We start from the raw sequence: 249603 nt of genomic DNA, 5'->3' as shown, positions 1-249603 counted from the left end.
GGTTCCCAAACCCTTTCGCAGGGTAGTGCTAGACCTGGCTCATAGTCATGTAATGGGGGACATCTTGGGGTCGAAAAAAACAGGGAGAGAATCGCTCAAAGATTTTTCTGGCCCGGTTTGCATGCAGAGGTCAAGGAGTACTGCGAATCGTGCCCCGAGTGCCAACTGTCAGCACCGTCATCCCATTTTCGCAGCCCCCTTGTTCCTCTACCAATAATCGAGGTCCCCTTTGAGAGGATTGGCATCGACCTGGTGGGGCCGGTCGTGAAATCGGCCTGAGGTCACCAGCATATTCTGGTGATCCTGGACTATGCGACTCGCTATCCTGAGTCCATACCCTTGCGTAACACCTCCGCTAAGGCTATTGCCAAGGAATTGGTCCAGGTATTTAGTCGAGTGGGGATCCCAAAGGAGATCTTGACCGATCAGGGCACACCTTTTATGTCGAGTGTTACCAAGGAGTTGTGTAGATTGTACAAAATCTCCCATCTCCGCACTTCTGTCTACCACCCCAAAACAGATGGTCTGGTCGAAAGATTTAATAAAACATTGAGGAGTATGCTGAAAAAGATGGGAGAAACTTAGATTTTTTGCTACCATATCTCATGTTTGCCATACGAGAGGTCCCGCAGGCATCCACAGGCTATTCCCCCTTTGAGCTCTTGTATGGTAGGCATCCCAGGGGCCTGCTAGATGTGGCCAAAGAAACATGGGAAGGGGAGGTCAGCCCATATAGGAGCGTCATAGAGCACGTCTCTTTGATGCAGGATCGAATCACAGCTGTCCTGCCCCTGGTACGGGAACATATGGAGCGAGCCCAGGAGGCCCAGAGGAGGGTCTATAACCGGGGTGCCAAGGTCCGTTCTTTCAGCCCGGGGGACAGAGTGTTGCTACTGGTTCCCACGGTAGAAAGTAAGTTTCTAGCAAAGTGGCAGGGTCCCTTCGAGGTTGTCGAAAGGGTGGGGGAGGTAAACTACAAAGTCTACCATCCAGGGAAAAGGAAACCACACCAAACTTACCATGTGAATCTCTTAAAGCCCTGGAAGGACCGAGAGACTTTGCTGGCCATGTCCCTGCCTCCAACAGACCGGATACCCGTGACACCTGACATCCCCCTCACGGATTCCCTGTCCGTAGCACAACAAACTGACGTTAGGGCATTCCTGCAGAAAAATAGAGACTTTTTCTCCCCCTTTCCCAGACTGACCAACACGTTCCAACATGACATAGTGACGGAACCAGGGGTTTGGGTAAATGTAAAACCGTATAGAATTCCAGAGGCCCGGCGAGAGGCGGTTGCGGAGGAAATAAAAAATATGTTGGAGTTGGATGTAATCGAGGAGCCCCACAGTGAGTGGTCAAGTCCCATAGTGCTGGTCCCAAAACCTGATGGCAGTATCAGGTTTTGTAATGACTTTAGAAAACGTAACTGTGTGTCCAAGTTTGACGCCTACCCGATGCCCCGGGTCGACGAACTTGTGGACAGGTTGGGACAGGCTCGCTACATAACGACCCTAGACCTAACGAAAGGTTATTGTTGGATACCGCTTACTGAAATGGCCAAGGAGAAGACTGCCTTTTCCACCCCTGAGGGTTTGTTTCAGTATAAGCGGATGCCGTTTGGTCTGCACGGAGCCCCTGCATCATTCCACCCATCAGCAGCCAGTCCCCAGCACATATGTAAAAGTCCTCTGAGCCCAGTGCATATGTAGTAGTCTCTCAGCACCCATTCTTCAGCATATGTGGGATAATCCTTCACATTTATTAACGGCACCACGTTAAATATCAGTCTCATCTTCACTGACTCTGCTCCAGTGGAATCTCAGCTCCATCGTTCCATTTCTTGTTGTTGAAACAATCCCAGGCAAGAACGCCCTGCCCCATCACCCATGTCCCCAGCACTACCTTCACTGTTCCTGGGCTCCATGAAACAGTCCTTACTAATAACCTAATTACATTTTGGTGTCTCTTTTTCAGCCCCCATTGTCCCCAGTTTCACTTGAACATTCCTCCTTTTTCAGTACACTCCTCACCACCTTCACAGTCCGCGGTGCTGCTGACACAATCTCCATCACCTCCACTGTCCCAGAAAAACCTTCTGCAATTTTAGCAGATTGATTTCTGGATATTGATTCTCACCTTTACTCCCCATCTTGGCTCCTATGCTGCTGCTCGTTACTCGATTTTGTAAATGGGTGGAAAACACATATGGGGAGCATTTCTTTACGCCTGGTATTTACCTGTATGGTTATGACCATATTTAAAAAACAATTGTTGATAATAATTAAAGGATCAGTAACCACCATTTGTGGGTCAAAAGATGAACTGTTCTTCCTGCTGTCATGCCCTCTTCTTCTGCACATAATGCCTGCTACATTATAGTTACATAGTAGGTGAGGTTAAAAAAAGACACAAGTTAATCACAAAGACACAAAGTCCAACCTGTATGTTATTATACCTTCCACAATTCTCCCATGCACATAGAGTATTGCCTCCTGCCATACCCTGTGCACTCCTCTACTGCACATGCTGCCCACCATCATACCCTTCATACTTGTCTTCTGCACATGCTGACAACTTTCATACTCTCTGTACTCATCTTCGGTACCTACTGTATTTCCCCCTGCAATACCCCCCCACACTTTTATCTTTTACATTCTGCAATTCCCTCTGTACTCCTCTCCTGAAAGGTCCCAGCAATATGCGGGACCAACATGGGATAGACCAAAGGAGAAAAGCACGCTGTGCAGTTCTCCTGCTGTGCCTTCTCTCGTTCCAGGTACCATGCGATGCTGGGCAGCGGTGGCCGTGATTGGTGGACCAGGCGGAGCAGCTGATTGGCCGGTTCGAGCGGGAGGAAGCCCGCGCTGTAGGAGGCTATAAAGAGTCTCCAGCGCGGTGGTCTCCTCAGCAGCCCTGTCAGCCAGCGTCGCAGCAGGTCAGTGCGGGCTCGTCTCCTCTGCCTCTCAAAAAAAAAAAAAATTAAGCGCCGCGCTACTAATAGCAAGGAGGCCCTCCTGTGCCAGCTGCTGGAGAGGGCTGAAAGCAAGGGGGGTGAGGAGTGGCTGCGCCGCTGTCTTGGGGAGGATAGTGCTGCGGTACAGGCTACCCCCCCTCCCCCTGTGCAGAAAAAGAAAGGCTCAGGTGCGGGGGGAAGCGCGGTAAAGCAGCAGCCTGGTAAGAAAAAGAAGGGGGGTCAGTGTGCAGCTCCTTCTCCACAAGTAACAGACCTGAAGGAAGAAGTTGGAGCTGTGACAAGAAGAGCATCACGTCAGCAGGAGTGCAGCGCTACTCACCTTACAGCTGTGGAGGAGAGCGAGCAGCCAGTGTCCCATGTTGGTGAGAATTCTTTATCTGAGTTGTCTCAATTATCAGTACTGGTTAATTCTTTGTCTAATGTGTTACAGCAGTTCCAAGGGGCACATGTTAGTGGTGCTGATAGAGTTCAAGGGGCACAGGGGTCTGGTGCATATGCTGAAAGGAATGTACATGTTAGTACAGGTGCACAAGCTATTGGTGCAGAGCAGAGTTTTCATGAGGCAGAATGCCAGAGAGCACAGGCGTCTGGTGCCAATTATGTTCAGGATGTCAGCAATGATTTTGTGACATATGACATGACATTTATGGATGATGTGAATTCTGTTTGGCAGGAAGCAAGTGCTCCTGCTTTACAAGATAGCAGGAAGCCGGTTCCTGTCAGGAGTTCGGTTAACATTATTAACCCTGCGTTGCCTATCAGGCCGTCTGCTGTGACAGTAGGGGAGTTTTCTTTTAAAGAGCCCCTCCCATGTGTGCTGTCCCCACTGGGCTTTCATTTGCCTAGGACAGTAAAAGAGAAGATTTGGAGAGGGGAATTCGTTGACCTATTGTCATTATTGCCCTCCTCCAAGGAATTTTGAGTGAAATCTGACAAGCAGGCCGGCGATAGGTCCGAGGAGGACAGGAGGCGGGCCGTGCCTAAAACATTTCAGAATTGGCTGCAGGCTTTCTGCATTTATGCTGCAGTGATGGGGGAACGTTTCCCCGGCAAGTGCTCCGGGCTATTCCAGCACTTGGACATTATAGCCGAAGCGTTCCATCATTTCGGAGGCTCGGCTTGGTTCTCATACGATGAGAATTTTAGGCAGAAATTAGCAGTCCACCGTTCGCTACACTGGGGGACAAAGGATGTAGGTTTGTGGTTAAACCTAATGTTGCCACCTAAACCTCAGTTTACTCCTAAGCCCCCGGCAAGTAGTCAGGGTAGTTTTCGCAAGGGTTTTTGCTTTGCCTTCAATGAGGGCCAGTGCAAGTTCCTTGCAAACTGCCGTTATAGGCATGACTGTTCCTACTGCAGCGGGTCTCATCCAGCTAACAGATGTTTCCGCAAATCCGCCGCATCCTCTTTTCAGCCAGTCTCCAAAGATAATCATGGGAAAAGTGCCGACGCCGGTGAGGCTAGTCGTAATGCGACCATGGTTAGAGCGCTACCCAGATCGCAGGATGACGGCTCTGCTAATTGAAGGATTCGAAGAAGGTTTTTTAGTCCCGACCTTTAAAGGTCCGGGTTGTACGATGGTAAGAAATTTACAATCTGTTCATTGTCACTTGGATGTAGTTCATGAGAAAATATTTAAGGAACTGGCTGAGGGTAGGATCGCGGGCCCTTTTCAGGCCCCCCCTTTCGAGAATTTTCGTTTATCTCCCCTGGGTATAGTCCCAAAGAAAGAGGCGGGAGCATATAGACTGATACATCATCTCTCCTACCCTCCTAAATTCTCCCTGAATGATGAAGTTTCCAACATTTTAGCTCCAGTTTGTTACTCCTCATTCGATGAAGCTTTGGTCATCTTGAGGCGGATGGGTAGAGGTTCGCTGCTGGCGAAAGCCGACATCAAGGCAGCTTTTCGGTTATTACCGGTCCACCCACAAGGTTTCAATTCCTTGGGTTTCCAATTCTCGGGTCAATTTTTCTTTGATAAGGCTATGCCCATGGGGTTTTCGTTATCATGCTTTTACTTTGAAGCCTTTTCCACTGGGTTCTAACACAGAAGTTTCCCCATGGGGACGCCCTTCACTATCTAGACGATTTTTTAATTTTTGGAAGAGAAGGATCCTTGGAATGTTCCGAGACATTGCAAGTTTTCTTCGGTATTTGTGAGGAATTTGGAGTGCCCCTGGCACACGAAAAGACCTATTTTCCCTCCACGACTATCGAATTCCTCGGTATTACCATCGATTCGATACGAATGGAGTTCAGATTACCCGAACAAAAAGTACAGAAGCTCAAATCTCTGATCTCTTCATTTTTGTCTAGGAGGAAAGTGCTATTGAAGGAAGCCCAGTCACTACTGGGGCTGTTTGCCTTTGCCGCCATGGTCATCCCTATGGCCAGGGTTTTCTCTAGAGGTTTTTCCTTGGCCATTAACCTCTTGACCACTGGGCACTTAAACCCCCTTCCTGACCAGACCAATTTTCAGCTTTCGGTGCTCTCACAATTTGAATGACAATTACTCCGTCATACAACATTGTACCCATTTGAAATTTTTGTCCTTTTTTTCACACAAATAGAGCTTTCTTTTGGTGGTATTAGATCACCTCTGGGTTTTTTATTTTTTGCGCTATAAAAGAAAAACGACCGAAAATTCTGTAAAAAAAAAAACAAACAAACTTGTTTCTGTCATATTCGCAGGTTATTTCTCACACACAGCATATGCATACCACGAATGACACCCCAAAACACATTCTGCTATTCCTCCCGAGTATGGCGATACCCCATGTGTGCAACTTTTACACGGCGTGGCCACATAGAGAGGCCCAACATGCAGGGAGCGCCATCAGGCGTTCTGGAGCACCCAGGCCAATTCTGACATTTCTCTCCTACATGGAAAAATCACAATTTATTTGCTAGAAAACTACATAGAACCCCAAAACATTATATATGCGGAGTATTGGGGTATTGCGGAGTATTTGGGTATTGCAGAGTATTGGGGTATTGCAGAGTATTGGGGTATTGGGGGTATTGCAGAGTATTGGGGTATTGCGGAGTATTGCAGAGTATTTGGGTATTGCAGAGTATCGCGCAGGGTATTGCAGAGTATGGGGGTTTTGCAGAGTATGGGGGTATGGCGGAGTATGGGGGTATGGCGGAGTATGGGGGTATGGCGGGGTATGGCGGGGTATGGGGGTATGGCGGGGTATGGGGGGGGGTATGCAGAGTATGGGGGGGTATGCAGAGTATGGGGGGGTATGCAGAGTATGGGGGGGTATGGCGGGGGTATGCAGAGTATGGGGGGGTATGGCGGGGTATGGCGGGGGTATGCAGAGTATGGGGGGGTATGGCGGGGTATGGCGGGGGTATGCAGAGTATGGGGGGGTATGGCGGGGTATGGCGGGGGTATGCAGAGTATGGGGGGGTATGGCGGGGTATGGCGGGGGTATGGCAGAGTATGGGGGGGTATGGCGGGGTATGGCGGGGGTATGGCAGAGTATGGGGGGGTATGGCAGAGTATGGGGGGGTATGGCAGAGTATGGGGGGGTATGGCAGAGTATGGGGGGGTATGGCAGAGTATGGGGGGGTATGGCAGAGTATTGCTGAGCTGGGAGGGATGGCTGGATCTGTGACTGCAGTTGTCACAGATCCAGCCACAGCACTGCTGACACCCCGCGCTCCCCCCCCTCCTCCTCTCGCACTGTACCGAACGGTACAGAGAGGAGAGGGAGGAACCGGCGTCATCAAATGACGCCGGTTTGTTTACAAGTGATCGCTCCGTCATTTGACGGAGCGATCACGTGGTAAACAGCCGCGATTCGCGGCAATTTACTGTGATCCGTGATGCGCCGGGTCTTCTAGACCCGGCGAGCACGGACACTTCCGCGAGCGCGCCCCAGGGGACGCGCAAACGCGGAAGTGCACGAGGACGTCCCAGGGACGTCCTGTCACAATAACTCGACCGCGCTGTAGCAGTATTTCTGCTATGGCGCGGTCGGCAAAAGGTTAAAGGCCTTACCAATCCGCGGGCTCATGTCCGTTTGTCAAAAGGGGTCAGAGAAGATCTTAAGGTCTGGGATGCCTTTTTAGCAAACTAACGGTTCCACAGTATGGCAACAAGAGTTTATAGTAAGTAGTCAGATGAATTTCTTTACGGATGCGGCCGGATCGGTGGGCTTTGGTGCCTTCCTTAACGGGCACTGGTCCGCAGGCATTTGGCACAGGGAATGGTTGCAGGAGGACATTTTGCAAAACCTGGTCCTCCTGGAATTATTTCCAGTAATAGTCTCAGTGGTAATATGGAAGGAGTTCTTTGAAAACAGGAGAATTCTTGTCCATACGGACAATAAAGGGGTCCTGTTTGCTATTAATGCCTTGTCCTCCAGATCTCAGCTAGTTGTTAAACTTTAGCGTTTTTTGGTTCTGCACTGCATGCGCTATAATATTTGGCTTAAAGCTGAGCATATAGCGGGTATTCATAACAATATTGCCGATGCTTTGTCTCGCCAACAGTTCACAAAGTTCCGGGACCTGGCTCCGTCGGCGGATCGACAGGGAACCCCTTGCCCGGAATTCCTCTGGGGCTTGATATGGAGCTGATTTTCAGTAACCTGCGCAACTCCGTTTCAAGTAAGACATGGTCGGACTATAAGTTATCTTGGTCCAGATGGTGTTCTTTTTGCCAGGAAAGGGGTTCTGACCCCTTTAGTGTCACCCCGTTATTAGCTTTGACTTTTTTGTCTAATCTGATTCAGGCACAGCTGTCCCCGGCGTCAGTGAGTAAGATCCTTGCGGGGGTTTCATTCTTTTTGAAGTTTTCAGGTGTACCAGCACTAACCTCTTTCTTTCAAGTAACTCAGGTACTGAAGGGTTTTAAGAGATCCAGGCCTTCCAGTGACGGCAGGCGTCCCATTTCGGTCGAACTGTTAATCGACCTCCTTGGATCGCTTCGAGAGGTATGCTCATCTGAGTTTGAGGCTCTGCTGTTTCGAGCCGCCTTTTCAGTTGCATTCTTTGGGGCCCTCAGGGTTGGCGAATTTACGGCGCCTAACAAGTCCTCTTCATCTTTTCTCAGGTTCGATCATGTTTGTGTGCAAGACGGTTGTCTTTCCATTTTCCTTTGCAGGTCTAAAACGTTGCCTGTTGGTAAAGGCTGTTGGTTCTCCCTTGCTAGCTCTCCTAACAAGGTTTTATGCCCGGTCACTCAGGTCGAAAAATATCTGGTGGTACGTCCTATGTCCCGTGATTCATTTTTTGTGCATATTGATTCGTCCCCTCTTACCAGGTATCAGTTTTCTTCCGTTTTTAAGGCTTGTCTGAGTTTCCTGAACCTTTCAGGATTGTGTTTTTCTTCACATTCCTTTAGAATCGGGGCGGCCACCGCAGCAAATTCGCTAGGTTTTTCGGAAAGCAGGTTAAAGTATGTAGGGCGTTGGAATAGTTCTAGGTACAAGTTATATGTTCGTCCCGAACTATTAATTTTATAATTTTCTTTTTCAGATCAAGTCAAGAAGGTGGTGTGGATAGTTGGCCATTCTTATGTTTTTTGGGCCGCCAAGCATGCTGAATCAAGGCCCTACTCCACAAACCTAGGTCTAGACTCCTCATTTTCTTTGTTATGGTCGGGTGTTAGGGGTTTGAGATGGCGTAATGTGAAGGAACATCTAGTGTATTTGTCGGCCATGTGGCCATCACCTCAGATTTTAGTGCTTCATGCAGGTGCCAATGATCTAGGTAAATTGGGTACTTGGGAACTGATATGTGAAATAAAGAGGGATTTACACACTATAAGCCTCATGTTTCCAGGTTCTGTTTTGGCCTTTTCCGAAATGGTCCCAAGAATGCTATGGTCTCCACAGAGCGGTCTGTTCTACCTGGACAGAATTCGCAGAAGGCTTAACAGAACCATTCATAGTTTTCTGGTTTCCTCTGGCGGAGTGTCGTTCCGCCATTCGGAATTAGAAGGATTTATCCCTGGCCTTTTCCGGAAGGATAATGTTCACTTGTCACCCATTGGCATCGACATTTTCAACATGGGTTTATAAAACCTGATCGAAGCAGCCACGGTGGTGGGGGGGCCTCAGCCGGCAGTTGCTCTGCCGGCATCGGCCGGTGGGGATTAGTCGTCCAGCTTTTGCTGGATGGACAACAGGTTATTCCCTTTGAAAGATATATGACTATTTATTTATTTAATTAAATTAATTTAATCCTTCCCCTATGGGTAACACCGTGGCCTTATAATTTCCATTAATAAATATGTTGGACTATAATTGAGTGTGGAGTTTTTATTTGTAAATACCTTTGTGCTAGCCCATGAAAGGTCCCAGCAATATGCGGGACCAACATGGGATAGACCAAAGGAGAAAAGCACGCTGTGCAGTTCTCCTGCTGTGCCTTCTCTCGTTCCAGGTACCATGCAATGCTGGGCAGCGGTGGCCGTGATTGGTGGACCAGGTGGAGCAGCTGATTGGCCGGTTCGAGCGGGAGGAAGCCCGCGCTGTAGGAGGCTATAAAGAGTCTCCAGCGCGGCGGTCTCCTCAGCAGCCCTGTCAGCCAGCGTCGCCCACCCTACCTCCCTATTCCCTGTCACAATGTTGTCCGAAAAGGGGGATTAGTCGTCCAGCTTTTGCTGGATGGACAACAGGTTATTCCCTTTGAAAGATATATGACTATTTATTTATTTAAATTAATTTAATCCTTCCCCTATGGGTAACACCGTGGCCTTATAATTTCCATTAATAAATATGTTGGACTATAATTGAGTGTGGAGTTTTTATTTGTAAATACCTTTGTGCTAGCCCATGCACATACTGCTAGCTGGCATACACTGCGCATTCTCCTGCATATATTGCCACCTGTCACAACCTCAGCACCCCTGTCCTGCATATTATTGCCTTCTGTCATACAATGCACAATCATTTTCTTTACTGTACATGCTGCCCTCTGTCATAAACTCCTTATTACTCTCCTGCACACATTGTCTGCTGTCACACCCTCTGTACTCCTCCTACACATACTACCCCTTGTCATACGCTTCACTCTCACACCCACTCCCCCCCATTATACCCCCTGAACCTCTCTCCTGCACATTCTGCCCACTGTCCCACCCTCCACACTCCTCTCCTGCACATACTGCCTCCTGGTCCACATCATACCCTCCACACTTCTCTCCTGAACATACTACATCCTGTCATACCCTCCACACTCCTCTCCTGAACATACTACCTGTCAAACCCTCCACACTCCTCTACTGAAGATACTACCCCGTCATACCCTCCACACTCCTCTCCTGAACATAATACCCCATCATACCCTCCACACTCCTCTCCTGAACATACCACATCCTGTCATACCCTCCTCACTCCTCCCCTGCACATACTACCCGTCATACCCTCCACACTCCTCTCCTGAACATACTACCCCGTCATACCCTCCACACTCCTCTCCTGAACATACTACCCCGTCATACCCTCCACACTCCTCTCCTGAACATACTACCCCGTCATACCCTCCACACTCCTCTTCTGAACATACTACATCCTGTCATACCCTCCACACTCCTCTCCTGCACATACTACCCGTCATACCCTCCACAATCCTCTCCTGAACATACTACATCCTGTCATACCCTCCACACTCCTCTCCTGCACATACTACCCGTCATACCCTCCACACTCCTCTCCTGAACATACTACATCCTGTCATACCCTCCACACTCCTCTCCTGCACATACTACCCGTCATACCCTCCACACTCCTCTCCTGAACATACTACCCCGTCATACCCTCCACACTCCTCTCCTGAACATACTACATCCTGTCATACCCTCCACACTCCTCTCCTGCACATACTACCCGTCATACCCTCCACACTCCTCTCCTGAACATACTACATCCTGTCATACCCTCCACACTCCTCTCCTGCACATACTACCTGTCATACCCTCCACACTCCTCTCCTGCACATACTACCCGTCATACCCTCCACACTCTTCTCCTGAACATACTACCCGTCATACCCTCCACACTCCTCTCCTGCACATACAGGTCCACGTCATACCCTCCACACTCCTCTCCTGCATCCTGTCATACCCTCCATACTCCCTCCTCTCCTGCACATATTGCCCCTAGTCATACCCTTCACATTCCTCTACTTTACATATTGCCACCTTCTGCACCCCTCCTAAACATACTACCCCTGTCATACTCTCCTAACCCCTCCCTCCTTTTATACCCCTTGAACCTCTGTGCTGACCATATTGCCCACTGTCATACCCTCCACACTTCTCTTCCATATACTGGTACTTGCAATACCCTCCACACTTTTCTCCTGCACATATTGCCTCTTGTCATACCATCCATACTCCTCTCCTGCACATACTGCCCCCCACCATACCCTCCACACTCCTCTCCTGCACATACTGCCTCCTGTCATAAAAAAAAATGGCATTTACTAAAGTTTTGATGTGAAACTTGCAGAGCATTGCAGCCATGATCAGTGGACCTCAGTTTCAATGCACAGGCTGCTGCATTGTTTACATCCCAGCCCCAGGTCCATACAGAGAAATGGACCTTCTGTTAAGGGGCTGTAGAAAGCAATCAATGGACTAGTGTATCAATCGCAGGCAGGTGACAGGTAGATCACATCCCTTCCTTGTTGATCACTGGAACCTGGACAGGAGGGGTGGAATTTACTGGATCTGATCCCCTGTATTTTCCTCCTGTGGTAGCTGAAGACTGGCTTCTCCTCCTCTTCCTCCTGCTAGCATTCCAGCTGCCACAAGAGTGGAAAAATAGAGGGGAATGGATCCAGTAAACGCTGTCCCCACCGCCCTTCCTGTGCAGGTTCCCCTTCCTTCTGCTGCCAGGGAACCCCCCCTCGCAGTGCTCCTGGTTCACCCCTCCAACCAGCTGCTCTGGAGGATCTTGAGGAGAGTGGAGGAAGGGGCTAGTAAGTATGTCAAATTTACCAGCGCCTTCCTTTTCTGAATAAACAGTGAGTGATCGGTACCGGTGCTCATTCATGATGGAAGCATAATAAACCGTGTTTACTATGCTTCATTTTGTGAATGAACAGGAAGCCGCTTTGCACAAATATGGAGATCGAGTACTGTTGTGCACCCTGATTGGGCTAAGCTTTGCCCAATCAGAAGGGACTCACCTCCTTAACACAGCACACAGGAACAGAGCTGAGGCTGTCAATTAGCTGGAGGTCGCTCCCCTGTCATCATTTTTCTCATGGTGTCAGGAAAACTTGTCAGAAGTGAATTATGCTGATAGTGGAGTAATGAGGCAGCAGACAGAAATGACACTCAGTGCTCTTAATTGAGACAAGTACACACTATAGCAGGATATGCTCTGTTCTTATTTCATGTTTGAGGTTTACAATCTCTTAAGGCTGGGTTCACACTATTGTGAATTGGATTCCCTACATCCAATTTACAATAGCAGGAGATTTTGACTGGCTCTCTATGGAGCCGGTTCACATATCTCCGCTGCTCATGATTGGTTGACTGGCTCTCTATGGAGCCGGTTCACATATCTCCGCTGCTCATGATTGGTTGACTGGCTCTCTATGGAGCCGGTTCACATATCTCCGCTGCTCATGATTGGTGGACTGGCTCTCTATGGAGCCGGTTCACATATCTCCGCTGCTCATGATTGGTGGACTGGCTCTCTATGGAGCCGGTTCACATATCTCCGCTGCGGCTCCGGTGCAAATTTGCACATGAGCCCTGTGCGTCTTTTGGTCCATTTCAAGTCTAAATTCAGCCAAATATTAAGGCTGAAATCGGACCTGAAACTGTAAACAGGGACGCAATGGACCCCTGCCGTGAGTCGCATTCGAAGACAGTGTGAACCCAGCCTTAAGGCTTGTTCACACCAGGTGTGGTTTGGAAACACATGTAAAATTGTGCGCTTTGTGCCACACCAGAACGCACATCCTTCTGCAGACAAGCATTAAAACGTTTGTTACCCCAACACTTCATATTCCTGATATGCGCCTGCTGTACCACGTACTTGCATGAGAAAGTATCCGGAGGGGGTTCACTATTTATGTGGACCTCCGCTTTAAACGAAATGGGTGATTGTTTACAATCACTAAGACACGCCCACATAACTCCAAAATGCATACTAACGCAGTACCGGTGCAGCACAGTTTTAAAAATTGTGCCAGAAATGTGTTTTTTTGCACGTTTCCCACACATTGAAATTGCCAGGATGGCCTTAACCACGACGCGTGTAAACACACAAAAAACGCAGACACGCACCTCCTGGCGTGAAATTCATCCATTTGGGGTGAAGTGAGCCCAGCCAGCCCTGTAACCTCTGAGAGGTGAGAGTCTGCCCCTATGTGTGCCTGACTGGTGATGTGAAGTGAGCCCAGCCAGCACTGTAACCTCTGAGAGGGGAGAGTCTGCCCCTATGTGTGCCTGACTGGTGATGTGAAGTGAGCCCAGCCAGCCCTGTAACCTCTGAGAGGTGAGAGTCTGCCCCTCTGTGTGCCTGACTGGTGATGTGAAGTGAGCCCAGCCAGCCCTGTACCCTCTGAGAGGTGAGAGTGTGCCCCTATGTGTGCCTGACTGGTGATGTGAAGTTGGAGGTCATTCCTCCAGCACCCCTCCACCAGCCCATGCTGGGGCTACATCTGCAAGGCTGGGATGAATGGTCCGGGCACAGGGAGGAGGCGGAGGAGGAGGGCTGCGCATGCGCGTTGCCAGGCGGGGTTGCATGGGCAGTCTCCGGCGTTAGAGCGGAGCGGGGATCAGATCGATGTGTTACCTGTCCGTCTCCGGAGAATAGAGCCAACCCGGAGGGTGGACCGAGCGGAAATCACCGGGGAGGAGAAGAGGAGGAGGATGGGGGGCACACGGCACCACTGACACCCATGGCACACAGACTGCTCTGCCTGGTAAGGATCCTCATGCTGCCTTCTCTACTATTGTTTGTTTTCACTGCATTGCCAATGACAGGTCCAGGAGGAGAGCAAGGTGTACCCGCTACCCGTTGTACAGGGCAGCCCAGACAGCCAATCACATGTCAGCTACCTTCCAGTTACAGCTGACAGAACAACGATAGAAGATCGCAGATTGGTTGGTTGCTATTTGTCATATTTTACAGATCACCATACATACCGATTACATTCTGACAACGGTGACCATGCACTATACAATCTGATTGTACAATCTCTAGGGATTGCCTGATTGGTTGCAATATGTGGGCTCTCCTATTACATTTTTGGGAAATCTTAAGAAGATTGTAAAGTGTATAGTCCATTTTAGATTTACCAAAATGATGTGATACAGGGACCTAATCTATCCAATCAGGCTGGCCCTTGCACTTCAGGGTTTCCTGTGCAATCTCCTTTTAGATCTGTCGTCAGATTGCATCAGGTATAACTGGCTTCAGATTTACCAAAACTTAAAGTGGAGCTCCAGGCCAATGAAAAGTCAGCAGCCGCAAATACTGTAGCTGCTGACTTTTATTATAAGGACACTTACCTGTCTAGGGATCCAGCGATGTCCTCACCCGAGCCAATTCTTCGATTGACTTTGGGTGCAAGTGACAGCATCTCAAAGTGGAGTTCCACCCAAAAATAGAACTTCCGCTGCCCAGGTTCCTCCCCCGCTCCGATAGATCGCCGCAGAATCTGTGGTGATCTATGCCATGTCTGGCCCCTCCTCCGCCCCCCCCGCTGTCTTCTGGGAGACACACAGGTCCCAGAAGTCAGCAGAAGGAGCGGGGTGTTTACCGCTCCTATACCGCGCCTTCCCATTGAAATCAATGGGAAACTGCGGTAATACCGCCCGCAATGCGCCTCTACAGAGGCGCATTGCGGGCGGTATTAACCCTTTTTCGGCCGCTAGCGGGGGTTAAAACCTCACCGCTTGCGCCCGAATATCGCGGTAAATACGACGGTATAGCGGCGCTAAAAATAACGTGGCTATACCGTCACCGCACCTCCGCTGCCCAATGTGAAAGCAGCCTTACTGAAAATGCCGACGCCTTACACCAGGGAGCCAAGGGACAGACCGGCTTCGGGTGAGGACATCACGGGCGCCCCTGGACAGGTAAGTGTCCTATTATTAAAAGTCAGCAGCTACAGTATTTGTAGCTGCTGACTTTAAAAAAAAAAAAAATTGCCGAAGCTCCAGGCGCCCCCCAAAAAATGAAAAGTCAGCAGCTGCAAATACTGTAGCTGCTGACTTTTATTATAAAGACACTTACCTGTCCAGGGATCCAGCGATCTCCTCCCCCGAGCCAATTCTTCCTTCAGCTTCGGGTGCAAGTGCCGGTGTCTTGTCGCATTCGGGTCCCCATCACAGATTGCTCCGGAAGTGACGTTTCGTCGCCGCCATCTTGCTACACCCCACACCATTGCACAGTAATGATAGCGTGTGAAGGGGCCAAGCGGACATCTTGTTACACCCATCGGAGTATTAGATTTCACAGTTATTTTCAACACAAAACGGAGCTTATATGCTTAAATACAGTATTTGGAAATCCGATGCACTGTTTCGATGTTAAAGCGGGGGTTCACCCTAAAATATCGATATACTGTTATATCCAGCATACTGCTGACATCAACATCAAAAAAATTTTTTGTTCGGGCTGTACTTACGTTTTTTCGTTGTTTTCACCCGGCTTCCGGGTTCTCGTAGGCATTCCTAAGATGACGCATAGATGATTGACGTGCGGGTAAAGCGCGTCATCGCCTTCCGAAAATATCCGAGGGGGAGTCGGCACTTTACGGCGCCTGCGCCGTCAGCTGTACATGGCAGGCGCCGTATAGCGCCGAGTCCCCGTCGGATATTTTCGGAAAGGCGATGACGCGCTTTACCTGCACGTCAATCGTCTCCTGGGAGGAACAACACTCACTCCCAGGAGACATTGCGCACAGCTCCCCGTCGGGGAAAAGGAGCGACACGCCCTCTCCCCGCAAGGAAGAAGACCCGGAAGTGCGGCTGAAGACAGGTAAGTGTACACATTGAAAAAAAAATGACAACGCTACAAGCCTTTATTAAGGCTGCAGATAGGTTAGCGAAAAAGTTAATTTTGAGGGTGAACCTCCGCTTTAAATTTAAAAAGCAGCAGCAAACCTGCTGAGCTTACATGGTGACTAATGTGACAGAACACCTCTGATTTTCACATTTACATTGTAAACAGTCCGTTGCATTTCCAAACACTGTATTTAAGTATATAAGCTCCGTTTTGTGAAATCTAAAACTCCAATGGGTGTAACAAGATGTCTGCTTGCCCCTTCACACGTTATCATTACTGTGCAGAAGTGTGGGGTGTAGCAAGATGGCGGCGGCGGCGGAACGTCACTTCCGGAGGAATCTGTGATAGGGAAGCCAAATATGACAAGACACCGGCATCTTAAGGGAAACAGGAAGTGAAGCCTTGCGGCCTCACAGCTGGTTTCCTGCTGCGCATTGTGAATAGTCTCGCAGTCTTCGGATCAGTCTTGTGTCTGGGACCGGCCCGCAGTCTTTTGTCTGGGACCGGCCCGCAGTCTTGTGTCTGGGACCGGCCCGCAGTCTTTTGTCTGGGACCGGCCCGCAGTCTTGTGTCTGGGACCGGCCCGCAGTCTTGTGTCTGGGACCGGCCCGCAGTCTTGTGTCTGGGACCGGCCCGCAGTCTTGTGTCTGGGACCGGCCCGCAGTCTTGTGTCTGGGACCGGCCCGCAGTCTTGTGTCTGAGACCGGCCCGCAGTCTTGTGTCTGAGACCGGCCCGCAGTCTTGTGTCTGAGACCGGCCCGCAGTCTTGTGCCTGAGACCGGCCCGCAGTCTTGTGCCTGAGACCGGCCCGCAGTCTTGTGCCTGAGACCGGCCCGCAGTCTTGTGCCTGAGACCGGCCCGCAGTCTTGTGTCTGGGACCGGCCCGCAGTCTTGTGTCTGGGACCGGCCCGCAGTCTTGTGTCTGGGACCGGCCCGCAGTCTTGTGTCTGGGACCGGCCCGCAGTCTTGTGTCTGGGACCGGCCCGCAGTCTTGTGTCTGGGACCGGCCCGCAGTCTTGTGTCTGGGACCGGCCCGCAGTCTTGTGTCTGGGACCGGCCCGCAGTCTTGTGCCTGAGACCGGCCCGCAGTCTTGTGTCTCAGAAGGCTGCAGAGGAAGGGGGTGCAAGTACCTGTCAAAACCAGCTGCTCCCCCCAAAAAACTGGAGAGAGGCATGGCATGGAGAGAGGGATGGCATGGAGAGAGGGATGGCGTGTCTCCGCCGAGGAAAATTAGGGGCTCAGGTTACTAAAACAGCCAGGGATGGGGGGCCAGTAACTGCAAGGTGTTTTTAGAATGCATTAAGGTGAAAAAACACGAGAGTTTACAACCCCTTTAAAGAGTCGTTGAGAGTGCCGACCTTCCTTGATGTGTATGGGTTTGTTACCAAACACTTGGATGATCTAAGCCAAAGTGCACGAAATACTGATCTACTTATATACAGTCTATATAGAACAATTTGCATTCCACAATGTATTCAATGTAAAGAATGTTGTAGAGTGTGATGGATCTGGAAAAACTTGTCTTAGTTGTATGTCCTTCTAGATCTACTTGTTTTCCTATTGGTCACCTCATATTCATGAATCTTTCTCTACAACAGCCTTTCTCCACCTTTTTACCACGGGCTTCCTGGTCTCCGAGAACCCCAGCCAATATATATATATAGCTTTGTAGTACATTGATGTGTGATAATCCGGGTGTACGCTGTGCGAAGTTCAACCAAGTCCTGAGGAGCCAGACCAAAATTCACTAATATTTGTCAAAGTAGCTGGCTGGAAATTTTTCATCAGAACAGTGTTTGCATCCAATCGGATGAAGGCGCCGGTTGGGCATTTTGACATTTGGTGGGGCCAGCTGTCATTATACAGTGACCTCAGTTGGCGATTTGTCCTTCTGCTCTGTGTGGCTGGAGGAATCTGTTGGCCTGGAGTTGAGCTTTTAGGGCTAGGTTCACACATGTCTGGTGCGGTTTTGTTCTCCGGTTCAGGTGCAAATTTTTATTCGCACCTAAACTGGACCCAAAATCGCACAGCACCCTTTTCAAAAATGGGCCGTGGTCGCCACAGACGCGTGTGAACCCGGCTCCATAGAAAGGTGGTCAGGTTCATGTATTATGCAAATCGGATGCAGTTAAAAATGCATCTGATCAAAAAAAAAAAAATGCATCTGATTCGCATATATGGGAACCGAGCCTTAAAGGGTTTGTAAAGGAATTTTTTTTTTTATCTTAATAGCTTCCAATGCATGGCACCTCTACGAATGTAAAAATGTAATGCATTTGCAGGTGAAGGAACCACAGGTTAAAATTTCCATGTGATTTCCCTGTGGGCCGCATTTTGAAAAAGGTGCATGCACCTTTTTCCTGCGAGAAACGCCGACATGGAAGTGAATGGGCTGTAGTGCCTGAGCAAACAGGACTGGCACACATGCATAGGTGTAAACCAAGTCTAATGCCGCATACACACGATCGGATTTTTAGTCGGAAAAACCTTGGATGTTTTTTTTTCGACGGAATTCCGCTCAAGCTTGGCTTGCATACACACGGTCACACAAAATCTAACAACCCAATAAATATTTTACAAAAAAAAGACTGGGGTTATAATGTAATCATCCAATAAATATTTTGCAAAAAAAGACAGGGGTTGTAACCCTCCCCCAAAATGGGGAAAACACAGTGTGTTCTATAAATTGCCCCTAATTCTTCTTGCTGGAGGCTGCTATTTTGCTAAAGCCCCTGAACAGCAGTAAATCATAATGGATAGATGAGCACACTGTCAGTTGTAAGTAGTGTTAGTGGTGATACCTACCCTTCCTGAGGTAGGTATGCTTATTTCATTGCCAGGGTGTCGAGCCCATGGTGCATTTCAACTCATACGCAAGCATTGAGAACATGCAAACTCCATGCAGACAGTATAGTGAATGACTTAAGGCCGAGGTCATTCTGCACCACCAGTGCTGCCAAGTGAATGACTCATTCAGAGGAGAGATGTAAACATAAGCAATGTGTAGGCAGTGACCTCGGCCTTTAGTCCTATTCAGAGAGAATGAAACCGGATTTACACTGCCCGCGACTTTGAAGTCGTACCCAAGCGTGACTTTGGCATGACTTGCACATACCTCCCAACTTTTAAACTTTAGAATGAGCAACACTTAATTGTGGCGTTAACCTGCGGCGAGCTCGGCGCACGGTGCCAACAAGTGGGTGTGTCCAGTGGGAGGGGCTTAATGGGCATGGCTAAACAAAACCTGACCTTCCTTGTACCTACAAAATATACTTTAGTTTCTGTGCCACAAGCAAGAATCTCACAGATAATATTCCCCATCTCAAATTCTCCCTCCCAAATCCTCTTCCATCCCTCCAAATTTAAAAATCCCCTTCCTCTCCAAATCCCCCCAACACAATTTCCCCCCTCCAATTTTCTCTCCTAGCCCAACCCCCCCTCTAAGTTCCCCCTCCCAGATCAAATCCTCTCCCCCTTTCAGTGCAAATACCCCTCCTCACTACCCCCCCCCCCCACAAATTTCCAATTTTTAGTACAAATCTGCATCTCCCCCAAAATCATCCCCACAGCTCAAATACCCCCCCCCCCCCCCAATCCCTCCTAGCACATAGTCTCTTATCCCCCCACCTAAATGCCACCTCCTGACACAAATACCCCCCCAAATCCCTCCTTCTAGCATAAATCCTCTTGCTTTACCCCCCCCTTACAAATATAAATGATCTTGCCTGCAAAGCACACCTGGAGTGAGGGAAGTTGCTTGTGTTGCCATACTGGATGTGGAAACTGGCAGACTAGGAGATGACGTTGCAGAGAACTGTTGTGCCTAGTGGTTGAGGCATATGTGTGGTGCATTTGCTTGCATGTATGTTTGGACAGCAGGGCTGGCAGAAGCAGTGGCAGACTGTAGAGGACAGGGAGCAATTGTGAGCTGCCTTCCACTGCAGCTCAGGAGAGAGGATGGGAGTGCAGCAGGGAGACGATGTCGGGTCTCCTGTAGAGGAGCAGGGAGACGATGTCGGGTCTCCTGCAGAGGAGCAGGAGACGATGTCGGGTCTCCTGCAGAGGAGCAGGGAGACGATGTCGGGTCTCCTGCAGAGGAGCAGGGAGACGATGTCGGGTCTCCTGCAGAGGAGCAGGGAGACGATGTCGGGTCTCCTGCAGAGGAGCAGGGAGACGATGTCGGGTCTCCTGCAGAGGAGCAGGGAGACGATGTCGGATCTCCTGCAGAGGAGCAGGGAGACGATGTCGGATCTCCTGCAGAGGAGCAGGGAGACGATGTCGGATCTCCTGCAGAGGAGCAGGGAGACGATGTCGGATCTCCTGCAGAGGAGCCCAGGAGAGCGAGCAGGAGAGGGACGGGGAGGGGCAGTGGAGAGGCTGACAGAATCAAGGAAAGTGACCACTGTCTGAGTGGATAAGCAGGGGTTACTCACAGCTGCTGGGTGCCCTCTATTACACTGGTTCAGAAAGCAGAACACAACTTTGCACATGGAATCCAGAGTCCCCTTACCAGGCGGAAGACTGTTGAAGGCAGGAAGCCGGAGTCAGGGGGCGGAGCTGGGAGGTCCTTGCATGTTCTTCCTTCTGTCGGTGCTTGCAATGCGCGTCATCGGTTGTTCATGTTCTGGGGGTCCTAACAACCAATGACAGGAAGGAAGATTGAAAGGGCTGGGGGAAGAGGCGGAGAGCACAGTGAGAGCATATTGCATCTCATTAGAAAACCCCCCACTGAGTGGACCCAGCTGCCTGAACCTGTTTTCCGGGACTCTAGCCCAGATCTGCGGGACAGCCTTGTAATCTCGGGACAGTCCCGCGGAATCCGGGACTGTTGGGAGGTATGCTTGCATGCCACTTCTTTAACACAAGTCGATGCAAGTTGTACCAAAGTCTGTCCAAAAGTAGTTCAGGAACCTTTTTCTCTCAAGTCGCACCGATTATAACGGTTCCATTGCACTGAATGGGGTCCGACTTCTGATTCGTCAAATGCTCAAAAGTCAGAGTGATTGTTGCATCAGTGTGAACCGAGGTCACTATGCCCTGCATTGCCACCTTAGCCTACATATTGTTTCTGTTTACAGCTTCCCCCTGAGTTTACTATTCAATGGTGGCGGTGCATAGTGCCATGCCCATTTACACTTTGTGCATGCATACTGTGTAAAATGCAATGAAAATCAGATTGCAGAGATTTTCTTTTGTTTTTAGTTTATGCAAACTTTTTGGTTTAGCCCTACTGGATTGTAAGCTCTAATGAGCAGGGAGGGCCCTCTGATTCCTCCTGTATTGAATTTATTTGTAACTGTACTGTCTACCCTCATGTTGTAAAACACTTCACAAACTGTTGGTGCTATATAAATCCTGTATTATAATAATAATAATAATAATAATAATCATAATAATAATAATATGCAGCTAAACACTAAGGGCCGGATTCTCAGAGGACTTACGACGGCGTAGCGCCATGTACTCCGTCGTAAGTCCGAATCCGAGCGGTCGTATCTATGCGCCCGATTCTTAGAATCGGTTACGCATAGATTTCTATTACATCCTACTGGCGTAAGTCTCTTACGCCGTCGGAGCCTAACTGCATTTTTACGCTGGCCGCTAGGGGCGTGTAAGCTGATTTACGCGTCGAAATATGTAAATTAGCTAGATACGCGAATTCCCGAACGTACGCGCGGCCGACGCAGTAAAGATACGCCGTTTACGTTAGGCTTTTCCCGGCGTAATGTTGCCCCTGCTATATGAGGCATAACTGCGGCGTACCAATGTTAAGTATGGCCGTCGTTCCCGTGTCGAAATTTGAAAATTTTACGTCGTTTGTGCAAGTCGTCCGTGAATGGGGCTGGACGTCATTTACGTACACGTCGAAACCAATACGTCCTTGCGGCGTACTTTGACGCAAAGCACACTGGGATATTCCACGGACGGCGCATGCGCCGTAAGTGCAAAACGTCGATCACGTCGGGTCACAGCACATTAACATAAAACACGCCCCCCTGTTCAACATTTTAATTAGGCCTCCTTACGCCGGCCGAATTACGCTACGCCGCCGCAACTTACGGAGCAAGTGCTTTGAGAATACAGCACCTGCCCGTCTAAGTTGCGGAGGCGTAACGTAAATCGGATACGTTATGCCGCCGCAAGGATGCGCCGTTCTACGAGAATCTGGCCCTAAGAGCCAAAACTCAGCCGTATGAATGGGCCCGTAGCATACAATACTGCTGCACGCAGATCCATACAAAACTGTACACAGTAGAGATCTGAACGCAGAGTATTCTATGCCCATAAGTCCACACATGCTATGGTTACTGACGAGTGATCTGTGATTGGAGTGCTCTTCAGAGAGCACTTGCCAGGCAGCGAGAAGGCATTGTATCGCCTGCTTTAACCCCTTGATTGCAGCACTAACACGCCACAACCGCGTCCATCGTTTGAATGGGTTGTGTCCCCCCGTATGCGTCGGAGCGTATAATTCTTGTCACGGCATGTGTACCGGTGAGGAGCTAAAAATACGGCTCGGCTGCAGTGTTTAACCGCCCCTCAACCGCTATTGTGAACAACCCTAATTCTCCAGCATCGATCATAAACTGAAATGTCAATTTCAAGTGCTCCATCCCTTTAAATAATGAGGTTAGTACGTGGAAAGATTACAATGATTCTTCCGGTAGTCACTCACCAGAAACACAAAATCTGTTCTCTTTCTGGAACACCTGTTCTGCAGGCTGACAAGACTGCGAGGATAAAAACCAGTTCACAAGGAAGCACTGACAGCACCGAGGCACGAGGCACAAAGTGTTTCCCTGATATTGACAGGCCGAGTATTGATCAGGCCCACCAGTATATTGCTTACTCCACAGACAGGCACCAGATACACTGGGAAAGTGATTGCAGCTAATACCACTTGTATAGTTGGGGCCGTGATTTCTGGCACAGCCCTCCATCCAAAAGGACTATGTTTTCTTTGCACAGGGCTTACCGTGTTTAGTATAGATTTGTATAGCAACCAAATGATTTAACTCCCTCGCTCTCACTGCCAACTTGCTGACAGAGAGGAACTCTCCTTTAGGACCAGAATACTGTATGTTTGTATGTCAGGGCAGTACGATGTTGCGTTTACGTTTTTTCAATTAACGCCCCAGACATTACTGTTCACTGTACTCTCTCCCGCTGCACAATCAAAAAGGATGGTTTTCTTTTTTCACTCTGGCCCAACGCCATTCTTGCCTAGGTGAGAAGGACTTCTCTCTTCTCCCCCTGCCTCCTGGAATATGCATATGACATATCTCAGGAGGTTGCAGGAGCCGGGACTCGCAGTGGGTGGAGATGGCAGGCGTCATCAGGGGCTGGCTGCCTATAAGAGGGAATCGGGCTCTCCATGATGTCTTAGAAGAAGATGGCAGCTCAGAACCCAGGCTGTATACTTGAGTAGTGGCTTAAAGTGGCTGCAAAGCCTTAAGGCAGGGGTGGCAAACTCAAATTCACTGGGGGCCGCATCAGCAGTATGGTTACCCTCAAAGGGCCGGTTGTATAGGATTATGCATCTACTCTTTATTATCATAATTGCGCTAAGTACACAGTGCATGGGTCAGGACTGCGCTAAGTACACAGTGCATGGGTCAGGACTGCGCTAAGTACACAGTGCATGGGTCAGGACTGCGCTAAGTACACAGTGCATGGGTCGGGACTGCCTAAATCCAGCTTTCTGTCACTTTTTAAAATCGTTAATTTGGTCCAAACTAGAAGCACCCCCTGTGAGAGCTGTATGGATGTAGGTAGCATCAGCTGCATACAGTATAGAAGGCTATGTTTCAGCAGTGGCACAGAGACTCCCCATCTGCTGCTGGAACAAAATTGAGTCGGGCAAAGCATCTCTCATAGGAAGCCTTGTATTTTTATTAATGAATGCAAAGCTTCCTCTGATCAGCTAAGGTGGGGAGGCAGGTGGATGGCATCACAATCTCCACCTCAGCCAATCAGAAGAAGCCATGTATTCATAGATAAAAATACAAAGCCTCCTGTGAATGACTGGGAAGCATTTTGTTTTGGCAGTAGACAGGAAGTCCCTTTTCCCACTACCAGAACATAACACTGCATACTAGGGTTGTCCAGATACCGATACCAGTATCGGTATCGGGACCGATACCGAGTATTTGCGGGAGTACTCGTACTCGCGCAAATACCCCCGATACCTAAATAGAATACTTCCCCCCCTTTCCCCCCCGCCGCTGCCGCCGCATCGCGCCGCCGCATCGAGGGACATGGCTAGAGGGACATTGCTGCATATGTGAGGGACATGGCTAGAGGGACATTGCTGCATATGTGAGGGACATGGCTGCATATGTGAGGGACATGGCTAGAGGGACATGGCTGCATATGTGAGGGACATGGCTAGAGGGACATTGCTGCATATGTGAGGGACATGGCTAGAGGGACATTGCTGCATATGTGAGGGACATGGCTGCATATGTGAGGGACATGGCTGCATATGTGAGGGACATGGCTAGAGGGACATGGCTGCATATGTGAGGGACATGGCTAGAGGGACATGGCTGCATATGTGAGGGACATGGCTAGAGGGACATGGCTGCATATGTGGGGGACATGGCTGCATATGGGGGGGACATGGCTGCATTTGGGGACACATTTAAAAAAAGTATCGGTATTCGGTATCGGCGACTACTTGAAAAAAAGTATCGGTACTTGTACTCGGTCCTAAAAAAGTGGTATCGGGACAACCCTACTGCATACTGTAGGTAGCCAAGGCTGTCATCACCCTAAGCCCTGGTTTACACTGTTGCGGTGCGGAACATTGCATGTCATTCGCACAGGAATCGCAGCGCATTCCGGTGCAAATTACATGGGGTGTCTGGGGCGTAATTTTTTTTTTTTTTTTTTTTTTAAAGTGTATTTTGTGCGTGTACTCGAGAGAGGAGCCGGACTGCAGGAGTTGGGAGTAGGCAGGCCTCCCCCAGAGGCAATCTGCCACCTTTCTCCATGCCCCGGGTGGCAATGGCGGGTGTGTGAGGGGGTCCTCCCACACAGCCCGCCCTACCTGCTCCGCTTTGAAGCCCAACGGGGCAGAGGGACTCCCTATAAGGGAGTGAGAGGATTTGCCCGCTCAACCAGCCCCGTTAGTCCTTTGCCTCTCTTTTTAGAGACCGCGTGGTCAAAGTGCGTGCATGTTAACCCAATTTCGAGTGCGTGTAAGTGTGGTGGTTTTTGTGGGAGGGGGGTGGGCGTACTAAGCGCAGGCTTACCTCGCATAGCACCCCCACCGGGAGCCGGGCTGAGACCACCAAACTCAATTCACATGTAGCCGAGACCGGGATCCAAACCCATAGCTGCAGAGGTGAATGGCTTGTCAGCGCAGTGCCAATCGCGTTGAGCCACCGCACTCCTGGGGCGTAATTTTAGCCATGGATTCGTATAGCTCAAATCGCATTTGCACCAAACTGGTACAGGACCCTTTTTTTGTCAGCACCAGAATCAGATCCCATGGGTGTGAACACCCATGAGATCCGATTCTTCAAATTGCAATGAGCTTTACAAAACTATTGCGATTTAGATGCAGTGCCAAATCCGCTGTGAATTTGCACTGCATCTAATGTGAACCCAGGCTAAGGACTGACAGGTAAAAAAACTATTGGGCACTCTCTAAGTTGGCACGCATGTATTTTTAGGTTCTATTTACTGCCAAGTAGTGCTTGAAAATGTATTAAATCCAGGTATGCCCTGGCAACAATGCATTTGTTGAATTTTCCATAGTAAAAAATGTAATTAGATAGGATGGTATATCCCCGGGCACAGGATTTTTCTCCATTCTCCAGGCCCCGTTCACACCTGGGGGTTTTGGGATTGTGTCAGAATCTCTGCGATTCTGTCTGCAATTTAAAAATGCACTACAATCACAAAATGAAGGTTCAAGTGCCATTATTTTTAATTGCACCTGAAACACGTGCGGTTTTGCCGCTATTGCGGTGCATTGTATTGCGCAGCAGTCGTGGCAAATGATCCCAAAATGCCCAGGTATGAACGGGGCCTTAGAGCAGATCTGGAGTCTGGACAAAGCTCAGGAACAAGGTAGTCGGTGTGCCTAAATGTAAAACCTTTGTCTAATTTTGTTTTTTTTCCCATCGTCATTTGAGACTTGTGCTCTGTCTCAGTGCCCTCAGGCTTCCAGAATAGAGTTTGAGGCTCCATGCACACCTGAGCGACAAAACGCCTGAAGCGCGACGCTCGGATACGCTGGAGGGGAAAAATAACATTGTTGTCTATGGAGATGGTTCACATCTCCACGCCGAACGCCGATCGCGTGAAGCTCAAACAAGTCCCGGACCCTTTTTTGGCGCGCGTAATCAGTCGGCTTTGGCGTTCGGCATAGCCAACAATGACATGTAAAAAACCGTGGTACAAAAGGCGCAATTTGTCGCGGCAAATCGCGGTACAAAACGCCGCGCTTAGGTGTGAATGCAGCCTTAAAGAGGAACCTCACCCTGGTTGTAAAAGAAAAAAAGGAAACTCGGCAGCTACAGATATTGTAACTCGATTTTTTAGAAACAGATACTTGCCAGTCCATGGAGTGCAGTGCCATCTTCCACACGGCACATTTTCTGCCAGGCTTTGGCTCTCCAACATTAATATTATTATACAGGATTTATATAGTGCTTTACAACGTTGGGGCAAACAGTGCAGTTTCAATACAGGAGGAATCGAAGGGCCCTGCTTGTTAGGGCTTACAATCTAAAAGGGGGGGGGGGATACAAAAGGTAATAACCAGAGTCTTGCATGTGTGTGCCAGCTGTAGCTTCAGCTCTGGCATGCAAGGCATGGCAGTGCAGTGAGACTGGCCCTGGAGCCTCCTGGAACATGTGTAGTGGTGGTTAGGAGGCTGCAGACAAATGGGCCAAGCACATGCCATTTTCACCTAGTCGAGGATTGAAAAAGTGGGGGTAGTAAATTTAACAGCACGGGGGGTGTCCTTGAAAATTTGAGGCCTGTGGCTGGATACTTTGAGGCAGATCCAAAAAGATCTGCCCCGGCGCAGCGTATCTGAGATGCGCTACGCCGCCGTAACTTACTTTTTTTGGTTTGAATCCTGAAAGAATTTGCGCCGTAAGCTACGGCGGCGTAGTGTATCTCTCGCGGCGTAACGGCGCCTAATTCAAATCGGCGAGTAGGGGGGCGTGTTTCATTTAAATGAAGCGCATCTCCGCGCCGAACGAACTGCGCATGCGCCGTCCCTAAATTTCCCGCCGTGCATTGCGCTAAATGACGTCGCATGAAGTCATTGTTTTGACGTGGACGTAAATTACGTCCAGCCCGATTCACGGACGACTTACGCAAACAAATTTTTTTTTTTTAATTATACGCGGGAACGACGGCCATACTTAACATTGCGTACGCCACCAAATAGCTGGTTTAACTATACACCGGAAAAAGCCGACTAGAGACGACGTAAAAGAATGCGACAGCCGCTCGTACGTTCGTGGATCGTCGGAAATAGCTAATTTGCATACTCGACGCGGATTACGCCGGGAACGCCACCCAGTGGACGCCGAAGAATTGCATCTTAGATCCGAAGGCGTACGAAGACGGATCTAACCCAGATGCCGTCGTATCTTGTTTTGAGGATTCTAAACAAGATACGACGCGGGAAATTTGAAAGTACGCCGGCGTATCAGTATATACGCCGGCGTACTCTCTTTGTGGATCTGCCCCTTTTGGGTATAAGCCCACTTGATCTGGCGATGGGAAGAATTCCTATTGGCTTATTGTACTCCCCAAAGATTTTCTTATTTTGTTGTATTTGTGCTTTTGCACCGTACCGAGATTTCTGGTGAGCAAATTTTCTCCCCTTCACTGGGTAGATCTCTACTTCTTCTTTTAATTTTTTTTATATTCCTTTTAGGCTGCCCACACGCTGACCACATTTCTGCTGATTCCAGATGTACCGACCAAATTTCTCTTTGTGGGTGGCCCTGTTGGCATACATTGATCTGACATAAGCTTAAAGTGAAGGAGCAAGATGGGAAAACTTTTGGCCAGCGCCAGTTGTTTAAGTACAATGGCCGCCACTGCAAATTCATCCATTCATACTGTCTATGTATAGCATGTGAATGGAGGATCCCGTTAGAATATTTTTTTTTGTTTGGTGGGATGCACGTATGTCTTAGTATGGCCGACTTAAGAGCTCTGGAATTTTACAATAGTTTGTCTAGACCTTTTTTTTATTTTTTTGTCTCATGACATTCTATGCCGTTTGGATACATGGCGACTGAGCAATTTCTCAGCATTGTTATCACAGGGTGACATCATCAAGAGTAGTGTTACAGCCCTCACTTATAATATCATAAAGATGTCACTTTATAATTGACGGACCTGCTTTGAGAGTCAGGAGGTATAATGAATGCCATCCTGAAATTAATGTCCTTGTCCTTGTGGGTAATGTTTTACAAAGTGACACGTTATCTGCACCAGCTGGGAAATAGCAAAATGTAGTGCCACTTGACTTGGCGATACAATTCAAAGTCTTTGGCAGATCTAATCAAGGAAATGTGATTTGCCTCTTTTGGATTAACCTTTGAAGTTCTGGATACTCCATCTGCATACTAAATACCAAGTTAATGAATTAAAATGTACAGTGCGGTAACAAAGGCATGGACATATTAAGCTCGGCAAGCTTTGGTTGTGCAGCCAATCAAAATTCCTTTTTCATGGGATTTTCCGCTCTGAACTGCGAAAGGTCATTTCTGATTGGCCATCAATAATTTTAAATATTTATTTTTTCAGAATTGTATTATTTTGTGATAACTCATTATCAGTTTTCCTAGCCTGATGCTTTTTGCCTCTGTGGGATACCTGTCATTTTTACACCTTGGCTGTAATTAGTGCCATCTTTATTATTGATTGGATCCTAGGCAAACATTTTCTTGGGGACCCAATTTTGCACTCCATTCCAACATCCCAAAAAACAGACACACACATAGACTTGGCTAAAAGACACCCCATCATCACACAGGGCTCCCCTCCCCAAAACTGCCCCCATCATTATACATGACCTCTCACCCATACTTCCCCCATCATTACACAGGGCCCCCCTCCTACATACTTACACAGGACACCTCCCTAATACTACCCCCATCATTACACAGGACCCTTGCCCGATACTACCCCCATCATTAAACATAACCCCCTCTTCCATACTATCCCCATCATTACACAGGACCCCTCCCCGATACTACCCCCATCATTAAACATAACCCCCTCTCCCATACTATCCCCATTATTACACAGGACCCCTCCCCGATACTACCCCCATCATTAAACATAACCCCGTCTCCCATACTATCGCCATCATTACACAGGGCCCCCCTCCTCCATCATTACACAGGACCCCTTCCCGATACTACCCCTATCATTAAACGTAACCCCCTTCCCCATACTATCCCCTTCATTACACAGGGCCCCCCTCCTCCATCATTACACAGGACCCCTCCCCGATACTACCCCCCCATCATTAAACATAACCCCCTCTCCCATACTATCCCCATCATTACACAGGGCCCCCCTCCTCCATTATTACACAGGACCCATCCCCGATACTACCCCCATCATTAAACATGACCCCTCACCCATACTATCCCCATCATTAAACATAACTCCCTTTTCCATACTATCCCCATCATTACACAGGACTCCTCCCCGATACTACCCCCATCATTACACAGGGCCCCCCTCCTACATCATTACACAGGACCCCTCCCTAATACTACCCCCATCATTAAACATGACCCCTCATCCATACTATCCCCATCATTAAACATAACCCCCTCTCCCATACTATCCCCATCATTACACAGGGCCCCCCTCCTCCATTATTACACAGGACCCCTTCCCGATACTACCCCTATCATTAAACATAACCCCCTCTCCCATACTATCCCCATCATTACACAGGGCCCCCCTCCTCCATTATTACACAGGACCCCTTCCCGATACTACCCCTATCATTAAACATAACCCCCTCTCCCATACTATCCCCATCATTACACAGGGCCCCCCTCCTCCATCATTACACAGGACCCCTCCCCGATACTACCCCCATCATTAAACATGACCCCTCCACCATACTACCCCCATCATTACACAGGGCCCCCCTCCTCCATTATTACACAGGACCCCTTCCCGATACTACCCCCATCATTAAACATAACCCCCTCTTCCATATTATCCCCATCATTACACAGGACCCCTCCCCGATACTACCCCCATCATTAAACATAACCCCCTCTCCCATACTATCCCCATCATTACACAGGACCCCTCCCCGATACTACCCCCATCATTAAACATAACCCCCTCTCCCATACTATCCCCATCATTACACAGGGCCCCCCTCCTCCATTATTACACAGGACCCCTTCCCGATACTACCCCTATCATTAAACATAACCCCCTCTCCCAAACTATCCCCATCATTACACAGGGCCCCCCTCCTCCATCATTACACAGGACCCCTCCCCGATACTACCCCCATCATTAAACATGACCCCTCAACCATACTATCCCCATCATTACACAGGAACCCTCCCCGATACTACCGCCATCATTAAACATGACCCCTCTCCCATACTATCCCCATCATTACACAGGGACCCCCTCCTACATCCATTACACTGAACCCTTCCTCCATACTACCCCATAATTACACAGGACCCCCTCCACCATACTGACTGACAGGTGCTCTCCCCGGTTTACCTTACCAAGCTGACTAATCAACGCACAGGCTGCGCACATAACACTTAACCACCGCCATGTCCCCTTTCAGCTTCTTTCTGGTATCGCTGCTCCGGCGCTGTGATGACGTCAATCCCGGCATTATCCCATTGAGAATGCTGGGACACCCAGTGCACCTGTGCCGAAATCGGTGCAGTGTTTTCTGCATATATCTCCTTAACTGTGTAGGTTAAGGAGATATTTCTTGCACCTACAGGTAAGCCTTAATCTAGGCTTATCTGTAGGTGCAAGTTGTTAAAGTGGGTTTACAACCAATTGAAATTCCCAGCTCCGTCAGCATCTCTGACTGAGCCTAGCCCGCTTGGCCTTTTATTCGTAAATGCCAAAAGAAATTACCAACAGGAAGTGATGTCACAGGAAGTGACCTCCCACACAGGAAATGACCATACAAGTGTAGCGCCTGTGTACTTTATAGTACCGGTGCTAGTTACATTTAAGGGTAGATCAGAGTGTAGTTAGACTCTGATCCAGATTGTTAAGTGCAAAACAGTGGTCTCTGTCTCAGCTTGGCTGTGCTGTGGGCTTATTCTGCTGCACTGGGGTGTTCTTCCAGCCTCCGTGCTGCAGGTGGCAGCAGTGGAGTCAAGGTTTGGGTGCTCTTTCCCAGCAACCAATCAGGAGGGTTTGACCTCGCTGTGTATGCTGGGGAGGGGTATTTGAGACAGACACCATTAGTTCTGTGTCTTCTTCGTCCAGTGTGGCACCCACCTTTTAAACATGTGAGAAGGAGCCTAGAACACCACATTAAATATGAAATAATGAAATGCATTTTCTAAAGATTTACCTAACACATACGGTAATTAAAACAAATTAAAAAATACTTTACTTAAACATATACAGATAACTTCATTATACAGTTACTTTAAGCATGACCTAGTTACAGGAATAAGTCTATACGAGTGCAGTAACTCATAGCAATCAATCAGAATTCATTTTTATTGAAGCCTGGCCAGTACAAGATGGATTCTGATAGGGCAGTAACTCAAAGCAATCAATCAGAATTAATTTTATTGAATCCAGGCCAGTACAATGTGATTTCTGATTGGTTGCCATGAGTACTGCACCTTCCTTTTTCTCTTTTGGACTGTTTTATTAGATAAGCTGTGGCACCCAGATATACCGGCATGTAAGTCCCAAGCCTTGCAAACAATTGACTTTCCAGTTCGAATTTAGCAGTCATTCCAGATGAAGTAATGAATTCTATCTCAGCATTTATGTATTCATTGATATAGCTATTTATACCTTTTGGCTGTACGCCTACAAGAATGTGCAGACGGTCCTCCCACACGGCCATTCCGACTCAGCTGCTATCTATTCACATTGCCAGCAGAATGGATATAGATGTAATCAAAGGAACATATATAGCCGCCATCATCGGATTCTTCTCAGCTGCAATCGGAATAATCTGCTGAAGTTGGTAGAAAATGGATTCTGGCTGTTGCAGAGGGTTAGGGCCCTTTCACACGTGCGGACGAATGGACCGTTTATTACAAGTCCGTTTACGGACTTGTAATGTATCCCTATGGGATTGCAGACGTTAGCGGATGATGCATCCGCTAACGTCCGTAACGATCCGCGTCCGCAAAGTTTCACTTTTTCAGACGGAAGAAAACCCTATTTTTCTTCCGTCTGGTGGAACGGATCGGATGAATAGGGACACACGGTCTGTATTCATCTGATTCCCCAATAGGGGAGAGCGGAGGAGAGACAGGGCGGTCTCTGCACAGTGTGCGGGGACCGCCCTGTCCACCGACAGCTCAGTGGGGATTTACGGAGGATCCCCGCTGAGCCGACGGACACACACGGAGCGGATCAATACGGATCCGCTCCGTGTGAAAGGGCCCTTATTTGGTCCGCCCCGTGTGTGTCCGTCGGCTCAGCAGGGATCCTCCGTAAATCCCCGCTGAGCGGTCGGCAGACAGGGCGGTCCCGCACACTGTGCAGAGACAGCCCTGTCTTTGCTTTGCACTCCCCTATGGGGAATCGGATGAATACGGACCGTGTGTCCGTATTCATCCGATCCGTTCCGCCAGACGGAAGAAAAATAGGGTTTTCTTCCGTCTGAAAAAGCGGAACTTTGCAGACGCGGATCGTTGCGGACGTTAGCGGATGCATCATCTGCTAACGTCTGCAATCCCATAGGGATACATTACAAGTCTGTAAACGGTCCGTACGTCCGCACGTGTGAAAGGACCCTTAGTGCTCTTTTACACTGAGGCGCTTTTTAAATGTTTTGGCGCTACAAAAAGTGCCTGAAAAGCTCACAAAATACTTTTTTTTTTTTTTTGCCCTTTTTTTTGTCTATAGCGCAAAAGATAAAAAACACAGGCCCAGATTCAGAGAGCAATTGCGCCTGCGTAACCATAGTTACACAGCGCAATTGCTGACTTGCTCCGGCGTTACGAATGCTCCTGATTCAGGAACATCGTAACGCCGACTGCAGCCTAAAATCTGCGTGGCATAAGGCTCTTATGCCACGCAGATTTTAGGCTGCATTCTTGCGATGACCGCTAGGGGGCGCTCCCATTGTGCTCAGTGTATAGTATGCAAATTGCATACTAACACCGATTCACAATGTTGCGCGGGCCCTGCGTACGCAAGTTACGGAGTTTCCGTACGGCGTCTTTAGCGTAAGGCTGCCCCTTCTAATAGTAGGGGCAGCCAATGCTAAAGTATACCCGCCGTTCCCGCGTCGTGAAATTTGAATTTCACGTCGTTTGCGTAAGTGATTCGTGAATGACGCTGGACGCCATTCACGTTCACTTGGAAGCAAATGACGTCCTTGCGACGTCATTTGCCGCAATGCACGTCGGGAAAGTTTCCCGACGGAGCATGCGCTCGGCGCGGGAGCGCGCCTAATTTAAATGATTCCCGCCCCCTACGGGATCATTTACATTAGGCGCCCTTACGCAGGGCAATTTTAAAGAGCGCACACGCAATTTACGGAGCTCCTGCTCCGTGAATCGCGCACAGTAAATGTGCGGGGGCGCAGGGCAAAAACGCTGCCCTGTGCCTCCGTAAAAAAGGGGCAAATTCGACCTGAATCTGGGCCACAGTGGTGATCAAATACCACCAAAAGAAAGCCCTATTTGTGGGGGGAAAAAGTCCGCTAATTTTATTTGGGTACAGCGTTGCATGACCATGCAATTCCCAGTTAAATGAACACAGTGCCGTATCGCAAAAAGTGGCCCGGTCATGAAGGGGGGCAAATCTTTCAGAGGCCAAGTGGTTAACTTTTGGATAGACTATGTAGGTTTGGAATGTTTGTCAGGTTTTTATTTGCTGGAAAGACTTGCCCTCTCAGTTTCTCCTGATAATCATTGTCACAGGAACAGAAAGTGCTGGAAAAGCTGAAATGTTGTTGTCACAGGAACAGGAGATGAGGAAATGTCTTCCAGCGGGGGAACCTGTGGTGGTGATGACTATGTAATAGGGATTCCCTCTCACTTGGAAGACATTTACTTTTACTTCCTGCTATGTCTGAAGTCAAAGGAATTTTATGCAATGCGAGAAATACAGACAGTGAAAGAAAAATATATCAGGTTTTTAAAGCTGAGCTCTGGGAATTATTTGTATTGCGTACTTAAATTGGTCCAGTTTATCACAGCCAACCTGAGGGACCCCTGGGGAAGCTGACCATCACTTTAGTAGTCAGCGCTACTACAGTGATGGCCCCGATTTCCCAATTCTAGTGCAAATGTCTTCCCATCAGCACAGTCACACACTCGGCACTGCCACCATTCATATAACGCCTTGTTGTTGTTTTTTTTTTTTTTTTCATTCAATAAATACAAGACCTTCTGTGATTGGAAAAGGGTAGATTGTGATGTCGCTGCCCTTCTTCTCCACCTTGTTCAATTGGAGAATGCCTTGTAATTCTCAAACAATACAAGTTTTTCCGTGATTGGTGGGCCATTCTGAGCGAGGGACCCCCTGTGTGCACAGAGTGTAAGCCACATGCATAGAACCCAAGCAGGACACAGAAGATCTGTCACTGTAGTAGCACCAGCTACTACAGTGATTGTGAGCGTCCCCTGTGGCCCAGCTGGTTTGACACATTCATATTTACAAGCTAAACAATTGTAAGGCCTTAATGCACACAGGGTGTTTTTGAGGCCACTTTTTTTTCTACTGTCTGTCAACTTCACTGCATGTTATTCTATGTACTCATGCACATTTAGGCTTTTAGCAGCATTTTGTGGCAAATAAAAAAAAAAACGCCAGGGCGTTCTGCATCAGCGGCATTTTGGCAGAAAAAACGCAGACGACTCCTAAACTCGTAAAGGAGTTGTAAAGGAAATTTTTTATTTTTTTTGCCTAAAATTAATGTCTGCAAGGTAGACAGACAGAATAGTGTAATGATTCTGTTAAAAAACTAGTAAATACTGTCATGGACCTTGGAATGCTGAAGGGTATCTCTTTGAAATCTGTTACACAGTGGGGGGTCTTCTGCTCTGTCTTAAGGCCAGACGGCTCCATTGTTCTGTGTCTGGCTATTGTGTACATTGATTGCCCCCTGGGGCTTCCGTCTCATTACACATAACAGTCCCTCCATTCAAGCTATCGGACCAATCCCTGCTGACTCATGTTCAAGTCCTCATTTGCATGCCTAAGAGGACCTAAAGGAGAACTCAATGTACTTTACAATTGACCAATAGGAAAGCGATTGTTGGGGGCGGGATGTTCCAAATTCTGTTTAAAAAGAGTGTTGTGTACTTCCAATAAAGGTCTTCCTGTTTGAACTTGCATACAGCCTGCCTGGTGTTTTGTTCTTATGGATCCCGAACGGCACATAGCTGTAGTTCGGATCCCGGAGCCTTGGATGACCGAACCAGCAGACGTTGCGATCTGCAAGCTGACTCAATAGTAGCAGAGGAGTGTCGGGGGAGCGGAAGCGAGCAAGGGTCTCGTTACAAATACCTATTAAATTCCTTCATCTATATCACCTCCGGCGTTCTAGTTTCTGTTCTCTCATTCACTTCCTGGTTTGCGGCGCTCGTTCATGTAAGAACTACATTTCCCAGTATGAATTGCGGCACGCCCAGTAATTCACACCTCCTTGAAGTCTCTAACACGTAGAGAGCGTCCTGCCGCACAGATGTAGTTCCCAGGAGGGGGTGAGCACGTCACTGACCACCGCAGTAAACCCTCCCATCACGGTGGTCAGTAAAATCAGACAAGCAGGAAGTGAACAGAACAGAGAAGAAATAGAGCAACTTCTGAGCAAAAACGAACAATGAGGAAGTTAAAAGAGGAATGTCTGCAGGTAAAGGATGCTTATGATAACAATTTTTTTCCTTGACAACCCCTTTAAACTTTCCTAAATGCCGATGCCCAGTTTTTTTTTCTAAGTGGGTCGGCGGATGCCATTTATTGTGATTGATGTTGGATCTACACCATAGGACTTATTTTTTATTTGTTTTTATAATAAAGAAGCTGTCAGAACTCCCGGGGGCCTGGGATCTTGTTAAAGAAGGCTTCCAGATTCCAATAAGGCACCCCCATAACCACAGGGCCAGGGTTGTGGGAAAGAGGCCTTTGTCCTAATCAACATGGGGACAAGATGCTTTGGGGGAAAGCCCATGCTGCATGCTGAAGGGCCTGGGATTGTTCCTAATGTTTTATTCATTTTTTTATTGCCGGTGGTTCTTTTATTTGCATCTATCTGCCAGTGTCATCTATTGTTAAGGATGCTGCGGTCAGCTTCACTAATTGTCAATCACTTCCCTACCAGTCTATAGCACATTGATGTCCAAAAGGTGGCTCCGTTAGGGCCCTTTCACACGTACGGACCGTATGTCCGCATTTTCATCCATCCGTTTGCGGATGAAAACGGGAAATACATGAGTCCCTATGTGATTACGGGTGTCAGCGGATAACCACCCGCTGACACCCGTAATTGTCCGCCTCCGCAAAGATCCGCAGTTGCGGACGGAAGAAAATCCTATTTTTCTTCCGTCTGCTGGATCGGATCGGATGAACACGAACATACGGTCCGTGTTCGTCCGATCCCCCATAGGGGAGAGCGGAGGAAACACAGGGCGGTCCCTGCACAGTGTACGGGGACTGCCCTGTCAGCTGCCAGCTCAGCGGGGAATTTACGGAGGATCCCCGCTGAGCTTTGCGGCCACACGGAGCGGATCATTACTGATCCGCTCCGTGTGAAAGGGGGCCCTTATTCTGACTGGCATCACCTGATGTCCAGCAGAGTAAGCCGCTTGTGCGTCCCCCCGGGGGCGAGCAGCACGGCGATTGGTGGTGTGGTGTGTCACTCAGATCTTGGTAAAGAGCCTATGACGTAGGCTCTTTACCATGTGATCAGCTTTGACAAATCACAGCAGTAACCAGGAAGTGCCGGTAATCAGCTTTTCTCAGTTCACGCTGACAAGGCGTAGGTATTGGAGAGCTGATCGGCGGCTCTCCTGAGCCGGGGTCTGTGGTGATAATCGGTGCATTGATTATCAGCGCAGCCCCCATTCGAGGTGCCCATCACAGATAGAAATAAGTGCCCATAAAAAATGCTAATCGGTGCCCGTCAGTAATGCTTATCAGTGCTGCATATTGGTGCCTCCTTATCAGTGCCCGTCGGTGAAGGAGAAAACAACATTTTATAACCGACATTGTTGGAAAAAATAATTTTTATTATTTGTTTAGCAAAAAATAAAAAAACAGTGGTGATTAAATACCACCAAAAGAATGCTCTAATTGTGGAAAAGAATGAAAGAAATGTAATTTGGATACAGCGTTGCATGACTGCGCAAATGTCATTCAAAGCGTGACAGTGCTGAAAGTTGAGAAGTAAAATGAGCCATACATTTTGTGTACATTCTTTTTAATTCACATTATTTTTTTTATTTTTTTATTTTTTTTTTATCCCGGTATTGTCAGTCTAGAAGATATTGTCATTGCATGCAACAGCCCCTCAAATTTCGATCTTCATTTCTTAGCTGTGATTTTTAATATAAAGAAAAGTAACCAGCAGTTTTAACTTGCAATGCAGATAGTTATCTTTCCTCAAGTTTTTAATAGTCAGTCCATGTTGTATTCCTTTACACAGTTACCTCTGAATGATATAGACTAGAATTCTATTCTGCTCCCTGTCCTGCTGCCAAGTAAATTCAATATAGATCTCAAAGCTTCTTTCCAAAGCCCCGGAATAATAAGAAAAAGTGTGTGAAGTCATTGCTGTGTGTAAAGCAGAAAAAGTCCACTTACAGTAACTAAAGAAGTGTCAGCAAGATTACTGGTGTTCGCTGCGTCTCCACATCTGGAAGGTCACAGGCTCCATAAATCTTTGTGATTTTGTGCTGCTTTAATGACTTCTAAGGAATATTTAAAAAAAATAAATGAGGTCAGTTTTATGTTAGGTGATTTTTATTTTAAGTTGTAAATTTTAACCACTTCATTACTGGGCACTTAAACCCCCTTCGTGTCCAGACCAATTTTCAGCTTTCAGCGCTGACGCATTTTGAATGACAATTGCGCGGTCATACAACACTGTACCCAAATTATATTTTTATCATTTTTTTCCCACAAATAGAGATTTCTTTTGGTGGTATTTGATCATCTCTGCAATTTTTTCATTTTTTGCGCTATAAACAAAAAAAGACAGAACATTTTGAAAAAAAAAACACTTTTTTACTTTTTGTTATAATAATATCCAATTTTTTTTTTTAATATTTTTTTCCTCGGTTTAGGCCGATACGTATTCTTCTACATATTTTTGTTAAAAAAATTCGCAATAAGCGTTTATTGATTGGTTTGCGCAAAAGTTATAGCGCCTACAAAATAGGGGATAGATTTATGATTTATTTTTTACTAGTAATGGCGGCGATCTGAGATTTTTTTGTCAGGCCTGCGATATTGCAGCGGACATATCGGACACTTTTGACACAATTTTGGGACCATTCACATTTATACAGCGATCAGTGGTATAAAAATGCACTAATTACTATATAAATGTGACTGGTAGGGAAGGGGTTAACACTAGGGGGTGAGGAAGGGGTTAAATGTATTCCCTGGGTGTGTTCTAACTGTGGGGGGGGGAGGGGGTGACTGGGGGAGGTGACCGATGCTGTGTCCCTATGTACAAGGGACACAGATCGGTCTCCTCTCCTCTGACAGCACGTGGAGCTCTGTGTTTACACACAGAGCTCCACGTCCCTGCTGTGTTCCCGCCAATCGCATGTACCCGGCGGACATAGCGGCCGCCAGGTACACGCAACGGCTTCCCAGCGATGCACCGGGACAGTGTTTACCCGCTGCGCGCCCCCCAGCGGCACGCGCGGGTAATGTAAACAATAGGACGTCTAAAGACGTCCACTCGGCACTTCAGGTCCGCACTGCAGACGTCTTTTGTCTATAGCGCGGATCTGTAGTGGTTAAACGTTTTTTTTTTTTTTGCTGCCTTTTTAAAAATGTTAATTATTCTCTTTGTAAATTTCCCCCACCTCCCCCTGCAATCCACCAATGCCTGAGGCTCCAACCACACAAGTTCTCCAGGCAAATTCTGCAAATACTGTATATGCATAGTTTTTTTTTTCCCCAAAGGTCGTCTTGCTGGTTCAGTAACTGGTCCTTAATCTTTTCCTGCAGTGTTGGTCTTTAAAGTGGAGGTCCACCCTAAAAAAAAAAAAAGAAAATAGCTAAAAAGGCAAAAAAAAAAGATACTTACCGGAAATTGCTGTTACTAGGCAGATCGTCCTAATCTGCCTCTTCCACGGAGAGGTTCTGTGTTCTCACCATTGCCTCCTGGGAAATGGAGGCGCGTTGCCTTCTGGGACACACAGGACGGTGTTCCCATTCACAAATAGCCACGTGACTCGCTCATGCGCAGTAGGAAATGGACATTGAAGCCGTAAGGCTTCACTGCCTGTTTCCCTTAGTGAGGATGGCGGCGCCAGGACACAAGGGATAGATCTGCCTTTTTTTTTTGTACCACCGGACCTCCGCTTTAAGCTGGCCATTAGAGCTGCATGATTTTGGCTAAAATGAGAATTGCGATTTATTTATTTTTTGCTCCGAATAAAGATCACGATTCTTGCGGCATAACATCATCTTTCACATTATACAAAAAAATTGGGCTAACTTTACTGTTTTTTTATTTTATTTATTAGTGTATTTTTTTTATTTTTTATAAATTACGTTTGAAAGACTGCTGCGCAAATACAGTGTGACATAAAATATTGCAACAACCACCATTTTATTCTCCAGGGTCTCTGATAAAAAATATATATATAACTTGGGAGTAATTTTCTAGCAATATTTATTGTAACTTGTAAGAAGCAAGTGCCAAAAAAAGGTTTAGTCTTTAAGTGGTTGAACTTCCCTCATCTACAGGCAGAAGTTCATTCCTTTGATCTAAGGCTTCTTTCACACTATGGATTGTATGTCCGTTTTATAATATCCGTATTACACCTATTAACGGACGTTTATTAACGGATTTAATAACGGATACATACGGATAAATATTTTACCATTCTTCCTTTATTGAAAACGGATAATGTTTATCCGTATACATCCGTTATATCATTCCTTTCTAACGTCCGTTAATAAAAAACATTTCACCCTTTCTTGAAGTCCAGCTCCAGAAGTCGTATGGATATTCAGGGGAACCCCGCCGTCAATTTAAAACAAAAATGACGTGCGGTTCCCGGTAAATATCCATAACCAGACCCTTCAGGTCTGGTATGGATATTCAGGGGAACCCCGCCGTCAATTTAAAACAAAAATGACGTGCGGTTCCCCCTAAATATCCATAACCAGACCCATTATCCGAGCACGTTGACCTGGCCGGCCGGAGAAAAGAGGGGGGGACAGAGTGCGGCCCCCCCTCTCTCCTGAACCGCACCAGGCCACATGCCCTCAACATGGGGAGGATGTCCCCATGTTGATGGGGACAAGGGTCTCATCCCCACAACCCTTGCCCGGTGGTTGTGGGGGTATGCGGGCGGGAGGTTTATCAGAATCTGGAAGACCCCTTTAACAAAGGGGACCCCCAGATCCTGACCCCCCCCTGTGTGAAATGGTAATGGGGTACACTGTACCTCTACCATTTCACGAAGGAAGTAAAAAGTATTGTAAAAAAAAACACACTGACACAAAAGAATAAAGTCCTTTATTAAAAAAAAAAAAAAAAACTCCAGCGCTGAAAAATCCACTCGTTCCCGGCTTCCTGCGTTGTCCTGATCCAGCGACGGGTGCGGGTGATCTCCCGCGATGAGAAGATCCAGCGTCGGGTGATCTCCGCTCCGGCGATGTGAAGATCCATCCATCCGGCGCAGCAGCATCCCGGACCTCCTCTCACCGCTGGGCACAGCCCAGCGAATGAGCGGCTGAAGCTGTGACATTTCTTATATAGAGGAGGCAGAGCCACCCGTCACGTGACCCTGCCCCCTCTGACGTACCCTCTGCTACGTCACTGGGGAAGACCAAGAAGAGGAAAGGTCTTCCGTCGCTGGATCAGGACAACGCAGGCAGCCGGGAACGAGTGGATTTTTCAGCGCTGGAGTTTTTTTTTTTTTTTTTTTTTTTAATAAAGGACTTTATTCTTTTGTGTCAGTGTGTTTTTTTTTTACAATACTTTTTGCTTCCTTCGTGAAATGGTAGAGGTACAGTGTACCCCATTACCATTTCACACAGGGGGGGGGGTCAGGATCTGGGGGTCCCCTTTGTTAAAGGGGTCTTCCAGATTCTGATAAACCTCCCGCCCGCATACCCCCACAACCACCGGGCAAGGGTTGTGGGGATGAGACCCTTGTCCCCATCAACATGGGGACATCCTCCCCATGTTGAGGGCATGTGGCCTGGTGCGGTTCAGGAGAGAGGGGGGGCCGCACTCTGTCCCCCCCTCTTTTCTGCGGCCGGCCAGGTCAACGTGCTCGGATAATGGGTCTGGTTATGGATATTTAGGGGGAACCGCACGTCATTTTTGTTTTAAATTGACGGCGGGGTTCCCCTGAATATCCATACCAGACCTGAAGGGTCTGGTTATGGATATTTACCGGGAACCGCACGTCACTTTTGTTTTAAATTGACGGCGGGGTTCCCCTGAATATCCATACCAGACCTGAAGGGTCTGGTTATGGATATTTACCGGGAACCGCACGTCATTTTTGTTTTAAATTGACGGCGGGGTTCCCCTGAATATCCATACCAGACCTGAAGGGTCTGGTTATGGATATTTACCGGGAACCGCACGTCACTTTTGTTTTAAATTGACGGCGGGGTTCCCCTGAATATCCATACCAGACCTGAAGGGTCTGGTTATGGATATTTTACCGGGAACCGCACGTCATTTTTGTTTTAAATTGACGGCGGGGTTCCCCTGAATATCCATACCAGACCTGAAGGGTCTGGTTATGGATATTTACCGGGAACCGCACGTCACTTTTGTTTTAAATTGACGGCGGGGTTCCCCTGAATATCCATACCAGACCTGAAGGGTCTGGTTATGGATATTTTACCGGGAACCGCACGTCATTTTTGTTTTAAATTGACGGCGGGGTTCCCCTGAATATCCATACCAGACCTGAAGGGTCTGGTTATGGATATTTACCGGGAACCGCACGTCACTTTTGTTTTAAATTGACGGCGGGGTTCCCCTGAATATCCATACCAGACCTGAAGGGTCTGGTTATGGATATTTTACCGGGAACCGCACGTCATTTTTGTTTTAAATTGACAGCGGGGTTCCCCTGAATATCCATGCTCAGTAAAATTAACGTCCGTTAACATAACGGACATTTACGGAGACATTTACTAACGTCCATGTGCCATAGACTTCAATGTTAAAATATAACGGACGTTAATATATCCGTTACTTGCAACGGACAAAAAATTGACAAAAAATAGTGCAAGACCCGTCACATATTCCGTTATAACTAACGTCCGTATGTTATAACGGACTATTACGGATCTTTACGGAACATAAAAAAATCCCATAGACTTTAATGATATTTTATAAAGGACGTATAACTTCCGTTTTTTAACATTATCTGACGGATTTTAAAAACGGATTATTAAAACGGATTTATTTTGTAGTGTGAAAAGGGCCTAAGAAGAATTATTACTTTGTTTGTTTATACTTATTGAGATGTTGTGATAAAACTTGGCAGGCTGCCTGTATTTTTTATTTTTTTTTCAGCTGTGAGAAAACTCTGCACTTAGAATCGTGAAATGCTGTTTTGAGGATCGGGAAGGGAAAAGAATATCGATTTTGATTCTTAACGATTAATCGTGCAGCTCTACCGGCCATACATGGATAGAAATTTGGCCAGTTCAGCAGGGACCAGCTCAATTTCAATTAATTTATGAGCAGGCTGGTTGTACAGAAGTCGGTCTACCAATCGCCTTCTTTACAACCAGCATGTCAGATTTTCTCGGCTTGATCCGTGTGTGTGTGTGTGTATATGTGTGTGTGTGTGTATATATATATATATATATATATATATATATATATATATATAATTTTTTTTTTTTTTTTTCATATTTCTTTATTATATTAAAGTGCCACTATAGTTTGATAGTACTTTTATTTAATTTTTTTCAGCTCACCTGGAGTTACTCTTTAAGTTTGAACTCTGGCATTGTAGAAAAAACTACTCTTGCAGTAGGGCCTCTACCTGTTCACTGTAAGAGTCAAATTCTTGCTGAGCCTCTGTTCACACCTAGGCGTTTTTTGGGCATATTTCTGCTGTAAGCCTCAGCTCCAAAAAATTGTGTAATTGTTAACTTACCTTACACCTCCTTCCTCTGCAAACTCTGGTGTTCTTCTCCTCCCTGCAAAGGTTCAGGCTCTTTCCACTCTCGCATACAATGAAGGACATTGCCCTGCATTGTACTTGATGACGTCAATGTGTGACATCCAGAGAAGAGGCTTGGGAGAGCCAGTGGCACAGCATGGAGGAAGCCTGCTGGAGCAAGGAATAATGTAAGTATACTGCGCCGACATATACCGAGCTCGGTACACTCGGGTATAGTCGGGCAGTCTCGGCTCCTTCCGCGCTCACGTCCTGGACGTACAGGACGTCAGCGCGGGTAGCCGAGCATTGCCGACAATACACGAGTGTACTGCGCTCTGTATATGTCGGCGCAGTATTCAAACTCGGTGCGGGAAACAAGCGGGGAGGACGCCGGACCCGCCGAAGAGGACACCGGACCCGCCGCAGAAGGACACCCGAAGCCGCAGAAGGATGCCGGACCCGCCGAAGAGGACACCGGACCAGCCGCAGAAGGACACCCGAAGCCGCAGAAGGACGCCGGACCCGCCGAAGAGGACACCCGAAGCCGCAGACGAACGCCGGACCCGACGAGGCCGCCGATGGACGCCGCGCAAGACACCAAAACTGTAAGTACAAAAAAAAATTTTTTCCACAGGATTCGGGTCAACTTTAGGGGTGCGCGGTATACGCGGGAGCGCGTTATACCGCGGTAAATACGGTACATCTTTTTTTCCTGAGCCCCTAGACTTAATGAGCATTCACCATTTGCAGTGTGGGGGGGAGTTTTGCCTTCTTTTTTATTCCCAGAGTGCAGCTTTAACATGAACAGTATTTTTCTTTGGAAAGTAAAATAAAGTGAATGATTGTCTGATCGGTTTGACTGTTGTGCTTTTCAGCCATGCCTGATGTAATACTTTTCTATTTATGGAGCACTCTAACATTTAATTTTAGTCTCTGTGACTAATGTGATTAGTTTTTTTTCTTTTTTGTTAATTTGTATATTTAGTCCATGCTAATAAGGAAAAAGAATCCAGAGCACGGCACTCTCCTTTTGGAACACCATCATCTTTGGCAGTACATTTCCAGTGGTGTCTGGCATTACAAGGGTTAACATGCTCCATTGTCTGCATCTGCTGCATTGCAGTCCTCTTTGCAAGACCAGCCATAATATTATGTGACTGCAGTGCCACTCTATGCCAGTCACTGGGGGGTGGTATGAAGCAGAGCATGGTGGGTCACCACTCATCAGCTGGATGATATTATCACCATGGCAACCCTCAGACAGTAGCCTGCGTGATGTATTAGGCCTCCATGCTTGATGTGTTGCCTCATTCAGGAAACTTTCCTATTCTTACTTTTGATTAAAGTGAACATCTAATAGTGTAAACTCTCTCTAAGTGCTGCAAGTTGCCATTGCACGTTTCTTGCAGGGCAAACACAACGGCAGGCAGGATGCTGTGCAAATCTGAGATGACCCGGAACTAGAATCGCATCCAGGAGTCAGCCATTGGTTCCTCCCCTTACTCATCCGCTATTGTATAATCTTTGCTTAGGTTAATAGCCTTTTCAGTGCTCACCTAGTCAACAATGAGGTAGGGTCCCCCCCCCCCCCCCCCCCGGGACATGACACATCCCAGGAGGCAGTTTTAGTGATGTGCACCAAGAATTCCCTGTGTGCGCAGTTGTGCTGTGTCTTTTTTTGGAACTGCAGCACTTCTGCACACACACAGGGGGGGGGCGGGGGGGATACTGCATGTAGCGCCCCTTCTGCATGGGTAATGGAGTAGACTCACCTCTAGCAGGTAGGGTTGCCAGTGGAACTAATAAAATGTCTATATTGTGTCTCCCTCTCACCTCATATTATTTGTTTTCTTTCATATCTTTATTATTCTTATTTTTCCCTCTTATTGTTATATTTAATGTGTGTGTATGTATGTATGTATGTATGTATGTATGTAGCGCCTATGTGCTTTTCAGTACAGGTGCTATGTAAAATTTAGTGGGATGAGAGAGTTATTTGCTCTCATCCATGTTGATTTGTCTAAATTTGGCTGTTGCCAGCTCTGAACTGTCCTGTGGGTCAATCTGTGCTCCAGAGATGCAGTTTCATCTCTGGGTGGCAGGTGGCGCCAGAGGGGTCCAGGCGGAGGCGCCCGTTTTCTCCAGCAGCCAATCAGAGGAGTGTTTCCCTCGCGAGGCATGCTGGGGGAGAGTATTTCTGTGGCAGACGCCATTTTATGGGGTTCTTCGCAGGTTTCTGGTTCCAGGTGCGGCACCCACCTTTAGGGTGTGCGCACATCACGGGCCCCGGCGATATGGCCTACCGGGGCGCACGTGCTACGCGGAGTTCCTGGCTCTGGGTCCTCATGGCCTGGATGAACTGGTGCTGCAAAGGGGCCCCAGTGACTTACTGGGTCCCCCACCTCTACTAAGAAGATCCCAAGCGAGTCATGCTGTTTGGTGGGGAGTCGGTCTGAGGTGAACCCGGAGGCAGGTGAACAAATGGGGCTCAGACGAACCATCGGGCATCTGGGTGACCGGACACTGACAGGTTGTATGCTGCAAACTGTCAGTCAGTGGCCCCAACTATAGGATATCTACCTGAGGGAGATTCAGGCAAATTATTGACTGGGAGGATTCTCTCTACTATCTATGTTCCTTAGTATTGGGCCGGTGGCAGAGGCACTTTACTAGTCTCAAATTCTACTAGAGCCAAGTCGGTGGCAGAGACTTGTTCCTTCCCAGCGGTTCCGAGTGACACCCTGGCTGCCAGGCCTGTAAAAGAGACATGTCCAGGGGCACTATACCCACTCCGGCTGGAGTGGCGACGAAGTAAACTAATCATTGGAGGCAGGACTGCTTCACTTATCCACAGCCTGAATCTGCAAAGTTCTCTTCTTTTCACCAACCTATCCTATCTACCTTAAGGCCTCTTTCACATTGAGGCATGCAGCCGCGGTGACGGTATAGCCGCGCTATTTGTAGCGCGGCTATACCGTCGATATTCGGGCGCTAGCGGTGAGGTTTTACCGCGGTATTACCGCGCTTTCCCATTGATTTCAATGGGAAGGCGCAGTATAGGAGCGGTGAACACACCGCTCCTATACCGCGGTAAAGATGCGTCTAGCAGGACTTTTAGAGCGCTCCTGCTCGCGCATCGCTTCAGTGTGAAAGCCTTCGGGCTTTCACATTGAACACTACGGGGCATGATTTTTCATGCGGTATAGCAGCGCTATTTTTAGCGCTGTACCGCATGAAAAACGCCCCAATGTGAAAGGGGCCTAAGTTGACTGTTGGTCATGTTTTGACCCAGAATAAAAGCACAGAAAACGTCAACTAATTGTTTGGACATTCCATCATTGCTCATCACCGCCATCACAGAGGTAACATAATTATGCCGATCCCAAATCTAACCAGCGGCTCCCGAGGGGGTAGCGCTGCATACTGTATATGTGTGTGTGTGTGTGTGTGTGTGTGTGTATGTATGTATGTATATATATATATATATATATATATATAAGTTATGGCTGATCGGTGTATATCAACACTAGAGGATGCATGAAATATTATTTCATGGCCTTCCTATGAATATATGGCTGGTGACAATAATAGCTTAGAAGAAAAGATGAGCCTAGATTGTTACAGCCATGCAACGACTGTGTAGAAATCTCCATTTAAGATGACAAACAAAATGTTATTTGGGATGGAACCCTGCCTGACTCCAATCAATACAGAGAAATCGGTTTGGATCGAATTGCATTTTAAAATCTCATTGTCCTTTTGTACACTAGCTAAGATTTTAAACGAGGCTGACAGTGGGTGTGTCTGGAATGGCGGCTGAAATGGAAAAAATAGAGATATGGTTCGATGTTGGATGGCGTGCAGAATAGAAGGCAGGGATTAGATGAGCTGAGACTCCCCGGAGAAGTAATTGTAGTCTCTGACAAAGAGCGAAAATCTTCAGGGTATAGAAATTGTATTACATCGCAAAAACACCGACTGACTGTACATGAAAAATACAAAAAAATTCTGATTGCTGTGTCCGAAGAGCTTTTATCACATAAAGGTTGCTGGAGTCGGTAGTATAAAGTAAAATTATGGCCTCCAAATCAAATGTACTGTGACACCTAATTGAACTCATATCCACACTTTAGTTTTTCCCTATGGTGGACTGGCCATACACACTTTTAATAAATTATTTATTTGATTTAATTTACCAACTGATCTCTCCTAATAGGAACAATCGTGGGGATGTGGATTTTAAATGATTGATTAATTGAAATATATGATCCTAGGTTATCAATTGCATCTCTGTTTTTACTTTTCAATTTCATGATCTGAACGATCGAACTATGATTACATTTTTAAGCATCTCAGATGCAACATGATTGATAATTTTCTACTCAGTTTGAATTGATCTAAATCAATCGGAAGGTGAGTTATGCTTTTTCAAGTGCTTGCTGATTTGATCCTTTTTATGGAATCAAACATCAATCATATAACAACATTGAAGCATTTACAGTGCCTTGAAAAAGTAACTTTTCCACATTTTGTCATGTTACAACCAAAAACATAAATGTATTTTATTGGGATTTTATGTGATAGACCAACACAAAGTGGCACATAATTGTGAAGTGGAAGGAAAATGATAAATGGCTTACAATTGGAGATTTTCCTACCCTCGGGGACGGAAAATATAGATTTTATTAAAAACAGGAGGCGAGTATTCTGCTATAATCTTTCTTTACTGTCATCCAGCAGCAAGAGAGTTAATGAAAAGAAAAAACGTTACACAGATAGGTATGCAAATGAACATAGGTAGACTGTCCAATCAGGTAACAGGAGTATGTTATAAAGGTGAGGTACAGGTGATATTCTTCCTCTTTCTTGATGATAAAACTAGACTGGAAATAACTTGAACTGGAAACTAATTGGAACAACTTGAACTGGAACTCATTCTTCAATATGTCATGAAGTCCACAGTAGAATAGGCGCATTAAGCTGAAAAAGAATGCATTATGTAAGAGCAAAATAAATCTTGAAGGGTAGGGTATTAGGGTGGGATAATACTCGCCTCCTGTTTTTAATAAAATCTATATTTTCCGTCCCCGAGGGTAGGAAAATCTCCAATTTTATGGCAAACAGGAGGCTCATATTATGCTTGTTCAAAGCTGTATACTCTAGAGCATTAAATAAACGTACAACCTATAGTTATAATACATTCATAGACACATGAGATTCAGGTCTAAAGTAGAAATTCTTAAAAGTGGATTCTGAAGACCAGTTTGCATTAAATCTGATAGAGAACCACCTGATTGAAATACCTTAGTGGCCATTGCACCTCTGGTGGAGTGGGCGCCAAATATGGAAATGTCAATGCCTGCCAAATCCATGGTTTGTCTCACCCATCTAGCCAAGGTGGGTGAGGAAACTGGATGGAAGGGGTTGCAGTAGGAAATTAGTAATTGAGATGAGTCAGGGTCTCTAAAAGGTTGAGATTTGGTTTCATAGGTTTTTAGACATTGGACTACACAAAGGTTTGGATTGAAGGGAAAGGCCAGATAGAAGACCGAATGTAAGTTGGTCTATGTGCGTCTGAAAATGGAAAATTGAACACCCTGGGGAGAGAATTGTCTATGGGATATATCTAGGGCTTTTACATCCGTTACTCTTTTAAGGGAGATGAGACAAAGTAGTACTGTTAGTTTGAAAGATAGAAGTTTTAAAGACAGATTCTCATTATCACCCCAGGAGTTAAGAAAATTTAAGAGGATGAGGATTCTGAAATAGGTCTAGTAGAATAGAAGGGAATACTGGGAGTAATCGTGGGTAGTCTATGCTCATCTCCAGAGCCTGAGGGAACCATGTTTGGGATGGCCAGTAAGGGGTTATCAGAACTATGTTCGATTCTAGGTAACGTGTCAGAAGGAGAGCCCTTGATATTAGAGCAAAGGGGGGGAAAGCGTAAGATGTTCCTTTCGGTCAAATTTGTAGAAGGGCATCTGTCCCCAATGCTTCTGGGTCTGGACGCCAACTGAAATATGTTGGAATCTGTCTGTTCAGGCGTGATGCAAACAGATCTATCTGGAAAGGACCCCACAGGGAGTTTTAGATGTTGAAAAATTGTCTGGTTCAACATCCAATCGCTGGAATCTGTTAGATAACAGGGAATTCCAGTCTGCAATGGAATTGGATAGGCCTGGGATGTATTCCGCCTTCAATATAATGTTCTTGTCCAGGCAAAAATGCCAAAAATCCTTTGCAATGTTCGCCAAAGGTTTGGATTTTGTACCTCCTAAGCGATTGATGTATTGTACCGCGGATATGTTGTCCATGCGCAGTAGAATACAACAATCGGATCTGTCTCTCGCAAAACTCTTGAGAGCAAATGATCCCGCTAAGAGTTCGAGACAATTGATATGTAACAGAGCTTCGTCTGGAGACCATTTCCCTCCTGTTGTAAGAGGGCCGCAGCGAGCACCCCAACCTGAGTTGCTTGCGTCTGATTCTATTATTAAATCCGGATGTGGATGGAAAATAGTCTTCCCATTCCACATCTGGATGTGAGTCAGCCACCAAAGTAATTCTTCTTTGGTGTCCGGAGTTAGTGTTATCTCGTCGGAATATGCCAAGCCGTCTCTTAGATGTTGGGCTTTTAGTCTCTGTAGTGCTCTGTAGTGTGGAGGTGCCGGAAATATCGCTTGAATGGAAGCTGATAATAGACCGACAATCCTCGCAATTGTCCGAAGAGATATTTGACTTTTGTTCAGGACTGAGCGAATCTCTCTTCTGATCGTCTTCAATTTCCTGTTTGGAAGACTCAGAAGGGATAGTTGGGTATTGACAAGAAAACCCAGAAATTCTACCTCCTTTGAAGGGGTTAGGATGGATTTCTTGTAATTGATTATGAATCCCAGCATGTTCAGAAGGGATATCGTCCATTGAATGTGTAAATGAATAGTCCGAAGTGATTGTGCCATGATCAAAATGTCGTCTAAATATATTATTAGACGAACACCCCTGCTCCTTAGAGCTGCTACTACTGGTTTCAGTAGTTTCGTAAAGCACCAGGAGGCAGATGACAGACCGAATGGTAGACTGGTGAATTGCCATTTCTTGTTTTGCCACAGGAATTGAAGAAATGGTTGGGAATTCTCGTGCATGTGCACTGAAAGATAGGCATCATTCAGATCTATTTTTGCCAACCAGTCTCCTTGTAATAAAAGGTCTTTTAACAGGTGAATACCTTCCATTTTGAAATGGCGGTAATGGACGAAATTGTTTAGATATTTCAGATTTATTACTGGTCTGAAACCTCCATCCTTATTTTTGACCAGGAACAGGTTGCTCACAAAACCTGGAGTTTGCAAGGGAACTTGAACTATGGCCCCTTTGGAGTAAAGCTCTTTTATCTCCAGTGAGATGAGCTTTTTGTCCTCTTCTGAGAACCTTATTGGAATAGGATCCTGACTTTGAGTCGGTAAAGAGGTGAAATCTATCTGGTAACCTAACACCGTGTTCAGAGGGCCTCTGGGGAAATGACCTTCGGTAGAAGATCTGTTGGGAAATCGGCCCTTGCGTTTCCCAGCTTTGGGAAAAACTTTGGTTGGAAAACCTTTTTGAGTGATGATTGGGCCTTGTCTAAAGAAGTAAAGAGAGCCACGTATTTGTTGATCTCTTTAATAAAAGAGTCACCAAAAAGTAGACCCTTGGTGATGAAAGATGGTTGAGATGAAGCGAGATGCATTAGCTGTGGATCCAGCTTCATCAGAATCGATCTTCTTTCGCTAGAGATGGCCGCATTGGCGTTGCCAAATAGTACAATGGCTCGCTGAGCCCAACCTTTCAGGACACTTAAATCTATTGGGGTGTTATATTAAACTGCTTCTTCTATTAAATCTAGAATCTTAGCTAAGGGGCCTAACATGTCTAATAATTTATCTTGACAGAAACGATATGATCTGTCCACCCCCTTTTTTGGGTGTTTTCCTGATTTTAGAAGGAATTTAACTAATGCGGGGTCTAATTAGGGTGTATTGGCTAATTTCTTTGGGAGGGACGGTCTCGGGCACTCTGCTCTTAACTTACTAGCCTCGTTCTTATCTAATGGTTTCTGGATCCAGAGGCTTAAACATTTCGTAACTAGGGAATGGGTAACCCATTCCCCTGAACGGGGATGTTTAATTTGACTTGGGTCGAAATACGGATCACCAGAGCCGTCTATAATAGCATCCTCGGATTCCTCCTTTTCAAGGGTATTCCTTCTTCTGCATCAGAGACATTCTCATATTCAGAGTCTCTTCCTTCTTCTGATAAAGATTCCTCATCAGAAGAAGAATTGCTGGAAGAGGTACGGTAAGAGTCTGGTTTTTGCCTCTTTGAGGCCATTTTTACCCGTTGTAAGATCAACTCCTCCCGGGCAGAGGGTATAACGTGTGACCTCTTGTCACTGACAGTAGCCTTTCCTTTACTAGGAGGCTTAGAAGATTCACCCTGGTTCTCCATCAGGACCATTCTTTTAGAATGGGAGGGACCGGTATGAGATATATGATGTCGTTTTTGAGACACTTTACCCGCTTTTTTCAATCCCTGAATCATGTGGGATGTAGAGTCCTCCGCTGACCAATAAATGTCAGATGGGGTAATAGGTAAAGGTTCAGGGGTAACCTGAGGTTTACTTTGAGACAGGGCCATGACTACCGATTGTGCAATGGAATCATGCATGGCCGTCTGCATAGCAGATTGGATGGATTTATCTATTATGGATTGGATTTTCTGGTTTTCCTCAGGGATATCTGAGGGGGTAACAGTAGTGGAATCTTTATTAGACATAGTGAGGTGTGAGTAAATGTGATTGACTGAAGACAAATTATTCTGAAAGAGAAAAAATAATAGAACAACTAATTAATATATATGCAGCAGAACTATATATATTTTTTGTATCAGCAGACAATATATATGTCAGCAAGAGGGCACATATATTATGAGCGTATACCCAAACACATATATATATATATATATATATATATATATATATATATATATATATATATATTTATAACTAATATTCTGACTGCAGTTCAAAGTGTGTAAGTATATATATATATATATATATATATATATATATATATATATATATATATATATATATATATATATATATTACACATATCTATATGCATATATCCATATGAACAAACATATGTTTATTTAAATTTGTTTGTGTAAATGTGTTACTATTTGTTTGTGTGTGCCAAACATACACCCCTGAACCTAAACCGGGTTCAGGGTTGGTATGTGGCAGGCACACACCCACACAGGAGAACGGACTTTCTGTCAGGGAACGGCGGAAAACGATATCCCGGACTGCCGGGATACCGCCGAACGGCCGCGGTGAGGGGACGCGGGCCGTCAGAGAACAAGTGAGTGTGCTGTAAGCGGGGGTATTGGAATGGTGAGGAGACCACCTGGGAAGATAATGAATAGAAGGGGGGTGGGCAATGCTGGGACTGCCATTAAGGATAAAAAGTATGGCCCTGCAAACTGTGACAAGCGCAGGGTTGCAGGGAAAACTCTGCAGAAAATGAATATAAATATATATATATATATATATATATATATATGTAATGAGTTATATATTGTGACAGGGTACATGATTCCATGTATGTCAGTGAGAGGTTGTAAAGATCAGCTTTCCCTGTCTTAGAAAGGGTTAAGCCTGGCCAACAGGAAAACCTCCTCTCTCTCCCTATTAATTACACAACACCTGATAGAGACTGGAGGAGGGAGAGCTCAGCCTGAGGCATGCTGAGCTGAACAGGACAGGTTGGAGACTGTCTTCTTTGGAGAAACAAGGTCTGTTGTCACAGACAATCCCTTATTTGGACTATTATTTGTTTATTTGTTTTATACTGGAGGCTGGAATAGCCCCTCCAGTACACAGTAGTCAGGGACTGTACTGTTAGTTAGCTTCCTAAGCTGAAGTAGGCCGTTTTGTTTTTGTATTATTTCTTTTGAGTGCAATAAAGCCATATTTATTGCTTAAGTTCAGCGACTTTGCTGCATTACATTACCGCTATTCCGTGCGACCTTGTCACAATATATATATATAATATATGTAGAAGCACCTGAGGAAAAAATTTCAATGTACTTATCTGGCTGGAGCAGCAAGAAAGAGGAAGAATATCACCTGTACCTCACCTTTATAACATACTCCTGTTACCTGATTGGACAGTCTACCTATGTTCATTTGCATACCTATCTGTGTAACGTTTTTTCTTTTCATTAACTCTCTTGCTGCTGGATGACAGTAAAGAAAGATTATAGCATAATATGAGCCTCCTGTTTGCCATAAAAAAACATTTTTTCTCCTTACAAAAAAATATGTGAAAAGTGTGGTGTGCATTTGTATTTTGCCTCAATACTTTGTTCAAACAACTTTCACTGCAATTACTAGACATGTGCATTCGTTTTCGTCCGAATGCATTTTCGTCCGGATTTCAGGTGCTTTCGTTATCGTTTTAATAAACGATAACGAAATCACAGAAAACGAAAAGCAAAAGATCCGACATAAACAAAAAAGATTCGACAGAGAGAGACGTGAAGATTCGACAGAGAGAGACGTGAAGATTCGACAGAGAGAGACGTGAAGATTCGACAGAGAGAGACGTGAAGATTCGACAGAGAGAGACGTGAAGATTCGACAGAGAGAGACGTGAAGATTCGACAGAGAGAGACGTGAAGATTCGACAGAGAGAGACGTGAAGATTCGACATAGAGAGACGTAAAGAGTCAAATTTTTTTTTTTTTTTAGAACATTCGACAGACACCATAAGCCTTCAATGACAGATTCGACCTTAATTTGGATTTTCGGACGAATGATTTTTTTTAACAAAAAACTAAATAAACACACAGCTCCCGGTTCTTTCAGGGGGAGAAATGACTGATCGTATGTTCATACAATGTATGAACAGCAATCTGTAATTTCCCCAATTTCAGGTGCTTTCGTTATCGTTTTAACAAACGATAACGAAAGCACAGAAAACGAAAACCAAAAGATCCGACATAAACAAAAAGAAGATTCGACATAGGGAGACGTGAAGATTCGACATAGGGAGACGTGAAGATTCGACATAGGGAGACGTGAAGATTCGACATAGGGAGACGTGAAGATTCGACATAGGGAGACGTGAAGATTCGACATAGGGAGACGTGAAGATTCGACATAGGGAGACGTGAAGATTCGACATAGGGAGACGTGAAGATTCGACATAGGGAGACGTCTCCCTTCGACATAGGGAGACGTGAAGAGTCGACATAGAGGGACGTGAAGATTCGACATAGAGAGACGTGAAGATTCGACATAGGGAGACGTGAAGATTCGACATAGGGAGACGTGAAGATTCGACATAGGGAGACGTGAAGATTCGACATAGGGAGACGTGAAGAGTCGACATAGAGGGACGTGAAGATTCGACATAGGGAGACGTGAAGATTCGACATAGGGAGACGTGAAGATTCGACATAGAGAGACGTCTCCCTTCGACATAGGGAGACGTGAAGAGTCGACATAGAGAGACGTAAAGAGTCGATTTTTTTTTTTTTTTTTTAGAACATTCAACAGACACCATAAGCCTTCAATGACAGATTCGACCTTAATTTGGATTTTCAGACGAATGATATTTTTTTTTTACGAAAAACGAAATCAACACACAGCTCCCGGTTCTTTCAGGGGGAGAAATTACTGATCGTATGTTCATACAATGTATGAACAGCAATCTGTCATTTCCCCTAGTAGTCCCACCCCCCCTTCAGGTAGAACACACTTTAGGGAACATAATTAACCCCTTGATCGCCCCCTAGTGTTAACCCCTTCACTGCCAGTGACATTTTTACAGTAATCAATGCATTTTTATAGCACTGATCGCTATAAAAATGCCAATGGTCCCAAAAATGTGTCAAGTGTCCGCCATAATGTTGCAGTACCGATTAAAAATCAAACGCTTATTGCGTTTTTTTTTTTTCTTTCTTTTTTTTACAAAAAATATGTAGAAGAATACGTATCGAACTAAACTGAGGAAAAAAAAAATTTTTTTTTTTTTGTTATATATTTTTGGGGGATATTTATTATAGCAAAAAGTAAAAAATATTCATTTTTTTCAAAATTGTCCCTTTTTTTTTGTTCATAGCGCAAAAAATAAAAACCGCAGAGGTGATCAAATACCACCAAAAAAAAGCTCTATTTGTGGGAAAAAAAGGATGTCAATTTTGTTTGGGAGTCACGTCGCACGACCGCGCAATTGTCAGTTTAAGCGACGCAGTGCCGAATCGCAAAAAGAGAGCCACGTCGCACGACCGCGCAATTGTCAGTTAAACCGACGCAGTGCCTAATTCGCAAAAAGTGTCCCGGTCATTGACCAGCGAAATGGTCCGGGACTGAAGTGGTTAACACAAGGAACTAGACGGCATTATTGTCGGAGATAGATTACATCAAAACTAAATCAGGAAGAGAGGTGACGGGGTTGACTGGCGTAGCTCAGGTGCCATAGAATTTTAAATGGCCTATGACAGGGTTGCCACTTTTTCTTCAAGTCAAACTCGATCATTTTTCGCGGTGCCCATCCTGTCTAGAAAAATACAAAACATTTTCTTTTTCTAATTGTACTTGTATCCTTGAAGGACAGATTTTGCATGCTGTGTTGACAGTGACAGAAGTTCTAACCCTTCCCCACCCCATCTAAGATTTTTAGTATGAATTCCTCCTGAAGGATATTGAGCCGTACGGCTTCAGATAAGAATTATTAGCCTGCCTCTCGATTTGTCCCTGTATCTGATGCTCTGATGCAAGCTGTCAGCTCGTCTCTGCTGTGCCTGGAGAAAGCCATTTGTAGCTTTTGTTGTGTTCTCCTGAGCTTTCCTCATATGGGAGGGTTTTCATGACATCCAGCTGTGCCAGGTATATGGAACTCTATTGCCTTAGATGAAAATGTTCCTCGGCCACATGGGACGTGGTATCGGCATAGTACAGTAACCAGCAGCCACAGGAAATTTAAATGGCCTTTTATCATCTTCTACTTGTCAAATGCTGCACAGTGATTTTCATATGAAGAGACACATTTAATGGTGAATACATTTTCCAGAGTCATTAACCACTTCTCTACTTTGGGTGTTTTTCAGATTTGGTGTTTACAAGACTAAAACAGTTTTTTTTGCAAGAAAATTACTTAAAACCCACAAACATTATATATTTATTTTTTTCTAATACCCTAGAGAATAAAATGGCGATCATTGCAATACTTTTTGTCACACCATATTTGCGCAGCGGTCCTACAAGCGCACTTTTTTTGGAAAAAAATCACTTTTTTGAATTAAAAAATAAGACCGCAATAAATTTGGCCCAATTTTTTTATATATTGTGAAAGATAATGTTACGCCGAGTAAAATGGTACCCAACATGTCACGTTTTCATATGCGGGCGCTACTCGCGTATGCGTTCGCTTCTGCGCACAAGCTCGTCGGGATGGGGCACTTTAAAAAAAAAAATGTTTTCTTATTTTTTTTATTGATTTTATTATTTTTTACACTGGAAAAAAAAAATGATCACTTTTATTCCTATTACAAGGAATGTAAACATCCCTTGTAATAGAAAAAAGCATGACAGGTCCTCTTAAATATGAGATCTGGGGTCAAAAAGACCTCTGATCTCATATTTAGACTAAAATGCAAAAAAAAAAAAATGTAAACTGTAATTTTTTCAAATGACAAAAAAATATTTTTTTTTTATAAGACGCTGGGCGGGACTGACGTTTTGACGTCACTTCCGCCCAGCAGAGCTATGGGGACGGGTGGGGGCGATTTTTCCCTCACTCGCAACCCCACACAGCTGCCGAACGGACCCGATCTCCTCCGCCGTTACCGACGGCTACGGTAAGCGGCGGAGAGCGGCCGCCGCCGATAACGGCGAATCCGCCGCGGAGACCGCCGTTATCGTTAACAGAACCGCTGACACTAAAGATGGATACCTCGGTTGTGGCAGCAGCTGCTGCCGTTACCGAGATATCTATCTTTAAAGTTAGGCCGTATAAAGACGTACAGCCGTTTGGAAGTGGTTAAAGGGGAACTCTATTATTTTTTTTTTTTTAGCTACATATGAAAATCCAGTCTTAATAGTGTGTGTTTGGCATATTAAACCATCTTGCTTTTGGGTAAAATGTGTCATTTTCTGTATACATGGCAGGTGGCCTATTGATCTTCTTATCTCAATACTGACACCATAGGAGACCATGTAATCTTGCCTGCCTAGGCTTTAGGTCACAGAAGGAAACTGTTTGTTTTTATATTCATGGAAGCAAGAAGTACTTTTCTTTACATAGAGTAATATTGTGATTCGATACATGCATTACTGATTCAAGAGTTCTTTCATTCTAAAGCAGGGGTCTCCTAACTTTTCAAACCAAGGGCCAGTTTATTGTTCTTCAGACTTTAGGAGGGCCGGATTGTGGCCAACGGGGGTAAAACATTTCCCCGGGTCCAGCATTGGTGAGAGTAAATATGGCCTCAGAGTTTGCAGTCAGTAGGATAAGGAGTAGTGCCCCTATTATAGGAGTAATTGTATCCCATCATTGGTATCAGTGAAAGAAATTGTGCCCCCTTGTTGGCATCAGTGGGAAGAATAGTGCCTCATATAAGTGGGAGGAATAAAGCCCCAAGGGCCGGATAAAGGCTAGCAAAGGGCCACATCTGGCCCTCGGGCTTCAGTTTCTAGACCCCTGTTCTAAAGGGTAAGTTCACCTTTACATGTTTCCCAAAAAAGGTCCCCATGCATCTTGGTGCCCCCAATTAAAATGCTGTGCTCTGTTCCTTCGTTCTTGGGTAAAGAATGCGTCATCGGCTCTTTACTGGGATTAGGCGCAACCTCGGGTGACACTGGGGCGACGTCACATCACACCGTCCCAGAGCGAGAGGGGACCCCCCACCGTCATTTTACTAGACCGCGGGAGGGGGTTAAATGAACAAGCTGAAGTTAGAAGCTGATTTTCTACCCTGCACAGCTGCACCAGACTTTGCACTCTCCAGTTTAACCTCTTGCCGACCAGCCGCCGCAGTTATACTGCGGCAGGTTGGCTCAGCTGCGCAAACCTCCTTTGGTCTACGTCGGTCCCTTTTAATTGTGGAGCATGGCCGGCGATCGCGAGAGCAGTAGAGAGCTAGAACGAGGATCTGTCAATGTAAACAAACAGATCCCTGTTCTGTCAGGGGAGTAGGTCTGTTCCTAGTGATCAGGAACAGCGATCTCTCTCTACTCCCAGTTAGTCACATCCCCCACAGTTAGAAACACCTCCTAGGAAATACCTAACCCCTTGATCGTCCCCTAGTGTTAACCCCTTCTCTGCCTGTGTCATTTATACAGTGACCAATGGCTATTTTTAGCTCTGATCACTGTATTAATGTCACTGGTCCCAAAAAAGTATCAAGTGTCCGATCTGTCCGCCACAGTCCCTCTAAAAATCGCTGCTCACCGCCGTTGCTAGAAAAAAAAAAAATTTGAATAAAAATTCCATGAATCTGTCCCCTATTTTGGAGACGCTATAACTTTTGCGCAAACCAATCTATATACGATTATTGTGATTTTTTTTTTTTTTTTTACCAAAAATATGTAGAAGAATACATATTGGCCTAAACTGATATCCTAAAAAAAATATATATCTAAAAAAAAAAAAATGTCTATTATAGCAAAAAGTTAAAAATGTATATACCGTATATATTTTTTTCAAAATTGTCTGTCTTTTTTGTGTATAGCACAAAAAATCAAAACCGCAGATGTGATCAAATACCACCAATAGAAAGCTCAATTTGTGGGGGAAAAAAGGACATAAATTTTGTTTGGGTACAACGTCACAAAATTTTCAGTTAAAAACAACGCAATGCTGTATTGCAAAAAATGGCCTGGTCATTAAGGGGATAAATCCTTTCAGGGCTGAAGTGGTTAAGCAAATAAACTCCAATATCTACAGTATATTCCCTTTCTATGGATGGACTGAAGGCATATAATATTCTTTACATTCTCTGATGTAAGTGTGGTAAATGTCACAAAATTTCCGGTCACACCTATAATTTCACGCAGGGCAGGTTTATTTAGTTAGGAGCGCTGCCTTTGGCAAACAGGGTCAGCGTGAAATGTTTTCTCATGCAGCATGTTGCGTGCCACCCAAAGCAAGCTGCATATAGCACATGTAATAATCGTTAATAATTCCCCCACAAATGTACGGCATTATCTTACTTTAATGAAAGCTGCACAGTTTATTTTTTAATCTACAGCTCCGATTTGAAAAAAAGGGTTCCTGCGCTATTTTCTGCAATTTCAGGTGCGACTTGCATGAAGTTGCAAAGATGTTAGGCAAGTCGCACCTGAAATCGTAGTGACCCGCGGCTTTGAGATTGTGCTACTAAGTAAAACTATCATGATTTCAAAGTCACATTCAGTGTGAGTGGGGGCTTAATATAATTAAAGAAAAAATAATTTAATTACATTATTTCTCTGGTTTTAGCTATTTTGATGTTGGATACATTTTGAACAGAATTTGGGGTATATACAGTGCTGTGAAAAAAGTAATTGCCCCCTACACCCTCTGCTGCATAATCCAAGTGCGCTTGAGCGTGAGGTCACGAACTGATGACCAGACATTCTCCTTCAGGATTTTCTGGTAGAGCGCAGAATTCATGGTTCCATCAATTATGGCAAGTTGTCCAGGTTCTTGTTTGATGATCTGAATCATTTAAAGTGGTAGTAAACCGCAGTTGAACAATATAAAAAAAAAAATCTCCTGCAAGGCAATGTCACTGTCACCTCTGATAGGGCTTCCATCTTCACCTGGTCTTCCTTTTGGGTTCACGGCCCATGGCTACATGAGTGGCCGGGGGCGCAATGACGTCACTCCAGGACATGTGCGCAGGTGCCGTCATTTACGGAATGGACTGTGAAGGTCCGGCCCTGTATGCCGGACCTTCAGAGCGTATGTGTAGTTGACGACACCAGCATGCAGTCTGAATATCTCCTTAACGGTGCAAGTTTAGGAGATATTCAGAGTACTTACAGGTAAGCCTTTTTTTAGGCTTACCTGTAGGTATTAGGGGTAAAACTGAGTTTACTACCACCTTAAAGTGTTAACACCCCCCCCCCCCAAAATAAAAAAAATAAAGATTCTGGTCCCTTAAAGCAGATTAAACAGCACAGTGCTTGTGCTGTGTAATCTGCCCCCATCTAAACTGTAAAAAAAAACTGGCAGATCCTGCCACTTCTTGTATCACCCTCTCTGCGCTGACCACGGTATTCAGGACTGCTGAGCCCTGACTACTGTGGTCAGCATACGTCATAACATCATCCGCAGCCTACTCTCATCTCTCCCCCTCCTCCCTGCCTGTCAGCTCTGTGTTCTGTGTCTCTGTCTCCACCCCCCCCCCCATCCCCTCCTCTAATCGTATAAATACAATTTTATATATGGAACTGCCAGCCCCTCTAATTTAGTTAGGTATAGCACAATATATTCGTCTTTTACAAAAACGAGGTTTGTAAATACCAATTTAGCCTGATCAGGGCTACTACAGGATGGGCTGAGCTGCCATATGACCTGCTCGGCTGATTTTAGAGGGAGATCTCTGCCCCTTCTGCAGTATCCATGTATTGGAGCTGTACAGCTGCTGGTAGTCACGTATCCGGCCTGAAGATCGCTCTAGATCAGTATTTACAAGCTTTGTTTTTATAGAAGACTAATACAGTGTGCTATGCCTAACTATAATAGAGGGGTTGGCAGTGATTTGTATATATAGGTTAACAACCACTTTAAGTTTTACAAATCTGCAAAAATAAATAAAAATCAGTAAAAGGGCAAATACTTTTTGACAGCACTGTAAGGCCCCTTCCACACGCGGTAGATCCGTTGCAGCGGAGTCCGCCAGTTCAGCGGGAGATCTCACAATTGATCTCCACTGAGCGGGGAGGGGCCTGTCGAGCGACGCTGATTCCTATGGAGAGATCAGACAAAAACGGACAGCGAATGTATCGTCGTACATCTGATTTTTAGCGGATCGGATGTTGGCGGACATGGTCACAGCTGACATCTGTCGCTCCATAAACTTGCATGGAGCGCCCGTTCAGATCCGCCTGTCTGCAAGGGGCCTAATACTGAACACTGGCTGATAGAACTGCACGATTAATCGTTAAAGAATAGGGATCGCAATTCTACCTCCTTCACAGACTTAAAACAGCATTTCCTTGATTCAGTGCAGAGAGTTCTCTGCTCACAGCTGACAGCTGTCAAAAAACAGGCAGCCTGCCAAGTTTATCACAACATTGCTTAGGCGGAGATAAAGAAAAACATTGTAACGTTTAGTTCTTTAGATCAAAGGAATGAACTTCTGTCTGTAAATGAGGTCAGTTTAACCACTTAAAGACTAAGGCCCAGATTCACATAGGAGGGCGTATCTTTGTGCGGGCGTAGCGTATCCTAGACACTACGCGCCGTAACTTAGAGAGGCGAGTACCGTATTCACAAAGAACTTGCGCCCTAAGTTACGGCGGCGTAGCGTAAATGGGCCGGCGTAAGCCCGCCTAATTCAAACTAGGCTGGTAGGGGGCGTGTTGTATGGTAATGAATCGTGACCCCACGTAAATGACGCACCTAACGAACGGCGCATGCTCAGTATCACGTCAAATTTTCTCCCTAACTTACGCCGACTCAATGTTTAGGCGACGTGAACGTAACCTACGCCCATTCACGGACAACTTACGCAAACAACGTAAAATACGACGCTGTTCCGACGTTTCCGACGTCCATACCTAACATGACTTGCCCCTGCTTTATGAGGGGTAAAGTTACGCCGGTCGGACGCCTTACGTAAACAGCGTATTTTAATACGCCGGGCGCAAGTACGTTCGTGAATCGGCGTATCTAGCTCATTTGCATATTCGACGCGGAAATCAACGGAAGCGCCACCTAGCGGCCAGCGTAAATATGCACCTAAGATACGACGGCGTAAGAGACATATGTCAGTCGTATCTTATACAAATTCTGGCGTATCTGATTCTTTGAATCAGGCGCAGAGATACGACGCCTCACATCCAGACTTACGACGGCGTATCTGGAGATACGCCGTCGTAAGTCCTTTGTGAATCCGGGCCTAAACCTTTTGACACTTGTTACTTACAAGTTTAAAATCATTATTTTTTCCTATAAAATTACTTGGAACCCCCAAACAATATAATTTTTTTATCAGAGACCCTTGAGAATAAAATGACGGTTGTTGCAATATTTTATGTCACACTGTATTTGCACAGCGGTCTTTCAAACGCAATTCTTTTGGTAAAAATACACTTTAATGATTTAAAAAAAATAAACCTTAATGTTATTCCAATTTTTTTTGTATAATGTGAAACATGATGTTGCACCGCTAGAATCGTGATCTTTATTCCAAGCAAAAAAATAGTGATTCTCATTTTGGCCAGAATCGTGCAACTCTACTTTCTGATTATGCATACGCTTTAATAATTAATATTGTTTTTTTTTTCCCTTTTAAGGACTATCTTTTCGGGGTTACAACAGCTGTCCCATCACCATGAAGAAGTCACTGGTCTTCCATGTATGCGGTCTGCTATGTAGCATACTGTTGGTGTCACCAAAGGCTTCATGTTTTTCTCTTCAGATGCTAAAGAAAAGGGACATCCAAGATGGAAATGGAGAGCTTGTTGGGATGGGTGTCCCTGAATCATTGCCTGGTGGATCACTTCTTCCAACACCATCTACCATACTCAAGGATGTCAATGTGTCTGTGATCTTGCCAAATGTTGTGCCAATTGTGCCAGAGGAAATACAAAACAGCTCTGGACTTCTGAACACCAGCAATGTTAACACATATCCAGAGGCAAATAATGTTAGCGTTGCTAATGAAGCTGGCCCCTCTAGTGAGAATGGTCTTCTGACTACACTTGGCTCTAGCACTGATTACCCAACTGGTGTCACATCTCTTGGTATACCTAGCCAAGGAGATCCAAAAGGACCTAGCCAGCTTCCAGATGAGAAGAGTGTAAATTTAGATCAAAGCAGTTTGGACAATTCATCCCAGGTTAACACCATCGAGATGTTAACTACCAATCCTAGAACCAGCATTTTTAAGACGGAAGATAACCAGCCCACCACATCCTCTCCACTCATTGGTCAGATGATTACCTTTGTTAATGCAATAACATCTGAAAGTCCCACAGGCTTGGGAACCTCAACGTTGGACAACCAAAATAACGATAGTTTGTCCTCTACAATGTCACAAATTAACGAGGAATGGGATGACACCAAAGGTACAACCCAGAGGTCTGACACCGCTAGTAGTGATGGTATAACCCCAAGTCCAGACCAGGTGTTGGAAAATGAAAGCAGTAAGACTGCCGTGTTTACAATTCATTCGGGAGTGACTGTCCCATCTGATGACAAATCTGTATTCAGTACTGACGAAAAGACGACTGAAGAAAAGCTTATGGAAACAGACGTGTCTCCTGGACCTGATACAGAGGACTTCCCTACACCACTACCAAGTACGGCGATCGATGGCGCCCAAGCTCAAGATTTTCCAGTGTATACAGGTACGTAGAACAATTTTATAGCAGTTTATACCGACATAAAACATTTCAAAGGTACCAACAATGCTGAAATACTGGAATATTTTGCTTCCAGCAACTTCATATTTATCCCTGAGCAGCTCCTTGAGTCCTAGTCCTGAGATTTACATGGAGGTTCTAATTCTGCCTAAGTTAATATTAAAGTGGAAAAAATGCCTAACACTATATAATCTCAAAGATTTTCCCTCCTACCTATTCTGACTAACCTATATAAAAAGTGTGTGTACTTACCTGTTTTTATTCCACTCCAGTCACGTGATCCCATAGCTCCAGCTTCCCTGTATCAGTGAGAGGCTGCTGCAGGGGAGAGAAGGGAATGCCGACCAAGGCTGGGCAATGGGTTGGAGTCTGAGTGACGTTGTGGCTTCCAGAATTCCCAGCTATTGTCGAGCGCTTCCTGAGCCAGAGCTACAGGATCAAGTGATTAAACCCGATTTTTTTCTATACAGGATAGATGGGGGGGAGGGAGCATTTTTAAAAATAGTTAGACTTGGGCTGCATTCACACCTTGGCGACAAAACGCCCGACGCTCGATACGCTGGAGGGGCGAATTTCCATTGCTGTCTATGAGATGGTTCACATCTCACGCCGTACGCCTGCCGCCTGAAAACAAGTCCCGGACCCTTTTTTTCAGGCGGCATTGGCGTTCGGCCATAGACAGCAATGGAAATGATTTGTTAAAAAAAAAAAAAAAAGTTAAACGAATCGCGGCAAAATACGCCGCGTACGCGGCGTTACTTGTCACCTAGGTGTGAATGCAGCCTTAGGCTCGGTCATAGAAGGTTCAAAACGTTTGTGAGCAGGCTGAATGTACCAAGTTGTTTGATCTATCAACTTGGGTACAACCAGACTGCCGGATTTACTTAGGATTATCACTAGCGTCTACTATGGCTGCTAGCAATGATCACTGCCTTCTCCTGACGGGGACTGCTTCCCCCGAGGGGAGAATACATTGTCTCGGCAGGAAGGCTTCCCTTGTCAGTACTGTCTGTTATGTTCATTCCTGAAACCCGTGGTAGCAGGAAAGAAATTCACACTGCCTATGGCCTGCCTTTAGGCTTTTCTTCCACTTTAAGCCCATGGTTCAGTTTAGAGCTGTTGTAAAAGTTTATATAAACCTTAACATTTATCTTTTCTTACTTGCTTCCTTTTGCTCAGTTAACCACTTAAGGACCGCCTAACGACCATATACGTCGGCAGAATGGCACCGCTGGGCACAATCACGTACCTGTACGTGACTGTATAAAGCCCAGCGTTGGGTTCGCGCGCCCGCGACCTGGTCTGAAGCTCCGTGAACTCTGCAGCGGGATTCGCGAACCCGATCGCCACTAGACTCCCGCGATCGGTCCCCGGAGCTGAAGAACGGGGAGAGCCGTGTGTAAACACGGCTTCCCCGTTCTTCACTGTGGCGCTGTCATCGATTGTGCGTCCCTATATTAGGAAACACACAATCAATGACGTCACACCTACAGCCACACCCCCCTACAGTTGTAAACACACATGAGGTCACACTTAACCCCTTCAGCGCCCCCTTGTGGTTAACTCCCAAACTGCAACTGTCATTTCCACAGTAAACAATGCATTTTAAATGCATTTTTTGCTGTGAAAATGGCAATGGTCCCAAAAATGTGTCAAAATTGTCCGAAGTGTCCGCCATAATGTCGCAGTCAGGAAAAAAATCGCTGAACGCCGCCATTGGTAGTAAAAAAAAAATAATTAATAAAAATGCCATTAAACTTTCCCCTATTTTGTAAACGCTACAAATTTTGCGCAAACCAATCGATAAACGCTTATTGCGATTTTTTTTTTTTTTACCAAAAATAGGTAGAAGAATAAGTATCGACCTAAACTGAGGAATTTTTTTTTTTTTTTATGTTTTTGGGGGATATTTATTATAGCAAAAATTTAAAAAATATTGCATTTTTTTCAAAATTGTCGCTCTATTTTTGTTTATAGCGCAAAAAATAAAAACCGCAGAGGTGATCAAATACCACCAAAAGAAAGCTCTATTTGTGAAAAAAAAAAGGACGCCAATTTTGTTTGGGAGCCACGTCGCACGACCGCGCAATTGTCAGTTAAAGCGACGCAGTGCCGAATTGCAAAAAGGGGCCTGGTCTTTTACCTGCATTTTGGTCCGGGTCTTAAATATACCATTTCAAGTGTTGTATCTGTTCTACAAATGCAAAAAATTACCCGCTAGAAATCTCGAGTGCTGATAACCTCCTGTGCAGTCTGCTTCTGCTGACTGTTATCACATCTAAGGGCTGGTAAGCTGGAATATATAAAAAAAAAAATTCTTGGGTTTAGATACACTTTAAAGCGGAATGTCACCTCAAAGGGGAAGTTCCACTTTCTGCCCTCCCTTCCCCTATTCTATTACTACTTTCTTGGGTGGGGGGGGGGGGGGGGTGAGTACTTGGTTTTTACAGGTGCCCGCCTCCTACTTCCTGTAGGGTTGCTGCGGCGCATCCATTGGAAGTTCTCCTCCCCTCCCTTTCTGCACCCTTCTGGAACATGTCAAAGGTCCTAGAATGGTGCGGGACAGTTCACAAAGTGCAGTGCGACTCTCACATGAGCAGCCGGCTGTGAAGCCACTAGGACCGGCTGCCCACAGTAAACATGCCGGGGACCTGAAGACCAATGAAGAACTGGTTTGGGTGAGGATAGCGCTGGACCCCTGGACAGATGAGTGTCTCCTTTTTTTTTTTTTTTTTTTTTTTTAGTCGGCAGCTTCATTATTTGTAGCTGCTGACTTCACAGGGTGTAGACAAAGGCGCAGACGCACTGAGCGTGCCGTTAATGAATGGGACATGCCATTAGTGGCCAGCTCCCAGGAGTGACGTCATCGCGGCTCCAGCCAGTCACAGCGCTGGAGCCGCGATACCCGGAAAGTCACTACGGGTATCATGGCGGCGACAGAGGAGGCAAATGAGGATGGCTGCGGGGGCTTCAATCTCAGGTAAGTACTTCACTTATGTCTTTGTCTTGCAGGGTATTTATTTTTTTTGTTTCGTTACAGAGGGTTTACTTCCTCTTTAATAGCCCATTAAAAGAGAAATTAACAAAATCCAGAGATTTTTTTCTGCTGGTAGATGTCCTCAGTCAGATATCCAGCATCATTCAACTGGCTTCCTCTGAATTCGGGTCATCATGAACCTGCCTGTGACTGGACAGTAAATTCCCTTCATCAGCACAGTCTGTGGTAATGAGGGAATCCCTTCTGCAGCGATATTGTGTTCTGCCGGCGGGTAGCCTTCCCTGCCGGGAGAACACATTGATCACTGCTGGCTGCTATAGCCGTTGGCAGTGATCACATACAAAAACCCAGACAGGCTGGCTGTACTGAAGTCGATCGAAGGAACGACTTTAGTCTGCCCATAGATGGATGGAATCTCAGCCAGTCCCTGCTGAATCTGCCGAGATTCGATCCATCTACTGCCAGCTTCCTCTCTCCTTATCTCTTCTTATTTCTAAAACATAATGTTTTTTTATAGTCTTCAGAAAGAAATGATTACAATGTTAACTGATAGGATTCAGCAGAGGCAAAGTGCACAGGAAGTAAATAGCCCACAAGATTTTATTAGATTACACTTCCAGCAGTACACTCCATTGAAGATTCCAGCTGTTCTTTAAGTTAAAGTGGTTGTAAACCCTTACAACCACTGTTACCTACAAGTAAGCCTAGGTTAAGGCTTATCTGTAGGTGCAAGAAATATCTCCTAAACCTCCTCGGTTTAGGAGATATTTGCAAAAGAGACGGTCACCGATGTCTACATGCGCTGTAGACAACGGCGCAAGCACACTGTAGAAACCTTTAGAAACGGCGATCGTGCCATTTCTGAAGGAGATCTTGCTGTGACTGGCGGCTCATGCGTGGGAGTGACGTCATCGCGGCTACGGCCAATCACAGTGCCGGAGCCGCGATACCCGAAAGGAAGAGGGTAAAAGATGGACGCTTTGTGGTGGCGAGGAAATCGGGGACATTGCAGGCTTCAGTTTCAGGTAAGTGACACATAATGGGCTACTATGCAATGCATATTAGCCCATTATGCTTTACCTTTGCAGGGAAACAAAGAGGAAGTAAAAACCATCAGGGTTTACTGCCTCTTTAAAGCTGAACTCCAGGTATTAACCAGCCCTGGGCCTTGTTTTGAGATTTGTAGCCAGATTCACGTAGAGTTACGCCGGCGTATCAGTAGATACGCCGTCGTAACTCTGAATCTGCGCCGTCGTATATTTTAAGTGTATTCTCAAATTGAGATACACTTAAATCTAGCTAAGATACGACCGCCGGCACCGTCGTATCTTAGCTGTCTATTTACGCCGGCCGCTAGGGGCGTGTACGCTGATTTACGCCTAGAATGCGTAAATCGGTGAGATCCGCCTATTCACGAACGTACGCTTGCCCGTCGCAGTAAAGATACGCCGTTTACGTATGGCGTTTTCAGGCCTAAAGATATTCCACCAAAAAGATGGCGCAGCCAATGTTAAGTATGAATGTCGGAACCGCGTCGAATTTTTTAATTTTTACGTTGTTTGCATAAGTCGTCCGTGAATGGGGCTGGGCGTAATTTACGTTCACGTCAAAACCAATAAGTCTTTGCGGCGTAATTTGGAGCATGCGCACTGGGATACGTCCACGGACGGCGCATGCACCATTCGTTCAAAACGTCATTTACGTAGGATCATGCTTTATTTACATAAAACACGCCCACCTCTTCACAATTTGAATTAGGCGCGCTTACGCCGGCACATTTACGCTACGCCGCCGTAACTTAGGACGCAAGTGCTTTGTGAATACAGCACTTGCCTCTCTAACTTACGGCGGCGTAAGGGACGTGTACCTGAGTCCAGCTATTGGTGTTTACAAGTTTTTTTCACCAGAAAATTACTTAGAACCCTCAAACATTATATATATTTTTTTCTAACACCCTACAGAATAAATGGACGACCGTTGCAATACTTTTTGTCACACCATATTTGCGCAGCGGTCTTTTGGAAAAAAATATACTCGTGAAATGGCGACAAACTTTTACCCTTAAAAATCTCCATAGGCGATGTTTAAAAAATTCTACAGGTTGCATGTTTTGAGTTACAGAAGAGGTCTGGGGCTAGAATTATTGCTCTCACTCTAAGGATCATGGCGATTCCTCACATGTGTGGTTTGAACACCGTTTTCATATGCGGGCGCTGCTCACGTATGCCTTTTGCTTCTGCACACAAGCCCGGTGGGATGGGGCGCGTTATGTAAACATCCCTTGTAATAGAAAAAAAAGACCTCAGATCTCATATTTAGCCTAGGTTCACACTGCTGCGAATTCAAAATCGCGGTAAAATGCGCGATTTACCGCGATTTTGCCGCGATTTCGGCCGCAATTTAATGTAAATCGCGGCCCGAAATCGCATAAAGTAGTACAGGAACTACTTTTTGAAATCGCAGATGCGGCGTCGCAGTGCCATTGCCGACAATTGCCGGCAAATGCCGCCGATTTGAGATGCGATTTGACATGTCAAATCGCATCTCAAATCGTTCCAAATCAGTGTGAACCAGGGCTTACACTAAAATGCAATAAAAAAATAAATCAAAATGTAATTTGAAATAATAAAAAAATAAAAATGTCTCCGTAAAAGCAATGGGCGGAAGCGATGTTTTGATGTTGCTTTCGCCCTGCAATGGTATGGAGACGGATGGGGCCCATCTTCGCCTCACTCAGCTCCATACCACACACGGGGCGCGATCGCCTCCCCCGCTGCCGACGGCTCCAGTAAGCAGCGGAGGGCACCGGAGCGTGGCGGGAGGGGGGTATGTGCGCTGTTAAAAAATCTTGCGGCGAATCTGACTCAGAGACCACTTTTATCTGAAAGCGGGCCACCCGCTGAAGAATAGGCTACCAGGATATGGTAGCTAGCTGCTGCTGCTATAACAACAATATCTCTCTTCAAAGTTAGTTGCATACTTAGGACAGCCATGCGTGGATTGCAATTAGTCGATCTATGTTCGGGCAGGGAGGTTGTACTCATTGACCTGTGTACAACTGCCCTGTCAGAATACAATAGCTCAATGGGGAGGGTTCCCCCATCCACATAAGGGTTATGGATGGGGGAATCAAGTCTTTTTTTTTTTTTTTTCCTTTTCTTTTTTTTCGTTCAACCCCCTGGTTGAATGGGGAAAGAAAAATCATCTATTTATTGGCTGCCTTGCCTTGTCCAGCTTGGACAAATGTAAGCATGAACATCTGATACCTAAGGGACTGCTGGGGAAGTTGACAATAACTGTAGCACCAGCACTACTGCAATGATTGCCATGATCGTCTAGGTCCTGTGCTGCCACCATTCACAGAACCCCTTGTCATTTTTCCAGTGAATGCAAGATGATCTCTGGTTGGGCAAGGTGAAGAGGAGGGGTGTCACCATCCCTCCTCTCTACGTCATCCAATCAGGGAGTGCTTTGTATAAATTTAAGAAAATTCAAGATGTTCTGTGAATGGCAGCGATGCCAGCGAGTGACCCATTCTGGTCAGTATGCAGTGGAACAGTTGCTTGGCACAGGACCTTAAAGATTGCGGTGAACACTGTAGTAGCATTGACTACTACAGTGATTGTCAGCTTCTACAGCATGGGTGCTCAACCTGTGGCCCTCCAGCTGTTGCAGAACTACAAGTCCCATCATGCCTCTGCCTTTGGGAGTCATGCTTGTGCCTGTCAGCCTTGCAATGCCTCATGGGACTTGTGGTTCTGCAACCGCTGGGGGGCCACAGGTTGAGCATCCATGTTCTACAGCGATCCCTCACATATGGGATATGCATACCAATCAAAGTATGCCATTAAGACCATACCTGGCGTTTTAGCTTTAAGTAAGGAAATATATATATATATATATATATATATATATATATATATATATATATAATATCTCACACACACACACACATACATATATATACCGTATTTATCGGCGTATAGCGCGCACTTGTTTGCCCTGAAAAGGGCAAAATCGTGGGTGCACGATATATACGCCGATACCTGCTTTCCCGCGCCGAGTTTGAATGCTGCGCCGGCATATACCGAGCGCAGTACACTCGTGTATAGTCGGGCAGTCTCGGCTACACTCGCGCTCACGTCCTGTACGTCCAGGATGTCAGCGCGAGAGGAGCCGAGACTGCCTGACTATACACGAGTGTACTGCGCTCGGTATATGCCGGCGCAGTATTCAAACTCGGCGCGGGAAACGAGCGGGGAGGACGCCGCAGAAGGACGCCGGACCCGATGAAGAGGACACCCGAAGCCGCAGACGGACGCCGGACCCGACGAGGCCGCCGATGGACGCCGAGCAAGACACCAAACTGTAAGTACAAAAATCTTTTTTCCACAGGAATTTCGGGGCAACTTTAGGGGGTGCGCGTTATACGCGGGAGCGCGCTATACCCCAATAAATACGGTATATATAATTTTTTGTGCAGTTCAAATAATTTTAAATGGAATATTAAAGTGGATGTAAACCAAAAAAAAAATTAATTTTATTTTTTGATGTCCCAATGTAGAGTATAAGATTTCTTATAATCTGTGCCCAGTCTTGCCACACAGAGTTAATCCAGCTCTGAGCAATCCTCTTTTATTGTTCAGTGAAAATTAACAGACTTCCAGATAAAAACCTGTCTAAATAAAAAGTCCTTTTCTCTCTCCTTGCTTTGAGTGACAGGTTATTTACATATCTATCTTGGACATGTTTATCATATGTTATGTTATGTTTATCATAATATGAGGTGATTCACAGTTCATTGTATATTACCAGGATGTGTCATGTGGGGGAGGGGTGGATTTCTCACTTTTTATACTGTGGATCGCCTCATATTATGATAAACATAACATATGATAAACATGTCCAGCTAGATATGTAAATAACCTGTCACTCAAAGCAAGGAGAGAGGAATGGACTTTTTTTTTAGACAGGGTTTTATCTGGAAGTCTGTTAATTTTCACTGAACAATAAAAGAGGATTGCTCAGAGCTGGATTAACTTTGTGTGGCAAGACTGGGCACAGATGATAGGAAATCTTATACTCTACATTGTGACATAAAAAAAATAAAATAATAATTTTGGGTTTACATCCACTTTAACCACTTGACCACTGGGCACTTAAAGCGGGAGTTCACCCATTTATTAAAATTTTCCCCTTTTCCCCTTAGATTCCTGCTCGTTTTGTCTAGGGGAATCGGCTATTTGTATTAAAATACGATCCGTACTTACCCGTTTTCGAGATGCATCTTCTTCCGTCGCTTCCGGGTATGGGTCTTCGGGAGCGGGCGTTCCTTCTTGATTGACAGTCTTCCGAGAGGCTTCCGACGGTCGCATCCATCGCGTCACTCATAGCCGAAAGAAGCCGAACGTCGGTGCGGCTCTATACTGCGCCTGCGCACCGACGTTCGGCTTCTTTCGGAAAATCGTGACGCGATGGATGCGACCGTCGGAAGCCTCTCGGAAGACTGTCAATCAAGAAGGAACGCCCAGTCCCGCAGCCCATACCCGGAAGCGACGGAGAGGATGCATCTCGTAAACGGGTAAGTACTGCTCATATTTTAAAACAAATAGCCGATTCCCCTAGAGAAAACGAGCAGGAATCTAAGGGGAAAAAGTGCCCTCTAAGGGTGAACCACCGCTTTAAACCCCCTTCCTAACCAGACCAATTTTCAGCTTTCGGTGCTCTCACAATTTGAATGACAATTACTCAGTCATACAACATTGTGCCCATCTGAAATTTTTTGTCCTTTTTTTCCCACAAATGGAGCTTTCTTTTGATGGTATTTGATCACATCTGGGTTTTTTATTTTTTTGCGCTATAAAAGAAAAAACACTGAAAATTCTGTAAAAATAAAAGAAAATTCTCGTTTCTGTCATATTAGCAGGTATTGCGGAGTATGGGGGGTATTGCGGAGTATGGGGGGTATTGCAGAGTATGGGGGGTATTGCAGAGTATTGCGCAGGGAGGGATGGATCTGTGACTGCATTTGTCACAGATCCAGCCCACAGTAGCTGCTGCTGCTTCCGCTCTCCCCCCTCTCCTCTCACACTGTACCGATCGGTACAGAGAGGAGAGGGAGGAACCGGCGTCATCACATGACGCCGGTTTGTTTACAAGTGATCGCTCTGTCATTGGACGGAGCGATCACGTGGTAAACGGCCGCTATCAGCGGCAATTTACCGCGATCTGTGATGCGCCGGGTCTTCTAGACCCGGCGCTCACGGATGATTCCGGGAGCGCGCCCCAGGGGGCGCGCGAGAGGAGGATTCTGGGAGGACGTCCCAGGGACGTCCTCCCAGAACAACTCCACCGCGCTGTAGACGTCTTTTGTCTATGGCGCGGTGGCAAAGAGGTTAAGACTCATGCATAAACCCAATTGTGACTGGTTCTCTTTAAATAATTTTTACTCCATTTTGGAATATGTGTATGGGATTTTTTTCCAAATAAGTAAAATAATTTAAATTACATCTGTAAATTGTTAGACACTTTTTGCAGATGTCTGGTGTGATGGAAACATTGGGATTTGTTACATAAGGACCTCGGTGTGATGACATTTCTCCGATAGACGTCCTGACCTTTGCTTGTGTTCAGTTGATGGGAAGCATTCTTTCTCTTGACTGTTGGTTCCTGCCCTTGGACAGACGGGCTGTCAGAGCGACGCTGTGTTTTGCTGAGAACAGTGTTACATTATGTGCCGTGAGAGAAATGGTTGGCAATTCAATTAACAGGATAGAGATAGCAAAAGTCAAAGCTGCCTGAGAACATTATCAAAGGCTTCAACTTTACTACGCCAGCAGCTACTAAACCCGATGTAGAAGATGAAAAATGTTTCTTTATTTACCTTGGCTTGTTTTTTTGTGTGTTGTATCTGATCAGTTTGTCCGTCAATTTGTCACCCTTAGGTGTCCGTTTAATAAACTGTGAAGTTTTTTCTCCGTTCAGTTCACAGCAGTTCACGGCAGTTCTCATGAGGAGAATTATCTCCTCTTCAGCCGGTTTAATAAACTGAGAACTTCAGTTCTCAGATGGTGAACAGAGGTGAAGTTTTTTCTCTGAAAACAGCCGAGATCTGTGTAAAAGTGGGTGGACTGCCTGTAATCTCGTGAGATATTGTGAGATTATGGTGCAGCCGAATTCAAAAAGTGAAACTAAAGTTAAAAAGAACATGTAATTAATGTTTTCAGACATGTGATAACATATTATATATATATATATATATATATATATATATATATATATATATATATATATATATATATATATATATATATATATACACACACACACATATACACATATATACATACATATATACCGTATTTATCAGCCTATTGTGCGCACCCGCGTATAGCGCGCACCCCTACTCTGGACGTGAAATTCCTGAATTTTATTTATTTTTTATTACTTACAGTTTTGGTGTCTTGCCTGGCGTCCATCGGCGGCCTTGTCCGGTCTGGCGTCCGTCTGCGGCCTTCGTGGTGTCCTCCCCGCTGCTCCTGCGCTGTCTCTGAGCCGATCCCTGCTTCCCACGCTGTGTTTGAACGCCGCGGCCGCGACATATACCGAGCGCAGTACACTCGAGCACGCTCGGCTCCTCTCGCATAACCTAGAAGGGAGCCGAGCCTGGCTGACTGTACCCGAGTGTACTGCGCTCGGTATATGTCCGCGGCAGCGTTCAAACACAGCGCGGGAAGCAGGGATCGGCGGCAAAGTTCAAACACAGTGCGGGAAGCAAGTATTAGCGTATATCGCGCACCCACAATTTTGCCCTGATTTTAAGGGCAAAAAAGTGCGCGGTATACGCCGATAACTACGGTATATATATGTGTGTTTGTGTGTGTGTGTGTGTGTGTGTGTATATATATATATATATATATATATATATATATATATATATATATATATATATATATATATATATATATGTATATATGTGTGTGTGTGTGTGTGTATGTGTGTATATATATATATATATATATATATATATATATATATACACACACACACACACACACACACACACACACACACACACACACACACACACGTGTATATTGTTGTTAATATTCATTTTTAACCCACTGGTGTTGAAATTAGGAAGAAATAAGCCTTCTTCCTCTTATCACACCAGCTTCTCTCCCAGATTCTCCACCTCTGAGCTGGTGAATCTGGAAGGGAGATATTTCAGTGGAAGAGCTGTGAAATCTTCATATCACGGTTTATTAAACTTGCCGTTTGTGACAAAACATCCATGTGATGTGATGTGAAGTGGAGAATGTGTTCTCTGCCCCATTATCACATTTTTTTAAACCGGCAATGCTCTGTGATAAGCAGTGATCAGCCGTGATCATCATGATCTCGGCTTATCACGGTTTATTAAACGTACACCTTTAAGTGAACGCATGCTTTACTCATGCCAGTCAAAGTATTAGGTGCACATTAATGGTGGCACCAAGACCAACACACATACAGTAAAACCTTGGTTTGAGAGTAACTTGGTTTGAGAGAGTTTTGCAAGACAAGCTAATTTTTTTTTATAAACTTTGACTTGATATACAAGCGATGTCTTGATATAAGAGTAGCGTCATGGCACAACAGAGTATAAAAAAGAGAAGAGAGGCGCCTCTAAGGCCGCGTACACACGGTCGGTCCATCCGATGACAACGGTCTAAAGGACCGTTGTCATAGGTTAACCAATGAAGCTGACTGATGGTCTCATGTGTCTACACACCCTCAGTTAAAAAAACGATCGTGTCAGAACGCGGTGACGTAAAACACAACGACGTGCCGAGAAAAACGAAGTTCAATGCTTCCAAGCATGCGTCGACTTGATTCTGAGCATGCGCGGGTTTTTAACCGATGATTTTGCATACTAACCATCGGTTATCAGTCCATCGGTTAAATTTTAAAGCAAGTTCTCTTTTTTTTTTTTGACCGAAGGATAACTGACCAATGGGGCCCACACACGGTCACACCAATGAAATGGTCCTTCAGTCCGTTTTCATCAGTTTTGACCGACCGTGTGTACGTGGCCTAAGTGTAGTCATATGGTTGCATTTAATGAAGGTACAGCATTTAGCAACATATTGGTACACTTGAGCCCCTTTCACACTGACACGTTTTTCAGGCGGTTTAGCGCTAAAAATCGTGCCCTGCAGTCATCAGTGTGAAAGCCTTCGGGCTTTCACACTGAAGCGGTGCGCTAGCAGGACCGGTCCAAAACTCCTGCTAGCCGCATCTTTGGAGTGGAATAGGAGCGGGTGTTTACCAATCCTACACTGCTCCTTCCCATTGAAATCAATGGGAAACCGCGGTAATACCGCCGGTAATGCGCCTCTGTAAAGGCGCATTGCAGGCGGTATTAACCCTTTTTCGCCCGCTAGCAGGGGTTAAAGCCGTACCGCTAGCGGCCGAATATCGCGGTAAATACGACGGTATAGCGGCGCTAAAGATCGCGCCGCTATACCGCCACCACACCTCTCTTCTCTTTTATACTCTGTAGCATCTGCTGTATTTTTCTTCTAATCCCCTTGTGGAGGCTTCCGTTTGTGGATGGCCATTTTGTGGTTACACAACCTATCACATTGCTATAATCTTTTTATATGGACTATAAACTGAAAGACCTAGGAATAAATGGTTGTGGAACAATTCATTTGAGTTTCCATTATTTCTTATGGAGAAATTTGCTTTGATATACAAGTGCTTTGGATTACAAGCATGCTTCTGGAACGAATTATGTTCACAATCCAAGGTTGTACAGGGGGGTCCCCGACTTACAAATGCCTGACTTACGAACAACTCCTACTTGCGAATGGGACGTATCTGCCGTTCTGCGCATGCATGGCCATTTTTGGTGGCGGGCACATTCGACAGGACATCGGAAAACAAAGTATCCCCCGTTATGTGCGGCTATTCGATGGAACATCAGAAAATGACGTAATTGCCGTTCTGTGCATGCGGTTTCCGACTTACGAAAATTTTCGACTTAAGAACAAACCTAAAGTCCCTAACTTGTTTGTAAGTCGGGGACCCCCTGTACTTAAAGCCCAGGCCCAGCTTTGAAAAAAAATGTGTTACAAACATTTCCAAGAGAGGGAAAAGCAAAGTGTCAATGTAGCCTTAAAGTGCAGTTCCACCCTGATTATTATTTTTACCGACTCCTATTTAACATGAGTTTGAATTTGATTACTTAATTCTGAACAAGGCTACATCCCCAGTTATAAGAGGGTGTGCACACCCATTATACCACCATATTATTTTATTTTTTTATTTTTACTTTCCCTCCCTAAAAGATTTCATTTTTTTTTTCAATTGAGTTGTACAGTTTATAAGTCAAATTCAGAGCCGGTTCACACTGGGGCTCAGCCGCCTGACAAGTCGCGTCCCATTCTACGCAATAGAACCGTTCTAATAGGAGCGACGCAAGTCGCTCCGACTTAGAAAAAGGTTCTTGTACGACTTCGGGGGCGGCTCAGGGCGATTTGCATTGACTTCTATACAGAAGTCATTTTGCTAATCGCCTCTGAAGTCGTATTCAGGATGACTTGCAGAGTCGCCCCCGAAGTCGTGCCGCCGCAGTGTGAACCGGCTCTAAAAGTGGAAAAAGTTGGGAAATTATTTATCTTTTGTCTAATTTTTTTTACATCACAGAAAACTGACATGTTAACAGGGGTGTGTAGACTTTTTATATCCACTGTAGATAAAAAAACACAAATCACCCACGCTCAACAAAATCACAAAATATCACAGATGGTATGGCAAAGCTGCTGGCACAATTCTCCTGGCAAAGAAAACAATATAATATAAATGCAGTGCTTATACACTATTAATAGTCCAAGTGTTTAAAGAATAAGACATCTCATATAAAAGTCCAATCGGTGCAGGTCCACTCAAAAGGGTGCTATAAAAGATCCGTCACCAAGAGGAGAAACTCACCCAGACCCTTACCCCAAAAGTTGGACCACTTAATCAAAAGTAGTCAAAAGCGCTTGAAAGTACAGTAAAACCTTGCTTTGAGAGTAACTTGAGAGCGTTTTGCAAGACAAGCAAAATGTTTTAATACATTTTGAGAGGCCTCTCTTCTCTTTTATACCCTGTAAAAAATCGCTTTGATATACAAGTGCTTTGGATTACAAACCTGTTTCTGGAACGAATTATGCTCGCAAACCAAGGTTTTACTGTACTCTACTCCAGCTCACCACACATGTACGGTGATAGGTTGCTTAAAACAGGGGTTGACAAATTTGCTTGGAATCTAGGAGCCAGGTAAAAAAGTTAGGAGCCAGAAAACGCGACCCGTCCCGACGAGCTTGCGCGCAGAAGCGAACACATACGCGAGCAGCGCCTGCATATGTAAACGGTGTTCAAACCACACGTGAGTTATCGCCGCGATTGGTACAGCGAGAGCAATAATTCTAGCCCTAGACCTCCTCTGTAACTCAAAACATGCAACCTGTAGATTTTTTTTAAACATCGCCTATGAAGATTTTAAAGGGTAAAAGTTTGTCGGCATTCCACGAGCGGACGCAATTTTGAAGCGTGACATGTTGGGTATGAATTTACTCGGCGTAACATTATCTTTCATAATATAAAAAAAAGGGGGATAACTTTACTGTTGTCTTATTTTTTAATTTAAAAAAGTGTCATTTTTTCACAAAAAAAAGTGCGCTTGTAAGACCGCTGCGCAAATACGGCGTGACAGAAAGTATTGCAACGATCGCCATTTAATTCTCTAGGGTGTTAGGATAAAAAATATATATAATGTTTGGGGGTTCTAATTAGAGGGAAGAAGATGGCAGTGAAAATAGTGAAAAACAACATTAGAATTGCTGTTTAACTTGTAATGCTTAACTTGTAATACCAACGGCCACCACCAGATGGCGCCAGCTCACATCTGGTGGTAATAACTTGTAATACCAACGGCTCACCACCAGATGGCCCCAGCTCACCAAAAAAAAAAAAAAATTTTTTTTTTTTTTTTTGCCCCCCTTCCAATTCAAGTCGCCAGGACCCTATTTCTAGTCGCCATGGCGACCTGGCGCCCGGGATTTGTCGAGCCCTGGCTTAAAAACAGACACGATCCACCTTGAACGGGGTCTCACAGCATAACTTTATGGGAATAGGCAAGAAGAGACTTCATTGCGCAGTATTACTGACAGGTATTTATTTAAAAAAGAAAAGCCAGAATACTCACAAACATAATGGTTAAAAAATTGCATGTCAATCCTTGTAACATTGCCAAGGTTTCAAACTGGTAAGATGGCCGACTACCACGTGTAGCAACGTCGCCTCACCAGACTCCTCCAAATGTGTTTTGCCACTCACAGACATCATCAGGGGGGCGTGGTCATGCATGTACAAGTCGCACTATATATATATATATATATATATATATATATATATATATATATATATATATATATATATATAGTGAGGGGTTAACTCGGTAGAGGGGTGCGTGACCCCTTGGATGGGTTCACCACCCACTGAATTTATACAGACTGGGAGTCGAAGACGGTTGAAAACAAAGTTCTTGGTTTATTTTTCCATCTTGCTGGAAAACAATTGCAAGCATCCAAACAGCATAAACAAAATCAAACATAAAATAAACCCTAGCCACTCTGGGCGTCTACCTTCCACACAGGAACCTATCTATGGAGTCTGACTCAGCCTAGCGCTGGGCAGACAGTGCTGGTCATACAGCACAAACAATAGTCTTTTGATTTTTATCACACAGAAAAATCAATGGTCTCCTCACCTCCTCAGGAGACTTTCAGTACGCTGCTCTCCTACTCACAAAGCCTTAGGAATGATGCAGGCCTTCAGTGGTAATCCTTTGGGCTACTTATAGAGACCTTAATTGCCTCATTCTGAACAGCTGAAGTTTTTCAACAGCCTTTAGCCTTTTTCTGGCTACGTTTGTAGCCGACGCCCGATAACCATTTGTGTATCGTCTAAACAAGGCAGAAATGTATGTCCCTGGCTTACCGTTTCCACTGATTATCTTGAGATCACCTCTATGGCCTTGGCGGACTGGAGCGACGCCATGCTGCAACTTCCGTTCCAGGTTTAAGTAAATATATATTTTTTTAAAGCAAAAGATTAAAAAATACCTTTTTTTTTGTTCTTTTGCTTCTTAAAGGTAAAGAAAAGATTTGGCGCCTCTTATTGATGAATAAAAAAATATATATGAATGGATATACAAATGAAATAAATAAATACTAATATAGTGCTGGAACCAATATAGAACTGTGACTTGGTCCAAATGTGACCCAAAGTGATATGATACCAGATACTAAAATAAACTATATTATATAAAATTCATAAACAAATAAGTAGTGTAAAAAAGTCTGTAATATTTAAATGGCAAATAATTAAAGTGCTCAGTGCCGTGGATATCTTAAATAATATCTGATGCTGATTTAAACAGTCCATGCAATAAAAGTGCTTTGTGGTTCTTATGATTTATACAGTTGAAGGTGTTCACTCAGTGCTCCCTTTTCTCATGCTCTGGTGGGTCCCTCACTCACCAGATCCAGGCACCCTCTAGGGGTGAAAAGCCTTCACAGTGTTAGCCCTGTGTCGCTCTCTGGCAGATCTCCACTTGTTTAAATGCGTTCAATCCGGTATATGGCTCAAAAAAGAAAGAGTTCCCATATAGTGTAATACAGTTGATAAAATGTTTATTAACAAAAAGTCAGGTACTCACAGTAAACAAACGAAAAACAGACCTATCTGTTAAAATTCCCACGAGTGTTTGCGACTGGATGCTATCCCGCTCGACCGGTTTCGTCTGATGACGTCATCTGCTGAGATCTGCCAGAGAGCGACACAGGGCTAACACTGTGAAGGCTTTTCACCCCTAGAGGGTGCCTGGATCTGGTGAGTGAGGGACCCACCAGAGCATGAGAAAAGGGAGCACTGAGTGAACACCTTCAACTGTATAAATCATAAGAACCACAAAGCACTTTTATTGCATGGACTGTTTAAATCAGCATCAGATATTATTTAAGATATCCACGGCACTGAGCACTTTAATTATTTGCCATTTAAATATTACAGACTTTTTTACACTACTTATTTGTTTATGAATTTTATATAATATAGTTTATTTTAGTATCTGGTATCATATCACTTTGGGTCACAAGTGGACCAAGTCACAGTTCTATATTGGTTCCAGCACTATATTAGTATTTATTTATTTCATTTGTATATCCAATTATATATATTTTTTTATTCTTCAATAAGAGGCGCCAACACCTACTACCTCACCCCCATTCACTTTCATATTCCATCTAGGTGGAATTTCACGTAGGGGCTGCCACTTAAACACAAACAAATTGTTTCTAGCACTACTTTAGGAGTCTGCAGTACTTGAAAAAGTCAGATCCGTAGCGCGGATTCTACTCACCTTTCTAAAGAAAAGATTTGGGGTCTTTTTGAAAATATTTAAAGCACCCCCATTCATTGTGCGCAGAAGTGAACACGTATGTAAGTCGTGTTCGCGCCACACATGCGAGTCATCATAGTCTTCAATACCTTGTATTGTTGGAATGCTGACAATGACCCCTCTGCTTTTTAATTTTTAAATGCCATTTTTTTGTCCTTCATTTGACATGTTTAATTTTGGTTCAGCCACTCAGGTTTAACCTTTTGTTCTTCTATATTTATTACTCATTGGAATGCACTCGGTAAAAGCTGCAATATAATTTTTGGTTATGGGTTTAATACTGCTTTAAAGGATGCCGATGCCTGCTGTAGGTCTTTATATAGAATAACTTATCTAACCATGCAATGCAAAGAGCAGTGATGAAGTGCTGTAGCCTGTAGCAAATAATCAAACTTCACGTTAGTCAATATAGGGCAATTAAATGACTAAAAGTTTCTACTGGAAATTCAATATGCCTCAAAAACAGTTTTTTTTATTCATTTTTGTTTGCTGCAGTCAGTGGTTCATGTTGTTTTGTTCAGCAGATGTCAAGCAGCCAAACATGGACATAAGTGAGAACACAAATGTCACCGTGGCACCTGCTATCACTATGGATGTTTCAAGTCAAGAAACCATCAGGGAGCCTGGCATGATTGATAAAGCAGAAGAGACGGCGAAGGAGAGTACAGCTCCACAGGTGGTGATACCCCGCAATGAGTCTGCTACCGCTTCTCCCACTACGACTCAGGCCTTACCCATTGAAATGCCAAGCACTCAAAGTACACTCAATGGTAATGTTTATTCTATTCACCTGTCCATCTATCTTCTGGCTCTTCCGGTTTTATGTATTTCTTTTATTGTAGACAGGTTTAGGTTGTGTTGTCCTGCAAAGCATATTCATTTTTTGCTTAAATATGACATGTTATACTTACCTGCAATTGGTTTTGCACAGAGCAGTCCCGATCCTTCTCTCCTCAGTTCCCTCGCCAGTGCTCCTGACCCCTCCCTCCTGTCGAGTGCCCCTACAGCAAGCAGCTCTCTCTTTGTTGGCTCATTGTCCCCCACTACTGTCTCGGCCAATGAGGAGGGAGAATTCCTGTACAGCGAAGTCTCTCGTGCACATCTTTGGAGGAAGATGGGTTTCAGGTAAGTATTAAGGGGGCTGAGGGGAGCTGCTACATTTTTTTTTTATCTTGATGCATAGAATGCATTAACCCCTTGACGCTGACGTAACACAAATACGTGGCCCCACTGGACTGGGCTTGTTTTCCGTGGGACCGCATGTTTGTAAATCTCCCTTTGTGGTCACAGAGAGCCCCAGGCCTCATTTTAATGATTGGGACCCAGAGTGTCAGTATCCAGGTCACCTGATCGATGTGATAGCCTCTGATTGGCTATCACGGTGATCAGTCACTGTGAATCCCGCCCCTGTGTTTTGTGTCTGCGAATAGACGAAAGAGATACATTCAGTGAAGTGGGGGGGGGGCTGACTGGGACAATAGCCCTGAGTGGGCCCCCCAAAAGACCCGGGTCTCAGCATTCATAATGAGAATTATTGGCCCCAAGGGTTTACACAGAGCGGGGATCAATCTCCCGCTTACCCGACACGGCCGAGTGACATACAAATTCCCACCTCCTGGACCCAGCTAGTATGATTAATGTCACACTGGTCCCATGCCGGGACGTGTGACATCCATCATAGGAGCCGGGTCCAGAAGGCAGGAGTGACACTGCAGCCACACCGGGTGGGAGATCCCCACTCTCACTCTGTGTAAACCAGTGGGCAACTCTTCTATTCTGGCTGTCTGATTGTTCTGGGCACACAACATTGTCCAAGCACACATACAGGTAAGTGTGCCTACTACATATTACATTTGCTATTATAACATATGTATTGCATACAGTGCCTCACATTTTGTCATATTACAACCAAAAACTTGAATGTATTTTATATGATAGACCAGCACAAAGTGGCACATAATTGTGAAGGAAAATGATAAATGGTTTTCATTTTTTTTTTTACATATAAATATCTGAAAAGTGTGGCTTGCATTTATATTCGGACCCATTTTTGCTGATACCCTTAACTAAAATCTAGTGGAACCGATTGCCTTCAGAAGTCACCTAATTAGTAAATAGAGTCCACCTGTGTGTAAATTAATCTCTGTATAAATACAGCTGTTCTGTGAAGCCCTCAGAGGTTTGTTAGAGAACCTTTGTGAACAAACAGCATCATGAAGGCCAGTGATACAGGTGTGGAGAACTTTAAAGCAGGGTTAGGTTATAAAATATATTCCAAGCTTTGAACATCTCACGAAACAGTGTTCACTCCATCATCTGAAAACGGGCCCGTGACGGCCGGTAATCGAGGCCGCGGCTTTGCGGCCTTGTGAAGTCCCAAGCTCTTCATTCTGTCAGCTGGCGCCATCTGGTGGTTGCCGTTGGCATTACAAGTTAAACAGCAATTCTAATATGTCATTTTTCACTATTTTCACTGCCATCTTCTGCCCTCTAATTAGAACCCCCAAACATTATATATATTTTTTATTCTAACACCCTAGAGAACAAAATGGCGATTGTTGCAATACTTTCTTTCACGCCGTATTTGCGCAGCGGTCTTACAAGCGCACTTTTTTGGGAAAAAAATTACACTTTTTTTAATTTAAAAAATAAGACAACAGTAAAGTTATCCCAATTTTTTTTTTTTATATTGTGAAAGATAATGTTACGCCGAGTAAATTGATACCCAACATGTCACGCTTCCAAATTGCGTCCGCTCGTGGAATGCCAACAAACTTTTACCCTTTAAAATCTCCATAGGCGACGTTTAAAAAAATATACAGGTTGCATGTTTTGAGTTAGAGGAGGTCTAGGGCTAGAATTTTTGCTCTCGCTCTAACGATCGCAGCGATACCTCACATGTGTGGTTTGATACCGTTTACATATGCGGGCGCTGCTCACGTATGTGTTCGCTTCTGCCCGCGAGCTCGCCGGGAAGGGGCGCGTTTTCTGGCTCCTAACTTTTTTAGCTGGCTCCTAGATTCCAAGCAAATTTGTCAAACCCTGTGTTAGAATGGCCCAGTCAAAGTCCAGACCTAAATCCAATTGAGAATCTGTGGCAAGACTTGAAAATTGCTGTTCACAGACGCTCTTCATCCAATCTGACAGAGCTTGAGCTATTTTGCAGAAGAAGAATGGGCCAAAATATCACCCTAGAAGTGCAAAGCTGGTAGAGACATCCCCAAAAAGACTTGCCGCTGTAATTGCACAGAAAGGTGATTCTACAAAGTATTGACTCAAGGGGGGCTGAATACAAATGCACGCCACACTTTTTACATATTTATTTGTAAAACAATTCGAAAACCATTTATCATTTTCCTTCCACTTCACAATTATGTGCCACTTTGTGTTGATTTATCACATAAAAGGTCAATAAAATACATTTTACGTTTTTGCTTGTAACATGACAAAATGTGGAACATTTCAAGGGGTATGAATACTTTTTCAAGACACTATTAATATTATGTATTGTTCAGGATTGACCTAGTTAGCTACTTAAATGGACACTAATTAACTCAGTCGTATGTCATTAATTTAGGTTCACTCGCTAAGGACGAAGATGATTTGGCTGGTTCAGTATCTTCAGTTGTACTTAAAGCACCAGCAGAGACTGAATCCTCCACTGTTACAGCGGCCACATCTGTCCCCCAAGCCAGTATGATGGCTCCCCCAGCAAGAAGAATCACAGCAACACCAGCCTTTGGGTCAGATAGACTGGAATCGGATGGTAAGAGAAATTGGAATATACACATTTTATTTATTATTTGTAGAACCCTAACATTTTTTGTGATACATAACTGTTGATCATAACTGTTGGAGAGATTTTTCAAAAATGAGGCATTTCCATTTGGGTAGCATTTTTTAGCAGTGCAACTTCCTTGCGGATTGGTTGTTTTGGGTCGAGAGCAACAGGAAGGGTTAAATGTTCCCTGATCTTTATGACAAGACAGCTTAAAGTGGAGTTTCCATCCCAAAAATATTTTTTCATTATTGTGCTCATTAGACCTAAAAAAGAAAAAAAAAAAAAAAAAAATTTGTACTCATCTGGAAATGCCTGTTGCTATGCGGTCCCACGAAATCTGCCTTTGGATCCACCTAGGATTCTGACATCATCTTCCTCTATTGCTCCTGGGAAATGTGTGTCATAATTTCCCAGGATGCAGTGCGTTGTCCAATTATCACTCTCCATCCAAGACTTCCAGGAAGTAAGTGCTTGTGAGCTTCACAATGCCCACAAGCAAAATGACAACAGTGTGGCCATAGTTTTATAAACTACCGTATTTATTGGGGACACCATTTTGGGACCAAATAAATAATGCACCGATTACTGTTAAAATAACACTGCCAGAGAATGGGTTAACCTGTAGGGGGCGTTGAAGTGGTTTAGTGTGCCCTAGTGAGTGATTCTTACTGTGTGGGGGGCGTGGCTTGGCGTGTGACATCACTGATCGTCGTTCCCTATGACAGGGAACAGATGATCAGTGACACTCACTAGGAAGAACGTGGAAAGGTCTGTTTACACTTGCCTCTCCCCGTTCTTCAGCTCTGTGACCCGATCGCGGGACACTGGCGGCGAACGGGTCCCGCGACCGGGTCACGAACGCGCCGCCGGCTGGGCTCTTAAAGGGGACGTACCTGTATGTCCTTTTGCCCAGCCGTGCAGCTCTGCCTACGTATATCGTCATTAGTCATGCAACACTGTACATAAATTACAGTTTTATATTTCTTTTCACACAAATAGAGCTTTTTTTTGGTGCTATTTGATCATCAGAGGGTTTTTTATTTATTGAGATATAAACGAAAAAAGGTTTCTGTTATAAAACATATCCAATATAAACATTTAAAAAAATCGAATTTCTTTACAAATTTAGGCCCAAATGTATTCTGCTACATGTCTTTGGTAAAAAAAAGAAAGTGGCCCAGATTCACAACCGAGATACGACGGCGTATCTCCAGATACGCCGTCGTATTTCCAGATACGCCGTCGTATCTCTGAGTTGCGCCGTCATATCTATGCGCCTGATTCTTAGAATCAGTTGCGCATAGATATCCATTCGATCCGACAGGCGCAAGTCTCTTACGCCGTCGGATCTTAACTGCATTTTTTTTACCACTAGGTGGCGCTTCCGTTGAATTCCGCGTCGAGTATGCAAATTAGCTAGATACGCGAATTCCCGAACGTACGCGCGGCCGACGCAGTAAAGTTACGACGTTTACGTTAGGCTTTTCCCGGCGTAAAGTTGCTCCTGCTATATGAGGCGCAGCCAATGTTAAGTATGGCCGTCGTTCCCGCGTCGAAATTTGAAAAAGTTACGTCGTTTGCGCAAGTCGTCTGTGAATGGGGCTGGACGTTATTTACGTTCACGTCGAAACCAATGACGTCCTTGCGGCGTACTTTGGAGCAATGTACACTGGGAAATTCCACCGGCGGGGCGCATGCGCCGTTCCGAAAAAACGTCAATCACGTCGGGTCACAGTAGTTTTGCATAAAACGCGCCCCCCTGATCCAAATTTGAATTAGGCGGGCTTTACGAGCAAGTGCTTTGAAAATACAGCACTTGCCTGTGTAAGTTGCGGAGGCGTAACGTAAATCGTATACGTTACGCCCGCACAATTTTACGCAGCTCTACGTGAATCTGCCCCAGTGTTTATTGGTTTGTGCGAAAGGTACAATTTCCACAAACTATGGTGTGTGTGTGTGTGTGTGTGTGTGTGTATATATACTAGAATTTATGCAGCTTTGGCTATACAGTGAGGAAAAATAGTATTTCTCTTTCATTCATTGATTGACACAGCACTTATTTTCTTGACCTTCGGGTTATATAACAACCTTCAGGAGTAGGACTAGGCAGAAACAGAAAAACAAGCACAGCACCGCCTTGGGTCGGTCCTTACTGGTAGTACTCTGCTACCCGCAGCTTCGTTTTAGGAGAATGAACTGGCTCCCTGCTGCCTTTTTTTTTTTTTATCTCCTATATTTATTTATTTATTTTTACTTTTTTCTGTGTTCCCACCCCTCGTTGTGGCACTGCTTTGGGACGTCCCTAAGGTCAAGAATAGAAGTGCTGTGTCTGTCAATGAACATAAGAAAAAACTGGATTTTTTTTCTACTCACCGTATAATCCCGTTCATTGATGGACACAGCACACACCCCTCCTGTTTTGTGTTTGTACTGCTTTGTAACAAACTGAGCTGCAGGTAGCAGAGTGGGGGGGGGGGTTACTACCTGGAGGGACTGCCCCTAGGTGGTGCTGTGCTTGTTTTTTTGTTTCTGCCTAGTTCTACTCCTGAAGGTGGTGATATAAACCTAAGGTCAATGAACTCGGAGAAAGGGATTTTACGGTGAGTAGAAAAAAATCCCGTTTTGATCCCCTGCTGATTTTGTATATTTGCTCACTGACATGATCAGTCTATCATTTTAATTGGTAGGTTTATTTTAACAGCGAGAGACAGAATAACAAAAATATTGAGAAAAATGCATTTCAGAATAGTTTTAAGTTGATTTGCATTTTAATGCGTGAAATAAGTATTTGATCCCCTATCAATCGGCAAGATTTCTGGCTCCTAGGTGTCTTCTATACATGTAACAAGCTGAGGGAGTGCTCCTAATCTCAGCTTGTTACCTGTATAAAAGACACCTGTCCACGGAAGCAATCAATCAGATTCCAATCTCTTCACCATGGCCAATACCAAAGAGCTGTCCAAGGATGTCAGGGACAACATTGTAGACCTACACAAGGCTGGCATGGGCTACAAGACAGCTTGGTGAGAGAAAGACAACAATTGCTGCGATTATTGGCAAATGAAAGAAACACAGAACAACTGTCAATCTCCCTCGGTCTGGGGCTCCATGCAAGATCTCACCTTGTGGAGTTTCAATGATCATGAGTATGGCGAGGAATCGGCCCAGAACTACCGTCTATAGGCTCCAGTGTTTGGGTGTGGGCGGAGGGCACAGATGTATTGTCCCGCTCCAGTGCCAGCAGTATAGGCTTGCATTCAGGGTGTTTGTCCCTGGGTGCATATTATGCTATCTCTGTCTAACCACAGCAGCTGTCATCCTCGTATAGACTTTGACAGGCTGGACAATGCATGTGTCCCCTTGCCTGCACCTAATTATTTAAAGTGTTACTAAACCCACAACCGTAAAATCAGTTTGTATATGCAGCATAGCATGCTTGTTATAGTCACTGTGGAACTTAAGGGGTTAATCCTCTGCATTGTGTTAAAAGGCTGTTTTATCCTGTATGCACAGATCCTTCCCTCCTGCACTGTCTATCTGGGGAAGGCCAGCCAACACAGGCAGGGTAGCCGACCTGCACATGCTCAGTTGTGTCTTTTATGCTGGAGAGAACATATACTTTTTCTCAGAGATAGCCAGGTCACATGATATTGACATCACACGTGTGGGCGTGTATACAGGCTGGAGTGGAAATCTCCTCCTTCCTGAACTCTCAGCACTGGATAAACTCTGCAGTTTATAATGTAACCGTGGTATACAGATCATCCTAAAAATGTAAAAAGAAGATTTATAGGCTGTGGGGGGGGGGGGGGGGGGGCAGATGAACTATTTTCATATTACTGGGTTTAGTAACACTGTAAGCATTATTCTAGAATTCCCAAACTCGTATACTCCTGGAGTAAAAAAAATTGAATAACGTGTTATTATTTCTGATATGAAGGTTTGAACAAAATACACATTTAGCCAATATATAATGTCTTTATAAGTAAAATGTCCCTCCCTTACATTGTTGTTTGGTTTTCTGTGAGATTAGCTGGTTGCCTGGAGATCAGGCCTGTGAAAGCTTGATAAGCTGCAATATATTACATTGTTGCTTTAAGCTGGCCGTACATCTATAGGTGTATATCGGGCACCAGACGTATAGAGGATGACTGAATGCCTAGCATTATTCAGGTACTTAAAATACTTGTACTTATGAATACAATTGGATTTGTAGGTATTATTATTTTAACTAGTTTTTAGTTAAACTTCAAAGTACATTTTCACTTTTGCAGTCAAATTTGAGAAAACCGCACTGTATGTTTGTGTTCCCATTCACACAGCTTACTTAAAAATATTTCTTAGCTTTTAGACCGGGTTCACACTGGCGCACTGTGGTTTAGCCACAGTTTGGGTGTATCTGTGGTTTATGTTAGTTTTCGCTGCAGTCCTATAGACTTCTACTAAGTTAAGGTCCTGTGAAAATCTGTAAGCATTGCAAGTATATATCCTTAAGACCATACCTTACAATGCATGCATGTATTAATTGACAACAGTATACGTGAATATTAAAGACAATGGGCCAGATTCACAAAGCACTTACGCCGACGTACCTCCAGATACGCAGCGTAAGTGCAAATATGCGCCGTCGTATCTATGTGCCGGGCCCATAAACTAAGATACGCCTAAAAGCAGGCTTCATCCGACCGACGTAACTTGCCTACGCCGGCATAGAGTGGGCGCATATTTACGCTGGACGCATTTGGCGCTCCCATTGATTTTCTATTCACATATGCAAATGAGGGAGATACGCCGATTCACAAACGTACGTGCGCCCGACGCAGTGCGCGTAAAGTCATACGTCCAGCGTAAAGTTATGCCCCATAAAGAAGGTGTAACTCGGCAGCATCCCTGCAAAGGGCTACACCAGGGAACACAAGCCAACGTATTTTACGTAGTTTACGTAGGACGTGAATATGACTAGGCGTAGGTTACTTTCACGCCGTAGGCAGTGATCCGGCGTATCTTAGGGAGTTGTTCCGACGTGATTCTGAGCATGCGCACTGGGATGCTTCCACGGGACGGCGCATGCGCCGTTCGTTATACGTATCTGTCTGGCGCTCGTCCCATCGTTTGCATGGGGTCACGCCTCATTTGCATGGCTCACGCCCACTTCCACTTGCGCCCAGGAAACCCAGCGCAGTTTTTGCAGCACTGGCTTTGTGAATTCAGTGCTTGCCTCTCTGCGCTGCGTCGGCATAGCAGGAGATACGCTACGGCGGCATAAATGTGCGCCGCTGTCTGTGAATCTGGGCCTATATCTATATATAATATATATATATATATTTATATTTATTATTATATTTTTTTTTAACCAGGGTTAAATTCCCTGGTTGCATCCAGTATGCAGTGTGTGTGTGTGTGTGTGTGTGTGTGTGTATATATATATATATATATATATATATATATATATATATATATATATATATATATATATATATATATGACCTAGGTTCAGGCTTTATGCCAGTTTGTACCTCTAGGGGGGAGTGCTGCAAGTCCTGCTGGGAGGACTTGATGAGCCCAACTGAATTAGGTGGGCCTCTACAAAAACTCCCAGCATGCTAAGGGAGATGCTCCAACCTGGAACCAGATCTGTGTGGATAGTCTGGGGAGTGTGTTCTCTGTGCGGTGAGACAAAGCCTGTGTGGCTACTACTAAGAACTTAAACAGCAGGGAGTTAGGGACTGGGGCATGATATGTATTATAGCAGAAAATAAAACCATTTTTTTTTTTTCAAAATTGTTGTTTTTTTTGTTTATAGCACAAGAAATAAAAACCTCAGAGGTGATCGAATACCACCAAAAGAGCTCTATTTGTGGGGAAAAAAAGGACATACATTTTATTTGGGCACAGCTTCGCACGACTGTGCGATTGTCAGAGTAACGCAGTATTGCAAAAAAAATGGCCTGGTTCGTGAAGGGGGTAAATCTTCCAGAGAAAAATTGGTTAATCGAAGGATAGAGCTTTCTAACTTGGCTATGTGGCTGTAATTTTAAAATATCGCAGATGATCAGTCAATTGTCATGAATAATTTGCTTTTTTTTTTTAAATACTTGCTTTAACTTTTTCATCCTTTGTTGCAACAGCCACTTCCTGTCTGCCTGTTCACCCACCTGCATGGCATTTTGGGGTGATTTTCTTGATGGAGACAATGGTGAAACATATCTGCATAATTTCAAATTTTGCGCGTTGTATCTTTGTTTTGGTATCCACAAAACAAGATACGACGGCATCTGGGTTAGATCCGACAGGCGTACGTCTTCGTACGCCGTCGGATCTAAGATGCAATTTTTACACGTCCGCTAGGTGGCGTTCCCGTCGTAATCCGCGTCGAGTATGCAAATTGGCTATTTCCGACGATCCAAGAATGTACGACCGGCCCTCGCATTTTTTTACGTCGTTTCCGTTCGACTTTTTCCGGCGTATAGTTAAAGCTGCTATATGGTGGCGTACTCAATGTTAAGTATGGCCGTCGTTCCCGCGTATAATTTTGAAAATTTTACGTCATTTGCGTAAGTCGTCCGTGAATGGGGCTGGACGCAATTTAAGTTCACGTCGAAACCAATGACGTCCTTGCGACGTCATTTGGAGCAATGCACCCTGGGAGTTTTTACGGACGGCGCATGCGCTGTTCGTTCGGCGTGGGGACGCGCTTCATTTAAATGAAACACACCCCCTACCCGTCGGATTTGAATTCCGCGCCCTTACGCCGCGATAGATACGCTACGCCGCCGTAACTTACGGCGCAAATTCATTGAGGATTCAAACAAATGCAAAGTAAGTTACAGCGGCGTAGCGTATCTTGCATACGCTGTGCCCTGCGCCGATGTATGTGGATCTGCCCCTGTGTGTCCATGTACATATAGGCTTTTAGGATCGTTTAGGAACTTCTGCGGTTAGAGGTTAAACCTCCCTCACCTCGCATTCAGGACAGGGACTTTTTTGACCACCGTAAAATCGCAGCACGATTTTGCCGCAGCAGGCAGTCGTATGTACTAGAAGCGCCCGAAAAACACCTCCATGGCAGGATAGTTTATTAAAAACGGCAGATTTGACAAATATTAACCACTTGCTGACCACCCTATATCAGTTTTACTGCTACAGGGTGGCAGCTGTGTGCAGGATCATGTGTGTGTGTGTGTGTGTGTGTGTGTGTGTGTATATATATATATATATATATATATATATATATATATATATATATATATATATACAGTGAGTGCAGAATTATTAGGCAAATGAGTATTTGGACCACATCATCCTCTTTATGCATGTTGTCTTACTCCAAGCTGTATAGGCTCGAAAGCCTACTTCCAATTAAGCATATTAGGTGATGTGCATCTCTGTAATGAGAAGGTGTGTGGTCTAATGACATCAACACCCTATATCAGGTGTGCAGAATTATTAGGCAACTTCCTTTCCTTATTATTAGGCAAAATGGGTCAAAAGAAGGACTTGACAGGCTCAGAAAAGTCAAAAATAGTGAGATATCTTGCAGAGGGATGCAGCACTCTTAAAATTGCAAAGCTTCTGAAGCGTGATCATCCAACAATCAAGCGTTTCATTCAAAATAGTCAACAGGGTCGCAAGAAGCGTGTGGAAAAACCAAGGCGCAAAATAACTGCCCATGAACTGAGAAAAGCCAAGCGTGCAGCTGCCAAGATGCCACTTGCCACCAGTTTGGTCATATTTCAGAGCTGCAACATCACTGGAGTGCCCAAAAGCACAAGGTGTGCAATACTCAGAGACATGGCCAAGGTAAGAAAGGCTGAAAGACGACCACCACTGAACAAGACACACAAGCTGAAACGTCAAGACTGGGCCAAGAAATATCTCAAGACTGATTTTTCTAAGGTTTTATGGACTGATGAAATGAGAGTGAGTCTTGATGGGCCAGATGGATGGGCCCGTGGCTGGATTGGTAAAGGGCAGAGAGCTCCAGTCCGACTCAGACGCCAGCAAGGTGGAGGTGGAGTACTGGTTTGGGCTGGTATCATCAAATATGAGCTTGTGGGGCCTTTTCGGGTTGAGGATGGAGTCAAGCTCAACTCCCAGTCCTACTGCCAGATTATGGAAGACACCTTCTTCAAGCAGTGGTACAGGAAGAAGTCTGCATCCTTCAAGAAAAACATGATTTTCATGCAGGACAATGCTTCATCACACGCGTCCAAGTACTCCACAGCGTGGCTGGCAAGAAAGGGTATAGAAGAAGAAAAACTAATGACATGGCCTCCTTGTTCACCTGATCTGAACCCCATTGAGAACCTGTGGTCCATCATCAAATGTGAGATTTACAAGGAGGGAAAACAGTACACCTCTCTGAACAGTGTCTGGGAGGCTGTGGTTGCTGCTGCACGCAATGTTGATGGTGAACAGATCAAAACACTGACAGAATCCATGGATGGCAGGCTTTTGAGTGTCCTTGCAAAGAAAGGTGGCTATATTGGTCACTGATTTGTTTTTGTTTTGTTTTTGAATGTCAGAAATGTATATTTGTGAATGTTGAGATGTTATATTGGTTTCACTGGTAAAAATAAATAATTGAAATGGGTATATATTTTTTTTTTGTTAAGTTGCCTTATAATTATGCACAGTAAGAGTCACCTGCACACACAGATATCCCCCTAAAATAGCTAACACTAAAAACAAACTAAAAACTACTTCCAAAAATATTCAGCTTTCATATTAATGAGTTTTTTGGGTTCATTGAGAACATGGTTGTTGTTCAATAATAAAATTAATCCTCCAAAATACAACTTGCCTAATAATTCTGCACTCCCTGTATATATATATGTATGTGTGTAATATATATATATATATATATATATATATATATAATATGTGTGTGTGTGTAAAATATATATATATATATATATATATATATATATATATATATATATATATATATATATATATGTGTATATATATATATGTGTGTGTGTGTGTGTGTGTTGTTCGGCAGCCATGGGAGAGACCTGTCAAAGTGGGCCAGTCTGGATGAAGTCCAGGGCCAAATTGTTGTCCCAGTCCAGCCCTGACTTCAGCTTCCCAAGCATTTCGGAGTATGAGAGATTTTATTATAACCTCCATTTATAGAGACTAATTGCAGTACCATCATCGTTTTTATTACTGCATTTGCCAGGTATTTTCTTACCAATCTTCATATCTCTGCTGAAAAAATGGAAAACTGCAAATTTCTCCAGTCTCTGCAGTGTTTTCTGCTTCATGTACAGCAGATGGCGCTACAAACCACCTTAACTGCATTTGTAGCCAGACCCAAACAATACTCTGCATCAGAACATATACGCAGACTGTAATGCGGTGTCAGCGCTAACAAATGCAGTATGTACAGTTTGCACAAAAATATGTAATAATTTACAATATGTACTTGTAAATATTACATGGGTATTGTACTTTCTAATTTTGCTTTGTAATTTGCCTTTTGCTATTTGCCATGGCATATATTGTAATTTGGTTTATAAAGAAATACTTTATTGACCAAACTACGTAGTCTTCCATTTCTTGGCGCATCTGAAAGTTCTAGTTGTCTGACCATCTCAGATGACTGCTCCAGCAAGTGAAACCACAATGAAGTCACAACTCATTATCTGCACGCTTGTTTTAGTTGAATAACTCAAACTGTTATACCTCGCAGAGCAGCTAGTATTTTTGGAATAAAAAAAATATTTCCATAAGGCAGTCCAGGTATTTGTCCAGCATAGATTGTTTTTAAGGAAAATTTGTCATTAGAGAAGCATTGGGGCTTGTGGTTGATCTATCCTTCATTGTAAAGCGTTCCTCAGTTTTTCACCACAGCTTTTTTTTTCCCTGTGGACGTCTTTGGCTTGTTGTGAAGGCTGAATTTGGAGATGGTGAGTCTGGAGTCTGTAGTCAGTCCAGCAGTCAGCACTTGGCATGGTCTTGGTTACTCTTACATCCTGTCTGTTTTTTCTCCTGTCTGTTTTTCCTCCACACAATGACATAATCAATGAGATGCCAGTGCTTTGAGCTTGGGTGCATCCAGGACGTCTTTTTGCAAGTAGGCAGGCGGAAGATGGGATTGTGATGATCAGATCATGAGCCGCACATGTCTTCAATAGTAGTAAGTAGGGTTGTCCCGATACCACTTTTTTAGGACTGAGTACAAGTACCGATACTTTTTTTTTATGTACTCGCCGATACCGAATACCGATACTTTTTTTTTAATGTGTCCTCAAATGCAGCCATGTCCCCCTGTATAGCAGCCATGTCCCCCGTCTAGCAGCCATGTCCCCCGTCTAGCAGCCATGTCCCCCGTCTAGCAGCCATGTCCCCCGTCTAGCAGCCATGTCCCCAGTACAGCAGCCATGTCCCCCAGTACAGCAGCCATGTCCCCCAGTACAGCAGCCATGTCCCCCAGTACAGCAGCCATGTCCCCCAGTACAGCAGCCATGTCCCCAGTACATCAGCCATTGTCCCCAGTACAGCAGCCATTGTCCCCAGTACAGCAGCCATTGTCCCCCAGTACAGCAGCCATTGTCCCCCCGTACAGCAGCCATTGTCCCCCCGTACAGCAGCCATTGTCCCCCCGTACAGCAGCCATTGTCCCCCCGTACAGCAGCCATTGTCCCCCCGTACAGCAGCCATTGGCCCCCCGTACAGCAGCCATTGTCCCCCCGTACAGCAGCCATTGTCCCCCCGTACAGCAGCCATTGTCCCCCCGTACAGCAGCCATTGTCCCCCGTACAGCAGCCATTGTCCCCCGTACAGCAGCCATTGTCCCCGTACCTACTGTTATCACCGCGGCGGGGAACATTACAGACAGCGTTAGTTTGAACAGCTGTTTTCCCCGCTGCGCATAGACACTCCCCCTTGGACGGATCTGTCCAATCGCGAGCAAGGGGAGTGTCTATGTGACTCCCCCTTGCTCGCGATTGGACAGATCCGTCCAAGGGGGAGTGTCTATGCGCGGCGGGGAAAACAGCTGTTCAAACGAACGCTGTCTGTAATGTTCCCCGCCGCGGTGATTAACGTGGCAGCGGCGGCGGTTTCGGCGGCGGGGGGGGGGGGAAGTATTCTATTTTAGTATCGGGGGTATTAGCGGGAGTACGAGTACTCCCGCTAATACTCGGTATCGGTACCGATACTGGTATCGGTATCGGGACAACCCTAGTAGTAAGCCATGGCTGTTACATTTGCCAATTCCATTTTTCCAATGACTCCATTCCCAGGCCGAGTGATCAGGCCCCACTCATGTTTAAATCACCAAGTAGAATCGGCATATCGGTGCGCTTCACGGATGAGAGTAGGGCATCGAGAGCTTCATAAAACTTGTCCTTTACTTCATTTCCGGATTTGTTATTGTGGGTGCGTAGGCGCTGATCAGTGTGACTTGGTAGTGGGAAATGCACCATCGGTCATTCACGCCCCTAGGAAGACTGGCAAGTTTGCGAACAAGATAATTATTAACTGCAAAGCCAACTCCAGATGTACGAAGTTCGTCATGGCTGCGTCCACACCAGAAGAATGTGTAAACGCCTCTTCTTTCTGTGAGCTGACTTTCATTGGCTACGCTAGTTTTACATAGGTCCGTAATATAGATGTTAAATCTTGCAAGCTCTTTGGTGACCAGGGCTGTTCTTCTTTCTGGTCGATCTACTGAGGGGTTGTCTTGAAGCGTGCATAAGTTCCATGTGCCAATAGTGAGTGGTGTCACCTTGCATTTTTGTTTGACGTTTTGTTGTTCGACCGCTTAAGATGGGATCCCCTCCAGCCATGGTAAGCTGGCCAGGATTCTGTTAACCACTAGCCGACCGCCCACTGCCGTTATACGTCGGCAAGTTGGCTCGGCTGGGCGAGAGCACGTAGTATAACGTCCTCTCTCCCAGCCGCCACTAGGGGCGCGCGCGCGCCCCCCGCTCGCCCCCGACTCCCGTGCGTGTGCCCGGCGGGCGCCATCGCCGCCGGGCACACACGATCGCTCGTTACAGAGCGGGGACCGGGAGCTGTGGGTGTAAACAACACAGCTCCCGGTCCTGTCGGCAGGGGAAATGCTGATCTTCGGTTCATACAATGTATGAACCGAGGATCAGTGTTTCCCCTAGTGAGGCCACCCCCCCCCACAGTAAGAACACACAAGGACATACTTAACCCCTTCCCCGCCCCCTAGTGTTAACCCCTTCACTGCCAGTGGCATTTTTATAGTAATCCAATGCACTGATCGCTATAAAAATGCCAATGGTCCCAAAAATGTGTCAAAAGTGTCCGAAGTGTCCGCCATAATGTCGCAATACCATAAAAAAAAATCGCTGATCGCCGCCATTACTAGTAAAAAAAATATAATAAAAATGACATAAAAATACCCCCTATTTTGTAAACGCTATAACCTTTGCGCAAACCAATCAATAAACGCTTATTGCGATTTTTTTTTTTTTACGAAAAATATGTAGAAGAAAACGTATCGGCCTAAACAGGAAAAAAAAATGTTTTTTTATATATTTTTGGGGGATATTTATTATAGCAAAATGTAAAAAATATTCATTTTTTTCAAAATTGTCTCTATTTTTGTTTATAGCGCAAAAACTAAAAACCGCAGAGGTGATCAAATACCACCAAAAGAAAGCTTTATTTGTGGGAAAAAAAGGACGCCAATTTTGTTTGGGAGCCACGTCACACGACCGCGCAATTGTCTGTTAAAGCGACGCAGTCCCGAATCGCAAAAAGTACTCTGGTCTTTGGGCAGCAATATGGTCCGGGGGTTAAGTGGTTAAGCAAACCATGTTTTTGGCACCTTTTCTAGCCTTTTCCTCTCATTACGGAGGTAAGCAGTGCAGTAGTAAAGAGGGCTGCTCAGTCACTCAGGTAGATGCCAAATACAGCTGTTGCTTCAGTCAGCAAGAAGATGACCATTCGATCTGAGCCTCCTGTGTGCAGTTCCGCTACTACAGCTACCAGTGAATCCACACTTGCTGCTTGGTCCCTTGCCTATCGCCACAGGATTTTGATGTTAGGGGGATGTCAAGACTTGCGCGTGAATTGAATTAAAGTGAGGGAGAGGTGCGCATAGTTTGCCTCCCTCTCTCTTCCCAGATTCCATCTTGCTCCAATGGCAGGACAAAAGTCGATGTGATTGGAGATGGGCTGGGCGCAGTAGTTGACCAGGGCATCTTTTGTGTCCTGCCTTGCTCTTGGCATACCACACCACTTGCAGAAACCGCCTTGATGACCGTTGGTCCTATTTTGGTAGGTCTCATCTGCTCAATGCACCAGAGTCTGTCTTCACATCCTCAGGACAGACAAGTCCCTATCTCACTGAATGTCAATGACACAACGGTTACCCTCAACCTGGTTTGGCCAGCCTGTCGAAGCTGTTGCCCAGGGTGTGCCGGCTGCGCAAGCTACAGCTACTAGGAGCCACAGGTCAGAGCTGAGTGACAAGTTGGGACTAAAGGTGAATGAGCTGCCTTAAGAAGGGCACAACATGCCCTTACACCAGAGATGCTACCCTGCCCTGAACACCCCATACACCACGGTCAGAGTAGTATTTTGTTTGGACCATTGTAGCTTTAGCAGGAATATCTCCAGTTTACTTTCTGCTTGAATGTTATATTTTCTATCTCATTTGATGTGCAGTTTTCTCATGATTGGCACCACTCTATTTTTTTATTCAGCCTTTATTCAGTTTGCTGGCTTGCATGCTACATTTTCCCTTCAACCGTGCAGAACTGGCGAGTGGTATGTTGTCACTCAGTTGTCACAGTGCCATTACTTCTCCTAACTGCTCCACTGCCTCATTGATCCCCTGTCTTCTTTTCATGCTCTTTTGCACTCTGGCTTCCATTCTCCTCTAACATTTGGTGCTTGAATTCAGTAGTCATTCTATATTTAAACCAGCCTGGCTACATACAGTTAGATCCATATATATTTGGACACAGGCACAATTTTTATACCTTTTTGGCTCCATATGTTGTCAGGATAAAATTAAAACAAAACAATATAAATTAATTTTGAAGTGCAGACTTTCAGCTTTAATTCAAGGGGTTGAACATAAATATTAAGTACAAATTTTAGGAACTGCAACCATTTTTATACACAGTCCTCCATTTTCAGGGGCTCAAATGTAATTGGACAAATTAATATAATCGTTAATTTTTTTTATATTTAGTTGAGAATCCTTTATTGGCAATGACTGCCTGAAGTCTGGAACCCATGGACATTACCAAAGACTGAGTTTCCTCCTTTCTGATACTTTGCCAGGCTCTAACTGCATCTGTCTTCAGTGGGTCTTTCTGCCTTTAGTTTTGCCTTCAGCAAGTGAAATGCATGCTCAATTGGGTTGAGATCAGGTGATTGACTCGGCCATTGCAGAATATTCCACTTCTTTTCCTTCAAAAGCTCCTGGGTTGCTTTTGCAGTGTGTTTTGGATCATTGCCCATCTGTACTGTGAAGCGCCGTCCAATCAACTTTGCTGCATTTGGCTGAATCTGGGCTGACAGTTTATCTCTAAATACTGCAGAATTCATTCGGCTGCTTCTGTCTTTTGTCACATCATCAATAAACACCAATGACCCAGTCCCACTGGAAGTCATGCATGCCCATGCCATCACACTGCCTCCACCTTGTTTTACAGATGACGTTGTGTGCTTTGGGCAATGAGCTGTTTGAAGCCTTCTCCACACATTTTTTTTTCTTCTCGTCATTCTGGTACAGATTAGTCTAAGGCCCCATACACACGATAGAATCCATCCGCAGATAAATCCCAGCAAATGGGTTTCTGCGGATAGATCCTATGGTGTGTACACGCCAGCGGATCTGTTTCCGCGGAGAAATCTCCTCTGGGATGGATTCCAGCAGATCGGATATTTGCTGACATGCACAACAAATCCATCTGCTGGAATCCATTCCAACGGATGGATCCGCTCGTCTGTACAGACTCACCGGATCCATCCGTCCAAAGGGATTCCCCGCACGCGTCGTAATGATTTGACGCATGCGTGGAATTCCTTATATGACAGCGTCGCGCCCGTCGCCGCGTCATAATCGCGGCGACGGCGCGACACGTCATCGCCAGAGGATTTCCGCGCGGATTTCAATGCGATGGTGTGTACACTCCATCGCATCGAAATCTGCGGAAATCTTTGAGAGGATTTATCCGTGGAAACGGTCCGTTGGACCGTATCCGCGGATAAATTCTCTCGTGTGTATGGGGCCTTAGTTTCATCCGCCCAAAGAATGCTTTTCTAGAACTGTTCTGGCTTTTTTAGATTTTTTTTTTTTGGCAAAGTCTAATCTGGCTTTTCTATTCTTCAGGTTTATGAATGATTTCACTTGTATGGGCAAATCCTTTGAACGCAATAATGTAGGTTTGAAGAAATAGATTCCAAATGCAAATATCACACTTATGCCCTGTACACACGATTGAATATCTGATGGAATCTAATCCGATGGATTTTTTAGTCGGATATCCGATGAAGCTGACTTTCATCAGTCTTGCCTACACACCATCGGTCAAAAATCCGACCGTGTCCAAACGCGGTTACGTAAAACACTACAACATGCTGAGAAAAATGAAGTTCAATGCTTCTGAGCATGTGTCTGAGCATTCTTTTTAGATCAGAGGATCTAGTAAGCAGTTTGCTATTGTGGGTTCACACAGTGGTGGAGAATCTATTTACTTTACCACTTTAACATTACCTGGGACTTTTTAGTTTATATTTTATGAACACATACGGTATATAAACTTTTGGACTGTCTTTGAGTTCAGAAAATTGTTTTGCACTTTATTTGGTTGTACATTCACATGAATTTTATATATTTTAACCACTTAAGGACCGCCTCCTGCACATATACGTCGGCAGAATGGCACAGCTGGGCACAAGCACGTACCTGTACGTCCTCTTTAAGTGCCCAGCCGTGGGTCGCAGGCACGCACCCGCGACCTGGTCCAGAGCTCCACGGCCGCGGGACCCGCGGACCCAATCACCGATGGAGTCCCGCGATCGGTCCCCGGAGCTGAAGAACGAGGAGAGCTGTGTGTATACACAGCTTCCCCGTTCTTCACTGTGGCGCTGTCATTAATCGTGTGTTACCTGATATAGGGAAGCACGATCAATGACGTCACATGTCCAGCCCCGCCCCGCCCCCTACAGTTAGAAACACATATGAGGTCACACTTAACCCCTTCAGCGCCCCCTAGTGGTTAACTCCCAAACTGCAATTGTAATTTTCACAGTAAACAATGCATTTTAATAGCATTTTTTTCTGTGAAAATGACAATTGTCCCAAAAATGTGTCAAAATTGTCCGATGTGTCTGCCATAATGTCGTGGTCATGAAAAAAATCGCTGATCGCCGCCATTAATAGTAAAAAAAAAATTATTAATAAAAATGCAATAAAACTATCCCCTATTTTGTAAACGCTATACATTTTGCGCAAACCAATCGATAAACGCTTATTGCGTTTTTTTTTTTTTTTTTTAACCAAAAATAGGTAGAAGAATACGTATCGGCCTAAACTGAGGAAAAAAAATGTTTTTTTTTTTATATATTTTTGGGAGCTATTTATAATAGAATAAAGTAAAAAATATTATTTTTTTTCAAAATTGTCACTCTATTTTTGTTTATAGCGCAAAAAATAAAAACCGCAGAGGTGATCAAATACCACCAAAAGAAAGCTCTATTTGTGGGGGAAAAAAGGACGCCAATTTTGTTTGTGAGCCACGTCGCACGACCGTGCAATTGTCTGTTAAAGCGATGCAGTGCTGGAATGAATAATAAAAATAAAAAATTAAATTGTTCAGGAGCTACTTTGGGGCGACATGCGTCCCGCAATGCGCAATAAAACGTGCTACAATCACGGCAACCCGTGCCCAAAGTAAGCTCCTGAACTACTTTTCCACGGCATGCGTCCCGCGATTGCAGCGCGTTTTACCGCGCAACAATCGCGGCAGACCCACACCACGATTTCAGGTGTCATTCAAATGAATGGCATCTCAAATTTAAGTTTCGCATATTTTGTCATTCACACCTCGGCGCTGTCCAATCGCGGGCAGATCCTCCCGCGATTCAAAACGCTGTAGTGTGAATGTAGCCTAACAATTGATAAGGATTGATAATCCCTGACACAACCTCAGGGCATAACCCATTCTGCCTCTGACCCAAATTATGAAAGCATGCAGAAAGCGAGGGACAGTCTGCTTGCTTCTGTGTGTCCAACCGTCAAAAGAGGCTGAACCCTTTTATTATCACAGCTTTATAGACAGAATGACATCATTCATATGAGCACAACTGATTGGTCAGCCCATATAAGGGTTTCTTCTTGTGACGTTTATTCTTGCCACGAGGCACACTCAGACGCACGGGGTCCTCCACTCAGACTCACAGGGGCTTCATTCGATGGAGGGGGTCAAAAGGAGTGAGTTACATCTGTCTTCCTGAAGGTTTTTTAACTCTATACTCTTGTCACTTCATTTAAGGAACGTAATATTGTAGTATATACCCACACACATATATATTTATCAAGAAATAAAACAATATAAGAAAGAAAAGCAACATTTGAGTGGTTTAGGAAAAAGTAACAAACACAAAATAATCATTTTATTTACCTCCATCACACAATCACCAATAGATATGCAGTTTTCAGATACAATCATTGCCCATGCATCTTACACGACCAATAAACCTTCTTCCCATCTTTGCTCATTTTCCCAAACGCAGAAGGCGATGAGGAAGAAGATGAGGACGATGAAGATGATGAGGCGGATGAAGATGAAGAAGACGAGGAGGATGAAAAAGATAATGACTCCGTAGATGACAGTGCAGAGAGAGATTCTGACTTGCCTCTCTTTACTCTCCCTGGACTGTCCTCCCAAGAACCACTGGAAGACGATAGCAACGTCGCTCTCATAGAGGGAGCCGCTTATCAAGTGCCTGACACCATGGAGTGGGAGCAACAAAACCAAGGACTTGGTAAGTGACACTGCTATTATCTCTTTATAGTTGTTGGGAAGTCTGGGCCAGATTCTCAAAAGAGTTACGACGGCGTATCTACTGATACACCGTTGTATCTCTGTTTTTGGCCCTGGGTATCTATGCGAGTGATTCCTAGAATCATTTTTGCAAAGATACGGCCAAAATCCGACAGGTGTAAGTCACTAACACCGTCAGATCTTAGATGTAATTTGACGCTGGCCGCTAGGTGGTGTTTACGTTCAGTTCTCATTTGACTATGCAAATGAGCCTGATACGCCGATTCCCGAACGAATTTGCACCGCGTAGTCGTCGTTTCCGTAAGCGTAAGGTTACCCCTGCTATATGAGGGGTAACCTTGCGCCAGTCCGCTGTATGCCATGTGAAGTATGGCGTCGGGTCAGCGTCGTCTTTTTCCGTCGGTTACGTCGTTTTACTAAGTCGTCCGCGAATACGACTTTACGTCAATGACGCTCACGTCGGCGTCATTGACGTTTTCCGTTGTGAGCTGGAGCATGCGCACTGGGCTATTTTTCCGCCCGGCGCATGTGCAGTTCGATCGGCGCGGGGGCGCGCTTAATTTAAAAAACAAGCCGCCCCCTTTAAATTACCCGGCCATACGCCGGGCCATTTACACTACGCCGCCGCAACTTACGGAGCAAGTGTTTGGGGAATACAGCACTTGCTCATGTAAGTTGTGGCGGCGTAGTGTAAATAGCTTACGCGACGCCGCCGCAGGATGTACGGGAATCTGGCCCTCTGTCTCTGGATGTAACATTTGTAGACAATGGAGAAATGTGCATGAAATACAATATGCAAGAAGCATGTGTTCTGTTCTACTGTGTGTAGTCTAAACTGGGAACGTTTTAATAGTGACACTTCTGTTTTTCCTAGTTTAATTGTATATATTAAATAAGATTTAAAAAAAAATAGAAATGTACATTTTCATAACCGTACATTACAGGACAAGCTGTTCTTTACAGCAGGGGTGCTCAACCTTCTGAAGAGTGAGGGCCACCGAAATGATTTGGTCACCAGTCGCGGCCCACAATGAAATGAAATAGTTCAAAAAGTGAAATTTTATTTTAACCACTTCCGGAATGTTTACTCCCCTTCAAGACCAGGCCATTTTTTTGTTAATTGGCACTGCATTACGTTAACTGATAATTGTGCGGTCGTGCGACACTGCACCCAAATAAAATGATGCCCTTTTTTTTCCACAAATAGAGATATCTTTTGTTGTTATTTGATCACCTCTGCGATTTTTGATTTTTTTTTTTTGCGCTATAAACAAAGACCGACCCAACAATTTTGGAAAAAAAATAATAAAAAAAAATATATAATATTATTTTTTTCACTTTCTGCTCTAAAACACAGCCAATACAATCCACCTGCCACCCCCCAGTCGGTCAGTCTGTTAGGGCCCTGCACTTTACCCATCTCGCGGGCAGTGACAGCTTTCCTTTGAGGAGGCTGCTTTCTCGGTTCCCCTACGTCTCCTCCCTGCTCCTCCTCCTGGCGGCCAATCTAGATCTCCTTTCGGCCAATCGGGTGACGGGTCTCATGACTAGTTTTCTGATTGTCCGGGAGGAGAATCAGTGTTAAAATAGCGAATATTCATTCGCTATTGTCACACAACTGGGTGGGCTTTGGACGCAGTGCCCTGCCCCCCATCCCCACCCTTTTTTTGAAGCCTATTAAAGCCTCTGGCTCTAATCATGTGCTTAAAATAAAAAAACTCAGATTGGAATCAATGCGTCTGGCGTCATGCATGTAGATCAGGGGGGCTGGATTCAGGGATAGGGGGGCAGCGCCCGTGCGCCCCTAATGGACAGGCCGCCACTGGTCTGTAGGCTTCTGGGGTGCTCCATAAGGGTCCTTTCACATGGTGTCGCTCCTCTCTAAATCAGCAGGGGATCTGTGAGCAGATCCCCTGCTGAATCTGAGCTAAACTGAATAATTGCCTGTTTGGGTGGCCGGATGTAAACAGGCCTTTGCCCATTTACATCAGACTACATCTGATCCATCATGCTTCGGTCCCCGAAAAAGACACAGTCCTTTTTTCTTTTTCCCCGAACCTGGACGGACTTGGAGGTAGGTGGGTGTAATTGGACACAAGTCTATTTTGCGTCAGCCTATCCATGGACCTACATGGAGCTTCTGATTAGGTCTGCCTGCTAAATGGACAGTGGGATCTGATTGAAAAGCCAGTGTGAAAGGGGCCTAATGCATCAGAAAAGATGTGCTTGATATCAAATATACTGTAAGTGGCATATAAGGTCTTCATTTAGCCCACAGCTATACCTTTGTGCTCCCTATAATTATTTTTTTCAACTTTGTTATTGTGGGGTCACTTTGAATATAGTTTGAAGTGATTAAAATCATCCTGGGAATGTCGGTTTAAATGTACCGTAAATGCAATATACTACTATACATGTTTATGATTCTCAACGTCATTATTATCCATACTTCTGTAAGTGTAATATGGTGTCTTTTCTCTTTGCACCACGTTTATATCATGTTATTGACCATTCTTTCTTATGAGACCACATTGTGCCAAAAATAGAAAAAATTGGAAGGAAGACTGGAAAATTCCTTGAGGGATGTATATTCCTAGGATGTCTGCTTGGCTAAGTGGATGAATTTTAAGGTTAAAAGAGTCACCTCCTGTAGAGCAGCACTTTAAAATAATTGGGGCAATTTGCAGAGATAGGGAGGTAATGTAAATGGGTTTGACCCAAAGCAAAGTTTTTTTTGTTTTTTTTTAATGAATCCCAGAGTTCAGATTTAAAGTGTTACTAAACCCCCAACAGTAAAATCGGTCTGTATTTGCAGTAAAGCATGTTTGTTATACTCACTGTGGAACCTAAGGGGTTAATCTTCTACATTGTGTAAAAAGACTGCTTGATCCTGTCTTCTCTTAACCTTCCCTTTCAATTCCGTTGTCCCCAATCTATCTGCTGGCCGATCAGAGCCTTGTGGGCAAGCTGCACATGCTCAGTTTGGTGTGTATTTCTAGAGAGTGTTTTCTTCTTCTTGGGAGATTGCATTTGATCAGCACAAGGCCAATCGGCACTGTCCAGACAGAGGGCCAGGGGTCCTGCAGCCTCATAGGACAATCCGGGGAGAATGACAACTCCTCCTTCAAGCTTTTCCCAGACACTGATAGAAGTTACACGACTGATCTAACTGCTGATGAGAAAATGTATTTAGCAGTTTATATTTACTAAAATAATTGTATTTTCATGTAGTGGATCCCTCCTTGATTGGGTCACCAGGCCTCACCCGAGACACTAGCACTTTGCCAGTCTCCTTCAGGGCAGGTCCTCCCCCGGTTTCCTTCATCAAGATAGCTTCTTCCCTTGTGGACAGACAGCTTGGGATCCCCCTTTCGCACTGTGGCCCCAGCCATTGTAGCTGGGCCTACTCAACAGCCTACTCAACAGCAGAATCACTCCGGGCCAACGTGGCCCCAAAGTTTGGCACATACACCCTCACCTCTCGCGCCAGGAGGGCCGCGAGGCGAGGAAGAAACCCGATCAATGGCGTCTGTCCCTTAAGTACCCCTCCCCAGCATGCACCACTCCCACTGCACCGCTGCCGAGAAGGAACACCCAACACACCATGGTACACCCACGTTCGAACATAAGGCCAGGGTGGCAACACCACCTGCAGGCAACAAGGGAAACTACCAAAGAGTACCACAGACAGAGAAAAATTTGTGTTATACAAACAGGTCTGGGCCCAAGTATTGGCCCAGACTTTCCCTACATTTGAAATATCGCCCCCTAAATTTGGGGTGGGCATTACATGTGTACTGTGGGAGACCAGATATAGTGAATGCATGGTCCTGTGTTTAGTAACACTTTTTAATGATTTTAATAACTACATATCTGGTTTATTCGGAGAACTTCCTGTCACTTCCTGCATTCCTCTGTGATACTTCATATATGGACTTTTGCACTAATTTACCTTTCAGTTTTGCACTGGGATTTTGTGCACTTTAATACATAATTGAACATTTATGTTAATTCAATTTGCAGCGCAGCTTTTCTTTTTATATTGTATTTTGTGTGTGTATCTTACATATAAGTTGCAGCAGCTTTTTTTTTTATTTTATATTTATTATTTTTCTCACATATGTTTATAGTGTCATCACTAATTCACTCATAGACCTGCGCAGTATCTTCCTATTTTGTATATATCTGGTTTAAATGGTAGTTTTTGTATCTACTATAGAGATCATCATTGGACACATGCAGGCATTAGAGGGCAAGTACCTAGCTGCATAAGAATAACATTTGTATTATATTTCCAGTTTTGAGCCATAGCTTTTCTATAATTTATGGAGTAACACATACTATACTGTGTGGTTGGCATATATTAAAACAATGGCTTCCCATCACTGATAAAGGAACCGATATAATGGGCCAGATTCACAGTCAGCGGCGTAAATGTAGGCGGGCGTAGCGTATCGTAGTTACGCTACGCCGCCGCAACTTAGAAAGGCAAGTGCTGTATTTACAAAGCATTTGCGTCTAAAGTTACGGCGGCGTAGCGTAATTTTGCCGGCGTAAGCGCGCCTAAATCAAATGAGGAATAGGGGGGCGTGTTTTATGTAAACTAATCATGACCCCACATAAATGACGTTTTTTTTCGAACGGCGCATGCTCAGTATCACGCCGAATTTTCAAATTAAATTACGCCCGCTCAATGCCTAGTCGACGTGAACGTAACTTACGTCCAGCCCCATTCACGGACGACTTACGCAAACGACGTAAAACACGTCGCTGTTCCGTCGTTTACGACGTCCATACCTAACATGACTTACCCCTGCTTTATGAGGGGTAACTTTACGCCGGCGTATGTCTTACGTAAACGACGTCTCTTGCTACGACGGGCGCACGTACGTTCGTGAATCAGCGTATCTAGCTCATTAGCATATTCGACTCGGAAATCTACGGAAGCGGCACCTAGCGGCCAGCGTAAATATGCACCCTAATATACGACGGTGTAAGAGACTTACGCCGATCGTATATTAGCTAAATTTATGCGTAACTGATTCTAAGAATCAGCCGCATAGATACGACGGCTCTCATTCGGACTTACGACTGCGTACCTGGCGCTACGCCGTCGTAAGTCCTTTGAGAATCTGGGCCTATATCTTTCCACTGTTCTGCTTGGTAGGCAATCATGTGCTGCTGGTTAAGTGTTGTATAGGTTTTATCAGATTACTACACTGGAATGTGTTGTCTACTACTGTCACTAGAGGGCAGCAGAGGTCTACAACTATGCACAGCATTCTAAGTAAACTGCTCTTTTCCTGGCCACCCAAGGTTTTCCCCTCTGGGAGACAAATAATGATGTCATTTTAGCAAATACCGTAAATGTGGGTCATATTATTACTAGCCTGTCAGTATACTTAATACACTGCTGCACTTGTCCTCAAGACATAATCTAGTGCCATTGCGGCCCTCTTTATGGATATTATTTAATATATTGTGCTAGCTTTACTGTAAGTTGAGCACGGTTCAGTTCTGCACAATTCCATCCCAATAATAGGTCTCTGCATGAGCTGTATCATCTGTGACCTTGCTTGTCCTTATATCTTCTTATGAATATCATCAACTTTCAATTGAAGCAGCTAGAAAAAAAAGTGACATGAACGTACCACCCAGAGGGGACTCAGAAATAGCAAGTGCTCTGAAATTACAGAGGCATCTAATTGCCTTCCAAACAGTATAATGTGCCTTACAAGATGGGCCATCGACGTAGAGGGATCTATAACGGTGGACAATAAGCTGTAACTAGCAGGCCATAACAAACGTCTTTTGTAGAATAATGAGAACAGTTTGCGCTCTGCTTGGATCCATTATGCTATGATGATTGAGAGAATTCTGTTTCAGCCTTGGTTTATTTTTACAGTTTATGTTGAATATCTACTGCGCAATTTTTATTCCATCATAGTTCTCCTTTTTTATTTAATTTAGCTGTATCCTGGCCAATCCTTATTTTATAAACTCTAACTGCTTGGGAGCATCTCTTAATATTTTGCAGCTGGAAGGTATTGGGCACCTGGAAGGTGAATAAGTGTACTAGGCTGAATGGTAGGGAGTGGGACATATATCCTGTTGGATGCCATGATGACGCATGCGCTGCAGAGTTTTTATTGACTTCAGTTAATTCAACAGTACAGGCTGAATGGCGCCTGCAATTTTTTATGCAGCTCCCCCACCACTCTCAACAGTGTTCTCCCTACAAGTACAGACTACTCCATATTCTCGCTGCCTGGATTTCTCATTATTCTCTACAGCTGGACTTGGCAAATGCACAAGATTTCAAAAGAATTTGGGAACCCTACACAATGTGAGAAGATGGAGTAGGCTGCATCTGAGGGCTGTACTTGTACTGAAGATATTGATGAAGGGGAGAGGGTTTATGTTCTTATTCTTTTAAAGTAGGTAATACAGTACAGACCAAAAGTTTGGACACACCTTCTCATTCAAAGAGTTTTCTTTATTTTCATGACTATGAAAATTGTAGATTCACACTGAAGGCATCAAAACTATGAATGAACACATGTGGAATTATACATAACAAAAAAGTGTGAAACAACTGAAAATATATTTCATATTCTAGGTTCTTCAAAGTAGCCACCTTTTGCAGCAGACACATCTCTAGAACTGGTAAGAGGAGACTGTGTGAATCAGGCCTTCATGGTAGAATATCTGCTAGGAAACCACTGCTAAAGAAAGGCAACAAGCAGAAGAGACTTGTTTGGGCTAAAGAACACAAGGAATGGACATTAGACCAGTGGAAATCTGTGCTTTGGTCTGATGAGTCCAAACTTGAGATCTTTGGTTCCAACCCCCGTGTCTTTGTGCGACGCAGAAAAGGTGAACGGATGGACTCTACATGCCTGGTTCCCACTGTGAAGCATGGAGGAGGAGGTGTGATGGTGTGGGGGTGCTTTGCTGGTGACACTGTTGGGGATTTAATCAAAATTAAAGGCATACTGAACCAGCATGGCTACCACAGCATCTTGCAGCGGCATGCTGTTCCATCCGGTTTGCGTTTAGTTGGAACATCATTTATTTTTCAACAGGTGACTACCTCTTGAAGCTCATCAAGAGAATGCCAAGAGTGTGCCAAGCAGTAATCAAAGCAAAAGGTGGCTACTTTGAAGAACCTAGAATATGAAATATATTTTCAGTTGTTTCACACTTTTTTTTTATGTATAATTCCACATGTGTTAATTCATAGTTTTGATGCCTTCAGTGTGAATCTACAATTTTCATAGTCATGAAAATAAAGAAAACTCTTTGAATGAGAAGGTGTGTCCAAACTTTTGGTCTGTACTGTATATCAAAATAATAAACAGTACTGTGCAAAAATTGTAGGCAGGTGGGAAAAAATGCTGTAAATTAGGAATGCATTCGGAAATAAGTGTAGATCGTTTATTTTTATCAGTTAAAATTAAAATGAATAAACGAACAGACGAGAAATCCGAATCAAATCAAGCCACCCTTTGCCTTCAACACAGAATTCATTCTTCTAAGTGCACTTGCACACAGTTTTTGAAGGAACTCGGCAGGTAGGGTTGTTCCAAACATCTTGGAGAAATAAGCGTGGATCTTCAGTGGTGTAGGCTGCCTCAAATCCTTCTGTCTCTTCCCAGACCGACTCCATGATGTTCAGATCGGGCCTCTGTAAAAGCCAAACCATCATTTTCAGGACGCCTTGTTCTTCGTTACTTTGACTATGGTTCTTAATGGCATTGGGTGTATGTTTGTTTGGGGTCGTTGTCCCGCTGCTGAACAAATTTGGTGCCAATCGCATGCCTCACTCATGGTATGGCACGATGGATAAGTATCTGCCTGTATTTTTCAGCATTGAGGACACCATTGATCCTGACCAAATCTCCGACTCCATTTCCTGAAATGCCTCCCCAAACTTACAAAGAACCTCCACCATGCTTCACTGTTGCCTGAAGACACTCATTACGGTATCGCTCTCCAGCCCTTTGTGAACAAACTGCCTCTTGCTACAGCCAAATATTTTACATTTTGATTCCTCCATCTAGAGCACCTACTGCCATTTTTCTGCACCCCAGTTCCTATGTTTTCGTGCATAGGACATGAAAACAAGGTTAAAGTGGATGTAAACCAAAAACAAAATAAATTTTTTTTTTGGATGTTACAATGTAGAGTGTAAGATTTCCTATCATCTGTGCCCAGTCTTGCCACATAGAGTTAATCCAGCTCTGAGCAATCCTCTTTTATTGTTCATTGAAAATTAACAGACTTCCAGATAAAACCCTGTCTAAATACAAAGTCCTTTCCTCTCTTCTTGCTTTGAGTGACAGGTTATTTACATATCTAGCTTGGACATGTTTATCATATGTTATGTTTATCATAATATGAGGTGATCCATAGTTCATTGTATATTACTAGGATGTGTTATGTGGGGGAGGGGTGGATTTCTCACTTTTTATACTATGGATCACCTCATATTATGATAAAAATGTCCAAGCTAGATATGTAAATAACCTGTCACTCAAAGCAAGGAGAGAGGAAAGGACTTTTTATTTAGACAGGGTTTTATCTGGAAGTCTGTTCATTTTCACTGAACAATAAAAGAGGATTGCTCAGAGCTGGATTAACTCTGTGTGGCAAGACTGGGCACAGATGATAGGAAATCTTATACTCTACATTGTGACATCAAAAAATAAATAAAAATAAATTTGGGGTTTACATCCACTTTAAGCGACTCGACTATCTGGATACATAGCGCATACTTTAGGACTGCATTCTAGTGGTCAAAGTGTTTGTACCATAGACGCATTTGGTCCTGTGAAATAGATGGACATTAGCTTCTACAAAATAATGAAGAATCATCGGTCCTGATGACTTCAATGAGATGACTGTAACATTATTGATCATATAATTCTGTTGCCCAGAGTGGGGCTTTAATTTTAAGTTTAGTGTTGAGAGTTAATGTTGGGGTTTAGGAAGGGTTGGTGTTACAGCGGAGTACATAACTCCACTGTAGCTAGCAAATACGATGAATGGGCTTCCTGAACTTGGCACAACCGCATTGTTTTAAGTTGTAATGGTTACTGGATATCATTATCAGCCAACTCATTGATTTTACCTGTTGCTTGCTATTTAGGGAGTGTAGACAAAGATGAATGGCTGGTGTACATCAAGGTCAGTTAAGCGGCAATGTGAGAAAAGTGATGATGACGGCACTTGCAAGTGACCTTCAGTTCAGAAATCCATTTTCATCTCATTTACAGACGGGTCCCTTCCTTGTCCTTTAGAGCTACAGTTCAGGGAATTTAGAACCTATAATACAGATGCTTGACAAATGAATGGAATTATGCCAACTTGACCATGTTGAACAATTAACGGTCATTCTAATTTGGGAAAAGGTTTATTGACTTGATTTAGGTGGACATTGCTTTTAATAAATATTTGTAAATGTGGTATGCCGAAAATCCTGCACTTCTAAAGACGCCAACGATCCTAAAGATCCTGCATTTCTAAAAACCCAAAAGACAAAGCCATTAATTGCTGCTTTGTCAGTCATGTTGCATGCAAAAGTCACCCATGCCAAGAATGGTAATCTGCATAATTTGTATGGGATTGAAAGTTTAGGTGGCTGGTCTGGGTTTACAGTTAGTAAAATGGACTCTGGTTGTGACCACTAGTCACCATTGTGCTTAATAAAATGAAGGCATAGGGTCACCAATTAACAGGTTTAAACTGGAGTTTCATATTTTAACCACTATGTGTATTCACATGTCACCTCTTACAAATCCTTAAAAAGGTCAGTCCTAGTTTAGTTACAACAATTCTCGAAACAATCTTATAGTTGTTTTGCCATACCAGGTTTAACCAGCAGGTGTCTCTGTAAAGTAAAGTCTAGAACTGCACCACCCGGGGGTCAAGTTGCCCCTTTCACTTGAGACCTGGCTTTGTTAAAGTATAACTAAAGGGGAAAAAAAAAAATTAAGTTTTGGATGGAGTGGAGAGGAACCCTCCCTATTTGTCCTGTTTACCAATATCAATGAAAGTAAAAAAAAAAAAAAGCATTAGCATTTTATTAAAGTTTTTACAGTACATAAAATAAAATGCTTGGAAAAAAAAAGCTGTTAGGAGCATTAAAAGCACTAAAAAAACACAACATAAACCATTTTTTTCCCTGCTCTTTGACAATGAAGCTCAAAAAATGCTAATACCCTAAAGTAGTGTGCATGGACACATAGGATAACACTACTTGGCTTCTAGACGCATAAAAATGCTAATAACAGCTTCTAGGAGCTTAAAAATTCGCTAGCGTGCGCGGAGCCTAATAAGACAGAAAAATGACCAGTGGCAATAATACATGCAAATAAATATTTGCTATTGTCTTCCTGATTGTCCTCCCGGCCAATCATGACGCGGGACATGAGACCCGATTGGCCAATCAGGTCTCAGGACTCGCTTTTGGTTTGGCCAGGAGGAGAAGCAACCGCCCCGGTGCGAGGAGTAGCTGGAAGAGGAGCAGCAGCCCTACCACGGATCCTTGTCATCTGCCTCCTAAGGTAAGGAAGCCCCTGATCACTGCCTTCCTGTCCGTCTCCCATGCGGGGGGAGGGAGGGGTGCGGATCGCTGCATTCCTGTCCATCTCCCGAGGGGGGGGGTGGAATCACCGCCTTACTGTCCGTCTCAGGGGGAAGGGGGATTTCTTGGGTATGGTTTTCTGCCCCCCCAAAACATTTGAGCACCAGCCGCCACTGCTGATGTCTATAAATGTTAGCACCCTATCCACCTTCTTTGCTAATTTTGCTATGCAGAAGGAAAAGAAAATTCTTCCTCACCCCCCAAAGGTAGTTGTCTCATTTCTTTTCTTTATGAACTATACATTGGGTGTTATACGTTGCAATAAAATCATCCAATCAATCATTCGGTTGAGAACACAAGCAACTTTGACAATTATCAATTATGGCATGTCTTGAATGTAACTGTTTTGGGAAACCGTTAAAGGAGATGTATGGGGCTATTAAATAAAACAAACATGCATACATTCACAAGGCTGCAGCATCGGCATGATGATGCAGCTGCCCCACGTCGGGTCTAAGACCGGGAACTAACCACTGATTGCTCAGCTCTTGATCTTCCCGAAGTGAAGAGCAGTGATCGTCACCACTCTCTGTTCTGTCCCTCCAGGGCTCACTGGTACGCCATACTCTATCGGGTGCGGGCGCAGCTGGTTCAGCTCTTAGCCATGTGCTGAGAGCCGGACACAGCTGTCAATCGAAGACATGGTCGGGATCCTTCCAGAGCCTGCAGCAGCTCTGTGACATCAGCTGACGAAGGGGTTTAAGCTGCTGTCAGTTAATTTTCGGTCACAGGAGAGTCCAGTGCTAAGTTCAGGAGATTTTAGTAGCTTTACAAGTCTGCAGGAATAGATGTCACTATATACAGCAGCAGTATCATTTTTCAAGCTTTACCTTTCATCATAATAAAGCAGTAATTGAGCTCCAGGAAATCAATTTTGCCTAAAACGATATGATAATATCAATCTGTTGCTGATGGGAGGAAGCATTTCGAAACTCTTGTCCCTTAATGATTAAACTGCAACATTGTAACTTTGTAAAAGTCGCAGCAGGGACTGATCTGTGACCAGGCCCCAGCAAGCAAGGCGAAACATGTAAGGGGGGTGTGGTCGGAGTAGCGCTGGCTGAGGCCATACACAGCCATATCCACATCTGAAGCACTGGGTGAGCGGCACTTTATCCCACAGCGGCTAATCTACGGCAGACATTTGTAAACACAGCCAAGAACTTCAGATATTAGCTTTTTATGTGATTGTATAATTTTTTTAATCAGCGTCTCAGTCCAGAAAGTGGATGCTGACCAGGATATTACCTGAAAAAAGCTTTGCTTTTCTAATGAGAAAATCTGATAAAGACACTGTCCCGAGAACTGCAATCTCTGTGAGGGATAATAAATACCCAGAAGCATTACACTTGCCTATTACTTGGCATGCATGTGTGTACTTTTTTTTTTTTATGATGCTATGTTTACATTACCTTTTCTTACCAAATACCTTCTAACTATAATTTTTCTGGTGCAGGTTAGAAAATGAGACTTGACACCTGCTTGCTCGCTGCAGAAAGAACATTTTCACTCATCCATAAAGTTCTGTAAACATACATTAGCGTCTGCAGGCAAATGGAGCAATTAAATTATACATAGACATATGACCAGAGACATTTAAACGCTCCACTTGCATATCACAGTTTCCTGAGTTACTAAATAGGGAAATTTTCTTCACTGAGACTATTGGCCAGATTCAGAGATACGCCGACGTAACTCTGAATCTGCGCCGTTGTAAATTTAAGCGTATTCTGGAAACCATATACGCTTAAATTGGGCTAAGATACGAGCGGGCGCAAGTCTCCTACGCCGTCGTATCTTAGGGTGCAATATTTAGGCTGGCCGCTAGGTGGCACTTCCGTTGAGTTCGGGGTAGAATATGTAAATGCCTAGATACGCCGATTCACGAACGTACGTGCGCCGTCGCAGTAAAGATACGCCGTTTACGTAAGGCATTTTCCGGCATAAAGTTATTCCAACAAATAGCTGGCCTAGTCAATGTTCAGCATGGCCGTCGTTCCTGCTTTGAAATTTGAAATTTTTACGTCGTTTGCGTAAGTCGTCCGTGAATGGGGCTGGACGTAATTTACGTTCACGCCGAAACCAATACGTCCTTGCGGCGTACTTTGGAGCAATGCACACTGGGATATGTACACTGACCGCGCATGCGCCGTTCGTAAAACACGTCAATCACGTCAGGTCATAACACATTAGCATAAAACTCGCCCCCCCTTCCACATTTGAATTACGCGGGCTTACGCCAGCCCCATTTACGCTACGCCACCGCAACTTACGGAGCAAGTGCTTTGTGAATACTGCACTTGCTCCTGTACGTTGCGTCGGCGTAGCGTAAATACAATACGCTGCGCCGCCGTAACTAGGCGCGCAGGTACCTGAATCTACCCCTCTGTCTTTATGACGTTTTGTGTGTTTTCTGACTTTTCTATCAGATGTCAGGACTTATTCAGGCTGCGGAGAATCGTACAATTGAATATCACAGTTTCCTGAGTTACTAAATCGGGAAATTTTCTTCACTGAGACTGTATTCACAAATCAGAAGTGATTGCTTTTCCTGGTTCTGGCATAAAGTAGCAGCTCCTCTGTTTGGTTGCACTGTCCTGCAACTCGATATGTAGCAAGAATTGAAATTAAAGCACCACACCCCTGCGAAGAGGTCCAGATACAACTTTATTCCATTAAGTCAGGCGTACAATCCCAAAAAGTAACCGCGTTTCAGCGTCCATGGTTTTGGACGGTCTGCGGGTTTGGCAGCCTAACGAGCTGCTGCTAAGGCCTATGCTTGTATTCCACAATGGAAAAAAATACCATTTGTAGGTCCAGTTTACTTCTGGCTTGTTCACATTGTTGCCAGTGTAGCGCTGATGAAGGGGGTATGTGGATCCCCGAAACACATTAGCTACTTTTCTGTATTGTACCCCTGACTTTTATTGGAATAATGTATCTAGAACTCTTGGCAGTGGTGTGGCACTTCAATTTAAATTCTTGTTACACATCAAGTTGTAGGACAGTGCAACCAAACAGGAGAATCAATAACGCACACATTTCTGATTTGTCTATATATCTGAATACAGTCTCCGTGCAGAGACTCACCCTATTTCTTAACTCAGAAAACGAATATTCCATTCACAGCCTGAATAAGTCCTGATATAAAAGTCAGAGACGCACAGAAAGGAGGACAATCCAAAAAAGTAGCTAATGTGTTTCGGGGGGGTCCAAATGCCCTCTTCATCATGGCTTGGCATGCAACAATGTGAACTGGACATATATTGGTAATTTTTCTAGTGTGAAATGCAAACACAGGCCTTAGCAGCAGCAGCAGCTTGTTAGGCTGCCAGACCCGTAGACCGTCCAAAACCTTGGATGCTGAAATGCGTTGAATACTTTTTTGGATTGTACCCCTAAGTTTTTATGGAATTCAGTTGTATCTGGGAATCTTCGCAGTGGTGTGGCACTTCAATTTTTATTCTCATTACATTACACTACAAGCCAAAGAGAATGTGGAGATCTTTTTGAGTGTAGAAGCTGCCTTTACCAGAACCAGATCATTTACACTAACATCAATACCTTAGGTTAACAATACCAATAAGATAACTTCGGGTCCAGCATTATCTTTCCACTTTCCTCAACTACTACAACTTCATATAGAAGAGTTTGGGGGGGGGGGGGGGGGGTGGGGTCAAGCCCTTTTTTGCATTCTAGCTCCTTTCCCATTCCAATAAAAGTGGGTTAAAACATATTGGGCTAGATTCAGGTACAACGGCGTACCTTTTGGCCGGCGTAGCGCATCTCATATGCGCTACGCCGACGTAAAATAGGGTGCCCAGAGCCGTATTCTGAAAGATCTGTCGCCGTACGTTGCGCCGGCGTAGTGGAAATATGCAGGCGTAAGCCCGCCTAATTTAAATGTGGAAGGTAGTGGGCGTGTTGTATACAAATTAGCCATGACCCCATGTAAATGTTTTTACGAACGACGCAATACGGGCGCATGCTCAGAGTCACGTCGCATATACTCCCTAAGATGAACATAACCTACGCACAGCCCCATTCATGTACCACTTCCGTAAACAACGTAAATTTCGACGGCTGTTCCGACGTCCATACCTTAACATTGGCTGCGCCTCATATAGCAGGAGTAACGGTACGCTGGACGTAAGCCTTACGTAAATGGCGTAGCGGGCGCAAGTACGTTCGTGAATCGGCGTATCTTGATCATTTGCATATTCTCGGCGTAAATCGATGTACACGCCCTTAGCGGCCAGCGTAAATATGCAACTAAGATACGGCGGCGTAGGAGACTTACGCCGGTCGTATCTTAGCAACAGATAAGCGTATCTCAGATTGAGAATACACTTAGGCCGTGTACACACCAGCAAACATGTACGATGAAACCGGTCCGCCGGACCGTTTTCACAGTACATGTCTGCCGGTGGGCTTTCTGTACGATGGCTGTACTAACCATCGTACAGAAAGCCGCGCCTAAACAATACACGGGGCGTGTCCGCGGTGTCGCCGCGACAATGACGCGGCGACGTGGGCGGGCCTGCCAGTTAAATGCTTCCACGCATGCGTCTAAGTCATTCGACGCATGCGAGGGATGGCGGGCGCTCGGACATCTACGGTAGGTCTGTACAGACAACCGAACATGTCCGAGCGGGCAGGATTCCAGCGGACTGTTTTAAAACAAGTCCAGGAATATTTGTCCGCTGGGAAAAGGCCCGGCGGGCAAATGTTTGCTGGAATCCTGCACGCTCGGGCCTACACACGACCGAACATGTCTGCTGAAACTGGCCCGCAGACCAGTTTCAGCAGACATGTTTGGCCGTCTGTACGGGGCCTAATAGATACGACAGCGCCGCATTCGGACTTACGGCGGCGTATCTACTGATACGCCGTCGTAAGTCTTTGTGAATCTAGCCCATTTTCTGTACTGAATAGGATGTCCTGTGGGCACCCTTTGAAGTATTGAGTTGAAGGTCACCAAACTAGCCAGCCAATCAAAACGTCCAAGTCCAGAACCTGGAAGAACCCAGAGAAAAGATGCTGATGCCAGCAATGGATCTCATGGCATAGGGGCCACCTTTGGCGCACAGGTCAGTATTTGTGCCTTTACATCCACTTTACCCCCAAAAATAGCCCATATTCAGGCTTTATAGTTTCATGGCAGCCAACATATTCTCTCAGTACAGTTTTCCTTTTAAAAAATACTGTTTGTAGCTGTAATAAACTATTACTTGTGCGGGGGAAATACAAGGTCTAGAACGATCTGTGGCAGAAGATTATGGAAACAGCATGTGTGGAGATGGAAGGAGGAAGAAAAAACTGTTTGTCCTGACATTTGTGGCCTTTTAATTAATATTCCACATTAATCTGGCAGCAGTTCAGCAAATTAATGCACGTTCAGCATGTCAATACACTTTCATTATCCTCCATGCAGCGTGAATAGCCGGGGCCCTGGTGATCACTGCAAACACTCAATCATTACTAGTCAAATGGCTGTCACCGCGTCTTTCATAGGAATGAATATGTATGGTCTCCTTTCTGTAGAATGGTAACACATTGTACTGTGTACCTAGACCTCAAAGTGCTTGCAGTCCGAGTTCCAGCGTAGTTCGTGTTCACGACGTCTGTCTAACAGCAGGAATCGTTCTTTATGCCAATTGTAAGGACAAAATCTAGCAAAATAAACATGCAGTAATAAAGCACTTGGTTTAAAGTTGAAATGCAGGCAAATAGAATTTGTATTTCTGTTCATCCAGTGCTGAGACTTAAACAGCCTTGTCAGTCAGCAATTAGTGGCCTGGCTGACTGTATCTTAGCAACACTCAGCTAGGACACCTCCTGTACCCCACCCTGTGATTGGGCAGTGAAGGAGCAGCAGCAGATTGATAAGCTCCTCTTTCTGCCCACTTCTGTCAGCATGTTCCTTGTCAGCACAGTTGGGCAGATTCAGAAAGACTTAGGCCGGCGTATCAGTAGATACGCCAGCCTAAGTCTGAATCTGTGCCGACGCAAATTTAGGCGTATTCTGGTAACCAGATACGCTTAAATTAGGATAAGATATGAGCGGCGTAAGTGTCTTACACCATCGTATCTTAAAGTGTAATTTTTAGGCTGGCCGCTAGGTGGCGCTTCCATTGCGTTCGGCGTAGAATATGTAAATCACTAGATACGCCTATTCACGAACGTACGCCCGGCCGACGCAGTACAGATACGCCGTTTACGTAAGGCATTTTCAGGCGTAAAGTTATTACAGCAAATAGCTGGACTAGTAATGTTAAGTATGGCCGTCGTTCACGCGTCGAAATTTGAAAATTTTATGTCGTTTGTGTAAGTCGTCCGTGAATAGGGCTGGACGTAATTTACGTCCACGTCGAAACCAATACGTCCGTGCGGCGTACTTTGCCGCAATACACACTGGGATATGTACACGGACGGCGCATGCGCCGTTCTTTAAAAACGTCAATCACGTCAGGTCACAATTAATTTACATACAACACACCCCCCACATCCTCATTTGAATTAGGCACGCTTACGCCGGCCCCATTTACGCTACGCCGCCGTAACTTAGCAGGCAAGTACTTTGTGAATACAGTACTTGCCTTGCTAACTTACGGCGGCGTAGTGTAAATACGATACGCTACGCTGCCGCAAGGATGCGCCCGCATACCTGAATCCAGCTAAGTAAGTACATGCATGATACCTAAACTGACCACAAGTTATTTTATTTATTTTTTCTTTATGCCTTGCGGTGTAATTAGGTTTCAAACGGGGCCCATCATGACAGAAATATGGAAGCTGCCATCACTATTTTAACTTGCTCTCCAAAGTTTAAACTCCGGGGTTGTGGCTATAGCTGCGTTTTTCAGGTCATTGACTCAAAGCATAAGGATGACCGTTTGCACCTTCAAAAAAAAAATGGTCATAAATGAATTGTTTGTTTTTAATCAGCCAGCCACCTTATTTAAAAACATGGATTTCCCCATCTACTCCTCCACTGTCGGAATACACCGATTAGCACTGCAGTTATTGGCTTTATGCACTGATCAAGTAAAACATTTCCAACAGTCCAATTCGAGAAGAGCTGATCGTTGGATGAACTTCTCTGGAGCAGGAACAGCCAACCGGTTGAAATTCTTGTTAAATGACTTTGGAAACAATGAAAGTGTAAAAATAAAAGACTGGAACTCCGCTTTAACTACTTATCTGGTCAAATGCAAAATCTGCATTGTGTCCTGGTCCCACCAATGATAAAAAATCCTGGCCGCTGGAGGTGTTCACAAGGCTTGAGCACAAGTTCCGGGACCCCAGTGGGTATAGGGCAGAAGTGATTTCCGCTTGGGGGGTGGAGTGTCTTTACGTCTCCTCCAGCCCTGTGATCACCTCCAGCGGCCGTGATTTGTTATCAGCGGGATCGGGACACCTATGCAGAGTTTTGCATTTGTCTAGATATATAAGTAGATTCAGGTAGATTGAACTAAACTTGCGGCTGCGTAGCTTAGCGTGTTTAGGCTACGCTGCCGTAAGTTAGCTAGGCAAGTACTTGATTCTCAAAGTACTTGCCTGCTAAGTTACGGCGGCGTAGCCTAAAGCGGGCGGGCGTAAGGGTGCCTAATTCAAATGTGTCTAAGGGGGCGTGTTTTATGTTAATGGGGCTTGACCTTACGGTTTTGACTTTTTCTCTAAACTGCGCATGCGCCGGGCGCCTACATTTCCCAGTGTGCATTGCGGCTAAGTACGCCGCACGGGCCTATTGATTTCGACATGGACGTAAACGACGTAAATCCCTATTCACAAACGACGTAAAAATTTCGAATTTCGAAGCGGGAACGGCGGCCATACTTTAACATTACTATTCCATCTATTAGATGGAATAACTTTAGGCCTGATAATGCCTTACGGAAACGGCGTAAATGTACTGCGGCGGCCAGGCGTACGTTCGTGAATCGGCGTATCTACTAATTTACATATTCTACGTGGACCGCAATGGAAGCGCCACCTAACGGTCAGCTTCAATATTGCAACCTAAGACAGGACGGCGCAAGCCGTCCTATCTTAGATATGTTTAAGCGTATCTCTGTTTGAGAATACACTTAAACATAAGTCGGCGTAGATTCTGAGTTAGGTCGGCTTATCTACTGATAAGCCGGCCTAACTCTTTCTGAATCTACCTAATAGTATTTACTTAATGTAAGTTCTAACATTTTTAATAAACTGCCCATTAGATGCCCACCTTTCTATCAACACAGACAGGAGCAGTGGGGGAAATCACATGTGATTCAGACAGAAATCGCTTGCTGGTCTTTGCAGTGCAATTTTCGCCCATTTATTTTATATTGGCACAAATCGCACTGCAAACTATCGGTTTCGGTGTTGGGAGCATTTTCGCGAGTACTCATGAAAATGATCGGTATTGGCACCAATAACCCTACACCAAGTAGGATGCTCGAAAATCACTAAGAAAACCAGTAGCTGGAAATCTGGCACTTAGAAGGAAAAAAAACATCAAACGTGTTCCAGTACAGGATAATTGGTAGGAAGGAAGAAGTGGGTGACTAAAAGGGGGAGGAGGAATCTGAAAAACGCTTGAAGAAGCAACAAAGGGGGTTAACCAATTGATTTTGCCAATAGAGCTTGAAAAGTGGAAGAATCAATAAAGGCCTACCAGCATGCCCATGTGGTGCACTCCTTTACAGGGTCGGCCATCTTTTGCTTAGACTTCAATCAGCCACCTATCATTCTGTTCTTTTGTTGGACAGGCAGCCCATTGATGTCTACATAGCAGACTAGCGCTTTTATTCCATTAGAAAGCTCTCATGGTTTACCTTAATCTGAGTTCTCCATAATGCCCTGCTTTCAGTGTAGTTCCTAAAACGTGTTGTGTAAACCCCCTATTATCTCCTTCCAGCCTCTCCAGACACATTCAAACTTCAGGACCGCAATCTGTTTGGTGGCCATCTGAAACCTCTTAGTACTGCCATATTTGTTTTATCAGGCTTTCTGTTTATCAGAGGAGCCAAGCAGTGTGTGTGTGTTCCAGCATCACAACCAGACATGTTCCAGGATCACTCGTTAATTGACGAAGGAAGAAGAATGGTCTTGTATACTACAACAATGAGCATTTGACAGAATGCAGTACTGAGCAGATTGTCTGCACTTATTGTAGGCGTCTCAAAGATTTATAGACATTATAGAGGTGCGCCAATAAAGTATCTAAAGCCAACTCCTAATTTTGGGTAAAGTAGGGGGAGGAGGGTAAAAGTGTTGTCTTATTAGGGATTTTGCTTTATTTCCTGCCCTGTAGACTCTGGAGGAAGTGAGATGATATATTTCCCATGTGAGGGAAATCGCCTCTTAGACATTTGGCACGGGAAAAACTGTCCCCATAGGAAGATGTCTCTTCTATTCCTCTTTTCACGGTAACTCAAAAAGTATCCTTGCTTTTATGTCCTCTGAAATTGGTGATCACAACAGCTAGTGAGAGAACACAGACGGCAGTAAAAACTTAACAGAGGTTCTGGCCTTTTCACGGCACCCCAGCAGCCCTTTACCTCAGTAGAACAGCCGTGGCATAGTTTAGGGCCCATTTGCTTTAAAAGAGTAGTATGGGATTTCTCTTCCCCAATCATACTTGCCTAGGTGGATGCAGCATTGGTTTCACAGAGAACCGAGTGATCTAACAGTGTCGAACTCTCGGTTCTCATAGCTCCTTGAGCAGAGAGCTGGTGACTATCAATCCCCGTTCTCTGCTCTACCCCCCTCGCTCACTGGAGCGCTGGGCTGTGAAGGGGGCGGGAGTGTCTGGCTCAAGCTCTCAGCGGCTTGCTGAGCCGCTGAGTTGGGTGCCAGTCCAGGCATGTGGGTGGATCCTGACTTCATTGTCGCGATCTTGCCCGAGCCTGGGCCAGCTCTTAGACGTCAGCCGACAGTGGGCTTAAGCCCACTGTCTGCTGAAAACGGGTCACAGGAGTGCAGTAGTAGTACAGCCAGAAGGCAGCCTATTGAAATTATCATATGCCAACTCACCAAAAGGCCCGGTTCACACCTTGTGTAATGCAAGAACCCTGCGAATCCACTGCGGGTTCCCGCATCGCACCGACTCGCACTGCCGTTCACACTGCCATATGCGAACTGATGGGGCGTGTCATTCTATGTTAACGACGCCCCCATTTCAGCTCGCGTATCGCACTGCAAATGACAGTTTGGACATGAATCGGATCGCATGCATATGTGTGAATCGCCCAAAAGGTCCCAAAATCAAATGTTCCACAAAATTTGGGATTTTAAATTCGGGACACAGTGTGACCATGCTGGTATTTGAAATCAGAAGAATCAAAAGAATCAAGGGAGATTTAAACATCATGCAGGAGACGGGGAGAGAGAGGTAAAAATTAGGGTGACTCCATGGACTTTAGGGTTAGTACAGCTATCCTTTTTTTTTTTTTTTTTTTTTTAAGATCTGAGTGCACCTTTAAATGACAGCTGTACCTTTTTGGAGCCGCAATGTCGACCAAAAAAACTCCCCGAATTTCCCCAAAATTAAGCCCGGGTCTTATATTAATTTTCGCCACCAAAAACACAGTAGGGCTTATTTTCGAGGTAGGGCTTGCCATTTAATGTGCTTTCTTCTCTCCCACTCTCCCTCCCTGCCTGTCAGGAATCCCCAGTGTGAATAATGGTAAAAGTGGTTGTAAAATGCTAGAATCCTCTCTATTACTGTATTGTATAATGTAAAGGGTGTATGTTTCTGTAATCGAATTAAGTCAAATACCTTCTTATAGCGTCGCTCTGCGCTTCAGTGACTTGCCTGAGCTGTCGTCCCCGCTCCGAGCACTGAACAAGGCGGGGCCAAGATCCCCCGCTGACAGCCAGGACTATAGAAGGGGAGAGCAGCGGGAGATCAGCTGAGCACTATAAGAAGGTATTTGACTCAATTAGATTACAGAAATACCTTTTACATTAGAGGATACATAGAGAGAATTTTAGCAGGTTACAACCACTTTAAACTAGGTCTTTTTTTAGCAGCCCTCCCTAAATATCACAGTAGGTCTTATTTTCGGGGAAACGCGGTAGCTTTTAAATGGAACATGTACCACATTTGGCCACTAGATGTAGCGAAGTATCATGAGAATTTCCTATAACCCTTAGCACCATCTAGTAACCAAATGCAGTATTTTCAGTTCAAAATCAATTATTTACATTCGAACAGCAAAGGGTATAGCCTTTTTTGCTCCATTTTAACAGAACAAATGTACATGCACATTCACTGGGTGCCTGGCTTTAACAAATACTTTATAAATCACCCCAATATTATTCTCTCGGCTTAAAGGGTCACTAAAGGAATTTTTTTTTTTAGCTAAATCGCTTCCTTTACCTTACTGCAGTACTGGTTTCATGTCCTCATTGTTCGTTTTTGCTTTGAAGTAGCTGTAATTCTGCTGTGATCTCCACACTTCCTGGTTGCCTGTTTCCTTATAACCATCATACTGGGAGATTTTCACGGTGGTCTAAGCTGTCATTACTGTGTGTCTAAAACTCCTCAGAACCAATCGGATTCATTTTAAAAACAAAACACTGCCCTGGATTTGTTTGTTTTTGTTCTGTGAGTCTTCCCGACTCACCTCTCACCCGGAACTTCATGTATGTACCTTTAAAACCGAAAGTGAAACTGAGGCACATTATATGATAGATTAAATTCAATTTTTAATCATTTTTAAAAGCAATCAGTTAACTTTTATGTCTCTATACCCAATAAACAGTAATTTCAGCAAAATTTTTTTTTTCCTTTAGTGACCCTTTAAATGCACTTGGAAAGATCTTAGCGAGGGGTGATTATCTTTCACCCTTGCTCTTCAAATACCAGCATGGTCACACTGTGTCCCGAATTTAAAATCCCAGCAAGTATACACAAGGTTGATGGAAATTTAGTATGAAATGGAAAATAAATTATGCGCAGCATAGATTAAAGCTGGAATATAGATTTCCCTACAGATATTTCACTGTGCCGTGTTTGTATTCTTAGCCTTTTTGGAAGGAAGAAGGAGCTCGGTGAGGAATAAGTGGCAGTTGGCATTAGTTTGCATGACCCATGACAGGTGGTAGTTTCTTAGAGATGTTCTGACACACTCCATTGTGTACATTCATCTGCTGTTGTGGATTGGCAGTTGATAGGAAGTACATAATGATGCTAAAGCACAGCAGTTTGACCTCTGTATTACATGTTATATTCAGTTAAGCGATCTAAAAATAACTGCTTTTACTAAATTCAGCCTCATACCTAGATATAGCAATTGTCTTCCAACTGCTGCAGCGTACATTCCTACATGCATTTTACCAAGTACAAGACTGAAGGGATTGATTGGTAATGAATAATACATGAAGGGAATAGTGAAGGTTTTTTTTTTTCCTCTCTGCGCAAATCCAGCCGCATTTCTCCTGAATGCAGCTACTAATTGGACATCTTTCAGCACAGTCAATAATAATGCCGCCCTGGATTACGCCAGTGTTTACCACACTTGCGGAGATTAAGAACTTGTCAGGAAGATATTAAATGAGGCTCAGGAAATGCTTTATGTTGGGATTTAGATGTGTCACTCTATAAGAATAACTATGCTTTACATCATTGGAAAAAATGCAGATGGGCTGCGTAAAGTACAGAGCGTTCCATCCTATTGTCTATCTTTAATTAAAGGGGAAAGTAAAATGAGAAGCAGTGTACCTATATTTAATGAACTACTTTATGAAACTTTCAGGAACTTATAATGCTATTCACAAATCATTGTACGCGTAGCAAGCTGATCAGGTCTGGCACAGGCATACTGACCTTTAAACAGGTTCCAGGTAGGTAGACACATCAATGGCTGACAATAACAGAAGTGAAAGGTTGATCATAATAAGAACAGACAAGCAAAGTACATACACAATGCCAGTAATACAGGGTATGAATAGTCAGACAGACCTCTATCCAGGGCATAAGCAGACACACTAAAACTGGCCATGCACAGATACACCATAATCCAATTCCTCTATCCACACTATACAGCAGGGTTGCCCAACCAGTGGCCCGGGGGCCACATGTGGCCCGCGGAGCCCTCTGATGTGGCCCGCGACCTCCTGCTCTGGGATGGAATAGAATATAATAGAAGTCTATTGCAAAGTGCAGAAAAGCCAAACGTACACTGAATTGCACCCGGGGTGCGGGTAAACTGCATTGCATCAGTGTAAAAGCAACCATGGGCCCCTTTCACATGGTCAGTCCGACCCAATTGGACCCTCCATTCACCTCTAAGGAGTGGCAGATGTAAACCTACTTGTGTCCTACCTCCAAACTGATCAGGCTGTGTCTGTGTCCGCTCTGCCATCCGCCCGCTCCACTGATTGTGGCCCGCGACCAGTTACCAAGTCGCTTAAGTGGCCCTTGCGCTTCAAAAGGTTGGGCACCCCTGCTATACAGCATGGATGGTCGAATCTCCCGCTGTGACTGTTGTTTTTTCATAGCCCCCCCAGCTGTCAAACAACCTGAACAGTGACTTCATCTTTTTTGACAACAATTTACTCTCCTGCTCCCTACTCCCTACTCCTTCCAGAGGGATGTCAGATGGGAGACAGTTGACATCTGACATGGCCCCCCACAGACTAAACTTTGGCCTCAGGAACCAGCCAAAATGCGTATAGCAGGGATGACATACTCAACATTGCAGGCCGCATCAGCATTTATGGTTGCACTGAAAGGGCCAGTTGTAATCGGTAAGACTAGATGTCCAGAGCACCCCCCCCCCCACCATCAGAAGACTTACCCACCCTCTCTTGCATCACAGTGCACTCCCTTACCTTCTTCTGGGAAGTAGCTGGGGGGCAGAGCTGGGAAGCAGAAGGTGCAGATACCCGTCTCTCCCTTTTACCCCTTAATCTGAGCGCTTGCCTACACATTTTTCCTTCTAACCCTTTTCCACCCTTGGTTATAGTATACCTGAGTTCTTTACTATATAATAAATATTCCCTGTTTACTAACATAATTTCATATATCAACGCAACACTATGTCCGAATCCTTTCAAAGCCATCTTTTACTTGGACACTTCCTTTACGTTTCTCAAATTAGGCTGACTAAGCTTTTCGGCGGAGATTTACCTTCGCTTTTTGTTATGTTACAGCTATGGTTATCTATTGCCTTCCTGTCTGTTCTTTATATCCAATATTTGAGACAATCTGTATATGTGTATATATATATATATATATATTAGGGTTGTCCCGATACCACTTTTTTAAGACCGAGTACAAGTACCGATACTTTTTTTCAAGTAGTCGCCGATACCGAATACCGATACTTTTTTTAAATGTCATGTGACCGTTTTCAAACCACAATACAGACTAAGGATATTTTCTTTAGAATTATGAAGAACTGGTACATCATGGTGTGGGGCTGTTTTTTAGCATACGGTACTGGAAAACTACATATCATTGAAGGAGTGATCACTGCCAGTGCCACCTATCAGTGCAGCTCATCGGTGCCAGTGCCCAAAAGTGCAGCTAGCCAGTGCCACCTATCAGTGCAGATCAGTGCCCATTAGTGCATCAGTGCAGGGAGGCAGCTTATACTCGGTATCGGTCCCGATACCGATACTGGTATCGGTATCGGGACAACCCTAATATATATATATATATATATATATATATATATATATATATATATATATATATATATATATATATATATATATAAACTGTCATTGTACTTTAGCTTATGAAACTGTATATCATTTGTTTGAAATTTTCCGTTTATTGTAAACTCATGTAATTATATTATTACATTGCTTGTATTACATTTTACTTTCAATAAAAATAATTTGAAAAAAAAAAAGAAGGAGCAGGGTCTGGAGAAGGACCAGAGGAGGGCTGGAGTCTGCTGAATGCCAAGACTAGGGAAGGCAGAGATGAGGGGGTGCTGAGACTGCATAGAGAGGCACAGGATCTGTATGTAGGACTTCTGTCGTCCTCTCTGCTGCTGATTGCTGAGACAAGGTTGGGGCAGAGACGAGGGGGGTGCTGTAGTAGTCAGAGAGGTACGTGGGCCACATGAAATGGCCTAGTGGGCCAGTGTTTGATGCATGTGGCGTATAGTGTATGGTATGGCATGGGTGCTCAACCTGTGGCCCTCCAGCCATTTGCGAAACTACAAGTCCCATGAGGCATTGCAAGTCACTGACAGTTACAAGCATGACTATTAAAGGCAGAGGCATGATGGGAATTGTAGTTTTGCAACAGCTGGAGGGCCACAGGTTGAGCACCCATGGTGTATGGCCAGCTTCACCTGTTAATCAGACACAAGCTGAATGTCCAGCAGTCTATTTAGGAACTCTTAATTGAGACAGATGTGCACAGCGAAGACCTGAGCAGCAGTGTTGTGTAACAGTCAGCAGATGGCGAGGTTCAAAGCTTATTATTTCATGATTTAGGCAAGATTAAAATAAAATGACTCTCTAAATGCAGGTAACATTGCAGCATTAAAGAAACAAAAAAAAATGGCCGACAACAAGATATCTGTGAAAGTGATTCTCCAAGTTATTGGAAAAATGTTTTTGGCAGATGTCACATAAAATGATGCATAAAAACATTCCTGTTTGCTTACCCAAAATCGTTTAGATAAAGATTATTTAATGAAAGTCCCTGAACAGTTGCTGCATAGGGCAGAATAATAACTGGGAGTTTCCCTACTGCTTTGTCTGGAAGGCACATACTGCACATTATTTTGGTATTTGGCTTAGGAGAATATTTGGTTTACATATTGACAAATCTTTTAAACCATAAAAATGAAGACTGGTGGGGTGGAGGTTGAGGGGTGAGGGTAAGGGTTATTCTAGAACAGGGGTGCCCAACCAGTGGCCCGGGGGCCACATGTGGCCCACGGAGCCCTCTGATGTGGCCCGCGACCTCCTGCCTCGGTATGGAATAGAATAAAATACTGTTATTATGGGTTAAGATTACTAAAATCAGTGTATATATGGGCAAATCTGTTCTGCAGTGCTTACTGGGCTGCTTTCAAACTGATCTGCAGGTAAACAGCAGTTTACTTGCGGGGTTATCTGCACTGAGCCATAGACTTCTGTTATTACCTGCAAGTTTTGTGAGCTTTCTGAAAGTGCACCAAACCTGCAGGGTATAAAAGAAGTCTATTGCAAAGTGCAGGAAAGCCAAGGGTACACTGCGTTGCACCCATGGTGCTGGTAAACCACAGCACATCAGTGTGAAAGCAACCTTGGGCCCCTTTTACACGGTCAGTTCGACAGCCCGACCAATTGGACCCTCCATTCACCTCTAAGTAGTGGCAGACACAAACTGCTAAAAAGTATAGTGGGCTGTATCCGTGTCCGCTCTGCATATGCAGAGCAGACACGGACATCCCATCCACCTGCTATGCTCATTGTGGCCTGCGACCGGCTACCAAGTCGATTAAGTGCTCTCGCTCTTCAAAAGGTTGGGCATCCCTGTTCTAGAACATCAATGTCATTAGAAACTATAGAAACAGATCTTCAAAACATAACTTTTTTTTTTGTACACTGAAATTGATATGTCCTTTACATTTACTTGTAAGACCTTCAAATTATGAATTGAAATTACATCGATAGACTTCAGCAGTTATAAAGACCACAGTGACCAATCAATGACATCATAAATTATACATGGCTTCATTCTATTGATTGAACTTTCAAACAGACCCGTTTAATGTCGGTAATGTCACTAAAAACTATGTACACCCTCATGATGGAAGACGTTCTTAAATCTTTATTATAATATCTTTCAGCAGAGCTACATGAAAATAAACTAAACGTGTGAGCTGGATGAAATGGTCGAAGATATTAAAGTGATACTATGGGTTCAGTTATTATTTTTAACATGTCATACTTACCTCCACTGTGCAGTTAGTTTTGCACAGAGTGGCCCCCGATCGTCCTCTTCTGGTGTCCCACGTCGGCTCCTCCCCACAATAGCTAACCCCCTCTGGGAAGTTCTCTCCCTAGGGGTTACCTTGCGGGCGCACTCCCGTGTTATACACTCGGCGTACAAAGCCGCTGAGTGTATGACACGGCCCTGACCCCCTGGCGGCCGCATCATTGGATTTGATTGACAGCAGCGGGAGCCAATGGCTGTGCTGCTATCAATCTATCCAATGAAGAGCCAAGAAGCTGTGGGGAGAACGACGCAGGATCGCGCCCATGGAAATTCAGGGCTCAGGTAAGTAAAACGGGGGGGCTGGAGGGCCAGGCACAGCAAGGTGTTTTTCCACCTTAATGCATGGGATGCATTAAGGTGAAACAACACAAGGGTTTACAACCCCTTTAACAACTTGCCTACTGGGCATTTTCACCCCCTTCCTGCCCAGGCCATTTTTCAGCTTTCGGCGCTGTCACACAATTGTGCGGTAATGCAACACTGTACCCAAATGAAATTTTTATCATTTTTTTCCCACAAATAGAGCTTTCTTTTGGTGGTATTTGATCACCTCTGCGGTTTTTATTTCTTGCGCTATAAACAAAAGAAGAGGGACAAGTTTAAAAAAAACACAATATTTTGTACTTTTTGGTATAATAAATATCCATTTTTTTTTTAACTAATTTTTTCTCAGTTTAGGCTGATATGTATTCTTCTACATATTTTTGGTAAAAAAAAAATCGCATTGATTTTTATCGTGACTGTGATATTGCGGCGGACACATCGGACACTTTTGACACATTTTTGGGACCATTCACATTTATACAGCGATCCCTGCTATAAAAATGCATTGATTACTGTATAAATGTGACTGGCAGGGAAGGGGTTAACACTAGAGGGTGATCAAGAGGTTAATGTGTTCCCTAGGGAGTGATTCTTACTGTGGAGGGAGGGGAGTGACTGGGGGAGGTGACCGATGGTTGTCCCTATGTACAAGGGACACACCGTCGGTCCCCTCTCCCTGACAGGACGTGGATCTGTGTGTTTACACACACAGATCCACGGTCCTGCTCAGTTACTGGGCAATCGTGGGTGCTCGGCGGCCATAGCCACGCGCGCCTGGTCCCCAGTGATGCACCCGCCCCCTAGTGGATTAAAAAGGCGCAACGTCATATGACGTCCACCCAGAACAATAGGGTCTGCCTCCCGCCGTCATTTGAAGGTTGGGGGGGGTCACTGCTGGCAGACCAGAAGATGGGGGGTCACTGCTGGCAGGCCAGAGGATGGGGGGCGGGATCAAAGCTGAAAGGCCAGAGGAGACGGGGGTCACTGCTGGCAGGCCAGAGGATGGGGGTTACTGCAGCAGGCCAGAGGATGGGGGGGGGGGGTCACTGTAGGCCAATGGACGGGGCTGGGGGAGGATATTGCTGGCAGGCCAGAGGATGGGGGTCACTCCTAGCAGGCCAGACAATGGTGGGGGGTCACTGCTGGCAGGCAAGAGGATGGGGGGGGGGGAGTCATGGCTGGCAGACCAGAGGATGGGGGGGTCACTGCTGGCAGATCAGATGATGGGGAGGGTCGCTGCTGGCAGGCAAGAGCTGCTGGCGCTATATACATTTTGTATAATAATAATGATAATTAGAAGATAGAGGAGCGGTTCAGGCAGCCACCCCTACCCGTGTGGGTCCTCTGCTGACCTGATCATCTATTTAGCTGGGCAGTACATTTACAAGGAGACGGGAAGTGCAGCTATCTGCAGTATAGTTTAGTGCAGGGGTCTCCAAACTGCCGCCCAAGGGCCAGATGTGGCCCTTTGCTAGCCTTTATCCGGCCTTTGGGGCACAATTCCTCCCACTGGCATGAGGCACTATTCCTCCCATTGACACCAACAATGGGGCACTATATTATCCACTAATACCAATGATGGGATACTATTCCTCCTACTAATAGGGGGAATACTCCCCTTCCTATTGACTACCAACCCTGAGGCCATATTTGTCCTCACTGATGCCGGGCCCGTGACATTTTCCTCCCTTGCTGGCCCCAATCCGGCCCTCCTAAAGTCTGAAGGGCAATAAAGTGACCCTTTGTTTGAAATGTTTGGAGACAGGCAGAGTGTTCGAAGTGGGGGCAGTTGACTTTGGGGGGCACACCTACAATCTGGGTTGGCATTGCCCACTCCAGTGCCCTCTAGATCCAACCATGGTTTGTGAATGCGCACTTTTGCCAGTTTCAGAGACATAAAATAAAGTAAAATGTTGTGTTTTGCTGACACAAGCCTTTTATTCAAGGAAATTATATTTATTAGCTCAAATGATTCTAAGTGAAAGGTATTGTTTAGGCAGAGTGTTATTGATTCATCCTTGATGAAGCACTTCAGACTGTGATCCAATAAAATTCTACGTAAAGGAAAAAGGTTGGCTAGAATATTAAATGGAAGGTGGCAGAACTTTGAAATGTGTCGGTTCTGGAGAGACAGGTCACATGATTTATTATTTTTTTTTTAATGATTTTTTTTTATTATCTTTTTTTATTATGATTTAATATCTTCTTAATCTCCCACAAGACTCCTTAACTACTATATATACTATATACAGTCGTATTTACCGCAATATTCGGCCGCTAGCAGTGCGGTTTTAACCCTTGCTATCGGCCGAAAAAGGGTTAAAACCAGGCTTTCGCACTGAAGACTGCAGGGCACAATTTTTTCAGTCGAAATAGCAACGCTATTTTTAGCGCTAAACCGGTTGAAAAACGTGTCGGTGTGAAAGGAGCCTAAAGCGCTGCAAAGAAGCTGCTTGCAGGACTTTTTTTTATGCCCTGCCAGCGCAGCGCCTCAGTGAGAGAGAGAGAGAGAGAGACTTGTAAAGCGCAACACATGCAAACTGAATCGCCTCTGGGCGCTGTATCCATTTCATGGGTAAGGAACCCCTTGACCTCAGAAGAGATGGGTTTTAATCTTTCTCCTGAAGGCCAAGTGGTCCGACTCCAGTCGGATGGTGGTTGGTAGTGCATTCCACAGGCGAGGTCCCTGGACTGCAAATCTTCGATCTCCTTTGGACTTGTATCTGGCCTTGGGTATCTGGAGGAGGTTTTGATTGGTGGATCGCAGAATGCGATTGGGGTTATGGGCTTTTATTTTTTCGCATAGATATTGGGGGGAGTTTCCTTGAATACACTTATGTATTAGGCAGAGTGCCTTGAAAGTGATTCTGTCTTTTACTGGCAACCAATGAAGGGATCTCAGTGAAGGTGAGATTGATTCCCATGTTTTTTTCCCAGTCACTAGTCGAGCGGCTGTATTTTGAACGACTTGCAGACGAGTGATTTGGTATTTGGGGAGTCCTAGATAGAGGGCATTTGCGTAGTCGAGTCTGGAATTGATGATTGTTCCCACCACGACTGCAATGTCCTCTTTCGGGATAAAGGGCGTGAGTCTGCGTAGGTGGCGCAGCAGATGGTGGGATCCGCTGACTACTGACCCTATTTGTGCATCCATTGTCATGTAGGTATCGAAAATGACTCCGAGACTTTTGACTTTGGTGCTGGGGGTGATAGTTTTACCCAGAATGGCTGGGCGAGTCCATGTTGACGCGGGGTGATTTTTCCGGTTAGCGTGAAACAGGAGAAGTTCTGTTTTCGAACCATTGAGTTTAAGATAACTGTTTTTCACCCAGTTATCTATTAGAGTGAGGCATTTCTCTAGTCCAAGAGAATGATCCTTTTTGTTGCAGATGCGGAAATACAGTTGTGTGTCGTCTGCATAGGAGTGGTAAAGTAACTTCTGGTTACTGATGATTTCAAAGAGAGGGCGAAGATAGATATTAAACAATACGGGCGATAAGGGAGATCCCTGAGGGACTCCGCATGACACCGTACGTTTTTCAGAAGTGAAAGACCCCAGTTTCACTATTTGTGATCGGTTTTCCAAGAAGGAGGAGAACCAGGGTAAAACACATTCAGCGACTCCGGCTACTTCAGCTAGCCTAGCCAGTAGTAGTCCGTGGTCTACAGTGTCAAAAGCCGCGCTTAGGTCCAGCAGTACCAGGAGACAAGATTCTCCTTCGTCTGCGGCCTCTAGAGCGTCATCCCATATTTTGAGCAGCGCCGTTTCTGTTCCGTGACCCGGACGGAAGCCTGATTGAAACGGATCGAGTAATTTATGGGTGTCTAAATGCAGTTGCAGCTGTTGTACAACTACTTTCTCCATTACCTTGGAGAAGACATTTAGAGCTGTTATGGGCCTCCGGTTGTTTGGGTCTTTGGGGTCGAGGGTAGTTTTTTTTAGAATTGGTTTTATTGTACCTTGTTTTAGCAAGGTGGGCACCATGCCCTCCTTGAATGATTGGTTAATGAGCTGCGTGATAGCTGGTGCCAGTATATCGGCACTTTCTTTCAGCAGTTTAGTGGGGATGATATCATTGGGTGCTCTGGTTTTCACATTAGGATTGCAGATGCGGCTTCTTTCAGACGCTTTACAGTCGCTTTTTTTAACGCTAAGAACCCTTTCACACTGGGGCGTTTTTCAGGCGCTTTAGTGTGAAGGCGCTTTTTTTAATGCTAAAGCGCTTGAAAAACGCCCCAGTGTGAAAGGGGTCTTTATGTATTTCATCTGTGTATTGAGCTGTTTGACTGGATTTCAATTTTAATAAAACGGATGTGTGTATATATCAGAAAACACTTTGCAGTTAAAGCTTTCACTGTGAGCCAATGCGGAGAGAATCTTTATTGAGTTAAAGGAAGACTTTGGAGAAAACACAGCAGGCTTCTAAACATGCAGCGAAGAGACGGTTGTCTTGGATCTCGGCTTCTTTCATGTAGTGTTATTCCAAAATACAAATGTGTACATTTCTGAATCTGCAATAAAAGATCAAGCCTCCCTGTGATGCTGCTCTGGCTCTTCTTGCATTGGACTCCATTTTTATTTCACATATTGCAGTTCAATCTGGTAGTAGAATGTTATCACCTATAGAATGCAGTCATCAGAAATTGTGCTTTTTGGTGCAGAATTTGTCGCATTTTGCCACAATCCATGTATTTTTACGATTTCCAGCTGTCCCACGCAGTACAGGCAAAAAATCTGCCCTCTGACTTTTCTCTTTCTCCAACGCGGCACAGTGAAATACAGAAGGGCCTTATTTCTAATTGTTATGCATCCCTTCTGAATATCTATTTGGAGGTAAACCACTGTAGAGAGTCCGATGTGGGAGACTTTTTCGGTGAACAGTGGGAAAATGTGCTTATAAAGTGGATAGAAACCCATTTTTTTTTTAATTAAGGCTTTCACCTTGTACAGTATAGGCTTTCACCTTGTACAGTATAGGATTTCATGTCATCTATGCCCAGTCTTGCCACAAAGAGTTAATCCAGCTCTGAGCAATCTTCTTATCTTTTTTTTTTTTTCCACTGAGATAAAAACTGACAGACAGAGAAATAGGAGTCGGTTCTTCCCCCTTGCTGTGAGTGACAGGTGATTTACATATCTCATGCAGGAGCCTGGGAAAGACATTGGCCCGGATTTACAAAGCACTTGCGCCGACGTATCTCAAGATACGCCACGTAAGTGCAAATGTGCGCCGTCGTATCTGTGCGCCGGACCCACAAACTAAGATGCGCCTAAAAACAGGCTTAATCCCGCCGACGTAACTTGCCTACGCCGGCGTAGAGTGGACGCATGGTGGTGCTCCCATTGATCAGCCATTCAAATATGCAAATGAGGAAAATACGGCGATTCAGGAACGTACGTGCGCCCGAAGCAGGCTACGCGATATGCGTGTAAGTTGTACGTCCGGCATAAAGTTAAGCCCCATAAAGGAGGTGCAACTCAGTAGCAGACATGCAAAGGTCTGCACCAGGGAATACAAGCCGGCGTATTTTACGTATATTGCGTCGGACGTGTGTCTGGCTGGGCGTAGGTTACGTTCACGCCGTAGGCAGTTGGTTACTTAATGCTGGTTATAACCATCTGACTTTGGAGTGTGCAATAATAATGCTCTATTGGCACTGTCATTTCTGTTTTCAGCCACTAGGTGGGGCTGTATGTTTTCTTTAGTGCGCTTTATGCTCTGCAGTTGAAAGCTGTAATTGCCTATTTGATTTCTTTTTTGTACATTACAACTTTGCATTCTTTTGTGAGTGTTTATGAAACTTGTATGCTTAAAGGGTTTGTAAAGGAATTTTTGTTTTTTATCTTAATAGCTCCCTTTACCTTAATGCAGTGCTGTTTTCATGTCCTCATTGTTCGTTTTTGCTCTCAAGTTGCTGTAATTCTTCTCTGATCTCCACACTTCCTGGTTGTCTGTTTCCTGATGACCACAGTACTGGGAGCTTTCTCTCTGTGGTCACTAATCAAGGAGGTGTGATTACTGTGGGGCAGATCCACAAAGATCTGCCTATCTTTAGGCAGACGTAGCGTATCTAAGATACACTACGCCACTGTAACTTACTTTTTCTTCTTGTGAATTCTCAAAGAATCCGCGCGGTAAGTTACGGCGGCGTAGTGTATCTATTGCGGCGTAAGGGCGCGCAATTTCAAATGGGAGTGATGGGGGCGTGTTCTATGCAAATACGTCGTGACCCGACGTAATCAACGTTTCTTTTTAAATGGCGCATGCGCCGTCCTTAAAATATCCCAGGGTGCATTGCGACAAAGTACGCCGCAAGGACGTATTGGTTTCGACATGAAAGTAAATTAGACGCGGGAACGACGGCCATACTTAACATTGAGTACGCCACCATATAGCAGCTTTAACTATACGCAGGAAAAAGCCAAACGGAAACAACGTAAAAAAATGCGACGGCCGCTTGTACGTTCGTGGATAGTCGGTAAATAGCTAATTTGCATACTCGACGCGGAAACGCCACCTAGCGGATGCCAAAAAATTGCATTTAAGATCCGACGGCGTACTAAGGCGTACACCTGTTGGATCTAACCCAGATGCCGTCGTATCTTGTTTTGTGGATACAAAACAAAGATACGACTTGGGAAATTTAAAATTACGCCGGCGTATCAATAGATACGCCGGCGTAATCCTTTTGTGGATCTACCCCTGTGTGTCTAAAACCCCACAGCACCAATCAGTTTAGTTTTCCAAACCATCACTGCCCTGTATTGGCTCTGTGGCTCTGTACAGCAGAGGCAGGAAACAACATGCAAAAACGAAACTAGAAACTACAGGTACATTATATGATTGATTTTTATCTATTTTTAATCGTTTTTAAAAGGAATCAGTTAACTATTATGTCTCCTAACCCTGTAAACAGTCATTTCAGCAAAAAATGTTTTTCCTTTACAACTCCTTTAAATGTGATCAAATAAAACTTTCTTCTGATTTGAAAAAAAAGAAGAAATTGTGCTTTTTGTGGGTTCTGATTTGTAACCATCAGTACAGATGCTCCTTCTGAACCAAGCATGATTAAAATGGAAGATGTACATTAATTTTGCATGTGACATAATTAAAATGCAGGGCTTATGCTGCTGCTGCTTACAATCAGAAACTGCTCATGCAACCTTTTATTTTGCTTTTCTATTGCACATTTTCTTTAGTACATTTGAAGCTTTTTATAAGAGTTACATGGGCATGCTGACCACCGTCTAAAATGCTAATTGCCTGTCTGTCTCAGGCTTTAAAAATGAGGAGAGGGGGCAGGAGAGCATTTTCTTCAGAAGAAGAGGTCATAAATCGAAGCCTGCTAGTTTCCTCAGTATAGGTTTTCGTAAAACTGAGAACTCAACAACCAGCTAAACACATTCCCAGGTCAGCAAAGCAAAAATTGTACAAACTGTTACTGTTAAAGCGGTCCTCCACCCTAAAGTGGAGTCCCGCTGATCGGAACCCTCCCCCCCTCCGGTGTCACATTTGACACCTTTCAGGGGGGAGGGGGGTGCAGACACCTGTCTAAAGACAGGTATTTGCACCCACTTCCGGCCACACGATACGGGCGAAAGACGGGCATTCCGTCACATCCCGTCTGTCGCCCGTTGTGTGCTGGGAACACTCGGCTCCCAGCACACAGCGTGTGAGCCAATCGGCGGGCGCAGCGCGACTCGCGCATGCGCCGTAGGGAACCGGGCAGTGAAGCCGCAGCGCTTCACTTCCTGGTTCCCTCAGCGTGGATGGCGGGGGAAGCAGCAGAGTGACGAGCGATCGCTCGTGCTCTGCTGCGATCGGCGCTGGACTCCAGGACAGGTAAGTGTCCTAATATTAAAAGTCAGCAGCTGCAGTATTTGTAGCTGCTGACTTTTAATATTTTGTTCCCATGGCACATCCGCTTTAATTGTTCTTCGCAGCCTCAGCCTGAATAGGAAAGCCTGTTGGCTGCAAGCAGCTGCAGAGTGGGACCCTTGCTCTCTGTAGGGGCAAAACTCATGCTCCCTTCTACCCTTTGCAGCATGCTTACAGTAGGCAGAATGTTCTAATCATATGATGTCTGCTTGTTATAAAAAACAAACTGTAAGACTTTGAATACGTTTTGAGGCCCATGAAATGTATTTATCTGATTTAAAGTGTTTTTTTTCCCCCTAAAAAAATTAAAACAAAATATGGATCCTGTTCTTTTAAAGCAGGTTATACAGCACAGTGCTTGTGCTGTGTAATTTGGTCTCCTGTATCACATGAAATACCTGGAGGCTCCTGCCTGGTTCTTCGCTCCCCCCTGTAATATGGCCACGGTTTATCATGGCTGCTGAGCCCTGACACCGTGGTCAATTTACGTGCCTCCTTCATCCGCTGCCCTGCTCTCCATGCTCTTCTCCCCCCTCCCTGCCTGTCGGCTCGTGACAGTGCCCACCCCTCTGCACCTTTTTAAAAAAAAAATACCTTTTAACCTTTATATACAATCCTCTCTGTTTTCTAACGCTAGGTGCCCCTGTGTACATGTTTTTTTTTTAAAATGCCATCTATACCTGATTTCAGAGTTGGGCTCACGTGACCGGCCCCCTCTCTCCTCCTTCCCTCCCTACTGACGTCAGTGGGGGATTCTTGGGCCCTCCCCCTGCAGTTGTCAGATCATGAGAGGGGAGACCTGTCTGGTCACGTGAGTGGCGCTCTGAAATCAGGTATAGATGGCATTTTTTTAAATAAAGCATGTACACAGGGCCACCTAGCGTTCTAAAACAGAGAGGATTGTATAAAGGGGGCAGAGTGACTTAACAACCACTTTAATGTGAAAGTTCAATTGGGGTTCAAACAGTTGTTGAGAAATGTACTTATTTTCTATAAAGAAGATATTTTCCTCAACGGAACAAAACCTGCACAGTTGTCCAAGGCATGCACCAATACACTGAACGGAGCCCCAGGGATTTAGACATCATGTCAGGTTTAATGTGCAATACCATATGCCTTTTATGAACTTGGCAATGGGATTTACGGATAAGTAATCTTGCAGTGTAAACATTGTTACGCTACCTGCCTACAAGTAATAACCTAAATTTTCCTGATTCTTTTAAAGTAAGCCTGAATGCCACATTGGTGTGTTTTGGATAATTGTGTTTGCAGTTTATGTAGATTAAAGTTTATATTGTGTACTGTGTGTATATGTGTGTGTGTGTGTGTGTGTATGTGTGTATATGTGTGATTGGTGTGTGTGTGTGTATATATGTATATATGTGTGTGTGTGTGTATATATATATATATATATATATATATATATATATATATATATATATATATATATATATATATACAATGTGTGTGTGTGTGTGTGTGTGTGTGTGTATATATGTGTGATTGGTGTGTGTATATGTATATATATATATATATATATATAAAATATATATATATATATGTGTGTGTGTGTGTATATATGTGTGTGTGTGTATATATATATATATATATATGTGTGTGTGTGTGTGTGTGTGTGTGTGTATATATATATATATATATATATATATATATATATACACACACACATACATACATACACACACACACACACACACACACACACACACACACACACACACACACACACACACACACACACACATACACATATATATATATATATATATATATATATATATATATATATATAAAATATATTTTTTATTTCGGTTGGAAACTACAGTAGTTCATGTAGAATATAATTGCTAAATTTCTATAATTATACAGGATTTATATAGTGCCAACAGTTTGTGCTTTACAATATAAAGGGAGACAGTACATTTAAAATACAATTCAATACAGAAGGAACAACTAAATATAACTGGTGCTCCTTCTTTTTGGGCTAATAAAATATGCAATTTTTTCTTGAATAAATCATGTGTAATTGCTAAATTCCTGTGCAAAGCTATAAAAATAAATACAGTAAATATACAGTGGGTATAGAAAAAAAATCACCCACTTTAAAATAATTACATTTTGTTGCTTTGCAGACTGAAATGAAGATGCACAGTTTTTGTTTAATCCAGCTATAATTTACTCAGTAAAACTTATAACATCCAAGTAAAAGAAATAAGCCTTACTGTACCACATAGATAAAACTGACAGACTCAGATTCCTCACCCTCTCTGAGGTCCACGGTGGGCGCAACTAACCCACCCGCAATTGCAGTGGAAATAACTCCAATAGAGACCGTGGGTCCCTATTGTACCAATATAGGCGCGTATGGGACATCACCACTAAAACATTAACGACCCCTAAACACAATGGGCTAGATTCAGAGAGGAGATACGCCGGCGTATCTCCAGATACGCCGTCGTATCTCTGAGTCCGGCCGGTCGTGTCTATGCGCCTGATTCATAGAATCAGTTATGCATAGATTTCCCTAAGATACGACCGGCATAAGTGTTTTACACCGGCGTATCTTAGGCTGCATATTTATGCTGGCGGTGACGAAAAACACAACGACATGCTGAAAAAAACGAAGTTCAATGCTTCCAAGCATGCGTCGACTTGATTCTGAGCATGCATGGATTTTTAACCGATGGACGTGCCTACAAACGATTGTTGTTTTTTTTCTATCGGTTAGGTATCCATCGGTTAAATTTAAAACAAGATTGCTTTTTTTTAACCTATGGATAAATAACCGATGGGGCCCACACACGATCGGTTTGGTCCGATGAAAACGATCCATCAGACTGCTCTCATCGGTTTGACTGATCGTGTGTACGAGGCCTTACACCAACATGCCTGAAAAAAAAAAATCAAAAACAGAATTACTGTTTTTTGTGTCTGCATTTTGTTGAACCACCGTGCAGAGAGACTGAGCTGGGTGCCGGTCCAGGCATGTGGGCAGATCCCGACCATATGGTCACGATCTTTCCCGAGCCTGGACCGCCTCTGTGATGTCAGCAGACAACGGCCTTTCATCAAAATGAGCTGCACTTCTGTGATCCACAGGGGAAGTACAGCCAAAAGGGCCTTTGGTTTCACTTCTCCTTTAAAGTGGAAGTAAACCTTTCAATTTAATAGTTACAAAACAGTTAACATTCCCGGCATGCCGGAAATGCTAGCTGTCACATTTGTTTGAGCTCTCAACCAAACTGCCAAACCATCCAATGGCTGGTTTCATAACAGGTCACATGTGCAGCATCATGGCAGTTGCAGATTAAACAGAGGTCAAGATGGCCGCTTCCTTGGCTGAAAACGATAGGAGGGTTTACTTCAACTTTAACCACTTGCCGCCCGCCAATGACAGATTGACGGCGGCAAAGTGGTTGCTTAATCCTGACTGGACGTCATGTGACGTCCTCAGGATATTGAGCCGCTGCGCGCCCCCGGGGTTGTTGCGGGGTGTCAGTCTGCCACCCCGATCTAGGTAAAGTGTCTCTCACGGAGACACTTTACCACGTGATCAGCCGTGTCCAATCACGGCTGATCACGATGTAAACAGGAAGAGCCGTTGATGGCTCTTCCTCACTCGCGTCTGACAGACGCGAGTAGAGGAGAGCCGATCGGCGGCTCTCCTGACAGATGGGGTTCGCGCTGATTGTTTATCAGCACAGCCCCCCCTCGGATCGCCACACTGGACCACCAGGGAATTAAAAAAAAAAAATTGGCAAAAAAAAAATTGGCAAAAAAATGTAAATTAAAAAAAAGACAGTAAAAAAAAAAGATGCCAGTTAGTACCCACAAATGGGCACTGATTGGCAACATGGATCCATCAGTGCCACCCCACAGTGCCAATCCATGCCCAGTGCCCATCAGTGCCACCCATAAGTGCCGCCCATGAGTGCCCATAAGTGCCGCCCATGAGTGCCCATATGTGCCGCCTATGATTGCCCTTCAGTGCCGCCTATGAGTGCCCATCAGTGCCGCCTATGAGTGCCCATCAGTGCCGCCTATGAGTGCCCATCAGTGCCGCATACCAGCGCCCATCAGTGTCGCATACCAGCGCCGCCTATTAGTGCCACCTCATCGGTGCCCATCAGTACTACCTTATCGGTGCCCATCAGTGCCACTTCATCGGTGCCCATCAGTGCCGCCATATCAGTGCCCGTAATTGAAAGAGAAAACTTACTTATTTACAAAAAAAATTACAAAAAAAAATAAAAACGTATTTTTTTTAAAAAAATTTCAGTCTTTTTTTAGTTGTTGCGTAAAAAAAAATAATCGCAGAGGTGATCAAATGCCACCAAAAGAAAGCGCTATTTGTGGGGAAAAAAGGACGCCAATTTTGTTTGGGTACAGTGCAGCATGACTGCGCAATTGTCATTCAAAGTGCGACAGTGCTGAAAGCTGAAAATTGGCTTGGGCGGGAAGGTGCGTAAGTGCCTGGTATGGAAGTGGTTAAGCTAACTTTTGGGTGACTTTTCTGGAGTGGGTAGAAATGTGTGGCGGGTTTAATCAAATTGCCCGTGGGCCTCAGATTGTATTGATGACTCCTGAATGACACTTTCACATGTCCGCACCTCCAATAATAGTTTTGAACATAAGCCGTCTTTAGTAACATTTCTCAACAATATCAACAGAAAAAGTGTTTCTTTTTCACAGTGCTCAGTACATTAAAATATAAATGAGAGTATGTGTAGAATGAGTCAGACACATAAAGGCTTAATTTTGCAAGCAATTTTGAATTACCTCTGACCTGGTCCTCACTTTTCTCCATGGAGACAAGAGAATGTGTGAGTCCTTGATGCTAGAGCCGAGCGTCCAGGGGGGGAAACTAATATATGATAAGCTGAAGGAACTTCATTTCGTGCCAGGCTTTGAGCGTCATGTGTTTACAGCCACAAAAAAATAACTACTTTGTAAAAGGTACCTGTGGTATATCTTTTTTTAGCTGTATGCGTCATAATGATCAGCTTGATGTATTTAATGTTATCAGTGTGTGTTTGTTTTAACCACTTGCCGACCGCCCAACGAACATATATGTAGGGAGAATGGTTCGTGTGGGCAAAGCAACGTACCTGTACGTTGCTTTTAAAATTCCGCTGTGTGGGCGTGTGCTGCGAGCTCCGTGACCGTGCCTGTGGGACCCGCGGACTCTATGTCCGCTGGTGTCCCGCGATCGTGTCATGCAGCTGTAGAACGGGGAGATGCCTATGGAGACAAGGCATTTCCCTGTTCTGCCTAGTGACAGGACACTGATCTATGGAAAGTAGCAAAGGACGGATGGACGGCCGCACACCAAAGAACTCTTGAGTTGTCTTTATTGAAGGAACATAAGCAAACACCGCAAATACACAGCAGAAATCAAAAACAGCCGACGCGTTTCACAGTTAGTGCTTCGTGATCAGGAGCAGTGATCAGTGTCGTGTCACTCGTAGCCCAGCCCCCCCACAGTTAGAATCACTCCCTAGGACACACGTAACCCCTTCCTCGCCCCCTAGTGGTTAACCCCCTCCCTGCCAGTATCATTTACACAGTAATCAGTGCATTTTTATAGCACTGATCACTGTATAAATGACAATGGTCCCAAAATGGTGCAAAAGTGTCCGATGTGTCCGCCATAATGTCGTAGTCACGATAAAAATTGCAGATCGCCGTCATTTATTAGTAAAAAAAAAAATAATAATAATAAAAATGCCATACAACTAACCCCTATTTTGTATACGCCATAACTTTTGCGCAAACCAATCAATATGCGCTTATTGCAAAAAAAAATTACCAAAAATATATAGAAGAATGCATATCGGCCTAAACTGAGGAAAAAAATTGTATATATTTTTTGGGGATATTTATTATAGCAAAAAGGAAAAAATGTTGCTTTTTTTTTCAAAATTGTCGCTCTTTTTGTTGTTTATAGCGCAAAAAATGAAAACCGCAGAGGTGGTCAAATACCACCAAAAGAAATCTCTATTTGTGGGAAAAAAAGGATGTCAATTTTGTTAGGGGACCACGTAGCATGAGTGTGCAATTGTCAGTTAAAGCGACGCAGTGCCGAATCACAAAAAGCGCTCTGGTCAGAAAGGGGGTAAATTCTTCCGGCGCTGTTAAAAACATGTTTTCTGCTTATAGTTTGTAATTATGGGCAGATCCACAAAGAAATTACGCCGGCGTATCTCTTGATACGCCGCGTAATTTCAAAGTTTGCGCGTCGTATCTTTGTTTTGTATCCACAAAACAAGATACGACGGCATCTCGGCTAGATACGACAGGCGTACGTCTTAGTACGCCGTCGGATCGAAGCTGCAATTTTTCGGCAGCCGCTAGGTGGCGTTTTCGTCTAAATCCGCGTCGAGTATGCAAATTAGCTAGTTACGGCGATCCACGAACGTACGTCGGCCCGGCGCATTTTTTTGCGTCGTTTGCGTTCGGCTTTTTCCGGCGTATAGTTAAAGCTGCTGTTATGAGGCGTACTCAATGTTAAGTATGGCCGTCCTTCCCGCGTATAAATTTGAAATTTTTACGTCGTTCGCGTAAGTCGTTCGCGAATAGGTATTTACGTAGAAATGACGTCACCGTCGTAAGCATTGGCTGGTTCTGGTTTAATTTCGAGCATGCGCACTGGGATACCCCCACGGATGGCGCATGCGCCGTTAAAAAAAACGTTGTTTACGTCGGGTCACGACGTATTTACATAAAACACGTCCCCATTACATCCATTTGATTTCCGCGCCCTTACGCCGCCGTAACTTACAGCCTGAATTCTTTGAGGATTCGGAAAAAAAAAGATAAGTTACGGCGGCGTAGTGTATCTTAGATACGCTGCGCCCGGCGCAAAGGTACGTGGATCTGCCTCTATATATTTACATGGGGGCAGCCATGTTTGGGGTCCAGGGGACCTACTACCGGCCGGTACTGGGTCCCCAAAATCCGGGGGATTGGCGCAAAAGGGTGACTCGAGTATAACCTGAGGGGGGCATTTTCAGCACAAAAAAAATTTGCTTCTACTCGAGTATATACGGTACTTCTGTTTGACGTTTAACAAAAAGATTGTAAAATTAGAACGACCAGCTTGTGTAGACCACAGCAAAGTCATACCTACATCCATGAGAGAGGTGTAAGAGTGGCCCTTGTTCCTTGTGCATTCTTCCACTTATTTGTATGCGAATAGTAATGAGACTGTATAAAGCATGAAAATGATCGTAATGACTTCATCTACAAATCTTGGCTGTTTCAAAGGCACCTTGTACCCCAGGCAATTTTCTTCTAGAATAAGTGGCTGGCAGAAAGGATCATAAGAAACGGTAAACAAATCAGTCTTTGTTTTTCACTAATTATTGAACGCATCACAGTGGAGTAAATTATCAAATAACGGGTGTCATTTTGGGAAATGGAAAAACAATGATACATGCACATTATGTAAAATTAAGATTGTTCTAATTAACGTTATATTCCTATGTGGCTTTTGGAGATGTTTGTTTGGAAAATAGAGGATGTTTAGGAGGATTGGGCCAAATCCTCAAAAAACCTGCCTAACTTAACTTTTCCCATTTAAGTTACACTGACTTAAAATTTCTACCTAAGTGCCCGATCCACAAAGCACTTACCTAGAAATTTCAGGCCGTGTAACTTAAATGTCTCCGGCGCAAGGCGGTCCTCTTCTGCAGGGGGCAATGACAATTTAAATGAGGCGCGCTCCCGCGCCGGCCGTACTGCGCATGCTCGTGACGTCATTTTCCCGACGGGCAGCGCGCGAAATTACGTTACGTCGGGCTTTGCGGATTGCGACGGGACAATAAAGTTGCGTCGGGTAAAAAAAAAGTTACGCGCCGGAAAAAAAAATTCAAAATTTTAAAAAAATCGCAGCGATCGAAAAAAAGGTCTGTTTTTACAAGGTGTTACTAGTTTACACTTTGTAAAAGCAGAACTAATTTTACGTATGCAAACGTAAACTTACGCAGAAAACACAAAGCTGAAAAGCTTTGTGGATCTCCGTAAGTCCTCATTTGCATACGCAAAGCGGCATTTCGACACGAAATGCCCCCAGCGGCGGATGCGGTACTGCATCCTAAGATCCGACAGTGTAAGTCTCTTACAGATGTCGGATCTTCTGCCTATCTTTGGAAAACTGCTTCTGAGGATCAGTTCCAAAGATAGGCACAGGGATACGCAGGCTGAACAGCAGTTCCGCCTGCGTATCCCTTTTGAGGATTTGGCCCATTGTGTGGTAATCTATCACATATCTATCGTCGTTAAAGCAGACCTGTACATATCTGTGAATTTTTGCCTGCCCAAAAATGTGTAATTCTGTTGACCCAGTCTTGTTATCCTGGCTTCCCTTCCTAGCAGCATAGACACGTCTTTGATACCACAGCCTATTATTGGATAGATAAGAAGTAGCAGCTTACTGATCATTTCAACTCAGTGTTTTTTGGGTTTTTTATTACTCCTGCCAGCCAGAACCCTGTTTTAGATTGACACCTCCATTGCAAGCTATTGTAACTGGGATAATGAGCGCTTGCGAGTTTGAATGTTTTGCTCAATGCACACATGCCACGTGTACTGTATTCAGCAGGGGTTCCCAACCAATGGCCCGGGGGACACGTGGTCCGCGGAGCCCTCTGATGTGGCCCGTGACCTTCTGCTCTGGGATGGAATAAAATAGAATAGGATACTGTTATTAAAGGTAAGCCTATTACTAAAATCGCAGTGTATATATGGGCATATGTGTTCTGCAGTGGTTACTGGGCTGCTTTCAAACTGATCCACAGATGCAGAGAAGTGCACCTGTGGATTACCTGCACTGAGCCATAGACTTCTATTACCTGCGAGTTTGATGTGCTTTCTGAAAGTGTACCACACCTACAGGATATAATAGAAGTCTATGGAAAAGTGCAGCTAACCTGCAGGAAAGCCACAGGTGAAGTGTGCTGCACATGTGATGCGGGTTAACAACCGTGCATCAGTGTGAAAGCAGCCTTAGCCCCTTTCACATGGTTATAAACGCCTACCTCCAATCCAATACGCTCAAAAAAAGAGTAGAGTGGGCTCTATAGGGCCGAGTGGGCTGCCATCCACCGGCTTCGCTCATTGTGGCCTGCGACCGGTTACCAAGTCGATTAAGTAGCCAGGGGTCAAGTCCTGGGGAAAAAAGTGTGGGAACTCCCACCCAAGATCCACTCCCCCACCAAAAAAAATAAAAATTGATACGCTCATATGCATAATTACTAAACCGCAAGTTCTTTCTAAATCCAGCGATAATGCGCGGCAGACCTCCGCAATGTCTCCTGGGAACAATGACAAAAGCTCCCAGGAGACATTGCGGCATCGAGGAAGTGACGGAATACCCGCACACTACCCAATGAATCCATATACAGGAAGCGGCCAGTAACATAAAGGATTACAAAGGTTCGCCTGCCCCTGACAGTGACTCGAGCTGGGCATCGCCGCTTAGTGAAGGATTGGCTCGGGCGGCTCGGCTGCTCTAGTCCTGCAAAGGGAACGGAGTTCCTGCTGTGAAAAAAGTGCAGGAACTCCGTTCCCACGCGTTCCCGCAGGACTTGAGCCCTGTAAGTAGCTCTTGCTCTTCAAAAGGTTGGGCACGCTTGGTATACAGTAATGGAGCAACAGCTTCAGGGTGACCACTGCTGTGACAGGTGTGAGTAGGTTGCCCTTGTTCACATTTACGTTAGTGACCTGGAGGGGAGAATTTCAACACTGAGGGAAACTGACAACCTTGAAGGGAGTCTTCTGCTCACTGTACAGGTGGTTTATGGGGTTGATATGGAGGACCGATAAGCCTGGTTTATCAGGCAGGAAGAAGGTTCACTGTAGTTAGAGGGAGTAGTAGAGGCTCACAGAAAAGGAAGATCAGTCCTGTGAGAACAAATTTGGCAAGTTGGGTGAGGGTGCCCTAGATGTCGCTGCTACCCCCAAACTGCCAGGAAATCAGCCAATTTAGAAAAGGTAGTGAGGGTAATGAAGAATGGTCAGGACAGTTTGTGGTTATTGGGGATTCTGTAATCTGTAGGACTGATATAATCGTTTATTACCAGGATTGTCTTAACCAAATGGTTTGCTGTCCTCCTGGTGCCATCATTTGACGTGAGGTGGACCCGGTAGATAAATTACTGGGAGGGGCTGTGCATGACCCAGCTGTCTTGGTTCAGGTTTGGACTAGTGACAGAATGCATGGACAACAGAGAATACTTAAAGTGGTTGTGAAGATTAAATATTTTTTATCTTAATTCCCTGCATTAAGGTCAAAAATGTTCCAGCAAAAGTATAGCCCCTTTACCCCTTGTACACTTACTTACCTGAGCCCTCACTTAATCCAGCGCTGGGCCCATCTGTAGCAGCTCTCCCCGTCCAGGCATTGCTGAGGCAGTGGGAGCCACTGGGTCCTGCTGCTGTCAGTCAAATCCTGTGACGAGGGAGCAGGGGTGGGGCTAAGCCACACTGTCTGTGTATATTGATGCAGGCAGTGCGGCTCGGGATCAAGCTCACAGGTATGCGACCATAGGAAACGGCTTCCTATGGTGGTACATTGAGAAGAGAGAGACAGGCACGCCAGCAGGTATCCCGAGAAGGGGAGGGGCAGGCTGCTCTCTTTAATTCCATTGCACAGAACAGGTAAGCATATCATGTTTGTTAATTTTAAACAAAAAAAATTCTACCCATTTAGGATAGTTTTGTTTATTTAATGTTAGCCTTTGTATTGGTTTTTCTCTTTTTGTATTTGGTAATGTTGTGTGCGTTTTCCTTGCATTTTTAATTTTTTAAGAGGGGTCAGTTTTTGGCACAAAAACAGGTCCAGGTTGGTTGCATAGCCCTCAGCAGCCATTTTAAGCCCATTGCACCCTTTAAAACCACCTCAATTCCCCTACCTTCCCTATTGACTTACATACTTTCAACGGAAATGTTCTTAAAGTTTTTTTTTTAAGTTTATAGAAATCAAAATTTCTCAAAATGTTGCCTATTTTCCAAACACAAATGAGTGTTCGTGACAGATCGTGCATGTATGGCAAACCGCCAGGTACCTTTTTAAATATATGTCAACATTAACCACTTCCCGCCCGGCCTATGGCCGATTTACGTCCGGGAAGTGGTTTTGAAATCCTGACTGGACGTCCTGCAGGATTTCATGCCGCGCGCGCCCAATCGGTGATGCGGGGTGTCAGTCTGACACCCTGCATCTCCGATCTCGGTAAAGAGCCTCCGGCGGAGACTCTTTACCACGTGATCAGCCGTGTCCAATCACGGCTGATCACGATGTAAACAGGAAGAGCCGTCGATGGCTCTTCCTCACTCGCGTCTGACAGACGCGAGTAGAGGAGAGCCGATCGGCGGCTCTCCTGACAGGGAGGGTTTGTACTGATTGTTTATCAGCGCAGCCCCCCCTCGGATTGCCACACTGGACCACCAGAGAAGGGCAAATAAAAAAAAAAGCATTAAAAAAAAAAAGATGCCAGTCAGTGCCCACAAATGGGCACTGACTGGCAACATGGGTAAATCAGTGCTGCCACCCCAGTGTCCATCAGTGCCACCCCACAGTGCCCATCCATGCCCAGTGCCCATCTGTGCCACCCATAAGTATCCATCAGTGCCACCCATAAGTGCCGCCCATGAGTGCCCATCAGTGCCGCCCATCAGTGCCGCCCATGAGTGCCCATCAGTGCCGCCCATGAGTGCCCATCAGTGCCGCCCATGAGTGCCCATCAGTGCCGCCCATGAGTGCCCATCAGTGCCGCCTATGTGTGTCCATCAGTGCTGCCTATGAGTGCCCATCAGTGCCGCCAATCAGTGCCACCTCTGTGCCTGTCAGTACTACCTCATCGATGTCCATCAGTGCCATCTCATCGGTGCCCATCAGTGCCGCCATATCAGTGCCCGTAATTGAAAGAGAAAAACGTATTTACAAAAAAATTAACAGAAAAAAATAAAAACGTAATTATTTTTTCAAAATTTTCAGTCTTTTTTTTAGTTGTTGCGCAAAAAAAAAAAAACGCAGAGGTGATCAAATACCACCAAAAGAAAGCTCTATTTGTGGGGGAAAAAAGGATGCCAATTTTGTTTGGGTACAGTGTAGGATGACCGCGCAATTGCCATTCAAAGTGCGACAGTGCTGAAAGCTGAAAATTGGCTTGGGCTGGAAGGTGCGTAAGTGCCTGGTATGGAAGTGGTTAAAGGATAATAAAACACAGACTATAACCCCCCCCCCCAAGCAATTTCCTTGGGAAAGCCATCAGATGCATACTCTTGTTTGTGTTCCCTTCCTTCCTCAGTATGTCATGGACTTCAGCTCATCATTCAATACAGACCTGTCAATATCCTCTCAGAAGACAACCAGCGGCTGTGCCAGCCTGACATAGAAACATTGCTCTCCGTCTCTTGATAAAGGGGTTTTCTTTATTTAAAGAAACAAGATGATGCATTCTAGAGACAGAGCTTTCTTTTGGTAGTATTTAATCATCACAGTTTGTTTTTTGTTTTTGTTTCTTTCAAACATTTTTATTGAGAGGTTTTACGAGAACAAAAAGTAACACGAAAAAAAAATCAGTTTTCAATTTTACATACAAAGAGAGCATAACATGAGCATGTTATTTGTAAAGTTACACAAGACCTATGTGGGTGGAAACAGATGTAAACATTTCAAACATTGAGCAATACTGGTGGTCATGAGGAAGGCCAGGGATGCAATCCGATACGCTTTAGACACCCCAAATGGACTCAAACTGTGTCGAGGATATAGACCACCCACCCCCACCCCCTCTCCTCTTCTAAAGGTGTATTTTCTGGTTGTGAACTGTAATGGATCGTAAAATTCGTATCCAATACAACAAATGTGAATCTGCACATCCTGTAACGTGCCGGTCTTCATTTTGGGTGTAAGCTGGGAAGAAAAGCGAAAGAAATTAAAGGGGAGGGCGTTTAGGGACTTCATTCTCCTCTGCTAGGTGATATTGGGTGTTAGGCCCGTACACACGTTCGAGGAACTCGACGGGCAAAACTCATCGTTTTGCTCGTCGAGTTCTGTGTGTAGCCGCCGAGGATTTCGGCGAGCCAACTTTCCTCATTGTACAACGAGGAAATAGAGAACATGTTCTCTATTTGGCTCGTCGGCTTCTTCGGCCGAAAGTGTACACACGGCCGGGTTTCTCGGCAGAATTCAGCTCCGATCGAGTTTCTGGCTGAATTCTGCCGAGAAACTTGGTCGTGTGTACGGGGCCTTAGAGATTTGATTCTATTTTTTAGGCCGATAGTCGAGAAAATTCATCTGATGGTGCAAAGTGGACCAAACCTTGTTAAATTTGGATCTCTTTAGCTTGGTTTATCACTTGGTTTTTAAGTTTGCTAAACAAACAAAAAATATATATAAAAATTTTGAAAAAATAATAATTCTGTTATAACATTTTGTAGACAAGTGATTTTTCTCCTTCACTGATGTGTGCTGATGAGGCTGCACTGACGGGCACTGATAGGCTGCAATGATGGGCACTGATGTGCGGTCACTGATGAGGCAGCACTAATTTGCAGCATTGATAGGTGGCACTAATATGTGCCACTGATGAGCACACTGTCAACGTGAGGAGAGGGATGAGTGCTCACTAATGAGCGTGCTGTCAACATGAGGAGTGGAATGCCTATAACCAGTACTTCCTATTTATACTGTGATTGGACACAACTGAACATATGGTAAAGAGCCTATGTCATAGGTTCTTTACCGTGGACAGAGATGTGGTGTGTCTAAAGGATACACACTGCACCGCCGATCACCACGGTGCACACACCCCCAGGGGGCACGCACAAAAAGTGGCTTGTTCTGAAGGATGTCATATGATATCCACTCAGAACAATGGAAAAAACACTCTGCACTTTAACCACTTGCCTCCTGGCCTATAGCAGAATGACAGGCGGGCGGGAAGTGCAGAGTTTTTTTATTTATTTCAGTTTCTAAAATAATTTTTTAATCTGGCCCTGATGCCATTCTTGCCTAGGTAGGAATGACATGTCTCTACTCCCACAACTTCCTGGGATATCCATGCAGAGGTATAGTGTGCAAAAAATGGAGCGGGGAATTTTGTTTGCGATAGGAAGGTGGGGTAGGTTGGTTGCCTGAACCTGGAAGAGACAGATGGGCGACCAATGACATCAGAGAAGAGGAGGGGGGAAAAAAAGAAGAGGTTTGGGGTGAAGCTCCTCTTTAACATTCTTAATTTGGAATGGAATGGTACTTTAAAACATTCAGTAAGCTTGCTGAAAGCTCTACCAATGCTTTTAAAATCTTGCAATACACATTGGGCCAGATTCACAGACAGCGGCGCACATTTATGCCGCCGTAGCGCATCTCAATGTACGCTACGCCGACGCAGCGCAGAGAGGCAAGCATGGAATTCAGGAAGCCAGTGCTCCCAAAGCTGCGTCAGCGTGGCGTAGATTTCGAAGGGACAGGCCGGCGTAGGTGGAAGTGGGCTTGCCCCATGCAAAGCCATGCAAATGAGGCGTGACCCCATGCAAATTATGGTTTGAGAGCCAGACAAGTATGTTGAACGAACTGCACATGCGTCGCGTCGTGTCGTGGACGCATCCCAGTGCGCATGCTCATAACCACGTCGGAACATCTACCTAAGATACGCCGGTTCACTGCCAACGCTATGAACGTAATCTACGCCCATCCAGACACACGTCCATCTTAAACTACGTAAAAACCGCCAGCTTATGTTCCTTGATGCAGACCTTTACATGTCTCCTGCTGAGTTACACCTCCTTTATGGGGCTTAACTTTACGCCGGACGTACAACTTAAGCGCACCTCTCATAGCCTGCGTTGGGCGGGCGCAGGTTCGTGAATCGCCATATTTTCCTCATTTGCATATTTGAATGGCTAATCAATAGCAGCGCCACCATGCGACCAGCGTAAATGTGCGCCCACCCTACGCCGGCAAGTTACGTTGGCGGTATTAAGCCTGTTTTAGGCGTATCTTAGTTTGTGGGTATGGCACACAGATACAACGTCGCATATTTGCACTTAAGCGGCGTATCTGGAGATACGTCGGCGCAAGTGCTTTGTGAATCCGGGCCATTGTTCTTATGCAAGCTGAGAACATGTGAACAAAGCTTTAGAAGACAAGTTACAAATCCTACAGCAATCTCTAACACAGCAGAAGCACAGTGTGTACAGTGATAAAGCAGGTCTACCATGTACTATAATAAGTTTGGTAAGGGGGAGTCATCAAAAAGACAACTCTACTATACTACTCTTCCCATATAAAATGACTCAAATGATCGATCAACTGCCAAAGTTGCTGACTCCCTTTGTGAGTTATGAGCCTGCAAAAGTGAATATATTTCCTGTAAACAGAAATGCTGAGAGTGGTAATGGAAGCTGCTTTTTTTTACTCATTTTCCTATATTGATGATTAACACCTTTAAAAAAAATGTACACAGTCAAAGCTAAGTCTCTTTTTCAGAGCTGCGGGAAATCGTTTTACATTTTCTGCACCTCTAATGAGTACTCGTTGTTACATTTTACTTCCAAATAACGCCTTGTTCAGATGCTAGATTTTTCTTCAGCCCACACAAGCAGTATTGTTACTTAAAGCTATACTATGGTATACCCTTTTGTTTTGCTGATTGGTGCTTTTGAAAGGGCATAGCCATTATTCCTTAATGGTCGTCCAAAGCCATTTCATAAATTGATTACTGCATTCTGGTATTGTGCTTTCAAGTTGGAAAGGACTTTGTGAGTTGATGTACAGTCTCTTATTACACAAAAAAAAAATGTTTTGTAACTATGTATTTGCAGTTCATTTTGGAACCATTTATTTTTATTTTTTTAATATAAAAAATTAGGCATGAAGCACAGCCCAGCTAAAAGCAATAGAGAAGGACAAGTTGTTCTTTCTCAATAGCGTTCCTTTATTTCCATTGAGCCATTAAAACTGCATGCAGTAAAGGTGAGAGAAAATAATTCTATAGCTGGGGGTGTTGTTAGAATTCTAAAAGACTGGGGGGCACACGGGAGAAATCACCATAGGCAGCAAATGCCGAAGAAATGTGCAGTGGTAGATTAGGGGAATGGCCACAGTGTGAGTGGTTTCAAGGTGCGTACTAAAATGGCAAAACCCTTTCTGCATGTTGTAGGCACTCTTTACAAAAACCAACAAATCTATAATTCCCAAGATATTCTTATCCTTTCTGTAGCTGTTACATATATAATGGAAATTTTTTTGGGCTCAATTCATATATGTGCATTGTGGTAATACATGTTAATAATATAGAAGGGACATGGACACTAACGTGGAGTGAAAAATGGCTGCTCACCCCGATATGAATGATGAACGGATTTTCCCAGGTGGGGTTATTAGGCAGCTAGTGTAGAAGAATATAATACCATGTAGTAAAACATTATATTTATTCACATGATAAAAAAATCGGGCAAGAATGAAATAGCAAAAGTGGATAGAATATGAGCTATGACAAGTACACAGTCAGCGTTTACATAGATATGCAATACAGTACACAAATAGTGTTTATACAGCCAAAAATATGTATTGTAGCATAAACAATCTAACAAACGTTTCGACCTACAAGGTCTTCTTCAGAGAATTGTGTAACTAAAAGGGAACACATATTGATTAGACATCTCATAGTCATTCAAATAATAGGAGGTACACTTTTAGAATTTGCGTCTACTTTTACAAAAAACCTATGAAATAGGAAAACAATATATGAAAAAGAGACAGTATCTTCTATATTTATATACAAAACAATAATAATGAAATAAAATGATTTTTTTTTGTCTTTTTACCTTGGTAAGGTGTCTCAGTGTTAATACTGTGAGCCTGTAGAGCAGCACCGCATCGCCCACTCATAGATGATCCACAACCCAGGCAATCGGATCTCCACGCCGAATAAGACCCCTCGCTCGACACCACCCTGTGGTGTCGAGCGAGGGGTCTTATTCGGCGTGGAGATCCGATTTATTGCCTGGGTTGTGGATCATGCCTAATAACCCCAGCTGCCTAATAACCCCACCTGGGAAAATCCGTTCATCATGTTAATAATATATCTCATAACAATGCAATGTACTATATGTGCATCGTGGTGCCATTGATTCTAAATGGCATCCAACACACAGCAAAGAAAAATTAACCTGTATTTTAGTGTACTCCATTACAGAAATAGAAACCGTTGTGTGTTGTAGTTAGTGTTACCAATTTTTTATTTTTTGGGCAAAATAAGGAAAAATGGCAGGGCTATTAACAGAAAAAAAAAAAAAAATTCTCAGTGAAATTACTTTTAGACTTCTTTCACATTAGCATGTCTCCAAAATCGCATGATTTCCAATTCAACTTTGGCGCAATTTTAATTTGACTTTACATTCTATGTCTCAAAGTCACACCATAGTAGTGCAGGCACCTTTTCCTTGTCGAAAAGTTTTATTGGTTACACATTAACACAACGATATGTTACTTATACAAGGAGGCAGTTGATTAAGCTCTATGTTGAACAATAACTTATAAATAAATGAGTAATTTGCAAGCTGAGCATTGAAACGGTCTCAAAGGGATCAAAAAGTTCAGTGTAAGCTTACAGCATCCATAGTAAGCATCATAGTCTGCCTTTGGTGAGAATTAATGTTTTGTGGCAGATGTCTCGCCAAAATCCAACGCACAACCTTTATGGCACAGCGTTCTATGCCTGTTGGTATTCATAATACTTAGACAGCTTCAGAATAGGTAAATATACACATCTTTTTTTTTTTTTTTTTTTTTTTTACAGAGTTAAATAGAAGAGACCTAAGCCCCCCATACACACTGTTGGACTTTTTAACAACAAACTTCAAAATGAGCAGGTTTTCAAAAAAATCCGACCGTGTGTACGCTCCATCAGACAAACTTTTTTGGTTTTCATCGGACAAAAGTTCGCTCGGCAAACGGCTGAACTTTTCGGCAACAAAAGTCCTATGGTGCAAAGTCATATCGTGTGTACAGAAGTCCATCAGACTTTTGTCCAAAGTACAAACACGTATTCTCAGAACCAATGTTAAAATCAACAATAGCAGAAGTTGACCAAAGGGTGGCGGTAAAGAGCTGAAAAACCACGTGATTTTGGAAAAGTTTGCTGAAAAAGTCCTGCCGTGTGTATGCATACCAAGTTCACGGCCAACATCCTTCAAGCAAAAATCCATGGAAAAGTTTGTTTGAAGTCCGACCGTGTGTATGAGGCTTTAGAATGGGGATGAGACTAGATTTAGCCTTAGTTGGAATGTGTCTTAACTTCCACTTTAAATCTTTTAAATGGTGAGCAGGTTCCCTTTCTCTTTGAGAGTCTGTGTGGAACGATCGGTGACTGTTGGGTACCAGTCCCCTGTGTCGGAGGATCAGTGAGGAATCGATGCCTGCAACTGATGATTATCTCTCGTCTCTCACCCTTCAGCTGTACCTAAACTCAAAAGCAAAAAAAGTAATCAAGTGCAGGTTACCATTCCTTAGACGTGGTGGCATGAGTTTTCATTGTTCAGGCTAAGAATATTTTCACCAAATACCTGTTGATCTTGCCAGAAATGCCACGTCATTGACACGTCCCGTTTTCTCAACTGCAAGCAAAAACCCTGTTATCTTCAGTAAAATAACATTTACAAAACACAGCTTTGAACTTTACAAATGTGCTTTTTTCCCCCTTGCTGTAGGCTGCTTTCACACTGAGGCGTGCAGCCGCGGTGACGGTATAGCCGCGCTATTTGTAGCGTGGCTATACCGTCGTATTTACCGCGATATTCGGGCGCTAGCGGTGAGGTTTTAACCCCCGCTAGCGGCCGAAAAAGGGTTGCGGGGGCGGTATTAGCGCAGTATTACCGCGCTTTCCCATTGATTTCAATGGGAAGGCGCGGTATAGGAGCGGTGAACACACCGCGGTAAAGATGCGGCTAGCAGGACTTTTGGTGCGCTCCTGCTAGCGCACCACTTCAATGTGAAAGCCTTCGGGCTTCTCTGCAGCATTATGCAAAGAACACACCAAAAGCATTGGATTCTCCACATAGCGCTTTTCCATTTATAAGTAAAAAGTAAAATTCAGGAGAGTAATTAGAATAATGTCCTACAGGGAGTGGATGCCGCTTTCCATTTTAAATGTCCTACAGAGAGTGGATGTTGCTTTCCATTTTAAATAATTCCCTAAGATGGTGTTCACTCGGGCATTTGAATCACAAGAGCTTCTATTGTGTTTACTAGCCACTAATAGATTTCCGCAAAACCCTCACACTGGGGAAAGCAATTGAAATAAGTGATTGGCAGTGTTATACCCAGCATCTGTGAGTGTGAAATGAGCCATTTATTCTTCATTGGTCAGCGTTTTGGGAGTGTCCAGAAAAAGCCAAAAACATTTACTAAATGGTTAATGCAAAAATGTAAATAGAAAGCCCTAAATTGTAGTAACTGTGCAGGTTTAACTAAAATATGTATATTTTCCAGCTTAACAGCTCTTATGCCACGTACACACGATCATTTTTCGGCATGAAAAAAACGTAGTTTTTAAAAAATGGCATTTAAAATGATCATGTGTGGGCTTCACATCATTTTTCGAGTTCTGAAAAACGACAAAAAACAAATTCGAACATGCTGCTTTTTTTAACAATGTTTTTAAACTATGTCATTTTTCGGGTTGTAAAAAATGATCGCGTGTGGGCTAAAACGACGTTAAAAACCCGCGCATGCTCAGAAGCAAGTTATGAGACGGGAGCGCTCGTTCTGGTAAAACTACCCTTCGTAATGGAGTAAGCACATTCATCACGCTGTAACAGACAGAAAAGCGCAAATCGTCTTTTACTAACATGTAATCAGCTAAAGCAGCCCCAAGGGTGGCGTCATCCGCATGGAACTTCCCCTTTAGAGTGCCAGCGTATGTGTTGTACGTCACCGCGCTTTGCTAAAGAATTTTTTTAAAACGATGATGTGTGGGCAACGTCGTTTCAACGATGAATTTGGAAAAACTTTCTACATGACGAAAAAAACATCGTTTTTTTTAATGCCGAAAAATGATCGTGTGTACGCGGCATTAGGCTTCATGTACACGGGACGTTGTTCAACCTCTCTTGAACGATTTAACTTGAAAGCTAGAAACCGTCATCTAAAAACGTCCGTTTAGCCGCATTTCCATGCCGCATTTGGTGCTTGAAGTGCCTCCAAACACAGCTTTTGAACGCATTTTTTTGGGTTCCAGAAAAAGCCTCTAAACTCAACTGCCTAGAAACGACTATAAACGACCCTGTGTACATGTACTGATGGGATAACATAGAGGATAGTTCAGGAGCAGTTGAAAAAAATGCCTAACTGCTCCTAAATGTCCGTTTACCAGCAGCAGTGTACATGAGGCCTTAGATAAGGTGGCTGCTTAAGTTTTTGCTTCTTGTTCCTTTTCGCGGCTACACTCGTATCGCCATTGTTTCTATGGGGGCAGCCATGGTTGTCGCACAGGCTGTCCTTCAAACACCTGCCTTTGTTCGTCTCTATTAAATGGGCGGTGAGGAAATTAGTAGTTTACGGTTTTGTTTCCAGTTCATCTCACAGGAAGTGACACGGTCACTACATTTCCCGACAAATCAACAGGTATTTTTTGTACTTGCTAAAGTATAATTAGCCTAAGAATGAAATCAAATGCAGTGATCACATCGAAATCTGACCATACTCAAATGTTGACCAGTTCCTGATGAACCAGCTGAAGTTAATTTATTTGGTGGCAAGGTCGGCTCTCTCCCGCCCAAAATCCTTTGATCGAAAAAAGGAGCAGGGCGGAGGATTTTTTCCCAAACAACGGCTACATCCAATCAGATGCAACCGCTGTTTGGGTGTTTTGACAGCTATCTGTGGCTGTCAGAATCCAATATCTCAGCAGGAGGATTCGTCCATCTGTGCTGTATAATGCGTTTGAATGAAAATGTATCTATAAGTGTATGACCTAATTAAAATCTGGTAAGCTGCAATATTTTACATTATTGGTTAACTTGGTTAGGTTATACTTTGGTATAGTTATTGTTTATACCTTAATGGCTGCCACCCTGTAAAAGTATGGGCTGAATAATTACCTGCCCAGCAGTTTGTTAGGGAGATCTTTGTTTTCTTTAAGCTCTGTTCACACCGAATGCCGATGCGGCTCCCAGCAGGGGTCCAGTGTGTCCTGGTTTGCTGTCTCAGGTCTGATTTCAGCCCGAATTCGGACCTAAAATGGTCCAAAAGACGTACAGGGCTCCTGTGCAAATTCGCAGTACTGCTATCCAACCCTTGTAGGTTTATTGCTCCCTATGTCACAACGGGAGAAACCAGTGTGTGGTTGGATACAGGGCCGTCTTTACCACAGGGCAAATGGGGCAGCTGCCCAGGGCCCTGTCACTGTTGGGGGCCCAAAGCAACCCCCTTAAAAAAAAATTTTTTTTTTTTTTTTTTTTTATTTTTTTTTTTAGGGGTCCGGAGGTCCCCAGGGGCCCGGAGGCCCCTAGGGCCCCAGATGGCAACCCCCCCTTTTTTTTTTTTTTAATAAAAAAAAATATTTTTTTTATATATTTATTTTTATTTTATTTTTTATTAAAGGGCCAATTTTTTTTTAGAGTTTTTTTTATTAAAGGGACCATTTTTTTAGGGGTCCCCAGGGGCCCAGAGGCCCCCAGGGCCCCAGATGGCAACCCCCCTTTTTTTATTTATTTTTAAATAAAAAAAATATATTTTTATTTTATTTTTTATTAAAGGGCCAATTTTTTTTTAGAGGTCTGGGGGTCCCCAGGGGCCCGTGGTTCCCCAGGTACCCTGATGACAACCCCCCTTTTTTTTTATAAAAAACACATTTTTTTTATATATTTCTTTATTTCTTTTATTTTTATATATATATATATATATATATATATATATATATATATATATATATATATATATATATAATATCATTATTATTATAATTATTATTATTATTAAAGGACCCAGAGGTCCCCAGGGCCCCGGATGGCAACCCCCCTTTTTTATAATTCTTTTTTCATATTATTTTATTTCTTTTTTTTCTTTTATTTATATATATATATATATATATATATATATATATATATATTTTTTTTTTTTTTTTTTTAATTAAAGGGCTCAGAGGAACCCATGTGGCAAACATCCTTTTTTATTTTTTTTATAAATGTTTATTTTTTTATTTTTGTTATATTTTTTTTATTAAAGGGCCCAGAGGTCCCCAGGGCCCTGGATGGCAACCCCCCCTTTTTTTTATAAATGTTTCTTTTTTTATATATATATATTTTTTATTAAAGGGCCCAAAGGTCCCGGATGGCAACCCCCTTTTTTTGTATTTTTTTTTATAAAAAAAAAATTATTATAGGGCCCAGAGGTCCCCAGGGCCCCAGATGGCAACCCCCTTTTTAAAAAAAAATATATATATTTTTTATTTCTTTTTTTCTTTTTATTAAAGGGCTCAGAGGTCCCCAGGGCCCCGGATGGCTACACCCCTTTTTTTATATATATTTTTCTTTATTTTTTATTTCTTTTTTTTAAAGGGCCCCCCGCTTCTAAATTCGCGGAAGAACCCCCCCCCCCCCCCGCTTTTCAATTTTAGGCGGCAGCACCCCCCCCCCGGTTCTCTGCTCCAGGGGGCCCATGCCTGAAGCTGTGTAAGTGGCCCCATAATTCCTGATCCCTGCCGCCCGTTAAGCCCCTGTGCTGCCCACAAATCAGGCTGAAAATCATCAGCGGCACGCAGCCAGTGACAGTACTGCTTCCCTTCCCAGTGTTTTAAAATGTACAGCACCCCTGGCTTCCCTTTAGACGTGCACTTCTCCCTTCCTGCCACTGGGTGCTGCTTGTATATAAAAGTGAATTAGAATGTGATTTTATAACATCCCCAGTTTGCTCTTCCTGAGGCTGACTTCTTTTATGTCCTGCTCCTCAAGGTAGGTCACTGTTTGCTAATCTATATTGTAAATAGAAGTTTTCTGTAGAGTGTGCCCAAAGTCTTTATAATATTTGATGATTCACTGCAGGTCTGGTCAGTGTTTTAAAAAGTTCCTCTATTTTACACATGGCATGGCATGGGGGTCACAGCACCGTCTGTCCATTCTGCTTTAGCACCATGGGACCCCATGCCATGCCATGCCATGCCATGTGTAACATAGAGGAACTCTTTAAATCACAGACCAGACCTGCAGTCCAGTCTGAGTAAGGCCTCAGAGCACATGGCATTACTGTCTGTATTTAACTGCTTGATGGGCTTATTTTGGGCCTGGCTGGTTCACATGTATGTGTTTTGGCGGCCCACATTCATTTGAATGGGCCGCCATGCCTGCGTTTCCTGCAAAGAAAAGCGCATGCCTCATGTAATAGGCTGCGTACACGGCACACCTATGCCCATCAAGCACTGAAATACAGCACTGTCTGTCCATTCTGCTGTCTGCTGTGACTTATCTGCAGTTCCCGCACTGTCAAACTTGCTGCATTTTTAGACGTTTAGGTCACGCTTTTAAAAACACAGCGCGTTTGTGTGTGCAAGAACTGCAGGTAAGTAGCATGGTGCAAAAGCAGAATGGATTTCAAGGCAACTGTATTTTTAAAATGCTGAATGCACCTTTTTTCTGCAGGAAACGAGGCATGGCAGCCCATTCAAATCAATGGGCTGCTGTACCTGCACAAATGAGGACTGCCAAAACATACATGTGAACCAGCCAGGCCCAAAATAAGCTGGAGGGGGGCCCAAAAAAAATGTTTGCCCAGGGCCCAAACCATATTAAAGACGGCCCTGGTTGGATAAGCTGTCGGAGGTGCCCAGAAGTCAAGATTGTCTTCGCCGCCTATCAAAGAGGGAAATAGTCGGCCTATTGTTTTACAGGGAGACCATCATTGTGTACTCTTAGTATAGCAACAGGATCACGTTAAGAGCACACCTATCATTGAGCTGCATATAAAGCACTTCCAGACTGCTACATGTCATGCCCCGTACACACGATAGTTTTTTCCATTGGAAAAAGTCAGATGAGAGCTTTTGTTCGGGAATCCGGACCGTGTGTATGCTCCATCAGACTTTTTCAAACGAAAAAACTGCTGGAAAAAGATAGAGAGCAGATTCTCTATTTTCCCATCCGGAAAATGCAGATAGGAATTTACTATCGTGTGTACAAATTCCAACGCGCAAAATTCCGACGCATGCTCGGAAACAAATCGATGCATGCTCAGAAGCATAGAACTTAATTTTCTCGGCTCATCGTAGTCTTTTACGTCGCCGCGTTCTTGACAGTCAAAACTTCACCAAACTTTTGTGTTTGACCGTGTGTATGCAAGGAAGGCTTGAGCGCAATTCTGCCGGAAAAACCATCCATTTTTTTTCCAACGGGAAAACCGCTCATGTGTTTACGGGGCATAAGAGTACGATGGCTCACTGTCAGAGAACATAGATTTGAAGGGAACCATTCAATAACGTGGTCCAGTTCTCACACATGATTAGCATGCTGTGCTTGCTGAGTTAAACTGCTCAGGTGTGAAAGAGCTCTCAGCATTAGACAACGTACGTAAGAAGGAGGTGGGCAATGCACATCAATCACAGCCAAATCTCTACATTTATTGTAATTTAAGACTGAATATTCAGCACAGTTGTGAATTGTTCTTTTGAAGCTACATAGTATACGTATTTAAACACACACAAATTATATGGTGTAGGTAGAGTGGGACAGCATTCAGTCTTGTTTTTAAAGTTTCAAAGATAATCTGGTCCCAACAATGGGAATAGATTTGTCAATGCAATCTAACACTATAATTACTCCACATTGCTAAAGAAAAGCTGAATTATACCTACCAACAGGTTCATTTTATACACGAAGCACATACATTTCCCGCTCCACTCGCAAGCTGATGCCTGTGACAAAATCACATTTGAAAGTAGAACTTGCCTGTGAGCCCCGTAACTACTTGCCATAATATATGATACAGTATTGCCTTGAAAAAGTATTCGTACCCCTTGAAATTTTCCAGATTTTGTCATGTTACAACTAGGGTTGTCCCGATACCACTTTTTTAGGACTGAGTACAAGTACCGATACTTTTTTTCAAGTAGTCGCCGATACCGAATACCGATACTTTTTTTAAATGTGTCCCCAAATGCAGCCATGTCCCCCCACAGAATCACAGATGCAGCCATGTCCCTCTAGCCATGTCCCCCCACAGATGCAGCCATGTCCCCAAACAGATGCAGCCATGTCCCCCCCCATCATCCAGCCATGTCTCTCCCCCCCCATTATCCAGCCATGTCTCCCCCCCCCCATTATCCAGCCATGTCTCCCCCCATTATCCAGCCATGTCTCCCCCCCCATTATGCAGCCATCTCTACCCCCATTATGCAGCCATCTCTCCCCCCATTATGCAGCCATGTCTCCCCCCATTATCCAGCCATGTCTCCCCCCATTATGCAGCCATGTCTCCCCCCCATATCCCGCTTACCTGCATCCCCGCTACCGCCGACTGTGCAGTGCGGGCCCAAGACATTGTGCTGCCTGGGACCAAGAATGAAATGCTGTCCCCCCCCCAAATAAATCACGCCCACCAAAAGGCCCCCACATTCATGATTTTATATCATGATAACTAAAGGGGACACGTCATGGCTCTATACATGTATAAAAGGAGGGGGCCGACGGGGGTTGCTGACACAGAGGGGGCTGACAGAGAGGGGGTTGCTGACACAGAGGGGGCCGACGGGGGGTTGCTGACACAGAGGGGGCCGACGGGGGGTTGCTGACACAGAGGGGGCTGACGGGGGTTGCTGACACAGAGGGGGCTGACGGGGGTTGCTGACACAGAGGGGGCCCCACATTCATGATTTTATATCATGATAACTAAAGGGGACACGTCATGGCTCTATACATGTATAAAAGGAGGGGGCTGAAGGGGGTTGCTGACACAGAGGGGGCCGACGGGGGTTGCTGACACAGAGGGGGCCGACGGGGGTTGCTGACACAGAGGGGGCTGACAGAGAGGGGGCTGACGGGGGTTGCTGACACAGAGGGGGCCGACGGGGGGTTGCTGACACAGAGGGGGCCGACGGGGGGTTGCTGACACAGAGGGGGCCGACGGGGGTTGCTGACACAGAGGGGGCCGACGGGGGTTGCTGACACAGAGGGGGCTGACATAATAAAAAAAAAAAGTATATATATAATATATATATATTTCTGTTACCTCCATACATGAGAGCTCTTATCTTTGAACTGTTGTGTGGCACCACCAGCTATTTCAGATATATCAATTTAAAAATGTTATTGCAAGCAAATTAAAGCTGTTTTATGATAAAACAGCTATAATTTGCTTGCAATAACATTTATAATTTATATAACTGAAATAGCTGGTGGTGCTGCACAACAGTTCAAAGATAAGAGCTCTCATGTATGGAGGTAACAAATACTTTTATGCTGGTTATTACCTTCCTTAAACAAAGTGCCCTACCTTTCCTGTGGCAGAGGCACTGGCGGGCAAAATATGGTATCCGATGATGGTAGCTGTTCTTCCGAGAGTCACTGACTCCACCCCCCGGGAGCAGGGAGTTGAGCATGTAGCCGGCGGCGCCGTGAACTACAACTCCCATAACCCCTAGCGGCGACGTCACCTGACAGACTGACGTGAGTCAGGATTTCATCGCTGCTTCGGCGGCGGCCAGAAACTCCAGTACAGACACAGGCAGCGGAACTGGCTGGCAGGGGTGTCAGAATGCGGCTCCCCTAAATGTGTAATACGCGCCGGGAACATTACAGCTTAGAATAGCTGTAATGATTGGCGCCACGCATAGTCACTCCCCCTCGCTCGGGATTGGACAGTTCACCCGAGCAAGGGGGAGTGTCTATGCGCGGCGCCAATCATTACAGCTATTCAAAGCTGTAATGTTCCCGGCGCGTATTACACAGTCGGCGGAAGCGGGGATGCGGCGAACGAAGGCGGGAATGTAGCGTGACGGTGACGGCGGCGGCGCGGGGGGGGGAAGTATTCTATTTGGGTATCGGGGGTATTTGCGGGAGTACGAGTACTCCCGCAAATACTCGGAATCGGTCCTGATACCGATACTAGTATCGGTATCGGGACAACCCTAGTTACAACCAAAAAAGGTAAATGTATGTTATTGGGATTTTATGTGAAGAACCAACACCAAGTGGCACATGACTGGGAAGTGGAAATAAAATGATAAATGGTTTTCAATTTTTTTTTTTACAAATAAATATCTGAAAAGGTGGCGTGCATTTTTATTCAGCCCTGTTTACTCTGATACCCTTAACTAAAATCTAGTGGAACCAATAGCCTTCAGTCGCCTAATTGGTAAAAAGAGTCCACCTGTGTGTAATTTAAAATTTAATCTCAGTATAAATACATTTGTTCTATGAAGCCCTCAGAGGTTTGTTAGAGAACTTTAGTGAACAAACAGCATCATAAGAGAGAGAACTGTTAAATCCATCATCCAACAATGGAAAGAGTATGGCACAACTGCAAACCTACCAAGACATGGCTATCCGCCTAAACTGACAGGCCAGGCAAGGAGAACATTAATCAGAGGCCCATGGTAACTCTGGAGGAGCTGCAGAGATCCACAGCTTAGGTGGGAGAATCTGTCTATAAGTCGTGCACTCAACAAATCTGGCCTTTATGGAAGAGTGGCAAGAAGAAAGTAATTGTTAAAAGAAAGCCAAAAGAAGTCCTGTTTGCAGTTTGTGAGAAGCCATGTGGGGGACACAGCAAACATGTGGAATAAGGTTCTCCTCTTCAGATGAGACCAAATGTAAACTTGTTGGCCTAAAAGCAAAACACTATGGGCCAGATTCTCAGTGGAGATACGACGGCGTATCTCTGTGTTGCGCTGTGGTATCTATGCGTCTGATTCTTAGAATCAGTTACGCATAGATATCTGTTAGATCCAACAGGCGTAAGTCTCTTACGCCGTCGGATCGTAACTGCATATTTACGCTGGCCGCTAGGTGGCGCTTCCGTCGAATTCTGCGTTGAGTATGCAATTAGCTAGATATGCGAATTCCCAAACATTTTAGAGTCTGAAAAAACTTGAGACTGGGGAGAGGTTCACCTTCCAGCAGGACAATGACCCTAAACATACAGCCAGAGCTCCAATGGCATGGTTTAGATCAGGGGTCTCCAAACTTTTCAAGCAAAGGGCCAGTTTATTGTCCTTCAGACTTTAGGAGGGCCAGTTTGTGGCCAGCAGGGGCAGAAAATTTTGGCATTAGTGACAATCAATATGGCCTCAGGATTGGTGGTCAATAGGCGGAGTGGTGCCCCTATTTGTAGGAGGAATAGTATCCGATCATTGGTATCAGTGGAAGAAAGACTGCCCCATTGTTGGTGTCAGTGTGAGGAATAGTGCCTCATATCAGTGGAAGCAATAGCACCCCAAGGGCCGTATAGATGCAAGCAAAGAGCCACATCTGGCCCTCGGGCCACAGTTTGGAGACCCCTGGTTTAGATCAAAGCATATTCATGTGTTGGAATGGCTCAGTCCTAAATCCCCCAGACCTAAATCTAATCGGGAATCTGTGGGATGACTTAAAAATTGCTGTTTAGACACTCTCCATCCAATCTGACAGAGCTTGAGCTATTTTGTAAAGAAGAATGGGCAGACATGTCACTCTCTAGATGTGCAAAGCTGGTAGAAACATACCCAAAAGACTTGCAGCTGTAATTGCAGCGAAAGGTGATTCTACAAAGTATTGACCTGGGGGGCTGAATACAAATTCACACTACACTTTTCAGATATTTATTTGTAAAAATAATAATGACAATTTATCATTTTCCTTCCACTTCACAATTATGTGCCACTTGGTGTTGGTCTATCACATAAAATCCCAATAAAATAAATTTACTGTACGTTTTTGGTTGTAACATGACAAAATGTGGAAAATTTGAAGGGGTATGATTTTTTTTTCAAGGCACTGTACATGCCATACTTGCACATTATGGCAAATGTATTTCCTAGTTTGGCCACCTTCAGACTTGACAGGTCTGCAGTCCCCCATGTTGCTCTGTACCTGCTGCTGCGATCTTCTCAGTTTTTCCTCTGGCACAGTGTCTTCCTTCTTCAGCCGTTGGGCAGCCACTGATTATAACACCTCGGCAGATGGGTGCTGGAGTTGCATTATATTGGCATCCAGCTCCATTCCCTGCTTATTACAAATGCAGAGACCGTGTACATAAAAATAAAATAAAAAATGGAAGAAATATTTATTTTTATTTTTATTATCAGTAGTCATACAAAGTCTACTTCCTAGCAATCTTTTATTTAATTTTTGCTTAAAAGACAGACTCTGAAAGTTCCCTCAGGATGTCATGATGCAATACTCTACTCCCATGTACCATACAGTAATCCCATTCCGCCATTAGATATCCTCAGTTTTCTTGGTAGATTGAAGCCTCTTACACACGACCAAGGAACTCGACGGGCGAAACACATCATTTTCCTCGTCGAGTTCCTTGTTAGGCTGTCGAGGATCTCGACAAGGCAAGTTTCTCCATTCCTGTCGAGGAAATAGAGAACTTGCTCTTTTTTTGGCTCGTCGAGTTTCTCGACAGTTTCCTCGACGAAAATGTACACGCGACCGGTTTCCTCGGCAAAAAAAATCTATCTTTTTTGCAGAGAAACTTGGTCGTGTGTACGAGGCCTAACATCCAACTTCACTTATCCCAGAAGACTGAGGACATAATGTAAGTGCAAGAAACCACTGACTTGATCCCTTAGAAGTGTAATATATAGTAAAGTATCACCTGACAGCCCACCACTGGGAGAAGATTAGAGAGAGAGAATCATGCATGTTATACAACCAGCCTGAACACATCTACAAAAAAAATAAAAAAAATCATAACATACATGCAGACGACCTCTAGGTGGTGGTGGTGGGGGCATTGCAGAGCCCTAGGTTTACACAGGGTCAAGGACCCTCTCCCCAGTCCCCACCTGACAACTCTTGACCCTTGCAGTTGGTTGCTCAGGCACTGAGCGCTTCGGTGCGGCTAAATAGGGAACAAGGTTAAATAAGCCTCTCTGGAAGCAGGGGAACTAATTGAAGCTAAGTACGTGTTTCTTACCCTCCTTACTACAGGGTGGGCCATTTATATGGATCCACCGGGGTGGGCCATTTATATGGATACACCTTAATAAAATGGGATTGGTTGGTGATATTAACTTCCTGTTTGTGGCACATTAGTATATGTGAGGGGGGGAAATTTTCAAGATGGGTGGTGACCATGGCGGCAACCATTCCCATTTTATTAAGGTGTATCCATATAAATGGCCCACCCTGTATTATGCCCTGTACACACGACCGTTTTTCTCGGCAGGGAAAAAAAAAACGTTGTTTTTCCCCGACGGGATTCCTCTCAAGCCTGCCTTGCATACACACGTTCAGGCCAAATACCGCCCGTCCAAAGCGCGGTGACGTACACCACGTACGAAGGGACTATAAAGGGGAAGTTCCATTCAAACCGCGCCACCCTTTGGGCTGCTTTTGCTGATCCTTGTGTTTGGTGAGAGACGATTCACGCTTTTCAGCCTCGTGCTTTTCAGTCCGTTACAGCGTGACGAATGTGCGATCTCCATTACGAATGCTAGAACAAGCGCTCCCGTCTCATACTTGATTCTGAGCATGCACGTTTTTTTCCCCTCGGAAAAGCATACACGCGACCGGTATTCCCGATGGGAAAAAGTCCGCCGGGAATCCCGGCGGGTAAAAAGAAAACATGTTCTCTTTTTTTTCCCCCCGCAGTTTTCCTGTCGGGAAAACTGCAATGGAGCATACACACGGCCGGGATTCCTGGCCAAAAGCTCTCGTGGCAGTTTTCCTGCCAGTAAAACCGGTCGTGTGTAAGAGGCATTAGGCTACTTTACTCTTATTGCAGTGTGCTTTAAAAGAAGATCCAGGAGTAATACTGCAGTGCTACAGTAAATCATCAATGTATAATAGAATATATGTGTATATTGCAAACTGTGTGCTCAATTAAAAATCGAGATTTCAGTGTAGATCATGGACCTCTTGATATTGCATTCTGTCAGTGAGATCAATGGACAGGAAAAGCTCTGAGAGGATGTATTTGTATGCCGCTATGTAATGTTGCAGCTAACAAGGTTAGTTAGTATTCTGCACCAGCGTGCCTCCTTGTGCAGAGAGCGAGGCGTACAGCTGTAGACATGGACCTGTCCATCCGTACAGCTCATCTTCTGCTCTACATAGGGAGCCGAGACTAATTTTTGCATTATTTTTTAGATAAGCAATCAGCAGCATTCTAGCAGTTCCAGAATGACCCTTTATAGGGTGGTAACATGCCCGGGACATTCGGGAAAATGATTTGATCTCTTCCTGAATTTTTATTATGTTTTGTGAAATAATTGCACAATTTCCGTATGTCTTAAGCTACAAGCTGTGTTTAACTGAAATTTGCCTAGCTGCCTTTTATTAGCATGTTTTCAGGATACATTTCCAGTATATTCTGTCTTGAAATACTGGCTGGGAGACAGAAAACAAAAACTAGGAAGAAATTGATGTAATTTTAAAGCAGGGCATACATACAAGCTTTGATTTGTTTTCATTCAGCTTGCAGACCGAACCTAAAAAGTAAAACCGATGCCTCCATCCATTATAAACGCCGTTTTCTTTTCAATTGTCAACTTTTTTTTTTTTTTTTTTACAATCGGCTGTCAGCGGGGAAGCCCGCTGACAGCTGATGAGTCATCAGTTGTTAAGTACATGGCGGCCGGCTTCCCGGCCCGCTCCTTGGCAACCAGCTTAATGCAGTAAATTAACGCATTAACTAATGCGGTGATTACCGCTAATCCGAACAAATGGTATTTAATTCCAAATTCCTTGTAAATTGAACACTTGCACAATTGTTACCGCATGCAGTATTTTACCGCATAAGATTAGCCATTATTTAACTCTAAGGCCCCATACACACGAGAGGATTTGCGCGGATTTCCATCCGATGGAGTGTACTCACCATCGAATCGAAATCCGCGCCGAAATCCTCTGGCGATGACGTGTCGCGCCGTCGCCGCGATGATGACGCGGCGACGTGCGCGACGCAGTCATATAAGGAATTCCACAAATGCGTCGAATCATTACGACGCATGCGGGGGATCCCCTCGGACGGATCGATCCGGTGAGTCTGTACAGACCAGCGGATCGATCCGTGGGATCCGATTCCAGCGGATAGATTTGTTGTCATGTCAACAAATTTTTATCTGCTGGAATTCGGAAATATCCGCGGATAAAGATCCGCTGGAGCATACACACCAGGGGATCCATCCGCTGAAAACGATCCGCTGAGATTTTTCAGCGGATGGATCCTCTCGTGTGTATGGGGCCTTAGTGAATTGACCCAATACTTATCCTTGAATTCAACTTTAACAACCTTTCATGAAACAAGAGTCATAACATTTAAAGGGTAATAGTTAATTTGTCCCAAAGCTTGCCCTAATTAAATAAGCGCCTTGCGTTTTTTTTCATCCTGTTTGTTGTTTTTGCTTTTTGAGGGCACTGCATTTATACAAAAACCAATCAGTCAGTGTTGTGGCTGCTGCAAGGGAGGGGGCAAGGTGTTCTTGATATTCAATCCATTCAGAGATCTATAGATACAGGGGCAGATCCACAAAGAGAGTACGCCGGTGTATCTTCAAATTTCCCGCGTCGTGTCTTTGTTTTGAATCCTCAAAACAAGATACAACGGCATCTGGGTTAGATCCGACAGGCGTACGCCTTCGGCTCTTAGATGCAATTCTTCGGCGTCCGCTGGGTGGCGTTCCCGTCGTAATCCACGTCGAGTATGCAAATTAGCTATTTCCGACGATCCACGAACGTACGAGCGGCCGTTGCATTCTTTTACGTCGTCTCTAGTCGGCTTTTTCCGGCGTATAGTTAAAGCTGCTATATGGTGGCGTACGCAATGTTAAGTATGGCCGTGGTTCCCGCGTCCAATTTGATTTTTTTTTTATTTTGTTTGCGTAAGTCGTCCGTCCGTGAATCGGGCTGGATGTAATTTACGTCCACGTCAAAACAATGACGTCCTTGCGACTTCATTTAGCGCAATGCACGGCGGGAAATTTAGGGACGGCGCATGCGCAGTTCGTTCGACGCGGGGACGCGCTTCATTTAAATGAAACGCGCCCCCTACTCGCCGCATTTAAATTGCGCGCCATTACGCCGCGAGAGATACACTACGCCGCCGTAACTTACGGCGCAAATTCTTTGTGGATTCGAAGCTGGGAACAGTAAGTTACAGCGGCGTAGTGTATCTCACATACGCTGCGCCCATACAATTGTTTGTGAATCTGCCCCACAGAGTAATGCAATACAAAACAGGTAAAGCACTTTTTATTTATCGCCCATAACATTAATTAATGTAGTAAGTAGTAATGGATTCCAAGAATAATGATATACCTACCTCTATGGTAAATATAGAGTCTGCTTCTTTTTTTGTTTTTTTTTACAGTCCGTTTAAGCTGCAAGTAAAAATTTGTAGACATTGTGGGTAACCTATAAAATTAGTTAAAAGTACATATTCAAATATACTGCTCTGCATGAAAACATTCTAGCCCAACCCAAAGTATGTTTCCTAATCTAGTCAAATATACACTATATTATCAAAAGTATTGGGACGTCTGCTTTTACACGCACATGAACTTTAATAGCATCCCAGTCTTGGTCGGTAGGGTTCAATATGGAGTTGGCCCACCCTTTGCAAGTGCTTAAAAGTACATTGATACATCTTTTAAAGGATATGTTAACGTGCTTCTTCCTTTTTTTTAGAAGCATTTCCTAATTTGAATTAGAAATAATGCAAACCTAATGCCGCGTACACACAATCGGAAATGCCGGCAAGAAAACCGTGGATTTTTTTCAGACGGAATGTTGGCTCAAACTTGTGTTGCATACACACGGTCACACAAAATTCCGACTGTCAAGAACGCAGTGACATACAACACTACAACGAGCTGAGCCGAGAAAAATTAAGTTCAATGATTCCGAGCATGCGTCAAATTGATTCCAAGCATGCGTGTTTTTTTTGCGCGTCGGAATTGCATACAGACGATCGGAATTTCCGACGATAACTTTTCCCGTCGGAAAATTTGAGAACCAGCTCTCAAATTTTTGCCCTCAAATTCCGACAGAAAAAGTCCCATGGGGCCTACACGCGGTCGGAATTTCTGACCAAAGGCTCACATCAAACTTTTCTTGTCGGAAATTCCGACCGTGTGTATGCGGTAGTGGTGCAACGGAGGAGCCCGCGCTCGAGGGACACGCTGCTGTCTGAGGTCTGTAAGGGGGACTGGGAGTTGCACTGATGAGGAGTCTGCACTGGGGGGGGGGGTTACTGTCTGTACTACTGGGGGGGTGTCTGCACTGAGGGGGGTACTGTCTGTACTACTGGGGAGTGTCTGCACTGAGAGGGGGGTACTGTCTGTACTACTGGGGAGTGTCTGCACTGAGAGGGGGGTACTGTCTGTACTACTGGGGGGATGTATGCGCTGAGGGGGGGTTACTGTCTGTACTACTGGAGGGTGTCTACGCTCAGGGGGGTTACTGTCTGTACTACTGGGGAGTGTCTGCACTGAGGGGGAGTTCCTGTCTGTACTACTGGGGGGTGTCTGCACTGAGGGGGGGGTGTCTGTGCTGAGGAGGGGTTACTGTCTGTACTACTGGGGGGGGGTGTCTGCACTGAGGGGGGATTACTGTCTGTACTACTGGGGTGGTGTCAGTACTGAGGGGGGGTTACTGTCTGTACTACTGGGGGGGGTGTCTGCGCTGAGGGGGGTTACTGTCTGTACTACTTGGGGGGGGTGTAACTGAGGTGGGGGTGTCTGTACCGATGAGGGGGTCTATACTGATGGAGGGGGTCTGCGCTAAAGGGAGGTTACTGTTTGTACTACTGGGGGGGGTGTCTGCGCTGAGGAGGGGTTACTGTCTGTACTACTGGGGGGGCTGTCTGCACTGAGGGGGGGGTTACTGTCTGTACTACTGGGGTGGTGTCTGTACTGAGGGGGGGGGGGGTTACTGTCTGTACTACTGGGGGGGGGTCTGCTCTGAGGGGGGTTACTGTCTGTACTACTTGGGGGGGGTGTAACTGAGATGGGGATGTCTGTACCGATGAGGGGATCTATACTACTATAGTTGATGGGGGGGGGGGGGGTGACACCTTTTTTTTTTTTGCACTTGGTGACACCCACCCTGGTTACGCCACTGCAGTGGGGGAGGTGTGGATATTACAGTGGTGGGAGATGCAAATATTATAGTGGGGGGGGGGAGATGTGTATATTACAGTGGGGGGGGGGAGATGCGGATTTTACAGGGGGGGGGGTGTGGATATTACAGTGGGGGAGATGTGGATATTACAGGGGGGGGGGGGTGTTTTGCTGATTCCAAAAATGATCCGATCCGAGGAACGATCCGAACCCCGATTTTTTTGATCCGTTGCAGCCCTAGTACACGGCATAAGGGTGTAAATGGGGCATTTGTTTTTTACTACATGCTGATGAATGCAATGTGCTGTGCAAAACTAATAATCCTAGCCTCCACGGTCTTCTGGTAGAGGGGCATCAGAACCTTTCCTCCTTCCTAGCCCTGGCTGCACACTGATAGCTGTGTGTTTGAAGCCTCACAAAACTTGAGACAGCGATGGAAAAGTTAAACTAGGAAGTAGTCCCTACAGTTTGGGTATATTTATATGTGACAACACGAGAATACACTTTACACAAGGCAATGCAGATCAATGGACAAGAAATGTGTACACTTTTGGCATGTATTGAAGATGGTGTTATATATTCAATGTTATTGTGTGTCAAACATTTTGCTTTGTTTTTTATTTTTTTTATTTGCCATATCAGCATTATAACAGTACTTTGCTGTATACTTAGAGGATGAAAGAGTTAAATTGGCTAATCAACAAATACCTTCCTAAAAGCCGTGCCTTGGTTCTCCATTATAAAAGCCCCTAGAATTTCAATTTTCCAGTTCAGTAACCGGTGGGTGTTGCAGAGACACGATTAGATAAAATAAAGCCTTTCTGATACATGTTGGGATGGCCAAGCTGAAAATGCCATTAAAGGAGCAGAGATGGAAATGAGAATTGATTGGAATGTGGGTCCGTCTCAGCAGGTAACTAATGACCAAGTAGCTTCAGTCCAGCGTCTAGGTGCCTCCTGACATCTATTAGTAACACCTACAATACAAACAAATCATGTAACAAATTTGTACACATAAAAGCCTTTTCTGGCTAAAAAAACAATCACTGTACAATGTTCTTACCGTTGACACAGCGAAGCCTCAATAATACTTCAGTCAAAATCAATGCAGAGCCCCAAGGCCCAGGGGTCTTCTGTAGGGCTGTGTAAGCTGTTTTTGATGGTTTGCATAGGTCCAATGGACTTTAAATAGCCCCTGAAGTTTAGGGAGGCTCCTTTCACCTACTGCCCCCTAATTAGCAATTTTTAATGACGTTAAACACCAGGGTTTTGGCTGCAGCTAGATGCCATAACCCCGTCCTCTTTTTTTTTGGGCAGTAATTCTAGCACTAAGCCTCCCTGTAAATCTAAAGTGGTAGGGGCAGATCCACATACATTTGCGTGGGCGCAGCGTATGTGAGATACGCTACGCCGCTGTAACTTACTTGGCAAATCTTTGAATCCTGAAAGAGTTTGCGCCGTAAGTTACGGCGGCGTAGTGTATTTCTCGCGGCGTAAGGGCGCGGAATTCAAATGCGGCGAGTAGGGGGCTTGTTTCATTTAAATGAAGCGCGTCCCCGCGCCGAACGAACTGCGCATGCCCCGTCCGTCAAAACTCCCAGGGTGCATTGCTCCAAATGACATCGCAAGGACTTTATTGTTTTCGTCGTGAACGTAAATGGCATCCAGCCCCATTTTTTTAGCTTAATAGGCTTCTGTGTCAAATAGGAAGTTGGAGATTTCTGACCCTTGAGTTTCTATCTTAAATTTAAATTTGAATATTTTTTTTTTTTAACAGGGAAAAGTTTATTAGACAAATCGGCATTACATTACAGTTGTACTACAGTAAATACATTGATGCACAAATCCAGTATCAGGAGCATGAATATGAATTTGAATATTTGCTGGAGATTGGTAAATGTTAGTTATTGTAAAGGCAGAAGCTTTTTTTTTTTATCTTTATGCATTAAGATAAAAAGCCTTCTATGTGCAGCAGCCCCCTAATACTTAAGCCCCATCTAGATCTAGCGATGTTGCAGCAGGGTCTCGGCTGCCTGGGACTCCCCTCCTCATCGACCGAGACAGCAGGGCGGGGCCATTGGTCACCGCTGTCAATCAAAGTGAGTCAGCCAATGAGGAGAGAAAGGGGGTGGGGTCGGGTCATGGCTCTGTGTCTGAGAGGACACAGGGAGCTGCGACTTTGTTCGGGTGCCCCCATAGCAAGCTGATTGCTGTGGGGGCACTCAACAGGAGAGAGGGGCCAGGAGCACCGAAGAGGGACCCGAGAAGAGTAGGATCCAGGCTGCTCTGTGCAAAATCAATGCACAGAGCAAGGAAGTATAAAATGTTTGTTATTTTAGTATCACTTTAAAGGGGTTGTAAAGGTTTTTTTTTTTCTAAATAGCAAAACTCACTGCAGGAATGTTGTGGGCAGCAAGACTCTTTCATGCATTATGTCTACAAGAGCAAAAAAGTGGTGGGGCATGCTGGAATTGGCCTTTTTCTTGTTGAACAGTAATGTTGTAGCAAAGGCAGGGAAATTCATACATTATCCCTCAAAATAATGTTGCACATTTATGCCCTGCAAAAAAAAGATTCCCTGTTCAGAATCTCTGTTGAGAATCTCTTTAGGATTCAGAGCACAACAATGATACATTACACAATACTTATCTTCTCTTTCTGTTTCAGTGCCCTTTTACAAAGACAAAATCCTTCCTAGCTGTATGGCCTTTGTCAATAAAATACCTTGGTACAGCGACTCCTGTCATTTTTAAAGCTTTGTGAGCAGAAATATGGACCTTCATTCCTTGAGTCTTCCCAATATACACCAAACCACAAGAGAATTCCTGTCATTACTGTACAATGTACGTCGTGTTATTGTGTGTATAAATTTTCTCTTGTAGTAATCTTAGGAGCAGAGGAAACTGACTCCAGCTTGGTTTACAATGGTAAAAAATTGAACGTTTCTTTCTTCGTGTTGGCCTGTTAACATATTTTGTAATATATTTGAATTTTTTATTCACATTGTAATCATCAGCACTTGACAAAAGCTGCAGGATGTACAATAACATTTTTATATAAAGAATTGAGGGGTATGTATATTTGAAAAGATGGTGATGGTAACCCTCAGGCCCTGTACACATGACCGAGGAACTCAACGTGCCAAACACATCGAGTTCCTCGTCAAGTACAGTGTGGAAGCCGCCGAGGAACTCGGTGGGCCGACTTTTCCCATCGACTAACGAGAAAATAGAGAACATGTTCTCTTTTCGGCCCGACGAGTTCCTCGCTGAAAAGTGTACACACGACCGAGTTTCTCGGCAGAATCCAGCTCCGAACGAGTTTCTGGCTGAATTCTGCAGAGAAACTCGGTCGTGTGTACAGGGCCTGAGTCTTGATGTCACTGGTTGTGGGAGGTTAGAGCATAGAGAGTTTGATAAAGAGCAGGGTCACGCTAAATGTTGCCTTGCAATAGTTATGCAATATTGTAAATTTTCTGCAGCAGACAAGTGAGTGGTGCTTGGACTGATATATTGGTATTAATCTTAGTCCGTAGGGTTCAATATTGAGTTGGCCCACCCTTTGCAGCTATAACCGCTTCAACTCTTCTGGGAAGACTGTCCACAAGGTTTAGGAGTGTGCCTATGGGAATGTTTGACCATTCTTCCAGAAGTACATTTGTGAGGTGAGGCACTGATAATGGGCGAGAAGGCCTGGCTCGAAGTCTCCTCTATAACTCATCCCAAAGGTGTTCTATCGGGTTGAGGTGCAGGCCAGTCAGGTTCCTCCACCCCAAAATCGCTCATCCATGTATTTATGGACCTTTCTTTGTGCACGTGTTCAAATCATTTGGTGGAGGGGGGATTATGGTGTGGGGTTATTTTTCAGGGCTTGGGCCTGGCCTTGGCCCCTTAGTTCCAGTGAAGGGAACTCTTAAGGCGTCGGCATACCAAGATATTTTGGAAATTTTTCATGCTCCCTTCTTTGTAGGAACAGTTTGGGGATGGCCCCTTCCTGTTCCAACACCAGTGCACAAGCAAGGTCCATAAAGACATGGATGAGCGAGGTTGGGGTGGAGGAACTTGACTGATCTGCACAGAGTCCTGACCTCAACCTGACAGAACACCTTGTGGATGAATTAGAGCAGAGACTACAAGCCTTATCGTCCGGTGTCTGACCTCACAAATGCTCTCCTGTAAGAGTGGTTAAACATTCCCATAGACACACTCCTAAACCTCGTGGACATCCTTACCAGAAGAGTTGAAGCTGTCATAGCTCCAAAGGGTGGGCCAACTTAATATTGAACCCTACAGACTAAGTCTGGGATGCCATTAAATTTCACGAGAGAGAGAGGAGCGGCGCCACTCGTGAGTGCAGTATGTCAGTTAAAATTCAATGTTTAATAAAAGTAAGATCAACTCACATTTTGGAGAGATATAGTAGCTTGGGCTCCTGTAGTCCAGCTGGGCAGCAGTGGTGGTCAGCATTTCCCGGCTGCTTCCCGAGGCACCAAGGCTGAAGGCGGTCACACAACAAGCACGTCGGCGGTGATGGATGGGAGGCGTGGTTGAGCTTGTGTTCGGGGCATGCATGCTCCTTCATCAGGCCGATCTTATCCCAATTCTTTAACAATAAATTTCATGTGCGTGTAAAGGCAGATGTCCCAATACTTTTGGTAATACAGTGTGTGTGTGTATATGTAAATATCACTTTGCTTCCATGCTGGGTAGAGTGATGACCCTCACTGCCATGGCTTGGTTATGCTTGAGAAAATGTTTTTGTTGTCATATACGTAATATGGAATAAAGAATAAAAAATGTGAACTATCCCCAAAGCTCATCTCAATGTCAGAGACTCAACGTGTGCCCATGCCATGTGATGCAAATGTGTTCTGAACAGAGAAGTTACAATATGTTTTAAAATTCAGTAAATTCTCATAAACTCTCTGGGTACTGCAACAGATCAATAGTTAAGCGATTAGTATTCTTTTTTCTTTAGGAGTGTTTATAACACAAGGGAATGAGTGACCCAGAGGGTCTCTCGCAGGTTTTTTTCGTGTTAACCCAGTGAAGTGATGCTAATCAGTGCAGACCAACCGATCACACTGAGATTCCAGAACACTGATGGACACTTAAAGATTTTTCCAGCAGAAAATGTTATACACACTAGGCTTACACATCCTAAAGACAACTTCATTTTTAGTAAAGTTATTCTTTAAATGTTCTGCACTGCCAAATGCTGCACAGCCTTTGCAGAAAAACCACATCTAGCCCATATGGTGCAAGCATTCCACTTGGCCCGTTTACAGTGGAACCTTGGATTATGAGCATAATCCGTTCAAGGAGAATGCTTGTAATCCAAAGTACTCGCATATCAAAGCGAGTTTCCCCATTGAAGTCAATGGACAACAAAAATAATTAGTTCCGCATTGACGTCAATGGCATGCAATACCGCATGCGGCCAGAGAATGGGGCTGGACGTCATTTACGTTCACGTCGAAACCAATGACGTCCTTGCGACGTCATTTGGAGCAATGCACACTGGGATATTTTACGCGGGGACGCGCTTCATTTAAATGATACACGCCCCCTACCCGCTGAATTTGAATTCCGCCGGGTGATTTACGCTATGCCGCCGCAACTTTATAGGCAAGTGCTATGTGAATAAAGAACTTGCCTGAAAACCTTGCGGCGGCGTAACGTGAATCGGATACGTAACGCCGCCACAGAGATACGCCCAGTGGACAAGAATCTGGGCCAGAATCTTTTGGTTCCTTTCCTTCTTCTCCTCCCTCATTCACACACAAAAGGTCCAGATCTGGTCAGGCAAGAGGAAAAAAGGGGAAAGATGGTATACATTTTAGACATTTTTCTCATTCCATTTTCAAATATCCTGAAGTGGCCAGAAGGGGGTAAAATTGTAAACATAACCACACTTTGTAGATTCGTAACTTGGCTTCTGTTGCTGCCCTTCTTTTGAAAGGCTAGATACCTGGTTTGTCATGTTGAACCACTGGCTTCAAATACATTCTGTCAGGAATCTTCAGCAATGCCCTGTCTGTCTCTCTTACCTGGTCTGTGTACTAGCCTTAGGGCCTGCACTCTCATACCTGCATGGTTAAGTAATCTCCCCTCAGCGTGGCTCTACCCTAGCCTCAATAGGAACCACTATTTAACACTGTCTTCTGCAAGCTTGCCTTGCCAAGCAATATTGTGTGTTTGGTTTCCTGTCTCCTGCTTGCCGTGTACTCTGTCTGTTTTTGTTACCGATCTTGGCTTGTTCTTTGACTATCCATGCCTGCTTGTTACCCTGACCTTTGGCGTGTTCTCTGTCTATCTTAGGGAGGGGAGGAAGGGGGAGGGGTGGCTGATGAGGTTTTTTCCACATGTTTTTTTCCTATGATTTGATGGTGGTTGCTCTCTATATATGTATTTCTGATGCACTGAGTCACTTTATCACTTGCCTGACGAAGAGGTCCTGCGTGGCCTTGAAACGTTGCACTGTCTGTGATGCTTTTTTTTTTAATTTTGGATGTATATACGATCCATGGTGTGCTGGCGAATTTATTCATTTGTCTGATGGTTCCAGTGCCCCGCTGGTGATTGTCGTTGCTGGGTCGTTGCTTTCTCTCTATCCTCCTGTTGCCTACCGTGAGCTGGGAGACCCTGTGGGCCGTGACCTGGAGCCAATTGCAGCGCAGACCATCCTCACCACTAGAGGCTCTGGTAAACACCTACTGGCTCTTAGACTCCGCACCCTGGAGAATCTTATGCTCTAGCTCCCAGTGGGATCCGTGTTGGTGCTCCAGTGAACCTGCCTTCCTGAACCACCCAGAGTTTAATCCGCAGCAGTCAGCCGTAGGGTCCACTACCTTAGCGGTGCACTCCTGACTCCAATGGTGTGCATCTGTCACCTGGACTCAGGTGACCTGACACATTCCAAGTCACTGGCCTGCAACAAGTATATAAATCAAAAATTCTGACATCACTTTTTGCATTCTTGATCTGGATCAGTTCCTCCAAGGCAGCCTAAGGATTTCTCCCACTACACGTCCCCTTTAACCTTCTATAACATTATAAAAATAGCAGAAATAAATACATAAACATGGAAATATATGATATTGCACACACCACAGAGCTTCCATTAGCCATCAAATCCCCAATACACTCATCCCATACGGGGGTTCTGTACTGTCGTAAAAGCCTTCAGTAACCCATGAAATTACCTTTCTGCATTTGATGCATCTGTTCTACTCTAGAGAGCATAATTAAATGAATATATTGGATATTGAATATTAACCAGGTAATATATCTACATTCGAGATGGAGACTGCAGACACTTCACATATAAAATATTGCTAGTGTTTTCTTTTTCTAAATGCTGTTAAAGAAAAGTCTTCATAGGGCTAGGAAAAGTGACGATTAAGGTCTTGATGACACCAAGGGCACCAGGCAGAGTTGCCCAGCACAAGACAGGGCAAAAAGCCTGGTTTCCTATGGTGCATGCAATACTTTTTATTTTTTTCCAGTACACACCACTGCAATGCAGAGGTGTGTACTGTCACCATAGGAAGCAAGACTTTTTCTCCTTGTCTTGGACTGGGACTGCGCCGGGCAAGGCTGCGTTGGGCATGCAGTACTTCTGCACAGTACCTTGCGACACAAACTACCACATTGCACCACCACTGTGAATAATACTGCCCACATTTTTCTGTGATTTCAATTCACAGAAAGTGACCAGGATTTTCTGCACAAGGTAGGTCACGAGATCTTTCCTCAACCCCTCCCAAATTGCTTGGGCTTAGCATCGGCTTGTACACACATAATAGGACCAATTTGGACAGCATGTCTAACCAGGATGTCTTTAAAGTGTGGGAGGAAACCAAAGGAATCCCACATGCAACACAAAGAGAACATGCATACTCCATGCAGAAAGAACAAATAAAAATTGTAATCTTTTAGTCCTGAATTTTAGAATATAGAATTCTTAGTCTTAAACATAATACACAATGTATAATATGTAGTAAAACACTATTCAGCCTTTTTACGGAACAAAAAGTACAAGGTAGCTTTTGTAGTCTTGGTAATGTTTTTAGTGGAAAAAAACAGATAAAAACTGATTAGCACAGTCTTGAAAAACATAGACTTAAATTGACTGAATATTAATATATCAAGCACATTGTTTCTAGTGTTAAAAGCAGAATGCAGCTTTCTGGAGTCATTATAAATAAATGAAGTAGTTGCTGCTAATTTTTCAATGGGAATGCGCAGAGAAAATGCGATTGTTCAGCAGCGTTCTGCCATTAAAGACCAGAAGGACAATTTATAAACATAGAAGTATTGAAAGTTATACTAATGACTCAATTTGTGGCTTGTCAACAAAACAATGCACTTTTCATTTCCTGTATTGATATAGTATAAAAACTTACCAGCAACGTGAAAATGTCAAGAATTTAAAATTTAACCCATCTTGAAAAAATACCTTTTAGCAGTTTTAGGCCCAATGCATAGGAGTTCGTCCAGCTGCAGTGCATCTATCTCAGTATTTTAGAGTGACATGTGCAGAATCCAGGCCCGGTGTAGCAAAGAGGGGCACCCTGCAACTGGATGGCCCTGTGATTAAAGGGCCAAGACTAGGCAACTTTATGTTGTTTGATTTGTGGCCAAGAAATGGGGTTGTGCGCCTGATCTGAAAACAATTTTGATACTTGATATCGAAGTGATCCTAATAGGCTTCTTCTTGGGCCATACATGTCCACCAACCACTGGAGAACTTCGGGTGAAAATGTCAAGCACAGTAGACAAAGGCATGGATCAAAATTCTCGTAGTTTAAATTTTTTAACATTCACCTAAACAACTGGAATATCTCTGGGTGGCAGGACCTATTCATTTTAGGGCTTTGGGTTTGTAAATGGTGATGAATGAATCTATTGGCGAACAAGCACAATGTGAATTGTTTAGTCTCCAAAATGTGTGCAATCTGCAGAGAATCGTGATTGCTTTTGTTCCTAATAGCTCTATTCTCTACTGATCAGGCGGATCTACAGATATATTTAGGTGAATCAAATGGCACTAAATTGGCAATTCTGATTGGATAATCCACATTCGTAACCTCGGCCTTTCTCTTTAAAAACCAAGACAAATTGAAAAACATTAAAAAGTGGAAAGCAACTGCGCTATGTGAATAGATATATGTATGGATTAATAAGCTGCAGTTATTACGTCAAACAAACATAAGAAACAATTAGAAAAAATATAACTGCGCTAAACCAAATTGTAGTGATCTCTGTCAGAGAAAACTAAAACGCTACAGTGGGCATAGGCCCAAGTGTATAAGAATATATAAATGTCAAATACACAATACATGCAAATCAAAATAAATTTCAATGAGTGACCATTTACATGTTTGGGCTCCAAAACCCTGGATGCCCAAAATAAATTAGTGATACAAAAACACCTCTGGGGTTTCGCCAGAAGTGTCCCGAGACGAAGTGATTCTTTCACGAAACGCGTCGGGCGGAGCGAGCGATACGCTGGTGTCATCCCCCCTCACCGTACCTCTCCACGAGCGGTCCTGTTGCCTGCAAGCGCCCGGCCGGAGCTGCATGGCAGAAATGCTTTTATGATTCTTCTGAAATGTGAGTGCTGTACCTGTGTAAATTCATGTGAATAAAAGTTACCTGTGGTTTTATGCTATGGAAGCATCTCTTTTCCTTTTTTCCGATTGGCTTAATGAATACTAACATGGAGTTTGAATACTAACTTGGAGTTTGCTGTATCCGGATACTAATACCCATTGATTTTGGAGTTACATGCTGAGCTTGGTCCGTAGGGACCTCCAAATCTGGTAAGCGTTTTGCGAATACTGGTGGCGGACTCACTTAAGGCTATTCTAGACCACGAAAGCTGCATGGTTGAAAGTGCACGGGTGTTATTAACCGACACGAACACGGACTTTCTTCCCTTCCTTTTTCATTGGGAATATGAACTTTCTCATGTTTTAATTTTTAATTTTTTAATTTTTCCTTTATTTTCTTTTTGCGTGTTTTTCACAACATTCCATTGTCACTTCTGGCGAAACCCCAGAGGTGTTTTTGTATCACTAATTTATTTTGGGCATCCAGGGTTTTGGAGCCCAAACACTATGTAAATGGTCACTCATTGAAATTTATTTTGATTTGCATGTATTGTGTATTCGACATTTATATATTCTTATACACTTGGGCCTATGCCCACTGTAGCGTTTTAGTTTTCTCTGACAGAGATCACTACAATTTGGTTTAGCGCAGTTATATTTTTTCTAATTTTTTCAAATTGAAAAACATGCAAATTATTTCACCGGTTAGCCGAACATATAAGCGTTTCCTTCGTGAGCGGTTTAATCTGCACCCATGCAGAGCTGTAAAAAGCAATGGAAAGTAAAAGAGCCATTTTCTATAATGTATATGTAACTGTGGCTCCAAGTGTTGGATAATTGTCTACAGATGCGTAAGCAAAAGACAATTGTGGTTGCAATAAAAAAGCGCGAATGGCAGGCAGGTGAATATTTATGCCAAATTTTCTTTGACCTTGCCTCTTCTTTCCATGACATAATGGGATGGCTTCACGTGAGGGGGTTATTGAAGGTCAGTGGGTGGATGTAAAAAGAAAGCACAGTTTTCCATTCCAGTGGTACTTAAGGATAAAGCCATTAGTCTCTTCTCTACAATGCACTTTGGGTCTACTGGCTAAAAGCTAAACTTCAGGAACAATGTTGCTTTCGATGTGTCCAGTCACGTATTGTTAACAAATCACAAAACCGGAGCTTTATTGACCTTCCAACCAAGTCTAATGAGAAGCAGAGATAACCCCAATATTCACAAGACGCTTACTGCATATTATAAGCAGGGTTGCAGCAGTAATGATCAGCTACAGACAAAACATAACAATGTTTATCTGCTTATGCTGTCTAGTAGGCCTGGAAGATGAGCGACATTAACCACTTCCCGCCAGCCATATAACAGAATGACAGAGGCAAAGTGGTGGTGATAGCCTGACCGGACGTCATATGACGTGGTCAGGATATCACAGCCGGCTCGCACCCAGGGGGCTCGCAGCACGGCATTCGGAGGTGCTGTGTGTCAGTCTGACACACACCAACTCCAATCGTGGTATGAAGCCTCTGACAGAGACCGAGGGATGCATATATGTCACCCCACAGGATTAGGATCCACTTTCATGAGGCCACCTATATGCGTACATTTGGTGGGAAATGGTTGAAGTTCTAATTCAGGGAAATGTGCATGTATTGTAGGAGTTATAAGTCTAATATATATAGTCTATATAAGTCTAAATATATAGAAAAATCTTAGGGCACAGTGCCACAAATAGATCAAGCTCGATAGCTTTAGTTTTGATCAGTTTAGAAGCTGAGCTTTTCATATGCAATAAATGAAACTCCCAATATTGTTAACAGCCACTGTCTGGGTGTACACATAGATTTTCACCTTTCTTGGGTTCCGCAGTAGTTTAGGGAGTTCTCTTTTCCACTTTTCCAGTATTGCTGACAATGGCTTCCTTATCTCACTGCTCATACAGCCAATTTCTTTAAACAATCTATTTACCTTTCTTTCTCTGAATGATTTTGTTACTGTACTCAGGATTATATCTGGGAGATAATCCTGGAATAAAAGAAAGATAGCAGTTCTGAAGCCATGTTCAAAATATATTTTTTGGTGACATGTACTAGAAAACACTACACAGTTGATGCCAAGCAGAGTTTTGTTGCATTTTAAATATTTTATATACGGTGGGGGGGGGGCTTGGGGGTGTTGGCTAGTAAAAATGGTGGTTACAGCTGATATGGGGGTGGTGAGCAGCAGTGTGTGTACTCAGGGGAATTTCAAAGGCAATATGACAAATAAGACTAAAAACCTAAATGGCAAGCTAAAGAGTGTGTGCATCCTACCTGTATTTTTACCAAAATATTAATATATAGACACATTTTCAACATGGCAGAAGCATAGAAAAAAAAGAGGAGGAGAATAAAGGGAATGGGGGAGAGGGATTGGAGGAAGAAAAAGTGCATGATCAATGCATATTCCCTTAAACAGGTAAAGAGAGTTTAATAGAACCTTAGAATATAATCTTATCTCCTGGCCCTGAAGCGAGGCTGTAATGCTTTCCATTGAGCACTTTTATTGGAGACCAATGGGGAGGTATTCTGTTTTCAGAGTAATGGTATGCAGGCGCAGGCAGCATTCAACAGGTGGATCAACAGAGTTTCCTACAGAGGGCAGAGTGGTGTAGTAGGTACCTGGCTGGGTCTTCCCCTAGGTCGACCTCCATCAGGTGTTTTTTAAAATTCTCCTTGACTTGTGACCAAAAGTTGGTCAGCTTGCTACAAAACCAGAAAACATGGAGAATAGTACCCGCCTCTTCTTTACAACACCAGCAAATATTCATTGCTTCTGGGTAGAGCTTCCCTAACAGGGTTGGGACCCTATACCCGCATGTAATAATTTTGTTTGCCAAATCCATTTGCTTGCAATGGAGGAGTAGTGAGCAAAGTACACAATGCTCCGAGAGTTCCATATCCAGATCCCTCTCCCATTTAAGTAGGTATGAAGGTACAAAAGATTCAGAGGTTGGCTTAGTAATTTATAGATATGTGAAACGGCACGGGATGTGGGATCTTGGACCAAACAATGATCCTCAAAGGGATTACTCGGGCGATTCTTAATTCCTCAACGAGCGAAGTTGGTAAGAAAGTGGATAAGCTGTTGTAGCTGCCAGTGCCACAGCTTCCGAATGAGCAACAAAGCTTTTACCTTCCTGCCAGATGTGAAATTGCAAAGTCGAAAAATGCATGAGTTGCTTGAATCTCACATCACACCCTGGTAGAGAAGTAGGGTGGCCAAGCACTGGGTATAATCGAGAGGGGGCAGAGCCTGAGATGATGGCATTCTTGCACTGTTGCAAGACCCCCAGAGTTTTTTTTTTTTTTTTTTAATTGTAGCTACAGGATTGTTGACTTTTTTTTCTTTGAGCAATGCAGATGAGACTAATGTCCAGATATTGGCTGCAGATCATTTAATAGTGTGCAGTAAGGTAACAGAAAACAAATTCTAGGAAAAATCACCCAATATTATGTCTGGAGCTTAACATTTTGAGGTTTCGCCATTGTTGTCGATTTCCACACATGCTCCTGACTGCCAGTTTGTACAGACTAGATCCTAAATATAAAAATCACAAGAAGTATTTTATTTTTCTTCAGTCTATTACTATTATAGTTGTTATGTTTTTAAAAGTGCTGCTCAACTCCTACGGTCAGCACATTGACCTGACATGTATCTCCTTAGTTTCCATAGAGACCATCATCTTGTGATGCTTCTTGTTACTCATCACTGAACTCACCCAGGGTAAATCTTGTAAAGTGCTTGGGCATTGTCACTTTTCTCTTTAAGGTAAACTCTAACAAAACTGACACTTCTTTTATACTGATGCCATGGCTTCTAGGATTCCAGTAGTAGGGTGTCTCCAAAGTTACCAGCTCTGCCCACTCTGCTTTGAAGCTGCCTCCTTGTTGTTAATAAAGAGACTAAACTTTATTTCTGCACTAGTGTGTAATATCTTTTGCCAGTATCTACTTAAAACTGAAATATGAATTTGGGGTGCACTGAACTTTTATAGTCACTTGTCCCCTCCACAAGTGATTTGAACAGAGGGAGTTTGGCTGGAAAGCAAGTCTGAAAGCAACAAACTTCTTGGTTTGTCCATACTGGAAATCTGTCTCTGACACCAACAAATGTATGATAGAAAAATAATGTAATTGCAATATGATGAAACATTTTGGATGGATATAAGACATTTTAGGTTTCCAGATGCATTCTCTATAGAGATTCTGTGAACTGTGCTTTTTCATCATTATTAATAGTTGACGAACAAGAGGTCCCTCCAAGGCAGTCATTTCTATCTACTTGAGAGCTGTACTAAGTCCGCAACACATACCACCTCTTCAACCGCATCTTCTTCCAGGTGCCAGGCTGTGGCCGTCTTCATTGGCTATTAGGGGATGATTTTATCCTGGCACACAGGATCTGTTCTAGAATGAAAACTGAGCTGCATTTGTGTGTACATCCAAAGACCCCATGTGCAGCTAGGTCTGTTTTTATTTTGGTGGGTTAAGATAATTAGACAGATTTTTCCAGAATAATAAATTTTTTGTCCTAGTAAATTTTTTGACCAGGACTGAATGTGAGGGTAATTCTAAAATATTGAGTTGTCACCAGAACAGGAATGCACATTAAATCTTCAAATTGGTGCACTTGTGGTGACAGCTGTGTTAAGACTTTTTTTTATGTCCTGTGTATATGGTAGAGAAAGTAAAGGGACATCTCTTAAATGGTACACAGATGGCAAAAAAGTTGGTTTTAATCATTCCCTATTAAATAATACAAGGTTGTGATTTATAATAAAGTAAAGCTGCATGATCGTTAAAAAAACGTGATCTCGATTCAACCCCCCTCACAATCCTAATCGGCCATTTTCTCGATTCTATTTAAACAGTGCAAAGCCGAGCTGTCAAAAATAATGCCAACTAATACAAAGTATCTTTTAGTTCTTTTAGAGATCAAAGGGAAGAACTTCGGTCTGTAAATGACATCAGTTTTACCATTTCAAGACAACTTTTTTGACACTTACAAGTTAAGATCAGTACTTTTTGCTCAAAAAATTACTTTGAACCCCCAAAACATTATATATATATATATATATATATATATATATATATATATATATATATATAATATATTTTTCTTAGCGGAGACCCTACGGAAAAAAAGCGGCCCTTGCAATATTTTAACTCTGTATTTGTGCAGCTGTCTTCCACAACCACAATGTTTGGGGAAAAAATACACTTCAATTAGTAAAAAAATAAATACACCGTAAAGCCCAAATTTTTTTGTATAATGTGAAAGATGTTACGCGGCAAGAATCGTGATCTTTATTCTAAGCAAAACACCTTGTATAGGTCTGCCTATTTTTACAAAAGAATAAATGGAGATTATTGGCAAATTAGGAAAAAAGTCAACCATACATTTACTGATGTGCAATTGCAGTCATAAACCAAGTCATGAACTGATTTTTTTCCCCTATGTTATAGGAGGCATTTAGAAATGTTAAGTATGCCTACATAGTATCCTTAAAAAATGTCTTAACTTCCTCCTGACAAATAGTTTTGTCACGTTTTTGAGGCTGTGTTTAATATGTGCAAAGAGAGATCACACAAATACTTAGAAGTATAATATTTATTAAAAGTAATGACCGATACAGATAAAGATAAGGAAAATATAACTAAACATGCTGTTTTCGCCATGGGTCCCTCCAATTATAATTGGCATGGCACAGGTGACCACAGATGCTTGCGTGTTTCACGAGTTACATTTATAAATCCATGCCATTTAGTTGGGTTGAATATAGCTCACAAACTGACAAACTTTGGCTTCCTATGGGTTATATAAAAGGAGGCAAAGGTGCAAAGAGGTCTAGGTCACATACATATTAATCAGATTACATCTTTCATAAATGGGATAATTGAGTCCCCATTGGTAACAATACATTTTCCCACATTTTCTTTGTCCTTGGTAAAGTAGCAGCTTCCTTATGGGAAGGACAAAGGGTAAACGTGTTACTTCTTTGCAAGTTGTGATTTCAAAAGCTTAAAGTGGAGTAAACTTATGTTTAGGTAAAGCCCCCTTGCCTTTCTCTACATCTAAGATAATTAGATCCAAGCCTCCAGGCTACTAGTTCTCACGGCTCTACAATATATCCTTTTAGTTCACATTGGTTCTCTCGCATCAGGTTAAGTGCAAAATTGCATTTGCACAATTTGCTATGGGTACTACTTGTACATGGAATTATTAACTTGTATCTGACTAGTGCATTTGCATGGAAAAAACAATGTAAACCAGCAGTGTTCCTGCCCGCTGAAGGGATTAAACTTCTAATCCACTTTTTTTAAATTAACCATTGGAGAGGGTATACTAAACAGCCCCTGCAATAGAGAGGCTCTCACATGGCATGCCAGAAGGAGCTGCTTATGCAGTATAACAATCTTTCACAGCCACTGTTGGGCAGAGTGTTCTTCTGCCGAGGGTGCCATAGAGCCTGCAACAATGCCAGGGAGATGGTCTTTTATTACTCCCACTGCCACCAATCCTGGGTAGGGGTTTATGACTTCCATTGACGCCATTGCTTGGGGGCTTTTATTACTCCCACTGACATCCAATGTAGGGCATTTAATACTCCCACGGATCAATGATGTAGGGGCATTTAATACTTGTACTGTTCAATGACGTAGGTGCATTTATTACTCTTACTAAACACCAATTTAGCAAGCTGCCTGCTGTGGGGGCACCTGGCAGGAGGGAGGAGCCAGGGGCACTGGCGTGGGACCCAAGAAGAGAAGGATCCGGGCTGCTCTGTGCAAAACCATTACACAGAGCAGGTAAGTATAACATATTTGTTATTGAAAAAAACAAAAAACCAACAAGGCTTTAATATTGCATAAGCCCCTTCTAATGTTAACGCAACAACCACACTCCATCTCAAAATTCTCCTCTGGGTGCCCAATGGGGGGGTCTCTGGCAGGTAGTCTGTAGGGCCCCATGAATTCTAAAGGCGGCCCTGCTGATCGCACAGTATGGAGGGAGAGGATGGCTCTTTTTCACTGCACTGGCAGCAACCCGCTGGCAAGGCGAAAGTGCAGGGGGGTAGTTTGAGAAAGTAGAGGTTATTGATGGGCCAGCAAGAACTGGGGAGCAAGTGGCCTGCAGTACAGGAGAAGTTGTGTGGGAAAAGGACTACAACAGAAGTTCTATGTACAAAACCAGATGAGACATAAGGAGTCTGAGCCAGGGGAATGAGCAGCCGTGCAGGGAAAACACAAACCAATTAGAAGCAGCAGCAGAGCCTGGGGAGACACTGACAAAGGCAAAGCCGCTCTGTCTATACACAGTTCAGACACCCCAATTAACCAGCCTGCAGCTCAGCCCAAAATATAAAAAAGAACTCCTCCGCTGTAAAGAGCCTGACGGATATTAAGAATTCCATGTTTACTATTTGCTTCACTAACAGATGTGCCTTCTGGGGGGCGCTGTATAAACTGTAGCATCAGCTACATATAGGGATGTAGCTCTGTGTCCCAGCAGCAGGATAGGGACTTCCTTCATACTCTCAGAACAAAACTGAGTAAGGGTTACAGCCTTATTTCAAAATGGATTAAATGGATTATTTTCCTCACAATTCTACAAACAATACCCCATAATGACAACGTGAAAGAAGTTTGGCTGATATCTTTGCACATTTTTAAAAATAAAAGGAAAAACTCACATGTAATGCCAAGCTGCGGTTTCCAAAGCGAGCAAAGTCCTTTCTTGTATTAAGAGAGGTATGGACTCCAGAGACAGAGATATCATTTTGCCCCTGTACAAATCATTAGTAAGACCTCATCTGGAATATGCAGTTCAGTTTTGGGCACCAGTTCTCAAAAAGGACATCGGAGAACTGGAGAAAGTGCAGAGAAGGGCAACCAAACTGATAAGAGGCATGGAGGAGCTCAGCTATGAGGAAAGATTAGAGGAACTGAATTTATTCACTCTTGAGAAGAGGAGAATAAGGGGGGATATGATCAACATGTACAAATATATAAGAGGTCCATACAGTGAACTTGGTGTTGAGTTATTCACTTTACGGTCAACACTGAGGACAAGGGGGCACTCTTTACGTCTAGAGGAAAAGAGATTTCACCTCCAAATACGGAAAGGTTTTTTCACAGTAAGAGCTGTGAAAATGTGGAACAGACTCCCTCCAGAGGTGGTTCTGGCCAGCTCAGTAGATTGCTTTAAGAAAGGCCTGGATTCTTTCCTAAATGTACAGAATATAACTGAGTACTAAGATTTGTAGGTAAAGTTGATCCAGGGTAAATCCGATTGCCTCTCGGGGGATCAGGAAGGAATTTTTTCCCCTGTTGTAGCAAATTGGATCATGCTCTGCTGGGGTTTTTTGCCTTCCTCTGGATCAACTGTGGGAATGGAGTTGGGTGTATAGGATTTTACTGTGTTTTTTAATTTTTGTTTTTTTATTTTTTGTGGTTGAACTGGATGGACTTGTGTCTTTTTTTTCAACCTGACTAACTATGTACATGGGTATTCACAGCCTTTGCCAGGACAATCAAAATTGAGCTCAGATGCATCTTGTTTCCACCAATCATCCTTGAGATGTTTCTACAACTTGATTAACTTGATTGGAGTCCACCTGTGGTAAATTCAGTTGATTGGACATGATTTGGAAAGGCACACACCTGTCTATATAAGGTCCCACAGTTAACAGTGCATGTCAGAGCACAAACCAAGCAATGAAGTCCAAGGAATTGTCTGTAGACCTCCGTGACAGGATTGTATCAAGGCACAGATCTGGGGAAGGGTACAGAATACCATCTCTGCAACACTCCACCAATAAGGCCTGTATGGTAGAGTGGCCAGATGCAAGCCACGCCTCCGTAAAAGGCACATGACAGCCCGTCTGGAGTTTGCCAAAAGGCACCTGATGGACTCTCAGACCACGAGAAACAAAATTCTCTGGTCGGATGATAAACATAGATTGAGCTCTTTGGAATGAATGGTAAGCCAATTCCATCCCTATAGTGAAGCATGGTGGTGGCAGTATCATGCTGTGGGAATGTTTTTCAGCAGCAGGAACTGGGAGACTAGTCAGGATCGAGGGAAAGATGAATGCAGCAATGTACAGAGACATCCTTGATGAAAACCTGCTCCAGCGCGCTCTGGACCTCAGACTGTGGTGAAGGTTCATCTTCTAACAGGACAATGACCCTGAGCACACCACCAAGATAACAAAAGAGTGGCTATGGGACAACTCTATGAATGTCCTTGAGTGGCCCAGCCAGAGCCCAGACTTGAACCTCATTGAACATCTCTAGAGTGATCTGAAAATAGCTGTGCACCGACACTCCCCATCCAACCTGATGGAGCTTGAGAGGTCTTGCAAAGAAGAATGGGAGAAACTGCCCAAAAATAGGCGTACCAATCTTGTGGCATCATATTCAAAAAGACTTGAGGCTGTAATTGGTGCCAAAGGTGCTTCAACAAAGTATTGCGCAAAGGCTGTGAATACTTATGTACATTTTTTTTTTTTTTACATTTTTATTAAATTTGTAAAGATTTCAAACAAACTTCTTTCACGTTATGTGAGGGGTTAGCTCGGTAGTGGGGTGTGTGACCCCTTGGATGGGTTCACCACACACTGAATTTCTACAGACTGGCAGTCGAAGTCGGTTGAAAACAACGTTTTTGGTTTATTTTTTCCATCTTGCTGGAAAACAATTGCAAGCATCCAAACAGCATAAACAAAATCAAACATAAAATAAATCCTAGCCACTCTGGGCGTCTACCTTCCACACAGGAACCTATCTATGGAGTCTAACACAGCCTACTGCTGGGTAGACCGTGCTGGTCATACAGCACAAAACAATAGTCTTTTGATTTTTATCACACAGAAAAATCAATCCTCTCCTAACCTCTTCACAAGACTTTCGGTACTGCTCTCCTTCCTCACAAAGCTTCAGGATGCAGCCAATTAGTGGTAATCCTCTGGGATACTTATAGAGGCCTTAATTGCCTCACTCTGAACAGCTGGAGTCTTCCAACGGCCCCTAGCCTTCCTGGCTACATTTTCCAGCCGATGCCTAATAGCGATTGGTGTATTGTCTAAACAAGGCAGAAATGTATGTTCCGTCTGTGACAACACCCACAGATTTACCTGACTTCCTGTCACAGTTGTCATTATGGATCATAGTTTGTATAATTTTGAGGAAAACAATGAATTTGATCCATTTTGGATAAAATGTGGAAAAAGTGAAGCCCTGTGAATACTTTCTGGACGCACTGTATAGCTTGCTCTGATTAACTAAGGTGGGTGGATATGTCACAATCTCCACCTCAGCTTATTAGGTGAAGCTTTGTATTGGTTGATAAAATACAAAGCGTTCTGTGAATGGCTGATCACTCACTTTTGTTCTGAGAGCATGACGGGAAGTCCCCATCCTGCTGCTGGAACACAGCATTACATCTGCATATGTAGCTGATTCTACATACAGTTTACTCAGCTCTGACAGCGAACACATCTATTAGTTAAGGAAAATGTTCAAGTTTGTTTTTCTTTTACAGTAGGATAACCGTAGCGGCTGTTCTGTATGGTAGATTTTTCTGTTTACAGAATAAGAATAATATTCCTCACTGAGCACTGTGTTGCCAACATATTTAAGGTCTTTGGCAGCCTTAGGGTATTATTAACACAAAGAACATTGCTGCAATATTAAATATTAACATAACAGTAATATCATCTTCAAAAGAGGAAAGTCGGTATGCCTTGTGGCTGGTGAGGACTGCCTTTGTATTACAATGAGAGCCTTTTAAAGTAATCATGTTTTAGCATTCAGTAAAGCGATAGAGGTTCTCCCACTGGAAAACATAGGAGCCCAGAAGCCATGTATGACATTGCTATTGAAATAGGCAAGCATTTTCACTTTGCATCTTATCAGCATAGATGTATTTTGTGGTTACCCTGAAATACTCTTTTAATAATATATTGGCACCCCAAGTGGCTGCAAGGTTTGACATTGGGTGTTGAGGCCCAGTTGTGTTTGTAAATGGATGCACACAAGCTGCTTGCAGTGGGGGGCACTGGGAAGGAAGAATGATTAGCAAGGAGCTCTGGTGGGAGACCCAAAAACAGGAGGATTGGGGGGTTGCTCTGTGCAAAATCATTGCACAGAGCAGGTAGGTATGACATAATTTAAAAGGGAGTATGGGATTTTTTTTCTTTTAATCATACTTACCTAGCTGGATGCAGCATCTGTCCCCCAGCGGCTCTAAAATTGGGAACCAAGCAATCAAACAGTGCTGATCACTCACTTCTCAGAGCTTCAAGAGCAGAGAGCTGGTGACTGTCAGTCTCTGGCTCTCTGCCCTGCGCTCACTAGGGTGCTGGGCTGTGTGGAAGGGGCAGGAGCAACTGGCTCAGGCTCACAGTGGCTCACTGAGAGGCTGAGATGGGTGGCGGTCCAGACGTGGGTGGATCCCAACCATACGGTTGCGGTCTTTCCCAAGCTTAGACTGGCAGTGTGATGTCTGCTGAAAACGGGTCACAGGAGTGCAAAACAAACTGCAGGAGTGAAAAACAAACGGCACTCCTATGATCCACAGGAGCAGTACAGTCAAATGAGCTTTGGTTGTACTACTTTAAAAAAACAATTTACCTTTTAAAACAGTTCCATTCTATCTAGATGCCAAACCTGTTTCTGGCAAGAGCTGCACTTGTAATCACACTGGAAGAAATACCAGTAAAGGTCCAGTTCACTTCTAGTCCATTCACATTGTTTTCAATCCTTGACGAAGAGGGTGTTTTCGGATCTCCAAAATCCATTGGATGCACTTTGGATTGTCCCCCCGACTGTTAGAATAGAGTTGTATCTGGACCTTTTAAAAGTGGTGTGGCACTTTTTGTTACATTATTCTACAAGCCAAGGAGACCATAGAGATGATTTTGAGGTGTAGAAGCTGCCTGCCTGGGAACCAGATTACTTATATCAACATCAATACTTTAGGATAGCAGTACCAACAAGGTAACCTATGGGTTCAGTGCTAGTTTTCCACTTTCCCTGACTTGGTTCCATTCTGACAGGTTCCCTGTAGGTCCAAATATTCAATCCGATCAGAAGAGAAGAGAAGTTCTAGGTTTAACTGGATTAATACGTTAATACAGGGCTCGACAAATCCCGGTCGCCATTTTTTTTTGTGAGCTGGCGCCATCTGGTGATGGCCGTTGGTATTACAAGTTAAGCATTACAAGTTAAACAGCAATTCTAATGTAATTTTTCACTATTTTCACTGCCATCTTCTTCCCTCTAATTAGAACCCCCAAACATTATATATATTTTTTATCCCAACACCCTAGAGAATAAAATGGCGATCGTTGCAATACTTTCTGTCACGCCGTATTTGCGCAGCGGTCTTCCAAGCGCACTTTTTTGGGAAAAAATTACACTTTTTTTAATAAAAAAATAAGACAACAGTAAAGTTATCCCCATTTTTTTTTTATATTATGAAAGATAATGTTACTCCGAGTAAATTCATACCCAACATGTCACGCTCCAAAATTGCGTCCGCTCGTGGAATGCCGACAAACTTTTACCCTTTAAAATCTTCATAGGCGACGTTTAAAAAAATCTACAGGTTGCATGTTTTGAGTTACAGAGGAGGACTAGGGCTAGAATTATTGCTCTCGCTCTACCAATCGCGGCGATACCTCACATGTGTGGTTTGAACACCGTTTACATATGTGTTCGCTTCTGCGCGCAAGCTCGTCGGGACGGGGTGCGTCTAAAGCCAGGCCACGCACGGTTCAACGCTCAGCTAGTTTAGCATGGACTGGCTGAGATTCAAACCGCTAATGGGCAGGCTGAATGTTCCAAGTTGATCGATCAAGTTGGGTACAACCAGCCTTCAGTATTCTCTTGTGATTATCACTAGTGGCTGCTATAACTGCTAGCGATAATCGCCGTCTTCTCCCGGTGAGGACAGCTCCGCCCCTCCTGCCAGGAGAAGACAATTGCGGATTCCCCTCTCAACACTGTGTTGATTGGGGAATCATGCAAACAGGTTGCAGGAAAGAAATTTGCACCATGTATGGCTGGCCTAAGAGCCACTCAAGCTCTGTTACATTCACATGTACTGACACTACACTGATAGGGGGAAACAGCAAAATGAGTAGAGGGATGACTTTATCAGTGCGCCACTGCTGATTTGTCCAATCAGCAGAGTAGGGGTGTGTCCCTGACCAGGTTATGTTGCTGCTGCTGAATGGGGGGTTGAGGATTGGCTTAACAGATCTGAACATTTTTTTAAGGGGGAAATCATTTTCCATAACTATATGTTGTTCTAATGCCGCGTACACACCATCGTTTTCTGCGATGGAAAAATGCGACGCTTTATGTGCTTTAAAAAAACGTCATTTTTCAAACTTCAATTTGAACAACGACGTAGCATACACACCATCGCTTTTTCACAACGCTCTAGCACAGCGCAGTTCCGTCAATCACGCACGACGTCACTATAAAGGGTCGTTTCCATGCGGAAGACGGCCTCTTTTGCTGATATCGTGTTGCTGCGTGTTAGTAAAAGTTTGGTGAGATACGATTCGTGATTTTCAGTGACTGTGCTTTAAATTTCGTTTTCTTGTCTATAAGCTGAAAAACACCTTAACGAATGTGCTGATTCCATTCTGAACAGTCGTTTTACATGAATGAGCGCTGCCGTCTCCTAACTTGCTTCTGAGCATGCGCGGGCTTAAATCGACGTTTTTACGTACACACGGTCAATGTTTAGAACACAGAAAACGACGTCGGCCAAAAACGACACATAAAATTGAAGCATGCTTCAATTTTTTTCTGTCGTTTTTTAGAAGACATAAAACGACGTTTTTGCCCACACACGGTCAATTAAATTGACGTTTTTGAAAATGACGTTTTTTTCCATCGCAGAAAACGATGGTGTGTACGCGGCATAACAGTTTATTGAACTGCTTTCCTATAGTACAGATTGTATATTAAAATAACATGTTTATATTCTTGGCAGGTTTGCACAGTTATCTTTGCTCAGTTTGTAACGGTTATTATTTTGTTCTTTTTTTAGTAAGAAGTTGGATGGAAAAGCTAAAAGACAAGGTAAGAGTTTTCTGTGTTTTCTTTTAATTATTTTAATGGGGTGAAGAAATTTCAAAGGAACCTATTGCAGGAGTTTAACAATATGAATATAAACATGAATCAATAGGAATGATTGTCACCATTAACAAATCACTTTATTATCTTTTGGGATTGTTTTTCTGTCCCATAAAAGCCTAATGCCGGGTACACACGGTCAGATTTTCCATCGGAAAATCTTTGGACGGAATTTCGCTCAAGCTTGGCTAGCATACACACGGTCACACAAAAGTTCTCTGAACTTTCGTCCGTCAAGAATGCAGTGACATACAACACTACGACGAGCTAAGAAAATGAGGTTCAATGCTTCCGAGCATGCGTCAAATTGTTTCCGAGCATGCATCGGAATTTTGCACGTTTGAATTGCTACAGACGGATTTTTTTTTCGTTGGAAAGTAACACTAGCGTTTTCTCTTTGTTAGGATGAGAAACATGAAAACAAAGAAGGGCATTATAATAATAATAATAAAACAATACAGAAATGGCTACATCAGTTTGATTTGGGTAAGGGTCAAGCTTAGGGCCAAAGGTCATGGTCAGGTTCAGGGCTGTCGCAATTTGAATGACAATTGCACGGTCACATAACACTGTATTCAAACAAAATTTTATAATTTTCTTCCCACAAACAGAGATTTCTTTTGGTGGTATTTGATCACCTCTGCGGTTTTTAGTTTTTGTGCTATAAACTTAAAAAGACAATTTACATTACTGATAGGGCACTGATTGGGACTATTGTGGGCACTGATCGGCACTGTTGTGGGCACTGACAGGCATTTATTAGGGGACAGGCTGGCAGGTGTTGGGCATTGATTGGCACCTTTTGATGGGGCCTGTGCTGATAATCAATGTGCTGATTATCAGCACAGACCCCCTCCCAGAGCCACGGATCAGGTCTCCCTGTCAGTGTGAACCGAGGAAAGACATTTACTGGCATTTCCTGGTTTACGCAATGATCACCTTTGATTGGTCACAGCTGATCACGTGGTAAGACGCCTCTGTCAGAGGCTTCATACCACGATTGGAGTTGGTGTGTGAGAGATTGACACACAGCACCTCCGAATGCCGTGCTGCGAGCCCCCCTGGGTGCACGCCGGCTGTGATATCCTGATCACGTCATATGACGTCCAGTCAGGATATCACAACCCATTTTACACACCCCCCTGTGACGTCTGTTCTTTGCACACGGCACACATTCTCCTTGGAAGTCCATTTTTGGGCATGCTACACACATCTTCTTTCCATGTGGCATGAAAGTCTCCTTATGTCAAACAGGGATTCCCATTGAAGCCCACATGGGCAACATTCTCTTCAAACCCATATAAGCTCATACGGAGAGAGAGAAGGAGGAGGGGGAGGGGGGTTTTGAGTGAAGCTGTTTAGAAATGCAGTAGGAGGAGGGGATGACATCTGAATAGCTCTTTGCCTCCTTTCAAGCTGATATGTACTGTGTCTTTAAAATATTATTTGTTTCTTCATGTAAGGATAACAACAGTATTGTAGTATATACCCATACATAATAACTCTATATATCTTATATAGATCAAGCAATAAAAGGAAATAAAATAAATAAACGATCTAATGAAAGAAAGAAAACTAATTAAATAATTAGCTTAACACAAAATAGAAATTTTAGTACTTCCATCACATGGGAGACCAGATATAATGAATGCAGGTTCTGGGTTTAGTAACACTTTAACTGTGGACAGCTGACTGTGACTCCTTGCAGCTTTACAGCTGGCTGCCCACTGTGCATGTGCAACATGCGGCGCACCCAGTGATTGGTCCTGCAGTCTCCTTGGATCTGTGATGTGTCCCAAGAGGCAACAGGGGAAAGAGGGGAGGGCCAAACGTCCGCTCAGACTGGAAGTGGGAGTGGGTACCTGTCAAAATCAGGTGACCATTCCCTGCCCCCAAAAAATGTGGTAAAGGAAAAGGGAGGAGCAAAAGACGAACTTTCCCTTTTGGGTGAAGTTCCACTTTAAGCCGAATAAAGGGCTTGTTCATACTTGCTCTGCTGTCTATTCAGTATGGGCATTGGGCATGGGTTGGGAGTTTGGTGGACACCTTGCTTTCTACAACATTACAACACAAGGTTCTGTTTACCTTTTTTTTTTTTTTTTTTTTTTATACTTTATTGAAATGTTACCAACCAGACGGACAGAGAGCTCTAATACAGTATGGAAAAATGCAGACTTCATTGTGGTGTGAATAGGGCACACAGAAAACAATGGCTTTCTGTGCTCCCTTGCAGAGACCTGCATTTTTTAAGTACGGAAAAACACAGGTTCTCTGCGCTAATGTGAACAAGCCCTTCAGAAGGCAAAATATGGTCCAAGTTAGTATGCATATATTAAAGTTTAGCTTTTTTTTTTTGTTATTTGATGAATGTCCCAGTTAGCCAGAATATACTTTTCTGATTCTCCAACCAGAACCATATGCTATTGCCAGCGCTGCATTTACATTAATCTCCTGAGGTCACATTATCGTGTCTGATGTTTCATATGGAGCACAGATACTTGTTTGCTTCTGAACAATCTAATAAACTCCAATAAACAAGCCATCCAGAGCACACACATCTTGATAATTGAATCCAAATCTCCGTAGTTACTCCCAGTCACTGACAGCCTGTGCTTTATAATTAAACAGTCAGAGACAGCTCAGTTTTGGTGCACTGCAGATTAATCTGCATACCTCCCCAGCTTGCTGACTAATTCTAGTGGACATTGATATAAATGTTCTATTCTGAGACAGTGCGTGGTAGGAGCTTGTTACAGTCCAGCCTTGATTGGAGAAATGTATGATTTTTAGACATTTGGCCTTGCAGACGTATTATGCTGCTCATGTTATCCATCTATAGTGGGAACCGACTCACAGACTTGGTGACGGGAAGCGATATTTTAAAGCAGTGCTTGGTAAAGTAGACCGAGAAATAAAAAGTGTTCTACTGTACTGTATACTTTGCCTTTTTTGGGAAAAGTAACAGACTCACTTTAACCACTTCAGCTCTGGAAATGTATCCCCCCTTCCTGACCAGGCTGTTTTTTTTGTGATACGGCACTGCTTTACTTTGACTCAATATTTTGGAAACTCTTTTCAGTCAAGGCACCATTTAAAATTATGGACAGTCTCGAGGCACCCTCCCAATTTATGGACAGTCTCGAGGCACCCTCCCAATTTATGGACAGTCTCGAGGCACCCTCCCAATTTTTGGACAGTCTCGAGGCACCCTCCCAATTTTTGGACAGTCTCGGGGCACCCTCCCAATTTATGGACAGTCTCGAGGCACCCTCCCAATTTATGGACAGTCTCGAGGCACCCTCCCAATTTATGGACAGTCTTGAGGCACCCTCCCAAATTAGGGCAGTCTCGAGGCACCCTCCCAAAATATGGGCAGTCTCGAGGCACCCTCCCAAAATATGGGCAGTCTCGAGGCACCCTCCCAAAATATGGGCAGTCTCGAGGCACCCTCCCAAAATATGGGCAGTCTCGAGGGACCCTCCCAAAATATGGGCAGTCTCGTGGCACCCTCCCAAAATATGGGCAGTCTCGTGGCACCCTCCCAAAATATGGGCAGTCTCGAGGCACCCTCCCAAAATATGGGCAGTCTCGAGGCACCCTCCCAAAATATGGGCAGTCTCGAGGCACCCTCCCAAAATATGGGCAGTCTCGAGGCACCCTCCCAAAATATGGGCAGTCTCGAGGCACCCTCCCAAAATATGGGCAGTCTCGAGGCACCCTCCCAAAATATGGGCAGTCTCGAGGCACCCTCCCAAAATATGGGCAGTCTCGAGGCACCCTCCCAAATTATGGGCAGCCTTGGAGGCACCCTCGCCAAATCATGGGCAGCCTTGAGGCACCCTCGCCAAATTATGGGCAGTCTTGAGGCACCCTCGCCAAATTATGGGCAGTCTTGAGGCACCCTCCCAAATCATGGGCAGTCTTGAGGCACCCTCCCAAATCATGGGCAGTCTTGCCTAAACCCCATAGTGACAACGTGAAAGAAGTTTGGTTGAAATCTTTGCAAATGTAGTAAAAATCTAAATATGAAAAAAAAAAAAAAAAAATCACATGTACATAAGCCTCGAACATGACACTCAAAAATGAGCTCAGGTGCATCCTGTTTCCACTGATCATCCTTGATATGTTTTACAACTTGATTGGAGTCCACCTGTGGTAAATTCAGTTGATTGGACATGATTTGTAAAGGCACACATCTGTCTATATAAGGTCCCACAGGTAACTGTTAATGTCAGAGCTCAGACCAAGCCATGAAGTCCAAGGAATTGTCTGTAGACCTTTGAGACAGGATTGTATCGAGGCACAGATCTGGGGAAGGGTACAGAAAATTTTCTGCAGCATTGAAGGTCCCAATGAGCAGAGTGGCCTCATCCATAAATTGAAGTTTGAAAACCACCAGGACTCTTCCTAGAGCGGGTCACCTGGCCATACTGGGCATTCGGGGGAGAAGTCAGCGTCCCTTAGTCAGGGAGGTGACCAATAACCCAATGGTCAATAGGACAGAACTCCAGCATTTCTCTGTGGAGAGAGGAGAACCTTCCAGCAGAACAACCATCTTCAGCATTTCACCAATCAGGCCTGTATGATAGAGTGGCCAGACGGAAGCCACTCATCAGTAAAAGGCACATGAAAGCCCGCCAGGAGTTTGCCAAAAGGCACCTGAAGGACTCTCAGATCATGAGAAACCAAATTCTCTGGTCTGATGAAATGAAGATTGATCTCTTTGGCCTGAATGCCAAGCGTCATGTCTGGAGGAAACCAGGCACCACTCATCACCTGGCCAATACCATCCTTGCAGTGAAGCATGGTGTTGGCAGCATCATGCGGTGGGGATGTTTTTCAGTGGCAGGAACTGGGAGACTAGTCAGGATCAAGGGAAAGATGAATGCAGCAATGTACAGAGACAAGACATCCGTGATAAAAACCGGCTCCAGAGCGATCTGGACCTCCAGACTGAGGCAAAGGTTCATCTTCCAACAGGACAACATTCCTAAGCACACAGCCAAGATAACAAAGGAGTGGCTATAATTTGATAATTTATCAAATTGCTGTAATGTCTGTTTTTCTGGGGAGTGTATTGCTTTTATTTTTCATTTTAATCAGGAGCAACAACCGGAATTAGGTTTGTTCCAAAGTTTCAATAGATGACACTTAAAATATAAAATTACTGCATCTAAATTACTCTTATATTTAACAGTCATCTTTATAAAATTGCCAGGGTGTTAATTTTTTGGGGGAAAGCCATTTTGCCTGTCATCCTCTGATACAGTATTTATGGTGTATTACCCCCTTCACTTCTATACAGCACAATGGCTCTAATAGCTCATTTGCGACCTCATTCAGGCATGTCTCAGGTCATTGTCTGACCTGCTTTGTTGCCCATCTAGTTTATAATGCAGACAATCAGCAACAAAGTGAAGTCCTATATAAAACTCATTAAGCCACCTACAGACTATAGTTCACCAGCGAACCAGACTCAACGATGCTGTGCATTTTATACGCCTCTTTGGTTTTCACTGATTGTACCCTTTCTTGGTAATATATTTCAATCTATCTCCTCCGTTACCCAGCTTTCCAATTTTAAACTGGAATTGCTCCTTAGTATTGATCCAGCCCCCGCTTTTGTAAATTGCAGGCATCCAGTTTCATTAATCTGCCCCTCTATCATTCTGCCCTTTCCAGTCCGTATGTGCAGTGAACACTTCCCTGCCTAAAATATATATCAACCCAACTATTAAAATCCCATATAAGTTCTGCATGTTAATATAATGTGTCATTTTCAATATTTCTAAATATGCAGCTTCATTAAAAAAATACCATGGTGATCCGGCCATACAGGTTATTGTTCAAGTACTTCTTGTTAAAGATTGACAACACACTGTACCTGCCTTCCAATTGTACTGTGACATGAGCTGGACTGAAAAAAAGGAGAAACCGTGTTTTATGAAAAGAAAAAAAAAAAAAAGGCCATTCTCAAATGTTGTTTAGTGATGACTATATCTATCTTAATAATGGTATTGTGTATTGTTAAATGTTCAGCTTCATTACATCTTTGAGACTAAGTTGTTGGCGTCAAGAGATGCATTATTAATTGTAACTAATCAGTAGATAAACACGTTGTTTTACAGACTGTTATATAAAAACCATCAGAGCACTCCATCCATGAAATGAAATTGAATTGCTCATTGATTTTGTATTCATGAACTATAGTATAGGTCTTTTGGTTACTGTAGCTTTCTGTAACTATCACTAGACTGAAGAGAAATTCCAACTAAGGTAACTTTACAAGTCTACATGAATAAATATGATGGATATCCCAAGAGAGTTTGATTCCCAGTGGAAGGTATCATCTCAACAAATACACAAACACAATTCCAAAAAGAAGATAATAGGACTTTTGATATACCACTGGGACTAAATACATCAACAGGAAAGGAAAAAGTGATAAAAACAAGTAATTTTTTATTGTGTACAATTTGACATTTACTGTCCCTAAAATTAAAAAAAATACAATAGTTTAGAACACTAGTTTTACAAGTATTATAGTAAGTAATGATAAAAGCATTTGGCAGATGTCTCCACTTCCTTGTACGCCGTGTAAACACTTGAGCAGAGATAATAGCCTTGTACTGAAATCTGAGCAAACAAGATACATATTAATATATAATGGAGCCAAAATACATAAAATATTAAATTAAATATGAACTATTTCTGAAAGTCTGAAATACACCTTCTCCTGGTCTTACTCCCTGTAGATTAGACTAGTACTTTTGTGGGTCAATATATAAAATGTACCTGAGGGTAACACTTTTAATGGTTCCCTGTAGTGGAAATTAAAAAAAAATGCTTTCGAGGCACGCGGCCTTTCATCAGAATAATTACATATGCACGGAAGACATGCCATTTTTAAGCTACACGGTCCCGTGGTAATGCAGGAAAATTCAAACAAGATAGCTCAGCTGGTGGATGTGGATTTCTAAGAAAGTATTGTTTAGGTGACAGATTGCCATGGTACACAGAGTCTTATTCTGCACGGATTCAAAGGCTTGGTGTAACGATCAATACACGTAGGTGTTTCCTAGGGGGCTGTTGAAGCCCAACTCAAATAAAAAAGTTTTTTTTCTTTGTGTTCAAGTAGGGAATTGTAAGACTTTAGGATGTCAGCATGGATAAATAGACGAGAAGAGAGGGTATGACTTTAAAGCCCATCATACACTGATGAAAATTCAGCCGGTCCAATAGGGACTGTCATGCCGCATACACACCATCACTTTATGTGATGAAAAAAAACTAAATTTTCTGTGAAGTAAAAAACAACGTTTTTGAAACTTCAATTTTCAAAGACGAAGTTGCCTACACACCATCGTTTTTCTCACAATGTTCTAGCAAAGCGAGGTTACGTTCTCACCACTTTTTCCATTGAAGCTAGCTTCTGGGGATGCGCGGGTGTAAAAACGTCTTTCCTGACTGACTCCATGGCAGCCTACGTGTGGGTTAATCCCGCCTCCTCTCCAATGCTATAGGACCCCATACCCATAAAAGTCAGCTCACCTATCAGTACTGTGTTCCTTTTTTGTCCTCCTCATGGACCTACATCACGTTTGTTCCTGCTGGCGTCCGTTTGGAATATTTCCTGAATTTTTGGCATATCATCCATGCGGTACAGCTCAGGGCTGAGCTACGAGTTGGCCTGTGCAATTCTTTGGCAGTATACACTCCATAGAGAAGAAGGGATCTGCCGCTCCAGCTGAGTGCACTAAGCAATCAGTGTCCTCTCAGAAGCCTGGGTGCAGGCAATGCATGGAAACAAAGCTTGAAAGGAAAAAGGTGAACAAATGCACTTCCAAAAATATATACCCCAGTGATGGAATGGAGGTTGCCACGGTATGCCTGAAGGTGGACGCATCAACGGCTGGCAAGGTCTGAACCTTTTTCACTTCCTCCATGGCAGTCGCCTCTGTGTCTATTTGTTTGTTTGTTTCCCTTTATTTTCTGGTACTCTCCGGTACCTCTGTGTCCCCTCACGGCGCATGGAATGCATTTGCGTTCCAGGGTGCCACGGTACTTCCGGGTCACGGACGCTGCCACCGCTCTGCGCATGTGCGGGGCCTCTGTGATAGTGAGGCCTGGCTCTCGTGTTCACGCAGTGGCAGGTGGTCCGGCGACCGCGCAGGTGCCGTTAGGCTGTCTTCACGGCGCAGGCGCAAGGTGGAGGGGGCGGTGACGTCACCAGGCCGGGGATTCAAATGTCTGCCTCCTGTCAGTGCGGGAATTTTCCTCAGACAGTGAGCGGTGGCTTCCCCCATGCTGAGTCTGCACCAGGATGCACTATATGTAAAAAAAAAAAAAAAAAAAAAAAAAAATACAAAAAAAAAAATGTATATTTTTGATAATATAAAAACAAAAAATAATAATAAATAGATGTTTTTTCTTCTGGTTGGCTTCCCTGGCCTGGGTAGCATTTATGGGTCATCCGCAGACTGTATGTATTTTTTGCTGACGTCCTGTCCAGAGGTTATGGACAGGTCACTGCCTTTTTGCAGCCAGCCCTTGCGCACTGGGTAGGTGCAGGCAAGGGGAGGGGGCTGAGGTTGCATTCTCAAGGGTTTGAGATTGCGTTTGGTGTCCCCACCCCCCAATCTTTCTTTTGCAGCTCTTTCAAAAGATCGGACCAGCAATTTGTGGTCCAGGATGTCCGAGACCTTGCCAGACCACAACTTTCTCCATTTATTGTCTAGATCTAGACGAGATTCGCCGTCTAGACAGAAGAGGAGAAGTCACATTCCTCCTGCAACTGGAGGTGAAGCCGCATTCCTCCTGCAGCTGGAGAAGTCACATTCCTCCTGCGGCTGGAGAAGTCGCATTCCTCCTGCGGCTGGAGAAGTCGCATTCCTCCTGCGGCTGGAGAAGTCGCATTCCTCCTGCGGCTGGAGAAGTCGCATTCCTCCTGCAACTGGAGAAGTCGCATTCCTCCTGCAACTGGAGAAGTCGCATTCCTCCTGCAACTGGAGAAGTCGCATTCCTCCTCCGACGAGAGGAGAAGTCGCATTCCTCCTCCGACGAGAGGAGAAGTCGCATTCCTCCGACGAGAGGAGAAGTCGCTTTCCTCCTCCGACGAGAGGAGAAGTCGCATTCCTCCTGCAACTAGGAGAGGTAGCATTCCTCCTACATCTAGGAGACGCAGCATTCCTCCTGCAACTGGAAGGAGACGCAGCATTCCTCCTGCAACTGGAAGGAGACGCGGCATTCCTCCTGCGACTGGAAGAAGACGTGGCATTCCTCCTGCGACTGGAAGGAGACGTGGCATTCCTCCTGCGACTGGAAGGAGACGTAGCATTCCTCCTGCGACTGGAAGGAGACGTAGCATTCCTCCTGCAACTGGAAGGAGACGTAGCATTCCTCCTGCAACTGGAAGGAGACGTGGCATTCCTCCTCCAACTAGAGGAGACGTTGCATTCCTCCTCCAACTAGAGGAGACGTTGCATTCCTCCTCCAACTAGAGGAGACGTTGCATTCCTCCTCCAACTAGAGGAGACGTTGCATTCCTCCTCCAACTAGAGGAGACGTTGCATTCCTCCTCCAATTAGAGGAGACGTTGCATTCCTCCTCCAAATAGAGGAGACGTTGCATTCCTCCTCCAAATAGAGGAGACGTTGCATTCCTCCTCCAAATAGAGGAGACGCTCCATTCCTCCTCCAAATAGAGGAGACGCTCCATTCCTCCTCCATTCACCTTACCCACTGCCGTGACAGCCTCCCCAGAGCCTGCTGGGGATATGGGACACGAGTCCCGGAGGGCAAGTCCTTATGTGACCAATGTGATGCCCAGGCGGTTGAGGGAAATAGAGACTGGAAACTATGAAGTATGAAAAGTCTCTGGTGAAATATGTGGTAGATCAATCCCTAAAGAAATGGGATACATCCCACACACGGAGCCAGTCCACCATTCTACATGGCTCCTTGGCTGATGCGGCCCAAAGGATTTGGATCCTTACAGCCCTACGCTGCTTCTCCGGATTCTTCGGTCAGCGAGATGGAAGGTGATGTAAAGTGTCAGCGGCCTTGATGGCTCTTTGGCTCCCCCACTAGTCAGGATGGTTAAGGAGACCCTTAGGTGGGTGGACCCTTCCACCCCCGGCTAAGCGAAGAGGTTCTTTAAGATTCTTATGGAGTTAAAGGATATCATCGGAGTGGACTATGGTGGACATGAAAACTGCTTCATCAAAAAAAAAAAAAAAAAACATTTCCAGAGTATACCCCTTCATGACAGAAGAAGTGAAGTCTCTGGGAACACTCCCCCCCATAGTTGCAGCATTAATACGGTTGGCTAAATGGGTTACCATTCTTTTAGAAGATCCTGCGTCCTTCAGGACGGGCTGGAGAGAAGAATAAGCCAAGACCCAAGAAAATCTATGGGATGGCTGTTGACCTGACCTGGCGCTAACAGCTATGGCTAAGGCTTTGGAAACCTGGGCAGAGAACATATGTCTCCATACTCAAGCCTCGGTCACGGTTAGTGGGCCTTATACTTACGTCTTCCCCAAGGTTAGGCGTCTGTTTGATCGGAAGAGTTTCTAGTATGGAAGGTTCTGAACGCTCGGGAGAAGCTCACCCTTAAAGGCCTGGCTGAAACTTCTGGCACATCTGTGTGGACTTAAATCGTTGAAGTCGCAGGGAGCAGCGGTACATGTCCCAAGGGACGGAAATTCCCAGGGGGTATACCCCCCCCCCCCTCTCTCGTAGCACAAGAGAAAAGGTTTATGGCGACCAGTGACAGTCTTAGCTTACCTAAACAAGTATATGTAGTATGAAGGGTCAAATGTAGACTCCGTCTGGCTATTCTTAATCCACTTAAAATACTTACCTCCATGTTCTGGTGGCGAAGGAGTTTCTCAAATACCTCCGGTTGCAAGTTGGACGATAACATCTACATTTCATCTTCCTTCCTTTTGGGCTGTCAACCCCACCCAAGTCTTCTCTAGAATTCATCTGGCCATAGTGGCTCTCATCAGAACGTACGTCCTTTCACTACTTCAACCTCCTGTTGCTGTCCCAAGACAAAGGGTAGCTGCTGGTTCACAGGGAGAAGGTAGTCTCCACCTTGGCCAGCTGTGGATGGCTAATAGATCAGTGAAAGAGCCACCTAGAACTAGTCCAGCGCCCGCTGTACTTTGGAGCCCAGCTTTGTTTTTTCTATAGTGGAAGGCACCATCCCACTCCCAGTGGGGAAGATCTCGTTTTTTCCAGAGGAGAATTAAATTTCTCTTCATGGCTGAAGACCTCATGGTATCAAAGATTATCGGCCCAATGGGCTCCACGATCTCTATGGTCAAGTGGTCCCTGCAGACGTACGCCCTTCTTTCCAGCTAGGTTGTCGACAGCAACGGAAACCAAGGGGCAACAGTCAACCTATTTCACGTATCGAGTATGAGGGGCAACCTCTTCTGGTGGCTTCAGTTCTAAACCGGCGTAATTGCCCCATCTCATGGGTCATGGTCACGACTGATGCCAGCAGTTCCGGTTTGAGAGCCCTCTGCAGAATGGATCCTGCTCCAAGACAAATTGGCTATGCTTCTTCTCATCCCGGGCTAGATCGTTCTGGAGCCTCAGGCAGCTTAGGGTGCCCTTCAGTCCTTCTCCCGTCTCCATAAGGGGGAGTCAGTTTCATTAAGAATGGTCGACACCACGGCGATCTCCTATATGAAGAGTTTGAGGGAGCACTCGGGGGGAGGTCAAGCCCATTCTGTCTTGGGACCAGAAGAACCTGTCCAGCATTTCAGCGGCTTGCATCCCCGGAGCCCAGATTGTCCAAGCGGACTTCCTGACGCGTATTCGGTTAAACACCAACAAGTGGTCTATTCATGTGCAGACATTCAAGTGGATCCTGTTCCTGGGAAGTCAATTCCGAAGTGGATCTATTCTCTTCACTGGCAACTTCAAGCTTAAGAGGGATTTCACTCAGGGCCGTACAGTTAAGGCCTCCGGTATGGATGTCCTGACAAATCGATTGGGTTCCAAGAGGGCATACGCCTTCTGACCACTCGCATTCATCCTCACGTTCCTAAAAAGACCTCATGCGGAAGCGATCTAAGTGATGGTAGTATCTCCTTATTGGCCGCACAAGCTTTGATTTTATTTTCCCTCCCTGAGCTAGCTCAGCTTTTGGGATCAGGTGCCTCATCCTCTCAGGCTGGATTCTTTTTTCCTCGAGGGTCAGTTCTGCACCCCTGTCCGGTTTGGGTGCGCTTTAAGTCTGTTTTTTTTCATTCTCATAAGCTCTAAGGAAATGGGCATGAATTAGGTATTTAGGGAGGCTGAGCCTCTGTCAAGAATGATTGCGGCCTGAATCGTTCAGTCCATCCAACAAGCTTGTAGAGTCGAGGGCTTGGCTCCTCCGGAGCCAGTGAAGGCACTTTCCACCAGGAGTATGGTGGTTTAATGGACAGCAGTCCAGCACATTGCTCCAGATGTTATCTGTGAAACGGCCCTATGGCCTCCATTAAGACCTTATGTCACTTTTGTAGTGAGCCTGCTTCGCTATCTTCTGTGATTTTGTATTTGTAAATCCTGTTGGTTGACGGGTCAAATTTTCTGTTCATCATACCCACCCGTGTGGTTTGGCTAGTTATTTCCCACACGTAGGCTGCCATGGAGTCAGTCAGGAAAAGGGAAAATTTATTATCAATACTTACCGTAATTTTCCTTTCCTGATGGACTCCATGGCAGACGGAGTTCCCACCCTAAAGGTTAATAAGGGGTCCAAGAGTCGGCTAGTTACGGAACACAGTACTGATAGGTGAGCTGACTTTTATGGGTATGGGGTCCTATAGCATTGGAGAGGAGGCGGGATTAACCCACACGTAGGCTGCCATGGAGTCCATCAGGAAAGGAAAATTACGGTAAGTATTGATAATAAATTTTCCCTTTTTTAAACGACGTTTTTTGCTACACATGGTCAATTTCTGTGAAGTAAAAAACGACGTTTTGAAAAACGACACATAAAATTGAAGCATGCTTTAATTTTTTTTGGTCGTTTTTTACAAGACATAAAACAACGTTTTCCCCCACACACGGTCAATTAAAGTGACGTTTTTAAAAACGTCTTTTTTTTTTTCATCACATAAAGTGATGGTGTGTACGGGGCATAAGAATTTTTGATCAGTGTGTGCTCTCTCCCCTGCTCCACAGCTGTCAGTTGTTTAATCAACTTCTGTTGATGAAACATGTTGGAAACATTTTCCTTCGTTTAGCAGCTGCAGCCAGTCATTAGTGTATTCCTACCCAGCATAGGGGTATAATAGAATGTCCCAACTCAAAGAGAGGCAGCAAAGGTATTCCTCCATCTATCTTTTGTGTGTAGCTGGCTGAACAAAAAAAAATAACATTGTATGGCCAGCTTTGACTTGGTTATGAACATTATTAGACGGGTGCCTGTCAGCTTTAACAAGACCTAGTTTGTTGGTCCTGGTGGATATTCAGGTGCCCAGCTGTCAAGCAGTCACCCCTAGAATGAGTACCAGGATGCCTTATCTGGGTATCTTCCACTACTTTCCAAGATTTCAAAGCTCATATCATTGGGCATAAAGTAGGAAAGAAAGGTAAATGTAACAATGAATTGACATTTTGTAATTATTATGCCTACCAGGCATAATAAGCTTCAGACAGTAGTTAGAGAAACACAGTAAAAAATAAAAAGTAATCTCTCTAAGCTCATGAGATCAGACACATCAGAAATTATTTCTTATAGATAATAACAATGATTATAACAATAGTGGTATGTGTGCAAAATGATAAGATATCTGAAAAAGTACCTGGTTATGGTAGGGAAAAGACTCTAGGACTAATGAAGTTTAAAGCCGCGTACACACGATCAGTCCATCCGATGAGAACGGACCAACGGACTGCTGTCATAGGTTAACCGATGAAGCTGACTGATGGTCCATCGCGCCTACACACCATCGGTTAAAAAAACGATCGTGTCAGAAAGCGGTGACGTAAAACACAACGACGTGCTGAAAAAAACAAAGTTCAATGCTTCCAAGCATGTTTCGACTTGATTCTGAGCATGCATGGATTTTTAACCGATGGTTGTGCGTACTAACGATTGGTTTTGACCTATCGGTTAGCAATCCATCGGTTAAATTTTAAAGCAAGTTGGCTTTTTTTTAACCTAAGGTTAAATAACCTATGGGGCCCACACACGATCGGTTTGGACCAATGAAAACGGTCCATCAGACTGTTATCCTCTGGTTAACCGATCGTGTGTACAAGGCCTAAGAGTCAGGTGTAGTATCCAGCTGGATGGAACAAGCTTTGTTGAAGACAGGAGAGCAGACTATCCCCCAGCAGGGATGGATGAGTAAAGGGATGGGTGGAAAGGTGGATCATAGCGTGAAGTGCAGCAGTGGTCATCAGATCTGGGGAAAATCCTTGTGGGTATGCAGAAAACATGAGTGGCCACAGCGGACATGTTAATAAAAGCATGTATCCATTTATTACACAACATAAGTAAACACTTATATTCAAGTAAATTAAGTTGTGTTTGAGCTTTGAACATAAGATAGCTGAGTGAACCGGCAAGCAGCTGTCATGCACAAGATTGTTGACCCACCCTAGAGAAGTAAAGACAGCTGCGTCTACAGGCTCCTAGGACCAAGACAGCAAGCATGGGGAAGTAAAGGGGCAAACAAAACGTGTTTCAGAGGCCCTACCTCCTTTATCAAGTATGCCCAATAGTAAAACGAGATTTTTTTTTTATACTGATGACTGCAAGCAATTATGGCAGGTGGGAAATGAGAGTGACTTTGACAAGTTTGAAAAGACCAATGAGCTTGCGGGGGCATAGATGCATGACGGTCACCATACGTATATACGCATTTAATTTAAAATCGACAAATAGTATAGGGAATGATATGAGAAACTAAATGAAGATAAAAAAAAACAGATGGTAATGAAGCAAAACTGACTGAGGGACCAAACTGGTTTGGCTGGTGTTTACTTATGTTGTGCAATAAATGGATACCTACTTTTATTAACATGTGCTGTAGCCACCTTCATGTTTTCTGCAGAGAAACAATGTAGTCTCAACCATCTGTGGTGTTTGGATCATGTGCTGTCATGACGTTTAAAATAACGTCAACAGCTCTATCTCCTTGCAAAGTAATACACCGCTCAAGGTATTCAATCTTAAAGTTCAACCTCCACTGCACAAGCAAAGGGTGCTAGCCCTGTATGTAGAAGAACATCTGGAGTAAAGAATAGATGTCTGGATGCCCGCACTCCAACAATATCACCTTTATTTGAATCCAAAAAGGGAAAAAAAAAAAGTCCATACAGCAAATTAAGGAATTAGATACACCAGGCAATACAGCTGTATGGACTGTGTGATTTTTTTTTTAATGCTTTTTTGGATTTAAATAAAGGTGATTCCAGACATCTCTTCTTTACTCCAGCTCCATCTCCTAGCTTGAAATAAAAGCACAGCCGCTATGTCTGCTTTTAGGCAATCCTTGAAAACTAACTTTTTCAGTGTAGCCTATCCTGCCTTGACCTAGCTACTGTACTTGTACTTTCTCCTTAAAGGGGTTGTAAAGACATTGCATTAAGATAAAAAAAAACTGTGCAGCAGCCCCCTTTAGCCCCCCCCCCAACACTTACCTGAGGTCTCTCTCTGTCCAGCGATGTACACGAGTGTCTCAGCTGTCCGAGATTCTCCTTCATGATTGGCGCAGTGGTGCCATTGGCTCCTGCTGCTGTCAAAAGTTGGCTAGCCAGTCAGGGGGGAGAGCGTGCAGGGCCGGGACCGGGCTCCATGTTTGAATGGACACATGGAGTCGTGACTCAGCTTGGGTGCCCCCATAGAAAGCTGCTTGCTGTGGGGGCACTGAACAGGAGGGATGGGCCAGGATCACAGAAGAGGGACCCAAGAATAGGAAGATCCAGACTGCTCTGTGCAAATCCACTGCAAGACACCCAACTGCCCTCCGATCCAGCAAGGTGGAGGGGGATGGATCCTGTTTATTTTTGCTGAATTAGATCTGGTGTCCGACTACCCATAGAGGAGAATGGAGGATAGGACAGAACACAGTAGCAACTGCGCATGTGTCGGGTTCCCCACTCTTGTCAGACACCACAGTGCTGGGGAGAGGCTACAAAGTTGCAATAAGAGGGTATGAGTGATTGAATTTACCAGGTGGACGATACCAACTGACCAGCCATGGCGTTTGTTCCAGCTCAGGGATACTATACATTGTACAATCCAGATATCCCCTGCCGAAGTCCCATTTATGGCGGCCTACGCCCTGGGATGGCCATCTACATTACTGGCAAGGTTTCCAAAAACTCAAACTTTTTTGCAGTTAATATGGGTTGTGGGCAGTATGACGGCACAGATATTGCCTTACATTTTAATCCCTGCTTCAAAGGGAGGGACACAGTCGTCTTTAACACCTTCCAGTCCGGTTCCTGGGGGGGTGAGGAGAGAAAGAACAAAGGCATCCCTTTCCGCAGAGGGAACCCTTTTGAGATGGCCATTTTGGTCCAGCCTGGAAGCTACCAGGTTAATGTGAACGGAATTCCATTCTATGAATTCCGCCACAGGATACCTATGGAACGGGTACAATGTGTACATGTGGCTGGAGATGTAAAGATCCAATCCATCACCACTGTTGGAAGTGGGGCTCCTATGGGTGGTCCTGCTTACCCACCAGGAGGGGCGATGATACAGCCAGCTTACCCATCTATGAACCTACCTGTAATGGGAACACCCATTTATAACCCGCCAGTTCCTTATTATACAAACATACCTGGAGGAGTGTCACCCAAAAGGACCTTTATAGTGAAAGGATTTATACCCCAAGGAGGGCAGAGTTTCCACATTAACTTTAAGTCTTCGAGAACGAATGATATTGCCCTGCATTTCAATGTCCGCCTGAACGAAAACGCAGTGGTGAGGAACAGTTTACTGGGCGGAGGCTGGGGGAATGAGGAAAGGAGCGCTCCATTTAATCCCTTCAAAGCCGGCCAGTATTTTGATATTTCCATCCGCACAGGCAATGGACGCTACAAGATATTTGTGAATGGACAGCAGTTCTGTGAATACGCCCACCGCTTCCCCAACGTGCAGATGATCGATACCCTAGAAGTTGGAGGAAATATCGTCTTGTCACTTGTACAGATTTAAAGCATGTGCCCACTTCATAGGGCAGTATGCAGCAAAATACAGAAAGTCTGCTTCATTTCTAAATTATATATTCTCGCTAGGCAGAAACACAGGTCAAATCTTATCTGGAGCCAATAAAAATATATTTCTCAAAAAAAATAAAAAAATAAAAAAATCCACTGCAAAAGAGTAGGTAAGAATAACATGTTTATTATTTTTATAGGGAAAAAAACAAGCCTTTACATTCACTTTAATTGATATATATGTTTTTTGTGTCACTTGCCTCCTCATTTGGACTGCAGTCTATAAGGAGCAGGGCCCACCTAACCTTCCCATATTGCATTGGACTGTACTGTCTCACTGTATTTTGTAAAGCACTGTTAATACTGTTGGCATTGTACATATCCTGTATAATAATTTCTGATCATCACAAAAGACATAAGTTAAAATCTCCTACAAACTCTGTTTATTAGGGTAATGTGCTTTACTTTGACATTTGTTAACCCAAACATTTAACATTTAAAATGATCCCTGCATGCCAGGAGAGATTGACTTGGCATGAAGACTTCTACCATGCATAGATCACCATTTCATCTCCTGAGCTGTTCCCAGTGAACCGGTTCAATGTGGCAGGAGCATTGTGTGTCCTAAGCGTTTGGGGAGGAGATTATGCTATGTCTGGAGAAGAGCAGTCTGAATATTTTTGTATCATTCCAGATCCCCTGGGCAAAGAGCAAGGGCTCTGCAAGGAGATAGAAGCATGTGTTGCTTGCAAGAATCCTATCCGTGTCAAAAATGACATCACACTCTTCAAGGTTAACAGATTTCATACCCTGGAGAGCCACTGCAGCAGTCTTTAACTCCTTCACACCTCATTCTGAGCTGCTTCTGGCAGTTTCCCTCACCTTGGCCATCCAGATCCCTTCCCTGCACACGTACACTATCTCTCCTCTAAAGGCAATCTCTCATGAAGGAGGATTCCCTGAATTACATGCAGTCTACTACAGTGGGGATCGAAAGTTTGGGCACCCCAGGTAAAAATTTGTATTAATGTGCATAACGAAGCCAAGGAAAGATGGAAAAATCTCCAAAAGGCATCAAATTACAGATTAGACATTCTTATAATATGTCAAAAAAGTTAAATTTTATTTCCATCATTTACACTTTCAAAATTACAGAAAACAAAAAATGGTGTCTGCAAAAGTTTGGGCACCCTGCAGAGTTAATATCTTGTACCGCCCCCTTTGGCAAGTATCACAGCTTGTAAACGCTTTTTGTAGCCAGCCAAGAGTCTTTCAATTCTTGTTTGAGGTATCTTTGCCCATTCTTCCTTGACACGGATAGGTCTTCCAGTTCTTTGAGATTTCTGGGCTGTCTGTCACGCACTGCTCTTTTAAGGTTTATCCATAGATTTTCAATTATGTTGAGGTCAGGAGATTGTGAAGGCCATGGCAAAACCTTGAGTTTACGCCTCTTGATGTAATCCCCCGTGGATTTTAAGGTGTGTTTAGGATCATTATCCATTTGTAGAAGCCATCCTCTCTTTAACTTCAGCTTTTTCACAGATGGCATCAAGTTACCATCCAAAATTTGCTGGAATTTTATTGAATCCATTTTTCCTTCTACTCGTGAAATGTTCCCTGTGCCACTGGCTACAATACAACCCCAAAGCATGATTGATCCACCCCCATGCTTAACAGTTGGACAGAGGTTCTTTTCATTAAATTCTGTGCCCTTTCTTCTCCAAACGTGCCTTTGCTCATATCGGCCAAAAAGTTCCATTTTAACTCTATCCAAAATGCATCAGGCTTGTCTATATGTTCATTTGCAAAGTTCAAACGCTGATTTTTGTGGTGAGGACGTAGAAGAGGTTTTCTTCTGATGACTCTTCCATGAAGACCATATTTGTACAAGTATCTCTTTATAGTGGAATAGTGTACCACAACTCCAGTGTCTGCCAGATCTTTCTGGAGGGGTCCTGCAGTCAAACGTGGGTTTTGAATTGCTTTTCTCACAATCCTGCGAGCTGTTCTGTCTGATATTTTTCTTGGTCTTCCAGATCTTGCTTTAACTTCCACTGTTCCTGATGACTGCCATTTCTTAATTACATTCCGAACAGAGGATATTGACATCTGAAAACGCTTTGCTATCTTCTTATAGCCTTCTCCAGCTTTGTGAGCGACAACTATTTTCAGTTTCAGTTTTCTAGACAACTGCTTAGAAGAACCCATGGTGCTGATTGTTGGGGCAAGGTCAGATGAGTCTGGGCATTTAAAACCTTTGAGATTGACATCACCAGCCACTGATTAATGTTACTGGCCCTGGCCTGGACTTTAGACTATGATTCTGCCTGCTGATTTTGTCTTGCTCCCTCGCTGTCAGCACATTGCTGACCCCTGCCTGTCTCTGACCTGGAATCTGAATAAAAAGCATACATTCTCCATAGGCCTTACCTATATATGCTCTGTGTCAGCAGAATGTCTCCCTCACTGAAATCGTCAAGGGCCTCCAAGATGGCTAATTCCAGCTGGAAAGAAGACCGCAATCTCTGGCCAGGACCACACTGACACCTCTGACATCTCTGCCACAAACAATCTCTTCTCCAGCAACCACCACACAAACACCCACAGTTGTGGTTCTGCCACCTGAACTTGAGGTTTCCATAACACAGAGGTTCCATAGCAAGAGACCATAGCAAGTTTTGGGTCTTCACGAATGCTTGCCAGCTATACTTCATGCTACAGCCTTGCACCTTTGCAGTCGAAAGCACCAAAGTGGGGTCCATTATCTCTGTGGGAAGTGGATGTTACCTAAAGTTTCCATTCCTTCCACTGCTCTGGTTCCTGTATTGTCTCCTGTATTGTCTCCTGCTGCATCTGATATTCCAGAACTTTTGCAACTGCGCCTCCTCTGATCCCTACTATCTCAAGAGCATAAGTTACAATGCCATCAGAATGACCTGTGCCACCAAAATATAAAAATCATAAAGGAAAAGTCCAACAAAACAAATATGATGGATCGATCCAATGATTGATAGAGTGCAGCATGCAACGAATGGAAACCGTGAATGGAAGAAAAAAGAGTGACTTAAATCTTGCACCAAAAATCACACGTGCACCACCACCATACAGATTGCTCGCTTACCAGAGGCAAGCTGTAACAAGCCCATAAAAATGGTCTCACTCCTGGTCTGTAATCCTCTCCACCACTGCAGACAGGCACACAGGTGAACTCGATATGCCAGCAGTCACAGGAATCAACATAGAGTACCCGAAAGATATAAATCCACTCACATCGTGTGTACCGCTAAAAAAAGCAGGAATTTAATAGCTAAAATGGTCACTTACAAAAAAATCCAAAATGTAAAAACATCCATAAACATCGGAGAGCCGGCGGGCATGCAGTCTCCCGTCGTAGCGATGATGTCAGCGTGTCTGCCTCCCTCGGGAGGTTTGAAGCAGTAGTAAGCCAGATTAGACCAGTGCATTAGAATTGGCCATTGGTTTGCTGAGGCTGCACCATCTTTCATTGATGCAAAACTGTCCTGTTTCTGTCTGGTTTCTATTGCATTCTGAATAAGAATTAAGAGACCAAGATGATAAAGTATTGACTTTTAATTTGCAGGATAAATAGGTAAAGTGGGAACTGGCAAGAACAAAAGCTGCTGTGTTAATGTTGGTGACAAGCCATATAATAAATGTAATTTTTGATTTTGCTCATTGTCCCGTTTTAACTTGGAGGAACTGTTTACAGCCTAGAAATCACAAGGTACCTAAAGTGCCTGCATTTAACCAGTAGTCATTTATATTTTTGAACGAAAAGTTCACTTTAACTGTCGCACAGTGTTGTTTAAAACAATTGATAGGCTGCTTTCCAGAAAATATAAGTGGCAGCTCATAATTTACAATGGTCAGAAGACATAAGACAGACATAAGACTGACAGAACAATAATGTAAATGTTCCAATTTGTGTGGAAAAAAATGCGCCTGTAGCCCATAAAGTGAACATTCTAATCTTATGCGCAGTCAGTCACTGGTCTGTGTAATCATGACAATTTGTGATAATATTTGATCATTGTTTGATCACGGAGTAGCTGCAATGACAGCTGCTGAAACACTGAGACAGCAATATGCATTACACAGTATATTTATGAGAATTAATATATTCTTCTAAGACGTAACAGATACTTAAAGCAAAGGTGACCTTTAAGCTCCATCAGCTTGAAAATTCTTTGTCCTAAAGGCAAGGTTGAACGCTCCCATAAAACGCTTGTGTAATAGTGCTTTGAAGACATAGGGCCAGATCCACAAAGATCTGCCTATCTTTAGGCAGGCGTAGCGTATCTCACATACACTACGCCGCCGTAACTTAGAGCGTAGTTTCCGTATCCAGAAAGAATTTGCGCCGTATGTTACGGCGGCGTAGTGTAAATGTGTCGGCGTAAGGGCGCGCAATTCAAATGACTAAGATGTGGGCGTGTTTTATGTTAATTCATCTTGACCCCACGTAAATGACGTTTTTTTTTGAACGGCGCATGCGCCGTCCGTGGGGGTATCCCAGTGCACATGCTTGAAATCACGTCACAAATAGTCAATGCTTTCGACGTGAACGTAATTTACGCAAAGCCCTATTCGCGAACGTTTTACACAAACTACGTAAACGACAGAAAATTCGGCGCTGTCCCGACGTCCATACTTAACATTGCGTACGCCTCATAGACCCAGGGGTAACGTTACGCCGAAAAAAAGCCTTACGTAAACGACGGAAAAAATTGCACCGGGCGGACGGACGTTTGAGGATCGGTGTATCTAGCTAATTTGCATACTCTACGCGGAAATCAACGGAAGCGCCACCTAGCGGCCAGCGTAAATAGGCACCTAAGATCCGACGGCGTACCAAGACGTACGTCGGTCGGATCGAGCCCACATTTAGTCGTATCTTGTTTTGTGGATAGAAAACAAAGATACGATGGGGCATCGTAGAACTTACGCGGCGTATCAATAGATACGCCAGTGTAAGTTCTTTGTGGATCTGGCCCATGTTTTTTAGTGGATTTTGAAGGCTTGCTTTTTAATAGCCCTGTTGGGTCGTGCACACGATCAGCATATTGGTAATTAGATGGAATTGTTTCATGAAAGTAAATTTTGCATGTTTTAACAGTGACTGCGCAGAATGTGAATAGAACATTATTGGATGTCTCACTCAATGGTCCTAAACCCTAATGTAATGCTAGGCACTATAGCTGCCAACACCAGAACCCAGCAGTAACAGCAGGGTGTGTGGTCACTGATCAGGAACGGTCTTCAGTCAGACACTGATTGGCTGGCTCTGCCTATATGTCATCCCTTGATAGTGACCATGCGTGCTAAAGGGCAGCTAAAGGGATTCTGGAAAAAACGATAGGCAAGTATGAAATAGTGATTGTATTGGGTTATGGCAGGACAAATCTTAGTCACTAGAGCAACTGGTGGCCAGGACTGGTTCTGTCCATAAACACCCTTTCTAAAACCTGCTTGTCAGAGGAACGATCTATTGAATCTATGATGCCAGACATGGCTGCCTCTGTATACAGTATCTTACAAAAGTGAGTACACTCCTCACATTTTTGTAAATATTTTATTATATATTTTCATGTGACAATACTGAAGAAATTTCCCTTTGCTACAATGTAAAGTAATGAGTGTACAGCTTGCTGTAAAAATGACAGTGGTCGCAAAAATGTGTCAAAAGTGTCCGATGTGTCTGCCATAAAGTCGCAGTCATGATAAAAATCAGATTGCCGTCATTACTAGTAAAAATAATAATAATAATAAAAATGCCATAAAACTATCCCCTATTTTGTAGATGCTATAACTTTTGCGCAAACCTATCAATATACGCTTATTGTGTTTTTTTTTTTTACCAAAAATATGTAGAATAAGGCTCCGTACACACGAGGAGACATGTCCGATGAAAACGGTCCGCGGACCGTTTTCATCGGACATGTCTGCTGGGAGCTTTTGGTCTGATGTGTGTACACACCATCAGACCAAAATCCCAGCGGACAGAGAACGCGGTGACGTAGAAGACACCGACGTTCTCTAACACAGAAGTTCAATGCTTCCACGCATGCGTCGAATCAATTCGATGCATTCATGGGATTTCGGGCCGCTGGTTATACGTCATAACCAGCGGACATGTCCGATGAGTCGTACTAACCATCGGACATGTCCGACGGACATGTTTCCAGTGGACAAGTTTCTTAGCTTGCTAAGAAACTTTTGTCCGCTGGAAACCTGTCCGCTAGGCCGTACACACGGTCGGACATGTCCGCGGAAAAGCGACGCAGTGCTGAATTGCAAAAAGTGCTCTGGTCTTTGGCCAGCGAAATTGTCCCGGGCTTAAGTGGTTAAACAGTGCACTTGCTAGGGCAGTACTAAATGTGCTAAACAGGTTAATCAGAACAGAGAAAGGTGGTCATTGTAGTGGGAAAGTCTACAGGTTATGTGTCTGGAGTTTGTTCATTGCCTATTGAGGACTTTTCACATTGGTGATGTATCCAAGATGCCCAGATCTCATAAAATGTGTTATATGTGTCTCTCTGAGAGAAGCACCAGTGCTCAGTTTCCATAATAATATTGACCTTGCCAATCCATTCACTTATGGTTGGGGCCCCTTCCATAAGGCTGGAATAAGACTTTAGCCGCATTAAGAATATAATTTTATAGGCCAAGACATGTTATGGAATAGGTACTCTAAAACACTGTGGGGTGGCCCAAGAGAGGGGTGTCTAGGAGTCTGTATACAAGAAGGAAACACTGCGTGCCACACCATCAGGACCAGACTGTCACTATGATAGAAGCAGTCTCTGGTCCATGACTAAGCCACTGAAGCTGCTTCTACTGTAGTGACTGTCAGGTTCTAATAGTGTGTGGCACTTGGGGTTGTTTCCTTCTTTTATACTTTACGCATTTGAGCTAGGATGGCTCTCCCCAACCTGTACCCTCAGCGTGAGTCACCGGACTAGAACACTCAGGAACCTCGAGTGGCACCCCTAGTTTTCTCAATGTCTAGGAGTCAGATTATGTGTGTCTTTATCCTGGTACAATATTTAGTGAGAACAGGACAGTCCCACCAAATATGTAAGTAGGTACATTTCTGACAACAACTTCTCCAGCAGGGGTCTGATGTGTAGGTACATATTTTTAAGTTTAGCAGAGACAGTTGGATTATCTTGTCCGTTTGATGGGGAGAGAAGGTACAGCCACATTCTTGTTTTTCAGACCTTAAAATGGTTGTAAACCTTTACACACCACTTGTACCTACAGGCAAGCCCTGCAGGGTTTAGGAGATATTTACCATATACGCTTGTGCCGACGTCATTGACGCATGCGATCGCGTGTGCCCTTTCTAAAGGGCCTGTGCCGCGAACGTCGCCCTCCCGTGCATGTGTGGGAGTGACATCACGCGACTCCGGCCAGTCACAGAGCCCCAGAAGGAAGAGAGGTGAAGATGGACATGGCCACCAGCAGGGGATATTGCAGGCTTCGTTTTCAGGAAAGTGGCACATAATGGGCTAGTATGTGATGCATACTAGCCCATTTTGTTTTTCCTTTGCAGGGAACAAAAGAGGAAGTAAAACCCATCAGGGTTTACTTCCTCTTTAAAGCGGTTCTCCACCCTAAAGTGGAGTCCCGCTGATCGGAACCCTCCCCCCTCCGGTGTCACATTTGACACCTTTCAGGGGGGAGGGGGGTGCAGATACCTGTCTAAAGACAGGTATTTGCACCCACTTCCGGCCACACGCAACGGGCAAAAGACGGGTTTTTCTGACTTCCCGTCTGTCGCCCGTTGTGTGCTGGGAACACTCGGCTCCCAGCACACAGCGTGTGAGCCAATCGGCGGGCGCAGCGCGACTCGCGCATGCGCCGTAGGGAACCGGGCAGTGAAGCCGCAGCGCTTCACTTCCTGGTTCCCTCAGCGTGGATGGCGGGGGGAGCAGCAGAGAGACGAGCGATCGCTCGTGCTCTGCTGCGATCAGCGCTGGACTCCAGGACAGGTAAGTGTCCTAATATTAAAAGTCAGAAGCTGCAGTATTTGTAGCTGCTGGCTTTTAATATTTTTTCCCATGGCACATCCGCTTTAAGATAATACAGTTCACATTCTGAAGAAGAATGTGGAGCAATTTGTACATCTCAGAGTACATGTTTAGGCTTAGCTCTGCTATATAGAGGGTTTCAAACAGAGGCTGACTGGCAACTTACGGCTCGGAGCAAGTACAACCCAAAGGCCCATGATGCAGCATCTGAGCCACCACTCCTGCTCATCCTCTTCCCTGCCTCCTCCCAACCCTGATGCCAGCCTGAAGCGCTGCTCCTGGTACCCTCTGCTCACCAGGTGGGTCAAACTGGACAACACCTGCTGCACCAACTAAAGGTTCCCAAACTGGCCAGCAGGGGGTAGCCGGGGGCTGCAGGGGAGAGCCAGAGCAGCTCTGTCAGGGCTGGAAAGGGGAGGAGAGTCTCTGGTGGGGCACAGAGCCGGCCTCTGCTTGGACACGGCATACACCGTCCATGCCAGAGGCCTGTGCCCTCTCCTCTTTCTCATCCCTCACTCAGTAGGTCATCAGCAGGGACTTTTTACTCCTTTTTAGCAGGAATTCTTTAGGCTTGTCTGCGGCAGAATCGGTATGGCCTTTTTAGGGGGCATCAGAGCTTCCGGGGGCAATTGTCCCCCAGCCCAGTCCACCCCAACAGTGAATTAATAGATCTGGTGGGCGGGAGAGATACAGTAAAACAATTTAGACATTTTGTATATCTCTAATAATCCATTGGAAATTGTAAAAACCTCTGTCTCAGGTCATTCAGGGACTGTAGTTTGAAAAATCAAGTCTCTGTCTACATTTCAGGTCTTTGATTGCTTTTTTTTTATTCTGTTCAACTAGATTCCTATAACTGAATGTCGTTATTTCATTATTCATTACAAATATTACCATATTATAATTATATAGTATGCATGTATATGTATGGTTTCATCTATGCAACTGAGCAGTGCTGGGCTTATATGATAAGGCACAAAATAATAAGTGCAGTAACCCATAGCAGCCAGTCAGCAATTATCTTTTTGTTGATGTGCATGGTCTATGGTTATTTGATCTGTCTGAGGTCTGGATTAAGTTTGAGTGAGCTCAAAATCCATCAAAAATGCTTTTCAAACTGTTGTCAGAATCAAACCGCAAATATCTGGGTGGGTTTAATCCCCAAAGGAAATCTAATGGTAGAAAAATGAGAGCTGTTATTGATGACTTGTTTTTGAAGGTGCATACTCGTTATCGTTGCTGCACTGCTTGGTGGGCGGCTAACCTGGAACCATAGGGCCAGATTCACGTAGCCCGGGCGCAACGTAACTTAACCGATTTAGGTTACACCGCTGCAAATTTTCGGGCTAAGTGCCCGATCCACAAAGCAATTACCTGGAAAAATCCGTCCGGCGCAAGGCGGGCCAATTCAAATGGGGCGGGTACCATTTAAATTAGGCGCGCTCCCGCGCCGGACGTACTGCGCATACTCCCGAAGCAAATTTCCCGACGTGCTTTGCGCGAAATTACGACGTGCCAACGTTTTGTGAATGACGACGTGAAAAAAAGACTTGCGCCGGGAAAAAAAAATTTAAAAAAAAAATTCAAAAGCGACGCGGGAAAGACGGGTATACTTTTACGTGGTGTACTAATTTTACACTTTGTAAAAGGTGCCCTATCTTTGCGAAGGCAAACTAACACGGCGACGTAACGACGGGAAAAAGTTTCGTGGATCGCCCTAACTGCTAATTTGCATACCCGACGCTGGTTTACGACACGAACTCCCCCCAGCGGCGGCCGCGGTACTGCATCCTAAGATCCGACAGTGTAAAACTATTACACCTGTCGGATCTTAGGGATATCTATGCGTAACTGATTCTATGAATCAGTCGCATAGATAGAAACAGGGATACGACGGCGTATCAGCAGATACGCCGTCGTATCCCTTTTGTGAATCTGGCCCATAATCTGCATAATAGGTATCAGGATGCATGATATTGGCATGCCTGTTGTAGGCCAGTGACTCATTGTAGCATGACATCCCTGTAGCACGCAGTCATCAAAAATAATGGCTGCTTTCATTATTTTTTCTTTACAAGTACAATTTGCAAAAGTGATAAAAGGCTATTATTTTCTCAATAAATCCAATGTTTTCTTGTCACCGCCCATCCTCTTCCCTTGACCAATCAGAGAAAGCTTTGTGCTCATTGAAAAAATGCAAAGTTATCTGTGAATGGCACCCCTTCAAAGCTAGCAGCCTCCTGTGTTTGCAATGAAACCGGCAGCCACGAGGGACGCAGAAGCTATTAAAGATCACTGTAATAGCAGTGTCTGTTAGTGATTGCTAGCTTCCAGAGGGATCTCATAGGTATGGCACAAACATAGTTACATTGGTCACAGCTGGAACAATGTAACTGTAAAAATTGCCATAGCTAAACTTCAGTTGTATCTACTTTTTTTTGTTTTTTTAAATTGAATTAGAAAAAATCTTTTGAAACATGAATTTGGTGAAGGGTTTCTTTGCATGAATGACAGAATGGTGTAATTTACCCAGTAAGACAGTATTCCTATTGGGTTCATTATGCTCTTGTGATTGACAGAGAGAGGGGATTCCCACCACGACTGTTCTATAAGAAAAGGGCTCCTGTGGTTATCTAGTTCAGAGGGAGGGCTGGAGACTCCAAGGGCATGGGGCCATGAGTGATGAGGATTCCAAAAGACCCCTTACTAGGTTGAAAAATGTCATATTGCACAGCAGAATATTCTCAGACACACTCCTACCTGAATTTGCATGATTCAAATGTGTCCTCAGCTCATGTAAATTTCAATAATCTCACTCATGAACAAGATATGCAGTTGATTTTATAGGTTTATGTTGTACTCCATGGTGCATTACACCATATTATGAGCTAGAAGATTATTACCGTATATACTCGAGTATAAGCCAAACCCGAATATAAGCCGAGGCACCTAATTTTACCACAAAAAAAATGGGAAAACTTATTGACTTAAGTATACACCTAGGGTGTCCATCTTCATGCCTCACTGTGCCTCACTTTGCCTCACTGTGTCCATGTGCATGCCTCACTGTGCCCATTCCTCACTGTGTCCATGACTAGACTGACGTTTAACATGGGAGTCTATGGAGGAGGTGCCCAGCTTTGAAAATCGGTGGTCCCCTAGACAACAAACTTACCACACTTGTAAAGGAGAAATTGGGCTATATGTGTGCCAATTTACGGGTCCAGAGGACCTACGACCGGCTGGTATCGGGTCCCCAAAATCACCGGAGAAATTACCGTTTAACATGGGAGTATATGGAAGGGGTGCCCGGCTTTGAAAAATCAGTGCTCCCTGGCCATAGGTCCCCCGGACAACAAATGTTGCACACTTCTTGTAGAGGAAGAGTTGGGCTACATGTGTGCCAAGTTTGGGGTCCAGGGGACCTACGGCCGGCCGGTACCGGGTCCCCAAAATTCCAGGAGATCAGGCGCAAAAAGGTGACTTGAGTATAAGCCAAAGGGGGGCATTTTCAGCACAAAAAAATGTGCTGAAAAACTCGGCTTATACTCGAGTATATACGGTATGTATTTTTTTAGTGTTTGATCATGATATTCAATCTTGATTATTCCTGATAATCAATCTGGATTAAGACGAGGAAGGATTCTCTTTAGTTTTGAAAAGGATAACCAACTGTAGAGCATCTGCATGTCAACTGCTGATAAGCAAGTAGGATGGGAATTGTAATTCGTCAATGTCCAGTGCTGTGCAGATGGTACAATAGATATTGCTGTATTGGAGTTGTGTATTGTATTGCCCCTCTGCTTACTAGGTTAACTAGATTGCTAGTGCTTTACAGACAGGAAAAGAATCCTGAATATTTATACCTTCTGTTTGCCATGCAGGCGGGGTACATGTCTGGGATGCTGGTACCAGTGGGAGTTGGCATAGCTGGAGCACTTCTTATCCTCGGAGCTCTGTACAGCATAAAGATTATGAATCGCCGCAGGAGAAATGGTTTCAAACGGCATAAAAGAAAGGTAAGAGGCAGCTTGCTCTATTCATTCATTATTAAGTTTAGTCCAGTCTCGTTTTTACCTTGACAAAGGAAGATCTTTACTACAAACATGTAGTTAAATGTTGAGCTAGCCGAGTAGAAACTAAAGCTTGCCATACATGTTGCACTCTGATTTTAGATGATCATGCACTTTACAATCTCCTTTACATCTAGCACCAACTATGTAGTACAAGGACACCTGACTGGGTACAAACAAGAAGCATTGCTTAGGTTTGTCCTCATGTGAAAGTGGAAGATACAGCGCTGTCACCTAAACATAAAACAGCAGCCAGCACAACAAGAAACAATTGCAAGTGAGACTAACAAATATATGTGCAGCGCTAAATGAGGACGGTCATATTAAATAAGACTGTATGTAATAAAAGTAAAAAATATAAACATTGACGTTATACACTCTTAATGGCATACGTGCAGATACATATATAGTATGCATAAACAAAATAAAGTCCAACGTGATAGCAAATAATTATAATAAGTCCACGGATGGCAACTGGAATATGCTGTTAATCCCAGAAAGTGAATGACCACCTTCGGACATCAGTGGAAGGACAGGTGAAGAGTGGATAATGAGAGAAAGCCCCCACCAATTTAAGGAAGACTTACCAGAGCTATTGGACTCAACAAGGCGTACGCCCACTGAGTCATCAAAGCTTGTGGTGAAAACACACCGATATACACGAATATCCATGCCTGCAAAAGTTGGCACAAAAGGATGATGATCTCACTGTCCCTCGGATCACTCCCAGCAAAGAAGGAAAACTCAGAGGGAGGTTGCCGAATCTTTCCCATGTGCTAACAAGATGGAACCAAAAATGAAACAAAGGTTCCACATAGTGTAAATCCGTATATCACATTTTGAGCAGATAAAAAGCGCTTGTAAAATAAACCTGTAGATGCAATGACATCAGCAAGGCTCGTCCCGATGAGTTTCATCTAAGGAGACATTGTTTGGGGTTTGTCCTCATATTATACAACTTTGGTAAAAGTTCATCGTACAAAAGATTTACTGTCAAGATTGAGATGTGTGGCGATTCTAAACAAGACCTGTCACCTCCCAGTACTTGGAAATAGTGGGGGTGATTTAGAACATCCCAGATTTGTAATTGGTGGCTTTGTCCCTGTTGAGATTTGTTTCTCACCACTTGATGGATAAAAATAATGAGAAATCTCATCAGTATAAGCCAAAACAACAAAAAAAATATTTTTAGAAGCGCAATAAAGGTTAAAATTTTTCTCCGGTTTTAATTGTTGTCTGCGCCTTCCTGTCGTGGTGACCCCAATTCCCCTTATTTTTTGTTCTGGTGTCACAGCAAAATAAATGAGAGGAAAGTCCTCCAATAGGATCACAGACAGCAATATATACCCGATAGAGCTTCCAGCTATTCCCCACTTTTTTTTAAAACTAAAACCCAACTTTTAATGCCTTATTTGTTTGATTCCTAATGAGATCTTGTCCATTCAGGATAAAGTTACAAGACCCCCTAATGCTCACCTTGCCAGTACTTTATCATACCGCCATTAGTGTCAGCCCTAATCCTTTTCGTACGGACCCTCAGCAAGGTTCAACACACCAAAAACATACCTGACCCAAATTTGGCCAACACGGTGCACCACATCAAGTGCATTTGTTCAATCGTATAAAAAGAAAATCCATATTTGCCCATTTCATCTGCACATGATTGGATAATTAAAGAATGAGCATTCTCAGTTTATTGTGTGAGTACTCCTTTAGTAATCGCTTATTCACACCCATGGCAGGTCTTACAACCTTTGATTTTTCAGAGGCAGTTAAAGTGGAGCTCCACCCAAAAGGGGAAGTTCCACTTGTCACTGGCACTGAAATTGAGGGGGGGGGGGGAATTAAACATTTTTGAGTTGTCTCCAAAACAGCAATAGAATAAACCCCTTCAATTGGGACAGTTCATACTTTGAGAAGGAATTTTCTTTGAAGAGACTAAAAAATGTTTAGTCTTAAGATACTTTTAGGTTTTTTATAGTGGAACTTCACCTGAAAAGTTAAGTGCTGCTTATCCTCCTGCTCCCCACTTCCTCTATCCTCGTAAAATAGTTTTTTTTCCCCCCGGAAGAGGGTACCTAGTTTTTACAGGTCCCCACTGCCAATTTTGCTATGCAAGGCCCCCCAACATGCCTGCAACATCTTGGGACACATTACAGGTCCCAGGAGACTGCAGAACCATTCAGAATGTGCAGCATGACTGACACAATGCGCAGTGGGGAGTCGGCTGTAAGTCAGCCGGAAGTCACAGCCGGCTTCCCACAGTCAATTTTAAGGTACCAGAGACCCAAAAAAACAGCACTGGATCCCTGGACTGGCAAGTGTCTCTTGTATTAAAAGTAAGCAGCTACAGTAGTTCTTTTTAACAAGACTGGAACTCCTCTTTGAACTAGACTACTGAATTTAGCTTATTTTTATACATCCTTCAAGTTGGCCCAGGAAAAGACACACATGATTAAAAAAGACCACCAGGGACAATGTACAGGTAGGCTACTTAGATGAGAGTCACTCACCTTAAGCCTAAATATGGTTAAAAAAAATCAGCAAAATGAACTTTCCATCATTATGATGTGATGCTAGCTCCTGGATTCTTTGAAATTTTCTTCCTCCAATGCCTTCCATACCCCTGCTGCCGTAATCCTCCGGTGGGGTGGGGTGGGGCTTATTGGAAGGGAGAAAGGTGCACCAGCCTTGTGTACTACCATTTGACAATTTATTGAATAAAAAATAAAATTGAAAACTACTCACAAACAAATGGTGATAAAAGGCTTGTCACAAACGATGAAATAAAATACCCCTCGAACACACTCCGGAATATAGGGGGGGGTTCGAGGTACGTCACTGCTGGCTTGCGCGCTTAGAGGCGGCAGGGGCCTCTTCCTCAGAGCCCAGCAGTCAACTGGGCTCTGAGGAAGAGGCCCCTGACGCCTCGAAACGCGTAAGCCAGCAGTGACGTACCTCGAACCCCCCCCCCCCCCCCCGCCTTTCTTTCTCCCTTCTTGTTTTCTGCCAGGATTTCCCCATCCATGAAGGGCAGCAAGGCCTGTGTTACCACTGTTTTTGACATTTGAGGAAATCTGCATGCAGACTATTGACTAAGTGTTGAACATCCCACCTGTGCGCAGGAGTTTGTGTTCTGGGGCTTTTTGGAACTGAGGGCACTGTGACAGACTCTCGTCAAGAGTGCTGACTATGCCCACCTATTGTGCCCATGCCCTATTCTATGAATAGAGGAGATGGGTGCAAAGGGCAGGCATAGTTGAACATTCTTAATGAGAACTTACTGTATGACAGCTCCCTCAGTTCTATTAACCCCCACTGCACCTTAAGATTATGGCGGTGGGGGGGCATCAGAGGAGGAAGATTTCAAGGAATCCACAAGCCAACAACACAAGGGACACATCACACTGATGGCAAGTAATGTTTCTTGTGCTGACTTTTTTTACCTAAACTCAGGCTTTAAAACATATGTTAATGGCAATTCATATTCTAAAGCCAAGTTTTCAAATAGAGTCTGTAAAAAGGACCCAGAGTTGATGACTGACTTAAAAGTAATATTTAGCTTCTTTAATTATTTCCTATGATGGAGCCTAACTGGCTGCTAGTGCTTTAACTGGCCTTTCCTTTACCATTCCAAGTCCTGCTGCGCAGGGGGATACAGGAGGCTGATATGAAGTTAAATTCAGATGCTATTGTCTGTCTGGAGTTCAACATTAATAGCTCAACAAAATACTGCAGTATCTGTCTTTTCCCAGCCTCCTCTCCACTGCAGTGTTTTGTCGATTACAAAGTGGCAGATGCTTTTTAACGATTGTTCCATCTTTTGTTTCCCAAGCAGAGAGAATTTAACAGCATGCAAGACCGCGTCATGCTCTTAGCAGACAGTTCAGAAGATGAATTTTGAATGGGACTGTTCGGAGCTGCGAAGAGGACTTCATGACAGTTCTGCAAAGATGAGAACACCAGTCCTGCAATCTCACTGCTATCAGCCAGCTGTGTAACAACCCTGTAGTGATCATCATGCATTGAGATCGGCAGCATGCTGTCTTGTACATGTCTGTTTTTATACGACAGTGAAATGATACGTGTTAATATGCAGAGTCTTAGTGCAACTGTGATATATGTTTTATAGCAGGCTATTTTTTGTACTGAGTTACGTTGTAACAATCACTATGCTGATCTTGTTGGAACAATGTAAATTGTAAGAATTATGGTACTGATGGAAGCTGAATTTACAGTGTAGGGTAACGGTAATATAATATAAAAAATTTAATTTAGCTGCCACCAGTAGCTCTGAAGGCCGAGCAGATTCATTGGGGGGTATTTTCTGCTCGCATGTTTCGTGCAGGGAGAACAGAGCACATCTGGCATTTGTAGTAAGATCTTATAGAGCCCCTTGAGCATGCATTGAGTAGCATACAGATTATTCTTTCACAGAGCGGGATGGAAGGCAGTGAGACTGTCTGCCTTCAATGCTCATGATGAATGGTTACAGATGGGTTCCTGCATATTCCTTAAAGTGCCCAGTAAATCCAGCATACAACTTCATACACAATATTGCAAAAAAAAAGAAAAATGCACAGATGTGTCTTCGCTTTATGAGGACATCTTGTGAATGATACACAGATTAGCATGGCCACTCCACAAAGATGACACAGAAATTCATGAAGTGCTCCATATTTTTTTAAAACCAATACACGTGTATTCCTGTAATACACCTTTTTTTGATATAGTAGTAGGGGCTGGTAAAAAATATGATGCTCAGTTATATGTGTGCTGGCATTTGTTATGTTCATTTTGCCCAATATCTAATTGGTATGTATAGTAATTTTTTTTCCCCGCAGATTTTGTTTTCTTAACATTTCTCTTTGGGCAGAATATTTTTTTTTAAAAGACTAAAATGTTTAAAGGATAACTGTTCTTTAAATACATGTATCCTTTAACTGAGACTAACCCCCCGCCCCCCAAAGTCGTATTAATAACCTCCACTTGCTTCTGCCAGATCCACTTTGTGGCCCACTGGGAGTCGCAGTGGCTGGGCAGCTACTTCTGCACATGCACAGAAAAGTCTCCAGTCTATCCTATGGGAAGGTCACCACTGCTGGCATATGTAATTGGTGACCTCTCCATATGAATATGGATACCCTCCAGCTCAACATACTTCGATCTGAAAATGGAAGGAGCCAGGCTGAAAATTGTCGGCCGGACAGTGGCTATTTAATCACATGCTGTTATGGTTCAGAGTCACACAGCATGGATGTGGCAAGAGCAACACGGGTGCATATAAAGCTGGCCCTGCAGGTTGAATGAAAGTAATCTATTGATTTTCTCATCTGTGCTAAACAGCACCCATGGACAAGCCTAGCTATTGTATTCTGACAGCTAGCACTGTTGACTGTCAAAATATCTGAACCATAACAGCATGTGATTAAATAGCCACTGTCCGGCCGACAATTTTCAGCCTGGCTCCTTCCATTTTCAGATCGAAGTATGTTGAGCTGGAGGGTATCCATGGTTTGATATTCAGGAACTGCCAACTTTCGCTAAGTGTATGACAAGCTTATGAGTTTGATGCGGTGTTGAGGGAGGGGGGACGCTTTTAAAACTATACTGAAAGTACAGTTATCCTTTTAATACACTATTTTGCCTTAATCAGATTTTCAAATTGATTAATTGATTGATTTTTATTGTTGAATGAAATAGCTTTCATATGTGGTATGTCAGATATTATCCATTTTGCTTCTTTTTTTTTTTTATGTATTTTTTATTTGGCTATTTAACAGCCTTGATTGTGCCATCAAAGTATAAGTGAGGTGTGTGCTTCTGGCTGAATTTATGAACATTTTCAAAAATGATGCCATTGTGATATTGCAGCATGGAGAAACAGGTCGAATGATTTAACAGGAAGTAGTAACCTACGTCATGATCACGTGGTAGCCAGCAGTAAGGTCCTATTTCCTTCAGTTCCAGGATGTGGGCAGGCACTTCTACACCATTATACACTGTATAATACAGTCCAGCTGGCCCTGCATTGTACATGGTGATGTGGGGAAGAGGAGCATTGGCAAGACCGGTTAGTGTCTGACAAGAAGAGCAGCTTTGGTGTTGTCACAATCTGAACCAACAAGTTGGAAGATTACGGGGCAGTGGATTAAGATAAGGTGTACTTTCTATTAAATCATTCCCTAGAAAAAAAGCAGCATACCCTTTATCTGCTGGGGTATGTAAACTAAACCCACAAATTGTCATTTTATGACCAAGGCTGACACTGTTATTTGATCTGCATGATACAAGATATAGGGTGAGAGCAGTGATAGTTTGTTCAAACAAGTGTATGGCAGCATTTTCAGAGTCTTAATGCTGCGTACACACGATCATTTTTCGGGTTGTAAAAAACTACGTTTCAGGCTCTATAAAAAATGACGTTTTTTTCAACTTCATCATTAAAACGCCTTGCCTACACACAATCGTTAAAAAAAATGCTCTAGAAAAGCGCGGCGACGTTTGACACGTACAACGGCACTATAAAGGGGAAGTTCCATTCGGATGACTCCACCCTTTGGGCTGCTTTAGCTGATTTTGTGTTGGTAAAAGATGATTCGCGCTTTTCTGTCTGTTACTGCGTGATGAATGTGCTTACTCCATTACGAACGGTAGTTTTACCAGAACGATCGCTCCAGTCTCATAACTTGCTTCTGAGCATGCGCAGGTTTTTCACGTCGTTAAAGCCCACACACGATCATTTTTTACAACCCGAAAAACGACAACGTTTAAAACGTCGTGAAAAAATAGAGCATGTTCGAAAAAGATTTTTCCTGTTTTTCAGAACCCGAAAAATGCTCTGAAGCCCACACACGGTTGTTTTAAATTACATTTTAAAAAAACGTATCTTTTTACAACCCGAAAAATGATCGTGTGTATGCGGCATTGGAACTAAAAGTCCTGGGGGGGGGGGGGGTCATGATTGTCATGTTAGTTGAGGTTTTAATATGATTTTTTAATTTGAAAAGCAAGTTTTAAGCAAGCAAGCAAGCTTTAAGAAGAAAAAAAAAAAAACAACCTTTAGAAATAATCCTCTTTCAATACATTGCTAAAGAAGGTCATTAAAGGATAGCATTTTTTTCTTTTGCTGTTTAAAGAAAAAAAAATCCCCCTTTCAACACATTTTAGGTGGATGAAGGAATCCTCCTCACGGCACTATTTTATTCTGAAAGTCTGCTGTCAGAATACACCTATCAGCACTGCAGCAGACTGTAGTAAAAATACAACAACATTCCTGTTTAAGAGAACATGATCGTTAGATCAACTTCTCTTTACCGGCAACCAGCAGAATGTTGATCCATCTATGGCCAGCTTAAAGTGGTTGAAAAGGCACAAGGTTTTTTACCTTCTGTGTGCAGCAGTATGCCCTAATACTTACCTGATCCCTGTCTCGATCCAGCAATAGCCACGAGAGCCTTGCCTCTCTGGGGACTCACACTTATGCTTTTGGCAGCAGTGGGAGCCATTGGCTCCCAGTGAGTCAATCAGAAGATGAAGGAGACAGGGATGGCTCCGTATGTGAATGGACAAACAGAGCCACGGGTTAGGAGCGGGCCTGCTTGGGTGGCCCCAGAACAAGCTGCTTGCTGTGGAAGAACCCAGCAGGAGGAAGGAGCCAGAAAAGAGGAGGATCCAAGCTGCTCTGTGCAAAACCACTGCACAGAGCAGGTAAGTATAATATGTTTGTTATAAAAAAATAAAAAGAAAACAAGGCTTTAATATCGCTTTAGGCAAGCCACAAGACAGTAAATGATTCTAGCCAAAGTCTACTTTTGGGTTCAGCCATTTATATTTTACTGTACCTAGATAGTCAAGCTGTAAAAATCCCCATCTAAAGATACGTTTAAGGAATTGGGTAAACCTGAAAAAAAAAGAAGAAAAACAAAAAAGATATAATTTGGTCATATTCACAAAACTGAGGAAAGTATATTGTTTCAGGTCTTCCTGTAGTCACTAATAGACTGTAGTCTCATGATGTGTATACAGGTGATGAGCTTTTTTTTTATGTTTTTCAATATATTATATGAGATGTTTCTGCAATGTGCTGTACATGCAGATGGAAAACATTTGCTGCCCTGAAAGAGCCACCCCACGACAAAAAATTGTATAATGAAAGCAATGTGAATAAATTGTGCATTAAGACAAGTGGCAGCTTAAATACCAGCATGCTCAGATAAAGAGCTATTCAGTAGGATGTTTCAAGTAAAGACTATGGGCCAGATTCACGTAGGTGAGCGGCGGCGTAACGTATCGTAGATACGTTACACCGCCGCAAGTTTTCATCGCAAGTGCCTGATTCACAGAGCACTTGCAATGAAAACTTACGCCGGCGCAAGGCGGGCCAATTCAAATGGGCGTGTGCCATTTAAATTAGGCGCGCTCCCGCGCCGGACCTACTGCGCATGCTCAGTTTCGCAATTCCCGTCGTGCTTTGCGCGCCGTGACGTCATTTTTTCGAACGGCGACGCGCGTAGCGTACTTCCGTATTCCCGGACGTGTTACGCAAACGATGTTAAATTTTAAATTTAGACGCGGGAACGACGGCCATACTTTAAACAGCAATACGATTGCTGTGTAAAGTTAGGGCAGGTCAAACGACGACTAACTTTGCGACGGGAAACTAGACTAGCAGCGACGTAGCGAACGCGAAAATTCGTCGGGAATCGCCGTAACTCCTAATTTGCATACCCGACGCTGGTTTACGACGCAAACACCCCCCAGTGGCGGCCGCGGTACTGCATCCTAAGATTCGACAGTGTAAAACAATTACACCTGTCAGATCTTATGGATATCTATGCGTAACTGATTCTATGAATCAGTCGCATAGATAGAAACAGAGATACGACGGCGTATCAGGAGTCATAGGAGATATGGGCCGTCATATCTCTTTGGTGAATCTGGCCCTATGCACCTTCTCTCCAATTTATCAGCCTGTGTTATCCAAGATATTTTTATCCTACCTCCCAACATTGTGAAACCAAAATCCAGGCAGCCACACTGTTAGCTAGTTCTCAAACACCAATGCTTTGGGCTTTTTTTTTTTATTGGGGTTTTGTGCCATAATTAGGCCAGATAATATTTTAATCTGCATGTGGATGATGTATGACAATTAAATCTGTATCCAATATAGAGCTGTTGTCAGGGCTGCATTTAAAGGGGTTGTAGCATTGTTGGTTCAGTTACCATTTTCTTTGATTTCCCTTCTAAATGTTTTTTTTTCTTTGTCTTAATTTCTCACTTCCTGTTCCTCCTCAGTAAGCTTGCCCCCATCATCCAAGCCCTTCTGGCTGGGGGTTAGTCCCAAGGGAGGGGGGCGAGAACGCTGACTAACCCCCAGGCAGAAGGGCTCGGATGATGGGGGCAAGCTTACCGAGGAGGAACAGAAAGTGAGAAATTCAGACAAAGAAAAAAAGTGAACCTACAATGCACTAGCTTAAAGGAACCTATTTAGAAAATAAAAAACAAACCTTTACAACCCCTTTAAGGTTTAGGGGCACTTGAATAAGTGATGATGTCCCTTGACAGGGCCTAGGGGTTATGCTAAGAGCTAGGTGCACATTAGGCCCCGTTCACACGACCGGACATGTTCGGTCGTGTGTAGGCCCGACCGGACAATTGTCCGGCAGATCGGACAGTTTCCAGCGGACAAAAATTTCTTAGCATGCTAAGAAATCTATCCTCTGGAAACCTGTCCGTCGGACGTGTTCGGTCGTCTGTACAGACTCACTGGACACGTCCGATCGGCCGCCATCCCTCGCATGCGTCGTACTGATTTGACGCATGCGTGGAAGCTTTGAACTTCCAGGGCTGCCCATGTCGCCGCGTCATCGCGGCCACGTCCCCGCGTATTGTTTACGCGCAGATTTCTGTCTGATGGTGTGTACAACCATCAGACAGAAATCTCCGGGCGGACATGTCCGCTGAAAACGGTCCGGCGGACCGTTTTCAGCGGACTGTCCGTCCGTGTGTACGAGGCCTTAGAGGCTTGTAGTTTGAGGTTAGTAAATAGAAGTTAGGGGCTATGGTCAGAGGGCTAATAGTTAGATGTTATTAAAGAACATCCACCATCATAACACCCATCAACACAGAGAGCCCACTATGGAGCCCTGACAGTAGGCAGATTTAATTTCCCATTGATGCAAGTATTTCTTTATTATGAAAGTTGTTCTTTTTTAAATATAAAGACTTTTATTGAAGTGAGAAGACTTTAAGAGAAACACATGGATTTAGGGCTACTTTATAAAGTAAGGTGAGTTCATATATTGGGCATCTCCAGGAGCATGCTCACAAGCTCAAGTTTATTTTCATAGTGCGTGGAGATCACCACAATCCTGGTGCTAGGTAATTTTGGATCACACCGCTTCCTGGTCACTAAACAACCCACTTTCTCCGGCCCTATTCTTTGGCCTTTCACTGAGCCTGTGGGTCTACTGGTTGCATTTCAAAACCAACACTAATGTATTGGGGAAGAGGTCAGGTGGAGGTGAGCCGCTTATTGGTCAGAAAGCCTCTTGATTAATAATTATTTAACAGAGCTCCAAGTTCTATCAATCCTGGGTGCTCTGAAGGTAATCTTCAGCGAAATGGGACCTGGAGGTGTCTCGATTATGGACCTGGAACTATATTACAGAGTAATTGGGCCCATAAAGTTCTATATGAGTTCTGTTATTTACAAGTTTAATTTCCTTTCCAAAGAAAGTGATATGGGTACCCACTAATGCCTTGATGATATTCCCAATCTGTGGACCGTGGTAAAGAGTCAGCCTGTTCAGACATCTCAGTGTTTGGAAGAAGTTCAACCACCTACTAGCTTCTCTAGATCAGTGTTTCCCAACTCCAGTCCCCAAGGCACACCAACAGGTCATGTTTTCAGGATTTCCCTCAGATGAAACGGCTGTGGTAATTACTAAGGCAGTGAAACTGATCAAATCACCTGTGCAAAATAATGGAAAGCCTGAAAACATGACCTGTTGGTGTGCCTTGAGGACTGGAGTTGGGAAACACTGCTCTAGATATCACATAGTTCACAGCTCTACTCCCCATAACCTGACTCTGCCTGCTTCATATAACAAAGTACGATACAAAAAGGAGAATGTACCTCTCTGATAATAACAGGTGTAGGTGGGCCGACCTGGGAACGCAGGCAATGAGACCTCATTACTTGAATCACTGAGGAAGAAAAGAAGCTATAGGTGAATCACTCCACCTAACATTGAGATGTTTATTTTTAGGAGACTGGCCCATGAAATGTTGCCTAGCTTTACTATGCAGATGTGGTCTTCAGTGATTGGCGCTGGATTGGCCCAATTTAGGAAGACATAAAATATGTATAAATAACTAGTCAAACCCCAGCATTATACACTATAGCGTAGACATAAGGCAATACTAATATGTGTGTAGAGATGCTATTGAATGCTACTTGTGCTGGTCAATTTTCTACTGTATTTAAGACATGAGCCACAGGGCATGTCGCTGAACAAAGGGCAACTTCGAATTTTGACTTTGTAGCCATTGGTTTGGTAATAGAACTGAATAAATAGCTTCTTAACATGTACTGCATGAAGAGTCTCTGTAGAATTATATGCTGCAAGTTGTCAGTATGAACTATTGTCTCTTTTCAATTAAAAGGGTTCCCAATTTCCTGTTGTGTTATTTGTGATGTCCACCTGCATAAAAACAAATTTTTTAATTTCAATATTTTTTTATTGTTGTTTGCATATAAAAAGATACAAAAAGTGTTACACCATCGTACGTATTATAAACAATACACAACCATAAAAACAAATTGAAGTCAGACATAGAGCAACATTTTAAAGGCAAGGTAGGGGAGTTTCTGTTGCTGGATTAATTTTGATATTAGTTTAAAGTGGATGTAAACCCAAATTTTTTTATGTCACAATGTACAGTATAAGATTTCCTATAATCTGTGCCCAGTCTTGCCACACAGAGTTAATCCAGCTCTGAGCAATTCTCTTTTATTGTTCAGTGAAATAAAACGACTTACAGAGAAAAACCTTAGTCTGTTCCGCCCCCTTGCTGTGAGTGACAGGTTATTTACATATCTCATGCACTAGCCTGGAGACGGGCATTATTTTTTAATTCCCACCTCCACTCCTTTTCTGAAGTCATGTGGTTACTTTTCTGGATTTTGACTGGATGTTGGTGATCATAGCAGAATTTAGTGTAAGGAATACACAGGAAAAAATGCATGTTGACAAGGGGAGTGTAGAGGAGGGCGGGGAGTCTACTGACATCACGACTCCACCCACAGAGCTCCAGACAACAGATCCACCCACAGAATCTGCAGTTTTTCAGTTCTTATAACAGACAGAGGGGAAACTCTTGACAGGTAAGCATACATGCAGGAGGCATGTATATCCTTTTAGATTGGCACTATGGCAGTAGTTTAGAAAGAAAGAGTGGGTTTACATCCAATTTTAAGGAGGCCCTAGCAAGTCACTGCCCTGGAACAAGCAAGCACATTTTTCATCTTCACTGGCTACATTCTTGTTTTAGGTTCTAAGTCACAGTGTAACAAAATAAGGATTAAGATGTCGGTAGAGGCAGCCCCCATTTTTAATACTTACAGGTTCACTTTAACAGAACATCTTTGGTTGCTGTTTTTTGTTAAAAATATACAATTCTTTAAAAAATTTAAAATGGTAAAAAAAAAAGTTATTTTTTTTATTAGTAATGCTTTAAAGTACATGCACGTACACTGCTTCATTTTAAGTATAATAAATGCCTAGCCTTTATTTTGCAAAAATATAACAAACTAAGAAAAACACAAAAAATATGCAACACTGTACCCAAATAAAATTTGCATGATTGTGTAATTGTCATTCAAAATGTGACAGTGCTGAAATCTGAAAATTGGCCTGGGCTGGAAGGTGGTGAAAGTGTCCGGTATTGAAGCTGAGCCTGGATTTTTTGTAGAGCTGCTCATGTCACCAGACACTGAATTGTCCACATATTTCTCTTTGAGTATATTATCATTTATGATATTCAGTTTCTCTGCCTTCTAACATATTTTGCATAGTAGTATATGACTTCATCAACTTTTCCTTCACCACTTCCCACCCAACCCATTATAATAATACGGCTGGGCGGGAGTACCAGGAACATGTCATATGACATCAGTACATCAGAAATAATCAATTTTTTAATTTACCATCATTTGTAGACTCTCAGGCCCCGTACACACGACTGAGTTTCTCGGCAGAATTCAGCCAGAAACTCGGAGCTGGATTCTGGCGAGAAACTCGGTCGTGTGTACACTTTTCAGCGAGGAACCCATCAAGGAACTCGTCGGGCCGAAAAGAGAACATGTTCTCTATTTTCTCGTTAGTCAATGGGAAAAGTCGGCCCGCCGAGCTCCTCGGCGGCTTCCACACTGAACTCGACGGGGAACTCGATGTGTTTGGCACGTCAAATTCCTCGGTCGTGTGTACGGGGCCTCACACAGACATATAATATTCACTGATTTTGGTTATTTTTTACCAAAGAAATGTAGCAGAGTACATTTGGCCCGAGTTGATGAAGAAAGATTATTTGCAAAAATATAACAAACTAAGAAAAACACAAAAAATATACAAATTTTATTTGGTACAGTGTTGCATGATTGTGTAATTGTCATTCAAAATGTGACAGTGCTGAAATCTGAAAATTGGCCTGGGCTGGAAGGTGGTGAAAGTTTCCGGTATTGAAGTGGTTAAAAAGCAAAGCTTACTCTATCGGATGGATATCTCGGTTGTGGCAACAGCTGCTGCCGCTACCGAGATATCATTCTTTAAAAAGAGGACGTCTTTTTGACATGGGGCGGTGGTCAAGAGGTTAAACTGCCCCCTGCTATTTCATGCTTACCAATTGCAAACACATGCGTTGGCTCCACACACATATGTAAACAGCAACAAACCTGCATTTCGCTTCAAGTCGGGTTCAGGGGTGAGGGCAAGGGCATGGTTGAAGGGGGGGCCCTGTTGGGTAGGCTGTACGGGACCCCATGATTTCTAACAGCGGCCTGCTGCTCGGGACCATCCTGTTAAACAAGGATTTTCTGCACTCCTGATAACCTGCATACAATAATTGTTTGGCGGTATGGATTCAAATTTCTGCAGTACCTACTTCTCCCAGCAGGTGAAATCTAATTGAAACCCCCAGAAAATACCAGGGGATTGTTGCAAGAAAATGGGGGATTTATGTAACTGAATAACCATTTTAGTCACATATGGTTTTCTGACACTGTTTGCTTTTCAGTTTCAAACTTTTTCCTATCACTAGGATCTAAAAGCAGCCATTATCACAGTGGAGGCAAGATTTCTTTATTGCAGTCACTGTAAATAACTTGCTTACATGAGGCACAGGGTTTTGTTGGGTGGTTTCGAAGATAAACGACTTGAGAATAAAATTGAGGCTGAATTGCCTGAAAGGAAAAGAAAAAAAATAGCTTGTTACTGAAGAACAAAGAAAATGGAAGGTGATTCTAGGGCACATATCACCAACAAAAGTGGAGAACTGAAAAGGATGCAAAATGTACTTCTGCAATGTACCTATAAACCACCATTTAGGTGTCCTATTGCAATCGTCTAGCATATATAGTATCTGAATGTCTAAAGTCATAAAAACGACTGCACTTCTAAGCAGTTGTTTACTGAATCTATTGTGACAGCTGTCATCATGTCATCTCCTTGGTAGATAGTTGGCATACAACATAAAAATGCCTTAAAGCTGAACTCCAGGCACAATCATGTTCCTTGGTACCCACAATGTAAATAAATCTACTTTGTCTGCAACAAATACGTTTGCTGACCCAGATATTACTTTGTAAATGTAGCTGTGGAAAAATGTGTATATCCAGGGCGCTCCAAGAATTTGAATCCTGACAGATAAAGTCTGAGTTGGAGAGGGTAGCAGATCTTCACACACTTTAGGCAGCACTCAGGGAGACAAGCAATCTCTAATGGGAACAGAAAAACAAACAAGGCGCCTCTAAGTGCAGAAATATAAAACTTTTAATATCCCCTAAAGGGGTTAAAAACACTTAAAAGATGGTGGATGTAGCAGGTAAGTGTGTCCAGAAGATGTTCCAGTGGCAGGGCAGTCCCAGTCTGATGATAAAGCTTCCAGGGAAGTCCACAAGATAACAGCCAACTTGTGCTGTGAGTGTTTAGGGAACACAATGGTGCTGGAGCCTGGGGATGATGTCAGAGGAAGCGAGACAAGAACCAGCATGGAACACAAACAGGAAGACGACAGGAAGTGTGTCATAGAGGCGGGACGCGTTTCGGAACAGCTCATTGGTTCCTTCTTCACTGGCTGATAAGGTGGACGCTACCTAAACGACCCTAGAACACTGCACCAATTAACAGCACTGCTCAGTGATTGAGAGCCCCTCCTGTGATTAATCCAGGGTCCACCTTTTCTATATTCTGCCAGCACAGAACATGAAACTATTCATACAGATTTACGATTTACATAAATTTAAAGTTAATCTCTTTTACACGTTTCTGAAAAAAAATATTTGAACACACCTTATTTTTTTATTTTTTTAAACCATCTGGGCCTAAAAGTGAGTTCCTTTTTTTAAATGTTGTGCATATGTAGGATATGTTTAGGAAGGATGCAATAAGGAGCATTAATTACCTTACTGCACAGGGTGTGAGCCCTAAAATAGGCCTACTGTAGGTGCAGAGACTAAGCAGATGTTTTCTTGCTGGGTCTACCAAGCTGTGGCCCTTACACACACATTTGTAGATGACAGCTGAGCAGGGATAAAACCCAGAATCTGGTACAAAGTCGAGAGGAAATTTCAGAAACAAGAACAGGCCAACACTCTGTTCCTGGGCAATGAACAAGATTAATCCAATAGAAGTCAAAGTCGGTAACAAGAGATGTAGGAGCCCAGGAACCAACACAGATTGCAGCTTAGAAAAATGGGGATATGTGGGACTTTGAATGAGAACGCAATGGGGGATTTTGCGCCTCCATCCCTAATTGCTATGCCAAAAAAAAAGGGGGGGAGGGTGCGACTTTGAATGAGGTGCGTGGGGTAGAGCCAGACAATTCCATATGGGATTGTAAAAAATTATATTTAATATTAAACCAAAGATAGGGCATGGATCAACCCATATAAATACATAATAGCACATATATGGCATATGAAATACAAAATAACAGCATACATATTGTGAATTATTGTCACGTCACCTGTGGCCAGGTGACAAGTGCACCCCGTTGGGGTCAGGGATGCACCTCAGGGTAGTGAGCCCTATAGCTGACTGCTGCTATCAGAGAGGAAGCATGAACCCAAGATCGCCCAGGGCGTGGAGTCTAAGACCCAGCTTTGTGTTCACCAGAGCCTCTAGTGGTGAGGATGGCCTTCGCCGCAGCTGGATCCAGGTCGCAACCCTTGGGATCCCCTAGGTCATGCTCCGCATAGAGAGAGGGGAAGCAGCAAGCAGGACAAACGGAAGTGATGGGTAAGCCGAGGTCAGGGCAACAGGCAGACAGGGTAACCGAGGGACAGGCAAAAGGTCAAGGGCACAGGCAAACAGGAGAAGTCAGGGACAAGCCAAAAACGGTAAACAGGGAGGTAATTGTAGCACACTGCAGACAGGAACTTAAGAAAACAACACTGTTGAACAGCACTGCAGGCATGTAGTGCAACAGTAATATAGACTTCCCGGGATGGCCTGGGTGGGACCATACAGGAAGTAGAGGAGATAAGAAGGTAACCAGAACAGAGTCAGGCCTCTAAATGGACAGATGGAAACAGGTAAGCTGCCAGACTATTGCATATCCATGACAATTATAACCAACATGACAGAAAATAAATATTGTACATCACAGTCCCACAAAAATGGAGTAAACATTGACATTATATCAGGGTTGATAAGGCAATAAAACCATTTAGAATCATAAATATGAAGTGGATGCATCAAAATAAGCCCGACAATGTTTCATCGACTTCTATCCACTCATCAGGAGCAAGTGCATTGATATACTAAAAGGGGGGATACAAATCGCCATTATAGTATAATGTAACTACCAACCGGGGGGGGGAGGGATATTAGGATAATGATAAACAGAGAGACGGCCATAACTGAGAATACACACATAAGAACTGATAATGAGAGTGTGCGATATCACCTGCCTGAGGTCGGCCAGATAAATATGTCCAACACAGATTGCAGCTTATGGCTAGGAAATTGGTCTAATGCTCATGCTGAGGGTGTTGGCCTGAGCACAGCTAAATAGTGAGATTGATTGACAGGCTGGACGGAAACTGGCCATGTGGCTGCTATATCAATCAGTTGGGATTTAGTGAAACCTATACCTCCCAGTCCCGTTCAGCAACAAGGTAAAAATAACATATTGATAGAACCACACATGGCAGAACAGAGTTGCTGTTGATGTGGCAACCTGTAGGCTTTATCTTCTCTGGTTTTAATAGTGAGAAACAGGCCCATGAAGGACCCTTATACTCTGGCCATGTCGCTCCCTCTCACGAATGCCATCTTGTACAATGCAGAACCAGTACTTTACATGATGACAGTCCCGCCTAATTGTGTGCGATGACTTTAAGCACCCCCCCAAATTCCTGGGCAGCAGACTAGAGCACCATGGCATAAAGTACGTATTCCTCTGTATTAGAACCCCCTAGACAAAATGATCATCATATCCTTCAATACTATGTTTTGTATACATTCTAAAAAGAATACCAATTTTTGTGTCTTACATCTGTGTACAAACACATCCCACAGTATAGACAAGGTGTTTGACGATTAGACAAATGATGTTACAATTAGGGATTTCACAATGGCAGTGCAAAACAATGCAGCATCACAGATGGAATTTGTATAAACCTTTGCAACGTCTTAAATCCATTTTTTATTAGGCTTGTCTACATTACAACACTGCCTTTCTCCCAAGGGGTAATTCCAACTCTGATTACTATTCCTGACATTCAGACAGTTGACTCTTTGTAAATGTGCTGTCACAACACCAAACAACTGCAGATGCTGCCAAAATCAATTTAAGGCTCTAAAGTGATTCCAAACTGAAGAGTTACTTGGTAAGTGGAAAAGAATAATCATTTGTGATTCAACTTGCACGATATGCTATTTATAGTGATCAAGACAAAAAAAAAATACCTGCACTCTGCAAATGCTTATTTTCAATTGTTTTCAATGCCAGATGTTACCCGTCCATTACATCTTGTGCACTGGTTTCATAAGGAGCCCCCAGCTGTACTTTGCATGTTTTTTTTTTTTTTCAGCTTTATTCCAACAGAATGATTTCCCTTCCTGGAATTAAATTGGACCAGCGTTTCACAACACCTAACTAATGTGTTTGTTTTGTTAAGATTTGAGATAGAAGCGATAGAACTTAGCTAAGGATTTTGATGTTTTCCTGTAATATAGCTGAATAACTTGATGCATTAACATTGTTTCCGAATTCCCAGCCATGCAAAAACTGTTATGCCAGTTCTCTTTCTGAAAATACACAGCATTAAATTTATAAAGTAATAGATGGGCGGAAGGAATACCCAGAGGGACCTTCTAAATATTGGACATAAAGAGGGTCACTTGAAATACAGACCCCCGGAGAGCAGAAGACCCCCCCCCGGAGAGCGGAAGAAGAAGCCTCCCCTGCTAAAAGAGCTAAAGAAGACAGGGGGGGCCTCCGGAGCAGACTAATAAAATATTTTAATACCCTGTGTTGTTTATTTGTGTTTATACCACTTTGCTTGCAGGTGAATGGGTAGGGGTACGACGTACCCCATACTCATTCACTTAGGGTGGGGGGCCGGTATCTGGGGGCCCCCTTATTAAAGGGGGCTCCCAGATTCCGATAAGCCTCCTGCCCGCATACCCCGACAACCAACGGCCAGGGTTGTCGGGAAGGGGCCCTGTCCTCATCAACATGGGGACAGGGTGCTCTGGGATGGGGGGGGCCCCGCAGTGCGCCCCCCTGCCCCAGACCACCCGACCCCCCCATGTTGAGGGCATGCAGCCTGGTACGGCTCAGGAGGGGGGGGGGGGCGCTCGCTCGTCCCCACTCCCTTCCTGGCCGGCCGGGTAGCGTGCTTTGGATACGGGTCTGGTATGGATTGTAGGGGGACCCCTTACGACGGTTTTTCGGCGTAGGGGGGTCTCCCTACAACCCATACAAGACCCAAGGGCCTGGTATGCTCCTGTGGGGGGAACCCATGCCGGTTTTTTATTTAAAATTTGGCGTGGAGTTCTCCCTCTCGGGATGCATACCAAATGCCGACGCTAGAATTGGCGGGAATCCAAGTCGGATCCCCGTCGCTTCTATGACGGCTTTGTCTCTATCGCGGCAAGCCAGCTCGGCGCTGGCTCCCGCGATGGGGCTCGCAGGTGGTCAATCTCGCCGAGAAAGGGAGCGAGATTGACACAATATCGCGGTCACCCACTGTAGCACTGAAAGTGTACTTTGCACTTGTAGTTTTCACTTGTAGTGCAAAGTGCAGTTGCTGTAGATCCGAGGGGGGACATGCAAGAGAATTAAAAAACAGCATTTTAGTTTGCATGTGATTGGATGATAAAATCAGCAGAGCTCCCCCTCATTTCAGATCTACCCCTCTGATTTACAATGACTGCACTTTCAGTGCAATTTCAAGTGCACTTTGCACTTGTAGTTTGCACCTGTAGTGTAAAGTGGATTTGCCTTTTGTAAATAACCCCCAAAGTGTCCGGTACCACATCCTAAGACCGCGGACTGTTTTCATCGGACATGTCCGCTCGGCGATTTCAGTCTGATGGCTGTACATACCATCAAACCGAAATCCCCGCGGACAGAGAACGCGGTGACGTAGACGACACCGACATTCTCTATCGCGCAAATTCAATGCTTCCACGCATGCGTCGAATCAATTCGACGCATGCGCGGGATTTCGGTCCGCTGGTTAGACGTACTAACCAGCGGACATGTCCGACGGACAGCTCTCCAGCGGACAAGTTTCTTAGCATGCTAAGAAACTTTTGTCCGCTGGAAATCTGTCCGCTAGCCTGTACACACGATCGGATCTGTCCTCTAAAACTGGTCTGCGGACCAGTTTCAGCGGACATGTCCGGTCGTGTGTACGAGGCCTAAGAACTAAATTAAGCATTTTAATGGTACCACTTGGATTATGATAAAATATCAAATTTCTGTTGTACAAAATATAAAAGCATGTAAACATTGAACGGACTCGTATCAATACAGACATTAACATGTACACAAAATTTGTATGGTACTATATGGTAGTTGTCTCCTCATCCTTAATGAACTCGGGTGATGGGTTGCTTGCTGTCACTTTGATGCGTTTCACAGGTCGCTGCCCGCTTCATCAGGAAAAGAACTATAGCCAAGCTCTATAATAAGAAATACATATTTATCAACTTCAATACTGCAACTTTTTGATAGAGCTTCAGGCACCAAATGGGGTAAATGCTCTACATACCTATAATATATGTATTAAAAGGGTATACAAAAGATAAACACAATGACACTGCGACCAGTTGTTGCCAACTCCCTCTGCAAATAGGGTAGTTCATCAGGCTTCTATCCACTGTGTCACCAAGAGCCAAGGTTCAAAGCACCACTATAGATGTTGTAATGGTGATTATCCAGGATATAAATAAAGGACATAGTGGTAATAATTAGATATACCTTGAAGTGGATTATATACTTGCAAAGAAACATGCGGGGGGGGGGGGATTTATAATTTTGATAAGGGGCCCTGTGTTTATCTTTTTTATGCCTTTTTATACATATATTATACAGTGCTCAGCATAAACAAGTTCACCCCTTTTGAATGGTAAGATTGTAATTAATATCTAAATGAACACAAGTTTTTTCCCCATTCCCTTCTTTTCCCCCCAACTCTTTAGGGCCTACCCCCTTCCTCTCCTCCTTACTCTTTTCCATGCTCTTCTTCATCTCCATCATTATCCTATATAGCTTTTTCTTTTTATCTTTTTGTTTTTTTATTATACGTTCACGTTTTCCCATGCCTGATTTATCTACCCTGAGAGTCAATTCACACAGGGGCAACACGACTTCCAGCACGACTTTGGGAGGCAACTTGGACACGACTTGAGTATGAATCATCAGGCAACTTACAAGGCAACTTCAAGTTGCCTCCTGGACAGTACAAGGCAACTTCAAGTTGCCTCCAGGACAGGAGGCTTTCCAGTGGCCAATCAAACAACAATCAGCTCTGTGGGAGGGAGGGAGGGGTTTGCCTGAGAAATGTAGGTTATCTTCCTGGAAAGTTGCTTCAGTTAAGATAGTGATCAGACTTCTGAGGCGACTTCCATTGAAATCAATGGGTACAAGGGGCCAAATCCTCAAAAGGGATACGCAGGCGGAACTGCTGTTCAGCCTGCGTATCCCTGTGCCTATCTTTGGAACTGATCCTGAGAAGCAGTTTTCCAAAGATAGGCAGAAGATCTGACATCTGCAAGACACTTACACTGTCAGATCTTAGGATGCAGTACCGCATCCGCCGCTGGGGGCATTTCGCGTTGAAATGCCGCTTTGCGTATGCAAATGAGGACTTACGGAGATCCACAAAGCTTTTCAGCTTTGTTTTTTCTGCGTAAGTTTACGTTTGCATACGTAAAATTAGGGATGCTTTTACAAAGTGTAAACTAGTTACACCTTGTAAAAAACAGACCTTTTTTTCGATCGCCGCTATTTTTTTTAAATTTTGAATTTTATTTTTCGGCGCGTAACTTTTTTTTTACCCGACGCAACTTTATTGTCCCGTCGCAATCCACAAAGCCCGGCGTAACGTAATTTCGCGCGCTGCCCGTCGGGAAAATGACGTCACGAGCATGCGCAGTACGGCCGGCGCGGGAGCGTGCCTCATTTAAAGTGTCATCGCCCCCTGCAGAAGAGGACCGCCTTGCGCCAGGGAGACATTTAAGTTACAC

At 44.2% G+C, this 249603-nt stretch overlaps 2 protein-coding genes and 1 pseudogene across 4 annotated transcripts; all 3 read left to right on the top strand.

The window, feature by feature from the left end:
• The first annotated feature begins 13672 nt into the window (after positions 1 to 13672).
• ARMH4 (armadillo like helical domain containing 4) lies at positions 13673 to 233371 on the top strand. Of its 3 annotated transcripts, none has more exons than XM_040332893.1 (8): positions 13673 to 13882; positions 63065 to 64120; positions 82146 to 82394; positions 85202 to 85390; positions 103142 to 103393; positions 198222 to 198253; positions 227429 to 227563; positions 231456 to 233371. In XM_040332893.1, the coding sequence occupies exons 2-8, from the start codon at positions 63103 to 63105 to the stop codon at positions 231519 to 231521; spliced, it is 1941 nt and encodes a 646-aa protein (XP_040188827.1). In that variant the 5' UTR covers positions 13673 to 13882; positions 63065 to 63102; the 3' UTR covers positions 231522 to 233371. The 3 variants fall into 3 exon arrangements, with proteins under 3 accessions (XP_040188827.1, XP_040188824.1, XP_040188825.1); XM_040332890.1 differs by having other exon boundaries at positions 231453 to 233371; XM_040332891.1 differs by having other exon boundaries at positions 13674 to 13882; positions 82149 to 82394; positions 231453 to 233371.
• LOC120920683 (galectin-4-like) lies at positions 214489 to 215621 on the top strand. Its single transcript, XM_040332894.1, has one exon. It carries the CDS (start codon positions 214523 to 214525, stop codon positions 215486 to 215488), a length of 966 nt encoding a protein of 321 aa, XP_040188828.1. The 5' UTR covers positions 214489 to 214522; the 3' UTR covers positions 215489 to 215621.
• Positions 232205 to 232301, top strand: LOC120921465 (annotated as a pseudogene).
• Positions 233372 to 249603: the final 16232 nt, after the last annotated feature.

This window comes from Rana temporaria, chromosome 13, assembly GCF_905171775.1.
Source record: "Rana temporaria chromosome 13, aRanTem1.1, whole genome shotgun sequence".
Lineage (NCBI taxonomy): Eukaryota > Metazoa > Chordata > Amphibia > Anura > Ranidae > Rana > Rana temporaria.
Note: the sequence above shows the minus strand (reverse complement) of the source record. Positions and strands in the feature narration are given on the sequence as shown.

Bases quoted from the DNA above. Each gene is read 5' to 3' on its own strand.
- LOC120920683 (XM_040332894.1), top strand. From the start codon at position 214,523: ATGGCGTTTGTTCCAGCTCAGGGATACTATACATTGTACAATCCAGAT.
- ARMH4 (XM_040332890.1), top strand. From the start codon at position 63,103: ATGAAGAAGTCACTGGTCTTCCATGTATGCGGTCTGCTATGTAGCATA. The intron at 82,395-85,201 runs GTAATGTTTATT...TCATTAATTTAG, and splicing joins CACTCAAAGTACACTCAATG to GTTCACTCGCTAAGGACGAA. The intron at 85,391-103,141 runs GTAAGAGAAATT...TCCCAAACGCAG, and splicing joins AGATAGACTGGAATCGGATG to AAGGCGATGAGGAAGAAGAT.